The following is a 279,740-nucleotide window of genomic DNA, read 5'->3' on the forward strand; positions in this document are numbered from 1 at the left end:
TAAGCTCTCATGTGATGCTCTCTAAAAACAATCATTACAGGCCTTCCTGGAGCACTCCCCTTCCCCGTGTTTATTAATCAGCTAATTACACATTGACAGTAATGGGCCTGCTGATTCCCACACTTAAATGAACAGGGCTGAATAGCTCTTTAATGATTAGTCTTTGTGTTTCTCTCTCCTGCTCGCTCTCCTTCTCTCTCGCAGACACACATTAACAGACCATTCTTTTCACAATTGAAAAAAAACAAGACATTCAAATCAGACCTCCCGGTGAGCAGGTTTGCACACAAGCAGAGTCAGAAAGCCCCTGACAGACTCTGAGCTGCTAAAAACAAATCTGTCTTTACAAAAGAAAACAATTAGGGTGTTTACAAAGGCAGCGGGTTCCCGGCTACACTATGTCAACTTGTGTGGGTTTCAGTGTTAAGCTGAGCCTGGAGCAACCGCAAACAACCACCCTGGAAGTTGGTGGAGCAGCGCAGGCAGGTGCAGGTCATAGACGGAGGAGATGGGGAGGGGCTTTTTGAAGGACGCGAGCGGGGTGCGGAGTGGAGCCGGAGAGGGCGAAATAGTGCGTTGGGCTGCATTTCTGTCAGCAGAAGTGATGGCTGAGTGGTAGCGTTATTTGTCTTGTGCTGCCATACGGCCCTCGCACCAGCCTGGGCATTAATGAGAGGGGGCCGGACCGCCGGGCAGGAACACGGCGGGCCCCAGACGCAGGTGATCTGTCACGCAGCCGTCGTGCTCGAGCAAGGAGACACATGAAGAGGGGAGGCTGGGGGGCCGGCCTCCACGTGTGGCACTTTCCAAGACGTAGGGAACGCACTGATGACGTTAATCAGAGTTTAAACCCTGACTCTTCCTGAAATAAAGCACTCTGAGTAAGTTAAAGTTTGGGTTATTACCATTGTCTCTTGATAGATATAAAGACGAATTACATTTTACAGTAGGAGACAGCAGGGGGGGTTTAAAATTGCGATTATTAATTAGTCTGTTTCCGAGACAAGCTAGGGCAATGAAAATCCATCGGGATCTTCACACACACTGACTGATCTTTGCCTTAGGAATATTTTTCATTATATTGTCAACAGGTACTTATTTTCCTTCACATTCAAAAGGCAACATGGTGATATTCTATGATTTACTCATTGCATACATATGCAGCACATTTTGGATCAAATATCAAAATGTGCAGAAATTATACAATTTGTAGCCACCCAAAATAGATCCAGTTTAAATTACAATATCAATGTGCATTTTTTTTTATAATATCCAATAACGTATAATAGAGAACTGGCATGCTTTGTCTCGAAATCTAGTAAGCACTTGTTGGATTGAGTTGGATTGAGTTGGGTTGTTGGATTGACGGTTGTGAGAAAAGCAGAAAATGGGCAATTTACGGCTGAGAAATGGAGTGGTCATCTAATCCAAACAGATACCTGGCTTGATCAATTGTTGTGTTGTTTTTCTTTTTTTTCCCCCAAACCAGTTTCCGCACTTCCACAGCAAGTGCTAAAAGGGTAAAGAAAGAAGACAAAAGCAACAGCTGGGTACCGCCTCAGTAATTCCCCACGGAGACCTGGAAGACACCTCCGGCCGAAGACCATTTTCACTCCTGATTACAGAGTCTCAAATCAAGCGCTAACACGTACAACAATCCACTTCCTCTGGCCAACTCAAACAAAGACCTGGCTGTCGTGTTCACTGAGAGCAACGTGCTGTTCTCTCTTCTAAATGCAGTAAACAATCTTTACATGCAAACGAGATGTTTACCGGAGAACAACTCGGCTCAACAAATCACTGAATCTGATTTAGTCTCTGAACAGATTTATGTCAGAATGGCAACAAACCAAAATGTGTACACGGGGAGTGTGAAAGCTTGTCAGAGTGAATGTGCGTCTCCTGGCCGCGGTGAGATTACTGAAGAGCGACATGCTCCAGCTCGCTGCCAAAGTAAAGATTTATACAGAGCAGTTGCAGCTGCAGAAACTGACATTGGACGACAGGGGATGCATGATAAATCATGGTGGACAGGGGGCACTAGACTCAAGAAGCAGGAAAACACTTTGAACAGGGCTGAGGGGGGTGTGCCAATCAGGGACCCTTCTCCTACACAATATAGGGAACAGATCATCTTGTAGTCTCTTAATCCAAAACACACTATACAAAATCCAAGGGGTCATAGCAGTATTTATTTTGGGAGAAAACCCATGAGAAAATACCCAATCAAACTAAAATGATATGCAGTGATCATTTGTAAAGTGCAGGATTTACAAATTAAACACATTTCTTTGTATTTCTGGAAAAATAATGATTAATTTATCATGTTTTGTTTAAGATTTCAATACATTTATTTCCCCCTCTTAAACCTTTAACAATAGGGTCTGTCAACTGTCCTAAACTGAGGGATGCCCCTTCGTTCCGCATGTTGAATATGAGGGGTCCTTAAGGGCCAGGGGTCCTTTTGTACTTTTATGGGAAGTGGTTCAGCGCTGGGGGGCTGAAGGACAGAGTTGCCGGCCGCTCCATCACTCAGTGCAATAAATGGATGCAATCTGTCCCCAAGTAAAGCATTGGCTGTTTTTAAATTCCACCTCTTTTATCCAAATGAATGATGGACCCTGGTACAGTGCACTGTGTGACAATATTAATATACATCAGAGGCCTACACCCTTCACTAAATCATGGAACTACCGGCATTTGTTATTTAAATGACAAACAGGAGCTGCAGGAGTGGAGCACGGGGAGAGGACGCAGAGGAAAAAGGTGGACAAACCAATTCAGATTTCAATCCGGCAAAGACACAAGGCCCGGAGCCATGACTCTAATGAAAAAAGGCAGCTCCAGCGGTCCAAACAGACACAGCGGCGGCTGCTCGCTGCCACCTGCAATACGGTGAACTCTACATCACTTCTCTTTGTCTTTCGCTTTAAAAGGGAAACTTCAATCGTCAAACATATTAACAAGTCTAACTTCACATTTCCATCTCCTGTTAACTCACAAAATATTTTCCATTCTGTATTTACAGAAACTGGTCAACTGCATTTAGGCAGAGTGGTGCTTTAAGAGTTATGTTAATATGCTCAATCATGAAGCTGATTTATGGCAGGTTTATTTACCATGTACACCTTCATAGGTATCCCAGTGATGGAAAGGTTGTTGCCTGTTCAATACCCAGGTATTATCTGATGTTTCTCTGGCATGCCCCCATTCAAAAGGTGAAAAAAAACATGGCCCCAACATCCTCATGCTAGCGAAAAACGAATCCCATTTTTATCAAAAACATACATAATGAATCAGTAATGCATTGTATAATCTCCAAAATGACAACAATTGGTCTTCAGAGGGGCATGAATGCCTGTACTACATTTCATGGCAATTCATGTTGAGATAGTTCCCTAAAAAACACATGCCAACCTCATGTTGGCATTAGAAAAGTGAGGGGACAAACAAAGCCATTAGGTTTCATCCTCTGAGCACCATGATGGTCTATACAAAACATCACAGAAATCCATCCAGTAGTTGTTTAGATATATCAGTCTGGACTACAGAAGAGGACTGACAGAACCACATAGTTGCTAACACTGCTAAAAACTCAAAGCTACAAAAAACTAAATGTCTCTTATTTTAGGTATCTTTATCAGAGATATCTAGAAATCCTTAACCTGCACGTTTAGTTTCGTATGCACCGACATAACACATGGAAAAATAATATGAGCGAGTGGTGAGTAGGCCGGAGATTCATCAGTATGTGTGGAGGGTGATACCTGATGTTGTGACGGACACCGCTTCTGTTCTCCTCCTGATGTCACTGCGGGGTGGTGTGCACAGGAGACCTCAGTCTGCCTGAGGGGACAGAGAAACAGAGACCTAACGTTACTCCCAATACCTCCCCACACAAACATGTACAAATGTAATAATTCCATAAAAGTCGATAAACGCAAGCGAGGCACATTTGCAAACGCAGCAGTTTACAGTGCGATGCATATCTTGGCCCCACCTTAATTTTTCTTCATTAATACATATTTTCAGCAGATGGAATATTGGATGAGGAGAGGTGCTGGGTGCATGTGGCTGAGTCATTGCAGAGTTCACATAAACAAATTACACCTGCTCCTTGCCTCCTGTGTCATATGTCAGGAGCCCTGAAATAGGAAAAAAGCCCCCCCACCAGCTTAATAGCCCTGACTTCAGAAATGTAAAGTTAAGGTCAAGGTCCGTTCCATCACTGGGAAGGGAGGGGGAGCAGCTGATGTGGTGTGTGTGTGTGTGTGTGTGTGCATGGGAGGAGGGTGACAGATTGAGTAAAACACAGTTGGAGTGTGTGAGGGAGCTACCGTAAGATATGACAGAACATTTTAGTTAAAATCTTGCACATTCTGCTTATTATACACAGGTTAACTGCATCTAAGAGACGATTTAAACAACAATGCTGTTTGAAAATGCTAATAAGCACAACTTGTAAAAATGAATTCATGACAGACTGCAGAACAGAGGCTCATGCAGCACGACGCTCCTTGTTATCCAGCGCCGCTCCTCGCAGACGGCAGGTTACATAAAGCTCACAACCCTAACAGGCACATGCTACAATAAGGCACCGTCAGGGCAGCCTTTTAACAGGCAGCGTGTTCCATGACCTCAACAACCATAAATCACATGACGCGGGTGCAGGCGCGGGGTGTCGAGAGCTGAGCGGAGCATGCTTTGAGCGAAGCCTCTATGTTGTATAATCAATAGATATAAAAAGAAATGGCCTGACCGTTATTCTCTCCCTGCTACCCCTCTCTAATAAAATCCCAGTAATGCATATTTCATTTACTTTTATACTTATTGATTACCTGTACTCCAGTTAGTAAATCACGCGCCTATCGATCCCTCAATCGTAGCTCTGTCGGACAGCACATAACCAGCCATTTGCGGCCCTGATAAAGAGCTCAGGCATTGAACTCCCCACAGTAAATCTTTGCAAACTAACTTTTTAATTCCAAAATCGATCCCCCGCTTGAACGTTGCATTATTTCACGAGGCACGCCTGCGGCATTAAAAGTAATACCCTGATGCATTTGGTCTTAATGTGTGGAGGTCCATCCCTCAATCTCTTCCCTCATTACACCGAGTCCGAAGCACCCCGGGGCCCCTGCAGCCTGGAGGGAGGTGAGGGCCCTTCAGGCTGCAGGGAGCTCAGAGGCAGAGCCAGGAGCCCACCGAGACCCTCAGCACAATGCTAATCAAACATGAGAATACCATCAGCTGGCTCATTAACCAAGCCAAAACACACCATTCATCTCAGAGCAGAACCCAAAGGCTTTTAATAAGCATGTTACATGGCTCCGTGTAAAACTGGGGGAAGTGGTAAAAAATGCACAACACTGTTTTTATTATTCAACATCTGTTACTTCATCAGTTTATAACAGCAGGACAGATGTTGCCCAGTTGTTTTGTCCCTAAATATACAGAAACTGTGATGAGAAAACAAAGATTGACTCAGGGGCAATAAGCAATGAAAAAAACGAATAATACGTAATGAAGACGGCTAAAAACAACTCAATGCTGTCAAAGACACAAGGACACAGTCTCCAAGATGGATTTTTCAGGTCATACGAGACACTTTTAAATGCAGCGCAGTCCCTCAGGGTGCAGACGGCACTGACACAGTGTCAATTGTAATTTTGGCGCCCACATCCAAAAGCAAATATATCAATTAAAAATAATAAATCAAAAGAGGAGTGAGGGGCCACAGTTACAAAATGGCCATCTATTTTCATTAGGGTACACGGTGCTTCAGGTGTGAGCAGGATCTTAAGATTAATAGAGGTATTCAAATGAATCAGAAAGGATTAGGGTCTCCAGGGAGCGTAATCAATAACTCCAAATCAATAATCAATAGGCCACTCACACCAATATACTAACTGCTGACACCAAGATCTCACAATTAAAATGAAAACTGGGGAAGAGAGTGGCGTAAGGCTATGATTTATCTCACAGCGCAAGTGTCATTTAGAAATAAATAAGTCAATAGATAAAAGCTGCCGCTGCCTGGCTCAGCTCAGGGAGGCAGTTATGCATTTTAACGCACCCGCCGGCCCCGAGCATTACAGCCAAATCCCACAAAGCATGGCGTCTATTCACACGCCGATACGAGGATAAACAGCAAGCAACCTCAAACAGCCTTTATCACTTAACATCAAATCTCTGATTGTCGCCGTCAACTGGCGGCAAACAGGAGATGACAGCTTTTATTAATACAGTATCATTTCAACCTGGCCGCCATACAAGATTAATGCTTACACTCTGCCCACAGAGAAAAGACTTTCTCTCAAGGGTGTTTGGAAACAAAGAAAAGTCAGATGTATGGGAGCCCAGTGCGAGAAATCGATCACGCGGGTTAGATGCTCGGAAATAAATGAAAATATAGTGAAGTGAGATCAGGAGAGGGCGTTTTAAAGTTTGTTAAGAGCAATTATACTATTCCTCATTGTAATGCAACACAATAAGTGTAACTGGTGTTGTGTCTGCATGTGAACGTGTGTTTTGGAGGAAGTTAGAGGAGGTGAACGGTGCCATGTGAGCAGAGCTGGGTCGTGAGGACAGAGCCTCCATCTCACTGGAGAGTGGATTTGAGCAGCTTGGGGAGATGGATTCAGCTCGTGCCGTCCAACGGGACACATCAGAAGCCCCTCTCGTCAATCCCCCCTCTCTCCCTCATTCATTTGGGAGTATGATTTATACTTTTTGATGTGAAGGGTCTTGAATCCCACTATAAAGGAATTAAGAGGTCTCCCTTGAGTCCGCCATTCAAATGAGAGCATGGCAGGGATATGAGGGCTTTTTAATAGAGAGAAATTAGTATTCACAATGCCTCAAACTGGAATCTGAAGGAACCTTTCAGGTGGAGAAGAAAGGGCCAGTTTAGAAAAGAAAGCCCTAAGAAGTCGGGGGCTTTTCATAGCAGTCGTGTTTTTGCCCCTCATCAAGGAGTGCTGGAGCGCTCTGTGAACTAACCCAAGAGAGAGGGAGGACAAGGAGTGTGTGTGTGTGTGTGTGTGTGAGTGAAACTAAATTAAGAATGCACCATAAATAGGCCGAGTGGAAACAATACAATGAGGAGTCCCACAGTCTCCAGGCCAAGGGGGCTAAGCGGCTCCTCAAACGTCCCCCATGCAGATCCAACAGATCCAGGGATGACTGCGAGCGATGAGATGCTTTGACAAACATCTCTTGGATAAACCTCTTTATTTTATTTTTTGTGCAGTCCCAGAAATGCAGGGATTTGAAACTGCATTACAACTATGTCAACACATAGTAGTTCTCTTTGGGAACGCTGACCTTGAAAACTATTTCATTTTGAAGTTTTAGCTGCATCGAACTGTAGCTGTCTATTCTCACTTTGCCTTGGACTTTGGGACAGGGTTGACATCAACACTTATCTTCTGTTTATGTAGACCCTGGGGACCACTTTATCAGCTCAAAACACACTCAACGTTGTTTTATCTACTTCATTACTTAACTAATTCTATAATAAATGCTAATAAACCCGGTTTGATACTCGTAACATTTTTCACACGTCTTGTACTTTGTCCACACATATCGAATGTCCACGCGTAGGATGTTAAATGTGGATAATAAGCTTATTTCGTGTGATTACTATTTGTATGATAATGTCTGTATTTTGCCACCTTACTCAATGTGCATGCTTAGTTTGTACCAAGTTACCAATTCAATACTTTTTACAAATCCACAATGAAATGGTTATTATATTAACACAGCATTTGAGTCTGTGAAAGCCCAAGCCGTGAGAAATGTAAGCTAGACTCAGCAAAAAGATGCCTGGAACTCCAGCAACATTTGGCTTAACAAAGATTTCTATAGTAAACAGCGCCCTTTGTTTCCGTAACAGATACATTTCAATGAGACGGTCAGTGACTGGTCCGTCAATATATTGAGCATTGATTAAAAAACGGAATGGAGTCTCCAATAGGCCCTTAAGAGCCTGCTTCACATCCACTACCTGCGTCTGCAGATTGAGGAAGAACATCTGAGCCCGGAGCTCTCTGACACACAGGTAATTGGCACAAAGGGTTTAACCGGAAATTAAAAGTATCAATAAGATTTAGAGTCTGGAATTAAAGCAAGAAAGTGGAGTGAAGAGATGTATAAGGTAACGTACCTGGCTTCTGTCTCGCTTTCCAACAGGAGGCCGCCAAAAGCTAAAAGGACAAAACAGAGTATCATCACTAGGTGCAAAATGATGATGATGATGGTACCACATGAGTTGTGTTTTCAGTTGAATTATTTTTCATCAGTATATCTTACTCTCTCTGGTAAGGATCTTGGGAGTACTGTCTCAGCCTCTCTACAAACACTGGCATGCCCTGGCTCTGTAAAACACAAATCAAACATGCATAGTCAGACACAAAGACCTTAACAAATGCGTCCTACGGCAGAGGAAGATGTTTGCTTTAACCTTGCTGGGGAGCCTCCTCCTGTCCCTCCTCATGCAGCAGGCGGCAGAGCCAGGCACTCGCTTCAGGCGTGAGTGATACCGATACCCTGCAACCACAAGACGCACAGTTATCTTCCTTTGTCGCAAAATCATGTTTAGTACATCATTAATGTTAGTTATAATGTGTCTAAAGCACAAGAAGGCTGCGCATACCTCTCTGAGGGGGCCTTGCAGGTTGCAGGAAGGTGGGGGGGGGCCGGTTGTCCAGCTGGCCGTCTGAGTCCCAGCCGGGCAGCAGGCCGGCTACACTGGTCCCGACCCCGCAGTCCCCCTCGAAGAACCAGTCGCTCTGCTCGTCATCGCCTGTACACGGGACAGGGAGGAAGTCATCGGTTAGCATGATGCTGCTGCAGCCTGATGCTATAACTAGCATATTTGTACAAATGTAAAACCATTGCAGATTTCATTAATATGCCTTAGCAACCCCTGCTTTGTCCAAAAAGCAAGTAACTAGATTACTGATAGAGGATAATGTTGGAAAAAAGGAGGTTCATATTTAACCTTTGTTAAATGCAATGCATTCAAGTGGGGGAAAAACACTTGAAATGCAGGATGAGCTGTTTGAAGAAATGTAATCAACATTCAATTCAGTTGTATGCTATAGTTTAGAAGAAGCTGTTGTTTGGTGATCCTAGGAGCGGAGATTGGACTGACGGATCAGTGCGTCAATAATGACTGGATATCTTTTAGGGTAAACCCCTTTAACTACACTCTACCAACCGGACAACACCGGTCTTGTCCCCAGACGGCGAGCTCTTCTCAGACCTGTCAGTCAGCAAAGAGCACGCAGGAAGCATGCCTCTCACAGTCAAGGTGTAGTGACAACTGTTAAATCAGAGGCCGCCTGGCCCCACCACAGCTAATGAGATTAGCAAAGGCTTCAGCGCTCATTAACACGACATGACAACGTCTTATTAGAGTCGCCTGGGTGCCCAGCAACCAGCCCATTGTATCGAAACCTCCCTCTCAAGCCCCAGCATTCCCTCAGAGTGGGGCAGGGTATCTATCGTCCAAATCTGACAACTCTTCATTTTTCTTTTCCTAGATCATGAACGTTTCATCTGTGAGCTCCAAATACATAAAATCAAAGCAGTTACTTGATTGAACCATGCTGTTCAATTGTTCCCACCATACGTTCAAATGAGGATTTCTTTGAGTACCTTGTCTTCCCTCATCATTGGTGAACAGGCCAGGGTCACTGCTGCATGTGCTGCTGGTTTCCCTGCAAAAAAAGAAGAGAAACATCACATGTGAATGATCAGCTGCTTCTTTAATATCAGTGACATTTGAGGATGGAGGACCCCGTTTTGATTTGTCATTTGAAACCTGGTGGGTTCTTTAGGTCAGACAGTGTTTAAGCGTTTGAAACGTGAACAATGTGAATCAGAAATGTACATGCCCCTGTGATGTGGATGTTTAACATTCACTTATACAAAATAATGGAGAAGTCAGAATCTAGAGGTCGACATAAATGTAAATGACAGAAAAAGACAGAGCGTGCCGTGTTCTCCCTCGTTGCGATAGCGAACACAAAGGCATGAGGAGAGGCTCTGATCGAAGCCACTGAGTGACATGCACAATCTAATTGAATATCCTCCGCTGTCAGCTCCAATCTAATCTGGCCGGCGTTGTGGAGGATGACAGGAGAGCGAAACACATTCCCCTGCCCGCCCCTCCCTCTGGGTGTGCCCCACACACAGAGCGGCCCACAGACATGCTGCTTCCTCACAACAACTGGCCAACATCTGCTGTGTGGGCTGCCACCGCTCGCCCCCACTCTGCTCCCTCACTGCTCCTCTCCACACCCCCAGGCCAACCCCTGTTACAGTGCCTCCACGCCCTCTGCTACCCCAGACCACCCTGGGTTTCCCTGCCTTTCTCACACCTCAGCCACCTTGAACTGGGACCTCCAGACACCCCAAGGTCAGCGGGGGAGTAAGGGGAGGGGTGGAGGGGACAAAGATGGAGGGACAAAAAAAAGGATTTCCTCTCCCTGAAACATAACTCTTCCAATGCTGTTTGTTTACTTCTAACAATCATATGTCAACAGTTTTCTATTTCCAAAAGCTTTTTTCTGAATCGAAAGAGAAATCACATCAATTCATCTTGGTGTAACGGAGGACCTGTATTCATTTATAATGAATCATTCTGATACAGTTTGGGGTGCACTGCTGCCATAAATGCTCACTAATGTGTATCGATCCGCAGGTGAAAATAGTTCCAACCAAATGTACTTCTTTTTCACAACACATAAAACAACTAAAAACTACTGTGGCCAGCTAATTTTTGAAATCTCTTAGCCATTTAAAAAAAGATGCAAATATGTATTTATTTAAGGACAATGATATAATATCAACATTCCTGTAGATGTACAGTATCAGTGTAAGACATCCAGCTAATAATTAACTGTTTTCCTTTTATATCTTATGTATTTTTGACAATTCTTTTGCTAGATTTTTGTCTTTTTTAGGAAGAAAAAACTATTCTGTGACATTTGTAGACTAGAAGAAAGGTATATATGCCAGCCATACATTTTAATAATGACTTTATGAGAGGGTTGATGATTTTGATTGCCTTGCATTTTGCTTCCTGTTCTTCATCGCCGACCTTGCTCATAGGAGGGTCAGATATGCGCTGATACCGTGCTTCCCCATATTGCAGAGGCCTTTAAGTGAAGCAGGATCAGAGATGGTCCGTCCAGCCTGCGCGTCCTCCTGGCCAGATGGTCGCGCACCATCTCCTCTCACATCTACAAGAAGCAGATGTGAGAGGGAGCAGGCCTCTCCGGGGAATCTGGAGGATGCCGTGGCGTAGCAGTCCTGGACTGTCCACCCCCCCCCCTCCTCCTCCTCCTCCCCCCTCAGCCCATCTCTCCAGACTGACTCCCCAGGCCTCTGCTCAGCTGTACCCCACCTCTGGACACACTGGCAGACATCTGGAGCACACAACCCTCCAACATCAGTAGAGGACACAGCCACAAGCTCTACAAAAACAACCATTTTGGATTTGATGCTTCATTACACAACCTTTATTACAATAAGTGATGATCAACAAGCAGTGTGGTGTCTTCTTCCATAGGTAACCATCTTAGTAAAGTGTTTTCATCTTATTGAAGGGATTTTGTTCAAAGTTTAAGAAGAATCACAGGTATAAACAATTAATTAAAGACACCCATTAAGTATTTATCCGTATTAAAGGTGTAATGTGATGTCGCTTGGAGCAGCACAGCGCCGATTTGTGAGACCGTTTTCATTAAGTACTGCCTAATTAATGCAATAAATAATTGAGGCCCCCATTTTTCTTGGGACCAAAAGAAACACCTCTTCTTTTCTCAGCAGTGACCTTTGTCGAGAAAAGTTGACAAACATTTGGCGCAAACTTGGTCTTTGGCTGACACACAAAATACCACCTCCCCCAGTCTTTAAGTATTCTATCGTGGATTAGGTGCTATAAAGTAAATAAGTCTTAATTACATAAAATGCCATATGTCCATGGTGAGACAAAGGCAAGGGCAAAGACAAAAACTGCACTGCTGTGTTTTTAGAAGTTAACTTAAGTCCCCACATGGCCCTATTGTCTCTATACAAGCTGGAGAGGTGAAGCAAAACACAGTATCCAGATGAGCACTAATCATTAGGATATAATCCTCAACTCCTGGGAGAGGCAGAGCAGTTTGCACAGAGATTACAGGCTAGCCGCCATTTATTGAGCTCGGGCTCATTCTGCAGAGGAATAAAGAAGAGGCAGAGACGGGGGGGGGGGGTGGGGGCAAAGCGCTGATAACAATGGATCTGTGGGCTCTTCAAACAAGCCGCCCCAACCCAAATCCATGCCCTCTTCCATGGGTGTCTGATTATAAGGTTATCCCACCATCCCTGAGCTGCAGTAATTGGATTAGTCGCAGAGATTTATGAAAATTAACTTCGGCAAATGCTGTACGAAAACTCCTCGTATACTTTTCAAAATATAAATTACAACGCAGTGTGGGAACAACATGCTTTGTTTTTTTCTGGTGGCGGAGTTAAAGTCAGCGGTAGCAGCTCACAGCTGGAGTCGGAGGCTGGGCCCGGGACGGCGTCTACCCACAGGTGAGGCCTGCTCGCTGGGCCAGCCTGGGTGCCAGGTGGCCTCACTGCCAGCAGGCTGGGCCAGCTCTAATCAAGGATGTGGAGCCCAACTGGAGCCGCCAACATCTGCTCCCCTTGAACCTGGGTGGCTGAAGGCAACGCTCTGCTCAGTGTGCGCGTAAGAGGAGTGACCTTGAGGAGAGGCACGTTTAAAGAGACCAGACACTCCATATGAAGGAGGTTAATGGAATGAATGGAGACCAAAGAAGTGCTTCAAAAGACATTTCAACAATTGCATCGGTGTGTGACATTAAATGGGCAGTGCACTCTCTGAGTATAAATGTTGCTGTTGTACCACTGTCAGTGTCAACCCTTCATCAATGCTGACATTTGCTCGTATCCTTTGTCTTAACCATCAGATTGTTCAGCCCTCGGTTCAGTGTGGCAGTCTGCTGAGCAGCAATCAAGAGTGTTGGCGTTGTGTAAGTGAGAAATGATTGACAGCGTGCCATGGTGTTCCCATTTATTTCTTCTCCGGAGCTGTTTTCTGTCAGAACGACTATTGATTTTTCCATAAAGTAAGAAAACAAGTACCGTTTAGGGGCTAGGGAGGTCAGCACAAATTAAACCAGAAGATGTAAAGCCTTCTGTCTGTCCCAATACACATTACTCCAAATGTCTTCTTCTTCTTCTACAGGTTTTATAGATCAACAGATAATGAGATCAGCAAAGGAAGTACCCTGTGAGGAGCATGAGTAGACGTGGACAATGAGAACTCCAAGGCTCAAAACTGTTAATGAATATTATATTAAAACAACTGAAGTGCACTTCCCATTAATTCTGTCTATTTATCAGTTGATTAAACATGGCATGTATTTAATGCAGAAACACTATTTATCCATTCTGAAAAAATAAATATATATTTAAAGTAGGATCATCATTAAAAGCCACCACAGAGACAGCTTCATCCCGCAGGCAATAAGACTGTTAAACAACTGAACTGCTGAAACAACTTCATAACATTCATCTGCTACTTAGTAATTATTTATCTATTATCTATATATATCATTCCAATAACTTGTATATAGACTCGTATTGCACTATTCCACTTTTTTTTCACATTTTTTTAAAACTATTTTTCTTTTTGTATTACTTTTAATATAATATACTTTAATATTGTTTTAATATTGTCTGCGTATCTGTATTATTGTGTTGCATTATTGGAGAAGCCTGTGACCTAAGATTTTCAATTACATAATTACTCTGTAGCTATGTTAGTTTGACAATAAAGAACCTTGAACCAAACTGAATGATATGTAAACATTGTAGTTTCTTAAATCTTATCTAAAGCACTTTACAATACACTTATCGTTAAAAGCTGCTATAAAATGTAAGGGATTTGGGTTGTTGACTGCTGCTCTGGCAAAATAAGACAAATGAAACCATTTATTTGTAGCTTTACCATTGTTCAAAAGACTAAATTGTTATTTTTTTTGCAGCTTTTTATATTAGAAAAAGCATGGACTAGGTGACAGCTAAATATAATTGTTACATTGAGTCTTTTTCATTCTACAATATATTTGAGTGTTTGCTTCACTGTATTAACAAACTCTGTGCTGCCTGTTACAGACACATTTAGTTTCGCTAAATAAAATACACACAAGACGGTGCAGTCTGGGACACTGGGACAGAAAGGAATTAATTTCAAAATAAATCAATACCACACCAAGTCACTTATTTATTTGTGACAATATTGCTGGAAAGGAAATAATGAGCTGGCAGATGCCCGGAGGCATAACTATCAAAGATCCCTCCCTGGTGATCATTCCAGCTATAGGAGATGAGGATGAAGAGACTATCATTCATTTTTAATGTCAACTCAATACTTTAAAGTGGAGTGATATGATTGTGATATGATTTTTTTTCTGGTTTGGTTGAGGACATGCTGAATATTGACAAGTGGCTCGATGAAGACAGGCAGCATAGATCATCTTAAATGTCGCCATGTTTAATTGCTCCTGTCTGATAGTAGTTATGCCCATGACTTTTATGTTATGGGTTTAACTGCCTTGGTAACTTTCCATTTAAAGGGTAAAAAGGGCTTTTGGAGTTTTGAGCTCCTTTTTCAGAATGGTTTTAATCCTGACTTTTGAAACAATGACAGGGTTAACATTTGGCTTGTGGCAGTGCAGTAAATTAAATGTAGGCTTCTGAAAGCTGGATTTGCTTATTTTTCACAAATGATTAGCTAGAAAAAATTATCTATTCTTAAATGGATGGCGACTTTTGACTGGAGCTACTGTAGGAAACATAATGAATGTAACATTACCCTTCAGACATGTTCTCATCTGCAGCATCTCTGTGTTCCTTGGCCATCTTCCTCTTCCAGCACTCCTTCCCCATCAGCCGGGCTCCTTCAGTCGGTCGGTCTGCTGCCACCCAACCTCCAGACCTTTTCTTGGATCCCGCCAGATGTTGCATCCTGGACGGCTTCTGTCTTCTTTTCCCATCTACACTGGAAACCTTTAACTTCTGCTGCAACCTAACCGTGACGTCTGAGGTCATACGTTTGACCTTCCTCCTCCTCTTGAGCTGCCGTCCTGGATTATTCTCTGTGAAGGAGTCGGACTCTGGCCAGGAAGGCTGCCTATTCCTGACCGGGCCTCTCATTACGGAGCGCCATCGGTTGGTGGGGGTCACGTCGTCAGAGTCACTGCAGTTGGCCACAGAGGCGGCGATGGAGGAGGAAGACTTCTCTCTGTGTCCTTTAGTTTCGTCTAAGCTGGACTCCGAGGCCTCGATCCAGCAGCGTCTGTGCTGCAGCGGATAGAGGGAAGATTGACGGTAGCGCCTGTGGCCTCTGCTGCGACGGATCTGCCGGCGCTGGTGCAGCGGACTCAGGACCATTTCCTGCCACAGCTCTCCCAGCTTGCTTTGCTCTGAGGTCTGCTCCAGAGCCGACACCAGGTCCTGCACCAGCTCATCCATCATGGTGCTGGAAAACAAAGATACAAGACAGAGTAAACACAGAGAGCGTAACACCAAGGATGATGCTACATCAAAATATGATACATCAGAGTAGTTGGACATACAGCAGCCAAGACAATAAACAAAAGCTGAACGTGAAGCCAATGCTGTAGTGCCTGAAGTGAACAATTCTATAGTTAATTTTCCTTGGTATCATGTTAACTTGATAGACAGATGTCTCCAAGTATTACACTCTGTAGTGATGTTAAAGCGAGCAAATGTGGTATTATGGCTCCAATACATTTAGAAATGTAATAAAGACATTACAGACTGAGACCTTGTTAAAATATCAGTTTGATGTGCAGGTTGCCAAAAGTGATAGTCAAATCCAACATTTCCAAAAACAGAAATTAGTTTGACAAGGATGTGAAACCATGCGATAGATTATCTTCAAAAATGTTGTGACTGCTTTCACTATAACAGTTTATGGCAGTATTTACATTGTTTTATGTAAATGCTTGATCTTAATTCATCAGTTATCATATGATTTTATAGATAAGCCAAGAATTTCCAAGAAAATATGAATATACCATTATTATCAAAATACCTTTAAAAATAGACTGTTGAATCCATAAATAAAAACAGGGGTTACTTTCAATGAAAGATTGGACTCATATAATAACTGAGCACTGATACAATATATTGAAATGCAAACTGATCATTGGAGTTGACACATTCCATGCTACCATTTACAGCTGTGGATGTAGTCTCTCACATTGCTAAAACAAATAGACAGAATGAAAGGCGTTATAGTGGCTTTTAAAAAAAACGATAGAATATACCCAGGCCTTTCCTAAGGTCTGACACTGAAGGAGCGAAGACACACTGTGTAACCTTTGTTTGTTTTTTTGATTGCAGCTGTGTTAAAATGAAAGCTTTGAGCATCTGCACATCATTATTAGCTACGAAATTAAAACACCTCCTTCATAACAAGGTAAGAACGTGACTGAAGCTGAACAGCATCAGTGCACCAAAACAATAGCAGACGTGCTAGACTGTGTTACATAACAACAGCTAACACGTGAGCTCAGCACAGCCACACATCTTCCGTTAAATCAGCTAAACCAAACGATTAACAGCGATTTACTCAGTCACCGTGTCTTAAAACGACTCCTAGCCGCTATCATGATGTCATGATTTGATATGCAGATGGCTGTGTTTGAGCACTCACCAGTCGCAGCTTGTCTTGTTTTGTTTTCAGCACAGCTGGGAAACAGACGCACTTCCGGTCTGCTGTCCAGCCAATCAGGTGTCTCCACTTGTAGTGACTTTAAACAGCCCGCCACACTGTCCAAGCTTCTCATAAAAAGCCTGTGGTTTATTCAGATAAGAAGCAGAAAGTCAGCCTGCTAAACTGCAGATATAACATTTACCTTTACTAGTTATCACCGTAACACTCCTATACAGGGGCGGTTCTAGGAGGGAGCCAGGAGGGGGGGGGACTTTGGACCCCCCTGAAAATGAAAAAAAAAAGTTTATGATTAAACGATTTATTGGCTGACGGAATAGGTGGAACCAGCGCCATATAGACTGAGAGTTACGTCATCTCCGTTCACTCCAATGCACCACTTTTTTACAGCAATCGTGGAGCCTCTCAATCGTTCCCCGGAAGTTAGCGCCAAGGCTAGCAGAGCTGTAGAGTTGCAGCATAATAGACCGTTCGTGACGGACTTTTAAATGTAAGAAGAAGTTTAAAGATTTATATTGCGGATATTATCAGTACATCTGATTCAAATTAACATGTGTATTAAAGGATGTCAGTGGATTATCCCTAAATTAGTAGATTTAGGGAACGTTTACAGGTAACAGATTAAGCTAGGATACCGAATCAAGTTAGCAACACACGTTGAACAGCCTTTTAATTGTAAATTCCGTTCTCTTAATGTCATTTTGTCCAACGTTGTTGAATTAGAGAAGAGGGGCTTCTAAACCGGATTGTATGCAGGGGTGGAGGGAGTTAAATATTAGATAAATATAACTTTGGTGCGTGTAAGAGTGAGTGTTTTTAGCAGAGCCATATTGTGTCCTTGTGATTATGTTGATTACCTATCTGTATAATGTTGCAGCTCAGCTGATTTTGGATTGATGGCAAAGGGAGAGGGACTTAAGTGAGAGTGAAAACACAAGGTAAGTTTAATACTACTGTTTTATATAAGTAAACACCTTATCTCCCCAAGGCAATTTCCCATCCAATAGGTGTGCTATATAGGTGTGTATAACCCTGTCTCCTGTCTGTTACTCCCTCTTTCAGCACAAGAACCAGAGGGGGATTCAATGGAGCCTGAATACCTGCACTGAGACCCTCACCCTGCACCCTGAGTCTCAACTCTGTGTTTTTCAAGCCTTTCCCTGTTTTTTTGTATTAAACAAAACATTAAGCTTTCCCAATGGTGTGGTTTTCGTTTTGTGAAAAAGTGCAAATGCAGTGTTTGTATATAATTACATCACATTTTTTTTTGCTGTTGGTCGTGAAATTGCTCCTGCTGACTTGAGCCAGCCATTTTTTCCTCCGCTCTGTGTCAGTGGGGAAGCCGTACATTCGTACTCCTTTCTCGGAGCGATTTGAGCATCCCCAGGCAGCACAGCAAACCATGGTGGCGACTAGGAGGCAGCACAGCAAACCAGGACAACACGGAGGAAAAGGCACAGACAAACTGCATGATATGCTATTCAATGTTTATTGAATTCCATGTATTTGCAATGGATGTTCCTAAAACAACACATTTAACATCATCATCATCATCATGCTGCTGCTGCTGCTAGTCCTTTGATAGTCACCTGTCGGTCTCCTGTCCTTTCTGAAAGCCATAAAGATGACATTAGTCATTTAGATAACTTGTGTCCTCAATTACCATGGGATTACTGAAACTACCATGAATTTAAGAAAATGGTAGAAATTAATCTAATCTGAATTTTAAAGCATTACTTTAGATCCCCTCCCTCTAAATATATCAATAAACATTAGAAAGTGATGCTCCTGACTACCATACAAGTTTAAGAAGATAATATTGGTTTTAAAGAATTCAAAGCTATAAATAAACGGCAACAGGCTCTTTAACCAAGGCACTGATAGCCTAACATGTAAACTAGTTGTTCACACTAATCCTAATATTATCACTTAATATTAGCAAATTCTATTTTATTTTTTAAAACATATTGATGTAAATACATACACATATCGATTTGTTGTATACATATTGCAAATCAAAACCTTTATTCACTAATAATTACCAAAAATCGTAGTTCTATCTCCTGTTATCAATGCATTCACATTGCCCGCCATGAACTTCCGGGGAACGATCCTCGTCTACATGAACCACGTGACGATAACGTTTTTGGACTTCCGTTGTCGTAACTCTTCTATCTATATGGCGCTGGGTGGAACCAACGCTATTTGTCATTCTAGTCAGACTCATTAGAGCGTAAAAACTGTAACTATAAGTATCTGAAATAAATATGTGTACTGAAACAAATACCAATAACTGTATTGCATAGTTTTCTTATCATAGGCGGCGCCAGGGGGGCGCTAGGGGGTGCTGCAGCTCCCCCTAGGATAGCCATAGCACCCCCAAGAAATGTATGTCTTTTTTAATTTGTATGTGTGAAATTCATAATTTGAAAAATGATTGATTCGAAAATAATATGCTACAGTACAGTACAAGTAGCCTACTTCTGGGTCTCTGTGTTTCATTCAAGCTCTGCTCTGTGTGTGTGTGGCACGAGCCATTTTGGCCCAATCCCAAACCGCCCCCTACACCCTACACACTACCCCTACACACTACCCCTCCGTTCGCGCGGAGGGTCCGCCACATTAAGTGCTGTTCCAAACCAACGAGTGTGGAGCGGTGTGGAGGAGGAGTGGGCTATCAAGCCCTCAAACAGCGAGTCTGCAGCGGTGCTGACTGGAGACCGGTCTCTGCCTGAGTGTGTCTGTCAGGAAACATGCTGTTTACAAGTAGTTTCAGCAAACATCCACTGATAAATTGCGATGTTAACAACCTCATGATAACCTCATATTTTTTTAACTTAGGATGATAGGCTACCTGTGTTTAGTCTAGAAAAAGGTAAATGTGTGCATTTTATTATAAAGGTGTGTATATTTACAGACTGTTGCAAAAACTAAGAAGCTTATAAACATCAGGTTTAAAACTAAAAGAGCTTTACAAAAAAGTAACACAATTAAAGATGTCTGGAGTTTTATTTGAGTTATTAATTTACATTTTTGTCAAAGAGATGCTGATTTGAAACCGTTGTTACATACAGTTACGGCATTTCCTGTTTCTGCCGGAGAGAGGGGAGTTTGTCCCAAAGCTTGCCGCTGTATTTACTCCCTCTATCTGACAGGAGGGAGCCTCATGTGTCACTCCACGGATTTCACTCCGTCACGGAGGGGGAGTGTGTAGGGGTAGGGTGTAAGGCGTGGTTTGGGATTGGGCCTTAGTGTGCGTGCGTGCGAGAGAGAGAGAGAGCGCACACCGGTACCGGAGATCGTTGTGGTTAGCATCTGGTGCTAGCTAGCTACGCTAACAGATATAAGGAGCTTTTTCAACAACAAGGTGGAGTGAGAACTCTCGCCTGTCAGACTGAGAGTCTCAGATAACCACAGCTCAGTGAGGTAAAGGACTCTCTGTGTTTAGATAGTTAACTTTAGTCTTATCTCAGTGGGTCTCAAACGTTTTGGTCACGATTAATGTAAATAAGTATTTATGAGTAAATCTGTTTACAGTTCTGTTTCATATGGGTGTTGAGAGATGTATCCATAGATCTCCAAATGCTGCTCTCAAAGTGCACCAGATTGATGCTTTTCACTTGAAAATTACAATTAAAATCTTCCCGGGGGAGCATGGCCCCGGACCCCCCTACAGGATGTTAGGTCCACCTCCCACTTCTAAAAAATAGCACTTTATCCCTGCTTACACCTATATGCCGTGAGCTGATTATCGAGCCTTCATTGTAACAGTCGCGGATGTACTGTGTATGTGTGTGTGGGGAGTGTTGCAGTAGAACATTTCACTGTAGCCCGGTACCTTAATGGGAAACCCTACATGTTTGAGCAACCTCTATGAAACGTCAAGCAACCCCACCGCACCCCCAAAATAAAATCTCTGGCGCCGCCGCTGTTTCTTATGCGCAATTACTTCATACTGTCTTTGTCATACTGCATTTATTGTGCCCCCCTCAGAAAATAACTGGCCCCAGCCTGGCCCCCCCAGTCAAATTGGTCTAGAACCGTCACTGCTCCAGGCTGATATTCAAATCTCCTTTTTTTATTGCAGTTTTCCTATAATGTTTCTGTGATACTGATATCTAAGAGAATTGTTTTTGATCCTATGTTGTAGTTTATTTATATTCCCTATAGTGGGCTCCTAGGCGAAAAACAAATACATAATCTCTCAAATAAAGTCTAAAATGTATTAAAATAAACAATTTCTTTAAAAGATCATTCATCTACGGAGCCCCTAAAGGGACATGTAAAAAAAAAAAAAAAAACAGAGAGAGAAAAAAAAAAGTCAGGATAACGAGTTAGTATCTAACTGACTTTTTTTTTACTAACTCGTGCGCACTTTTTTTTGTTGAGAAAGTTACCGGTGCGCCAAGGAGGAAGTGAAGCGCACAGGAGACAACCATTTCATTGCAGACTGTTATGTTTACGTGGGGAAATGACAGTGCATACATTATTTGAGATATATATCGTACTTAGACGGTTAGTGACGGGCGGTCCACTTTGGTACCGGCCCAATGGGATTCGTCCCGAACGTCCCGATGGCCAGTCTGCCACTGGCTCTCTCTCTGTGTGTGTGTGTGTGTGTGTGTGTGTGTGTGTGTGTGTGTGTGTGTGTGTGTGTGTGTGTGTGTGTGTGTGTGTGTGCATGCGTGCGTGCGTGCGCGTGTGTTCTGAGTGTTTGTTTCCCTATAAAACAGCTGCGGGCAGCAGGTACTCTGAGAGTCACGGACATTAATTCATAGATCAAAGCAGACTGGTTTACAGACTCGCCAGTGTTTTGCCAATCCGGTGGCAAGAGGGTGGCAGGAGATTTTGAGGGGTGGCATCCCCTGACAGAAGTATATGCTGATTTAAATCGCAATCATATCAATCAATTAGGGGTGTAACGGTACACGTACCCGTACTGAAATTATTCGGTACGGGCCCTTCGGTTCGGTACACGTGTGTACCGAACGAATATAGCGTTAAACGTAAAAAATTGAGAACATGAACAACTTTCTGGAAGTAATCTATATCATAGAGCGACCAAGTCATTTCATTGGACGAGAGGCCTACTATGAGAGCTGGTCACAAGGATGCGTTCAAATGTAGTCAGTAATTTGAGGAACTGTCGAAATGGCGAACGCAGATAAAGTTGAGCTCGAAAATCCTCCGGCATCATTGAAGTCTCCGGTTTGGGAACATTTTGGTTTCGCAGTTACGTACAAGGATGACGGACAAAGACAGGTGGACCGAACCAAAGCTGTTTGTCGGCATTGTTCAACTAACATTGGTTACGCGGCTGGCAATACATCACACTCATTTGAAAAGGCATCACCCGAATGTGAATATTACCGGTACCAAAAGAAAAAAGACTGAAGTGCAAACCCAACTCCCACTAGCATGTAAGCCTCCACCACTCGCAAAGAGTTCAGACCGAGCCAAAGCTATTACAAACGCCAAATATCCTTATGTTGCCATGTTAGCAAAGCGCTACCTGGCTGTATCTGCTGCCACTGTCCCTAGAGAGGGTGTTCTCCACAGCAGGAGACATTGTTAGTGCCAGCAGATCTGCCCTTTCAGCAAGCAATATAGACAAGTTCATCTTTCTTTAAACAACATGAAAATAGAATGACAAGCAAGTCCTAATGTCAAGCTGGCTGCTTAGGTACTAGTACAGTTCAAATACAGATTATTTCAGTTCATCGAAATGCTGCACCTTAAAGGGGACCTATCATGCAAAATGCACCTTTGGACGTCTTTTATACATGAATATGTGTCCCCGGTGTTCCAGGGAACTCACCAAGTGTCAGAAAACACAACCCTCTCTATTTTCCTCCTTCGCCAAATCTCTAAAAAAGTGGCTGAAACGGATCTGAAAAAAACGGATCCAGATTTCAACACTTTCCTACGTCACAAAGAGACGTGCTCTGCTTATTGGTCAACTCTCCACCTATCAGGGGAATGAGCCACGGCCACGTGCATTGCCGGGATCAATACCAACCATCCGGGAGCAGGCCAGTGAGGACACATCCAATTTTGAAGCTGTAAGTTTTTATTTAGCGGTGTTTTTCCTGATAAAGCTATCTCTAGCTTGTAGTATGTAGCATGTAGCTTTGCCGTATCAATGTCGCCTCAAACCCAAATAGTAATCGGTTAGGTGTTTATATGTTTTTGTAACATTTTATATTGTACGCTCCGCAGTCTTTGCTTTGTCTTTTATTTTAATTATCAGGCATTTGCTAACATGTTCAGACATACTGCCGTAATGGCCATCTGTGTGAAGGCTGTAAAGCCACGCCCTAGCCGATAACACAAGTATTTATTCTCCTATTTATTAGTATTTTGTATCCTCTAAAATCATATTGAGTAAGTTATAATAACAAACGTAATCTTCTGTAGGTAAGTGCCGTTTTTTGCAGCGTTATATGTAAAAGCTTTTGTGATTGTAGTCTGTAAGAACGATCAGATCTGTAAGCTAAGCTACGCTACGCTAATGAGACATGCCGTTTTTTGCAGCGTTATATGTAAAAGCTTTTGTGTGTTTACTTGTTTGCGCACATGAATATAAATGGGGGTGTGTGAGGATACAACACTGTGTGTATGTATGCGAAGGGGGACACACACACCACGAGTAAAACGGAGCTAAAGCCCCGTTGGTATGTTGTTGTTGACGAGGCCTTACCTAGCAACAGGCTAATTAGTGGCTAGCACTCATTACAGTCAGTCTACTGAGCTCAGCCCCTCTCCAACACATCATCTGTATTGAGTCAGAAACACAGCATGCACGTTACGGTTCAAAACTAACTCAGATTGGAAAAGGCTAAGCAAAGAGCTTTGCTAAATAGAGAGTTTTAAGCCCCATCTTTTGGGATTTCAGACGATATTTATCCAAATAGTATTTTCTCATCCTGAATACTAAATTGAGATGATTTTGTTCCAACTATGTTTTCTTCTTTACAGGCCAGCACCTCACATACTTACTAATTAGTGACAATTTGTACATCCTTTGCTATTATTTACATTTTTTTTTCTCATGGCGGAAATTAAAGACTGTACCTGGCAGCCCTGCACTACAATGAAAACGCTGAGCGTGCACAAGCCACTACATCCCCTGGAAACCCTCTGTATAAACTGCAGTTCCCAAAGGCCAGGAAGGGAGAATGCAGAGCAAAACCAGTAAAGACTGACCCCACATTCCGTAAGTGTTTAAAATATTTATTATACAACTATTTACAAATATAAAATTAGAAAGAACTTTCAGTTTTTTACATGCATATACTAATCTAAACCACATTTTTTGTTGTGCTTTTTTTTAACATTGCACAGGCTACGTGGCCAACTTGATGGACCTCATCTTCGACCAAGTCTTTGTGGACCCTGCACCATTATGAGCGACCTGACAGGGACGAGGTCATCGCCGGGTATGCTATACGGTTCAATTTGGCTGCTGTCTGAACCCAACATCGACATTTTGCGGATCAGGAAACTCCTGCCTCCTTGAGGACAACGCAGACCGGAATCACCACTCTGATCCTGCGTCCAAGGAAGCCCCAGCACCAGCTCACAAAGCTTCTGTAGGCTAGATACCTGTGACGCCTGAAATCATTAAAAAAAATATTTAGTGTAATTTATACAAAATACAAGTACATTTCGTTTTTTTTTTATGGGTTCAAAGAACCGTTCATTTTGACAATAAAGTTCAGAGTTGATATCAAATGTGTCGTGATTATTCATGTTTGGATGGGTAAAGAATATTCTGATTTCAAAAGCATAAGGTTGTGTGTGGACTTTTTTTGTCGTACACATGGGTGTGTTATGCCATTGCTGTGTAATAATATATATATATATATAATAGTACATGTACAATGAAAGATTGCATAAAGCCATATACACCAGTATTTATTTCCATGAACAATATTAGCATTCGTTTTACAATTTCAGTCAAAAGAAACAAACCACTCACTGCTCTATTTGCCTCAACTGTAGTCCACCATGTTCAGCTCTGTAAATATTCAATGCATTCTGCAGGGAGAACACATTCAGGCACACAGGCTCCAATCCAGGATGGTCCACCATACAGGTTATAGAGTCCTCAAGTTCCTGCATCCGTCTTGACACCTAGTGTGATAAAGATATATTGAATGACATGTTAAAAATGTATTCTCTAAACAGACAACTTAGTGAAGCTATCAAAAATGTTACCTGTGGTATCTCCATGCAGCACACATTCTCCGTTCAGAAGGCATCGTGGCGCAATTTGCACATGTACACCTGTAGAAAGAAGTCAATAACTGAGCTTTTAAAAACACATGAAACTACACACATTGCTGACAACTGAGGTGTTGTTGGAGTTATACTTTTTATCACCCTAAGTTATTGAACTTTCCAACGGTTGTTGCACGATGTTGGAAGAAAAGGACTAAACTATTAATAAACGCAATGAGGCCATTGTATATATGCTGAAAATATGAATGTCTCCCTTTATAAATATATATATGTATCGCTGTTTTTGCGTTACAAGCTCTAAGTTATAAACTGTACACATAGCATTCTTGCTAATTAGCCAAAATATGAACGGAATAAGTAGCAAGCATCGTAACAGAGTAAAATAAATAGGAACAACAGCTTGTCAACTAACCATTCAGAAACGTCCTGCTGCAACCGAGATGTTTCCACCTCCACCAAAACCTCTGCTGCTTCAGGGTCAGTCTCTGGATCAAATTGATAATACGCTTGAACACATGCATTGCTCTGAGATGACATGTTTATTCCACACTCGTAATCACAGCAAGCATGTTAACGTGACTCTCACCGGCGCATGCCCCGCTCTTCTGCAGGGGGGCGTGGTCAGCTGCTGCTCAGAATTTTCAAAGACAGGCTTGGAAAAGAGCGAAAATGAGCGAAACGAGGCATGGCTAAAAAATGATCTGTTTGGTATTTTGAAAAATAAAATGTATAAATATACCTTATATAGGTATGGTCATACACTATATCATTTAAATATAGCATGATAGGTCTCCTTTAATGTTTATTTTACTATATTTTGTATTTATTTGAATACATTAGTCACAGTTTAATAATAATTTAAAAAAAATATTTAATGTTTTGTGATAATTTTTTCTGCTGTACCGAAAACGTACCGAACCGAACCGTGACCTAAAAACCGAGGTACGTACCGAACCGAAATGTTTGTGAACCGTTACACCCCTACAATCAATGTTAACTTGGAAAGCCACAATATTAATATTTTAACTCAATCACATAGGTGATATTATTGTGGCACATCAGTAAAGCCTTACAAGGTGGCAGACGTAATTTAATGAATTTTAACTGAACAATAACTGAATGAGTTTGTCTCACTCTTAGACCAGCAGGGGTACCAATCTATGCAGACTGCTGCAATAAGTACATTAATTAACTGTCTCATCGATGTTTGTCTGAATGAATATGATACTATTAACAATCATATTATTCCTATCAGCTGTCAATCACTGTTAATACATAATAATAATAATAATAATAGATTTAATTTGTTAGCGTTTTTACAGGTGCTCAAAGACGCTTTACAGATATAGTGAAGAACTGTTATGATTCACATATTCATTTATTATTGAATAAACTATATTTTTTGGAGGAGTTAATGATGAATGTTCATCAAGATGCTTGCTCACCCTCCTTCAAATTTGAAAAATAAGTAATTATATCATTATTGATATACAGTTACAACCTTGACTTTACATCAGAAAGAACAAACATTAAAGAAGTGACTAACTGCATCAGTTAGGGTTAAAAAAACGTGTATTCAGCTAAAACATAAACATCGCTGCAGTTATTATCCAGTGGAAGGTCCTTACCTACTGGCCTAGTTAAATCAAAGTGGTTACTTTCTGTTGGCTGGGCAGTGTAGTTTTACACACCGTCTTATTTTACTTTCTCAGGACTTAAAACTGTTTTTTGGGGGCAGACCCCCTCAAAGAAAACTATATATACACGCATACAAGGTCATCATCTTAACAGTTTGTTATTCTCATCGAGTCATCCGTGAGCAGAGCATCAAGTTGGCATGTCTATTGTCTATTGTCTAATGCGGCGATTACTATTTTGTTCAGCAAAACGCCTCACAAACTTATTAAGATCAACAGCTGTAGTGCGTTTTGATTCAATGCTGAGTACAGCCAAACTTGACATTCTCTTCTCTGTCATTGTAGACCGCAACTACCTCATTCCTTCAGTACTTGGGTCCGAAAGGCTTCTCGTTTTGCGCCGTTCCCACGTTCAAGTGAATTCGCCACCAATCATATTTCCACTCTCGCGCCAGGACCGGGGGAGGGGTTACATGACGTGCATCTTGTGCTGCATTCACTTGCACTCGGACATTAGAGACTTTCTCTCATAAATGTCCGATGAGCCACAACTTTTCTTTCAAAACAAAGATGCCAACTGGGGTGGCAGCTGGGGTGGCAAGGCTATTGTTTAGGGTGGCAGTTGCCACCCCATGCCACCCCGGTAGATCCGCCCCTGCTCGTGTTCCACTTCCTCCTTGGTGCATCGGTAACTTTCTAAAAAAAAAAAAAAAGTCAGGAAAACGGATTTGTTTCTCGTGCGCACGAGAAACAAATCCGTTTTCCTGACTTTTTTTTTTCTCTCTCTCTTTTTTTTCTTTTTTTTCCATGTCCCTTTAGGGGCTCCGTATTCATCTGTAAAAAATCAACACAAATTAAAAGTAGGACTAAAATAACTATAGGCCTATGTATCAATACAACTGTTTCAACAACAGAAAGAGCCTTCAGGAGAAATGTTTACTGTTTCAAAGGCCTTTCTCTTACTTTTTACTTACTTTAATCCTACCCTGTAAAATATACCCAGTTTCTGTTATCGCTGTGTTGTGGGGGTGTTGAGTAACCTCAACAGTGATTTTCAAAATCTGAGTTGCCAGGTGAAGCACTTACATACAATGCAGTGCACCACATTATACATCTCACACAAACAAACAGAAACACAAAGCAGGGAAGAGGGAGTTGCACATTATCACAGGGTTGGTGTTCAATCACTTGCTGCCCAAATGTCAAAACATTTCTACGTGTTTTTGAGCAAAACACTGAACGACAATTTCTCTTAAAGGTTAGCCCAGACAGTACCTCCACTGCAGTTTGTTTGAATGAGAGGCTCATTGTAAAGCAGCTTGTATAGTTATAAGAGCATCAATTAAATGCAGTTCGTTAACCATTCTCCTTACAAATTACCATTCAGTTGAGTCAAACTGCCTATGAGTTTCAATGGAAATCTAATTGAGTGAAATTTAAACCATCTCAATTAATCTATATTAAACATTTTGTACATTTCTTCAAACAAAATCCGAAACCATGTTACATGTGTGATAAGTTGTAGATGACATTCATTGTATTACTTCTGCGCATTTTAAAACAAAAGTGCACTAATGCTCGTTTTATGATGTGTGACAACTCTCAGTAATGAAGAATTGTCTCTAAATGCCTGTGTGTTGCTGAATGAAGCAGAAATAAAAAAAAGTCATTTACCACTTCTTTCATCTCTCATATGAAGGCAGCCCAAATACTAAAAAAATAAAAGTCTGTGAAAATGAGTACAAAAGCCATTTAATCTCTCTCATCTTCCTCTTAATAACTGCAAATTTCCCCTTGGGCCCATGGGAGAGGGCCTCTCTGTGCCGCTGCCACCTTATCTGTCGCCTCCATATTTCAGCATGCTGAGCGGCTCCCTCAGTACCCAGCCCCCGGCCCCTCTCGCCGGGCCTGTGGGGAAGCTGGGCTCCTGGGCCCGCCATTGTTCTGGCCTGGGAGGAAAGTCCAGAGAGAGCCCTGAAAGCTGGAGAGAGGGAATATTAAAATAAAACTTGAGCCACTGCTTCATTAAGCGGCAGCCTTTCACAAGCAAACATATCAGAAACAGCCCCCTTTCAGAGGCAGTAATTAGCAATTTGGAAACCTTGCCCCCTCAGGATATACAGTTTCAATTTAGTCAGCAGCTTTAGATTCTTAGGCACTTAATATTCATTGTTTTCTGCCATCTTCCCAATTTCTCAACGTACATTGTCTAGTCTTTCACTGGTGATAAAGTGTTTTATCTTTCATGTAATTCTTCTTTTCAATGAGCCCTCTGCAAGAGAAGTTAATTTTTATAAATAATTTTCAAAGGGATTTGCAAAGAATGTGAGGGATATGATAGCAAAGTGCTCTTCAGGAAGTGCAAGGCTGAATATCATATGGAGCTTGCACTTGATTGATTAAAGTCTGGCTGTAAATAGTACATGGAAAAAGTTCCTGTAAAGTTACTGGGGAGTTATATTGCATAGAAAACTGATCATATGGTCCAAAAAGTAAATAACATTCAAGTTTAAATGATATTTATTAAAAGGGCATCTGGATACCATCACAGATTACAAAAAAAACATATTAAATTGGCAAGATTTGTAACTTGACATTGCCTCCTCGCGATGATATTACATTATTTACTGTTTTCTACAATTGAAGACTAATGAGAACTCTTATCATGAATGATTTTCCTGTGTTTGTATTGGCATGGGAAACCCTTTGCATGGATTTAATGGCAAATGTTTGCAAACTGCTTGTTAAGCCAAACCACATATAGTACCTCTGGGGGGCAAGACAGACACTTATCTTTGCCACCATGGAGCCTTTGTTTCAAAATGCTACTACTTCCATTCATTTCCAATCAGCATTGTCTAATAGGAATAATTGATTTTTGCCTCTTCTCCACAAATGAAAAACGCCTGTGATTAAACATTTTGTCTCCAAATCTAAATTCCAAGATCCCCATCAACACTTTAGAAAAATAGGCAACTCATTAAAGCAAGAAGAAGAAGTGGCTAAGACGTGAAAAGAGGAGGCAAGGAAAGAAATAATGAATGGAGTCCGAGTGAGCTATCTTTCCCAGGCAGAGCGCCACTAGGGATGCAAACTCTCAGCCACCAGAAATGAGCTACCTATCTGTGAAAAGAGTGACTGCTCCATCCTATTTGATTTGGCTCTCCTATCATCTCTTAAGAAGATGTCAGCCTTGCTTCTTCTATTGCTCTGAGCCTTTATCAACCCGGAGACGATTTCCCTGCGAAAAAAAAAAGGGGAAGACGCATTTCAGTGCCTTTCAGGGAGCAACACTAAAGAATAAGTGTTATGCGATAAAAAGCGGGTTGTTAAATAGATCTGTCTATTTGTATGGTAATAATGATCGCTTAAAGACTCATGGCTCCGTGACTTGTAGAACAAGGAAACAAATCTGTATTCAGGTATTGTGTTAACACGACTCTCCAAACGACCTTGTAAAAGTTTCTTAGAGTAAAAAATGATTCTCAAGCTTTTTTTTCTGAGTTTGTATCATTCTTTCCCTGTCCTTTGAGCTCCTGCACTAATGCTGCCAATTTCAAACTACTGAAGCTTTGCATTTTAAATGTTCTCTGTCAGGGATTTTATTGACAATGATTAAGCAATCAATTCAGTATAAAAGCAGAAATTCATAACTGAGTGTCTGAATACTATCTCATAATTGGATTGCTTTTATTTGATACATTGACATTTTTGTTTCATCTTTTCAGTAAATAGTTACTAGAAAACAGATACTATAATTAATTGCACAGAAATGTAATGAAGTAGAAGTACAAACTGCTCAAAATAGCAGCTAATGTAAGTACAAAGCTTGAATAAATGCACACTGTTACTTTCCACAACTAAATATTGGCTACCGTTTGGATCCATAAACAATTTATAACCATTGTTAGTGTATCCTAGTTTCATCATTACCATTTAAACGGTCATACCTGCTGACTGTCAACAAAGCAAACCCTGAGGTCTCTCATTAGGATACAAAAGCTCCAGTTTTTTTTCCCCAGTTAAAATGAGCTATTCACAAAATTATCTGAAGCCGATAATCCTCAGGAGCATTTTGTTGTTGTTTTCAAGCAAATGTAAGAGAAAGTAGGGGTTTGAGTGTTGTTCTGCGTACCTGGAGACCCTCATGATTATTGTTTTAGATGCCATGGGGGGCCGTGTCAGCGTGATCCACAAAGGTGCGTTTGACGTGTCAATTTAACAGGTGACGGGTTGAAGCTGAGCCCGGTTTAGTAGATACTTTATCTGCTCTTTTGATATCTGCACGGCACGTCTGTGTAAACAACAAACAGTTCAGTGGAAAAAACGCCTCCCAGGGGGTTGTGTGTAAATAATCTGACTGAGCCTATTTCTGAACCTGAAAACCTAATCTTGCTCCTGGAGTCCAGGCGAAAATCATGTGCAAAGAGACACATTACTCTAATAAGGAGCCTGTTTAATGGGGTGCAGGACTGGATGGCTGATGGCCGACACTCGGACAGCTCACTTGCTAAAACAACAAGAACTATGTAATGTTGAGGTTTGGTAATGAGTGAAAATACTGAAACATTTCAGCGTTCATTTTCATATCAAATAAACAGGACAAATATTTCCAGACAAGATGCAGGCGGTCACAACCACAGTGAAAGTCAGACAGAAAACAAACAAGATGTCCCTTTCCTTTGTGCCCACTTGTGCAGTGTAATTCATACAGTTTGATACTTTCTGATGTATAGGTGTTTACAGTATATCTTTACTAGTAAATACCGCAAAATGGGACTTAAAAAAACCCTATTATGAAATTGGGGACCTTTGTTATATGACATACCTTATTCTTGCCTGCTTCCAGTGTAATTCTACTTTATAAAGACACAATTAAGGAAGATCTTCTTGTAAAAAGAGTATCTGGCAATACAAAATAACTAGTCTTTTGGTTTCATGAAACTAAGGGTTATAAATAAATGTTTTCTTTATGCTTTTGGAGGTCTGTCATGGCTCAAATCATCAATAAGCACTAATTTAACCCAGAAGCAGTATTCAAGGCCTAGAGATAGCATTCCTTAAACGTCTCACCACAACTTCAAATGATTATAGTCTATTTTGTGTTAGTCCCTAAATGTATTGTTCTCCTGATGCTGGCTACTGCTGAACAGAGCAGGAGGAGGAGGAGGATGCCGACTACACAAAGCTCTCCAGGCTCGGCGTAGAAGGCACTAGAGGTAGATTGATTAGCCTGCACAGTTTGGCTGATTAATCAGAGCCTGTTAGGTGGAAACGAGCACCATTTATGGCTGATTATCTTCCCAGAAGGCACAATCTTAAGGTACAATCCACAGTGGAACTGTTCAACCTCCATTTAAACCCAGCACTCTCCTTCTCCTTATTTATTTAATAGAAATGCTGCCTACATGTGTATTCATGAGTATCAGGCTTAGTGTTTTCACCATTTAAATGTGTTAATGACCAAAAAGTGGAAACCGTTTCCATCAGTTTGTGAATGAAATAAAGAAAACATGAAGACTGTACCTGACATAGTAGTTTATGGCAGCTAAATTACCAATAGCTTTAGGCTAAAACCTAAATGTATTGTACCTGTGTGTATTACTTTGTTCTGCATAAAGGAGTTTAGATTTAAATCAGATGTAGAAAAGGCATTTATGTTTTTAAGTATTAGTTTGAAAGCCCCTTAACTAATTATTAGGTCATTCTTAAACTTTCATAAAGGATTGCATATGGAAAAATGTCAATGTCTTTGTTCTGTGATGTGAACCTTGGATTTAATAAAAATAGCTTTGTAATTGTCTGTTTTGAGGAGAATTTACATTCTCACATGAAACTCAAAAATATAACGTTGAAGATAAAATATATTTATTTTAAATGTTTGATGTAGGAGAAGGTATCATTTTGAGTTGGAATTTTGGCAGAACACAACAACAATTTGATTTGACTACATCTTGACATCTTTCTTGTGTTTCCTATTTAGAGTTTCATTAAAGTGTTTTAACTCATTTATCATTTAAAAAAATGTTCAAGCAGAAATGCCAATTCACAGGTTTTAGCTTCTCCAATATGAGGATCTACGGCGTTCTTCTGTTTTATATAATAGTGAACTGAATGTCTTTGGGTTTGGGACCGTTGGACGGCATTCTCAAAACATCTCCTTATAGGCACTAAGAAATTGTAGGTTTAAAAAAAAAAAGAAGAAACTATCAACTAATCAAGAAAATTGATAGAATAACTGATTATAAACATAATCTTTAATTGTAGCCCTAGTGCTATACAGTATACCATGAATAAACTTCACATAAGTAGTTTCAAGCAATGTGTAACATCTTTAAAACAAGCCAAAACAGCTTCCATCTCATGCTAAACCAAAGAACCAAACTAAGTAACTAACGACTGTAACTAAGTACGGGATCTGCTCCAGTGACAGTGAAAGAAAGAGCTTATGCAAAGTGTCATTGACCTTTTACATTAAAGTGAGCATGATATTATAGTAATGCTGACACTTCTAAATTGGAAAGTGAACACCTATCTGAGGACAGTTGCACTCACCCTTTTCATCTCGTACAGTTCATCCTAAATGGAGCTAGACCACAGTGTGACGCAGGACATTAACTCTCTTCCACTACCACGATATGAAGAGGCAAAGGTGTAACACTAACTAAACTATATTTGATGAATTATTTTTGTTTGATCTGTGTTTTACCCAATTTCTCCGAGAACAGCAGGAAAGAGGTCTCTGGTGGTCGACCCTTTCACACCCCGCCTCATGCTATTGTCCAGCCTTACCCAGCCTGGTCACCCGTTTCCATTTATCTGCTGGGATAACTATAAAAATCTGTCAGGAGCAGGGTGGGTTTTTCGCTCAGCTCAGCCCAGCTGGCAGATTGAGAGCCCCCTGTAATGCCTAGTCTGTTTTTATTATTCTTGCAGGGGGAACACTATTTCATCAAGTGCATGATTCCACAGAAGAGAGGAGATAGCCCCAGCCCGGCTATATTTCTTCCAATCAAACATACCAAGGGGGAAAAATGAGTGGGTGCCATCAAATCCCAGAATAATGCTGCCAGATTTTATGTAAAAAGAAGGACTGATGGACAAATACAGGAAGGCAAGACAAGTTTAATGACGTGTGTTCAGGAGCTGAGATTGGAAAACTGACAGAGAAAAGCAGCCTCTTTGCTGGAATATAAATTGTTGTGCGCTGTAAAAAGGCTTTTATCTGGAGTGAATATGGGACGAAATACACAGGTCAGGATTAAGTCATTTTCTCCGGCAAGTTAAGCGAATAATGAAGGCGAGCCCGCGCGGAGAGGAGCACTGCTACTGCCAGTTTGTCTTCATTTATTATGCCAAATCTCATGATTTTGGCGTTGGCGCAGTGAGTGCTCTGGCGCGCACCGGTGGACGACATATCGCTTAATTTACACAAGGTAATGAAAGCAGGGAATGGGAGGACAAAACAATTTACCTGCTGACACGGGAAGAAGTGATTTGCGAACATGGGGGGTGAGCGAAAGAGCAGGCAGAGGGCCAGGGACAAGGGGTGGAAGAGAAGCAGAGATAGGGAAGAGGGTGAGGAGAAGAAGGAAAGGGGGAGAGGGGAGGATGGATAAAAGAGAGGGGGGTGGAGGAAAAAACAAAAGGATGAGGATGGCTCCAGCCGTTGCTCGTCAGGAGATGATGGCTTGGATGAGGCAACAGTATACTCTTGTACGTTGTCTCTCTCTCCCCCACTGACACACACACAAAAATACACGCAATCAGACCTCAAATCTGGAGGGTCTGTGCTGACAAGACCCTTGTTTTAATCCTCCTTTGCCCACCAATTGTAATCACTTCTGAGAGAGCCACTTGTGTAGAAGGAATGGGCGTCTTGAACATCGGCCAGGAGCCGCAACAGGTATTTTCCCCCCCAAAGACCAAATCTCTGACTGCTGTCTCACACCACATATTGCTGACTAGAACATTCAGAATGTATTCGATTAATATAGGTCTGACTTTTTAATTGAGATTCATCGATTCAGATTTTTAAAATGAGGTCTATCTGCCCTGCAAACATCCTACCTACCAGCATATTTGATCTATTTCCACTAATATTTTAAACAAAGTTACCTAAATTAGAATGACCAAACAAGTGATCCAGATGTGAATTAACTCTGCCAAAAGCCAATCACTCCACAGCCCTGATGGATGCATTTAAAGAGCACCATTGGCCATTCAGCTGATGTCCCTCCACACAAAGAGAAAAAGAGTCTGGCTGAGACTCCCTGACAATATGGTCTGAGCAGCACTGTAATTTTCCAATCACTAGCCCTTCAGGCCAGGCCACTCCTTAGGGCAGTGAGATCAGATGAGCTCCGGAATTTTCTTTTGTAAGAGGCCAAACTCTATTTGTCTGCTCGCAGGAACAAAAACAATCAGGCAGTCGAGAGAGAGCGGCTTTTTGGTCTCTCTGGAGAAGGGCCAAAGACAGAGCAGCAGCAGGAGGAGGAGGAGGAGGAGGAGGAGGAGGAGGAGGAGGAGGTGGATGGAGAGGGGGCAGTGGGGTGACACAGATAACAGAGCCCCCCCCCCCCCCCTCCTGCTGTGGGTGGTTGGTTCTGGTGATTATGAACGGGGACGCGGCTCAGCACCGGCCCCCGCTGTCAGGGCTCTCCGCAGGACGAGACACAGAGAGGAAGTGTCACTCTCGGCGGGCCTGCTGGGTCAACCTGGACTCTGCTGAGTCCTGCTGCTCCAGTCTTCACAACAAATCAAACACCATCACACCCGACGGCCCCCCCCCCCCCCCCTTCCCCGAACTCGGCCACACACACAGCTAAACCTCTGCTACTGTCTGGAAGAATGTGGTAGAAAAACCAGACTGTTGAACGTGCTGCATCTGAATATCTGCTTCTGTCTGTCACGTGTTTGAACGAATGGGGCCCTAATATTAGTTTCTCTTTGGAATAGTCCCCGGGCTGTGGATGTAAGGGTGGATTGGGGGAGTGGGAGTTATCCTCTATCCTCCACCCTCCCCTGGCTGCAGCTCTCTCCACAGGCTTATTTCCCCTCACAATGAGAGGTGACAGTGAACAGTGGAACTCGTCAGTGTGAATAACACAGTCATGCTTGGTGAGACCCTCTGGTGGAGCGCGACACACACACAGTCGCACGTATTGGCGCACACACCGAGGCTCAAGGGCCCAGCGGTAGGCACGCTGTCAACCTCAGTGCGCTGCCTTCCATTACAGCTTAACTGGAGACAAATTGAGCAATCTGATGGGTTAAATTTGACATCTCTGCCCGTCCGACCTGCGTTTGTTGTACAGTACAATCGCTTTCCACGGCTCCATGGGGTGGAAACGGTGAGCTGTGGGACTTACATGTGTTTTTAAAGATTGCGATCAACATAACGTGCCGTCTCGGATCATTATGAAGGTCGGAGGGACATTTTTCAAGTTTACAAACTAAGCTGAGCTCACACTGTACCATGGGGTCTGTGGGGGGTCCCTCAGAGATGTGTTTCTCCTAGTCTTGCAGTGTCCTTCAGCGGCTCCTTATAAGAGCAGTCCATAGCACAACCAGTGGTCAAACTTAATTTACCCACTTTCTCTATTTACTGCCCCATCAGCATATAGTATCACATAACTGCTAATGGGCTAATGGAAAGAGGGGGGGGGGAGTGGGAGGAAGACAGCGGTAGTTAGGGAAATGGAGCTCAGGTTCATCCAAACATTTAATAACTTATCCAATCTGGAGCGTTCACCTCTTACTGGCCTAATTATATCATTTCACTTGCCTGGAAGAAGGGGCCAGCGTGGACACGGCTTCTTACAGTGTCATCATTATGACTTATGCCAGTGTGGCCTAGCGGGCCAGATGAAGTCAGCTCTCCATATATTTTAATGATCACTTAGACAATACGAACATTCGCAGAGCTTCGACAGCATTGGTGGGGAAATGTGGACGCTGTCAGGCAGAAAAGTGCAGAAACAGACGGAGAAGAGCGAGGTTAAAGGAGAGGAGGAAGATGTTTGTGTGACATGTTTAGGGACGGTGAGTTTAGACTAGCCAGACACACACAGCTTGACCGTGTGGGATCAGGTTCTGTGGTCACCGGGCTGCTAAGAGGCCAACGTCAGGCTGTCAGAGAGCTAAACACCCGAGTGTTTCAATGGAAAAACAGCAGCTGACACTATACGCTGGCGGGCCAACTGCTGACCTCATTCTGAGAGCAAAAGGCACTGGACGGAGGGGAAGAAAGTCCATGCTTTGTTACTCAGTGCAGCAGAAGTTTTAAAAGTTGAAAAAGAAAAAAGGAAAAGGCCGTAATGGTGGGAAAATAGATGGGGCATAATGAAAAGGGCTGAGTGTCTTTTTTTTAATAGCTATAAAATGGCTAATTAGCCCTCAATGATTGATCATTGTGGGAGCAGGCATTGGGAGGTTTGAGTCTCCTGGGCTTTTATAGTTTCTGGTAAAATAATTTTACATTTCTTGTGTAATTAAGAAATGCTCTGTGACCTCTGTGACCTTTGAGTGGGGCATGTGGAAATATTTTTACAAGGGGCTCATTTAATGTCCTGTCTATTAATTGACCATAGGAAAAGGTATGCGAGCAATATCCTGACAAAGAGTGTAAAGTAATACTGCAGTGTACGGGATATTGATTTCAAGATGCTGGCGGCCTACCCAGATATTCTGCACTTATAAAACGAGGAGGAGGAGGGACAGCAGGCCAAACAGAAGCTGATCTCTCTTGCACTTAATATTAATGTCTGTTTTGTGGCTATCCTGTTTCAGGAGGACCCAGGTCTTGTGGTGAGGCGATTGAATGACACAGATTACCTGTATGGAGATCCCCACGAGACAGCTGATTGATAATGCATGACAGAAAAAATGTTTATGTTTACCCACATATATGGCTGTGAGCCGGGTTCAGTTCCTTGTTTTTCCTCAGAAACCTGATTCACCAGACTGAAGTGGATTGAGGGGGGTCAGGAGGTCTCCACTGGCTCCATAGGTACCTTCTCGTCCACATCATATTCATCCCATTCAGCCCGTGTTGTCCTAGAGGGGATATAACATGAAAACATAATCTCACACCACAATTTCATTCCTTCAGCAGCATTAGATGAGATTGAAACTTCCCTGCACACTTTCCTGGGGCTGTCAAATTAGCTGTCAGTCATGTGTCAGAGCCGGCCCCTGCTCATCTGCTCCAATACATCACACAGCCTTTTATATGGATCAGTATGAGTGGGACTCTCTACACAAACGCCAGCAGCTCCTCCGCCGGGACGCCGGGTGATTGATAACATTTCCCAGCTCTTCACACTCATGCCCATTTGTATAGTTGGTTGGAGAAGGGGCCCCTGGTGTCCACTGACATCTACGGTGCCCATCATCGCCTCTCGGAGAACATGACATCAGCCTCAACAACCCGTTCATGATGCATGCCAGGAATGGGCAGCTTTCCATTCATGAAGTACAGTGTGACAGCCATTGACGGATCACTTGTACAGGAAGCTGATATTAGTTTTTCCTGAACAATGAAAGCAGTGCGGGAAACTGGCTCAGGTGCCACTCGGAATTAAAGAACAGCTCTTAAATCAACTATTTAACCGCCATATTATCACAGTTGATAAATGTTTATTGCTCATTAGTATGCCCCGTACAGACTTAATGCTTTAGAAAATGCTCAGCTGCTGACTGGTCTGAGTGTTGAGATCACTGAGGGGAATCCTGAGCGTGTTTTTGTGTACAGTCATATTGGCATATTGGACGGGCTAATGGCCACTTGGCACATAGACAGCTATCTATCCCAATCTCAGCCTCAGTAATCCAATTGAGGCAACCTGCTTGGCATGAGGGAGACTCATCTGTCTTTACCGTTCATTAATAGCGCTCCTCCTCGAGCTCAGAGCCCATTCACATTCCTTCAAAACGGACCGAAAGGAAAGCCTGAAACACTGGATCTGTGCTGGAGGGGGGGGGTGGCTGGATATATAATCACTTGTGCGATACATAATCACTGCTGTGTGGGGTAAAGTATCAGAAAATACGAAACCTCCCTTAGGGACGAGCTACATGTTTTTACAGAGTATAAAAATACTAGGAATGTGATTCAGCTCAATACCATGACGTACAGAGCCTTCCTAAGATGTTCTTTTCTGCTCTCCATGGCAGAGCTTTATGACTAGCGCTGGAATGATGATAATGTTTCTAATCTTGTTACATTGCACACAGAATTGTCTTCTATGTTAATGATGGGCCGGCCTCCTCCCTGCTCCACTGAGATGCTTACTTTCAATTTGTGTACTGTCATCTCCCCGCCATGCGCTTGAAATTGATGCACCCTCTTCTCTTTAATTAAATCAAAAACAGTCGGGGGTCCAGGTAGGTGGGGGGACATGCCCCCATATACAGCCATCACAAAGACCTGGTTGACTCCAGGACGAATGTGGGTTGCTCCTGTTTGTCTTTCGGTGTGATTGTCTGTGGTTTGTGCAGCCATGTTATGGTGTGTAGGAAATTGACATCACATTTTAATTAAAAAGCACAAAAAGGAGGTCAATTATGTTTAATCAATTCCATGACTTCTCACTTCTAAATCTTTGTCAAATGGTTTTGTGAAGTTGAAACTATTTTTTATTTGGGTTCTGCTACGTTCTAACTTTTAAGCAGAAAGGTTAGTTCTTCCTGGTAAATAAATAAATAAATGAATAACAATCCCAGGAATCTCTCTCAGGTAGGTTTGCCCTCGAGCAAAGCTGGAGACAGATTCTAAGAAATGAGAGCGTAAAATTCCCACACATTAGAAGGCAGATAATTGGATTTCCTGTGTCCTGTACGGTGGGCGGTGCGGTTCCTGCAGCTGTGACATTATCAAGGTAACATAACCTGAAGGCTGCGGTGTAGCAAGGCCCCGCAAGGCCTGTCCTCCAGTTCCACTTCACTGCCTGCTTGGCTATTCATCCTGTGGACCCTGCAAATGAAATTATGGGAGGAAGAGCAAAGGACATTCTTTGGGAATTAATCCCATTTATGCCTAAACCCACTTCAGATTTGTATAGTGAGGGCCTCTTTAGATGTAGGGCACATTTACAATTAGACAAGGCCTTAGGAGGATTGAAAGAAATACTGTTTGTTGGTTTGTTGCGAGGGTTATTTGAAGACAGACAGGAAATAGGGAAGCTCAGACAGAGAAATTGAATAGTGAACAAGTTATTCCCCCAAACAAATGCAGTTAAGATTGAAACACATCACACAGGTGTCACTTTAGGAGTCTACTGATCCCTTCATTTTAACATAACAGCATGGACAACATCAAACATGTGAAAATGTATTAATTATGAGATAATTAAAAAATGTAAATATTTTCCATACTGCTACTGAGAATCTGAATTATTGAGTTGGTCTTAATACCATCTACTTTACCTCAAATTAGCATAACATATTTTTCTTTATAATTATCAAAATCTTTCAATTATAAAATATTGGACATATTACGCTTACTCTAACTGCAGTCAAATTCCAGTCCTGCACATTAAGGCCACACGCCATGCAATTAGTTTTTCTGCCACATAAAAAAAAACTAAGACATAAAATCATAAAACACCCATTGCAGTACAAAATGCATATAATGTTTTAGAATATTGTGTAGTTTTTCCTACCTTGTTTTTCTTAAACACCCTGCTGCAAACCAAAAGGGTAAAGCTACATTAACATAACTGAAACCTCACTATGGTAAAAGGCTATACTCAGTGATTTTTGACAGTACAAACGAAGGCTTACAGTATATAAACAATGTATAGTATAGTCCACTGTGGGTTTTGTGATTGAGCAACCACATTAACATTGTTAGGGTAAACAAAACAAAAACGAAATGTTTAATGACTGTCAATCACTCTGTGGACGTGGAGTCGTCAGTCTGACGGGCCAGGCTTATTAATGTAATTAGACAATTGTATTCAAACATCAAAAAGTGTTCAACCAACATTTGTTGTAGCAGTTTAGCATCAAACTAGGGCAGCCTTTATGCTAGAGCAAAAATGATCAGCAAGTCAAAATGCCTGCAATAAAGTTACAAATCTAGATGAATAGTCTTTCAAAGTAATATTTCCTTCTTACCTGTAACACAGAGGCTGTAATTGTACTGCCTTCTTGTTGTGATGCTCTGCTTTGCATCCCTGTTTTCAGCACACATTCAGAGAAAGCACCTGACATCAATTAGTCCTGTATGTTTGCTCTCGCGATGCATTGCAGATAAACACTGCCCCCTAGTGACGACACGAGAACACAACCGTGCCACCACAGTCTAATCCCAATGCTGTTTTGTAAAAAATAAAGCCTTTCGTTTGGGATGTTTTAACGCTGCTTGCTAAGTTAAATTAAATAGTGCTTTGTGTTTTTATTAACATGTGCTTATAATAAAAAAAACGAAGCTTTTATTTTCCTTTTTATTAAGTAGATGCTTTTTAATCATGTTAAACTGCCAACCAGACCAAATGAAAGGTTGTTGAGTGGTTGTTGAGTCACCTTAAATTATTTGTAAATGTTATATAAAAGTGTACAAATATATTTATATACAAATATTTACACTTGCTTCTACAGTTATATTAAATAGACACATTATTTAAAATCCTAATTGTCATGGAAAATAAACACATTGATTTGTAACCTGGAAATATAAAGCACCACACACACACACACAAACACACACGCACACACACACACACACACACACACACACACACACACACACACACACACACACACACTTCAAGTATACGTACAAGGGCTGGGCTGATTACAGCTCCTTCACTGTCCTCATCAAGACCAGCGCAGACCACAGTCAGAGATGAGAGGGCCCCAAACACACACACACACACACACACACACACACACACACACACACACACACACACACACACACACACACACACACACACACACACACACACACACACACACACACAATAATCTGCTCTCTCCACTGCACACATACTGTAGTTATAAACACACATACACAAACAAATACATAGACAAACACAAGCACACCATAAACGTCTCCTCAGGCAGCCTCAGAGCTCAGACAGGTCCCTGCCATTATCCCGTCCTCTACCCTAAACACGCAGTTTTAATTTCAAAGCTCTGATTAGCTGATGATTGCATGACAGCCGCCGAACCAGGTTCCCTTTTCGCCCGGCTCCCAGACTGCAACTCAATCATGCCCAATTAGTGGGTCCCCAAACACTCTCTCTTATTAGAGGACTCATAATCGACTCATTGTGTCCTGATTTGGCAAATAAATCACTCTGGAGGCTGCTGACTCCCCCCTTCCCCCCTTTTCTCTCTCCCCCACTTCCCTCACCCTTGTCTTTCACTGCCCACTCCCCGTCTTTTCCTTGTCCAGGGGTTCAGTGACAACGTTTTCAGACGTGCTTTTCATTGGAGCTGACAGTTTGAGCAACGCCGGACTCCTTTTTGTATTCCCCCTGAAGAATGAAGAATAATTTAGCAGCTAAGGCAAGGCAGGCAGAATGCGGGTGTCCTTGTCCTACAAGGTTAAGAATCCATTCCATCTGAGCAAGAAAGGAGTGAATTAAAATAAATGATGGCCAGATATTTATTGCAAGTTTGTCGAGGAAGCCAAGTCACTCCAGTGGACCAGTGTAGCCGAGTGACCTCCCTACCTCTGCCTGCCTAACTGGGGAATAACACCCAATGTCACATTACTCCTATCCTGCATTTCATATATTTATATCCCTGTATGTATGTATATCTATAAATGCATGTGTTGGGGACATCAGGGTAGGACGTATATGAAATTATCTGGTTGGACGATGCTAAAAATATAATTGGAATTTGATAGAAGGACGGGAATTCTACAGAAAACTGAGCTTTGGAGACACAGAGATGTCCTTCAATTTGTAGGCACAAAACTCAAGGCCGCCAACATACAGTTAAAGTCAAATGATTTAGGTAAAACGCCTGGCGTTCATTATCGAAATGTTTTCACATTACACATAAACCGTTTCTAAGGTTTGGACAATTTAAGAGGATGTCACAAAATTAATTAGGAATGGTTTTCAGCAGGGCCCGGTGCCATGGCTACAGTTCCTCAGGACAGAGATCCAACATGAGAGCTTTACAGACTCAGCGGGGGGGACCTGCTTGAGCCTGGGGGCTCGCGGAGCACTGGGAGGCCTGTGATGCTGCTCGCATGCAGGAAACCAGCGGACTGTGATGTAGTGGACCCAGAGAGTAGCTCTACCAACGTCCCACTGTGACGGTAAGCTCTCTCTCCGGGCACAAACAGCTTCTCGAGCAGCAGCAGACCCTGTGCAGCAACCTCAGGATGCTGCTTTGCTTCATCCAAACCAAACCTCTCCCCCCTGCCTTGCCTCCCCCCTCCTCCACTCTACCGAGGGCTATGTGTTTGGTGTGTTGAGTGGTCATTAGTCTCTGTTTACAGTGGAAAAGAGCCTGGCCAGCTGGCATGTGACGTGCCGCGCTGTGGTCTACCACTGTGAGACCCCCGTGGCAGAGTCGCGGAGGCCCAGCAACCCCCTTCCCCAGGTGGGCCGCAGAGACAGAGGAGAGCCCTCGGCAGATGGAGCCTCCAGTGTTTCTCGTCTCTCTTCCACAAGCAAATAAGAGGTGGAGCGAGCGCTGGAGGTGGGACTGGCCCTAGCCCCCATCACAGATGCCAGGAGAAGGCTGAGACCCAGGCGAGACCCTGCTGGGAGGCTGCTGGGCCGGAACAGGTGCAATCTCAGCCCCTCGATCCCCTCTGTCAGCACCTCAGTGGTGGAGCGCGCGCTCTCTTCCTGTCCTCGCTCCTTCTCATTCACACACTTGAGAGGTGTTGTGGGGCTACATCCACCCATTCCCCTCCGCCCCTAGCCACAATCCAGACACCAAAAATCATCCAGACACACAGTGCTCTCGTTGACTTTTGTTTCCTCCTCAAAAGGAATACAAATAGTTCAAAAGAACATTAACATAAGTGTGTTTGTGACCCTCGGAGGGCGAACACTGGAGTTGTGTTGACTCAGGCGTTTTCTCGGCTGGCTATGATAAGCTCCTTGGCTGACCTCGCCACTGCCGGGGGGGCCAACACAACTACTCTCCCATCAGCCCTTGCTTTATCGCCAGTGGCTACAAGACAAAGAGGTTTAGCTGTGTACCTGGCTGCAGGCGGCGTCCTGCATGATGGAAAGAGTTTATGACAGAGGGGGGGTTCGTGGCGAGGCCCAACAGGCCACCTTGACCTGTCCCTGCTCAGAGGACCTTGGTGAACCCCATCCCATTGCCCCCCCCGTCCCCCACCAGCGACCTGCCCACTCCAACAGCCACTGAGTTATTATCATAATTTCCAGGAGAAGCATTGCAGGGCCTCTGCGATCAGAGAGCCATCCGTGTTTTACAGAATGTTGTGTGTTTTATTGCCTTTAAGTCACTCATAGGCCAGCGGAGAGCGCCCACAATGATAAGAAAACCAGTCATGTGAAAAATGAAGGACCTCGCGCACAGGACTGAGAGGTGAGGAAGGGAAATAATAAAATACATGACAAACGTGAAGCTCGACTGTATTTCATGTTCAAACCCCTGTCTCGCCTCCCAACCCTCGGCAGCACTAAAAACATATGAGGGGAAAGCAGGAAATAATAATAATGAATCAACCAATCACGCTGCTACAAAAAGAACAGAAGCTTTTTTTCCCTGTGTCGTGGTTTACACTTTTTAAAAAACTCTCATTCCCCCTCCCGGGTTCTTTGACAACATGAGTAAGATGCCCAGGGGCATTCAAAGCTGCCACCGTCCCAGCCATTTCATGTCGAAGCCCACCTGGGGTAAACAAAAAAGGACCTAGAGCGACAGAATATTAACTAAAGAAGAGAGGGAAAAAATAGCACTGACAAAACTGAAAATACTTTTCAACCCGTCAAACTTTCGGTCTTAAAAAAGACCTTTTGTGGAGTATTTCCCCCTCCTCTCCCACCACCCCCTGCAGGTATTTTAAGGTGCAGTATATCTAATGAAAAATAAAACATCTGTTTAATCTAGCTATTTCAAAAGTAAATCCCCTTTTGTTAAAAAAATGATATTGATCTGACTGCCTTGGTTGTGTGGCGAGGATTTCTGCTTTAAACATGAAATACCATGGAGTCTTTGTGGCAAATCAATACTGCGGCTGCTTTTTGAGGCTCGTTTCAAAGGGCACGAGCTCCATTTGAATACGGTTGATAGTCATGGTAGTCATGTTATAAAATAAATGAATGTGTAAAATATGATCTTGTCCTGGCTTTAAAAGGGGGATGTCTTTATTTTGTTGTCTTTTTAAACTGATAATAATCCTCTCATGACCGCTTCATGGCACCTGACTGACGCTGGCCGGGTCAGCGACAGGGAACCTGTGACAGGCACGCGGCCCCTGGTGGAATTAACTGGTCCTAATACTCCTTGAGCTTCAGCGTGTCTGTCCTCACCCCTCACTCTGAGTCTGTGGGGCCCCGGCATTGGGCCCCATGCTATCTCCACATCTCCCCATTTTCTTTAATTACACATCAGCATATTGCTTTTGGGCCATATGGGAGGCAGATATTGAGACCAGATAAGATGTATAAACTTCTGTCAACACCACAGCATATTAGGTAGAGCTGGAAGCATATTATCTTTATTCTATCCTTCCAATTAGCGCCCAATATCAAAATACATTAACAAGCCTGTCGACGAGGAGCAGGAAAGTACATTACAGTAACAGGGGCATTGTCCCTTTTTTATTAAAAGTGTATTACTTTCTTCCGTTTGTATTCTTTTCCACAAAACGAAAAGTCATTTCCACCGAGGGACCCAATAAAAGCATAGATAAATGACCCATTTAAACTCAATGGCCTGAGAACTCCCCGTGCTCAGATGGTGCACATTGGACTCAAGATTTTACAATGTCTACAGGATCAAACTGCAGCTTGAAAAATAAACAGTGTACATTCACACGAGAAAACTTCTTCTCCGACATAAACTCTGAGATTTTGGTGTACCGCCATGTTGGAAGAGTCCCATCAAATCAAAGGATTTTAAACATTGTGTCATTACTGGAACATTTTGAATGAAATATCGGATTACAGAAGCATGCACTGGGGCAACCTGGATTCCTACAGCAGTAATGGCTCCATTATTTTAATAGAAAAATGTCAAGGAAAAACAAATTACACCCCTAAACCCATGTGAGGCCTGTATCGCCTGATCTGATATACACAGCATCAACATGGCCTCAGACTCAGCTCACCTCCCAGTGACACCGCGTTCATCTGAAGGCAACCGCCATAACCAAAAAGCTCTCTAAGAACACAACTGTCTTCCTCACTAGAAATGATGTACATATTGTAGCTGTTTTGACGTGATTGAATTCGCTGCACCCAGACAGTGAGAGGTCATTCTGAGCATTGCAGCATCAGGATATACTGTGTGCACTGAGAGACACGGAGAGAATAAAAGGTGGAGAGAGAAGCAGGATGAGGAAGTAGAGAGAGGTCACTTTGAGAAGCTGGATGCAAGCATATGCCAAACAGCGTCTCTGGATCTCTCTCTCTCCCTCTAATCCCCTCTCTGATCCAGCGATGCTCGGGCCAATCATTAGAGGCCAGCCACAACCCGTGATCACTGGGCCCTAATCTGAGTCCTCGGCCCGTCCGCAGCCCACCTCAGACAGCACCGGCCGGCTGCCAGCAGAGGAGTGGCAGGCTTAGGCTTCTCCAGAGAGACAGCTAGAGGTTGTCTCTACATGGATGGGCACTTCGCAGCTCGGCGGGGGCGGGAGGAAGGGGCAACATAGCAGCTGCTCGGGGCATATGGGCAGAATTCATTAAGTCTGGCTAAATAAGCCAATTGTGGAGGCGGCAAAAGTGTGTGTTTGTATGTCTGATAGAGAAACAAACACTGATCACTCACTGCATTCGAGCACTGGGCTCAGAGATTCTGCCACAAACAAATATTCAGAGCACAAACATCCCATGTGGACGCCCGGTCCTGAGGTAACACACTTGATGAAGTTGATTCAAGGCCCACCAAATGAAAAAATCTGGATCTATTTGTGATGGCCAGTGATTGAGCTGTTAGATGCATAGATTATGTGTCCTTCAGGACTCTGCAGTGCATCCCCAAATGTCATGAGACTGCTCTCGGCCTCAGAAATAAACCTAATCACAATCTGTAAATGTTACAGCTGTTTCTCTAATAGACCTAGCCTGACTTTGGAGGCCTGCATTTATATTCACACACATGAACCAAAGACCAAACTGAATGCTGATACGCACGGCATGTTGAAGGCATTTACAACGTAAATGATATATAACAAATTATGTTTTAATGTGTCGGAGCCAATGTCAAATGACATTCAGAAACCTGTTAGGAGTCTTGTGGCCTGTTTCGTACCAGCACCAGCTGTTGTCTTGTTTCCAACTTACATCAATTCCTCTTTATCCAGTAAAAGGTATAATGTATGCTAATCCCCCGGGTGTCAATAGGAACTGTGTTCAATGCATTTGAGATAATAGAGAAGAAGGGGTTGCTCCTATCGAGGACCTGGAAGATAAAGTCAATGGCACAGTCAATAATAATAAGGTTGTAGGCTTTAATGAGGAATGTTAATTTGAACCAGTGCTTGAATTGGAATGAAAAAGGTGCCAGTACTCTAAAATCAGCAACTTTTTCAAGTCAATTTTATATATACAGCCCACAAACAAGAATTTGGCTACTATAATGCTGGTGGGTTTGTCTCTTTACTCCTGTATATTTTAGAAAGGTTCACTGTACTTAACATTTTTTATGATAGGCAGCGGATATGGCTAAAGCTCAGTAAGGTCAATATTAACTGAAAATATAGCAATCAAAGTCTAGATCTTCTGCTGAAGACACATGAAGCAGAGACCTTTCAGGTGAGAGCCCCTCTGGTGGTGTTCAACATTAATGACAAGGAAACAAAGCTCTGGTCAGAAGCATTTTTTATAAAAAGCTTTAACAAAATTAAGTATTTCTGTACATTTTGAATGCAATCTAACTTTCCAACTCAGAAAACGAAAAACGAAAAAGTGCCAAAAGTCTTCTCACATGGCTGAGCTGCTTTGCAATATACTTCACCACTGAAGAATACAAATATGTATAAAGTAAACTATGATGCAATCTAACTTTCCAACTCAGAAAAATGATAAAGAGCATGAACAAAGAACATGTAAAAACAAATGCAAAATTTGCACAATCTAAAATGAGAAACTGTAACTGCAAGTAACAAAGTCTGAGCCATGGTAAAGAGTTACATTGAACACCAAGCTGATCAGATAACTCCCTGGTTGGTCTGAAGTCCTTCTATCTCCAGGATCTGTACAAATCGGCACATTATGCCAAAAGTCTTCTCACTGGTTGAGCTGCTTTGCAATATACTTCACATTGTTAGAAAAGGCTCCAGAAGGCCTTGGGGACATCAGTATCAGGGGCTGGAGCTGGACAGGCTCTTTCATCAGCACTTCTCCTTCCCTTTGCCAGCCAGGACCTCACATACTGTTCCGGATTGAACTGTCCTAGTGATGGTCCATTACATTTAATGAAAACCAGGCTGGACAGTCGGCTGACAGAGAGAGCATTCCTTTTTGCAGTAAGGATATCGTTCATGCAGCTGAATGCCCGCTCACACTCACTAGTGGAGACAGCGATGGTTCGGACTGCTTTCAGTAGAGGCTCCATGGCAGCAGGTGTACGGGATGCCCTGGTTTCCTTGTATTCGCGAAAGCCCTGAACAGTCTCTCTTCTGTCCACTTTCAGCACTTCGCACAAACGTAGCACCTCTACGTCCCCATACTGTACGTCTAACTCCTCTTCAGGCCAACTTCCAGGATGGATAACTTTCATGTCCTGGATTAGCTGATTGTCCCGGGCCTCCCGGCCATGTAATGGGATTTCTCTTGTGCTGACATGAGAGGAGGTTGTGGAAGTCATTCTGTGTCTCAGATTCTCTACCATACTGCGGAAAAACTGACCTGCATGAATCTGTACAAGCCTGCCATTCTCACGCAGGGCAACACCCTTGAAGGACTTCTCAGCTAGAGCTGTATGAACTGTAGTCATGTGTGGGCCAGGCATGGTGACCATGGATTCAAAAACTCGTATTTCTCGAGTTAAGAGCCTATCTGCTGTAGGCAGTGTCATCTCTCTTTTTTGGAGTTGCCGAGAGAGGTCGCTGAGCTCTGTGAGCGCATCGTACATCAGTCCCAGATTGCTGACAAACGTTGCAGATGTGAGCACATCATCCAGGCCCTTGTACTTTGCTCTGTCTCTGGAATCCCTGCTCGTGTCGTTTGCAGCATTTGTGAAGTGATCATGAAGCACTCGGTAGTTTTCCCAGACTGCTCTGACGCTCCTTTCACTTGAAGCCACCCAGCGGATGGACAAAACACGCCCTATCACCAGGAGACGCTGTCCGACTGCTTGCGCACACTGCGCTAACTGCCTCTGATTTTTGGGGGAGGCATGGAACAAGGAATAGAGTTTGTCAAAAAAGATCTGGAAATGATTGAGCCCTGAGACCTCCTTGACCACATCCCCAACTGCCAGCTCTAGACGATGATTGGAGCAGTGCCACACAAACAGGCTTGGGAATTTACTACACAACTGGGTAGCAACGCCTGTTCTCTTCCCTAGCATGACTGAAGCCCCATCACATGCAAAAGAAACGAAACACTGACCTAAAAAGTCCTCGTTAAAATCTCTTCCATTAACGCCTTTGTGATGTCATCAGCCGTTGTTCCATCCAACTCGATCAGCTCCCAAAAAAACGTTTCGGGCTCAGCATCAGCTAATGCTGAGCGTAGACACACAACAAGCACCGTTTTACCACTAATAGTGGTAGATTCATCGACCAAAACACAGAGTTTTCTTTGGTTTTCTGTAATGTCTTTTGCCATTTTTTTCTTCAGCTCATGAGCTATGTGGTCGATGATTTCGCCACAGGTTTTATTGGAGTGCAAAACCCTGCCCACGTTCAGCCCATTCAGTTTCTGTACATTCAAATCAATTGGCATGTCTGTGAATGGCCGGCTATGTTTGCCAATTTTATATGCCGTTCGAAAAACTCTGATAGTGGTGTCTAATTCAGATGTATGCATAGACTGCACTTGATGTTGAATAGTTTCACGTGAAGCAGATGTAAGGATGTCAGCAGCTTTTACATGGGCTTGTGATTCTTTATGTTCTTTGATTTTTTTTATCAGGCTAGCTTGTTGTTTGCCCTTGTCAACACCGAAAGGAGACACTGCACACTCACCCCATTCAGTTGACAGTTTCAGTCCTTGTCCAGTGTGTATTCCGAAAGATTTGACATCTCTGCATATCCGACATCCTAGCTTCTTATCTTTAAGAAGGAGCCATGCATTGGTCTTGCAAACATATTGCACCTGGTCCGTTGTCCAGCAGTCAGGTGCATCGCTTTGCCCGGTGTTGGTGGTGGCAGTTGCGCCAGCAGCAGCTAACGTTAGAGGCTCTGGAGGAGGCGGCGGGGCTAGTGCTAATGCTAATGCACTAGAACTTGGAGCAGGAGGATCAACCAAAGAAAGCTCCCCATCAGACACAATTTCCAACACAGGCACAGCATTCTCTGTATTTGAAGTTTCTTCCGGCGACAACCGCTGTCTTTTTGCACTTTTATTAATCCACGCTAACATTTTAGAAATGCTAATTTGTGACGTGACTTGCTTTCCTTCTCTCGGGGGCGTGCCTGCTCTGTTCGATCACTCTACATAGCCACCCACTGGGTGGGAGTTGCACTGCATAAACACAACACACGTGCATCTAGGTATGTAAATTGTAAAGCATTAAAACATGGTTTTACTAACAGTTTTCAGTATGTTGTTACTTCGGCATTATTATTATATTTTGAAAACGTGTATTACTATTAAATCACGGTCAAATAGGTTAATTTTGACATAGTCGTTTCCACCACAGTATTTACATGGAGAAGATAAGCCCCGCCCCCTCTCCAGCACGTTCTGTTTGAATGACAGGAGTAAACAGCTGACAGCCGCTGTGAAACTCCAGCGGTTAGAGCGATGAGAATGTCCGTTCGGCACCTCATGACGCATCTACTGAGTACCGGGCGGCTGTATATATATATATATATATATATGGATGTATAATAAGAACGGCGGGAGAGTGTTGAGTACTGGCACGGTGCATGAGTACCGGAGTACCGCCAGCATGCCGGTACTGAGCAAGAAGTGCCGGTACTCCATGGGTCAGAACCAGAAGTGCCGGTACTGCGTACCGGTGAGTACCGGCCCAATTCCAGCACTGATTTGAACACAATCAACTGGATTTCAGCTTAGCTGATTATCAACCTTGGACTTGTATAAGGGTGTTGATAAAGCTGGAACTACAGGGAGGGCATTTTTTATCTGCGACAGCTTTTTTCAGGGATCTTTTAAAGAAAATCAGTTTGCCTTTTGGCTGTTTAGGGTGAAATTCTAAAAACTCTAACAAAGACAGGGTAAAACATCACGTCATGTTCAATGCACAGTGACCTTTATTTAGAAAAAGATGACAAACAATGTATATACACTTTACAAAATATAAATTCTGGGTAACAAACAGTAATTAAAGTTAATATAACCAAAGTCACTGGCCCTTCTGTGTAATGGACATTCAGCCTGTTCCCACTGGAGCCTTTTGAAGTCCACACCTCTTCCTCATGTTACAGGCAACGCAGCCTGATCCTCACTCTCTCCTTGATCCCATTCCATCAGCAGCTCTGAGGACACCTCTGTAAACAGATGATCCCAGTCCCAGATCACATCATCCTGCAGAGCAGAAGAGGGGGAGAGAAGAAGAATTAGAGAGGCAGAGGGGAGACATCCCAAGGAGGAGAACAAGGGGAACAGAGACCAGGGGAAGGAGAGCAGAGGGTGTTAATGTACACATCATAAATCTTGATTACCTGGGAGACAGAGTGGCAACCTCCCCTGGTGCTCCCGAAACAGCTGGACATGCATTCGCTAGGAGCTCACAAGCTATATTTACTAACAATTCACTCACCTCTTTCACCTCCTGCTCCGGAGCTAAAACCTTGGTGAGGAGCTTCAAGTCGATCTCTCCGTCCTGAAGAAAGATCACAGTACACTTCACTTGGCTTGCACAAACAGAAGTCATGTGCTTTGCTAAATGAACCACCTTGACAAGAAGAGACATAGCATACATATATGAAAAAATGCCCTTGACTTACTAAGGGCTGGAACGCAGAGTAATACTTCAGATCATTGTCCAGATCTCTGTAGGTCACCACCCGGTTCACCTGCATGCTAACAGGGGGACAGAAAGACAGAATACACATTAGATACACAAACAGACTTTCATTTCAATAAGGATAACACGTCACAGAAAAACAAAAAGGCTTGCCGACTGCAGTGCTTTGTAGAAGTTTGTGCACAACGAAGCTTCAAGACTTCAAGCAAAGACCACAGAGAGCAGGAGATTGTTGCCAAGTGGTAAACGCTTCAAATTGAAACCCAGCTGCTTATCTGTGGGTTGGAATTAAGTGGGGGGGGCTCTCAAAGTGGCCGGGGCCTAGCAGTGCATGCCAGTCCTACTTACTGCACATTACACGCTACATTGCCCCTGCAATGAGTTCAATGTGGATATTATCTCGCACAGAGAGCAAGCCCCAGCCTAATAACCTCCACCGCTGTCATAGCCTTGCTACATATTCGACACATGTCGGTGTGTCTCTCACTGCCCTGTAAATCAAAGGGCCCGGTTAGTAGGGACCCTGGTAACAGAGTTGCATAAATCACACCCAACTGTTATTTCTCCATTTCAGTCCGATAAAGCAAGACTCTGCAACGGCACGAGTGGAGGACGAGTAACCATCAAAGTCACCAGAGCAGGCTGCTGATCTAATGTCCTCGCACGGACAAAGGTTAACTGCTGGACATGGGGACACGCTGTGTGTGTGTGTGGCTGTGTGTGTGTGTGTGTTTAAATCCTTATTTTCCATGAACTTGGAAAAGGGTGTGTCAGAAGGGTACCTTGGTGGAGCTGCTATTTGGTTGTTGAGATCTTCTTCCTGTACTTCTTCGAGGTCTGGAATTACTAAAAAAACGTAGACCACAGCATTTAGCAGATGATATGATAACATTTAAAAAAGTGCCAACATTTAAGATAATCTGATAGGCAGCACAACAACAGAACCATTTATGAAAAACGCGGTAAATCCCCTGTGTACGGCTGCTTGGAATGCACATTTCTGTGTGAACGTGGGTGTGTGTGACCGTGTCTGCGTGGCACTTCCTCCCCTCCCTCTCTCTGGTAACATCCTCATAAGAGCTGCCCTGTCACAACAGCCATGCGGCCATGAATATTCAGGAGGCGAGGCGGCAGCTCTTCCTGCTGTGAGAGGGGCGCTGGCCAGGGGCTCCCCAGAAAGCACCCCCTGCTACCTTAGCATTTGGGCCCTGTCAGCGCCACCCACCCCCAGGACCCTCAGTAGCCGGCGGGCCGACCTCCATGTCCACTCTGCCACTCCGACTGGGGCGGCATCCAGCCATGTGCAAGAGTATTTGCTTGCGGGCCCATCTGTGTGGGGTCGGAAGTCACCGTGCGGCCTGGCAGGGGCTGCAGAGCCAGGAGCCGCCAACCCGCTGCTCAAACAGTGGGAACCCACTTTAATTGGCAAAACGCAACAGGACAGAGGATGGCTCTACTCCCAAGAAGGACAGGGCAAACTTTCACAGCATTTTTCAAATGAACATTTTTTGGAGCAGGGAAATGAAAGAGGCATAATAAGGGATATAGATAAACTGGATCAAAACATGATTTACTGAATAATTAATAAAGAAAGTGCTCAAAGACTCTTGTAATTAGATGTTATTGTGTGATGGCTTTTTAAAGGTAACTGTATAGCCTAAGAAGAATGTACAAAACAGTCAATAAAAAGCATCTGCCCTGAAGGAAAATGTGTTAACTTTGGGTGGGATGTGAATTTCCTGAACAATATTTTGTGGGGGACAGCAGACCACACATCCTTATTAGCTCTACACCTGAGTGTTGACAGAGAGGAGAGAGAGAGAGAGAGAGAGAGAGAGAGAGAGAGAGAGAGAGAGAGAGAGTGTAAGAGAGAAGAGAGAGAGAGGAGAGAGAGAGGAGAGAGGAGAGAGAGAGAGAGAGATGGACTCCATGAAGAGGGTTGTCAGTAATCTCTAACCACAGTACTGCACCCTGAGGGGAGAGTCAATAGTGGAGCTAAATAGAGGTGAGGAGATGGAAGTGTGCATCTGATGTGAGGAAATATCTTGGCATCTATGTCACCATCCCTTTAAAAATACTCCTGAAAATAAACTAGAGTTGAAGAAACATCCACCTTTGAAGGAGCACTAAAATTCAGTTCTTCATGAAGTTATGGACGAAGAGAAATCCTTTTGATTTCGAGCCCTCAACTTTCACATGATAACAAAAGCTCTCCCTCTGTTGATAACTTATTTCTTTCTCTTTTTTAATTAAACCAAATTAAAAATGCCACGCTCGTTTAGCCGCTGACAAGGTTCATCTGTGTTTCTGATATCCAAATAAATGCGGGCGCGGGTATTTCATATTCATGAGGCCGCGGTGACACTTTGTCCTCTCATTTACAAAGCACAGCGTTCAGCAGAATCCGTCCCCCCTGGACCCCCAATCAAATGTAATGGTCTTAGTGCGATGACATCAAAAAGCCTTGCTGTCCGACTCTTTGCAAACAACTTCCTGGGTTGTCTATCCCTCCACACACACGCTTTTTCATTTCAGCCAGTAATGCACTATTAACACACTTCACGAGAGTTCAATGTGGAGCACAGAGGCATTTGTTGTCTATATGCAAAGTCTTTTATTAAGTGAAAAAAGGAACAACATTTTTAAATGAGCTTCAAATTCAACCTATTACTGGAGGTCAAGCGGGGCATCAAAGCAGCCGCCAACAAGCCATGTTTTCTCCAGACGCAGAGGGCAGCTCCATCAGGAGGAGCGGTCCCTCCTGCTTCACCTCCACTCACTTCCTCCCTGCGCTGGACATGCATCAAGGTGGCTTTTGTCTGGCAGCGAGCAGGCCAGGCGTATCCTTATTACCCGCCCGCGTCCGGCTGCCTCGCTGCAGCATGTAAATATCAAAAGGGGATCATTTGCTGTGAATGTAGACATACTCCCGGCAGGCACACGCCAGTCAGCGACTCTGCCGAGACAGGCCCCCTCTTTACATCACTCGGGCTCCTATAATCTACGCAGGGGGCCAGCCCAATGATTATAGGCACTGAATACATTTGAAAGGCGTATGGGAAAATATTTAACACATCACCGAGTAAGAGCAAGACAGTGAGACATGAAACAGATGAGTGTTTTTGCGATACTTGTGCTTTTTTAAGTGACCGGCAGGAGGCTGTGGGGTCAGCTGATGGGAGGATGGGAGCAGGGGACTGGGGGGCTAGCCTTCTCTCTCGGTGTGCGTGTAGCCAGTGGACATAAGGGATAAGGGTAGGGGACATAATCAAGATCGCAGGGGCTATCTCACTAACCCTCAGCTCTGTAATTTCCAATGCCCCTGCCTCCGGCTCTGTATTAAGAGGTCTCCCTCACCAGAGTAATAATCTTTCCGGCGGCATTAACTGCAAGAGAACCAAACCGCTGGACTTTCATTCAACTGGCAGGTTGAGCAAGCGCATACTACAGTGTGACAGACATTGAATGTGTGTGTGTGTGTGTGTGTGTGTGTGTGTGTGTGTGTGTGTGTGTGTGTGTGTGTGTGTGTACATAAATTGTAATAGAGATTAGAGAAGTTATACAGTACCTCAAACCCTGCAGTTTATGTGAAATTAATTGTGACTAATCAGTACATTTAGAATTGTTTTTAAATGGTAGTTTCCACATTTTCAATGAAAAGTTAGATTTTTTTAATGAAAATATAACGAAATATAGGGTAATTTAGCAACATTTACATTAGGGCAGTGAGATGATTAAATCCATGGTTTTTGTAGTTCATAGTTCTTATGAACTTTTTTAAATGATAAAAAGCTAGATATTGAAAAACACATCCTGTCAATGGGACCCATTTATTTTTCATTATTTACATTTGTCTTGGTTTTCAGTTTTGTATATGTATTCTCCTTCTTATGGTCATTATTATAATATCAAACATTTAATACAGATGTTTCGCCCATAAACAGCATCCCTTTCCCTGGGACAGTGATGTGTAGAAGTCCTTCAGTGTCAGTTGAGCACTCACGCTGCTAACCGATCTTTACCAAGGCAGTTTGAACCTATTTCCCCAGCTGCCTGCCGTCGCAAAACAGAACAATTATTCTAGGCAGGGTTCAGCTGAAATGTCCCTCCTCAGTCCTGACATTGTTTGTGGTGCGCAGAGTTGGGCCCTCAGGTGGCTCAGTTAGAGCTAGATCTGTATTCAACAGCAGCTGCCAGACACACTGTGCATGTGTGTGTACATGTATGTGTGTGTGTGTGTGTGTGTGTGTGTGTGTGTGTGTGTGTGTGTGTGTGTGTGTGCTCTAAGTAGTGAGGGAACACTGACCTCCTGCCACACCATTCCCCATCACCTAATAGATTTAACCCTATTTAATGAGCATGTTCACTTGTCGTTGTCCTCAAAGGAGCCAAGCTTCTACAGAGTCACGCAGTGGTCAGAAGCAGGAACACAGATGCAGAGCTCTCACAGATGACTCCATGCTGGATTCAAGGAGAAATATGGTGTGAGCATCAGTGAAAAGTGATGATCTGACTGCCTGCTTATCTGCTCTACTTCCAGAGGATGAATGTGCCGCTGGAAGCACTGGAGGGCTCCTCTTTGCCCATGAGGAGGGGACACAGAGTGGGGGACAGTGAGGGTGCTCTTACCTCCTTCATCATCTGATCCCTGGGGGGTTTGTGGTCGCAGGCGGCGGCTGTAGAAACAGGAAGTGTGAGAGTATGAATTATTTAATGCTTTCAAAATGCAGCCTGACGGTGAGGAGTGAGAAGGATCCTGGGCTAATTTGCTTTAAAGATGGGCTGGTTTTGTGCTACTGGACTTCTGAAAACTCTCTTTCAAAAAAGCACTGATGGTGCTTTAAGACGCTGCCGTGCTGTGACCGGTCTACAGCCATTGACAAGATCACCTCTAGGATTTGAAAAAAAGTATAAAAAATACCCAGCTCAGGCAGCAGTCTGAATAAGTATTACTGAGACAAGGCAGTTGTGACAGGAGCACAACATAAGGGACTTTTCTGCCGGGTAACAACTCCTACACACAAAGCCTCCGTCTCACTGCAGCCATTCAGGCACCGGGCTCCAACATCCGACGATGAGTAAAACATAGATGACTTCGTCCTCTAGCTGCCTCCCCTCATGATGTCTATTCTAGTCACAGAATGATGTAAAGGGGGGTTGGGAGGAAAAAATAGAATAACAGGAAAACTTGGCTCCTAACGGCAATAAAAGTGATGACAACTCAGTCACGCCGTTTTTTAATCATGTTAAGTGATTGTTCTTGGAAGGCAAGGATTAGTTGCAACCAAGGACAATCTGAAAGTACAGCGCTGTTTTCACTTTACTGCAAAATAACTAATTCTTAGTGACCTATTTTTATCCAGCCACACAGAATTGTAACTGGCATTGAATGTGTAGGAATACAATGAAATATGGAGTGAACGTACTCTTCCAGATCCTCTGCTGCAGGCCTTCTGGAGGATCTGTGAAGCAGCAGAATAAACAAATGTCAAACAAATTAAATATCACACGTTATTTAAAATGTTTGCTTACTTCTAAACAATTGGAAGTACAGAACTCGAGCTGTACACAGTACATACTGGTTATATATTCTTAGTCCTTAGAGGGATTTTAATAAATACTTCCTGTTATATATTTATCTAATGACTGTAATTCTGCTTTATCAGACGAAGTGGGCTCTACAATAGTTTTGACTTCTCCTCGTCTCCTTCTGGATCGTGCGGTTATTTTCTGAATTGTGTCCATTTACACAGCTCAGCTAGAACAGAGCATGCCAGACAACATAGTGTGTTTTAACATGTCTCTGCCTCTACACAGTATTATTAGCATCCACTGTATATTTAAATATGTAGCAATCCCATCAGAAATCAAATAAAAACAATATTATTATTACCTAAGAAGTATATTACTATATCAACCATCATTTAAAAATCACAGTAAGTTCTATGTGCTTAAAAAAAGCAGCTTAAACTTTTGTTTATCTTTTTCTCCTCATGCAAAACGCTTTTGGTTCTGGTTCTCCTGGTTGAGTAGTGCCCCCTACTGGATGTAAAAGTAACACATCCTGTGCAGCAATAGTGGTTTTTACTGTCATTTTCATCATTTCATACTGCCAGAAATCAAGGTTACTGATTTTAGGTGAATGCAAACTTCTAAATAAATGTACATTCATCCAAAAAGTATATAAAAAGGTGCACTTCACTTAAGCAACTACTGTATGTTTATATTTAAATCACTGCATACAAATGGCAGGGGCTAATTCAGGGGCTCCAAAAACAGAGAGGCAGTAAAGACGTCACTAGAAAGGCAAACCAAAGCTTGTACATCAAAAGCCGCACCTGGACACCAGGTTCAGAACCTACTTTTAGTTAACCATTAGACCTTGTTCTCCTTTAAAGTAGCTTTTTTCTATTAAAAGGGTTTTCCTGCAGGAGTCTGAACAATTGATATGGCTAATTTGATTTGGGAATTTGGGGCATACAAATAAATGAGACTCGACAGGCAGAGCAGATATCATTCAAATTCAGGAAAACAAACTCAAACGAAATAAAGCTTGCAACACATAACCATCCTTAGAGCAAAGTCGTTTTTAGTAGATCAAATAGCGTTCATCTGAAAACAGACATTTAAGTCATGACGCATTTGTTTTGTGTATCGGATTATTCATCTTTAAAACTATTTTCAAGGGGAGATCCAATTTAAAAAAGAAAGAATGACATAAAACACAACTAGCTACCCAATTCTCTAAAAAGGTTTCCTCCTGTTGTCTCTGTCTCATCCCTGCTGCGTGTGGATCGACAGCCCTGAAGGTTTCCATGAGTCCACCCAGGCAGGGCAGAGCAGAGGGAGCCCACCTGCCTGCCCTTGGACTGTGTCCTGTCTGGGGGGGGGAGGGGCGGGGGTGGCGACACTTAAGATACATTACAGGCCCCTTGATTAAGACTCATGTAAGGCAAAGCGATAGACATGGTAAAACTGTCTGGAAAAAGTTGTTAGGGATAAAATATATTGTGACAACCTGGTTTCAAAGGTTCATCAATAAACTGACAGATCATTTAGTGTCAATTAGAAGTGATAGATCGACAAATCCCGGGATTTCTGCGCTGGGATTAGTGGGAGGAGGGCGGCGGTGATTGAGCATGAGGGGTGACATTGAAGGGAAAAGTCCTTGCCGGTTCCAGGGGGGACCATTACTTACTTTGTTCAGAGAGGATCAATGCGTGCGCAAAACCCTTTTACACCTCCTGTATTTCAATCGCTTTGAGACTGCGAACCAAGCCGGGTTACACAGAAGCAGAGAAGCGACGCGCTGACCTTCTGCGAGAAAGGAAAGATCTATTGAGTTTTCTGTTTTCCCTGCTTGCACTAACGGTGCAGTAAACTACGCAAATAAGCACACTTGCCTCAGTGTGTTCACTTCAATGCATCTCCTATGCTCTCACCTCCACTCGGAATGAGAAAAGGAGCGTTGTAGAGAGGCCGTTCCACACGAGCAGAGTTGATTTAGTCATGTACAGTATATAGATTTAGATGTGTAAGTGGTAGGCGAAGCCTGGGTGGGAAACATGTTCCATCTGTTCCAAATACTTTGTAAATCCTCCGTGTTGTGCTCCCCGTGTAAAGAGCAGCCTGCAGTGGTAAGGGGTGATTAAGTGGCTTGAACCCTGGTGATGAAGTGGCTAGCTGACTAACAGTGCCCTCCTGTGGCTGATGCATTAACCATGTCAATTACCGCCTTGCTCACAGATGAAGACGAATGGAGAGTTGCTGCTCAGACAGGCTCCCTCTAACCTTGTTGATTCACAGCCTGAGTGCCAAATATGCACTGATAAATAAGCTCATTCAACAGCATGAGAGTTCATTAATAACACATAAACCCGAGACCACAGCTCGCTGTCTCCGCCTTCCGTAGTGTGGCTGCGGGAGACGGAGGTAAAAGGTGGAGAAACGTACTTGGCAGAACCAGAACCAGAGCTTTCTTCTGCCCAGCCGCCCTGCCGCCGGGCCGGTTTAGGAGGAGGACCCTGGAAGAAGAGAGAACTTTCATTTGTTGAAGATGTATTCACTCATAGACAATCTAACTGTTATCTGGCTTTAGTCTTGGAGCACTACGTTTAAAAGTTAATGTTTGTGTATGAAATAGCTTTAAGATGTGTCATAATTATAGGGCTTATGTGATACATCAATACCTGTGTGATAAATATGTTAATAGGCTTTATTGTGTAAGAGAGACATCATTTTCTAAAAAGGGAATCTGCCAGTAGGTGGCCCTCTTACCTACAATAGAAGAAACGTAAAGGACAATAAAATGCTTACTTTAATTGTCCCCCTAAAGGCTCGGGATCATTTAAACTAAGTTTCACCTCTGTACTAGTTATGTTTCAAGCTACCGTCATGTAGCTCATGTAAAGTAAACAATAGGCCTGGTATGTGCCGCACACGGTCGTCTATATGCACTCCATTGTTTTGTTTATTTCTATAGTTTTCAATACCGTCCATTTGCAGCACCAAACGTATGGGGCAGAGTGTGGGAACTGCCACGGCCTGTAAGTCAGACCCTAAAATAGATCAGGAGGAAAGAAATGACCCTCTCCCTCTCATTCTTTGATTCTGAAAATAGTAAAGCAAGTATGCATCTCGATCCTGAGACCGGGACCCTGAGACCGGCGCTTGAATGAATGAATTCCTCCGAGCACACGAGGGTGGGCACTAGACAAATGGATTATGAAAAAAAAAAAGGCACAACATTTCTCATTACTAAATTGGGTCTGCAGAGGACAAAGTGCTCGTGAAGAATTTCTTTCGTTTATGATGAAAGAGGAAATAATCTTTCATGGCTGGTTCCTTCACCAAAGCCATTTATAAATCTGAATGTGGCCATTAAGCAGGGCAGAGGGAGGGGGAGCCACTCTGCTCCGCTGTATATTACCATTCATCGAGAGAGCTGAGGCTGAACAACTCAACTTCCTGTAATTAGTAACTGTCTCTTTATTAAGAACAAAGGGGATTACCATAACGACAATTGAGTCATTTTAAGCAACATTCCTTCAAGTGATGTTTGTTAAATTCCACTTGTGTTTTGTTTGGTATTTCTGACAGTGAAACATTTTCACGAGAGACAAGATAGTAAGGTCAAGTGTCTCTGAGTGCAATAAATCCATCCTGTGACAGTTATTTCACTCTAAAGAAATGGAGAGGACCATAAGTGTCCTGAGAAACTAAACAAATCTGTGCCTTGAATACTTCATGACCAAATATGAACTTCACAGTCCTAGTAAAATAGTTATGGCTGTAAAGGCAATTAACTTAGCTCCTGAAGACTCTAATTTAGGATTCTCTGATGGTCTCTAGGGCAAGGGACTTGTGGTGGCCAAACCCTATGAGCCCATAAAAGCAAATGAGTCTTTGTTTTAAAGGACGTCAGGAATGTGACCAATCAGTTGGGTATTTTAGGCAGAAGAGGCCAGGGTTGATAAACGAAGACTGCAAATAAACCCACCCAGTCGCACGACACTCTGGAAAAATGTATTGCATGTGCACAGCAGGTCACAAAGGGCACGAGAATACTGGTTCATACATTAGGGAAGTTGGCCTAATTTGGGTAGATTAGCCAAAAGCTAAAGCATTGCTGGAATGTTTTACTTCGGGAATGTTGGCTGGTTTACAGTTTGCCAATCTGGGAGATGTGACTGATTCCATAAATGCCAACGATAGTGGAGTGAAATGATTTGATATATTTCCACTGTCCTCAGATTTGACTTCTCTCATATATTGGTGCCCTATATTAAGTCTAAATTTAGCAACTTATTTTAAGAGGCAGACATCAGAAGGAAAACTTTACAACAACATATCTGCACAGACTCAAAGTGGCGGAATGAAAAGTTGGTAGTCATGGGGACTTTAGTGATGTCATCTGCTTGTGTTTCAATTAGGCAATTTACAAGAGAACAATAACTAAGCTTTGTGACTGACGTTTAAAAGGGTTTTAGAGCTTGTATGAAGGGACACTTTACATGTCATGCAAGCACATCAGAGTCAATACACACATCATTCCTAATAATAATTGAAAAGCAGACAGCTTTTTTCTCTCTGCTTTGAAACGGTACACATATTGTAACTTATATGTCTGTGCATTAATGAGCCCTCTATTACAACGTTATACTGCGTAAGTCAAGCTGTGATACGGTGTGTGGTTCAATGTGAGAGTGATGAGGCCTGGATATCAAATCCAACCAGCTGGAATGAACACCTCAGTGTTTGTGGAAGGAGGACGAGTGTAAAATAGTATAAAGTTGACGTCTGGAGAAATAAGCAGCAGAAGCCATGCAAATTCACCAATTTCTTTCATGCTACCTACCTCATAGTCCTCATTTGATTCATGTGTGAGACAAAAACAAAATGCATATTGATGAAAATGATGGTAAAGGGAAATGATAACATGCCCCTAAGTGTCGACTATCATGTGTTTACATACTTCTCCCATTGAAGCAGATGTGGAGGACTTCCTTATGGGACGAGAATCTTCGAACGAGGATTGGTCAGCTGCAAGGCGAGCTCTTCGTCCAGACTTTGCAACCTGGGAAAAGTGCAGGAAAAATATATGATATCAGAAAGCCAGAGAAGCTCTGCCAAACACTACCAAAGACTTTGTGGTTTGCTTTGCTTTAATTGTGCCATCTAATGAGCCAACCACATGATCAAGGTATTTAGCTTTCATAAATCAACCAGGTTTGGTACTTCCAGTTTTTAGGGCACAATGTGCAGATGTCGCAATATATATATTGTTTCAATAGAGGATCATTTTGAAACAGCTTTCATGTCATGTGATCCACTGACTCCAGATGTATACCAGAAACTTTGACTACACTGAAAAATGAAGTCCCACCTCTTTTTTTATTGGATTTTAGGGCTTCTTTTTTATAAATATTCTGCTGTTTTTTTATTAAAGGTCTTCCATATCCTATGACCCAGTGACTCCAAATATATTCATCAATTTGCATTGCTACACTGGAAAAGTAGACACTCCTCATTTTATTGGATTTTAGTCCAGAAAAAGCAGTTTTTGTAGTGGAAAGTTGTATTTCTTTAGCTTCCATGTCATGTGACCCAGTATATCAAAATGAATGCAGCACTGGACACGGAGGGCACACATCGTCTTTTGAGTGACATGATATGGAATTGATGAAAGAAAATCAAACTTCCCAAAGCCAAAACTAGCCTTCTCATTACAAAACAACTGCTTAATTTCAATAGTCATTTTCATATATAATAGAAAAGGCAATACAATCCAATAGAAAGTCTGTCATACTTAGAAATAAAATGAGGAATTGATTTGGAGTCACTGGGTCACATGAAGGGGCGCTATTGAAAAATAAAATGGAATGATCCCCTGAATTCAAATATTCAATCAATTCATGACACGTAAGTTATCATCATAAAATGTGTGCGAAATAAAGACACATTAGTGATTTCTATGTTTAAGCATCATTTCCCCTAATGAGCAAGTAAGCACGCAGGTATTTTCATTTTAAGAGTATTGACCATTTATTGATGGTCCCTAAGTAAAACACCTGTGGTTAAAAGTGAATGCTAACTGTCCTCTGAAGTCATAGTCTGTGAGACTAGGAAAGAAGACTGGTGATAACGTCTGTCCAATATCCAACCTAGCACTAACTTTAGTATTTATATTACACTGTGTCAGAGCAGTCCACTGATATATATATATGTGTGTTTTCTAGCGAAAGGTTGTGATAGCATTTGTATTACAGTATAGGTACACCAGAAAAGGAACGTTTGTTTACGTTTTCGATGGAGTTCAGCAGTCACAATTGGAAAATAAAGAAAAAATACAACTTAGCACAGCATCTGCAAATGGTGTATCCGTGCTTTGCATGATGGGAAATTTAGGCTAGCACCACTTAGCTAGTCAACGTTAGCTAAATGCGCAGACAAACCTTCAAGCTGCCGTTGTTTAAAAACGGTAAATGGTAATGTCTCTCCGCTGCTAACAGGTTTGTTGGTTTGTTAACTTATTCGCCGAGTGGCAAATATTGACGTCTCATGTTAGCTTAAACGCTAAGTAGCTAGCAATAGCCGCGCTTCACAGGTTCTTCTTCAGGTACTTTATGCTCCCTACTCTCTATTTACAGCGCACGAGTTTAACGTTACCTCTGCCTCTTATGTCTTGCTCCCTTCTCTGCGATTTACCGAGTCACTCACATTTTTAACTGCTCCAGTTTCTCCAAGCTGAAAGTTATCTTCCATGTCTCTCCTCCTTGCTACCCCTCCAGGCAGGACAGCGTCTTCCTGTTAACTACGCGTCACATGGCAACGCTCTCCATGGTAACGCCAATCTGTAGAAAGCGTGTGTTCCAGTGTGTCTCCATGAAGTGTTCACGGATTTTCTACGATACACAGATAGTAGGGTATGCGTATTTTTTACTCCACTAAATTAATTTAGTCACATTATTTACTACATTTGCAGGCAGCAGGTTCATACTATTAATTCATAAATTAGATCAACTAGTTCGATGTGCAATAATATGGATGGAGATACCTGGCAGTATAAATAGTTATTATTATCTCATCCTTTACCAGCTGCAAAATTAAAATGATAGCCACATTGATGTAAAATATATCTGAACTAAAGAATGACCCTGGCCTGGCCTCATAACATCAAGTGAGTATACTTTCCTAAAATTAGAAAGCTTATGCCTTGCACACTAAAGCATGCATGCAGTTAAGCTCGGGCCAAATATTGACTCAGTGTTGTTGTTGGGTCAGTAAAAAACAAGGGAGGGAAAGGTTAATAGAAGAATGATGTAATCTAAACAATCAGAGTCAGAGTTTGCCTTAAACAATCAGAATCGTTCCCACAACTCCCACGTCTTTGTCATCTTCCTCAGCCATAATCAAGTAGAGTCTCATCACATTTCCCGTCTCCTGCATTGCCCTGCCACAGTGCATGTCCTCAGTGTGAGAAAGGAATTAGTGATGGGACCTGAACCTCCCCCTGTTGTCCGCTAGATGTCCCTTATGCATGTTGTATGATGCTGATGGGCTCTGAACAGTAGCATCCAAAGGATCACAGCAGCTGGCTGGGGTCCCTGTGCACCTCCAAGATCTCTTTTGTTAACTTTAGCCTTCCATCTGCAATCAATTTGTCTCCAAAACGTATTTTGGATGCTGCCAATATTGTCAAAGGACTCGTAAAATCAACTCAATGACCCTCCAATCAGGTTTAAGGTCCTTATTTGACATGAATAAGCAAACATAAACACAATGCAACTTCAGTCTTATTCATAAAATACAAATCGTATTTGTGTTATATACTTATAGAGGAAAGAAAAGAAAATAAGATTATCCTATCAACAAAACAGTGCAATCAAAGTTTTTTTCTTTATTCACTGTTGCAAAATCCCACATTGCCCAATATTACGCACATGTTTTGAAGTTTGACAACACCACATTTGAAGTCTTTTTAAGTGCATTTCAGAATAGGATCTCATTGTCCGTACTGAGGCTAATAACTTGCTGCCCCTCCCTCTAAAACGTCACCGCTAGGGACTATAAAGTATGAGTGAGAGTGGAGAGCGTTTGAGTTTGTTTGAGGCCGGGACTGCAGCGAGAGAGCAGAGGCGCACTGACTCCTTGACAACAAGTGGATGGAAAGAGCCCAGTGCAATGGAGAAACTGAACCGCAGTGCAGACATCGGAGCCCTGTAAACCCACGAAGAATAGATGAACTGCTTGCATGAGATAAGGGGGGATGAAGAGTAGAATACATAGTTTAATGAAGAGTTGAGATACATTTCCAAAATGGCACGGATTAGCTCCAATGCAAAATCGCATTTCGCAAAGATGACATAGCACTTAAGAAAATGGGATTCCTCCAGGAACAGATCTCACTCACGACCTGAATGAAAAGAGAAAGGGGACTCTATTCAAATCGGAATTTTGTTTTGTTTTTTTACTTGACAAGCCTCGGTTGTGAGCGAACGCAGAGTGAAATATGAATCTGGGAAAAGCACTTCTGTTTTTCCTCCTCTCAAATTGTGTGACAATGACTTTGTCGCTATCCACTTGCACCACTGTGGACATCGACCACATAAAGAAAAAGAGAGTAGAGGCGGTCCGGGGACAGATCCTCAGTAAACTCCGGCTGACCAGTCCACCTCAAACAACAGGTCCGAGTCAGGTACCGTTTCAGGTCCTGGCCCTTTATAACAGCACCAAGGAGCTCATTGAGGAGCTGGGAAGAGACAGGCATCAGAGCTGTGGACAGGATAACACGGAGACTGAGTACTATGCCAAGGAGATTTACAAGTTCAACATGATCAATGGTCCGCCAGAAAACAGTAAGTTGTTTGTTTTTAATCATGGTCAATAAGTGTTTATTTTTGCACTAAAGTTAAAATATTGTGTTCTAAATGTGGGTGGTTAAAAAACATAGGGTGGAGTAATTATTGATTTTGCCAATGCGCCATGCTGCCAACATTGTTAATCGTAGGTGCCCAAACTTGATCCAAATGCCTTAACTTGTACAAATCTGTGTACAGTCGTAAAAGTGAAAAGGTGTATGTGGCCTCAACACAAAATTATCATAGGTGGTAACAATATCAACAACAGGGTTGTGACTTTCCCAGCTAGCCGTAAGTCGACTCGTGTCTGTGCAGCCTTTACGCACAGACGCGCCTGTGAGAAGTGGAGCGGTGCGCAAAGGAGAGGGCAAAGTAAACAGTCTAATTGGAATGAGCACCATTCCTCCTACATACCTCACACCAAAGCCATGGGAACTCCAGCCTTAGTCTGACACATTCCTTAGCTAGGAAAATTCTCAGGCAGTTAAGTCTAGTATTTATTGCCAACTCCAATACCTCATTTCCATTTTCTGGCCGTGAGTTTCCCAATATGTTTCATCCAGTGTAACAACTCTCTCACTTCTATTCCCCCCACTATTTCTCTCTAGTAGCAAAGCGCGAGCTGTGCGTTATCTAATTCCCTTGTTCATCCATATTGGTATTTCCTGTATAAACTATGGTCCATTGATTGTTCCAGAAACCTGAAACAGAAGCTCACTGAGCAGCAGATTCTCCAGAGAAAGTCAGTTTCTTAGTGTGAATTGGATTTGTATGCCGGTCAGAGGCCAGTTTGTGCACAGTGTAACCAGCTTAAAGATCAACAGGTGTTTATGGTGTGCTGTGACACTCAGCAGAGCCTCTGCCCGTTCCAGCATAAGTCGTGAATCAAATCCATTTCACAGGTCCCACAAAGTGCTTCTGACACTCAAAATACACAGCTCGGGGTTTATCCGCTGGTCAGAGGTAGCCAGAGCTCCCAAAACAAACAGAGGTCTAAGGAGTGGGATCAGTGATGGCCAGGTGCCCAGGACACATCACGCCGGTCTCATACTGAAGGCCCTTCTAGGTGATAATACGAGACATGAACTTCACTTACTACTGGCAACACACTGCACTAAACAGCTTATCCAGGAAGGATATTAGGAAATTAACAGAATGTGCCAACATACATTAATTAGCACTCTCCCTTTCCATTCTGTAATTGTAAAGAGAGCAGGGCATGTTGCAGACAGTGTAACATAATGTCTGTCACCTTGATCATGTTGTAGTTCATTTGTATTCCTGCTGGATATAATGAGTTTTACATCCACCACTTTTGGAAGGTGGGAGTGTTTGGGAATAAAGTCAAGTTTTGCTTTTTTTCATGCGCAGTTAAAAAGTTAAACAGAAACTTTTCTGTCATACTTTAATGTGCCACTTGCTCCAGAGCCACAACTGTTCATGCAAACCAAGGCATTTGCCACACAGTAAATGACTATATGAAGCATAACTGAGACTGAGCAGCAACATATTTTCATTTTCTGGTGCATCAGGAGGCCAGTGTGGCTCATTATATTGTGTTTCTGTTGAAGAAACAAGATACAAACATAATGAAAGGAAATAATGACCTTTGGCACAATAACTTAGCTAAGAATGCACGTACTCTTAAATGAGAAAGATGGTGCCTTGCACACTGGAGCATGCAGTTTCAGTGACATTTCAAGCCAATCATTGACTCAGTGTTGGGTCAGTACAAAATTAGCACTAGCGCTGAGACAGCAGCGTATCTGATATATGGGATAGTAGAAAGATGATGTCATCTGAGCAAACAGAGACAGAGGTCTTTGGCCAAAGAAACTGCATCTCTCCCCCCCTCAACTCCCACGCCTTTACCATTGTTGCTTCCTCATCCTTAATCAAGTGGAAAAAAGTTGTTTTGAACTGCAGCAGAGAGGTACTTGACATTGTCTCATCACATGTAATGACATGCCACACTATAGGAAGCAGAGGAATTAGATTATATGATACAACACAGCATTTAAATTCATTATTTTTGAAACTAATGATCAGTTTTCTGCATCATGGGTGAGTCAAAATGAAACCATAGCAGCATAATTAAAATCCTAATTTCATATATGGCTATTCAACTTTACAACAAAGCTTAACTACTTTATTTCAAATAAATGGGTTGTTGTCCTCTACAAGACACCTCAGCAGCTGGCTAGCACCTGCTGCCTTATGTGTCCTATTTCCTTTGTTTACTTCCAAAAAGCTCTGGAGAGACTGACATCACAGACAATCCTCCGGGCAAAAGGGCAAAGAGAGGTGATTCCTGAGAGGTTTTTTTCATCAGGAAGGGTCTGTGTCATGAGAGGAGAGGATCGCACACACTGGAGGGTACGAGGTGTGGTCGACAACGTCTAGGCGAGGCATTTTATACGAAGCTTTACTACAGAGCCATGCCAGAGTCTGTCCCCGGGCCTTCCTGAATAACTGTACCCCTAAATCCCTCATTTAAAGCCTTTCTCAAATTCACCGAGTGATAATACGAGAAGGAAGAATGTGAATAGGTGACTGTAAATAACTTTTGCGTGTGTAAATGAGAATGCTTGGTAAAATGATATCATTAATTTGATCTTGTGTGTTTTCGCTATATCAGAACAATAGGTCTGATGTTTTTCTTAAATAAGGTTTACAAGATAACGAGTACAATACTTTAAAAAACTCAAAATCGTTCATTTCTGAGTGGATTTCCAGATAGAAACAAGACCCTTGTGAAGCTTATTAACATACATCTCTGCTACTTCAAATAGTTTATAGGTCAAACCTATGTCAGCATCTTGACAATCAATCTTAAGACCTATAGTGGGAGTCGGGAAATTGGTGAATGTATATCATTTTAATTATGCAAGCTATCCCCTCCAATTACCAACATGGAACAAATTACCTTTCAGACCCTTGGCAAAAATAAGCCATAATGTGAAATCCACCTAAAACCATTGCAATGGGAAAAATGAGGTCATCCAAAAGGAAACCAAAGACTTGATTAGAATTTCAAATCTCCCTTCGAAAGTGGGGCTTTCCACCTTCTGTGGGGGAGGCAGAGGGGGGACGGAGCAGTGGGTGAGCGGAGGAAAAGGCTACTGAGGTTTCCTCCTTATGGATTGTGTGGAAACACTGGACAGATATCTGGCTTGGGATTAATGCTTAAAAGGTCACCTATAAATAGGGAAAGTTGAAAAAGCCTTGTGGAAATATAAGATAATGACTGGGAGGACGCTGAAATTGGAATTTGGGTCAAATGAAGTACAGATACTTGGAAATGTGCAAGTTCTTATTGCATGACACAGAAACAACTGCATTTCTAAGTTTCCATTCGTCCCAAAACAGCTTGAGGTGCAAATCAGCTGAAGGTGCAATGCCCCTTTCAACCACCAGCAAATCTGAGGCTCAGTAATAAAGTTTAAGCTTGGGGTAATAAATTAGCTATGGCTTGGCTGTAAACGACTGTTTCCACTTGGCCCATAAAAAGTTTTGCTATGTGCTTGTGTTGCTCAACACTGCATGTGCTTGGCCTGTTAAGATAATAAACTGCTCTATAATATTAAGGTATAAAAAAGAGAAATGCTGTGGGAAGCTTTTTACATAGATCACATTTTGGCCATTTATTTACCAGATTCAGCTAAAGCTCAGAGTGATATCATATGAATGCACCATGGATACAGCAACTTACTGCTAGTCAAGCATGCTCTTACTGGCCTTACTGTCACGATGTAGTCGCCCTCCTTGATGGTTTCTCAGGTATTGTTCTGCTCCAGTATGTGAGCCCACATGCTCCGGATACATTTCCAAGTTCCAGGGAATACTTGGCATCTGGCCGAGCCCTCGGAGCACCTGTTGGTCTCAAGAGCTGGTGGGAGCAGCAGGAGGAGCAGGAGGAGGAGGAGGAGGAGGAGGAGGAGGAGGAGGAGGAGGAGGAGGAGGAGGAGGAGGAGGAGGAGGAGGAGGAGGAGGGGAGGAGGAGGAGGAGGGAGGAGGAGGAGGAGGAGGAGGAGCACGCTGCCGTCCCTCTGCAGCCCGCTCCACCACCACATGGGACATTTGGTTTTCATTTCATGACTTCAACTTGTTGCTAACTCGGACCGCACAAATTATAAGCAGATGGTTTTCAGTAATGGCCCACGTCTCTCAGGAAATAGAGAAGAAAACGTTTTTTTTATCTGCAAACTATCTCAATTTATTTAAACTCTTAAGAGAATCCTCTGCAAAAAGCTTATCAATAATCAGAAGGTAAACATCTCCCCCTGTTAGGATATCAGTGGAAAATAGGCGTTGATAACATGTACACTATGAGGTAACAGATGGATAAGAGCTTAAAGGGACTCTGACAAAAGAAACAATGAGATTTCCAGTTAAACAAAAAAAAAGAGATATATCAAATAACCCATTTAAAGCAACTGTTGAGTCATCATTTCCATTTTTACCTGCAGATGACCTCCCGTACTGCCCTAAGGGTATCACCTCCAAGGTATTCCGCTTCAACGTCTCCACCATGGAGAAGAACTCCACCAACTTGTTCCGGGCCGAGTTCAGAGCCCTGCGGATCCCCAACAGCGGAGCCAAGAGAAACGAGCAGAGGATTGAGCTCTACCAGGTGTGTGAACTGACCGTTCATTTCCACTGTTAGCATAACGCTGGAGGCTAATGTGCTCTATTTCTCTCAGAAGGCCTTTGTAGGTCAGCGAGAAAGATGAAAACATTTACATTAGGGTGTCCAACTTCCTTTCTCCTTTTTTTCTTGCGCTGATCATTATTCCATGTGCTTACAGTCAAATGATTTTACGTTAAGACACATTTAAGAGCTTGTACAGCCATCTTCTAGAAACCCTAGATTAATTATTCTTTTATGACTGTCAATCTAATAATCCATCCTTGCTAGATCAAGTAGGGCTTTTTTCATTCAAAAGAGGGTTTATAGATGTGCACCTGCATTTGTGGGTTTCTAAGCATTTGTGTGTTTGAGCATGCATCTGCTGGATGTCAGCGTGTGTGTGGGGTATGGGATGAATTATTTTGTTTTGTTCGGTTTCCTCATTAATCTCCCGTGAGACACTTGGAGTAATGATCAGGTTCCAACATTTCCTGCCAGGGAGACAAGCGTCTCCGGACTGCATACCGCCTCTGAGGCAAGGCTCTGGCCAGCGCTGAATACAGGCTGTCAGGCCCTCAGATTGTTTCCAGGGGCCTAGAAGGAGATAGAGGCAGGGTCACCCACTGGGGGAGTAAATGGAGCTGCCTGCTCGCCCCCACACTTTCAGGCTGGAGGTTGATTGGCAGAAGGCTGACGCTGGCCCCTTGTTCCCACAGGAAGACAGATTAGATGCTGACAATGTTCAGGAACCTGGTTATCCATAGAACTGCTGTGGGGCTCGGCGCTCATACCCACCACCCAAACACACACATTTCTTACAGATAAACACCTTTGTTCAAAGAAGTGCTGATGGAGATAGGAATGTCTGAACCACACGCTTTGCATTTCCTTCCATCGTGAGTTCTGGGGCCTCAACACGATAACGCAGTCAGTAACATGAATGTCCGCAGTGTTACCTGCAACCCTGCTTTTTTATCCTGAACTGCATGACACTGCATCTGGGAGGCCAGCTAAAGTCAAAGTTTAAACTGCTGACGTGAAGGACAGCCAGGTCCTCATTGGCAGGAGGGTAACACGCAGGCATTAACTTGCAAAATGGGGATATCGACACAGGGAGGCACTTTTTCCATAAAGAGTAGACATTTGGCCCAAGGCATCCTGGAGAGTCTGGCTCAGACAGACAGCTCTGGTTCTGTGTGTGTGTGTGTGTGTGTGTGTGTGTGTGTGTGTGTGTGTGTGTGTGTGTGTGTGTGTGTGTGTGTGTGTGGTGTGTGTGTGTGTGTGTTGTGTGTGTGTGTGTGTGTGTGTGTGTGTGTGTGTGTGTGTGTGTGTGTGTGTGTGTGTGTGGTGTGTGTGTGTGTGTGTGTGTGTGTGTGTGTGTGTGTGTGTGTGAGTAAAAGAAAGAGAGTTTATGCAGCTGGGTCACATTTTCGTCTTTCCTCACAGATCCTCCAGAAAGACGACCCCAAAGCCAAGCAGCGCTACATTGGGGGCAAGAACGTCCTGACCAAGGGAACGCCTGAGTGGGTTTCCTTTGATGTTACGGAGACAGTGAGAGAGTGGCTGATGTACCGACGTGAGTGGGACACCTACTTAAATCATAACCTGCCAAATTGCATTGGTTCATTGGAAATGTAGGATCACAGCTTCAGGGGAACACGTCAGCTCCTTATATCTCTCTGCTCTTGTTTCCCCCTCAGAGACCAATCTTGGCCTGGAGATCAGCGTGCATTGTCCCTGCCACACTTTCAGGCCTAATGGGGACATTATTGAGAATGCCAATGAGGTGCTCGAGGTCAAGTTCAAAGGTGAGACTGCATTTAAAACCTTAGTGATGCGAAAGACATGGTTGGGTAAGCAAGATGGGTTTTTACGTCAATTTCAGTGAGAAGTTCATAGTTTGGGAATATTTTCTTTCTTTCTAATAAACAGGTCTAACTACCAGTAAGATAACCGTGTTTTCCCCAAAGATGTTCCTAAACTATTCCTTTAAATATTTTGCATTTATTCTAGATTAGTCTTCAGACCAGGAACCAATCAGTCCAGTTTCTTTGAGTATACTCAGATTTTTCCCATTTTAAGAGCACATCTCAGTCTCAATCTTGCCTTTTGTATAGATTCCCAGCTCTTTCTGTGTCTTATGGTCAGACTGTGGTCTCTGCTAAGTCTGGATTTCTCTCTGCTTTTGATCTCTCACATTGAAAATACATTCTGCCAGTTTATATTCATGATCAAGAGCCAGATAACATTTAATTCTGTTTAATTTATTTGATTTGTCTCATGCTACTGATAGGCATCTCAAGTTTGTTTCATTCTAATCAGTGCTTTTGAGGCAGTGCTGGTTTTAGGATGATTTGCATTTGTGGGTCTTAAAACCAGTTTATCCTTGGAGTTTGTTTTGGGCTGCAGTTTTAGTTATAGTGCTTGTTTCAGATATTTCCAAATGTGGAAACAGTGAAAGCTGGCATGCTTTGGTTGATGTTTTTCTGTTAATTGTAAATATGCCCCTACAAAACTTAAACAGAGGCTCCCCATCTGGTTTATACTATATACAGCTACAAATGGCAGAGGATTTGATGAAAGTAGACATTTGTTAGATTAAACTCTAAATGACATGTCTTTGTAATTTACATAGAAGGCTCAAAAGGCCTTTTGTTACCGAGCGCTCACAGCCAAATGAAAGATACCTGAGGCGTTTATTTAGTCTTTTATTGCTCAGGAAATATTCTAGAGCAGTTTCCTTAGATGATTGAGAATCTGGTTATAATAATACAATAACACTTACATTACTCTCCTTTTTATGAGCCTGGTAAAAAAAAGGTCCCTTTTCATCCTGTCATCAACATCATCATCATGTTCCTCCAGCAGCAATACCTATTGAGGTCTTTTTAGTAAGATAATGGGTTTCCTTTCTAAGATGAAGAGAGAGACAGAGCATGGGAATACAATTGATCTGGTATCTCACTTAGCACTGGGGCCCCCGGGCCCTCGGCCCTGGGAACACTCCTGACTGGCTTGGCCACAAGGAATGTGCTGCCACGGCGCTCAGACGCTTGGCCCCGAATTAAAGAGGGGCGTACATATCCAACAGCAGCATCTCTCTGGAGATATCCACTGCTTTAGCTATCAGGGGCAGATTGGATGAGCAGACGCAGGCTGAGGTGGGGGGGGGGGGTAGGGATGGAGAAAAGAAGGAAGTCAGGGACCAGCGTTGAATAAGGAGAAGGGTGAAAAGTGATCCAAAAGTGAGTGAAGCCCTTTCTGGATCCTTCTGTAAAGTACACTACACTGATTAGAGTTTGCTTAGAGTCTGCTCTCGAAGACATTTTACAATTGTCAATAAATCTGCTGTGCAGTTTTACCTGGTTCCTCCAGACTGAAAGGCTCTCTCCTGCAGGTATGGAAGTGGACTATGACGATCTGGGCCGTGTGAAAAAGCAGAAGGAGCAGCTGTACCCCCACCTCATCCTCATGATGCTGCCCCCCCACAGGCTGGATGCCCAGTCCTCCTCCCGCAGGCGCAAGCGGGCACTCGACACCAATTACTGCTTCAAGTAAGGCACATTTCTCCGCCGTGGAAAATGTAATAAACTGTTAGACATTTGTCTTTAGCTTTGTAAAATAAGGTGGATTTAACACTTGGCTGGGTAAAATATTGCAAATAAAGACTAGCTGCTTCTACAGTGTTGCAGCAGAGGAAAATTGTCAAGCGGTGCACCGGCCAAGGCAACATATCAGGTGTCACGCCTCTAAAAGATGGCAAGGAAGCCGAGTACATGGGCAAAGGATAGGCTTGTTAATCATCTACACGAGCATGACAGAGGTAATAGTTAATACATGTCGGGATCTGTCCCAGTACTAGCAAACACCGCCTCCTCTTACACTCCATCTCCTCAGCTCTGGATTTCCTCTGTCAGGCTGACAGGCAGTACCAGAGACACCTGGGCTGACTCCAAGAGGGAAGATAAGGGCACACCTAGGAGAGGAATTTCTATACTTCACACTCATTTCTGGCATCGTGCCCAGGGAGAGGAAAATGTATACAATCCCTAAAATAGCACGTTATCTGTGAAGTGAAATGAGTGTAATCCTCTCTGTCCTCTCTTGTCTGCAGCAACTATGAGGAGAACTGCTGTGTGCGACCACTATATATTAATTTCCGACAGGATTTGGGCTGGAGGTGGATCCATCAGCCTGAAGGATACTACGCTAACTTCTGCTCTGGTCCCTGTCCTTACCTACGCAGCGCAGACACCACCCACAGCTCGGTGAGAACAAAGCACCACAACACATTAAAGGTCCCCTATTAGACAGTTTTTCATCAATATATTATAGGTCTCAGATATATACAAAGCATGTCTCTGAAGCGTTTGGCTCAAAATACCAAACAGATCACCCATTGTAGCATCCCATAAACCCCTCTGTTTCAGCCCTGTTTCTAAAGTGCTGATTCTGTGTCTGTAGCTTTAAATGCTAATGAGCTGTTGCTGGCCACGCCCCTCTGCAAGATATTTGGTTTTTAAAAAACACAATGGTGCTCTAGGAGGAGATGCAGGTGATAAGGTGGGCGGGGGTCACCTTGGTTGGTGATTGGCTAATGGTTACACAAGCCAAAAAAACGTTATGACATCATAAAGTGGCCCAAATCTGATCAGCTCATTTTCAGACAGGTTTTTATATAAATGGATCAGGACAAAAACGTATTTTTTCCTGAAACTTTCAGAATCTCTTTACACAGAGGGGACACATGTATACGACAGGAAAAAGTAGATTTTGCATAATAGGTGACCTTTAAAGTTGAGATTCTGTTCTGTGAAACACCCCTCCTTATCGTCTTCTACTCTTTCTTCCACAGCTGCTGAGCCTGTACAACACGTTGAACCCTGAAGCATCGGCCTCCCCCTGCTGCGTTCCTCAGGACTTGGAGCCCCTCACCATCCTCTACTACGTGGGTCGCTCCCCTAAAGTCGAGCAGCTCTCCAACATGGTCGTCAAGTCCTGCAAGTGCAGCTAGACTTCAGGGCGAGACGCGGGACGCGGCGGCTCCCAGCACTACTCAGGAGCGGGTACGAGGGGGGAGAGGGGGCGCGGTACACTTTTCCCCTCCACCTTCAACCCCTGATTCAGCCCTGGTCCAAGCTCTCTCTCGATCTCTCGAAAAAACAAAAGAGGAATTCCTGCAATCATTGGCAGCGTTTACTAAGAAGACTTGTCAAACACCACTTCACTAACGGGCACTCTCAAACCCATCCAACCTCTTCAGCAATCGTTTTTTGACATCAATGTTTTTTTTTTGTGTCATATTCCAGCCTGTGACCAGCCTGTACCTCAGTGCTACACAACAGGAAGAACAGAACAATAATTGTCTCTAATGACCACTGCATTCTTAAGGACATACAATAATTGCAGTCCAAAAGAGGAAAAATGACTGAGAATGCAGTCTGAACCAATAGGAATACGTCAAAGAGGGTGAAACTAACGTGATTGTTTGTTGAGGGCAAACACATCCCTCGCCTCTGACGCACAGGACACCTTCGAAATGTCCGAGCTGGAAACCGCCGCTGTGCACGCCGCAGCTCCGACACTGTTTGTTTAGGATTAAAATGCTTTTGAATTAAAGATGACTTTAGGACAAAAAGAAAAATACATGCTGGAAACCAACCTTTATTCTAAAGTAGTATATCCGTGGTTATGTTTACCTCTGTAATACAACAGGATGGTGATTCCAGGGATAGTTTTGTTTTAAAGTGAAGCCTTTCTGTTGTATGAGACGACGTATGTCACTAAGTGAACACTTAAGTAGATCACAATCTGTAAATGTTTTTTGTATTACTCTTGGAAACACCTTTTTTTTTAATTAAAAATTGACAGTTGGATAGAGTTGTTCATATTTCATTATTGTTTGAGTTTTTATGTTGGGGTTATGTTTTTTAGAGCACTTTATTTAAAGGGTAAATCTAGACAACCAAGAAAAAAGAAATCATAGTCAAGTCTAAGACAAACTTCTGTGTGTGGTAGAAAGACAAATACATTTACTGACACTATCAGCATGTTTTAATGTTTTCTCGGTTTTCATTTCAATGTTGTTTGATACCAATATGATTCCAAAAACATTACCATGCATGTGTGTTGTAAACATCAGCGACACAACAAATCAAATGATCAGACTGTAAACAACTTTGTATCACCACAGGAGAATATACATTGATTTGGATTCCACTGTTGAATATCTGTAACACAGCATGCACTGGTGTAGTAAAGTAGACCACAACATCAAGTTTGCCATCGATCATTACAAAATACAATACTTTCAAGTGTATTAAAACCAGTTCTAGTCTGCATGGAGAACTACCATCTGTGCAACATCCCTGTGATGATGATCATCAGTGGATATGACATGCATGACATTCAAGTATTTCTGACAAAGTCATCATAAACATATTCTGAATCTATTGATATATAACAGAGATGTTTTATTCTATTAACACGCCCTGAGTTAACTCACTATATGGTCCCAAGCAACATTCATGGATATTGATCTGCTGGTGCAGCATTAACCTTCATATAGGCAAGGCTGTGCATAACCATCATTCCTCTTTATGCTATGCTTCAAGCTACAGCAACGGCCAAAAAGGCCTTTTGGTGGACAATATTCAGTGAATAAATACAAATACAACTACAATAATTTACTTAAAATATTACATTTGGTCCGTCCAAGAAAAACATCTACATCTCAACAGCTTACAGGAAAAACCACAGGTCAACTGCATTCTTGATATTTGTTTTACATTGTCCTTGTAAACGTGGAACAAGGCAGCAATCTACCGTTATGTATGCTCCTTTTTACGCCTACAAGCAAATCATTCTCTACTTCTTTAACACATCCTTAGGCAATGAGCACAGCAAATGTTTTGGCAACGAGTCAAGGTGTGTAATGCCAGAAGCTTCTCACAAAAGAACCTCCTCTGTATGCTTGTCCGTTTGTATATAAAGATAACATCTACATGAATGGGTAGTGGTGCATATGCTACTGCAGGAGCAGAGAATAAAAGGTTGGATCCTGAAATAAAAATGCCACTGGGGCATTAAGGAACCATCTGCTGAAGGCTATCTGTCAGTGAAATCTTTCTGTGGCATCAGTAGCATGGAGAGAATGAGGGCGGACAACTGTTGGGATATAGACTGAGCGTAGCCAACGGGGGAGAGGGGAGAGGGAGGGGGGTACACAGGGTAAGGAGCTGAAAAGTGATGTTGAGCTGAGCAAATCAAATCTCAACCTGCGTCAAAGCTGGGCATTCCTGGCCCCTCTCAAATGTCTGTGGCTGTATCAGAGAGAAATTAATAGGACCCTGTTCGATGTCTGGCACGCTTTGATCTGCTGCTGTTGTCCTTTCCCAGAATACACCTCTGTGAGGATGTAGTTACATGCAGAGACACCTGTCAGGCCAGCAGAGGGGCAGGACGGGCCTCTGGTCGCTTTCATGTCATCTGTGGCCGGGCTCCTGGCCCTGGAGCAGCTTGTGGTACACAGAGAGCCCTGGGGAGCAACAGATGAAAGTCAAATTAATTAAAAAAAGAGGGAGAAGGGCAGCACAAGGTTTCCCCCACAGAACCCACATGTGCACAAACAGAAATGCTAAGGTCAAACCTGAAAGAATTCCCTTTCAAAGGAGAAGGCTAAAGACCTCCTGGTGAATGTTTTGTTGATGGTTTTTCTGGAGGCTGTTACCAGGGGATCTGCTCTGTCATCTCAGCGCTCAGCCTTTTGTCAGGCTGCCCCCCCCCCGCTCCTCGTCCTATCGGCTGGCTGACAGCCAGGCATCTAGTAGGAAAGGCATTCCAAGTACAGTAAGAGCTGCCGTGTTTGTGCTCCCAAACAGTATTCTCATTCATTCCTCCTCTCAGCACCCTGTTTATTTTGGTGCTCTTTTACACCGTGGGGCCTGACGGAGCTGAAAAACGAAAACATCTCCCTGACTTCCAATCTGATGACATGACCGCTGGAAGCTTCTCCAGCTCAGCGGGAAAAAAAGAAAAGATAAAAGGGGACAGTCATTTCTCTCACATTTCCCACTCCTAATGATTTGCTCAATAACAGCACAACCACTTCTCTCCCATAATTACTCAACCATTTGGAGCATTGTGTGAGATGTACCAGTGATTGCTTTGAATCAAACATCCAATAACTTACATAATACATCTGAATAGGGGATGACTGCCTTCCTTTCCCAACAGGGCACCGCACTCTCTTATTTTGATAGAGAGAGGCCTAAGCTATGCGCCCTGACATGATCAGACTCCCATTAAAATGGCACAAGTGCAGCATTCATTTCCTTCTCAAACTGAAAGCAATAAATATCCACAGTCACCAGCTGTGCAGCCCTGAGAACTTCAAGAGAGAGGTTCAAGGGACGCATTGTAAAACACATATGGTTGATATAATCTAGGTTTGTTAGCTTTGATAGAAACCCTCCCTTCATCTCATGTCAAAAATTAACATAGAAGAAGTGGGGAAGGAAAAAGGGGGAACGGGGTGAGTGGGCAGAAAAAGTTTTGGGGGGATAAAGGGAGAGTTGTATGAGCAAAGAGAGGAAGAGATTAAGAGAGTGCACAAGAGGGAGATAAAGGGAGAGTGTGATTAATGACGGTTGACAGCTGATCATAGAGAATGCTCTCCACTTGGACCCGCTCTAACTCCCTGTCAGAGTCAATCAGGGGGGCTCAGTCATCTCGCCACAAAGGTACTCTGGGCAGGCAGAAAGACCTGACGCACTCCAAAGCTCCACAAAGGCTGTTCCCTCTCTAATAACACCCCCCTCCCTCCAAAAAAGCCACACTGAGTCTCTGTTCGTCTCCCAGTCCCATTCTAAAAGGCATGGTTTGACCTGCCTCGCTAACTGGTTTTGGTACTGGGACCTTTTTTTTTATTAAGTCAAGAGAGAAGCATCTCCCCCACCCTTCGAGCCCTGGACGACGGAAAAATGCATACATGAAATTCAGAAGCCATCCCAACGGATCCAGTTACAGTAATTGATGAGTTTATAAGATGTTTGTTAACTTAAGCCAGCCTCCATAGTTTAGGGGGAGAATGAAAAAAGAAATGTTCTGGTCACAGACACACGCACCCAATTTTTTTTAGGGGGGGAGGGGTGCAGAGCTACGTTGTTTTTCCAACAAGATGATTCCTGGGTCGGCTTGACTCTGACGCTCACGTGATGTAATGAATGCTATGATTAGCTAATGCTAATGTATGGTAGGTCTATGGAAAGAAAGAAAAAAGCTCCTGATCAGGCAAACAGATGTGTGCATCAGCGCTAAATATCACTGTTACTGTAATAACCTCAACACTTCTGTTAGAATGGAAAGAGTTGTGGAAATAGGGCAGGATGACACACGTGAGCGCATGCACCCACGATTGTGGTGCATTATAAACGCAGCAAAGGCTAAGATACATTTTTACTCTAAGTGTGATTTCTGGGGTACAACTGGACATCCCTTTTTGCGTATAGACGTAGTTACAATTGCGTAGGAATGACCAACAGATGGGAGTACCCACACAAACTGCTCCCACCACTAGATCCTATTTCAAAAGAAAGATGTCATCACTGTTAAACCTATTTATCTTCAGCAGTAATCCCGTAGTTTTGGACACTTATAGTCAAATAGCACTGTAGAGTTTGTTCATGCTCATTCAGATCTGGCAGCTTCAACTCTGCTTGGCACAAAGAGGGTTATGACACTAGGCATTGTAATAAAAATAACCAATAGATCTGCACTTGTACTCTTCTAAGAAATGTCAAGTGTGTACTTTATTTATCATTATGACAGTAGTAGTTATCTGCTACAATGTGCACAATATATTTACACATCCTGCACACCACTATGCAAGCAGGAAGCTGGCTAAAAATATCCAGTGGTGTCTATCAGTCCTCCATGGGGAATGTCCACTATGCCTGGCTGCAATCACGGCCACTGGCATATAGAGGGCACACCCCCCCCCCACCCACCTTCCATACTGCACCACCAACAGGCCAAGTTACAGCATGTGTAGAAATACAGCATCAGACCCACCTGTTTTACCACAGATGGCTTCGTAGACCACATGCTGCCCGTTGGACACACTGCCACTGGCTGAACTCTCCATGGACTTCTGCCTGTTAATCATGAGACGAAAAATGTCAGAGATGACCAAAAAGATCATTCCCCAGGGGTGAACAGCATCTGAATTCCAACGCTTCTCCCCACAGTCTGGTATAAAGCTGTGGATGTATCCTAGTGTATTGTCCAAGTTTGAGCTGAGTACATCAATAAGTAAATAATAGCTGAAAACTACGTGCGAATACTAGAGCTAATATGACGTCTGATGAGTCATCCTCTGACAGAAGACAAGTGGAGTCAGTTTAACTAGTGCGCGTGTGTGTGTGTGTGTGTGTGTGTGTGTGTGTGTGTGTGTGTGTGTGTGTGTGTGTGTGTGTGTGTGTGTGTGTGTGTGTGTGTGTGTGTGTGTGTGTGTGTGTGTGTGTGTGTGTGTGTGTGTGTGTGTGTGTGTGTGTGTGTGTGTGTGTGTGTGTGTGTGTATGTGTGTGTAGTCAGTGGAGGCCACTGGGGGTTAAGTGTTTGCCTAGTGGCCCTCATGAGCTAATTTGTGACAAGAAGGGGGCAAATTCCTGCTCCTTGTCCTGGGTGATTTCCCAAGATTATTGTGTTGATTGCTGATTATGTAGACCTGCCGTCAGTCGCTACAGACACAGAAGGGGCACACATGGGCCATCTTGTATGCTGATTGCTGAATAGTCAGTAGTGTACACTTATCTCACAGGGCTTCAATCAGGATCCCAAACAGGGAATTATATAGCCATTTGCAAATAATCAGACAGCAAATACAGTGTTTTCAGAGAATAAACCATTATAGGAACTGGCGAAGCATAGAGCGGGAGCAGACACGTCTGTAACCTTATACATTAAATCTGTTAAGCATTTTTTAGGGGGAACAATAAATAAAGCTTAGTTGGCATTAACCTCTCACCCCATAACAGCAGCGTGCCAGAGGAGCATTAGCAAGGTAATGAGGGTACACACTGCCTCCTTGTAAGGGACTGCACAGTTGTTCTTTCATACCATTACACAACCACAAATAGAACTGGCCCACTTTAAGCGTGGCATACCTCGACAGGAAGCAACCCCTTTCATATTGAAAGGGGGGGAAAAAACTTGACCTCTCGGTTCTTCACATCACTCTCTTTGTCAACAGTCTCTCACTCGGTCACTTCAAGACTCAGCAAGCAGAAACAAGAAACACTGTAGGAGAGATCTGAACTTGCAGGGTACACAGATGAAATATAAGCCTGAAGTTGAATATTTTGAACTACTTACTTACTTGTGGCAAGAGCTGAAGTCCTTATGTAAAAAAAAAAAAAAACAGATTTATTTTTTCTGCATTCAGGTAGCCAGAAAGACTTAATGTTGACCAAAAGGGATAAAGTTTAACCATAAACACACGTTTGGCAGCTTCTGTGTGTATGCAGTATCCTGTGAAAATAACTACTGTTGTGGCTGATTAATAGGGAGTGAAAGCAGCAGCCAGGCTGACATTAATGGTGCTGCTGTAATTGTCACCCTATTAGTAATGCCACACGACAGCCCGGGTTTCCGTAGTTACAGCTGCGTCTAGCCAAATCTCGCAAACAAAATACCAAACAGGCTCATTTATTTGTTTTACAAATTGCTCCTTTCAAAGCCTTCACTGAAGTCATACCACTTTGAGTCCTCGCAGCCCCTCCAGTTGGCAGCTGTGGTATGTTGATAGACCAGAGGGCCCTGCCCTGCTGAGTTGATACCAACATGAAGCACATGGGGTTGGAGCAAGTGTACCACATGTTTGTTGAGCTTAAAAATCAAAGGCGCTGGCACTCGTTGCCCAGATCTGTCCTGTACTTTAATCTTCAATTAAAACTGAATGCTGACTCGTCACTGAGTCAGCATATTCGGACATGGTTGATTAGAAAGCACTCTTGTAGGATTTGTCTTCAAACAGAGGAAATCATTTTGTGGAATGGACTGAGATCTTCACCCCAGACCAAAATAACAAAATTCTGATAGATAGATTCAGCTAAGAGCAGTCAGTGATCAACAATGTATTACTAATGGGAGAATGAGTCAAGGCCATTACTGGGAAATGTATATAGTGCAACAGGTTTACAATTCAACAGCTGGCTGGAGGAAGGTGTTTGGAGGGCTGCATAACCTTGAACTGTGTGAATACACCCAGCACAGTGATTCTATTATAAGTTGGAGGAGCTTACGCCGACACTGGGATGCATTTCAGATGTGCCTCAATAACAGAGGTATTGAGTTGCCCCTAAAATGAGCTCTGGAAATAAAGGGAAGCAACGCATTATCCCCCCATTTTCTGCAAACAATCATCTCCTTTCTCCTGGACAGAGTTCACTTTTTCCTGTCATTCTTACTTTTCCCCTCTCTTTATTCTTTAGTTTCCTTGTTTCCATCGGTGCATTTTTGGTCCTGAAGCTTCCGTTTTTCCCACACTCTCCCCTGTCACACTGGTCAACCGCAAAAATGCAGGACAGAGGAGAGTGTGAGGGGGCTCTGGAATTCCACATGCAGAGTGTAAACACGGCAACTGCCAGGAAAACACACACACACACAAAGGAGCACACACACACACACACACACACACACACACACACACACACACACACACACACACACACACACACACACACACACACACACACACACACACACACACACACACACACACACACACACACACACACACACACACACACACACACACACACACACACACACACACACACACACACACACACACACACACACACACACACACACACACACACACACACACACACACACACACACACACACACACACACACACACACACACACACACACACACAAAGGAGCAAACACAGCACCTATCCGGCTGCCCTAACTTATTCTACAACCCCTGCGCTGCACCTCTGCCTTCTTCACTTTTCACTTGCCAGCAACAGTTTGTCCACTGAATGACTGAATGTAACACGTCAGCAGAACCAGGGCTTCGCTCAGGGCGATCTGCTACTCTCTGCTACTACTGAGGCTCACAGACAAATGGACAGTTCTTTATGCCAATCCGATTGTGCCCTTCAACGTGATTTAAACAAACATTCGGTCCCGGTCACAAAGACTTTTCTGTTGTTGTGCAATTTGGCCAGATGTTGTAGTCATAAAGTCATAAAGTAAGTGAGGGGAAAAGCTGGCAGTTCAGCCCCGTTTCACTCCTTTCCTTTTATTTTCCCTTCTGTGCCCTTCAGCTTATCTCCAAACCAAACAGGAATTAAACGGCGCTCTGAGCCCGGGGCCCTTCCACTGAACCACGTTCTGTTTACGGTTCAGGCAGAAAGCAGGCCTGTGATGAGGTTGTTTACTGAACAGGCAGATACACCCTGTGGCCAAAAGACTGGGAGCACTCCACTGCACACATATTCTAACTCTCATTAGCATCAGCCGTGTCCTCTGGAACTCACCGCTCCCATGCTCTTTGTCTTAATCCACAAGCCAATCAATGCCATTCCCCACTGCAATATCTTCTATTCAGTACATGGTGACTTTATGAAACTCAAAGAAGTGAATCAGAAATGTGTTCAGTTGAAAGGCCGTACTTACTTGATGAGGCGCTTTGTTGCCGTTTTCCTGATCTGTCCCTCTCTGGCACTACTGGGCGGCTTGGGGGCGAGAACAGGACTCACACAGGTTTGGCTGTGGCTGTGACCATGGCTGGTTCGAACATGAAAGCTGGATGGAGGGCAGCTGGATGAGGCTGGGGGAGCCTGGGCGAGTGGAGCACCCGTCTGGTCTGGATATTGAGCCTAAGAAAATATAATTTAAGGTCAGTATTGTTAACACAGTGAATGCTTTTATTAACTCAGTTTGCCATGATAATGTTAACTGTAGTTTATCGTTATGGACAGGCAGTATAAGGCTGTCTGTATTTGAATTACTATGATCTCTCAATTATAAACAAATACATTGAGATTGGGTAAAAAAAATGGTTTTCCTATATTCTTTACAAGGTTAAGTATTTAACAGCAGTGCGTGTTTGAAATAAAAACAGAACACTTTAACAGCTCTTGTTTGGGTTCTAATTTAAATTCAAGTCAACATGTAATAACGGTGGTTTTGAATTAGGACGCAAATCCTTATTTATGTAAATATATAGTTTGTGGGTCCTTCTGAATGTATTTAGTATTTATTAGAAAGTATGTTATGGTATGTATTTACTCAACTGTAAAAAAAAAAAATCCAATTCCTAAAGAGGAATAGGGAAGTACTATCACCTTTGGAATGGGTTAGTCATGGGGAAGAAATGTTGTCTTTGAATGAAATATCAAAGTGATTGACATGAATAATATATTAATGAAATGCCATCCAGTATCAAAACAACAATATTGGCTGCACTGATAAGAACATTCTTTACATTATTTATTTGTTTTTACAAGATTTTTTCACAGGCTTGGGGAGAGGAGAAATACCGTTTTTCTTTCTGACATCATATTTTAGAGTCCCATTTCACTCTGTCCTTCCTGGAGAATGCATTGTATGCATTCCTTCCACGTCTCACGTCTACGCTATTTTCTCTGCAGCTTCCTACGGCTATCTGACAAGCTAATGGTTTTCCAGCTCCACAGTGCAGCCCCTCAAAGGGCCGGCGGTGTGACAGGGAATATCTGATGTAATTGGTCTGTTGATAAATGAGAAGCTGAGTTTCCAGGTTGCGAGGCCTATGGCCGGCAATTCAGTCTGAGCAGGACCAGGAAGGCCACCTTTCTCTGGCTGCCAGTTGGCTCTGAGCCAGGCCAGTAGAGGAGCCGCGCAGTCTGCACCCAGTAACTGGAACGTGGACTGCAGCGCCGGAACAGCCCCTTGAAGTACACACTCACACACATAGAGCATATCTATGCACTCACAGCACTTCCTTTTGTCTCTTTAGGTAATCCTAAAAGCTCAATTACTTTTATAATGAGGTCAGAAAAGCCAGCAAGGTGACGAAAAAGCTCAAAGAGTAGTTAAGTCACTGACTAATTCCTGGACCAAGGTGTATGTGGGGCAAAGAAACATTTTAGACTATTCCCTTATAGGTAACAAAATAGGTGTCATAGTAAAACGTAAAAAGAAGCTGCAGGATTGAAGAACTTATTGTCAGTAAATATACAGATTGCCAGAGAGACCCATTTGGTTGGAACGAAGGGGGAGGGACGGCAAGGATTTTAGGGAGGGTTGTCTGATTTGATGGTGAGACAACCCTATCCTGAGTCAGCCTCCCGATGACCTCAGTTTGTGAGAGTTGAACAACAAGATGGCTCTGTTGTGAAGAGCTCATGCAGGAGTATGATGTCAGCAATAAAAGGAAACTTTGTCAACTGTTTTCTGACTATGAGACTAAATGAAAAGGGGAACGGAACAGAGGAAATGCACGGGATCACTTTCATAAAGTGCCTTGCGTAAGGCTGCGGGCCCAAGCCAAGAGAAATATCACCAACTGCTTTACCCCGGACAGATCAGGAATAAATGGGTGCATCCAACAATCTGTCTCCATTTCTCTCCACTTTACAAAACACTTAAATACATTCTTCCTGTTAAGATCCTCTTTCAAAGCAATTTACAGCAACAAAAAGAGGGCCTGTATTTATATTAAAACATTACAATTATTCTGCGCAAAATGACCGAGACCACTCTTTCTAATCTCCCTCTACAAACAGCCAAATCCCATCGGTCACGGCTAGTGAGGCATGACTAAAAGGTTTTTTGTCGCTTCATTACTACTGCTGAGAAAAATCATATCCCAACATTTGTATTCATGTGGAACACAAATGAAGCTCAAATCTGATGTGAACTGTAAAGACGTAAACCTAATAATGGATACTGCAGCAAGGCCTCTCTGGTGCCCTCATGAGCAGCTTTCCTTGTTTACTTACCTTCCAATAGAAGCCCAGAGTCACTCAGCCAAACAATGCAATCTTAGGGTGAGCAGTCATGTTTGGCTCTCCAGGAATTAGCTTCTGTTGAGGAGGATATTCCCACCAAACACCATTTTGTTAAGTGGTTTGGAAAGAGAATCTGAGAATAGCGTTGTAAATGCTAACATGAAAGCTTTCCCCTTGATGTGGGCGTATTTTGTATTATTTTGGACAGCACAGTGCTGAGGTAAGGGAAATATGAGGGTTTTCCTGAGGTAAAGCTCAATACTTCTCGTACAAGTTCAGTTCATCCATGTGGTGTTGATATTAAAGCAAGGCATCGAATGAAAACAAAAGAAGCTGAACAAACTCTGAACTCTTTAACTACATTTTAATTTAACAAAACACAAAGGGCCTGAGCATTTTCAAGGAACAAATCATGAGGAGTTGAAACAGAATCAACAAAAAAAAGATTCCAGTAATATGACGCTGTGGCATGGAAACCATTTTTCCAATAAAGGCAAGGCAAGGTTATTTAAATAGCAGGTTTCAGACACAAAGGCAATTCAAAGTGCAAATAATAAAAATAAGGACAAAAAGAGTCTGAAAGCTAGGGTGTACTTAAGGATAAAAGTTGGCCATTACCAACTCACATCGCTCTCTGGAAAGGACACTTGTGGGGTGTTCCCTTTTAACAATAATACATCTAGTCATTAAAGTATCCTATTTATCATGACACAATGAGGAGGAACACAATCTGTTATATACCTGGTGTCTGCAGTGGCTCTGGTCCAGCGAAGATCGGGACTGGAGTCTTTGCTGTTGCAGTTTCTGGATTGCAAACTGCAGCTGGTAGCTTCCCTGGGTGGGCTCGTAGCGCTGCTGGGGGTTTACTCCTGTCACCAGGCTATAGGCACTTTGCATCTGCCCGTCCCACAGATCCTCCTCGTCCTTCAGCGGCCTGTGGCTTGGAGAGCAGAGAGGAAGAGGTCAGCAAAAAGTTCTGCAAAACGCACACACACTGACTTTTAAATCCAAATCTCGCAAACTGTTCTGCTCAGCAGTTTAAGCCACCTGTGTTTGTCACAGTGTGTCTTATTGCATTCTGATGAAGGGGCCTTATTATGCTTTTTTGTTTGTTTTGCCTGTGCTGTAGTAGGTGTTTGTACATGTAACTGGTCTGGCTAATATCCCAAAGTTCCCTTCAGAGGGAGTTTCTCTACCAGAGTCCTTTGTTTACATCCATAACATCGTGATATCACTACGTAATGCTCGTCTTTCTTTTGGATAGCGCTTCAACACTAGAACGTGAAATGATAATGGACGGGACATCACTAAGCGGTTAACCAATCACAACAGAGCCTCCCAGCAAACCAATCAGAGCAGACTGGGTTATGGTTTCAGACAGAGAATGAAAAGAGGTGCTGCAGCACAGGCAGTATGAGAAAAATAAGGGGCTTTTTGAATATGAAATCATGTAAACATGTCACAGTAGAATACAAATATGAAAAAAAGCATTATTGGTTAAAAAATAGTTTGGAAAATAGAGCCAGCGTAGCATTTTCCTCTTGTTTCCAATATAAGCTAAAATAACCACCAGTTAAGATAGTGTTTTGTGAAGCTGAGATTTTACCTGATTCTGCCCTTTTTTGATCTACTCGTAATTTATTGCATTTGGTGAGGATTCGTTTTACATTAGACAATATAAATATAGAGGGGAGACAATTGACGAAAAGTTATGACGAATAAACATTGTAGCGTTTATTGAGAGGTTGGCATTATGTTTAAATAATTCCCTAAAAAAGTCTTAAATGAAGCTACTGACGCACTACTGATCCATCTAAATAATTACCTGCAAAATTGCAAGATGGTGAAAGCTTTAGTAGCCATAATAGCACAGTACTTGCTACTTCAGATATGTCACCACCCAACCAAGGAAGAGATGTGGTAGCAGCTAATTAACTCCCACGGTTCCCTCCACATGTTGAGTTGCAACAGCACCGGCAAGAAGTAAAAAAGACGAGACAGCTCGCAGCGTCCCTGCGTGTGGCTGCTGGGCCCACAGAAGCCTCAAGTCAAAGTGTGCAAATCAGTGTCAAAGCAGAGGGCAAGCCTGTAGCGAACACAGGCTGAACTGAAAACCTTTCCTCTTTGCCTCAGTGCTCCCGAGCTTCACGTTCCATTCACATCACAAAGCCACAACCTGGAAAGCAAACCTTTTGACGAGCTCCACGAGTTTGTAACTGGATTATCTGTCATTAGAACTAAGCCTGTTTCAGCCTTTCTTTTTTCTTGTTGGGCCGCTGTTAAAGCAATGAGGTGAGCCTCCCCTTCAGACACGCTTAAATTGAGTCTACATTGAGTCTGGTGTGTGCTGCTGTATGTGTACCACTTTAGCCACAAAATAATGCCATAAAGAGCACTGTTGGGAGGCACAAAATGAGAAAAAAAGAGTACAGTTGAAGAAATAAGATCCCCGGGGGTAATAATCACAAAAGAAACTCTTGGAAAGTACTCCCATTAGATGCAATAACATTTGTCCACTCTAGAGTAGGAGGAAACACTATAGACCTAAAATCACAATAGCTGGGATATTTTAAGCGCCGAACTGTGATAAGCTCTAAAATTAGAACTCAATTAATCTTGAACAATACACACTGTGGGATAATAATCTTGTGTTGCTCAAGTGAAAACATAATCCTGCCCTGTGTGGCCAAACAAAGACACAAGGGATCTTAAACTGATGTGAACATGCTTATCCGCCCATGCATTTCTCAGTTCACATAATGGCACATATATTGCAAAAACAAATGGTGTGACTACGAGCCAATTCAAAAAAAAAATTAGCTTCTGGAAACAAAGGCTCGTCTGTGAACCTTGCGAGGCCAGAGAATCCACAACGCCAGGAGACAAAACAAGAACTGCTTCTTTGTTTACAGCAGTCATTTCCGTTAGCCTGGCTACAGTTTGCACACTGGGCCACAGGGACCTTCAGCGCTACCATTTTATTAGCATATGGTCTAAAACTGATTATTCCTCCGGTCACGAGCATATGCTTCCTGCAGTAGAATGTCGCAGTAGGGCCTTGAGAAGAAGTCGGTCCAGACAGGGCTTGTCAACACAACACCACGCAAAACATATTACAGATCATGAATTTAAAAACAGAGGCAATAGTTCTCAGTCCAGAAAAAACGACCAATGAAAAACTGTTTTACATCTGATATTCTCATCACTAGTACAGCACATGTGTGGAGTTCCAACATGGTGGGACCGCCCTCTCTGCAGGACTACTGGTGTCACCTAATCCCCGCTGTGCGCGCTGTCCTTTAATACACTGATATGACTGACTGTAGAACAACACGGCAGAGCAAGTGGAGCACATGTGCTGCATCAATCTAACTCCGTGTGAATGTGGGAGAATGGACGGTCGGAGATGACATCATACCACAGTATCTCCGAGCCCAAGTGTAAACAGCAGCCGCCTCAAGAGTGAGAGGGTATTTCCAGCTATTACTGTTTGTTTACTTTGTTTTATTGTAACGACATGACACTCAATAGAACTGCCTCTCAAATATAAAAAGGCATTTGTTGTGGAAACAGTCTAGACGTGGGTGCTGATGCTTTCGTTATTGCAGAAGTGAGTAATATAGGGTCCTGAAACTACCAGAGGTCTGTTCTAAAAAAAGAGGTTTCCAGAGGGAAAACCTAGAATATTCTGACATCCTGAACATGGTCTGATGTAAAGTGAATAATTTAAAAAGGTGGCTAAGGTATTTAATGGGTTTGACTTTCAAAACAAATTGTTTGCTGATTATGACATTGTAATTTCAACTTGAATTTAGGGGGCCGAGAATATATTGATTTACTTGGTATTGCGATATTATGTTTTGTGATACTCTATTCAGTATATAATATATATAATAATATTCAGGGACTACAGATTAAAAATAACCTCTTGACTAACTCTGGCAAATGTACAGAAATGTTTATTAATGTGCATTGTCCCTGTTAAATAAATGAATACATAAAATGATACTCTATTGATTCTCCAAAACTATACATTTTATAAATGTAAAATTCACACTGCACTTTTATTTGATCTATTTCTTACTAATATATGCAAATGTTAAAAACGTTGTTCAGATTTCACAAAAGTAGTGCTATGATGTTTGATGTGACTTTAATAAAAGCAAATGCAGATCCCACTGTTCCTTAAACTAGATTTTAAAACAATTACAATTGATTGCCTGTAGTTTAAACTAGCTTCATTTCTAAGAGATTACATAGGAACAACTTTATACAAAAGCATAGTAATAGGTGGTGAAACTAAGGTGTTTGTATCGGCTGAAAACCCTCCATCCATTCCCTGGAATGTCACCCTTTCTTAACTTAAGGGTTCTATATTTCCTATAACCACATCTGGCTCCAATCAAATGTGAATAAAAAACTCTCTTTTATAAATTCAAAGGAAGAAAGACATCAAACCAATTGTGTGGGGACTCTGCCCTCCTTCAAATAAGTTTTCAATTTTCACCAGTGCTTTTCTGATTAGCTGGGTTGATGGTTCAGCAAATGTGCTGTCATAAAATCCTTTGGAATGGTATGTTCTTACAAGATTCAACCAAGTCAAACATCAATCCAACAAGTATTGAACAGAACTAAAAATACCCTGCATAAGTAGGGTTGTGGTATTCCTCAGTTCTAGCGGGGCTGGAGTGAACACAGTAGAGGTAATAGGTTTGCGGTCATTTGTACGTATGTACAGCTAGAAGATAAATATTGAGGTAATTTTTATGGCCAGGGACAAATCATATTAATGGGAATTCACATGACTATTTAAACTATTCTGTATCTCTTTTATGCATGGTTTTTATGAATCTGTTATTCCATTGTGTTTATCTATTGTGTTCCTTTCTTTTGTGTTCTTATTAAGTGTTAATGTTGATGTAAAGCACTTTGAATTGCCTGTGTCTGAAAATGTGCTATATAAATAAACGTACCTTACCTTACATGACCATTAACTGCTAGTAACTTTATCCAAGACCATATCTGTACATCTAATCAAATCACCCTAAACTAAGATGCTACTTCGAAAAACAGTTACAAAACACAGGTTGTTTTTGAATGTAGTCTGAAAGTCGGAGTGTTTTAAACAGTTTTCATCATTTACGTTAAATGGAAATCTTCATTAATGTTTCAGGAACACCAGATATGACCCCCCCCCCCCAGCCCACTGTGGCTGTGTGAGGACGTGCCGTTTGGTTTCAAAGCCCTCCGGTTGTCGGCACACTGCAGTGAGGCAGCAGCTCTCAGAGTGCTGATGAAGCATACCTGGTAGATCCTGGCAGCGGCACTTCAAAGAGCGGCGCTACTCTTTGAAACCCATCATACTTCACCCCTGTGGTTGCTAAAAGAGCCAGTGTGCTTAACAGTTTCAGTATGTTTGGCACAAACCATCAGGCCTGAGTGTAGGGAGGGAGTGTGTGGGGGGGGGAAGGCACACAGGAAATGCTGTGTTATAAGAAACCGCTCCGAGGTGAAATCCTGGCAATTTATCCTAATATCGTATTAAAGACATTTCAGTGCAATGAGAGGTGAACGTCAAACCAGGAGCAGGGGGGATCTGGGGTACAAGAGAGCGTTTTGTATTGGAAGCGAGTGACAAATGGGTAGATGAAGGGAGCTGTGTATTTTATGAAGACATTTAGAATAAGCTTTCTAACAAAGGGTACTGTATATTCCTCCTTCTATGAACTTGAAATGTGAAAAGCTGAAGCTTTACTAAAAAGTGTTTTGTGACGAATGAAGTGCCAAATTAATACAGGAAATTAGGGCTGCTCGATTATGGCAAAAATCATAATCTCGATTATTTGGGTCAATAATTCTAATTGCGATTATTAAATGCGATTAGTCATTGACTTTGAAAACATCCATTTATTGGAGAAAAAAAATGTGAACAGTTTGTGTTTAACAGTTGATTGTAATAATAATAATAAAAAAATAATCGTTTTATTTCGATTACGTTGTTTTCGTAATCGTTGCAAGCCATAATCGTCATCGCGATTAAAATACGATGAATTGAGCAGCCCTACAGGAAAGGCTGAAATAGTCAAAGGGAAATGACTACATTCATAGAAGAAATGTAGGATCCAATCAAAGCAGTAGAGCTGTAACATCGGAGATCAAAAGGTGATTTCTGTTTCCACAGTTTAATATATAAAAGCAATGTGAGGCTATCCGTGAAATTATAAATTCTCATAAATCTCTCTTCTTGGTTTGTGGAAATAAAAACACTTTAAAAAGGGAAAAGGCCAGACATTCCTGGAATTCCTTGACAGCTCAATACATAAGGAAGGGCAGGACTGGAAAAACAGAGTCCAAGATCAAGGCCAAGCTGTCTGAGACACTGTCATTCACATATCACGACAAAAATAAAACACCACAGATGCTTACCCCTCAATGAGTTGCACCTTCAAATAGCCGGTCAAATATCCCAGCATGGCACCAGGACCGGTGATCATATTCTGTCCTTCTGTTTCCTTCCTTCTCCCCTCAGAGCAATGTGAGGGGTGAAATATGGGGTAAGGATGGGGGGGAGGGCAGATCATGTGGGTGTTGACATTGCCCCCTCACCATCGCCTCCACCCTGCCAATGCAGTGTTTTAAGCTGCCAGCATGCTTCACACACTCCCGCCACTCAGCAGCCAAATCTAGTACTTAGCTCCACAAAGCACTATAAAAAAGAGGATAAAATGCCAATTTCCAGGCATGTATTGAACTTCCCTGCCCAGAGGAGTGTTGGTGCTTGGCAATCCTTTTCCAAAAACTAACACTCTTCAATCTGAAAATTCGACAGAGACTATTAAAAAATCATTTAGAATCTATTGAGTGTGACCAAATAGGCTACCACAATCTAAGTGTCTACAGTACAGACTTGTGTAAAGTTCATTAGGCAGAAAATCCTCGGCAATAAATTGGCCAAAGTGAGGAGTACTTAATAGGTAAACAGCTTTCTTTCCTTGCAAACACTTAAACTTAAGAATGATACTCAACTTTAGTATTTAAAGGCCCTATGACATATTCTAAAAAACTGAAATGTTTGTTATAACGAACTAAAATGTCTGTGTGTACATCACACAGCTACTCAGACTATCCGAGGGAGATTTGCTGTTTTCTTTGGCACTGCACTCCATTGAGGCTGTTACACACTATTCCTTCCCTGCTGCCTCAGGGGAGGCGAATAAATGGTGCATTTGAGCACAATACTGACATTTGACCATAGGGAGAACTTGAACAGAGATGTTTGCCAAATGCAAACGTGGAGCAATAGAGGAGGAACTGTAACCATTTCCCAAAGAAAGTCCAACTGAAATCACATTTTCTTTAAATGTATTCCAATGAATGTATCATGAAACTTTTCTTGGACAACTGTTGGAATGAACCATTCAGACTTTTTATCTATCAGATTACCATTCCAATACTTGCCGATTCCAAGTACTAATCTGATACCAGTTATTCCACGGTCTCCAAAGGTCTCTACACCACACGGCGTAAAGCCCTTTGGAATCATTTTGAGCTGATATAACATGAGGCCAGGGATATGTGTGGCACTAAAGACTGGGTGAGCCACCCACTGCATTTTATTATTACTTTTTGAAAAAGACACGTCTGAGTTATGTATTTCAGATATGCTTGTTTTGAACTTGAAAAATATCCCCTGCAATGTTAATGCCAACCACTTTCACCTGTTCTGGGAATGTCCATCCATAATCCCTCTTTGGACTCAGGTCCACAATTATAGGGTAAAAATACTTCATGCAAAAGTACTATTGAAATTTGAAGTGATGTTCCAGGGGAAAGTAGACAATGGTTAATGACGATAAGTACATTTTAAGGGTGGAAACCAAAAAATCTATAACGAGGAAGTGGATGAGCCAAGAGGTTCCGACGGAGGGAGAGTGGATGGACTCCTGAGTCATATGTAATGGAAAGTTCGATATATGCACTGAGACTACAAAGTGAAAAGCTTGAGAAGAGGTGAAAGGGATGGTGGGATTTGGCGAGGCCCACAAGGCCAGATTTTGCTTAGCTTAAAATAGGAGGATTGCTGAATGACAGTTAAGGAGCTCTTACCTGCAAGCAAGAGACAAATAGCCCTGATGTGATGTCTTTTGTGTTTTCATTGTTTTGTCTATGCATAAGTCTGTCTGTTTTTCTGCAAGTGTTGTTCCTATGTGTATTAACCTGTAAAGAAAGAAAGAACAAAGATCCCCCTGCATAATTCCACATGTCTTTGGACTCACCTAGTGCTGCTACAGCGATCTGCTGCAGAGTGAACAGCCTTCAGAGGGCCTGGTGGCGCAGCAGTGGGCCGCACTTTGGGGTTCAGCGTGGTGCTCTCTTTGCCCAGCATCCTGTTGGCCAGGTTTAGGTTGGTCAACTGTAGGCAGTGGAGAAAAATTCAACAGATTATTAAATTAAAGCCAGTTTTCTTCATAATGTATTTTTAATATGTAGGTATTCCAAGTCACTAAACATTCCACTACTAGTCCCTAAATCAATGGGAATGCTTGATGAATAAGCAGTCATATTGTGTTCCCCCCCACATCGACCGCCTCATTATCTTGTCTCTGGGGGCTGTGTGAAATGTACACACAGCACATGGCAGAGACAGTCTCTGCTCAGCACTAAATCCAGGTGGTCCCCCCCCCCCCCCCTCCCCCCTCCTTCAACTCTGACAGAATCAGCTATCATGACTCGCCAGCTCAAATCTGTTTACGACTACTGTACCTCTGTGCTACTCCGTACTGCCCTGGGACTTATGTTCAGTGAGATCTAATTGGAGAATAAATTACACTGCTGTGGCGTTTTATTTACTTTATTTCCTCCTGTGCACTAAATAGTCCAATGGCAAAGTTGTAATGCTGCCAAGCCTTGTACGACGTGAAAAATGTATCAGCATGGTGTTACACAGCCTCAGCTCTAAGTCACTCACAAGGTACACTGGGCGTATTCTTATTATTTGATTTAAACACACAAGTGCCTATATTTCAGTGCTTACATTTTTATGACAAGAGATACAAAATTGTATGTATATCAACCATAATAAATATTTATTTTCCACACAAGGCACAGTGACCTTCATCTAGTGTTTATAATTGCCATAATGCCCCATTGTCTAAGGTCATGTACACTCGCTTGTCCAATTGGGACACAGTGTTAAAGGATGTCTCAAAATAATATATTCCACAAACAAACACACATGCTGGATGGATTTTATTCAGTTCATTAAAAGGCGACTACTGTGTGTCTGCATTTCCTCAAGTTCAGTCCCTGTTTTGTAAACATGGGATCTGGCATGAGAGTGAGCAATTACTTGAACCTCAGAGGTCAACCAGAGCAGCAGGGTGTTGTTCGTGTTTACAATGTTCCCCATTTAGTTCAGCCAGTGAGTAAAGGACTTCAAATCTCAGCCCCAAAATAAACAAGAAAAAGTCTTTAAGTGCAAAACACCGGACTATTTTACTCCGTAAAATAAATTACTGCAATGAACCCAGAATAACTAATCATAAGAAATAAAGCAAACACCTTTCAGATAGACAGAATAACATACAGTGGAAAGGAAGCCATAACATCTGCAGTCTGTGTGGTCTAGTGCCATCACAAAAAACGTTGACAGTGAGGCAGAGGAGAAGGTGGAAGAAGAGGAGGGGGGGGGGAGGTGGAGGGGCTCCACACGCTGTATGACAAACCTCTGGGGAATATAGGAGGTGGTGATGGAGCCAATGGAGCTACCGCTCCCCTGCTCAGTGCCAATTTGCTACATTCCTCTATTTATAAGCATCAATTACCACAAAAAAGTGGCTGCTTGTTAAGTATCAACAGAAATCACTCCCCCATGGTGCATCTGATAATGAGACCTCACACAGAGCGCAGGCTTGATGCGGCTCATCACTGTTTAGGCCAGCCAGCTTTAAACCCCAGTTTCAGACCCCCCCCCAGTACCAACCCCAGCCCACAGACTGCAGGCGAGCGGGGGACAGAGAGAGGAAGGTGCACGGTGCGAGGCAGCAGACCCTCAGCATGGGGTCAGAGCCAGGTTTACGCATCAACAAAGAGAAATGTCAGAGACCTCACAGTGAGACACTACTGCAGCGGGCCCAGATGCTTCTCCCTTATATGAAACGTTACACAGATCACTTTACAATCGCTTAATAACTCATTGTAGTTTCCTATACGCAATGAAAACGTCCTGCTCCGGATGGGAGTAGCTGTCGCCTAATACACAGGTAAAAAACGTAATGAACTCACGTGCTGTGTCAGCAGGTTGATGTGACTGGAGCTGGTATAGTGGCGAGCTACCTGCTTGTCAGCCAGCTTCTTCAGCGCTGAGATGAAGGCCTGCTGGTTCGACTGGGCCTGGGAGTTTAACTCCTTTATCGTCCCTGATGAGTTTGGCTTCAGTTTACTGGAACTGCTCCTCTTGATCACTGACAGAGAATAACAAAGACTGATGTGAGAACATGGGAGTGAATCTGTTCATTACCAGCTAAATCCATTATAATCCACCCCCAGGTTCAATCTTTTTATCGTCAGTTGATAGCCCAAATATTTCCATTTTATATGATATAAAACAGAGAAAAACAGGAACTATTTTCTCTGTGGAATCATTAAATAGCATCTATTTTGAGTTGGGTTAATTGATTAATTGGTGCATTTCTGAAGCACGTAGAAAAGTTATCTCACCTTGGCCCGCAGAGGTGGGTCTAGAGAGCTTCTGACTATAAATGTGCGTGGCAGTCGGGAGGGAAGTGGCAGCTCCGGGGGTCTGAGAGGACGTGGTGAAGGACTGAATCCTCCTTAAAACCTGGGTTGATGTTCCAGCGCAGGCCGTGTTAGAGCCAGCTGTCCACGTTGCTTTTGGTGGCTGCGTGACCATGAGGGTGGGGGCGTATGCAGGAGGGTCACAGAGGGTCTCAGAAAGACAGAACTGAGACTTCGCCAGGGACTGTGCGTAGGACGGCGGCTGAAGAGGGGGTGGTGGTGGCGGACAGTGAAGAGGCAGGGACCTGGGCGCAGGGCAGTCGTGCTGCAGGGGGATATGTGTGCGGTCTAGAGTCACAGGAAAGCCAGAAAAGTGCTGGAAGGCCTTGACTTCTGGCTGGATTCTACCAGATCTAGCTGCTGCCGGTTGGTCTTCAGTACGGACAGGAGGCTGTCTGTCGGTGACCTTGATGTCCGGCTCACTGCTGAATTTCCCAGTGGAGAGCGAGGACTCTGAAGCGCTGAAATCCTCTTTGGCCACAGACAGAGCTGTTCAAAAGAGGAAAGAAGCCAGAGCTCCTTTATCATGAGTTAGCCATTCCTCGGCTCTGACACACATTTGTTTTCCCCAAATGAGTTCTAATCATTTGAAGCTGACCTCTTCTTCACCCCAGATGACTCAATGTTTTTCCCCTTAACTTTTTTTTGGGCTTACAAATCTAAACAATTCCTGTTTACTGTGCTTGAATGATAAAATATTAAACATAAACCAGACCTTCAGTAACAAAAATATCGGGAAAAAAACACAAGGGAGAAACTCACTTTTGGAATTCTCACAGTGGCCTGAATCTCCCGAGGCGTTTACTTCATGAACGTCTTTCTTAACACTCCTCACTTTTGTTCCTAGGAAGACATTGTCTGATTTATTTTTCTGTGTGTAGAATGTCAGAACCTCCTCCAGATCGTTTTCACTGTAGAAAAAAGAGATACATGTGTATAGCAGATTGAAAACACTCTTCAGGCAGTAGCATATATTATTACTGGAACAGTGAAGAGCCAAGCAGTGAACAATGGTCAGTGGGCTCGCCAATTCACTAACCTTGCTGCAGTGATGTACTCCTGAAACACACCAGGGTTAATACAATGCTCCTCGTTGCTGTTCTCCTGCTTTTTCACAATATGTTCAGTTTCCTAAGAAGATAGGAAAGAATAAGACCGCATAATGTGGATAATGTTTTCCAATGTTTGCATCATCTCCTAGATTTGTGATTTTGTGGTAGTCTGGGAATGGGCACCTTGTTGTAACAGTGGATAAACTCTCCTAGCTGGTGGGACAGGATGCGTCTGCGGTCTTGGATTGGAAGCTGGCGACTGGGCAAGACCACCTTTATGTCTTGTTGAAGGTTACTGGCTGCTCGTCTCAAGAAGCGAATCACCAGCTCCTGTGCAGACAAAAAACATTCATGAGGAATATCTTATCAATTCCCTGAAACAACAGATTTATTGTACCACACCTTTTCTTCTGTCAGGGTTCAAAGCCATGAAAAAACATTGAGACCTTTTCATTTAATCACCTACAGATCGACATTGAGTTTCCCCGAAGGTTTGAGGTCACTGATGATGATGTATGTCGTAACAATACAGACTTTCCAAACTTTCTACAGAGACTACGTTTTCCATGATGTGGCCACAAAATGTCTCAAATACAGCTACAGCCAGGGTACATATGAGTAACAGTATAATAATAACAAGGGGAAATCTGGCATCATGTATACATTCAAGGGAGGAACAATGCCCCAAGGTATTCTAGCCTTGTCTGTTTATTAGGAAAAGGAGATTAAAAATCACTATACCATTTGGTCGTTGTCCTTGTCTGGCCACGCTGGGATGGCGTTGGCTCTGCTTTCTGCCAGCAGCCTTTGCTGGACTCGCTGCAGGTAGGAGGAAAAAGCCACCCGCGCCTGCACTTTACTGGAGAGAGGGGGGGGGAATCGTCAAGAACTGCATAGGTAAAGCAATGGAAAAAGAAAGACGTAACGACGGCTAATAAAAAAACATTTACCATACTTTTGGCATTGGAATCTGTGATACAAGCAGAAATGAATGCTGTATATTCATTAGCTGACATAAGAGAAAACAGGTATGTATCACTTTCACCCAGAGGTTGTTGAAACACCATGTATCTTGTCTTGCATCGGTATCAACATGATAAACTGTCTTTGTGACCCGGGTAAACCTGGAAACAGTGCTCTCATTGGACATTGAAATGAAGAAATTGTTTTGGAAAAAGGTGTCAAACACAACATTGATATGCTGTACTATAATTTCCCTGCTCCACGCACAGTCCTGGCAAGCACTGAGGAATTTCTACAAACTCAGACTTGTTATTGTAATTCCTCCTGCAATTATCATTTCAGGCTCACTTTAGCGTCAACATCAGATCGCAGTCTTTGTTGCACTTAGGTGTAGTAGTATGTAAAGACTGTCACATGACAGTATTTGGAATATTTGGTGTCTTTCATGAATTCAAGTGTATATAACAAGTGAAGATGTCTTTATACTTGGCTAATAACAGCTATATGTATGTTAATGTCATCTATTACATTACATGTTACTTGTTAGACGCTTTTATCCAAAGCGACTTACATACTCAATACTGTGGGCAATCCCCACAGGAGCACTTTGGGGTGAAGTGTCTTGCCCAGGGACACAACAACATGCTGACCTCCTGATCCGAATACCAACTCACAACCCACTGCACCACACGCCTCCTATCACTTCCTTCCTTGAACAGTCAGGCTGTAGCTACCACAAAATGTATTAAAGATGTAAGATTCAGAGTATAGTACATGAGACAGTGTTATTACCAGAAACATGAAAAAATAAATAGGAAAAATAAGTATTTTCTATACAATATTTTAGTTGTGGCAGACTTTAAGGCTCTCAATAAAAAAGGAAATTACATTTATTTATCCTTTTGTTGCAAATAAAAAGAAAGTCACAAGCGCATAGCTACACAGTATGAGTAATGCGAGAACATTATAATTTGGTATGTGCTTTAGTGCATGTCATATTAGAAATCCCAGTGAGGGCGGCAGATGAGAGCAGCAGCGGTCGTGATAAAGACTGACCTGAGGTCCCACCCCTGCTGCAGGATGTTGAGCAGGTTGACTCTGGGTCTGGCACTGAGCATGGCTGCCTCTGAGCTGGACAGAGGGTTGCCGTGGCAGCGCTCCAGTGGTGTGGCCACTTGTTTTCTCTGCTCTGCTACCAAGTCCCTGTGTGAGACCCGCTCCAGAGCTTGTTTCACCTCCTCTCTCTCCTCTCCCTCCTGACTGCTGCTCTCCGCTGGGGAGGTCTTGGATTCTTTCCCTGAGGTAAACAGCATTGCAGGAGAAAGACAAATGTCAGTGGCATCACTGACAATTTGAACAAAATAAACATATACACTCAAAATAGGGTTCTGATGTTGCCATAATAAAATGAACTCATTCAGAGTCATATTTGGCCAACCTAACCGTGACACAGGGGAGTTATTTATTGGAAACATAAGTGCTTTGGCATGTAATGTCATCACACTGCTAAAAAAGCGGTTTCTTGAATTGAGGCAAGAACACATCAGGCCTACCCGATTTCTTCTTCCCTTCAGCCAAGCGATGAGTCAGGTGGCGCTGTCTCTTCTTACGTGCCTCCAGAGACAGCAGCTTCCTCTCGTACTGGACGACGTGGCAGCAGTGGATGGCGTCCACCTCCAGCTGCACATTCCCGCTCCCATTCCTGAGAGACAGAACAAGACATGTCAACACATTGGTAACAACTCTTATGATTTATATGCGTAATATCATCAGCAATTACAAAAACAGATCTCAGAAAGACTAATGGGGTCAAGCAGCGTGTCCAGAAGCTGACGTGAGAGAGAGTGGTGTTCCAACAGGGAGAGGATAAAAAGCAAAGAATAACTTGCAGCGATATTCTGGCTACCTTACGATCACTGGGAAATCCTAGATGGGATCAATTGGAGGGGTAAATCCCTTGACAATATTGTGCAATTGTCAAAGCTGTGGGTAAAACTTGCAAGCCCATACTGATTCAATTAACATAGACACATGTTGTATTAAAACAACAAAAATCGTGGTTCAATAAAAAGCTACAGTACATTTATAATTGTCTTTCCACTTCTGCCCCAAATCTCTGCAGAAATGCCACATACGCATTGGGCGCACGCTGGAAAAGTTGACTGTGCTTTGTCTCCTCAGCTGTTCCTCTCACCTATCCAATGGTAAGACCAAACAAACGCCATGTCGATTCCAACTGTTTCCACAAATAAAGGAGAGATTTATTCCCAAATCCCAACCACAATGGAAATGCTTACCTTCCATGGAAAAGTCTGTTAGCCAACATGTAGTTCAAGGATGTCTTGGACTCCAGATACCCACTGAGAGAAACAAGATAATAAGCAATGTCAATCCTCTTAAAGGCAGGAGCACCAATAAGCTTTTTTCTCACTTGCAGAAACTGTGAAAGCTGTTAAATGTACCAATAATTCCCACGGACCGCTACAAAATATGCTTTTAAAAATGTCACAAAAACTCTACGGCTATGTAAGCCATGGATCTAATCAAACTTCATATCCTCATAAAGGAATGTGAATTTTAAGCACAAAAACAGATTTAGTCTCTAATGGCGCGTTTCCACTGCAGCGGGTAGCCCCGTTTAAGCGTCCTTAACCGTCCTCAAGCGGCCAGGCCGGTTTTTGGTGGCCTTTCCATATAGCCTAGTACCGGCCAGCGGGTACATTTTCCCTCTTTTTCCGGCCTCATAAAATCGTGGTTCTATCAGACCAGGGCCAGGGCTGAACTAGTGACGTCAACACTCTCGACTGCTGATTGGTCAGAGAGAATCGTCACAAGATCGCGCGCGAGTTCATCCCTAGCGTCGCATATATATTTAGAAGCAAGCTTGCAGCATTTTTATAAACAGCATTTTGTAAACGGATGAGCTACAAAAATGGCTACGTCTAATAAGAAAAGCACACCGTGGTCGACCGAGGAGGTGACGACGTTCCTACATCTCATTGGGGATGATCAAATCCAGCGGGAGCTCGACGGAACAACTCGAAATGTGAACAAAAACAAAGCCGATCGCCCCGCCTACACTGCGTTGCTACCCCAGGTCCTAAACTGTAATGGAAATGCGCCACGGCCTCGGACGGCCAGCGAGGCAGCCCGAGGCCTGAGCGAGGACGCTTAGGGACGCTTAAACGGGGCTACCCCGCTGCAGTGGAAACGCGCCATAATAGGAGCTCAAATGCCTTTTTAAATATACAAGTAATAATAGACAGAGTTTAACGATTAAACTCTGAAGCTACACCTTGGTCTGATGGTTTAATGAGTGACAGCGAAGAGAAATCTGGCTTGAGGCGTTGATTATACACATTTAGTGTAAGTGCATCACAACAAATTAGTAACATTATAATCAAACACCCTTGTGTATTCCTTCTTGGCTCAGCTTACCCATAGAGCTCCCATGTTTCTGCGGTGGGGAAGATCCTCACGAAGCCTCCACGTCTTTCGTACTCTTCCTTTATCCGCCTCAACACTTTGACCTTTATTTGAAAAAGAAAAGTTCTGAAATAGAGTTTTCACTGTACTGTAAAGAACATCAAACACATCATGTCACAAACTACTATCCTAAAGGCCTCACCTCCTCAGCAGTCATGCTCAGAGTGCTGTCTCCTTGCCCTTGTTTGGGTCCTAGCTTGTCTTTGGACCCCTCTGTTTCTGAGTTACTGGCTGACGCTGGCCTCTGCCGCTAAGAAGAGTAAAGATGAAATCCCTCCATGAACAGTCATTCCAAAATAAATACTTGCAAATATTTGAGAATAATTGAGTTCTTTGTCTACAGTCTACATCAGGGGTGCCCACACTTTTTGGGCTGGTGAGCTACTTTTGAAATGACCAGCTCACCGAGGTCTACCAACCAAAAATAAAATCCCAAATTGCAAGGGTTGCTGAATAACACGTTTTATTTATACATGGGATAATAGGGCTGCAACAAATGACTAATTTGATAATCGATTAATCTATCGATTAATGAAACGACTAATCGACTATTCAGACTATTACTGTATGCCTTGCACAATTTCTCAAACGCTCTTATTTAGCCATCAACTTTTAGATGTAGCTTGAGGTTGTTTTAGGCATGTGGAAACTAACAATGAAGACAATAAAGATGAATACTTGATTCAAAAATACATATATTATTAAATTAACAAATTGTTTACAAAATTAACATTGCTTTTTATTTAAATTAAATAAATAATATTTCACATCAAAAGAAACAACAATGTTTTAACAAATCCTATTAAATAATCTGATGACAGAACTGTGAACAGAATAGCTGAAACTTTAACAAAATAAATAACTCAGTTACCTCTAATCATTAACCCATGTTTGTATAATGGAGTTAACTCCGTGTGTTGCTGCTAGCATACATAACACCTGACGTGGAAACGTTACTCGTGGATGGGGCTACAGAGCTGCTAGAGAGACAGTCGAACCCGGTGCATTCCTCCGTCTGGATGTGGAGCACTTTTGATAAATGTTTAGACACATTGCTCGTGTTCCCGCCCACATGCTAAACACTCTTGGCAACGAGCATTGTCCACTTCAAGACGGGTAACATTTAACCACACCTTGGAGCGCTTCTCTCCGCCATCCCCTCCGTGTGTTGCTGCATGTAGCAGCTGCCTGTGTGTAAACTGCCCCGCCCCCTCGCACACAGACTGGGGAGAGAGATCTCGTCTGGATTGGAAAGATCGAAAATACACCGACCATAGATGCATTTGTTTGTCTTTTTGCATATTAGAAACCAGTTGGCGACACTAAGACTGCGAGATAATGTTTGTGTAGCAATAATACATGACCTTTCTCAACTCGCTACTCGGAGGGAAGTCGCTGTCATATGCCTTGTGAACACTCCGATAATGCCTCTCCACGTTACCTTTCTTTGGCAGAGCGACGCTTGCTTTACAAATAAGGCAAATAACCTTTGAATGTGATATCACAAACAAATATTCTTCCTCCCATTCTGGGTGGAAGTGGTTTGTCTTTAGCTTCTTGCTCGGTCCCGCACTCATTTTGTTGTTTGTCTCTTGTTTGTCTCTTTAACTTAATTTGAGTTTTCCCGGCACTTGACTGATTTTGTATCGCTTTGCATTCTGGGTTAACAGACTGGAAAGCGATAGGTCGCTTTTTCTGTCAATCAAGTAAACTCCTGAATTAAGTGGCAGGGAGGCCAAGGGAGGAGGGATCAAAACCTGTTTTGTCTATTTTAACGGAGCTGGATTTTTTTTTTTAAGAATGACTCGCGATTTACCAGCATTGCCCCCGCGGGCGACCGGTCGCCCGCGGTCGACGTACTGGGCACCTCTGGTCTACATGTTGCAAGAATAAATGCAATTGTAACACTTTTGATAAAGACCTCATCTGTAACAAACAAGTAGCCTACTAATCTGAAACACACTCATTTATAAATAGAAAATGCTCAAAATACAGCTTTTGTAATAAAAAGAATATCCTCTCTTTTCTCCCTGACACATTAATGAAACATTTTGTTATGCATTGGCATTCCTGGCTTCCTCCCCGCTGCATGCACTACCAAGCTGTGATTGACAACTTCAGGTTAGAACTCGGGCCAGACAGAGGGGCACAACCCTACAGGATCACATACAGAATTTGTCATCTAAATAGCAGGGGGATTACATTTAATGTGTCTGATGCGGCTGGGGGGGATACAAAGGCAGCCAAAAAGTGACAAGGCCTAATCCTTCAGAAAAAGACTCATCTGTTGCCTCTAATCACAGTAAAGGGAAGGGAAAGGCCCTTGTGGTTCTGCAACATCCTCTGTGGTTTAGTATCAGGCTTGTTTTAGTCTGAAGAATTCTGGCAGTTTTGGCACCAGTGGTACATTGCAGCATTTAAAGCACTTGCCTACTGAGGCTACTTTACTAATGTAATGAGCATTCTATTAAGTAAAGCATTAGGAATCGATACAAGCCGTCTGTCTCTTTCTTTGACTCTGACAAATAGAAAAGCAACTTAATCAAATGAGCAAAAAGCAATTTCTTACCGGTAATGTAACAGGCGTCAGGGAATTGCAAAGAAATAAAAGCAAAAGAAGATTAATACGTCTGAGTCTGATTAAGATGAATACGTCTGTGTTCGGCTGTCGGTGCAGAAAGAGGTTTCTAAGAGACATGAGTGGGTGAGCATCAGCATTTACTGCTTAACCTTTCTGGAGGCGAACACAGCACGCTCCATCGACATTAAACAATGAAACCTTGTTACTGTATGTCTAAACAGGCATATAGGGTGGAGCCCAAATCTGTCTGATTTAGTAATCTCCCTGCAGCAGATCCTGCGTCAAAGCTGGGTGCAGTAGTGGAATGGAGGGAGCCAAACGCATTAGCCGTTGTGGCATCATTAGGCAACAAGGCCTATAGAGAGCATTATTCACTTGATTAGAAATGATAAAACAATAAGCCACACAGTGTAGTGCTTACAAACTGATGTCACTCAAACTGTGTAATTACATTAGCAGTTGTTTTGCATTACAATGAATTTTCCATGAGGGTAGAAGAAGAGCTCAATGGCAGTGGCAGGAATGTACTGTAAGCAACAGAGAGATGAAGACAAGAATGGGAATGTTTCACAAGGAAGGGTGAATGAGTGCAACTCTTGGCTTGGCTCCTTGCTGTGTGTGTGTGTGTGTGTGTGTGTGTGTGTGTGTGTGTGTGTGTGTGTGTGTGTGTGTGTGTGTGTGTGTGTGTGTGTGTGTGTGTGTGTGTGTGTGTGTGTGTGTGTGTGTGTGTGAGCATCCAATACCTGTGTTCTCCCTGCTGATGGGGGCTTGAGGCTGGGGTCCAGGGGGACTCGGTCAGAGCGTGGTTTTCTCGATAGGGGGTCTTGACACACAAAGCCTGAGGGGACACAGAAGAGCCATAAAGGGGTATATCAATGACATCAGGCCATTAACATGTTACTCATTCCCATGACCTTCATATATTGCATCAGATCTCCAATGTTAGTGCAAGAAACCACAGCAGAGCGGGGGACACAGAGGCAATAAATTACATCTGAGTCAACAATATTTTTTAGCAATATCATGTTAACTTAAACACATCATATTACATTTCAGAAAAAGGCAGACATGTTATGATTAAGTGACATGCCACACCCCCCCTGATGTAACCTTGTTTAAAAGAAAAGTTTCATATGTTGGTAGATACACCTATTTGCTTTCTTCCCCAAATAGAAGAGAAGATTGAAACCACTCTTATATGTTAAATATAAAGTTACAGCCAGCAGTTTGTTAGCTTAGCATAAAGACTATAACTAGTATTTTTCTCTGGAAAACTCTTTCTTCCTCTTTCTGGAGATAATCCAATGAATTACCTATGAGAAAATAATAATACAAAATAAGCCCCCCATTCATTATCCAGGTCCCTTGACGCCACCCATCAAATACAATGTAGGCTAATTGTCTCCCCTAAATTGTAATATTGATTATTGTTCTTAGTATTTTTTTTATTACATATTATGTAAATGTAGTATTTAATCATAAATCTATTGATTAGATTTACGATTATAAAATTATAAAATTAGGGTAGACATGTAGATATTATCCGACTGAACAAAACGTGATGTGTGTCAATCACAGACCTTATTTCGAGCTATTTTCCAAAATTCTATGGAGAAATTGCATTGCTTTTTGGTCCAAGGAACCCATGCGCAGCTTACTTCCGGGTTTGAGGACGCGTCACTGTGGCACTCTATTGCCCTATTATGACATGTACCCAGGGGGGGGGAAAGCCATGTAAATAGAAATGTTATCCAGTAATGTTAAACAAATGCAACGGAAGAAGTTTGAGATTCAAACAGCGTTCCAACGGAAAATGAGCAGCCTACAAAGGAACAAATCTGAGGCGATTGGAAAATAGCAAGGACTCCTTAACTTTAAAAAGAAAATAGCTCTCTTGCTTTCATAGTTAGTGTGAGCCCTGTGTTTGGTGTTTCTCAGCCAGTTTCTTATCTGCGGGTTGCAGAGAAGTTAGTCAAGTCTAAGCGATTCCGGTACTTGGACAGCATGTGGAGGACCTGGCTGAATCCCTGTTCAACCAGATTCGTTGTGGAAAAGGAAAGAAGAAGCAGCTTGATCTTCTTCCAGAGAGCCGGGTAACGCTCGGCATGTTGCCCCAGCCAGAGGTGAGGAAAGTAGCCTGGGTATGTATATGTTACTCCCTAGTCCCTAGAGTCTAGGGAGGTACAGATCATTCCATTCATAATCCTTGAACTTTTGAACATATGAAAAAGAGATACAATATGTTTGAGCTTTTTTTGTTACTGCCTTTATACAGTCTATGGTTACTGCCCAGAAGAGCTTGGGTAGATGTTTCCTCTTGTTTCCAGCCTTAATGCTAAGCTAAGCTAACCTTGCTTTCTACCTCAACAAAAAGCAAATACTCACATTTCTCAACTATTCCATTCACTTTTTTATGTAGGAAAGAAGATATGTTTTCAGACTGGGATACACTACTTGGCTCCATGCATTTACATTCTAGAGGTATTTGATAAGGGTTGGGAAAAGTGTTTGTCATTTACTTTTCCCGCTAAAATGTTCCCACCCGGTTAATAAGGTTTAAATTAGGGCCGGGACTTTAACGCGTTAATTAAGATTAATTAATTACACAAAAATTAACGCGTTAAAAAAATTAACGCATTTTAATCGCACTTATTTTTGCACCGCGGAACGTTTCTCACTGGATGAGTTTCAGGCGTACCGATTATACTGGAGCACCAACTAACGTTCATGACTTCAGACAACAACAAACCACAGTGAACAACAGTGGGAAATGTTGTTTTAAAAAACGGACGGATGGAAGCGTCGATAAGAGCACGGTTGTGTGCAAATTATGCAAAAAGGAATTCGCATATCACCGCAGCACATCAAGCCTCAAGTATCACCTCAATGCAAAACATATAGCAGCTAGCGTGGACGTTAGCCTCTTTTATCGCGTTCACACCAAAAAGAGCCGGTACTAAAATTAGTTCACCCCACGAAAGTCCCTGCTAGAGAGCAGGGACTTTCGTACGGCTCTCTTGTGAGAAGAGAGCTATATGTCTGATTGGCTGGGCGGATTGCAAACCACGCCCCGTAAAACTCCCAAAAAGTTTTGTGAAGCCGCCATTGTCGCCATATCCTCGCATTAGCATTATTAGCATTAGCCCAGCGCAGAAACGCAGAGAGACTAACTTATGGCAACACAAAATAAAACATGGGAGCGGTGGAGATGAGGAGGTGTCGGCGTTCTGGCGATTTACTCGGAAGGCTTCAGTAGAAGCTGCTGGGAGTCCCAGCAGCTTCTACTGAAGCCAGTCCGCAACTCCGGGGACTTCCGGCCGGGGACTTTGGGCGGCAGTATACGCCGTGAAGTGGTTTGCGGCCTGCCAGTAAACCCAAAGCAGAAGAAGAAGAAGTGACGTCAGCGGCTTCATTTGCCTAATCCACCCCCAGGTTCAGAGTTCTCATGAACCTTTATGGGAAAAGTACTGCGGTGTGAATGCGCCTAATGGTATACTAAAATCCATGTGAAAAAAATTGCTTCTCACTGTTCTCAGGTCAAATATTTATATGTGATTAAAAATGCGATTAATTTCGATTAATTAATTACAAAGCCTCTAATTAATTAGATTAATTTTTTTAATCGAGTCCCGGCCCTAGTTTAAATCTCTAATCTACTGTTTATTAAATCCCACATTCCCTCAAGGCTAACTAATGGTAAAAGTATAAAGCTAGGGAAATATGTCAATGTTGCATCTTGCCGTAACACTTGAAGTGAATTAAGTCTATTGACAGCTCGGAGCTTGAGGCTGTTTGTATTGCCCCATCTACGCCATCAGGTTAGAATCAGGCCCCTGCCAATCTCTTGCCTAAACACAACAATTATTACAACGACACGGAGCTGACAGCTTCACACAGGCGGGAAATGAATGCTAATAGAATGCTGTCATTATTTACAGGCCTGGGATGCAGCCCAAGTGTTATCAGCCAATGGCGACTTAGTTTGTTTGGTATATAATAGATGTGCTATGTTTGACATGCCACTGCTCATTTTCCCCATACCCACAATAACGTCTCAGTCCAAAGATAACTGGCAATTTATGATTCTACGATTTCATTTAATGAGCTGGAAGGGAGGGTTTCCAGCCACAGCATGGCCTAGGCTAATACACGTGCATATTTGCACACACACACACACACACACACACACACACACACACACACACACACACACACACACACACACACACACACACACACACACACACACACACACACACACACACACACACACACACACACACACACACACACACACACACACACACACACACACACACACACACACACACACACACCATTTCTTTAATACCATTAGGCTGAAACCACAGACATAATGGTTCACTGCCAGTTTATATGGACGCCTGATAATCAGCGGGCTCCATGTATCCTATGAATAGTATTAGGCATAAATCAAAGGATTAAGTAATCAGGAGATGTGAAACTTTGGTTAATATTTGTCTATTATTTAACTTTGAACTCTCATCCACAAGTATGAGATTCTCTGTGGTTCAACCCTCAACATTAATATGTATTATGAACTCTTGTCCTGCATTTAAATGCAATAAGGAGGGGAGGAGACATAACAGAGACTCATCTCATTCCTGCAAGAAACACTGTTGTATAAACAGTGCATCTCAGCCTTGGGCCTGCCGTTCTTTTGTATTTTCATGCAAAAGAATGCATTCATTTAACATGTTCGATACAGTTTCTCAAGAAAGGTAAACGACTACAAAACAATTCTCTCTGTTGACGATTTGGTCCGCAAGTCATTTTCTGTTAATTAATGAAGTCTGTGGTTAGTTCTCTCAACAATGGAGCTCCTATTATGAAGTCATACCCAGTCTATGGTCATACCGCTATTTTTGCCAGTTTGCAAAAACTCAACGAGCGGAATAAAGGAAAACAATAAGCATTAAACAATAGACGACTGTCTCTGCCTGCTTCAAACCTAGGGATGCATACCGGTATTACCGAAATACCGGTTACTGGTGGCTACGGTATACCGTACCGATATCAGATCCGGTTTCGATACTTTTAAAAAAAAAAAAAAAAAGTTTTTTATTTTTATTTTTTTAAAATTAATTTTAAAAGTGAGTCCGTGGCCCGTGATGGCGGGTGTTATAAATTAGATTGCATAATTGTTTTTCTTCATATTTTATGTATTTTACATTGTTTGTTCAATACTAGAAAGGTAAAAGTCCCATCAAAAGGACTGTGATGGGATTTGTTTTCTCTCACCAGTGAAGGTAAATGTTGATTTTAAAGATGAGATTTGTTGTGAACTCATGACCATTATTCTATTATGTATTTGTTCTCTAGTCGAATCTCAGGTTTAACATTAATTATAACGGTGCTATAACGGTCTGTTTGCATTGACAAGATGTGCTATTCACGCGGCACACCTGATGGCGGGTGTTATAAAAGATATTCCATAATCGGTTTTCTTCATATTTTTTATGTATCTTTCATTGTTTGTTCAGTACTAAAAGGTCCAAGAAGTCCCACAATTGAATTTAATATTCATTTGACATGTTAACTATATCGTAAAGCACTTCATGGGAGTAATTGTGGGATGATACATTTTCAAAGTATCACGATATGTATCGGTATCGTTCAGTGGTATCGGTATCGTAAAAAAGTCAACGATATGCAACCTGCTGGTTACAAGTGAAAGGCATCTATGCCAAACATATGAGTAATCGAGAAGTTCTTAGGTGGTTAATGCAGTTATTTCACAAGCATATCATTTATGTCATGGATTTAAAAATGTGCATGAACTAAATGTGGAAGTTGTATTTAATCATTGTTTCAGCATGTACTCACCCACAAGTGAAAACATGTCTGCAATCATGCTGGCCTTAATCTTCAGATCCAAGGGTGCATCACTGTAAATAAGTTGATTTAAGAAATTAGAATTTTAAAAAGGAAACAGACATTTTTAAAAATGGGTAAAGATATTGAGTCATAAGAAGATAAAGATCTGTTGCTTGACCTTGACTGCTACTAAACTGACTCAACAGTTTTTGTGGAATTTAGCCTGAGGGTATATGCTTTTACAAACAGAGGGCATGTGCCATTTCCTTCAATGTGGCATTCATTAGCATTTCTTTTGGTTGCATATTAAAAAAACTAAAAACCTTGTTCCAATAACAGATTCTCCTGAAACAACTAAATAAAGATTCAGATGATTAAGACCGTGTCACTCACCATGCCAGGGAGGGAGAAAGATTCACCTCCAGCAACCAGGGTTTGAGGTTGGAGTCAATGAGCACGTCAAAGCCATACAGTTCTACACAAGGAAACACAAAATGAATCAAAATGTTTCACCACAGACTGGGAAGCAGAACAAGAAAAACCTCTTTACATCTGCAAATAAAGCATGAAGGCTATCAAAGTCACTAAAGTGTCCATTATGTGGCATTTGGCAACATGGCCTTTTACTGCAACTGATTACACGCATGTTATATCCAAAATCACACAAGAGAGAAACATTCACCGAAGCCTGCTACTGAGGGATTGGCTCAATTACATTAACTAAGTACATACACATTTCATCTGTCATGAAGTTTCTTACGCAAGACGGCAGATCAAAAACAGTGTGGCTGTGAATATATTCATACATACAGTCAATACTTTTCTCATGGCGGGGGGGATTAGGTAGCCTATAGTGTCACTACATATTAACAAGAGGGACGGCGCTCTAATGGATAGCAGAGAAAGCGTCAGCCCCATCATAACATTTGTATCTTGCCCAACTGGGGCAATAAAGCATATAGTCCTGAAGTACAAAGCTAGAAGTTTGACAGCTATTCTAAGTGGCAGAAACCAGAGGAATAAGAAATCCTTGCGATATATACTGTATATATTTCACTCCAATAATAGCTAAGCTCTGAGTTGACACAGTAAAACCTTCTTACAAAGTGGTCAGGAAGTGCTACGTGTAAAAAGCCATCCATTTCAATTCCAATTTTCCCACTTGTTTCAGTGACTGATATATGGCTCACTGCGACATAGCCTATGTACACTAAAGCCCTCACACTGCTCTGGAGAGTGTCACCCTGTACGCAGCAGCGTGCAGGAAACCACAGTATTTTACAGGGATAGGACAAAGAGAGCCAGGGGGAAAATCCTTCTCATTGCTCTTCAAAAGAATAGACTGTGTTGAGAATGGGCCAGGGGGGTTGGAGGTTTCAAAGCTGCCATAACCAGCACTGTTTGTTCTAGCATCTCAGGTCAGTGCCAGTGTTAAGCACACAAAAGGCAAGCGTGACAGCGAGCAATGGCTTTATATTGCACTCAGTTGGATAATGTTAAGCTGGGCAATTCAGTTTAACGGGATGAGTTAAATGTATTTGGCTCTACATGATTTACATAACTTTCATAATTGTAGTTTCTCCACCCATACAGCTGTCGAACATCAAGTACTTTTACTTGCCAATGTGTATATATTTGGTCTTTTAATTGAAGTAGCACTGATTTAACACAACAGGATCAGGATTCTTACAAAACGGGGGCATGGGGTTTTAAATACATGAGCACTTACCAGACAGTGAGACTAACAAGCTGCTATCAAATTGCATTATAAGGACATTTAGTATCCAGGGTTTTTCCACACTGGTTACATTTTGACCGTTCTTTTTTTAAACTGCCTGTTGTTAGTTGTGCAATTCAATAGAGGTGTAATATTAAAAATCATTGGATTACTCTTTAATGACTTTCCTAAAAACATAAATGTATGTTTTATCAATATTTATGTTTTTAAGTTAAAAAATACATGGGATATATTCACTGGGCTTTTCAACATGGGTCATGAGGTCCACATACTGTACGGTGGCAACATGAGGTCAAATTGGTGTAACTGTAAACTGTATTTCCATCATGGAGGTGAACTCGGCTGGGTTCAAGATCAGTCGCCAAAAGCAGCAACTGAAGCTGCGGCTGCCATCTTTAACTTCTTTAACTTCTGAGGCGCGACAGCAGGGACCCCCACTGCTATACAGTACTCACTCACTCAGAGCACTAAGATTTTATTTTCCACTTGCCAGCTTATCCCCTTCTAGCCACTTCTGTATAAAAACATGCACATAAAACATTATGCATTAGTCTTGGGGAACAGCGTACTGGAATAAATGGGTTTGAGGCTGTAGTGCTGCTGTAGCGTGGCACCACAACAACAAGGGAAAATGGGGAGGTGTTACTCCACCTCCCCAGCCCCCGACAAGCAGGCTCCATGTGCCGCTCATTTTCCCCCAATTAGGGGCAGACGCCACTCCTGCCCCATGAGCCCGCTCCCTGCTAGACACGTTGGTTCTATAGCTGTTAAATGTGCCCGCAGAGAGGCCACAACAAGCATCACAGACAAGGAGAGGAGAGGCAGCATACAGTACACCCACATCACACCCATAAAAGAGGGAGGGGGAGTACAAATGTGACAGTGAAAAGAGATTCATTTTTTTCATTGTTGGATGGGTGCTGCTGGAGACTGCACCACAAAAGACAAAACGCCCTGGCCATGCAGCCGGTTGGCCCACAACAACAGCAACATAAAGTGTTCCTTCATGTGTTTTCTTCATAGGCCACGGCAATCGGATCGCTCTTGCATCATTCTGAGATAAATGACTGCCTCTGAAGAGTTTCCCTGCTGGTGCAGCGATCACAGCGGAGCAGCTTGGAGCCACAATCATCTCATGACGACAACAAATTAAGGCTAACACAACAGCCTTATTATGATAGCGCGACCCAAACCGTGAATCATTCTTTAACATATTTTGAGTTATAAATCAGCCACACTGTCATCACAGTGCAGTGTGGGAGTCTCTGACAAATGTAAAATAGGGAGAGTGGTACACAGACGGGGGATCCAACCACACTCAGCACTTAATGAGGGACGTTCAGTGGAACACAGGACCAGAAAGTGGAATGTTTTGTGTGTAATAAAATAGGTCTTTGGCTTGGCTAATCAGATCTTAGTCAAAACATCTCGTAATCAGCATCCCTCAGCAAAAAGCCTGTCCATTAATCACACGGCAGCGGTAAGGAGCAGCATGGGTGGTATTTTCTCCCCCACACACACACACACTCTCTCACACCACACACACATTTCTTACCGATGTAAAACAAAAAAAATCTGTTGTTTTTATTTCTTCCCACATGAGACATTACGAAGCTATAAAAAGGTTTTGTTACACTATGCCCATTTAGATACGGATGTGCAATTTGAGCAAAGGGAAGAAATCCCATTTGAAAACAATAAACATAGTATTAAAGCCATTAAAATAGCAGGCAACAATTTGCAGTAAATTAAGATTATAATGTGCTTTATGATCCTGCGTGGCTCCCTTCCAGACAAGCCAGAGAGCGTATAAAAACCTCTTAACAATGGCTGCTTTTATCAACACATGCGCTGCCCTAGCACGCATGTATTTGCTGCCCTGCATTCTCAAGCTTTACCTGTTTACAATTACTGGCAGCTGCCAAGGCCCAGGATGAATGCTGAGTGTATTGTGGGATACAGTAGGAGCGGGAAAAGTAGTAAGTGCAGGAGAAAGCAGAAGGGAGTCGGAGGGGCGGACTGAACATGACTCCTTGGTGGTTTGGGCGTTTTTTTTAAAAAGATACTAGACTGGACTCCCTGGAGCTTAGACAGACCTGTGTGTTTGTAAAACTCTGGTTCCTACATGTCTCTGTGTTCATACTGTCCATACATACTCACTCACGCAACATGACCACACGGGGAGAAAGAGAGGAGAGAGGATGAGGGTGGTCCTCTGGAACCGTCAGTGTCTGTCTCAGGAAACGTAATCCTGTATAGACAGACTATGAATGCTGTAATTAACTTGCTTGAGGCCATTTGAAGACAACAAAATTACACTAAACTCAATGGTAAACTGATACAGCTGAAGTAGGGTAATGGGTATGTTCACAGCAGACCACAGCATATAAAGTATCATAGAGAAGGTGTAGAAGCTAATTGCTTCCGTGCCACACAATGACATTGATGTAGTATCAATGTCTGTAGAAGTGTCTATAGGGTTGTGTATTAATTAAGTCTTATTAGTCTGTTGCTGCCTTCAAAGTTTCACAACTGACAACATGAATAATATCACCGTCGTCAGTTTTTAATTCTATATCCTTCAACTACTTTAGATGTATACTTTAGATGTACTAACCAATATGATGAAGTTTTCCTTTCTTCTTACAGAAGTAATGGCAACCTCTCAACCAGTAAAAAACATTTATTTCCACAAAATCTCGAGGCCATCCCACTTAGTGAAGGGAAGTAATGTGTGTACATCATATATTTTCCTGCAACAAAACATTTTTATTTCAATTCTATACCTGATTATAATCCCTATTTTCACTAAATGTATCACTAAACGTGTGTAAAAACAAATATCCCAGGCTTATCTGAATGAGTGAATGATTGAGAATTGGAACAAACTTGTTTTTCTATCACACCAAAGATATTTCTCATCTGGTTGTTTATTCATCAGGTGTGTGTGAGAGCCAGGTTGAGGCTTGGTAAGCCACATTTCCCTGTAAATACCTGCATGGTCAACGTTCACACCCTGGGCTAATGTGGTTTTTCAACATAGCAGTTATGCTCAGGGTGCAGATAGCATCTTTATGCAGGCGGCTGTCAGACGGTGTGAGTCTGTGCTGCTGCGCGCCCCATACAGCCCAAACAACCACCGATCAGGGGGGCTATTATGTCTACAGGAGCCTGTCACAACTGCAACAGCCCTTTGTTTTTTCTAACGTGAAAAGGAGTGTGAGCAGTCGAGGGAGAATCATAAACAAACAGTAACAGCGAGAGAAGAGGAAAAAGAGACAGTGGTGCTGAGGGAGGCTTGGCCAACGCGCTCCTTTCTAAAAAACCCAAATCTCAGAGAGACTGCCAGGGGGAGAGAGAGCGCCGACAATTAGTGCCAACACGAACATGGGTAATGGCTCCAAAATGGAGTTCACACGAGCCCGCTGTTAGGCAAGAGCAGCCAAGAAAACAGTCAGCCTAAATCAGGGCAGATCTGAATGGGAACGCAGTGAAGAAAGCAAATGCCTGCTTCAGTCAATAGGCCCTCCACGACCCGGCAGCCAATCAGAGGGCAGCGACAGACAGGAAGGCTCCACACTGAGCGACGACTGTCTACCAGCTCAGCATCGGCTCACTGGAGAAAGAGTATGGAGGAACTGCTGGACAATGCATGAAACTCAAAGGAAGTGTGAGCGCTGAGGTATTGACCATGACTAACGATGTGTATTTGCACTGTGTGAGCAGAGGAGGGAAATACATCTCAAGGAAAATGTTGTGAAGTTGCAATCGTTAACATTTTTTTTACCTTATTCACATAAATCATATGAGACCTGACAATCCGGCAAATACCAGGTATAGGTTTAGTAATAGAAATATATTTCACCATGTTACCCCCACATCTTTTGGTAATGCCCAAAAATAAACTAATTTCGGATTGATAGTTGGAGAAGCATGCATCATATTTTGGGGTTACAGATCCCGTTCTTATGTGTTGTCCTTTATTTGGGTGACCTACCAGAGGAACTAACAGGGAGGGATAGATAACTTCGGAAAATATTCACTCTTGTAGTTAAAAAAGCAAGTGGTTACAAGCCGATCGTCCAACAGTAGGCCATTGGATTGAAATCATTAAAGAAATTCACGAGATGGAGAGACTGGCATTTTTGTTAAGACTAAGAAACGACTTGTATACTGGAAGATGCTCCAAATGGTTCAAATATATCACAAAATGAACATGACATTGAGAACCCTAATTCTGTTAACCTTGATTATTTGTGAACTTGATACACTTTGCATTTATTATGAGTCCATAATGTTTATTGTCTCAATTAAATGAAATAAAAAAAAATATATATATATGCTTCACATTGCAATGGCCCTGTATCCATATGCTAACATTATAATTGCCTCCTTTTTAATATAATTATGAATATGTAGAATATTATTGAGTTTATATTTGTATGTATTATTTAAGATCTTTCGGCTGTTTTTACATTTGCTCGTAGTTTAAAATAATAAATAAGCGTTTCATTTTGTTAACCTCAACATGTTACTATTGTTGCCTTTGAACTCCTAACTAGGCACTGATGTGGTACTGAAGTTTGGATCAGTGCAAGTGTAAGAGCCTACAAGGGCAATACACACTTTAGTGGTAAACTCCAATGGATTAGATTACAAACTGTGTGGTGGAAAACATTTGAAGAAGAATATGAAAGTATTACCAAAGCAGTTAGTCTTGTGGGGAACATAAGTCTTGCAGGCGGTGGCTATCTGTAGCTCAGCACTCAGTAGAGCTTTGATGATGAGGTCCTCCACCTGCTTCATCAGCACTGGAACACACAACATGTTTATGTCACTAGCGTCCAATAATTCTTTATTTTGGGTCATTCATAGACATTTTAGTTTGAATCTAAAGGAAAACAAATCAGGCTTTTAGAAAAAAACATGTGTAAACTAGTTCAAATTCCCTCCACTTTACTTGCATCAAATCAAACAGGGAAAGATGAAAAGGATGAGAAAGGGAAGACAATGAAGTTTTGACTCACATGTGGTGTCCTTCCCCTCCTGCTTCAAATACCTCAACAGTGCACTCATACTCCACTTGTTCCCATAATCCTCAACTTCAGGGTCATCGCAGCTGAAAGGCAGAAATGCAGAAATGCACTTCAAACGGCTCTGCTCTAATAAATGGATGAGTCGATGAGGCTTCCCATAACAGCTCCACATTCACCGATGAGAGTTACCTGACATAGTCGCTGCTCTTTTTGTTCACGCTGTAGTTAGTGAGATGCATGAACGTGTTCTTTATGTTCTTTGAAGTCCGGTCATACTTCACTGTGGCAAATCTGCGGACAAATGAAAACATTTCTGTCATCAAACAATCACACTAAATATCTATCTGCTATAGTGACCACATTCATAAGGCTTGACTGAGTGACGGGGGCACTTTGGAGTTTTTTTGGAGATAAGTCTCTGGCAGTGTTGGAGAGGAGTGCCACATGTGCAACAGTGAGAATTCCTTGGCAAACACCGTGTACCTGAATACCAACACAACCTGAAGGAATGTCAGGAGATAAAATAGGGATTCAGAATTTTGACCCTGATTTATTTCCACACTGTTGATCACCAAGCCAGCAAACAACAGGGCTGTTTCCAGCACATACCTCTACCTGATCAAAGCAAATTATCCTGAACTACCTGTGCCACAATAATAACCTCTTTGTGATTAATTAATTATTCTTTCTCTGAATAAAAACAAATAATATACACAAAATCATCCAAGATAATCTTTGAACAATAACACAATCAGCCACATTTGATAAGCACATCCTACAGCTGGAACAATAGAGCACTTTGTTTTAAAGTCACCACCACAGTCTGAAGAGTTAAGACTGCCCCCTTCTGGGCACTGATGGAGCACCTGTGGGTGCATTTCAAGTGAATTAACTAAACAAACAGTGTCTTCACTAGATAGGGCTGACACTACTTATTATTTTCATGAGGGATTAATCCTGTGATTGCTCTTTAGATAAATGGATCTGCCATTTGGTGTATGAAATGTCAACAACATTTAGGAGAAATCTAAGTCCAAAGTGATGCCTTTAAATGACTGGTTTTGTCAGTCCAAGAGCCAACAATATTTAGGAGTATCTGTTCCAGAGAAAAGCAGGAAATCTCCATAATTAAATGGCTAAAAACAGCCTTTTGTGCCATTTTTGATGATTATCTTTGATGATTCATCGAATTAATCCTAACTAATCGTTGCATCTCTTACACCAGACCACTGAAAAACTAATACCTAGTCTTACACTCTTACCTGCCAGACTAGGGCTGCTCGATTATGGCAAAAATCATAATCTCGATTATTTGGGTCAATAATTGTAATTGCGATTATTAAATGCGATTATTCATTGACTTTGAAAACATCCATTTATTGTACTTTAAAACAAATACAAATAATAATTTGAACTTTTTAACTGTTGAATTATACGTTCAGGGTAATCAACTGAAAAACCAATACAAAATAAAATAAATTATACATTCATAACTACATTTAAATAAATAATATCAAAATAATAAATACCAATAAACAAGATCAACAAACATGTTGCAGTGCACTGTTACAACCTGAAAACTCCTTAACACATAGCCAACATTTTGGTCAAACATAATCAACATATTCCACTCTGTTAAACATTAAAGGCTGGCCAACCGTCATGGTCCAGGAGTAACAGGAAATAAATGTTGAACTACAATTTAAGACCAAATAAAAAAGTGTTGGCCACCATGGCAAATGCTGGTAGGGCTGCTCATTTAATCTCTTAATGTTTTGCTAGAAACTAGGGCTGCTCGATTATGGCAAAAATCACAAGTGGTCATTTGGGTCAATAATTGATATCACGATTATTAAAAACGATTATCCATTTCTCATAGGATTTTGGAAAATAGCTCGAAATAAGGTCTGTGTTTGACAAACATTGAAGAGACAGATCACGTTTTGTTCTACGACATTAAATACATCAGCAGTGACCCCGCTGGTGATTTTTGAAGAGTTTACGCGTCTGAAAAACGATGGTTGTTAACATGTGGCTGAATAGGACCACAGAAGTTGTCCAGGCCGTTGTACGTCATTACACCGAACACGTAAACACCCCCGCTAAATTTGTTTACCCTGTTCTGCTTGAAAGCAAGTACCTGCACTCTTGCAAACTGTTAAAACAAAAGCTTCAACTTGTACAATTTTGAATCTGTATTTTTGAATATGGATCTTAAATCGGCGTGACGTTGAAGCAGCGACCCTGCTGTAGTTCTGATAGCATAACGTTAGCATTTTGCTTCTGGCGACTAGATTTATGATTAGAACATTATAAAAGTAGGGTAGACATGTGGATATTATCCAGCTGAACAAAACGTGATCCATTTCTTAAATGTGTGTCAACCACAGACGTTATTTCGAGCTATTTTCCAAAATCCTATGGAGAAATTGCATTGTTTTTTTGTCGAAGGAACCGGAAGGAGTTTACTTCCGGGTTTTAGGACGCGTCACTGCGGTTCTCTGTGTCAGGTCATCATGTGACCTGATCATGTCACATAATGCAAAAACCTATGGCAAAAACTCACAGTCAGCTCACCTGGCCAGGCCCTCCTCATACACGTAAATGAGAACAGGATCGTACGATGTCACCAACACGTACAACCGCACATCAAACTTGAACTCTATAAACAACAAAAAAGAGTCATAAACACAGTTTATTCAAAAGGCCAAAACATTTCTTACATATTAAAATGTGTCAGCAGGAATTAGGTTGTGAAAAAGGACTCACCATCTATTAGTAGTGGGTTATTAATGTAGCGAGACACCAAGATGTTCTCATCCATTGAAATCTGATTTGGCTGCAGATGATAAACAGAAACAAATCTATTATCAACACAATGAGGAAGATGAAGGCAGTAGATCATTATCCCCTTAACAGGTTCAAAGTGTTGAGTATGCGGAGATTGGTTTGGAGAAAATGTAATACATTGACTAATTAACATAACTAGGGATATTGTAGATTATTTACAACAGTGATGAAGTGAAATGGCATTTTCAAGAGGATAAGTGTGACCTAACAAACTCAATAGAAAATCTCACTGGCAGAGTATGAAAAGCATTTTTATGGCCAATGTAGTGTTTTTATGTTCCACAATCCTCCGTACTGTAACTCCAATCAAATACAACAGCATTCCACACAGATGATGAGACCCTGCTGTTAACCATTAACATCAAAGAATTATCAAGAAAAGTTGGAGCCTGCAACGACACTGGCCATAGCGGGTCAATGTTCAATAACAGCCTATAAAAACACAACGTGGTGGTGGGAGATGGGTCATTTATGAGGTTGAAATGTGTTGCAGGTGGCGAAGTTGAGAAGGGGATGGGATGGAGGGGGGGATAACCTCAGTGCTGGCTACAGTTCAGAGAAAGCCTGAACCGAAAAAAAAACTGAACCGAATAAAAACTGAACGTATTTCTTTCTTCTCTCCAAATATCGCCCTGACATTCTTTCCACTGTTTCATAAAAATGCCTGAGAAGAAGAAGGATCGTGCATATGTTTTCCAAGAGTTAGAACCGTGTTGAGCTCCTCCAAAAGCCGAGAGTGATTTACTCCACAAAGCGTATTAATGTCTGAATCACTGGTTGATACTTACTTCAAAGACAGCTGTATCTCCACACACACACACACACCACACACACTACACACACACACACACACAACACACACACACACACACACACACGACACACACACACACACACACACAACACCACACACACACACACACACACACACACACACACACACACACACACACACACACACACACACACACACCAACACACACCAACACACACCACACACACACACACACACACACACACACACACACACACACACACACACACACACACACACACACACACACACACACACACACACACACACACACAACATCTGGCTAACTGACTGCTTTAGTCACAAAGTATGTTTGTATGTCATGATGCTAACAGTCAACTACCACTACGTTTTTCATTAATCTGTATTAAAAGTTTAACACACAACATTTGGTTAGCTTAGCCTAGCTAAAAGCGTATTTTCCCAGATGTCAAGATATCCTTTAACACACTGCTTTAATCGTACACATGATCTCACATGCAGGATAGTGGCAGAACTCGGTTTAAACCCGCCTTCACTATTCAATATCCCTATCCATACAAACACATGTCGATCAATTCATTCCAGCTTCAAACATTTATTTTGGGTCGCTGCATTTGTCTGAAACGCGTGATGGAGCAGTGGATAAGATTTAAGGGATAAAAAAGACAAAAAGACATGTTTATGTTACATGAAGCGATGCATGGCATTGAGGGTTCATTCTGGAGAAGCTCAAATGTTTGTGAGAGCCTTTTAGCTCTGGAGAAATTAAATTCACTTTTATTTATCATTAATTGTAATAATTAATGAATTATGAACATAAAAGGCCCAACACTGTGAAACCAGCTTCCTAATTCTGATTGGCTGCTTTCCCCTGTCTTACATTATATTAAACTGTATAACTTGAGCTTCAAACAGTTGTTCACAAGCAAAACATGTTATCTTAAACGTGGAATTATGATGTTTATTTTCTAATTTTTACTGATGTCCTTCATCTCTCCTAAAATCTTTTAAAAGCACAATTTGAGGAGATGAAAAAAATACTTTTTACCAAGTCTAAACTTTGGGAGAGTCTGAGGATGATAACTCACGTTGCTGACCAGGTAGATGCCTCGCCCTCTTGAAGATGCCACTGGTTTAATAATCCAGGGGCCCTTGTCCTTGGCAAAACAATCTGAGATTGAGGCAGGAAGGTTGGGAAGAGATTCAAACAGACATAGAAATGTACATGTTTAGAATGTGCAATGCTTGCAAACATAAGGAGAGGTCTACTCTGAGAAACACAAGGAGAGGTGTTCTTACTGCAGAACTCCTGGTACTCCGAGGGAAGCACAAAGGTCTGAGGAACGATGTGGAAGTTTTTGAAGCCGTGAGTCTGCTGCATTCGCTGGATGTTTTTGTACAGGCGGTCTTTGCGTGTCAATTCATACGACCTGGAAATGAGCAGAGTCTCGGTTTTAAAATGCTTCAGCACTCCACTTCACAGCCTCGACACTGACAGAACAAAAAATACACGCATACATAACAAGCAATAGATCGCCCTCTGCCTGACAGCGTGATTCATTTCATGTTCCAGAGAGGCACCGGTCCAATCTAAGCACGCTTTGCAGTGGAAGCCAATGAACACACCGCCTGAACTGACGGGCTAAGAATGGCTCTGTGGCGATATGTATAACACAGAAAGCAGTGGCACCACACTTACACTGTAAAACACTCTATCATACCTGGGAAAGTGGTTGACCTTCTGGAAATCTTGAAGGCTGCGTAGTATGTAAGGCTTGAGGTGAGACCCGGTCCACATGAGGTTAAAGTCATTGCTGTTTGGGTGAACCTTAAAAAAAAAAAAATCTGATTCAGTGCTCAGAAAATCACATAACAAAGCCATTGCTCTCCACGATGAGTTTCAGATATCTCTTTATATATATATTCAGAAATCCACCACATATGAAATCTCAGTTAAATGTTATCCAAGAAGCAGATCGTACACCAATAATCTGGAGGAATACAGCTCTTTTTGAAATGATCACATATGAAAGGCCAACTTGACAGATCTTCATCACCCTGACATTATTTATCAGTTTTATTTTTGTTTTACTCCAACAGTTCATAAGGAGGCAGACTTCACATAGGTTCAGTTGAGAGGGGAGAGACAGATGTTTGCAATAAAAGGCTTATTGAAGTTTGGCTGTGTCGCGGCAGTGGTAGACCCTCGCCTGCCTTTGATGATGGGTTAGTGGGAGTCAAGAAGCATCGAAATGAAATAAAAAGGGAATTAATTGCAACTGCTATGAAAGAGCCATAATGGGTATTGTGTGCCCTTGTTAAACAGGATTAATGCTCTTTAGGTCGTTTTTTTTCCTTGGGTGCAATCCCCAGCTTTGACATTGATATTTATGTTAAGGCAAATTAAAAGAGGTCTACCATACATTATCATAAAGAGCCGAGAGGTGCATAAATATTATGTGCAAATTCCCTATCTATACATTTTTGCACATTTAGCTGCCAGTGTCAAATTGAACGTATTTGTAAAAGTATTGTTTTAATTTTTGTATTGTAATGTTCTATTCTATTTTATGTATCTATAACAAAACAGTAAAAAAAAAGTCCTTGCAAGTGACAACCTACTTGGCAATAAATTAAATGATTCTGAATTAAAAAAAACAAAGGGTTCTTAGGCTAATCTTTTCAATTTGCATGATTTATTGGAAAACATTACCTCATGGAATCCATGATTGGCGAGTAGTCCTCGTACCAGGCGGCTCTCTGTGCGCACAATCTTGAAGGCCAAATGATATCGCTCTAAGGACAACAAAATGGAATTAGTATTAAGTGTATTAAAGGCTCCAAACTTTCAATATCCTACCATTACTTTTCTAAAAGTCATTCAAAGACTTGTAGTGTACCTCCAATAGAGCAGATTTCCCCATCTTTTGAAACAGCTGCTTCAGGGAAAAACAACAGAACGGGGATTGCCTTGCTGACACCGCTCCAGGCAATGCAGGGGTGGTCTCTAGTGGACAAACCATTCAAAGACATATTTAGAAAAAAAGTTGCTAGAATAACAATCTTACGGAGAAAACGTCCCATTAACAGTATCATACCAAATCACTGCAGGATGATGTGAATAGCTTTATTTCAGTCAGGCAGATAGAGACAGAACCACACACATGTCCAGGAGGTGCTTGACAATAACAAACCCATATGCTGTTTTAATAAACACGCTTGTAAAACTGAAGACTATCTGATAGTACCAGACACAGCCTGCTTATCAGGGGCTGAAAACAAGATAAGGTACATATAGCATGATGATGGAGAAAAACTCAACCAGGCATGGCCGCTGTTGATAAGGTGCCGAGGCATGTAAGCAACTGCTGCCCCTCGCTTACATTTCTAGGTGTGTCAGACAAAGCTGCAGATAGATTTTTCACTGTGGTGGTTTTGTTGCATGTCCCTTAAATATTCAAGCTATTTTGAACAAAAACAACTATAACGACTAGGGACATTTTACAGGGAAAGAGGCTGTGGGTCAGAGAGTTAGTGCGTTGGTTCAAACCCCGCTTGTATTGAGCATATGTAAGTTGCTTTGAATAAAAGTGTCTAACAAGTGAAATGTAATGTAAAAGAGAAAGTATCAGACAAAAGGCCAAATTGTTGCCATCACATTGATAATTTGTCAAAGTATAACTATTTAAGCTACAATTATTTGGTTAAAGCCATATTGCTAGTGTGCTTGTACATGCACTTACATGTGTTTGTCTTTATATGTGCTGTGATCGTCCTGTGTGTGCCAGTAATGCTATACTTTGCATTACCCTTTGCATTATTCAAGGTTGTCTGTCGTCATAACCTTTAACTGTAATGTCGACTAATATCAACCCCCCCATAACAAATTAAGTGAAAACATTAGAGTCCAAGTTAAGCAGAAGAACCGTTTTAAATCAAATGTGCTGTCCCTATTTGTTTGGTAATGAATTGAAGTCGGAAAGGATGCACTCCTGCAAATACTACATTTCTGCAACATAAAATCCAAGTGTTCTACTACAGCAGCAGCGTGATAATGATGAATAAACTCATGTCATTTCTGCTCTGGTTGCATCTCAATCCAGCCCCATCAGTGAAGAGAGCACTGGTCCCTGGGAGGTTAAACCCTATGCAATCTATACTAAGCTGATGGAAGTTAGAGACACAGTGTCGCCCAGTGTACGACTAAGAATAGCTTAAGAGGGAATTAAAGATAACTTAAAGCAACAGTTGCAGCTATGATCTGGATGCTCTTCTCTGTCATTCAGTTAAACTTTCATCAATTATGCAAAATAAAAGCTTCCTTGAGGTGTCATTCTGTCTAAATGTAGCTTGGTTTAAATTATTAAACAGGGCTTCTTCTGTAATCCTGCACACATGACAGATAACATTACATGATCAATAAACTACGGAAGAAAATAGTTATATAATACAGCTATTACAAAATGAACAATGCTTACGGTTTGCAGGGTGACACTGATACTGTATTTAGAGGGAAATGTAGTCTGGATCAGTTTGCTAAGGATCTTACTGACACAGAAAGAGGCCAGAGTAATTCAGAGAGCCTCGTCCAGAAGCTGCAGGGACTGTGAGCAAAATCCTACGTGTCTCCACAGTTTGCAAACGTATAACTGCTATAAAAGTGATGCAAAAAATATCAATGGAAGAGCCTGTTTTAAAGGGAAGAAACACCCACACAAGTGTATGTGATCAGATATGAGATGTAGGTAAGTATAATGTTAAGCACAAGAATGAACACTTTAAGTTGTCAGTAGTGTGGTGAAGTTGCACAGAGCTGCTATTTAAAAGCTAAACAAGGTCACTGAGTTGTTCCACCCCTGCAAAGGTTTTTATGGTATTGTTTTCTTATCTGAAACAAGGATCTAAGGATAGACTGTGTCAAATGCTGTGTAGACTCTAAAACCCACCAAAATAAGTGTGTGATTTGCATTATTAGGCTAATAACTGACCAAATTAAAATGAGTTCAGAAATAATCTTTATTTAACATCGAGATTAAGGATCAGTGATTATACGCTAAAATAATAGAGAAAGAATGACTAAATTGACTATTGCTGACTGCAGTACACCATAGTCTCTATTATGTGACTCCTCGGTAGACATAGTACTTACTCTTGCTCGTCTTCTGAGGAGGACTCAGAGTCCTCCTTACCACGGACCACAGCAGGCATCTTCACATTGAGAGAGGAGGACGAGGATCAAGTGTCTAGTGTTCACCATGGCACCTGACGCTACCAACACCAACTGCAAGAACACCTGACATTGTATAGCTGTAATGTCCATTCATGCGCAATATAATATTAATAGCCTACAGAGGCTAGCGAATAAAGAATGCTTATTCGTATTGTCCTGAAATAGTGTTTCACATTTAGCACAGGTAACCGAGAACAAATGATTTGATTAGCTCTACCTGTAGTGAAATTATATTTCGTTACACGTCCAGTTAAGACTAAACCCAGACAGGCAGCCAAACACTCGTTAGCTTAATAACACTCACTGACATCCTACTTCAGGTACAGGAAGCTAGCTATGTAAAGTCTGCTTAGCTCGAGACGTTTTTTAAATGCATTACAAGCACACACAAACGCAAACTTGCCTTTAACTCTCAGAGCCAGCTAACTGCTAAGCTAGCTGTTATCACCAGGGCCAGTTGATCATCGCGGTTAATCTTCCTGGTAACTACAACAACTGAGTAGCAACAGAGCAGGGAGCATGCGCAGTCCAGGACGATATTTATTTGTCCAAATGACCAAACTTTGCTTTGCATCCAGTGGTTGGACGTACGGTGGACGTGACAGTAATTGTATGTTACTCGATGTACTCAAATGGTAATAATAGTATAGGCTATTCAGTCCTTTGTGTTTTTGTACAGCATATCATTTTCAAACGGGAACATAAAATACATCTTCTGCACTGTCTATACTTGACCAGATTTCACGACAACATAAGACAAGAAAAATCACTCTCTCGCTCGCTATATACTCTTTGTTCGAACACAGCCTAGCCTTCAGCCTACACGTGACCTGATGTCTTGATTTCTATTGGTTGGCGAAGGAGGTAGGAGGAACCTGACTGCTCGTATGGGCCAATCATATGAATGGTACGATTGAATGGAGCCATTTCTTAAGCTTTGCTATTGGTCAACCCCAGAGTTCAAGATTGAAAGACTTGCCGTTGTGAGAATAACATCATACTGGGTTTGTTTGAGTCTCATTTAATGTGAAGTTCTCTCTTCTGTCGAAGGAACACGTTTACATGGTAGTTTTATAAAGGCCGCCAGGTAAATATAAGAACAAAATATTGTTGATACTATCATTATTTTTTATCTTAAGGCTTGTTAATTGTGTTAACCAGGTTGAAGCAGCGTTAGCCTGCTACGTCACGTTAGTTATTGCGGAATATCTCTTGTTAGACAGTCCTGTGGTGTGTTAGTCAGGTAACATACCACATACACCTGTAATTCTGCTTTTAAATGACCATCGAGCTGCACATGCATTTGCCTTCAGTTTGAATCCTGCACTGATAAATAACATCATGGTTTTTTCTCTGTGACAGGTGCGTCTCTGGAAAAAGAAAACATGGGTCGCTTTCTGAACGTCCTGCGGAGCTGGCTGTTGATGGTCTCGGTCATCGCGATGGGAAACACCGTGCAGAGCTTCCGAGATCACAGTTTTTTATCAGAGAAGCTCTACACAGGCACGCCAGAGTTTGGTGAGGAAAGCCGGTTTTATGGACAACACCAATGCACTGCACAGTACAACATGAAATGTCCCATCAAAACACATTTTACTCGAATGAGCCTGATGTTGGTGCTGGCAGGTGTTTATAAAATAGCATTAGAAAAAGAATATCTGCAATTTGTGTCAGCTTCTAAGACAACATTTGGACTGTTTATCAGTGTAAACAGTCAGGAATATTAAGAGGCCATAACCCAAACATCTAAAACAATCTTTAATGTTTAGGTCCACACTGTTGGGCCAATATTAATATTTGTGATTTAAAAGAAGTCTGATGAGGAAACTCAATATTGGCACATTACAAAACGACATTTTTCACAATAATATATTACATTTTGTTTTTGAAGAATTAGAGATATGTACTCAACTGGCCCTTTTGCAGTTACAATGATACACATTGCTCACTCAGTAGTCTCTGTTGGAAAATATAATGGTTCCTTTTTTGACTCTTTCATTCCTGAGTTTCTGTTTGCGTGTAATTTCCTCAGTTAATGGTCTCCAAGCTCGAACATTTGGGATTTGGACGTTACTGTCATCGATCATCCGCTGTTCCTGTGCCATTGATATCCAGAACAAAACGTAAGACAGCTTCTCACTTTCTGCACCTCCTTTTGTGTTTCTGTTGGCAGTCTTCTTACTGTTTGTTTCCACTGTGTGTCTCCTGCAGGCTCTATCACATCACCTTATGGACATTTGTGCTGGCGTTGGGCCACTTCCTGTCTGAAGCCTTCATCTACAAAACTGCTCCTCTGACCATCGGGGTCATGGCTCCTCTCATTGTTGCAAGTGAGTGAGGAGTGATAGGAAATACAGTATTCCCCTAATCATTCATTGTAATGTATTATACCATCCATCCATCCATCCATCTTCTCCCGCTTATCCGTGGTCGGGTCGCGGGGGTAGCAGTTCCAGCAGAGAGCCCCAAACTTTTTTTCCCTGGCGACATCAACCAGCTCTGACTGGGGGATCCCAAGGCGCTCCCAGGCCAGCGAAGAGATATAATCCCTCCACCTGGTCCTAGGTCTACCCCTTGGTCTCTTCCCAGCTGGACGTGCCTGGAACACCTCCCTAGGGAGGCGCCCAGGTGGCATCCTAACTAGGTGCCCGAACCACCTCAACTGGCTCCTTTCGACGCGAAGGAGGAGCGGCTCAACTCCGAGTCCCTCCCTGATGACCGAACTTCTCACCTTATCCCTAAGGGAGACACCAGCCACCCTGCAGAGAAAACCCATCTCGGCCGCTTGTATCCGCGATCTCGTTCTTTCGGTCATGACCCATCCTTCATGACCATAGGTGAGGGTAGGAACGAAAATGGCCCGGTAGACAGAGAGCTTTGCCTTCTGGCTCAGCTCCCTTTTCGTCACAACGGTGCGGTAAAGCGACTGCAGTACCGCTCCCGCTGCTCCGATTCTCCGGCCCATCTCACGCTCCATTGTTCCCTCACTCGAGAACAAGACCCCGAGATACTTGAACTCCTTCACTTGGGGTAAGGACTCATTCCCTACTTGAAGTGGACAGTCCATCGGTTTCCTGCTGAGAACCATGGCCTCAGATTTGGAGGTGCTGATCCTCATCCCAGCCGCTTCACACTCGGTTGCGAACCGATCCAGTGAGTGCTGAAGGTCGCAGACCGATGAAGCCATAAGAACCACATCATCTGCAAAAATTAGTGGTGCAATCCTTAGTCCACCGAACTGCAGACCCCCTCCCCCAAGACTACGCCTCGAAATCCGATCCATGTATATTACAAACGGGATTGGTGACAAAGCGCAGCCCTGGCGGAGGCCAACCCTCACCGGAAATGTGTCCGACTTACTGCAGAGGACCCGGACACAGCTCTCGCTTTGGGAGTACAGAGATTGGATGGCCCTGAGTAGAGACCCCCTCACCCCATACTCCCGCAGCACCTCCCACAGTAACTCCCTGGGAACTCGGTCATACGCCTTCTCCAAGTCTACAAAACACATGTAGACCGGATAAGCGTACTCCCAGGCCCCCTCCAGGATCCTTGCGAGAGTAAAAAGCTGATCCGTCGTTCCACGACCAGGACGGAATCCGCATTGTTCCTCCTCAATCTGAGGTTCGACAATCGGCCTGACCCTCCTTTCGAGTACCTTAGAGTAAACTTTCCCGGGGAGGCTGAGTAGTGTGATGCCTCTGTATTATACCATATTTCTTCTAAATCCTAATGGCATCTTTATGTGTTTTTCTAGGTTTCTCCATCATAGGAATGCTGATTGGGTATCAGTGCATCCCAGAGTCACAAGAGCAAGTCGGAGCTCGACAGAAGAAGCGTAACTGAGTCCCGAGTTTTCCACCGCACCTCAAAGTGACCAGCTCCTAGAGTGCTGCTGCTTGCCTTGAAGAACTTGAGATCTGTTTGAACATTCATTTCTCACTGTTAACCCTCTCTATAGACTACATAACATTGGGTTTCGTGTTTTTAAACTGACATTTTACACTTCAGTGCAATCAAACGGTCGGACGGAAGGTCATGTTAGTGATGAATCTATGCTGGCTAATAACTACTTAATTCACAAACGATCTATACATGGAGGTTTCATTTAGTTATTATCTTTACTGTCAGGCTAAATGACAATCATCTGTATGTGTATACGCTCATAAATGATTCCACTTCCTATACATTTTTTTTATTCATTATCCACCAAGGAGCACAGATGACTCTACAGTCTAAAACTATGCTCTTTATTACAAAGTCTCATAAACACAATTATAAAGAGTTATTCTGTATGTTTGTTTCGTGCTGTGAAATGTTTGTACGCCCAATTATTGTCCTATAAAACGTTTAAAAGTGAAGCGTTTGGTGCTTTCTAGTTTCTAATTGTATTTTTTCGTTTTCTGGTTCATGATAAGAATTTTAAATTCAGTAAACATGAGCACACTTTTAATGATGAGGTATTTAAGACACTATGTACATTTGTTCATAACTCCCCCATTATATCGAGAGAGGCATACGGTAACACCTTTTGTTTGTCCACACAGATAGGGAACAAAACGAGCTGCATCGAGTCCTATTATTCAGGTTTGTAATGTCAACGATGTCTTTACTCTATAAGTTCCTTAAGAGTCATAGGTAACACTACACTGTTTATTCAGTCAAAATATAGAATAGATCAGCCCTTGTGGCTGGTAACAACATCTGGAGTAACTCGTTTTTCATAGAGTAAATTGTACTAAAAAAGAGTGAAATAAAAACAGGCACCTTAAAATCTCATTTATTATAAAATAGTAAAATCACCTGACAGTCCCCACAGAATAGTGTGAAACCCTTGAATGGCACACTAGTTATTATAGCATGAACTACATTTCCCACTCACAAGTTGACAACCTAAGTAAAAGTTCACATTAAAACATTTATTGTGCAAAATGTCAACTGCAATAGATTAATTTGCCTTCCGTCTCGCTTTGAGCTGAGCTTACATTCCAGACTTTCTTGATTGCATGTTAATCTAGATATCTAACACCAAATGTGTAGTAGAGATCACTTACACAAAGACAAAACTGATGCACGGCATCAATTACATTTATAGTCAAAAGTATGCAGAAGTTATTCCTCCATGTGATCCTGGATGGCAGGTAGAGATGATAACATGAGAGGAACACTGTTTTAGTCTGCACTCTAATGAATGCCTTCAGCAATGTAAAGACTGAGATCAGTTACACACAAATTGGTCAAGTAATAGGAAACACCTTTAAAATATTGCTTGTAAGATTCATAGATCACTGAATCAACACTAATCAGACGGTTAAAAGTTCGGGAAAAGTTAAAAACACTAAAGTGGCAGTTGCATTGCACTGAAATGCCTCCATTGGGTAAAATCAATGTTTAATAAGATGATGAGTTCAATGTTTTTAAAACATACGAGGATCCAAGTGTGTTCCCCTTGTGAATGATTGCCTTGTGCTTGGTTTGGGATGAGCTACATTGCACCTGGGCATTAGTGTGAGTCTCTGGTGTTTGAATCAGTGTGTGGACGTACAGTACATCAGATGTTTGACAGAGTGCTGCTCAGAGGGGTTCACTCTCCTCTGCTCACTCTTCACTGCAGCTTTGCTTCCTCTGTGGCCCCTGTGTGTGTTAATGCATGTTAAAGTGACAGTATTTGTGATTAATCAGTCAACAGCATCTTTGTCAGAGTCTGTCCCCCTTATCACTTCCCCTCTTTCAGAAGTGCAGGTGGCGGTACGGCTCCTTCTAACTCAGCCGTGGCTTTCTGTAAAGGAAACAAATATTAATTATCACAAATGAAAACAAGATGACACAAATTCTCAACTCATCACAGCATTCAGAAAGACAGCTAAATGCTAACATAAACCATATTATTCATTTCTTGAGAATCAAACATCTTAAAACTTTAATTCTACTCTGGCATTAAATCCATATTATTAATACCTTTTTCTGTGCTCATCAAATCACTCAGTTAGTCATCAGTTAATCACAAATGTCTAATGATCGTTTTCATTTCTTTTTAACAGATTTGATTCAAGAAAATGTTAAAAAAAACAAGTGCAGGAAATCATGATTGATTTTAAGATAAAATATGTTATTCCACGATACCAGCAGGTGAACCTGCTTGACCTCCATGGCGATAGGTCATCAGTACAGTGCTTTAAAAGTTAAGGAATTTTAAGAAGCATATTTTTCTTTTTGATTCACAAATAACTCATCTTTTTCAATTAGCCTTTAATTTGTAGGAATCTTTAATTAAGGCTGTCTCATCTCATGAAAGATGCCTGTTGCGTGTGTAACACTGGACTAACAGCAGTCATGCTTTAATTCTAAAATACACACTGTGTTCAAATTCCTGTTAATTTCACATGCGTACATTAGTTCAAAGTTGTTTTTACAGGTGTGGTATTTGGATAAGTTAATATCTTACCTGTCAGTACTAACCCTATTAGCAGGAAATTATTATCATGAGTTTTAAAAAAAGGCTGAAATCTGGAAATAAAATGGTTTATTCAACAATGAAGTGGATTTGAATATACTGCAGCTCAGTAGTTTATAACATTTTCTATTAGAAATACCAGTCCTGCTTTGTTCAGAATTGATTAAACCTTCTCTTTTTGTAAATTGAAACTTAATGTGCTTTTTTGTTACAGTTTTGCAGAATTTTCTAGAAGATTCAATGGCTTTTTGATGTTAAAAATATGTTTTATTTCCTGTCAAATATCACTGTGTGTTTGTGTAGAGTATCGTCTTACTGGTGATGAAGAGGTTTTGGTTTTAATGAGGTTTTGGGTTTATGTCAAGATTGCCGTTGCCAGTGGACGGTCGCTGTGGCCCCGTAGTCCTTTCCCGATGTCACAGAGCCTGTAGGCTGGAATGATAGCTTGGAGGTCACTCCTCTGAGGGTCCCAGAGGGTCCCAGAGGGGCCACCTGATCACCCACATCTCCTCCATCCCACACCACCAAACCTTAAACACCCAACTTAGACTGCCTGCATTTCACCCAGCAGCCACACTTACACTGCCTTTAGTGAGGAAAATATGACCTGCATCTAGTCATTTAGCAGTAAATTATACCAAATATGATAAATTAACAGTTTATTTAGATATATTTTTCATAGATTTTCACCGATTACTTCTCATATCAACTATTGTGCCTGTATTCTTATTTATCTCACTGCTGGTTCTTTCATTCCATTAATTAAAAAGGAGTATCTGTTAAATGTAAATTGTAGTGTACAGGATAACCAGAGCTATTATTTTAGTGTGGATTTAGAATTGGAATATTGTTAACAGTAAAAGAAAAAGGAAAGAAAGAAAAAGAGTTTCTAAGTTTTTCTTTAAGAAGGCAATGAGTGATGAGGTATGCCAAGGTATTTTTTAAATGGCATTCATTTTCAATATATTACAACCAATTGTATTTGATAATTGCATGTTATCACATAGTTAGAGTGATTTAGAAAGGTTTTATCCTGTGACACTGTCATCTGCACTCTTTGCCAGTGATAGTGAGAAAAAAAATTAAATTGTTGAAGCACCAGATGGTAAACATGCTGTTAAGAGTGATTTGGAGAGCTCTCAGACAAAGCAAAAGTGTGCCTTACTGTCTGAGAGTAGAACATGTTTTTAGTGAGTTTGGACAGAGTTTCATGCAGCGCTGCCCCTGTGCATGCCTGCAGCAGTGTGAGGACCACAGACAAGCCCACTTACTTACACTCACTGTCCGCACCTCAGCCTGCTGGAGGTTGGCCTTCTGCCGGCGGAGGTCAGACTTGATTAATCCTACGATAAAGGGGACAGAAAAGGTTATTGAGGTTTTGCTCTTATTAAAGTTAGCGCAGTATGTTTTTCCAAGTTGGCATGAGGAACATTTAAATGCGGAGAATTGTGTTCGTTTGGTAATCACCATTATTATCAAAAGTTAAATTAAATAGCACATCAGTGGCAACTTCTTTCAGGACGGCATTAACCACGCTGGTTGCAGTGTTACCTCCACAAATCTGTTACAACTTCAGGAGCTTTACAATGAGTTAACACAATTCATATAAAACAGCATCTTGAAAGTGACTACTTACATGTCAAATGTCAGGGAATATAAGATATTTTGCACCGTGTTATTGTTGATGCACAACCAATAAATGGCAAAAAGTAATCATCATAATGCTTTAAAAGTGAAGAAGTGTTAGAAAGCATTCGATTTCAATTGGCTTTATATTAGTGGTTGTCCTTTATTCAGCCACGAGGGGGCTGTCTCATCTCATGAAAGATGCCTGTAGCGTGTGAAACACTGGATTAACACCAGTCATGCTTCAATTCTAAAATACACATTGTGTTAAAATTCCTGTGAATATCACATGCCGACATGAGTTCAAAGTTCTATTTAGTTTTTGAAACTTGTTTTTGAAACTTGTTTTTAGAGCTGTGGTATTTGGTTAAGCTAATATCCTACCTGTCAGTATGGATCCTATTAGCAGGAAAATACACAAGAAGATGTTTCCTGCAAAAGTGCCCCATCTATCAATAATCTTCCCCTGGGAGATGGTGAAAATGATTCCAAAGATCTGAAAGGAGAATAAAACCTTTCAAGTTTACATCCCAAAACAAACACATTTTGTATTTTGTAAATTTGTATTAAACGTTGCTATCATTACTGACCTGAGCTGAGCAGTTCAGCAGTCCAGAGGAGGTTCCCTCTGACTCTGGATATGTGAGCTCTACTGCAAACTCAAAGCCTAGAGGAAGATATCCCGTCATGAAGAAGCTGCAGACACACATGCAAACACCGAAGGTCAAATTAAACACCAAATTAAAGTGTTTTATCTGCACTTAAAAAGGAGGCCAAGGACAGTTAATAAATCCTGTCTGGGTTTCAGAAATGAAAGCAGACAAGGAATTGCTATGGAAACCAGTTATGGATTTAATCAGCTTAACAAAAATAGCAATAATTGTAAAGACAAATCACGTGGACTGAGGGACCAGTGGAGCATTAATATTGCTTTGACAAAGCAGCAGAAATGCAAAGAAACCTGAACTACAGACAGAATGTTTTGAAGGCATTTCAGCATTAGAAGAGTTCAGACTACAGAGCTGCTAAGCCTGCCTTTTTTATCCAGAACGGTCTCCTTCTCTGATATAATCTGGTAAAGACAATAAACACATTACGATAAAAAGTAAGTGTTTCTTTGAAACTGTTTTGCAGAGGGGTCTGAGAGTAGAGCTCCTGCTACTGTTTGCTCAGCTTGTTTCTCTGATAGCTAAATATTCAGATGTTGGATAACATAAAACCCTTTATCTAGTGGTTTAAAAAAAGAGGTAAAAGACAACCAAGTGCGTAGAATAAGTGGCTCAAAATGTGGAAAAAAAGTCAATTTATGACTCGTTCTGGCAAACAACAACACTGACCCATGCACAAAGGAGGTACAACGCCATTTCAGGCAAATAAATAAAACAGATTGGTACCTTGGTTACATTTCTTACATGGAAACGTTACCTACTATACCTTAAAGTTAACAAAATAGGTGTGTTTTGCGATGAGGTATGGATTTAGCTTCAAGATTTCTCAAACAGAAATAGCTGTTGATGGTTACACTTGTTATTTCCCCCTGTCTGTGATGTGTATTGCCTTGCTCTCTAATGGTTACATACCCTAAAGTTCCAGCTGTCACAAACACCACCCACAGGTAACCCAGGTTGAGGGTGAAGGTGTAGATGACCATCCCGATCAGAGAGAGGACATAAACGGCCAAGGCGGTTTGTCTGGGGAAACAAGAGTGAATCATACAGTTTAAAAAGCGTGAAGAAGATACGATGAATTGCAATGCATTCACACACAGCAAACAGCAAACAGTATTTGTAGGTATACACCAAAAAAACATTGTAACTAAGGATAATATATAATAACGTCATCTGAATTGGCTTTCACATTAATACATCTTATGATAAGGCTCCTGATTACTACATGCCTGCCAGAGCTGACCAGAACAGAGACATTCCACAACATAATAATACATGTAAAAATCTGTCTTTCTTAATAATGTTTCAAGGCAAAAGCAACACCCAGTTTTAGTTTTCTTTTGTGTTAATTACAAAAGAAGCTTTTTTAATAGCTTTGATGACTGTTGGTTATAGGGTTAAATGTCGCATTGCAAAGGAAACTTATTTTAAGACTTTTTTATCATATATTCTGCAAAAAGAAAGTATTACAAGAAGCAAAACGCATCTGTATAACTAGCAGGGTTAAACTTGGAGCAATAGGAGGAGCCGGTAGCACTTCTCCTCCAGACATGCATCACTTCATGTGTCTCGTGCATTAAATGCAAGCGTATAATGCATATTATGATACACCCAAACAGGATTAATGCCAACAAATAAAACACGTTCACAGTCACATTTTTCTTTTTTTAAATAACCTTAAAAAGTGATGTGTTTTTTAGTGCCAGAGCAGCCATATTTTAAAAGATAGTTGTCTTACTTAACATGAGATTCCTGACTAATCCTTGCAAAGCAGAAACAATATTCCTGATTCACTGAAGCCCCCCCATCGCACCCAAACGGAGTGACTCTGATGAAGCTGCCTCTCGTACAACCACGCGTAAAAAATTGCTGCAAAACATCTTTGTTACTATAACAGAGTCCTTTAACTCTCTACCATATGAGACAGTAGGCGTGAGAGGGTCAACAACCTAAATCTGGACCTGACTGCTTTGACAGCTACGTTTTGTGATGGCATGTAAGGAATCTGTGGACCGAGGATTTTCCTAATCATAATACTTTGCATGCCAGGTCACTAGTGTAGACAGTGTACCAAACATCCAAGACTCAGAAAACTGCTGTGGTCGTTACTTAGTGTATTTATATGCTTTATCTAGACAAAAGGACAGGATCAATAATCAGATAGCAATGAGATATCTTCCCTTTAAGGTTGAATTAGTGGTATTTTCTATGTTTAATGTGGAGGGCTAAGATGTGACCAGGGAGCAGCAGAGTACAGCCTGTCAGTTCAGATAAGCAGAGAGGGACATCATGTATAAAACTCAGCTCCACTGGATTCTCATTTTGTTCAGAGTGGGCACGAATCACTTGAACATCTCTCTTCGGATGGGTGATATAAAATACACCCATGACCCTGAGACTTTAAATAACTGTATAGCACTTTCTTTCGGAGTTTGCACTACATTTGTGGTAACTCAATCTCTCATTTAGCTTCAAAATGAAGTCTGTTTAGAGATGCTTTATGAATGGCACTGCTGGTCAGACTGTCCCAACACTTGCATCCAGACCTAAACAACTGCTTTGATGATCTACTAATTTTCCTCTAGCCCAACCATGAGGTTAACATTTAAGGTTTTAAAATATTTGATGGCCGATCATGGAAGTTCTCCACATTCCCCACAAGATCTAAAGGTCACAATTGTATTTTGCCTGAAACTTTGCGTCCAAATAACTGCAAAACTATTAGTCATGCTTGGTCATGTAAGAATGCTAACACACGTAATTAAGATGGTAAACATTGTAAACAACCCAACTGATCAAATCAGAGCGTGTTAGCATGGTCATTAAGCATTTTAGCATTCAGATTAGGAACCACTATCATTAGGCGCATTCACACTGCGGTACTTTTCCCACAAAGGTTCATGTGAACTTAGTTCATGTGAACTCTTTTATCGCGTTCACACCAAAAAGAGCCGGTACTAAAATGAGTTCATGTGAACCTTTTTACCCCCACGAAAGTCCCTGCTCTCTAGCAGGGACTTTCGTGCGGCTCTCTTGTGAGAAAAGAGCTATATTTCTGATTGGCTGGGCGGATTGCAAACCACGCCCCGTAAAACTCCCAAAAAGTTTTGTGAAGCCGCCATTGTATTATCCTCGCATTAGCATTATTAGCATTAGGATTAGCCCAGCGCAGAAACGCAGAGAGACTAATTTATGGCAACACAAAATAAAACATGGGAGCGGTGGAGATGAGGAGGTGTCGGCGTTCTGGCGATTTACTCGGAAGGCTTCAGTAGAAGCTGCTGGGAGTCCCAGCAGCTTCTACTGAAGCCAGTCCCCAACTCCGGGGACTTCCGGCCGGGGACTTTGGGCGGCAGTATACGCCGTGAAGTGGTTTGCGGCCTGCCAGTAAGCCCAAAGCAGAAGAAGAACAAGTTACGTCAGCGGCTTAATTTGCCTAATCCACCCACAGGGACTTTTTCCAGTGTGAACGCGATCTGTACTTAGTTCATGCGAACTAAAGAGTTCACATGAACTAAGTTCACATGAACCTTTGTGGGAAAAGTACCGCAGTGTGAATGCGCCTATTGATAAATCGTTGATATCCTAATGGGACCTTGCCTAGACTAGGGGAACACTGTGTGTTTCTCAATGTCAAGGACGCTTGCTTGGTAGCACATGTCTTCCGAGTCACTTGCTTCAGAAGCGAGGCAAGAATCCTTCCTAGCCACGGAAAACGAAGAATTGTGGAACAGGCTAACAGGTGTGCAGGTGTGCGTCATATGCGAGACCCCGCCTTAAATGGAGCGCGATCTCTGCCAAAGATTTGGAAATTGGTCCGTGCGCAAAGCATTGTATGGGATTTTAAGACCGTGGAGTCTACACATGTGCAGCCTCGAAATGTCCCGCTACGAAGTACGCCGGCCTCGGTAGAATTCCAAGTATGCTGGACATTGGAACAGTCCTTCGGCGGCACTCGATGACGTAGTATACTTGAAATAGTGGCTCTGGAGCAGCCTTCCTCGACATTGAGAAACACCTCGAGTTTGGAGTTTTGGTTTCTTGTCGATACCCTAAAGCAGTGGTTCTCAAATGGGGGTACGCGGACCCCTAGGGGTACGTTGGAGTACTGCAGGGGGTACGTGAGATTTATTTTAGTTAATGAAAAAAAAAAAACGTAATTAATGCGTTTAAACAAACTACTAATAGTAGATGAACTACTTTCTTCAAAAGTTTACAGAAACTCTGGATAATAAAATGGAAAAAATAAACAGGGTGCTCTCTTTTCCTCTCCCTCTCCTGACAGCCCGTCAGGCTCGTGCAGCTCGCTGAACCTGTAATGAGTGACCCGACAGTAGAGAATAAATATATGTATAACTAGTTTAGCTAGTTCCAGAGTAGATAAACTAGCTATGTGTGTTCGGTCTAACTCAGGGGTGCCCAACCTTTTTTTAACCAAGAGCTACTTTTAAAGTTGCCAGTCTGCCGAGATCTACCAGACCAAATAGAGAGGCGTAGCCATTACTGACAGCCTACTACTAGGTAAATACACACTTCTACTTGTATAAAACTGACCTTCGTACGATTAATACTTCATAAAATAATGCCTTTATCTTACCTCTTTCTAATCTACACACATACAAGTATTTAACTGAAGTTACACAACAGTGTTGTTGATACAGAGTTGGTGTTTATTCACACGTCACGTGGGTAATGTTTTCAAGAAACATTGAACAGTGCTGCCTAGTGCTGCGTACCGGTACGCCGAACCGGTACTGGACTTGTAAAAAGTTTCGGTTCAAGTCCGGTTAAAACCGGAACGTCGGGAACCGGTACTTGGACTCGCAAACAAACTAGCACTTACGTATATTCTGGTGTCTGTGGTTATTTAAACATTCCCTGATAAACGTTATTCAGCGTCAATAAATGAGTGCTAATCCCAGTGTGCTCAGTGTACAACATCACATGTCATTTCACCTTAGATTCACGGTTTGAAAACGTAGCATTTCGCCACATGCTAATGCTAACCGGAAGTGAATACTTTTCAGAATAAAAGTATTAAGTTAATAGTGTGAACTTCCGGTTTTTTCAGAATAAAACTGATTTAAATTAAATAGTGTATTTAATTCAAAATTACGCTATATCAACATTGATTTTAATTTCTAACAGTATGTATGTACATCACTATGTATGTAGTATGTACTGTATAATGTACACATGTAGAGTTGTAGAAAATACATAGTGTACAGACAGTACAGTACAGTACATTTGTACTTTGTAGAGAAATGTAGACACAAGTTGGAAGGGAGCACAATAAACCTGACGAGTTTGAATTTGAGTTGATTATGAGTTAATTTGTAATTGATAATTAGCTCACAATAAGTTCACTTTAGTTACTCACACAACTTGACACAAGCCATGGGTTCAGGTCCGGACTTATAAATCCGGACCTGAACCTGAACCTCTGGACTTGAGTCCGGACCTGAACCTGAATGTGAGTCCAGGTACGCAGCACTAGTGCTGCCACATGCCACAGGAAAAAAAGAAAATACTCTGAACCCTTTATTAGCCATTATATAAAAATAGTGTTGCTACAAAAGTATAAATTAGGCTTAATAATAATAAGACAACTCAGATCTGAAGCTACACAGGAATCTGCTGCAACAGTGCAATAAAAAAGACAAAATTAATAGAATCAAACCATTTTTTTGTTGCATTTTAGTAGATTATAAAAAGAAATGCCTTTAAAATAGGATGCAAGCAACACTAGTTTCTTAACCTGAATTGATAATAGATTATAATCAATTTAAGTTTGCATTCTTATCTTATACCATTTTGTACAATAATTATAATGAATAAATTCAAACAAACTAAAACTTACAGCTGATTAATAACGTATCTAACTTGAGTTTTTATTATATCAAAAACCTGTTGAAATGTTACTGTTATTTTTTACTGTCCCCCAAAAGCGCATCGGTAGCCTCCAGGAATGCTTATTTCACAACTTCGCAGTCTTTGAAAGACTTCATGTGTTTCGCAAGAACGTGACTGACACGTTAAGATGCTCTGGTAGCAGCCTTGCTCTTGTTGTTGGGCCTGGTGAAAATGGACTGCTGTGCATTTAGCTGTCCTTTCAGGCCCCTCCCCTTTTGGAGCGTAGGGCAGAATTAGGAGGGAATTCCGTCTCGTAGCGTTTGTGCACTGTTTTGAAATGCCGCTCCTTAATTACCCTTCTTCGATAAAGCCACGCTCGCATTGCAGATGAGACAGATGGACTTTCAATTGGAATAAATACAAAAATAATCATCCTCCCACTCGGAGTTAAAATTATATATGTTAACTTTTGCTTCTGCCATAATTGCGGTCTTGTTTGTGTGCGGACTGTCACTCCTGTTGATACGGACAACGTTAGCGAATTAGTGCACTGCCCACTAGCCACGCCCCGACACATGTGGTCACGGCGGCCAATCACAAAGCTTTGATGCGTTCAAGTGCATTATTCTGGCACAGGAAGATTATGTTATAGGACATTAACGATAAAACAGAATATTGTTGTTCTATTTTTAGACACATCTCGCGATCGACTGGGAATCTCCCCGCGATCGACCGGTCGATCGCGATCGACTGGTTGGGCACCCCTGGTCTAACTCTTGTGTATGTTGCTTCGCTCAACGATCCGTCACAGCGGTGGAGCTGTGATCATGCAGAGCTGCGTGTTCTCCATCATCAGCAGCTGATCTGATCTCTCTCTCTCTCTCTTGCGTCCGGTTATACTTCACTCGCGTTTATGTTCAAATCCATCCGATCTAGATAGTTCTAGTTAATTATATGACTGCCTGCGTGTCAAAGGACCTAAACAATAAGCGTTGCTTGGCAACGGCGTGTGGCCGCAAAGTATAGCGCAGCATTATGCATATGTTTATATGAGGGGTCAAAATCCCATGCTCATAAAATGCTCATATATTGTTTTCTCTTCATTCCCCACGCCCCAAAATAAATAAATAAATATACTAATTTTAGGAAAAGTGAGGAAGTTTGAGCAGTGTGAGTTTTATATTAACAGTTACACATATTTCAAGTGTAATAACTGCAGTTTGCCTCGCTGTCAGAATGACAAAGATCCTCAGTGAAGCTCAAGCCCATGTTTCTCACGACATTAAGTACAACTTATTAGAAAGATCAGTTCAATGCAACTAATGTCGTCTGAGCGTTATTGCATGATGTTAAAATTGGCTTGCCATGAATTTAGTGATGGATTGTAAACATTTGAAATGTAGCATTTAAGTGTTTCTCAGTTACAATGTTGTTGTTTTAATAAATCAGACACTGATGGTGCAGCGCTGTACCGTACCTCTTTATATAGGCATTTTCTGCGCTGATCAGGGGGTACTTGGCTGCATTTTTTTTTCAAAGGGGGTACATTATTGAAAAAAGTTTGAGAACCACTGCCCTAAAGCATTACTTCCGATCAGTGTAGCATTATTTGGTGCACAGGTCAAATATCTTACTTGTATGTTTTGGTCTTGTCTAGCCAAATGCCACATATGAGGGACCCGGCCATGCCAGCAACAACGATTGTCAGACCAATTCTCCCAGCATTCACCTCTTCACCCTGAGAGAAGAAAAATGATCGGTTATAAAATAGCGTATTAAATAACATTTTGCGACTTGCAGTTATCTTTTCAGGAAACTCGGAGCCATAACAGAGCCCAGTTATCTGTGTCAGGGTCATCTGCTTGGCCACTTTATAGTTTACTAGTTGCAGAAGAAAACGCAAAAATGTCTACATGCTTTGATATACCACAAAAGAAAGACTACGAGAGTAGGTCAAACAAATTAAGAAACAGAGTGAAATAAGTACATAAGGCAATGGCATATTTTAGAACAGGAACACTGGGACTTACCGGGTATTGATCAATGATCATCCGATTCAACAGCGTGGAAATAGAATAGAAGCAGCCGACGTTCAGCCCTGCAGGAACAGACAGAAAACAGTGTATTTTGAGAAGACCTGTAGGGTCAGATAAGGTGCAGATGGCACCTCATGATACACCCTAAAAACAAAGCTGACATCCTCACACATTAAGTCCAGTATAGCCTTCAGACTTTGTCAATACTGATACGTTTATTTATACTGGAGCACAAAGACACAAAATGACCTTAAAATCCCATTGTTATAGCGGTACACATTTACAGACCAACACATCAATATGCATTGCACGGTTAAAAAAGAAGACATCTTAAAATACTTTAATTATCCTCAGAAGTGAGGGATAATATCATCAAGACAGCATTATGACACAGCCTCTTGTAAAAAAAAAAACTGGACTTACTCCGCCACTATTTTTATGATATCTATTTAGATTAGCTTCCTACATCATGCTCAAATTTGTTTTTTTGGACAGTTAGAATATTATAGCTAAGTCATGTAAGGAACTGTGATGTAAGTAAACCATGACACAACATTCTGATTTGTTAGGAATCATAATAAAGCATAAATTCAGAACATTTGCTAGTTCTAGCTTGTCAAAAATATGAGGTCTTTGTTTGAGTGAACTTAGTGGCAGCCTCGGATAAACATCAGAGGAAAATAAAAGACCAACAGTCCTCTTTCTTGAGACAATATGTATTTAGTACCTTGTTTGTGGAAGTAAGAGATTAAAGCAAGAGGAAGGGACCCACCATAGGAGACCATCAGGAGCATGAAGGACTTGTTGCGCAGCAGCCTCAAGATAGAGGACATGTACGAGTTCTCCTCGGGTGGGGTGCTCCTGGCCTGAACCTGCGACTGGGAGGGGGGGAGCTCTGGTTTCTCCTGAAACACTGGAAGACAAACACACAATGTTTCAGGAAGTTAGGAAGCTACTTGTGTATTTTTTTTTATTAACTTGTTTTGATATAGCATCGTCTCTTCAACTGAGGTATGGCCCAGAGTGAAGCTGAAGGTTACATTTTAGAGGTGGATAAGTAATATGTGTGTGTGTGTGTGTGTGTGTGTGTGTGTGTGTGTGTGTGTGTGTGTGTGTGTGTGTGTGTGTGTGTGTGTGTGTGTGTGTGTGTGTGTGTGTGTGTGTGTGTGTGTTAGCAGAAGATATTTCACTTTCCAAGTAAATGAATAACCTTTGTGTTAATTCCTTATCGCCGATAACCACGCTGTACCTTTTCAAAGGTTAAATAAAATGTTATGATAATCCCAGCCCGGAGCCCTTTTCAATGTGTTGATGGTAGGTTAACATTTTCCTTGACGACTAGAGGAGTCTGTATATATTTACCAAGATAAACCATCTCATATTTTACTTCAGCAGGTTGCCTTTATTGCCAATTGGCCCACTTTTATCATAACTGGGTAATAAAGAGTTAATCAATGTTTTTTTTACAACAGGCACTGTCAGCTGCTTCACACATGTATTCCATGTTTTTTCCAAATAAGAAAAACTGTTTTGTAGGTTGCCTTATTAGAATTATTCTCATTACATGGCATGGGTATGTTCAAACTGTTGAATTTGTTTTGGCCTGACAATTTACCAGCTTGGTAATATCACATAGAGCCTGTAAACATATCCCTTATAATAAAGTGCATCCTGTGATTCAGCTTCAGCATGTGTCTCTTACTGTCGGTGTTGGAGGTGAAAAGAGAGTCTAACAGAACTGATGATGGCTCCCTGAGTGCCTGCATGTATTTCACATCCGTGTCTGAACACATCTCATCAAAAGGTTAACAATTACAGCAATTACTGCAGCTGCTCATCCAGCGGACTGTGATGCGGCTGAGTTTTCAGTAGAAAGCACATCTCAAGGAGACAGCAGTGCTGCCTGAGGAGCCCTACAGCTCGACCATAAAAGAATGAATGGTGTGTTAAACGTTCAACTCTAATGGTGCAGAAGCCCTACAAAGAATCACCTGAGTTGTCATCTAAAAATACCATTACAATGTCATCAAAGATTGTCATTGATAATGCTGCAATGACTTCACGTTTTCATTTATTTTCCTCAAGTGACTGTGGGAGTTATATGACATTGAAAGGGACTTGCAGTGGGTCATTATTGCATGAATGAGCAAAGAGCCTTGACACCTCTGACTGCCTCTATGAGCCGGTGGGTGGGATCTCTTACCAATGACCACGAGGATAAAGATGAGGGTAGCCACCCCTGCGCTGGTGTAGAACATGATCCTGATGTAGTACGCCAGCTCATCCATATCGTCCACATTCGGCACAAGGATGGGCGGGAGCAGGAACCCAATGGCAATACCCATCTGTAGGTGAGAGGCACAACATTAAAACATGTGTTATTCTGCCTCCTGAACACACAGGAAATGTGGATCATTATTAAAAAAGTGGGAAATAAAGAAAAAACTAGAAAATAATTCCAGAAAAGTTAAAGTTTGAGTTTTTTTAAGCCTGTCTTGAGGAAAAAAAGTATGCAACAAAAGCTTTGTGAGTGATGACTACTCGCTATTGTGAATACACTAATTAACTATATGTAGTAATAACATTCAAAATATGTCAAAGGGGGAGAGGTAGTAGGATATTTGCACAAAAACAGCTGTCCTACAACACTTAACTTAGCTTAGCATAACTAAGTTGCATTTTTGAGTATTTTCCAAAACGTAAGACTATATCTTAGTACAGCTAATGGAAGGGGTCATATTTTGGGACATGTGCCTGACACGAAGATACAATATCTGTTTGACTTCTTCAGATACTAAACCTCCTCCAACAACCTCCACATTTCAATACCATGAGTAGTGCCTGGCCTCAAAAACATTCCAGAGGGGACACCAGTTGAAGCCCCTCCGCTCTAGGGGAAAAGCAAGAGAGGGAAAGGGACATGTTCCTCAAGTAAAACAAATCTGTGAACAGTATTCACAGAGAAATAGCAGACCCCCTTCAGTCCTCTTAATGTAGCAGCCCCTATAAATAGCATAGTATATCATACACTTACAACTTTGCTACTCTTAGCAAGAATTGTTAATTTAACTTGTGGTCATTTTCAAACTGTAACTGGGTAGTCAGCTCTGTAGAGAACTACATGTACAAATACATGAACATGCAAAGAAAATACATTGTATCGATAAATCTTTTTGCATTTTGGATAAGTAAAGTAAGTCTCTAAAACTTGTCCAAACTAAAGAACAAGATTTTTCTCACATGCTGCAAATCAAGGACCTCTTATGAAGTTTCTTTTGGCACACAGTGTTTATTTGTCTGATCTTAAAAGGCCTTTATGGAAGTCCTAACTTATTTTACTGTATGTAAACCATTTGTAAACGTTCAAGGGGATATGTGAACTACTACAGCATGAAAGCATCGGATTTAGGAAGCGGATTCAAAGGAGTGATGAAGGTAAACATCAATAACAATGTGTCCTTTCATCTTCAGTGCTGAAGAGCCAGACCTAAGCAGTAGAAAATGTGTGACAATCATAGATTGTATAAAAGGACAATGGCCGGTGTGCATTTCATAAGAGGGATCCGACCTCTTTTGATGGTTAATGTTTACGTAAAGGCTTAAAGATACTGCTGTGATCACAAGGCATACATATATAACCTGTTCTGGCTGTGTAGTATCCTTTTTTTGTTTGTATTGGCATTCACAGAAAGAACCTTTTAGAGCTAAAATTATCTATCAAGCCAAATTCTTCCCTTTGTGGAAAACTGCAAAACCTCTTGAGTTCTAAATCGTTTTGTTCCTGTAAAATGAAACAGATATGACATGCCTAGATTTTCCTTTAGTTCAAGCTTCAGATGACCTAGCAGGTTTAATACACATTTTAGTATTTTTAGCTGTAGCTTCCATGGACACCGCTTACTCAGTATAATCTCAATTTACTAATAATTTATCATAAGCCTCCAGGATTGTTCAGAAACAGGCGGTTCACGGGCACACTATTATTGCCTGATATTGGCTGCCATATTTCCTTGTTAAGAGTAGTATATACAATCTGTTATTTCTGCTTACTTCTTGTTTGGGAAAGTAATTTTCACATAGCCATTGGCAGAGTCCATTGTAAGTATAAGGGGCACATTTGTTATGATTCATGAGTTTAAGACCCTATTTTTCTAGCAATTGTCTTTTCTGCAAAAAATGTGCTTCGGTGCATGTAAGTTCCATTTCCTCAACATGCAATTGAAATGGTTACACAATGCTGAAGGTATGTTGAGAGAAAGTAACTGAAATCTAAGATAAATTACTTAAATGAAAAAAGCCCTAACCCTGTAAAAGAAAATCAGCATTCGACATTTTTACTTCACAAGTAAACACCAGTGAGGCTACACCAGGCAAACATTTGCTCAAGGTCTGTTCATTGAATGTTCTCCTGTCAACTGACACACACATACAGTTCTCTTAACACCAATATGAGAAGTTCATAAAATCGTACACACACGGCCAAAGATGTTTTTAGCACGAAAAGCAAACTGAGACACACCTGGTTTCCCAGAACACCAACGGCACAGGCGGTGGAGACCTCATGCTGCCCAAACCACAGGGATGCGAGTCTGGAGGGGATACCCAGGATAAAAACTGTGGCAATGGAACAGACAAACTGTCCGAAGAGGGTCATGTCAAACATGTCTGGGTGGGCTGTTCCTGTCTTGATCCAGGCCCCGATGCAGTTGAAGGCTGCGCCCACCACCACTACATCCCTGATGCCTCGGTTGTCGAGCACCCACATGACTGGCAGGATGAGGGGGATGTAGGTGAGGAAGAAGATCATGGAGAGCCAGTCAATGGCCAGGGAGTCAATGTTGTAAAACCGCATGAAGATGTTGCCTATGATGCTGTACTGCAGCCACATGAAGGCATTGCTCATGGAGTAAGCACTGAAGATGAATAGCATGAGCCATCGCCGCTTGTACAACTTGGTCTCCATAAGAGGGAAGATAAGCACAGTGTCAATGTCCGTAATCTCTGAGGTGTTGCTGCTGTTGTCAAGCTGGCTGTATTCCCCACAACCAGTTCTCTCTTTTCTTGTTTGAGAACAATCAAGGCCTCCATCATCGCAAAGGTCCTGATGGAATTCATTCTGAGAACTCATGTTGTTCCTATGAAACCTCTTTCCTTGAGGCTTCTGTTGCATTCATCAACTGGAGGGAAGAGCAAACATGTCTCCTCGTCTGTTGCTCTTTAGAAACCGTGACAGTTTATCTGACTCGTCCTTCCTACCACATGATGATCACATGAAGTTTGCCAGATCTGCCCATTGTGGCAATTATTCCTTCCAAGTCCTTTTGAATTAGCAGAAGTGGAACTGGGGTGCAGTTTGAATATAATTTTGGAAAGCTCTGAAATCAGCCAACAGTTACCAAACTAACCTCTGGTTTTTAACACATTTTGGGTCATGTGAGAAAAAAAACTTCTCATTCACACCTCCTTGCATCATCTATCTTTATAGCAGGTGGTGAGTTTGAATATATGGTAGTACGGTCAGAGACCATCTTGGTGTTATTGCGATGTAAGGCAAAGTGCAGATTGTTATAACAATATTCAACAACATTTGAAGAGGTGCTAAAATCCCTTAAAAAGAGTTTTGCACATTTTCCAGTGTAGTAAAAATATCTGGAATTGAATTGTAATCAATGGGTCACATAACAGGTAAACTGTTTAAAGTAAATAAGACTTTCCAATAGAGAAAATGCCTTACTTTCACAACAATATAAACAAATGTAAAATATAAATAGCCCTAGTTTTCCAGTGTAGTAATACAATTACGCAGTGATTTGGAGTCACTGACATGGTATGGAATCTATTGAAGGTCAATTATCTTCTATTTAAATATTTAAATAGAGTCTATTAATGATTCGAAATCACAAATTGTCCCTTATATGGGCAAAATAGCACAGCAATATAAAAAATAACATTTGATAGTCTATGGTTTTTGTCATTCAAACAGGACTGTATTGACTGCTCCTAAACTGACCTGTGGCTGCCAACAGTCTGTGGAACTGAGTGACGGACAACGCTGTGAATGCCTGACGAATGCACAACCTAAAAGTAACTTCCCCCCGATGTCCTGCTCTCTGCTGCTACACTTCCTCTGCGAGGAAAACTCCATTCATGGAAAGAGAACTGGAACGAAAAACTAAAACAAATCTGAGACTTTCATGAAATTCAAACTGCAACCCCAAATTCACTTCGTTACTCCCAGGCGTCCTCAAGGAAAAACTGTGGCACGTCGATATGCTGTCAATGATTCAGGATCAGTGTCTGGATATAGTGGGAGGCACAGTAGCCTACAGTTATCAAACCGAGATTGCTTCGTTGTTAGGTTCCTTAAAACTATGAAAACAACCGCAATAAAACGCTTACCGTCAGCAGATAACCCGGCCGTAAAACAATCCTAGTCTCATATCTGAAACACTTTCGGCATTAACTTTCTCGCGGTCCATTTACGCGTATCTAACGTGACGAAATGTGAACATGAGCAGTAGGTTAAAGAAACAAACAGCCCGGTCATTTAAACTATTTTCGCGTCTAACCGTAAGTAATAGTTCAGATAACCGTCTGTTTACCATACCTGGAGCACGGCAACACTGTCATAAAGTATGCTTCCAGCAAAAGATGGCGAAGGTGTGCACGTCACCACCGATTTGGTTGGTGACGTGACAAAACATATTGACCAACTTCCGTGATTACAGCATTGGAATTTGGCTTTAAAACATGTTTGTATTTTTCCTATGATGATTCCTTGAAACAGCTGGTTTGTGGTGGAAAGTAACTACAACCTATATCTTTTTTTTTAATTGGCAACTGTATGGAGGGAAACACAAACGTACTCAGGGCCAAAGTTCAGCAGGGTGATAGCTTTAGTTAAACACACACACACATACACACACGCACGCGCACGCACTTCGTTTAGCCATCTTTAATATTTGTTTTGGACAGCACATGACCTCATTATGTTTTATCACAGCAGACCATAACGCACAGTAAGGGGCTACAGGCGGATTGTATTCTCAAGCTTCTGCTCCGGGGCCCACTGACCCACAGGGGCCATCAAAACCTTCACTTTCACTGCATGCATTTAATCGGTATATTTGCAGATTTGTTTGGTAATTTGCAGCAATATGTAAGCAAAGACAGGTAATGCATAATTAAACTTGTATTAGAGACAATTTATTGTTTCAAATCAAATAGATAATTTAGTCAACCATTTGCCCAAATTCCTCAATCCAGCCAGGTTATGGTCGACTATAGTAATTTAATTTTAAAAAGACAACATAATTATTATGCTGATGGTTTTTAAACATAATTAAACGTGATTTATCAGAGGTATTAGTGACTCTTCAGATTAACTCACCTGATTCCCAAACACTCCAATGGAGCAGGCGGTGGAGACCTGATCAGCGCCGAACCAGACCGAGGCCAGGCGGGAGGGCATCCCGAGGATGAAGACCTGAGAAAGGGAACTTGCGGCCTGGCCCAGCATGGTCACCCAGAACAAGTTGGGGTTGGCACTGGCCACTTTGAACCATGCCCCGCCACAGTTGAGCACGTTGGCCAGCAGCGCTGTGACCCGCAGCCCTTTCTTATCCAGGAGCCAGGTCACCGGGAAGATGAAGGGGATGTACCCGAGCATGTAGATCATGGACAGCCAGTCGATAGCGAAGGCGTCCACGTTGTAGAACTTTATCAGGATGTTGCTGATGATCCCGTACTGGATCCATTGGTACGCATTGCTCAGGGAGTATGCGCTGAACAGGAACACGATCATCCAGCGCTTCTTGTACAAACGGGTGGTGTCCACAGAGCCTCCGTTACCGATAGGGATGCTGCATTTAAGTTGCTCCGCCGAATCTGGACCCCCGGCTCCCAAATGTGGACCGTTTCCAATCGCATCAAGCGCACTCCTGTCCTTCGACACAGTCGTATTTTCTTCCATGTTCCACTTTAAGTGAAAAGTGCGCCCTTGGAATGTAATGAAATCTTTCACCACAGCAGTAACCTACTTCAAGGGTCTTTGAACTGCCCCTAATGTACACATTAAAAGTGACAATTAAAAAAAAGATCTATGATAAATCTCTTGCCATGTGAGTCAAAACACCATTCACTTGTACTACAAACAGTGAAACTACTCAAAATGCATGGAAAGGAGCGACCTGCTCTGCACAAGCTCTTAATACTTAAGCTGTCTGAGAAATCCTTTTATCACACACACTAGGCACAGGCTGACCCGAGTGTTTCTCCACCCAGTTGCTGAGAAAAGAAAGGACAGGGGCTCGGGACACACACCTAAGTCATCACAGAGGAAACAGATCATAGAAAGCCAACCCAATAGAGAGATTGATGTTTGGTTTGCTCTTATCTTTACCCGTTTTAGTTTTATATGCTAAGGCTATCACTCAGATTGGCAATGCTTTTTTATTCAAAATTCAAATCTAATTGATTATATAAGGTTGCACTTCATAGCAGGAGTTTTGTTTGGTTAATGTCTCCTCAGTCATCACCCAGTTAAGCTGCTTATCCAATCCCCTATAAGAACAATGGCTGCACTGTGACTGCCTGTGTGTTTGCTATGATGTACTTGTATTTTCAGGATGGAATAAATAGGGGTTGAATGGCCAATCGACACCTAAAGAAAAATGATTACACTAAATCAATCAGAATTAAAAGGTAAAAGGTGAAGGCAATGTGAAAAGCTTGAATACGTAATGCTCAGATAAACAATTGTGTTATTTCATGAGACATAGATTTAATTTTACCATATTTGCCAGTGATATCATTTAAAATGTTCTTATAGCTTTCCTTCTGCAGGATCCATTGTGATCTGGGACACCTCACACATTAAAAATAGCCAAACTTTGTGGTGAAAAGGAAAGTTAGAAATAACACCAACAAAAATCTATATAACTGGCCACCAGACGGCACCGTTAACCAGAACGTTTGGTCACGAAAATTAAACCCAAAATATAATACAGGACTGATATTATTTCCATTTTGTAAGACTCAAACGTCTCAAAGCAATCCTGTAAAAAACTCGATGAATGAATACAGTTCTTGAATAAATACAATGCGGGATGTTGTAATAGCTTGTGGTTATTGAATACGTATACAATTGGTATAGGCGTATCAAAGTACAATGTAATCCAAATTGGAAATAAACTATTATAAAATAATAGTTTATTTCGTTTTGCAGCAAAATAAAAACAGGATGTATTTGATGTCTATCACAGTGACAGTTTCCTATATGACACCAACTCACCTGATTCCCAAAAACTCCAATGGAGCAGGCGGTGGAGACCTCATCCGCGCCGAACCAGACCGAGGCCAGGCGGGAGGGCATCCCGAGGATGAAGACCTCGGCCAGGGAATTTGCGGCCTGGCCCAGCATGGTCACCCAGAACAAGTTGGGGTTGGCACTGGCCACTTTGATCCATGCCCCGCAACAGTTGAGCGCGTTGGCCAGCAGCGCTGTGACCAGCAGCCCTTTCTTATCCAGGAGCCAGGTCACCGGGAAGATCAAGGGGATGTAGCCGAGCATGTAGATCATGGACAGCCAGTCGATAGCGAAGGCGTCCACGTTGTAGAACTTTATCAGGATGTTGCTGATGATCCCGTACTGGATCCATTGGTAAGCGTTGCTCAGGGAGTATGCGCTGAACAGGAACACGATCACCCAGCGCTTCTTGTACAAACGCGTGGTGTCCACACCAATAAGGATGCTACATTTAGTTTGCTCTGTGCAATCTGGACCCCCGGCTCCCAAATGTGGACATTTTCCAATCGTATCAAGTTCGCTCCTGTCCCTCGAGACAGACGTATTTTCTCTCATTTTGTACTTCAAGTAAAACTAGCACAGTTGTAAAATAAGTAGATCTCCAATCACAGCAGTAGCTGTATTACAAAAACAGTAAGCTATTTTATTCATAATATGTAATGAATTATAAAGTTGCACCAGGAGTTTATAACCCCTCAATCCTCACCCTGATAATCTGTTAATTCAATCCCCTGGTTAGAACAATGGGTGCCTTATGACTACCTTTGCGTTTTCTGTAACATACTTTTATTTTTCATAATGGAATAAAGGGCAAGGATATGTGAAATCTAAACTCAAGAAAATGACATTTCACTACACTATCAGTCTCCATTTGATTTCAAGAAAAAATAAAAAGGAGAAAGCAAGGTGAGAAACTGGTGCTGACTGAGATACACATAAAACACTTACCTTTTCTTCAAGAGACACAGATTCAATTTGACCATCATTCCCAATGGTATAATTTTAAATATAATAACAGCTCTACTTTTGCAGGATCCATTGTGATCAGGGAAACCTCACACATAAATATAACCAAACTTAGTGCAGGGGATCCTAACATGTTAGGCATATTAGCTAAAGTTTAAATTGTTAAGAAATTAACCTATAACAAATGCATGGAAACCATTCAAATATGTAGATTAATAACGCAAATCCTCCACATTGTAATGCTACTGGCCAACCGATAGTGTCGTTTAAAGTTTGGTCAAGAAAAGGATACCCAAAATATAAGACATGTTTGACGTTTTCAATTTTGCAGGACAGTAACAAACAAACTAAACATTTATTTTGTATGGAAAATGCAAAATTGTATTTTGTAATAGCTTATATGCTTATATAACATCATATACAAAAGTATAAAATTGGTTGTAACAATATGGTAACATACAATAAAGTACAATGTAAACAGTCCATATATATAATATATGCATACATGACGCCTGCGCCAGGACATAGGAAAAAAGAAAAGGATCATCCGCCATGCCACCAAATGTATGAAAGTACAGAAGTTGTCATGAATTGTGAAAGTTATTATGCAGAAAAAAGGCTTCTGAATGTGTTTGGGTGTGATTACATGCTTTAGAAAAATTAAGAATTATTTTTTTTATCTGAGGGGGCAAGCAACAACTTAGTTTAAGCCTACCTTGTTGCCCTCTTAGTTGCATTTCACTTAAGGTCCTATGATTCCCAGAATGCATTGTAACTAAAGCAAAGCAAATGTTGGGGCCTATAGCTGTTGCGCAAATCCTCATTACAAAAAAAAGGTGACCATGTGTCACCTAATGACTTAAGCATTATATTACTGACTCACATGGACAGGTAATTGAAATGCTGTGAAAAAAACAGTTGGATCTTGCATCTAAACATAAGGCTGTTGAATCAAATGTAGAATTTTTTAAATAGCAAATAAAAGTAATTTATAAACCACCAGATGAATTGCTAAAATTAGAGTTGCTCTACAAGTGAAGTGATGGCTGAAGCAAAGAAGAGATATAGTACAAATCCATCAAAAAGATAAGGTAATGTGTTGGGTATTTTTCATTTTGTTCATACTGATAGTGGCTGGAACTCAGATGACCACAACAAGAAATAAATGGGAAAGCGAGAGAGAAAAACAAAATTAAGTTTGATTTAACTGCCAACAGTGTTCATTTCGTGGTGTACTGCTCAGTGAGACAGGGTGGGAGGCCATGGCTGGATCTCCAAAAGCTAAGTGCTGCTAGTTGGCTGCTTCTCGTCAACTGTAAACTGTACAAAGTTGTCACATCTTCACTTGTCCTCCAGCTGCTGCAGCAGAGGGTTGGCCTCGCTCTCCGGGGATTTGACACTGTCTGTCCTGACAATGCACGTGGGGCGGTGCCGGTTGAGCATGAGGATCAGCTGCTGTCGCTCCAGCTTCAGCTCCTCAATCTGGGCTTTAAGGTCAGAGTTTAACATCTCTAGTCGGTCCGATTCCTGTGAGAGGACGAGATGAAAAGATGTTAATAAAGCGGGGAAACATGAGGAAAATGTAGAAAATGTTGTTTTGGCAGCTCTCACCTGTTGGAGATAATCCGTTCTCTCCTTCTTTTTGTTTCGACATCGTGCTGCAGCCACTTTGTTCTTCTCCCGCCTTCGTTTCCTCCTGTCAACCTCTTCATCTCTCTGAATAACAGTGCAGGTAAAAAGGTTTGATGTTAAGTATGGATGGACCTGGGACACATTGTCAATGCCTGTGTACAAAATGATAAAAAACAATATCGTCTCACCTACTTTGTTTTGTCATTTGACTCTATCCCTTCTTCACTATCTTTATGAATGAGAACAAAGATTAAAAATACAAATACTCCTACGTTTTCTATTTTCTTCTAGCTTTGCATGGATGTAGAGCTGTCACAGTATGCGTGTTTAAATGGTTTAACATGACTGTAAAGAAGTAGAAATATGTAATAACTATTACTACTAAGTTAGAGTGTATAACTTTTACAAAAAATAACTCAATCTAAATGTAGTCTTATTTTCAATTTGAATCTTTAAACGCTAATGACAATGTTTTTATTACGGTATACAGTATATTACGGTTTGAAATTGATACTTTTACTTCTACATGGTGGGAAAACTCCAGAAGTGTATTTGACAACAGTATCATGTCCCACTATGTCCACTAGGTGGAGCTATTGATTAAGATATGACACAATGCTTTATTTGAAATGGTGCTTTCACTTCAGGCAAAGTTGTTTGTGACATATTAGCAGAGATGGGAAAAGTACTCAGATCTTGTACATAACTGAAAGTAGAAGTACCGAGTGTAGGAATACTCTGTTGCAAGTAAAAGTCCTGGATTCAAAATGTGAATCCAGTAAAAGTACAAAAGTATTGGCATCAATATATACTTAAAGTACCAAAAGTAAAAGTACTCATTATGCAGATTATTCAGAATAGTATATATTATGATTATAAATATTGATGCATTCAAGTATTATCAAAGCTGGTAAAGGTGCAGCTAGTCTTAATGGAATATAAAGTAGCAACAATTTGAAGTACAAGTCCCTTAAAACTGTACTTACAGTAAGTACAGTACTTGAGTAAATCTACTTAGTGACTTTCCACCACTGCATATTAGGCACATTTTACACTTGGTTACGCTAGAATCATTGTGATGCATTTGATATTACTGTATTTGATTTGTTACATCTGTTTTTGTTACTGTGGCTAAATCCCCCAAATGTTCAAAAGTCAGTTAAAAAAAAAGTCTTAAAAAAGGAGTGAGGACTTAAAAATGTAATTTTATATTTACATGATCAGCTTCTCAATGTTTCCTTTACCTCTGTTTTGATAACCATGGGCCTCTTCCCCAGACTGTCCAGGAAGTGCAGAGGGGACAGCATTGTACCGTACTCCTGGAAGTCACCAAATTTGAGCCTGTCAGTCAGTGTGGTGGCTGAGATCCCAGCCAGGGGGCCCAGGCTGGGCAGGGAGCCTGCTGTCACAGAGGGATCTGGGATCTGTCCTGGCATCGCGTCAGACTCGGTCGGGACCACAGCTAGGAGGCAGAGAGGAAAAATGGAAGACATATTCAGACAGAAACCAAACCAGATCAATTAAAAACAAATACAATGCTGTCTGCTCTGCTTGTTATGGTAAACTGGGGCATACTGTATGGTATGTGGGTAGAAAAAGTAATTTTACAATAACAAATTAGCAGCAAATAAACATGTAAGTGTCACTACAGTCTGTAACATGGCTTCAATGAGGCATTTGCCTGAGGTGCATTGCTTCTATATAGCAGTCAGACCTTGTTACTGGACATTACTGTGATGAATTGCTGGTCTGTTATAGGAACCGGATGCTGAGGCTGCTCTCATTAGGCTATTTTATTCTTGAGTGAATATACAACCATTTACAGAAATCTTGGCAATAATTTACCTCATGTACTCCCAGCGGCCAAAAGAGGGATGAACAACAGTGTATAAAGCAGACTCAGACAAATTCCCCTTTATTCCAAGGAGAGCTATAGCCTTCGCCAAGAAATCCACGTTAGCCGCGTTTTCCTCTAGGAGACTTCAATTCAAGGGAGCAAAATGTGGCTGCCAAAGTTCTGCATAATGTGGTAAAGTATAAACCCAAATGTAACTTGTTTAGTTTAGCCACATAACAAATTAAAGATGCCACTGTTTACTTTAAATGTTTGCACAGAATACATGTTGACTATGTTAGGGCTATCACTGGCAAATATCACGTTTGAAAAGGCTGACCATGAACATTTAAATATATCTAAAGACAATGAGAGAGGTGTGAGAGTAACGCCAACAAGAGACTCAGGAAATTAGCTCAGCAAATTTCCAAGGCACATGATGCAGCCAAAAACGACAATCTGAGGTCAATTACTCCTGGACCTGTAGACGACACTACACGAATAAGCAGGCAACATCTGGTATAAATATCACTACAGAAACAGCCTGTGTAGACAAATCCATGGGAATTACAAGGGAAGAGTAAGCCAAAAGATGCATCTACTAAATAGTTATGCAGAGAACATGAGAATCCTACATGGGAATTACTTTCAGTTTTCACACTTCCCTAAACTACAGGTCAACTCTGCAGGCCATGCTTATGGTACATGAACACGAGTCTTAAAAATAGTGCATGATAAAAAAGGAGGTCATTTGTGGTTACAGGCATTTGAAAAATGTTGGAAATATTAATGAAGACAAGTCGAATTAACACATTTTTCCAACAAAGAACTCCCAAGCATAGATCATTGGCTGGCAATTTGAGTATAATAATCCACAGTGCAGCTATAATTTAGAACAATTGTATTAAACATTCTCTATGGTAACTATATATTGCCCATGAAGATCCAAGAAGCCAATACTGATATAACTGCATCAATGTTATGTTTTTGTTCCTATGTACTTTTACATGAGACAGCCCCAGGTTTGTTAAGTGATATGAGGTTTAGCTATTTTCGGAATATGTGCAGTCACTATGTTCAGTCGCCCTCAGTGTGTTGCAGGCAGCGTGCATACTGAAGCCATTGGTCAAATTGAAAGCGGAAGTTTTTCTTCAGTGCGGCATTTATCTTACGTAACTTAGTCTTCCCATCACAGAGCTGCAGTGATAAAAACCCAACAGCTTTTCTTTCACACCGGATTTCGCCCCAGATTAAAACACATTTTAAGAATCAATGCAAAACCCCAATGTAAAGGAAAGACATCACTAAATAAGGACATTTTGTTCCAAATTGTGCACACCGTGGTTCTATGTAAGAGAGGAGCATGCACACAAAAGAAACATATCTTTCGGTAGCATGCTCAACAAGACGTCAGGTCTACTTTAAACACCGAAAACGCTGCAGAAAAACACCGTTTAACTACTGTAACAACACAACAGAGCCCTTCGCTGCCTGTTCACAAACTGTGCTCGTGATGACCTATGCGTCGCGCGCCAATGAGCCTGTTAGTAGCCTATGTAGAAAACATTCAGCTCCCGTTTTTTTAAACTTTTGAATACCGACCTGACTTTGATCCCAGGTGCAACAAATGTCCTCTCTTCTGGTCAGTCGATGGTCGAGAGTAGATTTTAAAAAGTGGAAATCGTTGCATCAGCCCGGTTTTAAACGTGATCCCAATCTGGGAGGATTTGGGAATGCGGAAATTAGGCTATGCCAGCCAAACGTAAGCAGGGATGTAAAAAAGTACATAGTGGGGGCAGAAGTGGGGAAGTCGCACCGCTCCTCCCATAAAGAAACACTGAGGCTGCATGCTGCAACCACAGAATAGGGCCTGGGCTGAAAATACAGTCAACACAAAAACACATACCACACATGGATCATACCAAAATACAAAACCAACATATTTGTTATAAGTTATAGGAAGACTGGATGTTTACTTTTCTTACGTGTTTACCACAACTCTTCCTTGCATATTCATTGCATACTATGAGTTTTGTTTTAGAGTTTAATTATTGATTTTTTTTTGGATTTGTTATTTTAGCATTCAACAGCTTGTCATGGATTGTTTAGGGACAGATTGCAAACACCAGCAGCCAATACCACTCTGAATATAGATTTATTGTAATTATTCAGCAGCATAGATAAGCAATCAATGCTCATTCTTACTTAAATGTAACCAAAAAGTCTGAAAGGTAAAAAAATAAATCATAAATTACATCTTGATAAGATATATAGTATAGCACTGGATGTTTTCATGGAAAACTTTCAATGAGGTCAAACCACAGTGGATGATGTTGAGGTATGCAGGTACTTAACATGGATGAATATGTTAATACAACATTTACAGCAATCAATACACTGTTCACACCAAAACACAAAACCATACTGATACATTAAATTCCACATTACATATTGGATCTAGTAACAGATCAGATATACGCTTTTAAAATATTTGGAATTTCTCAGCATGCGTTTTTTAAATCAAAACTTACTTCAGTCCCTGCTTTAAAAGTAAAAGCCATGCTTTTCGCTACATCACTCTGTTGGTTATGCATCTGGAAAAAAGCTTACATGTTTGCTTAGTCGAACACGAGACATTTCATGAATGTATTCCTCGAAGTATTACAGCACACTGTGGCATATGTTGTTCATATTATTTTAAAGTCAGGAACCTGCAAACAGAAGAAAGAACAGAGAGATCACACAGATCACTTCCCTCTGTGCATTATAAGGCGAGGAGGGTAGGGGAGTTGAGGAGATCCACAGAATCAGCCTTGCCTCCTCCGCCTCTATGACTGCCTAGCCCCTCTGTGAGAGAGTCCAGCTCGGGACAAGCGAATGTGAACACAGACAGGTAGCTGCTGCAGGTGGGGGTGGAGGTCACAATGGGGGTGCTGAGAGGCTCCAGGTCGCTGGAAACAGACTTGTACAGAGTCTCCCAGTCCGAGACCCCGAGAGAACTGCTCAGATCAATGTCTGGCACCGATCGAGCCGTCTCCATGGGGGTTCTCTCCTCGAAACTGGGTAACATGTTCTCCAGGAGCCCCTCTTTAATGTCCAGAGAGGGCTCCAGATCGCAGATGTTGATTTCACACAGCAAAATGTTGGAGTTTCCAGAGATGGCTGTGGACGGATCACTGGGGATGTCCATGTCCTGGAGCGAAGGAGCTTCCTGGGTGCCATCTTCTGGAAGTCTGTCCTCATCTGGAATGGCCGATAGTTCTGGGGACTCTGCTGGCTCCTGGAAAATACACTCCAACTCCTCTGACATCTGGCACATTGGTTTGTGTGTGGCGAGGATAAACTCAAGACGTTCTTTCTCTTTGAGGAGGTTGGCTATCTCCGTCTCCAGGGTTGCTCTTTCCTCCTCCAGCTGGTCTGTCTCCTTCAGATAGATCGACATAAGGAATCATCCACATTGAAAAAACACACATACACAGCTGAGTAAATGCATCATTGTTTACTTACAATTTGCAGCGTATCTGTGAGTTCCCTCCGTCTGTTGCGACACTTTGCTGCAGCCATTTTATTCCTCTCTCTCCTTATCTTTTTTTTCTCTTCCTCCTCTGGAGTCAGCTGAGATGAGAGAGAAATAATTCAGTTATTACCTTGAAGAATCCAGCCATATCATCCTCTAATCCGCTACATCCGTTGCCAATTGGCCCTCTAAAGAATGGCAAAAGCATGTTTCGCTGCAATGCGTCTAAAAATAGACCATTGTTGCAGACTTGCTGTGACCTGAATATAAATTGACTGCCTAAGGAAGGCACACAGACAGCACACGGCACAAGAGGATCATACACAATAGCACTGAGGCACACAGGGAATTCAGATTGGCATATGTAAATTTACACAATTCTGTCCAATGGACATCCTCTGAGCTAACCTACCTGCTCTGTTTTCCCCTTTCTGGCACCATTTTCTCCCTTATTCCCACCCTCTTTGGGTGTTGCCTGGTGAGAGCTTTGTGCTTCATTGGCTTGCTGCCTCCCAGTCGGGGAGACAGATGTAATGATCGTAGGCTGGACCATCCACTGGAAATCAGGGGTAGAGGATATTGCAGTGACTGTTGGAACAAATGGCGTGTCTTCAACAATCATGTCTTGGTAGAGATCCTGAAAAAGGGAAAAATATGTGTTTAATAAATCTATTCCTATGCTGTAAGTGTTATACTTATATCTTATTGTGATGACAGTCATCAATGACATCTACTATAATATGATCAGTCTGAATAGAGGGGAGCCTGCATGGTTCATATCTATTTGACACATAGCCAACCAGAAATAGCCTTCTTCAGATCAATATTTGACTTTATCATTGTTTCTGACGTCAACACTGACGCAGAGATGCTGTGGAGTCTCCTGAATGGATTTATTTTTCTCAATGAACCGCTGCATCAACACGCTCGCATTTGGTCCCAGGACGTCGGAATCATAACAACCCGAACAACGGCGCTATTTTCACATCTCCGTCAGCACTAATCTCTTGCACAAATATACATCAAATGTAAAAAATATATATATATACAAAATATATATGTAGCGCAGCCAGTTAATATAAAATCGTATCAATCAGACCCCCTCCCCCACCGCGTATATAAAAATCATTCAGTGTCTGATCACATTTAAAATGTTTAATCTGATTGTAAAGTGTGCGCGTGCCGGGCTGCGTGTTGAACGTATGATCAACAAAGCCATTCATACCTTTGCACTGCTCTCTGAGCAGGAGGAGGCTGGAGAGCTCGCCTCTTCGGGCGTCTTCTGGAAGAGCGTCCCGACAGGAGACTCTGTCCGGCAGGTGGGGGAGGCTGAATCCATGGCAGGTTGTTATGATACACCACGAGGAAAAAAATACACAAGTCCGGATCAACGACAGATATGACTCTGGCCTTCCGGCTGGGCAGAGCGGCGCGAGTCTTTTCTCCAGGTATATACCTGGTATCTGGACGACTAGAATGCAAGCCCCTCCTTTTATGCTCTGCTAGAATTTTATGAATGAACCAAGACTGTACCATCGTGCTGAGGGGGAGGGTGGTCACACTGACAGCCACGCAGGTCTATATTTCGGGGTAAAATAATGTTGTTTAAAAACATTATTCTTTTATATATTTACTCCATGTATGCTAAGTTTCAATTATTCCTCAGATTCAGAAATAACCTCGTCAAAACACGAAAGCCAAATATCTGTTTCCACTCCCATTCACAAATATCGGCCGCTTATGAATGCAATGTGGGGTGAGAAACGTGAGTCTATTTATAAATTGGCATAGGCCTTGTTACCATTTTTCAGGCTGATGAAAACTTAATGTCCTGGTGCATTCATTGAATCAAGAGTGAAAGATATTAAAGCATGTAAGAGTTCATGAAAAGTCAAACAGCATCCACTGATTTCGTTTTATCTTGTAAAACATAGTTTCATTTCAAGGTCGACGCGAAGCATTTTCACGATCATTACTAAAATATTGAATGTCGAATATCATTTGTAGCCTACTAATTGTTTAGTCTGTTAATTTCTCTCATTTAACAGACTAACTACATTTCCTTTCTCTATTTCATTTTCAACAACATACCGTATTTTAGACGGAGCTCTGGATAAACTTAGTACTTCGGGGCTGGCTTTCCAAAGATCAGAGTCATAATGAAATGATGCTCAACTGTTTACTTGGGGAGGAGGTGGTGAAGAGGAGAGGTTGGACATGTGGGGGCGGAGAAGTCACGAAGTCCGTGCATGACCCGGAACTCAAGGGGGGGGGGGGCTAATTGATTGACAGCAGCCAGCAGCAGCATCATCGTTCACTCTCATCACAATGAATGTTTATCACATTCTAACTGCCGACCAATTTTATGAAATGTCTACAAGAAGATATCCAAAAAGATGTGCTGGTCTCAGGTAGGGATGGGAACGATTAATCGAAATTATTCAGGTATTCGAATATGGATATTTTTACATTTAATTTTTTTAAGTTGATTACATATTATCAAATGGAATGTATACGGTCCCTCCCGGGCGGGGAGGCTAAGGTGGTTGCCTATATATCCGGTATATAGAGAGAGAGAAGAGAGAAGAGTCTTCTCCTCTCTCTGCTAGCTAATCTCCTAGATTTAGAGAGAGAGAGAGCAGAGAGAGGAGAGAGAGGAGAGAGAGTAGAGAGAGAGCGAAGAGAGAGAGAGAGATAGAGAGAGAGAGAGAGAGAGATGAGACGTAGAGAGAGAGAGGAGAAGAGGAGAGAGAGAGAGAGAGATGAGACGAGAGAGAGAGGCAGGCTAGAGAGAGATATGAAGAGAGAAGAGAGAGGAGGAGAGAGAGATAGAGAGTAGAGAGGAGAGAGAGATGGGAGAGAGAGCAATGAGAGAGAGATGAGAGGAGAGAAGAGCGAGAGAGAGAGAGAGGATAGGAGAGTAGAGACGGAGAGTAGTAGAGAGAGAGAGAGAGGAACCGAGAGAGAGAAGGAGAGAGAGAGAGAGAGAGGTAGCAGATTCCTAGAGCGCTCTCTCTACTCCGCTATATCTCTTTCTCTGAATCTCTCGCTATCTCTCGACTCTCTACATCTATCTCATCTCTCTCTCTATCTTCTCTTCTCTCTTCTCTCTCTCTATCTCGCTATCTCTCACTCTTCTTCTCTCCTCTCTTCCTCTCTCCTCTCTCTCTCTCTCTCTCCTCAGTGGACCGGTGAGTATAGCGGAGAGCGATCGTTTAAAGTTTTACAACTTTTCAAACCATTGTTACAAATTCATTTTTCTCTGGGTGATAGTTTATGTCTTTGTCAGAAAACCAAGTTATGTTTTAAGCATGAAAGCTGTAGGCCTATAGCTATCAACTGTTCAAACTGTGATCACCAGTTCAATACATTTGACAAATTCGACTTGGTTTCTATACTTATTTGAACATGTATTTATTTATCTTTCAAAATAAAGAATATGTGTTTGTAAAAACATTTCCCACATTATTTTTTTTGTAACCCTTTTTTTGGGGGGTTTGCTTTCAAATTCCCATCCCAAGTCTCAGGCGAATACGAAGTCAGCCAACTTCCTAAAACTATTACTAATTTGAAGGTATGTGAACATGTCGCACCAGGTGTAACATATGGCAAACTTAGACTGTTTTTTTTCTTGTTTTTTATTTTATTAAACAACTTTAAAAGTATATCAAAAATACAACTACATTTTCCTCAGATCACCGATTATTATGGTGACACGTTGTACAGCAAGGAGAATGCCACAAAGGGGACATTTTCATTCATAACAGAAAATCATGACCACTTTGAGGTTTGCTTCAATAGCACATCTTCAATGGGTGAGTGAGGTGTTGTAAAAATATATGATTTAAAATAGTATGAAAGAAATACAGAAAGTTGTCCATTAATTAGAGCGGGAGAGGGAATATTCCAACTCAAATGGACAAATGCTTTATAAGTTATTTGTGACCCACAATGGAAGCCAATCATGCTTGATTGGGGGTGACTCAAGTGATGCAAAATCCAAATTATTTTCTGACAAATAACACAATATGCCATTAATGCTTGACTTTAGGTAGTTGAACGGTTTCAGACCAACTGGTCAAACTGAACATAAAGCATGGCGTGGGAGTGAAGACTGAGGAAGAGGTGAGAGACCATGTTAATACTTTAATGTCAGATATCATGACACTACTGATAAATACACGTAAAATGTTGTAACCTCACACATATAACCATTGTAACCTCTCGGTTAGATTAAACCAGTGGAGAAACTGACTCCCGCTAAAATATCTTGAGCACCTCTCTCAGTCCATCATGACTTTAAGTACTTGAAGAAACGAGGGAAAGAAATACGACAAACAAACAGTAAATTAAGAGAGCAATATGTTTAGTGTATACAGTTGCAAGAAAAAGTATGTGAACCCTTTGGATTCTCCACACATAGCGTTGTGTGTTCCTTCCAAACAACTCAACTTTGGTTTCATCTGTCCACAGAATATGTTGCCAGTAGTGCTGTGGAACATCCAGGTGCTCTTTTGCAAACTTCAAACGTGCAGCAATGTTTTTTCTGGACAGCAGTGGCTTCCTCCGTGGTGTCCTCCCATGAACTCCATTCTTGTTCAGTGTTTTACGTATCGTAGATTCGTCAACAGAGATGTTAGCATGTGCCAGAGATTTCTTTAAGTCTCTAGCTGACACTCTAGGATTCTTCTTCACCTCATTGAGCATTCTGCGCTGTGCTCTTGCAGTCATCTTTACAGGACGGCCACTCCTAGGGAGAGTAGCAACAGTGCTGAACTTCTCATTAGAACTTTTCGGACTGATGAACATCAAGGCTTTTAGAGATACTTTTGTAACCCTTTCCAGCTTTATGCAAGTCAACAATTCTTAATCGTAGGTCTTCTGAGAGCTCTTTTGTGCGAGGCATGGTTCACATCTGGCAATGCTTCTTAAGAATAGCACATTCAAAACTGGTGTGTATTTTTTATAGGGCAGGGCAGCTTTAACCAACACCTCCAATCTCGTCTCATTGATTGGACTCCAGGTTGGCTGACTCCTGACTCCAATTAGCTCTTGAAGAAGTCTTTAGCCTAGGGGTTCACATACTTTTTCCACCCTGCACTGTGCATGGTGTGTTCAATAAAAACATGAAAACATATAATTGTTTGTGTGGTATTAGTTTAAGCAGACTGTGTTTGTCTATTGTTGTGACTTAGATGAAGATCAGAACACATTTTATGACCAACTTATGCAGAAATCCAGGTAATTCCAAAGGGTTCACATACTTTTTCTTGCAACTGTAGGTAAGTTCCCAACGCTCTCTGCTTTGGCTACTTCAATGTGTGCTTTGCCTTGAACAGCAGATAGAAATGACCCTCTGTTTGGGGTGAAGCCAGGAGAAGAACAAGCTCGAGGGTTTGAAACCGGGTTGCAGCAGTTTTATTGTCCGTGTGATTAATTGTTGGTTTTGTCTCAAGCTATCCATTTGACTGAAGATTTTTGACTTTGACTTTATTTAACCGCGTTTTTCTTTCTCAAACAGAGTCCACCCATACGCGATTGCTGCTCTTCAACATTAGCTCCATCTTCAGTTTTCTTGCTATGGCCCTGTGGCAGATTTTCTATTTGAGACGATTTTTCAAGACCAGGAAGTTGTTTTGGGAACATTTACACAGTCGCTATAATGTGCCTTTTTCTGTGTATCTGATAATGCAACACTATTTATCAATGTTTATTCTTGAAGTCATTTAAAAAATATATATATCTCTGCTTTTATACATTTTCTGAATATTGTTTTTCGTCCTCCCCATGGTATATAAATCAAACTGGTGTTCTAACTATGTGCTTACGAAGCTAACTGTAGCTCATTTTCGACAGAATGTTATGTATAAATAGCAAAGTCTTCCTATGAGTTTACAGATGCTTAAGTATAAAAACAAACAGTTAACAGCTGCAGTGCTTTAGGGGGAAATTGAGCCATTTAATAAAAAGGTAATTTTTCTGAGTTATGATTCATTTTGTTGACAATAAACAACACATTTCAAATAAAATACACACCCACTTATCTATTTCCATAAAGTTGCCATGCTTTATACATTCTTCTCAGCTTTTGGAGGTTGGGTTTCTGTAATTCCTGCCGGAGACAAGAATGCTGCGTCACCACCAGATAGTTGTGTTGTAAATACCTTTGAAAGTACATTTAGTAGTAAGTTAAGTCCATTTTAGTACCTGTTCATCTTTGTCCAAATGGAGGGTGTCCACTAAGGGAGCAATGGATGGACGGCCGTGGGCACACTGGAAGGGCAGCTGGCAGGAGGACAAGGAGGCAACCAGACTGTGGCATTCATCTCTACTCAGGCTGTCATTGAATTTGATGGCACCTGTTAAATACAAATATATAGACACGTTTTCAGTGTGTACATTTATGGAATCATCAAGTAATAAAAAGAAGGAGGGAGAGAAGTCATTTGACTTTACCATGGCATGCTAGGGAGGCTAGCACCTTCAGCACAGTGAGAGGCAGAGTTCCTCTCACTCTACCGGTTGAGCGGAGTAACTGAGACAAAGAAAAAGAAACAATACAATTGACCATTTATCGAGTAGCACAAGATGGTTTCTCCCCACAAAAAGGTCTAGGGGGTGTAAAGAACTTTCCAAGCTTACCTCAATTTGCTCTCGTAGATACTCCTGTCGAGTGATGACAGAAAAAGAGGTTAACATAAGGAGATGGAAACATAAAACAATAGATAAGAGGTTTTCATTATTTTTACCTCAACAATAGTCTTGATAACAGATGGTCTCCCCCGCCTGAGCTCATTACTCTCCTTTTCCATGAAGCAAAGCGGTACCTTCCCAACAAACACAAACACCGCTGCCTGTGAGAACTTCACTTCCAGGCCCAGACTCCGCAAATGTCCCTGACATGATCTGAAGAGCAAAGGTTCACCAACATAAGCAATACAAAAAACACTGCGATGCCAATGTAATAATGTCCATGTTATGAAATAAACAGGTTTGGAACAAAAGAAGTGTCAAGTTTGTCCGTACATCTCAGAATTCAGCTTATGTTACTACTTAAAGAGAAAGCGTTTAAGAGCAAGAAAAGCTTGGTGGTGCAAAACAAAAAATAACAGCCCGCAGCAATATTGAAAGTGTGTTTCAAACGTTTAAAGCTTAGCCAATGGCAAGAGTGTAGATTATTCTGTAAATTGAAAAATGACAATTGCCTTCTGAAGTGAATTTCACTAACATTAGAGGTCATTGTGTGAGACTCATGTCTGTTAAATGTTGTAATGTATGTATTTTCCTGTAACAAAATACATTTAAAAATGGTTATACTCTTATTACGTGACATTGTCCTATGTTTTCTAATACACCCGAGGCCTGACTATCCCCCGCATCAATAAGGCTATTGAGTGTTCAGTTCGTGTTGGGTAAAATGTCCCGAGCCACACTTACTCAAAATATTTATATTCTCAAATTGGGTAGTATCTGCCTTTAGGTAAGTGTACTGGTTTAACAGGAGTTTCCCTTTGCTCGTGTACTGTACAGAAAGTAAAACACACCTGAGCAGCCTGAGCTCTTCTTCTGTTACAGTGATCTCGAGAGGAGGCAGAATAGTTGATGAACACAGACGTTTCTGCCCCGGTGCATCTGGGTCCTCCTCATATGAATCTATGACAGGACATACAGTTAAGACTGTGGTATCATGATGGAGTTGCAACAACAGCATTGCTAATTTGACATGTCTTTCTCCGTGTTAAAACTGTGCATTTTTGTTTTACCTGCAACTAGATTTTCAAGTCGAACTCTCTCGTGTGCAGCGTGTTGATCCACCAGCACCAAAAGGTTTCCTGGGGATAAATAAAAAGTGCTAGAGATGCTGATAAAAAAACAAAACAACAAAACTGTGAATCTCCTGTCCTTACCTTCAGTTTCAGTCATGGCTGCAGGCTCCTCGTCTCTCGTATTGATAAGACATGCAAGAAACTTCTTATCCACTTGATGAATAACCTATGAGGTAAATATATAACTATGACTCCCTACATCAACGAAAGTTAAATGGCATTATAGAGAGCACTTTGTCAGAACATTCAAAAGGGAACAACGAGAGAACCATGCCTTCATTGAGTGAATCATGGCCTTAGAGAAGCGGTAAGGAAACAGGATGTTGTGGATCTTCACAGCCAGCCCCACGGCTTGTCCGCTCGTAACGTCCACACCAACCTGTGGGCACGGGAGAGATCAGAATGCATCGTTAAAAACTGCATCAAAATGACATTGAGATTTTAAATTGATCAGAAAATGTAAATTCACAAGAAAAAAAAAAGGCTTAGATGCTTTTCTTTGTGCCATGTAAATATATTTAAACCACAGCTGAAACCATTTTAATTAAATGAATTGGCTCACAAAAATATAACTTTTTGTTTTTCTCATTTCCTCAATCTTATTCTGGTCTCCATTTTCATTTTCACTTCTATATCATATCTTGCACCTATGTTTTAATGTAGTCTATTTGCCCTTGAATTGTATTATGCACAGTATTATAATAATAATATATTAATAACATTTAAAAAAACAGATACAAGAAAAGTTTTTCAAAACTCAACACACAAGCTTAGTTTACCGTAGGAGGGCGAACGAACACAGGATTTTTCCATTTTGAGTACAACGTCGTCAGTGAGTTGGAGCTCCCGACATTGGCATCTGTTAAGACAGACAACATAATACTTGATCACAAAAAGCAGACATTCATTGAATATATTGTGTGAGTTTTAGGCTCCCTATATCCGTCCCTATGTGTACAGTCTGTCTGTCTCTTATGTACCTCTGTCATCAAGCCCTGAACTAATCACTCTCTCCGTCCTGGATTTAGGTAGGAAGGGCAACACTAGATCCATCTGAAAAGGGTAACATCTGTACTCCATCCCTACAGTTTAAGGAACAGTGAAGTGGTATTCTTGGTTAATGTTAAATGCTACTTCCAGTCACTATAATGTCAAAATCACATGCTGAAAAAGCACAGAACAAAGTACTGGCTCACCCATTTTATTGATGACACTAACGGCCATGTTGGTGACATCAGACGTACAGCGCACTGTTGTTTCTTCAGGAGGCAGGTCGTCATATCGGCTGAGCCCGGTCACTTTGTTGACGTACACCGTCTTTCCCACAGATGCTTCGTAGTGATGGAGCCAGTCACCTGAGGCCTCTTCCCCCTCAGCCGCCAGAGGATGTGTACTGCAAACCGGGAGCGCCTCAGGGTTCAGAGCGGTGTCACAGTGATGCTCGTTGTTATTGCCGTCTTGGGGGTCATCGTTACCAGTGCTGAGACACTTGTCCTGTGGTAATACTTTTGAATGGTCTGCCCTCTGGTGTTTCAATTGGAAGAGTTTAGTTGCCAAAGATGTTTTGCCTCTATTCTGCACTGAGGCTGGTTTTAACTTGGTGAATGCTGAGAGTGTTAGGGGGCTGTTGGTTTTCTCTTTTTCCACTTTTTCCACCCCACCATGTTGCTGATCTTTCTGGCAAAGCAAATTGTTCTGCGAATGCATGACAAATCCGTCTGGCTGAGAAAATCTATTTGTATTGTCCTGAGAGGGTAATTTCAGTTCATCAGATTTACCATACACTCTTCTGAATCTATCAAGCGATCCAGACTCCTTGCATAAAGACAACTTTTGAGACGTTGAAATCCTGGGAATCTTTGAGGGAATGATATGAGTGAAGTCTTGTTTCTGACCAGTTCTGTCCTGCCTTGCTTCCAGTGAGATTCTGCGTTTTAATGCAACACATCTCTCTTCACATATCTGCACAGATGTTTGCTGAAACACTGACTTGTTCATTTGTGACATGTCCCGAGTCAGCAGATTCTCATGGATATATGGATCGGACAGACTGATCTTTCTGTCGCTTACTAAAGTGTGATGATGTCCTCCTGTACCCGGGCAGTCAGGTAATATTTTCTCAATATAGTTCATTTCAGGCTGAATTTGTTGAGCGAAGCAGTCTAGTAAAGTCTCATTGCCGTTTGAGTCTGTATTGTTTATCAACATGTCATTTTCTTTTGAGAGTTCCAGCTTTTCACCCTCTAGCTGTACGGCTGAACTTGGCTTACAAAAAACGTCAGAGCCTTCACCAGCTTCACTGGACTCCTCTTCTACATTATTCTTAATATCAGATGTAGGGTTGAGTCTAGCTAGATCACATGATGGCTCACATCTAACATCTTTATGTATGCTCTCTTCACTTTCCAACTGCTTTGCGGTTATCTTTTCCTTCCTTTGTTGTTCAGTCTCTTCTTTGCCCTCCACCTGACCAGACTCCCTGCTAACATCTTCCTCACATACACAGTCATCTTGGCGCTTTCGATGGACAGAATCAGATGCCAGTTTCATTCCAATACTGCAATCTAGTGCGGAAGCACTGCTTGTTCCTTGGCCAACATTGCCAGTGTTATGCCCCTCTTCAACTGTAATGCGAGTGCCACACAATTCAGCAGGTGCTTTGTCGAAGTCATCTTGAGAAAGCACGGCCACCAAGTTCTCCCTTCTCAGGAAAGCTTTCACTGCTTCTTCTATGCACAGCAAAACGCCATCCCAATCTTTGAACTCTATTAGAGTTTTAGCAGGCTCAAGGCATATGTCGTACTCGGAGTAAGAGCATTTCATATTGATGACGTACACTCCATGGGGGTCTTGGCTCCGTTTGGTCTTTGGACTTCTCACGGCTGACTGCATATCTGGACTGTCATTTTTTTGTTTTGAATTGCTCAGTCTGCGTAGGAGAAAATTAAGGAGCTTGTGTATCCGTGTTTTGAGGAGCAGCCTCTCGTTTACATACAGGAACTGTAAACTGTTGTTGTAGTGGCCCTCTCTGCCAATATAACCAATCACTTCAAACTGTCCGTGTGTGTAGCTGATTTCTCCAAGTTTCTGTGCTCTCCCAAGGCTGTGTATCTGAACAAACCTGTGGTAGGTGTTTCTAGCTTTAGGAAGCTGCACCATCATGGCCCCTGTGCAGTCATTCTTCAGGGTGAAAGACACCGAGGGGTGCATCAGAGAAATAGCCTCCACCCTGTGTCTGATCCTCTCACCCTCCAGAACAGCATCCATCCTCTTCCTCCGCACAGGCATGTTGTGGAGGAAGTTACAAACGACAACAGTTGTCCCTGCAGCGGGTCGAGCAGTCTCTCCTTCAAACACGTCCATGCTTTTGCCATCTTTGAAGATTTTGACGTGAGTTTTCACTGTTGCTCTGGTCCGGGAAGAGATTTCAACAAGTGTGGAGAGAGAAACTATACTTGCCAGGGCTTCTCCTCTGAAACCATACCACTTGAGGCTGTCCAGGTCTTCAACAGAGCTGCATTTGCTTGTGCAATATCGATTTCCCAGGGAATCCATATTCTCGGAGTTTATCCCAGCGCCATTGTCAATCACCTGAACTTTAAACGCCTCCATGTCCATCCTGACTCCCACACAGGTAGCTTCGGCATCGATGCTGTTCAGGATGAGCTCCTCCACGCACTGCTGAAGTGAGGGCAGAGCGACACCGGAGCGAAGTTTCCCCTGAACCTCTTTAGGCAAACACTTTATCATTGTGTTCATTAAGTTATCTTACCCTATCAACTACACAGCAACAAAGTAGTCAAGCGGCTAAAAACTGTCCGTTGGCAGCTAACGTTTAGCTTAGCGCTGGCTGACGTTAGTGCCATGAGTTTCAACGACATTCTGACCACAACACATTAAAAATAAATAGCTAAAAACTAAAACATTAAGCTACAACATCCATTCTACAAATCTGCTGCTGTTTACATTCAACGTCAAGAGATGACCGAAGCGCTAACAGTCGAAGCTAACAGCGCCATCTTCTGGTGTGGACGACCTGCAGCTTCCGCCTTCTGTTTCCCTGGTGACCAGCTTTTATTATACCGCCATCTACTGTACGGAGTGTGCTATTTTATGTGTTCACTGACAGACTGTTATGTAGTTTTATAGCACTCAAAGTTGCATTGAATTTTATAAAAAAGATTACCGACACCAAAAGGTATGAAACAAACAAATGTTGCTATACAAAAGTCAAATAGTTGGTAACAATAAAGTTATCAGTTTTAGTAGCCTACATGGCAACAATTTCAGATGTACTTCACAAAACCGTCTTCTTCATTTTAATGAATCACTCAATATCCCAAGTATTGCCTATTTAAAGTGTAATCTTCATGCACTTAATTTCCTACATAAAATAATATATATTGACTTATTTCAGGTGTGTGAATATGTGCACAGATTTTGTATGCCTTGACTCCTCCCTTTATTGGCACATTTAGTTTGTGTCACATATTTCATCAGGAGTATTTTTGTGTTATTATTATACAAATTGAGGATGAACTAATTGTACATCTTTGGCTATTCTGTTAGTGTTTTTCCACAACTATATCCATAGCTCAGTTCTTTCTATGGGAAGAAATTAGGATTCTGATAGGCATTTAGTCATTTTACATGCAAACGTGAAACAGGCCGATAAAGACGGCGGTGACAGATTTTAAGGTCATACAATTGACTACTTTCCCAGCAGGGTTTCTGCTCGACTCTGATTTGCCTCAAACAGATTTACAGTGTTTAACAGAATGTAAAATAAAGTGGTCTCCTAATCAAAAATTCCCATGCGGTTCACACAAAAACATCCAAACAATGGGTAGGAGTTTAAAGGAATTTTCCATTTATTCAATGTAATTCCGTATCTTTTATAAATTAAGGAGACATAACATGGACAAACTTTTTTTTATTCATTACATGAACCACATTATAACTAATACAAAAAAGAATAAATAAAATATCTGTCAAAGTTATTGTTACAGTCTGAATCTGTAGGTTTTCTTATTTTACTATGTTAAAAGATGAATGTTCTAGTCGATCGACTGTCTTCTCGTTGTTGAACTCTGCCTTGGTAATGTGTGACTTGGGGCTCCCCGTGGATTTCAGCCATTCTTTCATTTCCTTCACCTTGCTGCATGGGCCTTGTAGCTGGCCCTGAACAGTTCCTGCGCTTGTGTTTTGGACCCATCCTACCAGACCAAGCTTCTTCCCTTCTGCCTGGAAAATGAAACACAGGGGATTAGAAAATAGCATGTGTAGGCTACAGATGGAGAAATATGGCTATAATAAGAATATTAGTAAGATCAATTGTCCAGGATTGGTCTAGAGTTTTATATCTGAAAGTATTATGTACAACAATTAAAGAAAGACTGTACATTTCCATCTTAGAAAATGAAACATTTTATAAGAAACATATTGTGGTCATTTTAGTTTCATACTTGTTTTTTGGGTTTCTAGAATGTGTTTTCATGTTTTAATGTACAGAGAATGAATACTGAAGGTCCACATAATAGCTTTTCAGAAGATTTCTATCATGATTTCTACTTTGAAAATAAACTGGGTTAACTCTATCAACAATACCTTGAGATGGGGTTAAAAGCTCCAGAAAGAGCAAGTGAATGAAACTTAAGTTAACGTTGTCTTATTTGAATTGAAAGCAGATTATTCACATGTAGTTTAACTCTATTATACATAAACATATCTCTGTCAAACTCACTTGAGTGTATTTCCGAAAAAATACACCTTGCACTCTGCCAAAAATGTCATAATCCACTGAAATTAGGTCTTCGTTACACATAGTGGACCTAAAAAAGGAGAAAGAAACAGAAAGCTACTTAGGTGACTGTGTTATGTATGTTAAGCACCCATCATGCATCACAGGGGCTAGGTTTTAGCTGCGACAAGCTATGCTAACATAATGTATGTATGTTCAAACGATGTGCCTCCTGAACAATTAAAACGTTAAGCTTTTGTCCTTTATTATTACAAGAGGGCTCACTGGCTGTCATGTAATTCACCTGAATATTGCTAGGATGCCGTGATACACCAGCCGGCTCCGAAAGATCTCGACGTTGAAACATACGGGGCTCTGCTTCCGGAAGTGATGTTTAGTGGACCAATCAGAAAACGGAGCCGAGACATTTGGTTTCTAGGCAACGAATGTTAACGTTTGGGAGAAGTCGCAACAGATATTACGGATTATTTGTAGTGAGCTAAACCCAGCTTCACTTTGAATTCAGACGACATACAAAATACCAGTAAGTGTTTAAAATAACTAGACAGGTTTTTGGGGTAAATGTGTCAACCACAGATGGAAACGTAAGTAGATAGACGCTTGTTTCTTTTTTTGCTGACCTCTAGAATTTGGTAAACGAATGTTATTCAAGAAAAACAAAAACTGGCAAATTATTAGCATTGTTTTGCTTGTTTATTCTTATATTGCAAAGGTTGTCTTAGTATTGCTCATTATTCCTGGTACGGAGTGAAAACAAATGTAGAACTGTCCACTCAGAACCACTTTCTGGCTTGTTTTAGAGGTTGCAAAACTAACAGTCGACACAAATATCTCCAATCAATGTCCACTTTCACAACATATTCTGGAGGTTTTGACTGTATCCCACGGTGTTCTTCAACAAACATCATCATCTGCTGATTTCCTCATAGCAGACACTCACCTGTGCTCTTACTTTATATGAACAGTGACACTTTTTTCTTTTAACTTCATTCCCTTTTTTTTCTTTTTCCTAGAAATTATACAGAAAAAAACAGGTGTGGACGGCTCAAGTTTCTCAAGATCTATATGATACAAATAATACCTCAAAGACATCCAATAAAGTCATGGAAGGACAAAGAAAAGGCAGCGTCTATCAAGCACAACATGGTGTAGCTGGTAAGAGAAAAGATGGAGTTGACCAGCCGTTTCCAAACAAACCTGTTAGCCACAGAAGACCTCTCAACCCAGAGAAACAAGACTCACTTGATCTGGAAGATTTTGAAAAAATAATTCTGACAGAACAACCAAGAGGCCCTTCGTTTCCCCCAAAATACCATTCAGATGGCATCGGAAAAACCACTGGATCGCGGCAAACAAGGAAAGACTCGCACATAGAGACCAGTGGAGAACTGAAAATGGCCAGAGCAATTCATGAAAAAGAGCTAATGCTACAGGAGAAGCTGTGGAGCGTTGAGGAAAAAGTAAGACAGAAATACCAGAGATACGCTGCTGCACATGAGGACCCCAAGAGTAGGGAACAGAGGAACAGCAGGGGACAAGCAGAGAGGGGAAAAGTTCAGACAAAAGGTGGGCTGTTTGAGCAGCAGAGGAGAGAACCAGTGGAAAGAGAAATTATGTGGCAAGATAGAAGACAGGAGGATGTTAAACAACTCAGGAGGATGCCAGATCAGAGGATCGATGACAGAATAAGTATAAAACATGAAGAAGAAAGGGCCAGATGGGAAAAAGAAGTTGCACAGTCACAAAGAAAAAGTCATAAAGGAACTCATCAGACCACAGTTCATGAGCAAGAAGTGAGTGGAGAGTTTATCAAGTCAACTAGGGGAAATGTGAAGGAGCATACCGGAAGCAAAAGAGGGGAGGAAAAAGGTGAAGCCATTTGGGGAAAGACTGGTGTCAGGTCTCAGGATGGAGCAGTAAAAACAAAAGAAAGAGCAGATACAGATTGGTCAAGAGAAAGGAAATATAAGGAACTGTATCTCTCTGAAGATGAACGAGATATGCCTCATCAAAGTAGTCAACACATAACTTCTCATAAGGCTGCAACAGGAAACAGCAGAGGTGCAGAAAGAAAAGTGTCTGAGGGACAACTGCTTCCACCAGTTTCTCATCCCTCTCATTCCAGCAGACCAGAGCAAGGGGAGCTCAGACAGGAAGAGAGCACAGACACCAGCCTCCGACAAGTCCCTTGCAGCATCTGCAACAGAATGTTTGCAGGTGAAAGATTACAGAAGCATCTCGAAATCTGTACTAAGCTGAAACAATCGAAGCGTACAGTCTTCAACATCTACGTACACAGGACTAAGGGATCCGCCATAGAGGAGTACTGGAAAACCCACACAAAGATTCCAGAGGTAGGCCAGTTTAATTAACAGGACCTCACTACAAAACACACATTGAGAGTTTAGAAGGCATGTGCATTTACATATATACATACAGTCTAATGGAGAGGTGCTATTGGTTGCATTATTGGAAATGTAAATTGATTATTTAAGTAAGCATTTACTATTTTTGATGTCTTTTTATTTCAGGTTTTGAAGAAAAAAACCATTCGGCATCCCCACAAGACAAACATAAGTAATCTGGAGGACAGTCGACTCCCAACTGGAACTTCCAAACCAAAATGGACAAAGTGAGCCGAGACTTTAACCAGTTAAGCCCGAAGGTCCCCCCAGTGGACCCCTCCCACAGTTTTTTTTTTCTCACATGTCTCAGGGCTTCTTAACATTTATGAAACTATTAATGTTTCATACCCTTTTAAAGGTAAGAAACTCCGCTAACTGACAATAAGAACAATTGTTAGCTAAAAAAAACACAAGAGTAATACCAAGCCTTTGAATTAGCATTGAGCGAAACAATGCTAACTAATGCTAACGCTTTTTTACACACAACACACGGTAGAAATGCCCTTATTACTATCTTAACTGCACAAACAAGATATACGATTTAAAGCTGAGACTCCACAGATTCCACACATGTAATGTCATCACTGTAAGACCTCGAATTCCTGGAGCTATCAGCCAGAAAAGAGAAAGTAAACAACATCCGGTTCCAAAAATATTACAATAATTACGTCTTACCTTTTTTGATTTGTGATCAAAAGTTGTGTTCAACGGAATAAAAACGCATCTCAAGATTAATCCAATGTCTTTGTGTCACGTATAATTTTTTACTGATAATCAATCATCATATTTATGGCAATATACTCGGTATAAAGTATTGCCGTCCAGGCTTGCACTTTCAGATATGCTTCGTTTGCTTCTCTATTACGTCCGCTATGGTAATGTTTACGTAGATTTGGGAACTGCCCATCGATTCTATTGGTTCTGATGGTTAAGAAAAAGGTGTCAATCACACGAATCGACCAATGGGTTCCAGAGATATGGTCCTGCGTAAACTATAAAGAATGCCAGCCAGCTTAAGTACATTACGCAGCCGACTTCATTTATTGTTTACAACGTAACGAAGCAGGAAATGCAGCAGGACCCAGAGCGCACGGAGCACAGAGCGGACAGCAGATAACGGAATTGCAGTTGTATTGCTTATAGATTATCAGAACATTTCAAAGGGGACACAGCCCCATTGGATATTAATCTATGGATTAACTACATCATCGTTTTTATCGTTTTAATGCCATTGAAGACCAGTTTAGACCAGACAACGAGGAAGGTAAGTCATTGTTAGCCTAGCGCATTAGCGCTAGCGCCATTTGTTTTGATGTACGTTTTTGTTGATAACGTCGCGAGTTTGTATCTTTCAGTGTTGGGCTGTTCAGGTGGGCACCGTTAGATTCTGTGTCTCCTTGCGATCATAAACAATGTGTTGGATGTGCAGCTAGGATAAGTAATAAGGGAGCGAGGAGTGATTTTCGGTGCTGTAATAGGTTAGCATTTTTCGCTCGGGGCTAATTCAGAGGCTCACTGTAAGAGTAAGCCTATGTTTTATTTTATTTTATATTTTTTTTCACAACAGTTGTATTTGGATGGAATGAATACCTATAGTGATAATTCAAAGTAATAAAATGATTTTTACAGTGAAAAAGTTCAAATGGAACCGATGGTTCCCAAATTACCCAGAGGTGAGTCCGCTTAGACTTTATTTTTCTAAATCTCTCTAAAAAGATCAAATTTCACTTGTTTTGCATCAATCTTGATACAGGGTACTTATTATATGTTATAGTTTGGATTCCTAAAGCTTTTAGTCTACTAACCCATCATGCAAGGGTGGTTTTCACTATAAGTAAAGTTTTTTTTTTAGGTGGACATTAGAATTTACATGTTTTTACTATGTTCCATCTGAATTTACTTTAAAATAAAAACATCTATATTGATTCTGACACTTCTACATCCAACTCACAGATGTAACCTTGCTTTGAGAAAAATAATTATTAATTTACCCCTTTTAGAAGTGAAGATTGTAGTGAAATATTTGTATTTATTCATGTTAGCAAACTATGGATAAGCTTAAAATGGGAATAATTTGGGTAAAACTGTGAGCTGGATTTGGGGCCTGTTGACATGTGTTTTTGAGGACAAAGGAAGATGGGGGAAGGTGAGAGCATGTCTTGAGTTGCATTCAACTTAGATCTAGCTACAGTGATTGGGGAAACCTAAGGTCTAAGGTGTTAGGGATATTTGGGGCTGCCAATCAAGAAGGTCCAAATGGGAGGATCTGATAACTCCTCCCATTGTCAAAGAGTATAAACACAGACACACACACGGTGTTCAGCCTCTTTCCTCTGGCTGGCTCACGTGCAGGTAAATTCGGGACCCGTTAGCATACTGTAATTATTAATTGCCTTAAAAAAAAAATGTAACATACTACTCAAGAATAGTGCATATTGCTATCAACAAATAGGTTTAGTGTGGTGTATTGTGGTTTGTATACATATTGACAGTAGACCAGAACAAAAGACAGGTGTTATTTTATTTATGGCTTTTAAACAAAGACTGAATCTACAGTGTGCCTGTAAGAAAAGAGTGTATACAACTGTTACATCTCCATAATATTTGGTTAACTGTTGCGAAAAATGAAACACTGCCAACACACTACACACTGTCATAAATGCAATAACGTTTTGGTTTATATAGCTTTCTAAGGCACTGTTGCATTTGTTGTTATATCACACAAAAAACATACATATTTGCTTTCACAAATATTTCAAAATATGGTGAAACATAAATTCAGAAAGTACCAAAGACAGATAAAATGGTTAAAAATGCACAAGAAAAACAATGACATTATAGCTGCAATGAGCTATATAATGAATGTTTCACCATTCAAAGAAAACGTTTCAAGTGTTGTGCATGTGCTGCCCCACAAGAATTCAAGCGTTGAAGGCAAAAATAAAAGGTGTCTTAAAAGTATGATTCAGTAGTTACGTGTTCACACAAATACTTTCATATGTTAAGTCATGTACATTAAAAAAAGTATATATTTGCATGAGATAAGTTGAATATGTTTGTAATAGCTTACATGTCCGATAAATATGGAAAATAGTCTTAGAGGCTTTTTGTCTTTGGCACTTTAACCTTCTCTAAGAAGATCAAATGGAAGTACAGTAATGAAGAATAAAGTGATACATACAAAAGGTTTTTTTTTCACATTGGAAGATTGCGCCAACATGATCAATCTGGACAACATCCCGGCAGCCAATATCCTAACAATTGACAAGAGGAAACTCTAAACATTGGATGCATTCGCAAACTATTTCATAGTCACATGAGATTCTCTTACCTAAATGCACATATGTGAGGCACTAAGGACTGAATAAACAATGCTGACATCATCTTAAAAGTCCATCAAAAAACGACTTTCACAAAGCAGAGTAACACTATGATGATCCTCTCTCAGGGGCTTCATGGTGAACCCAGCCAACATTTCAGTTGTGAACAAGTGTGCAAGGCATTATACAGTATAACGTAACAGAATGTCATCATGCAACTACATTTGAAATATGTATACTGTATGTAACCATTGTCAAACAGGCAGGAGGCTGCACCCTCTACTGCACATCCAACCAGCTTGTTTGGTTCGATATAAGAGTTTTGACACGCTCCCATAACCAGGGCATCTGCAGGTGAAGTCTCACACGCTGGCCCCTGCAGGTCGGCCCCCATGGTGTGTGAGTCTGCCTCCTCTTTCCCCCCCATCCCCGGGCATACGGGCGTCAGAGGGATGGTTTCCGTTGTTGTCACATCCTGCTTCCCGTAGCGTTGAGCGATTGATGGCTGCCCAAAGCCTTTCGTTCTCCTTCCGCTGCTCGTTGACCTAGAAGAAGGAACACACGCCGTTACTCATGAACACGGATCAAAATGAGACGGACGGGTGACTTTTGGGAAAAACGTCTCACCTGCTTCTCCAGCATTTGGATCCTCAAATCCTGACGAGCAACCGTCTCTTGCAGCTGCGGAATAAACTCGGTCAAATACTGTGACAATAAAAATGTAGTGTGGATCATGTTTTTTAGTACACAGATTAAGATACCTGTGTGACTTCACTACTTGCTTCGCAGCAGGCACCAGACTGTCCTTTTTTGCGGACGTCAGCCTCCTCCAGTCCGTTGACTTTATCACAGCCCATTCGTTTAGTCTGGAAATAGGTGGATGGGTTTTAAAATGCAGTGTGAATAGCAGTATCTGAAAGTGTTCATTTGGAGTACACCATTCATGTCCATATGAATGCAAAGAACAGCTGTGTTAGCGTTACCGATAGCTCCTTCTTTGTGCTGACTGCTGCTGCCGCAGCCTTCAGCTCTTTCAGCTCCTCGTAAGGTAGAGTGACGGTCTCAGAGACAGAAGAGAGCGGGTTAGGAGTGGATGCCTCAGAGTCCAGTGGGATGGGGATGAACTCTGCGTTCTCGAGCTCCTGTTGGATGAAAACCTCTGTGAATTAGAACACCACGACTCGCCATGCAGGGAATTCTATTGACTTATTCCTCTGTGGTTTCCTGATAACTCACTTTCCTGAGCCAGAGGGGGCAGGAGCTGTCCCCACTCTGACTTGCTAGTGACATATTCGACGTCTCCATGAAGCACTCCTCTGTTTTATCCTCCCGTGTTCCCCCAAGGCCCCGGTCACGACACTCTGTCTCTGATCCAGGGTCTATGTCCAGATCCACTGTGGATGTAGATGCTCCTTGGCCCAGTCCTATACGTACATTGAAACTTGCACATCAGCAATGTAGACTTGCAGGTGAAAATGAAGACTTAATTTTAAAGCAGAAGAAGAATCAATGATCAAAGAAAAGTATTTACCACTACCAATTGATATACCGCTGCTGTTAGAGCGAATAGTCTTGGAGTTGAGCACTTTCTCTGCAAAGGAGAACATATATTAGTCAGCTGGCTCCCGGTGACCGTACGATGTGCAAGTGTCTGGTTTTCATTACTGACCCATTATGATGATGGTGTGCCAGCCACGGCAGGAGAGGTCCGGCACATGATGGAGGGAGCCAAAGATCGGCCTTGGCATGGAAGGGCACACCTCTGAACCGAAGCCCTTATCAGCCGGCATCCCGAGGCGCCCGTTTCCTGCGTTTCCCCAGGCAAAGATATGATTGTCTGCAAGAATCAAAAGCAGGTGATGATAAGGGCTGTACAGAATTATTCGAGGCTTTTTTCACAAACTCTCAAATCAACGTTCGAATGATTGAATTAGGAGATACAGATTATGCTACACTAAAATGAGTATGATGCTATTTGCAAGATTTAAACCCTAGTGATGGCTTAAAGCAATGTTTCATACTTCTGAGTTTCAAACATAACAAATAATTTCAGAGCATTCTCAAATCCAATAGTCATAATGTATTGAAGAAAGATAAATGAAATAATCTTTTCTTCCTACTAAATAGACTGCTCTAATCCACATTTGTGTCGTCAGTAGGGGTGTAACGGTACACGTACCGAAATTATTCGGTACGGGCCCTTCGGTTCGGTACACGTGTGTAGTGTACCGAACGAATATAACGTTAAACGTAAAAAATTGAGAATGTGGACAACTTCTTGGAAGTAATCTCAGGTGCTGCGTCGCAGCATTCAGAGTAATTTGCTCCCATTGTGTTCAACGCGTCATAGAGCGAGCAAGTCATTTCATTGGACGAGCTGGTCAGAGGGATGCGTTCATATGTAGTCAGTAATTTGTCGAAATGGCGAACGCAGATAAAGTTGAGCTCGAAAATCCTCCAGCATCATTGAAGTCTCGGGTTTGGGAACATTTTGGTTTCGCAGTTACGTACAAGGATGAGGGACACAGACAGGTGGACCGAACCAAAGCTGTTTGTCGGCATTGTTCAACTAACATTGGTTACGCGGCTGGCAATACATCAAACTTGCACACTCATTTGAAAAGGCATCACCCGAACGTGAATATCACCGGTACCAAAAGACTGAAGTGCAAACCCAACTCCCTCCACCACTCGCAAAAAGTTCAGACCGAGCTAAAGCTATTACAAACGCCACATATCCTTATGTTGCCATGTTAGCAAAGCGCTACCTGGCTGTATCTGCTACCTCTGTCCCTAGAGAGAGGGTGTTCTCCACAGCAGGAGACATTGTTAGTGCCAGCAGATCTGCCCTTTCGGCAAGCAATGTGGACAAGTTCATCTTTCTTTAAACAACATGAAAATACAATGACAAGCAAGTCCTAATGTCAAACTGGCTGCTTAGGTGCTAGTACAGTACAGTTCAAATACAGATTATTTCAGTTAATCGAAATGCTGCACCTTCCTTAATGTTTATTTTATTATATTTTTTATTTATTTGAGTGAATATTCACAGTTTAATAATAATTAAAAACCCAAAACTAATTTAGTTTATGTTTTGTGAGTACTAGTACAGTAAAGTTCAAATACAGATTATTTCAGTTCATCGAAATGCTGCACCTTAATGTTTATTTTATTATATTTTGTATTTGAGTGAATACATTATTCACAGTTTAATAATAATTTAAAAAAAATATTTAATGTTTTGTGATAATTTTTTCTGCTGTACCGAAAACATACCGAACCGAACCGTGACCTAAAAACCGAGGTACGTACCGAACCGAAATGTTTGTGAACCGTTACACCCCTAGTCGTCAGGTATATCAAACATAACATATTCACTGCTGTTGGCTCTCCGCACACTGGGAGGAGGCACACCTGTATTATTCGGGGGGTGCAAACCAACACAATAAATCACTTTATATTAAAACATTAACATCAATCTTTTTCTTTTAGGGTGATGGCTTAAAAAATATGACAACAGACATCATTCTTAACCCTTAAAGAATGTTTACAAGAAAAAATATGACATTCAGTATGGCATATTCTCAGGACAAAAGGTCTGGAGCTCCTGAAAGGCACAAAGGTGCCACAAACCTTAACATGAAGTCCACATGTTATTGCTACAGATGCACCACAACACTTCATGCTCCTACCCTCAGTGGCTGCGATGGTGAAGCCGTCTCCACACGACACTTTGGTCACCGTCTTGCCTCCAAAGGGTCCGAGGAGGAGTTGGACTCCCTGATGTTTCTTAAAGTCTTTCACTCCCAGCTGTCCGTACTTGTTGCACCCGAAGGTGATCAAACGACCACGTTCTGCAAAGCCAGAAATCTAGTGAAATAATCGTTCTTTGAAAACGGTAACAATTTCCACATGCAAGATAAAAATCTGCCTCTTTTACCATCGATAGCAGCCGTGTGGGTCTTTCCCGGAGAGATGGCGTGGATCTTGAACCTCGACAGCTGCTTTACCAGGGTCAACGTGGTGATGTACGGTATCCCCTGGTAACCCTGTGTGGTGTACAGAAAGGTCTTTTTATAAACCTAGCTGTCACATAAAGCCACTATTATTACAGTCCTTTAAGTATAACTCATTACCTCTCCAGTGTGGTTCTTGAGACCAGAGATTCCCTGGTTCAGTCCCAGCTTGTTGAACTCATTGTTTCCACACGCTAGGACTTTGCCAGTGTCTGTTAAAAAGAAGGTTCCATCGGTGGAACATGACACCGAGGAGATGGTGGCGCCTTTAGGGATCTCCACCTGGGAAAACCAAAAAAACAGATGGTACTTTTAAAATAAATAGCTAGAAATAAGACTATTTTATCTTATTGACTCCTGCAAGGTTTTTAATCTGGTGACAGACAGTCAAGAATATACCAGAACAGGAAAATAAATCTTACCTGCATTGGAGATGAGAAGTCATCCTCACATTCCAGACCAAGACGCCCTACAGAAGAAAAATAGAACAATTCTGAGAACACTTTTTTATGACTGTATATTAAAGGGGTCACTCTCTCCACCTGCTGGCTACTGCTATAACAGCAAAAACAACGTGGCATATGAAGCTAGAACAGAGACATTATATATTGGAACTGAACAAAATCTCCATTGAAAAATGAAAAACAGGCAAAGTATTTCATTTTGAGATTATTTTGGTTTATTGGTTTTTAAATTATACTCTTGATTTGTATTGTAAAAAAAAGATTGCAACAAAATATCAAATTAAATGTAATCAATGTTTAATATTAATTAATATGTTCCTGTTTCAGTTTTTCTGTTAAACTTTTTACAGTGCCAATTTTTTCTTTTTCTTGGCCAAATTAAATTGTTGTCAAATGTTACTGTCACAGTTATAGATCCATAGCAGAGACTATATCAGCTTCACACAAAGACTCTACCATACTCTCCGCAGCCCCAGGAGTAGATGTCCCCACTCTGAGTGAGGACCACCACATGGTTGTCTCCACATGAAACCTGACGCACAGGCCGCTCCTCGAAAAAATCCAAAAGCACTGGCTCCAAAATCTCCGTGCCGAACTCGCCCTCCACTCCGATGCAGCCGTAATAGTCCGACCCGAACATGTACATCTCGTCCTCATCTGCAGGAGCAGCAGCAGAAGGTTGGAAAGGTGCATCTTTACAGGACCATTTTTTGCTCTTCTTTTTCTCACTCACCGGTGATACAGGCAGTGAAGTCAGCCCCGCAGGCCACCTGTCGGATGGCCTTCCCCTGCAGCTTCTCCACCCTCTTCGGCTGCCGATACGAGGCCTGGTCTCCGTGTCCAAGCTGGCCCACCATCTTGGCTCCACTTTGAACATCCTGAAGGCAAGTTTGAGAAAGCTCCATGTAGTAAAGCGCAACAGGATCCAGTCTATCTATCGCGGAGTGATGCTGTAATACTCACAGCCCAGGTGTACAGCTCCTTCTCCACTGTCACCACGGCAAAGTGACTCTCCCCTGCACACACATGTTGGGCACTGCTGCCTCCTTTAAACGAGTCCAATTTCTGAGGGGTGAACTTCCCTCCGCCCCAGCAGTACACCTCCCTCGAGCGTGTGGTCACCACAGCAACAGGAGTGTCGCTCACTGTACTCAGCCTATGGTGAAGCCAGGACAACAAAAGCAGTTATAAATGACAAAATATGACTCAAAGGAAAACTTACAGTACTTCAATAAGTCAACCTTTTTCTTAGTTTTACAGATTTTTCATTCACCGTGGAGGCATGCGAGGAAATGGTTACACAAGGTATGTCATTGAAATATAATTTGGGTGGTTCAAAAGGTGAGGGACTATAAATCAGCTTTATTTGAAGAGACTCTAGGTCCATTTTTAAAAGACATGCAACACTCAAATATAAATAAAAAAAGGCAGTTATACCAATGTTTCCACAGAGGTGACTGGTATCGTACAGTACTGAGACAAGGATTTGACAGCAGCATAATGACAGTTATGAGAAACATTCAATCGACAGATGAATTTGTACATCAGATTTCTCAAGAGAGCATGGAACGTGTTGACTTGTGCATTACAAGACATTTCACTTGCACTGCACCACCTTGGTTTTCTAAGCAGTATACGCAGACAATCATTATAAGCAACCTGGAGCTTCTGGAGGCTCGCCTTCTTCAACTTGACCCACAAGGAGGCAGTATAAAGAGGAGTACAATAAGCTCTAAAGAGGTTCACCTTAACCTTAAGCCAACACCAAGAGGATTTTCTAGCCAACACTATAGACAGGAAAATGCAGAATATAAAACAAGCACTAACAACTTACTTTGGTTTCTTCATTGCAGAATTCAGCAGGGCAACGCGCTCTTCAAGCTCCCTGTCAAGAATGTTTTTGAATAAATTGCGACAACAGACTCAAAAATAATTGATCCTTAAATGAAAAAGGAACACGCTCCTTGTCCACCAACTTACTGTCTGCAGCAGGAGATGATTGGCTGGTCCAGGATCTCGTCAGATGTAGGCCTCTTTGCAGGATCCTGCGACACAAACAGATAAGAACTTACAGTGAAAGCGGTCATGGAGGACCCTGTATTATCTCTGGCAAACCAATTGTATGATGACAATCTCACACAACATTCTTTTTGGATTATTCCCCCCCCCACTCACTTGATCGAGGCACTCATACACGAGTTTGATCAATGCAGATGAATAAACATCCGAGTTCACTTCCATAGTCCAGTTGCCCTGGACAATTTTCACGCAGAGGTTCAGAGGGTTCTGGTGGACACAAGCAGCCGAGTGAGTTATTTCTGATAAAAATAATAAAATGTTCTGATCAATGCAAAGAATTCAAAGTATTTCCTGCAAGTAAACAAACCTACCGTTGCATCAAACGTTCTTGTGAGAGTCAACACTTCAAAAATGACACACCCCATGGCCCAGATGTCTGATTTAAAGTTGTACTTCGTTCCTTGGCACAATTCAGGCGACATGTAATATGGAGTTCCCACACACTGGATTTACAGAGGAAGAGAAAAGTGAAAGGGAAACTCAGTCTTCCTACTTGTTTCCAAAGACTAAAATCAGCACTTTCAAGTATTTTCAAGGTGCGTGGTCAAGGTTTTCCATCAATTGACCACTGTGGTTAATTACATATATATGTAGAACATAGTAGGTACTTTATGAAGTATACTGGTAAATTAATTTCAAATTAAACAAGATGTTGCTGTGCTATAAACACAATAATACTTTTTTGGCAACATCACTTAACCTGCAGGGTGACAGTTACAATTGTGTGCAGTTTACAGCACTTTGAAAACACCACATTAAAATTCAAATGTTTTCATAGATTTTCTGCACATGTATAAACACTTTTTTACTAAATCATTGCCAGTCTGATTAAAGGTGCTCAAGGGGAAAAAACACAACTTACAGTCTCCGCCATTGAAAACTCATTGTCTAGCTTTTTGGCAAGCCCATAATCGCCCAGCTTGATGAGGTCAGTCTTAGTCAGGAAAATATTCAAAGTTTTGATATCTCTGCAAAAGAAATGAAGTTGCAAAGGCAACATAACATCATTGATTGAAACAAACGAAAAAGTCCTGCAGATGCCATTGATGAGGGCATGAAACATACTGAACATCTTACCTGTGTAAGATCCCAGCCTTGTGAATGTGCGACACTGCTGAGGCAACTTGGTACAGGTACCATATGACTACCTAAAGAAACATGTTAAAAGGTAAAGATATAATAGACATGTCGGTTTTAAATAAGAATACAAATGTAATTCCCTGCAGTGTTGCACTCGTACCTCTTCACTGAAAAGTTTGCCATTCTGGTGGTTGATTTTATCATACAGATTTCCTCCTGTGATAAGAAGACCATTTAGCATTGTGTCACAGATGAACTGCAGTCAGTCTAATCGTGATCAAATCTTTAGAATGGACACAATATTTACTTACCATTACAATACTCCAACTCGATGAGCAGGGTGTTTTTATCAAGGAAGTGGTTAAAGTAGGCGATGATGTTGTTATGCTCCAGGATGGAGAGGATGCTTATTTCGTTCATGACATCTCTGCGCTCCTTATCGGAGAGATTGTTCAGCTCCACCTCCTTCCATACCACCAAAGAGTTGTCCTATAGGATGGCCGGAGGGGACGTGTCATTATATAGAAATGTTAAAATAGGTTATTTTGACCAGCTTACCGAATAGACAGAGAGAAAAACTTCACATGTTTAGTGCAACAAACATATCAGACATATCATTGGTTTAGATTACTTTGTTTCATGGGAGAGGTAGCATAAAAGGGTCTTCAGACCTTTAGTATATGCACCAAACTCGACTACAGGACAAAGAAGCAAGGCATGGGAAAGTCATTTATCTAGTGAACTCTCAGGAATTTCTCACAGGGGTATGGAAACTGAGGAACAGTGAGCAATTCAGTCAGCCAGACACATCCTATACAGCAAATCATAATAATACTCTAAGAAAACAAGATGTAGCACTATTAACAGCACAATCTGTTTAATTTGTTTACACAGTAAGCACCAGTTCTAAAACATTCTGACTAACTATAGTAAAATAGCAAGAAATATGTGTAGTTATGTATCTCATATCTTGCTGTTTTGATTCAGGCCCATTTTCCAAGCGTTTGCTCTTTCAGTCGTGTTGTTATTTTTGTAATAAAGAAATGACTATTTATTTATGTATTACTCTAAACATTTTGTATATAAATCCCCAATGGTTTTTCTTAACCTATAGCTATCTCATTGTGTTTATATTGTATTAGATCATTAATAGACTAAAGGATAACTACAATGATGAAGACTGCCTGCAGATCATGACTTTTCAAGGAAAAGTTGTTGACTTGGGACCTTATAACTTTACATATTTTCACGAGTCTGTTGTTATTACAGTGATTAACAAACACTTTCAACAACAATGTTTTTTGTGGAGGAACACACATGTGACATGGGATACTGTGTGATAAATCCGTGCCTTTTAAACACAGGAACACTTTCCTGGGCCAGCACTTACCTCAGATCTTCTGTACAGAGTGGCCTCCCCGAACGCCCCCCTCCCGAGGATCCGGATGGGAATGTAATGCAGCTTCTCCTCTTCGCCATACGTGCTGGCCGCTGACCGCTCGCTGACCACCGACCCGCCGCCCAAATCTGAATTTAGCGAGTCGAAATGTCTTTCATAGTCTCCCAGTGACATGTCTGTTTAGGGACTTGTTATCCACTGGCAGGGATGTAAATAACCCGAGCAGGCCTACCACAACTCTTCCTGATAGACTCCTACAATACCGCACACACGTCTAACATGTTTACGTTATCCGTGTCGGCTAAAACAAATAGGCCCGTCAAAGTATTCCTATTAAGTTACTAAATGCCTCAAGACTACTCGACAGACTCAATGTAAAGACAAATACAACGTAGGAACATACGTACATTAGCGTCAAGCATGACAAAAAGTGACAACGTTCAGACAACTTTTTGAAGTTTCACAATAAAAGGTTCGTCTTTGTAGCGGGTCGTCGTGTATTTTACACTGAAAGGCAAAATAGCGTATTTCCGGTATGGCTCTACTCTGTTTAGCTTGACTTGGCTAACACGCTAGCAAAAATAAAGTACAGCTTCGCAATCAAATCCTGAACTATCTTGGTAAAGTTACCACGTTACAGTGTTTAGTAAGTATGCATAACAAACACAATAGTTACGAATATTTAAAGGGTCAACAACACAAAGAAAACGGGTCCATTCCCTCTTGGCTGTTCCCCCTTCGCTCAAACCCGGAAACTGTCAAATTAAACGGTCTCCTGTGATTTTCTAAAAGTCTTTTAATTACATTTAAAAACTGCAATGTTTTCATCACCTCCAAGACAATTGTGTACTTCGAGTGCGTTGCTCACTTTTATGCCTTTTTCATAATATAAATTAATAAATTATAAATAAGTAAAATAACAAAGAGACAAAACTTTAGACATCCATCGGTAGGTAAAGGTTAGGCCTACCTGTTTATTACAAATCTTGATGTTATTTCACATTGAATCTTTATTTATTTGGGGTAAATCTAATTAAATGTTACTATATTTTTTATCTCCAATTTTATATAGTTTATTTTACATACGTATCAATATGTATTTCTATTTAAGTATCAAACTCCTAATTTAAATGTTAGGGGAGTGTCCTACTACTCATTACAAATCCTAAAACACTTACCATATTGTTGTGTAATATTGGTAACATGTTGTCACTTTATAACTTGTTTTACATTAACATATCAAAATGTGTAATTGTAGGCTATAGTACATTTTCTGGAATAAAATCTAAATACGACCTGTCAATGGATAAAACAGAAATGTAAATGTTGTTATAATCTACGAAATTAATTACGTGGAAAATAAGAGCCACAGGGTATCCCATTCATACAAAAATCATATCATATTACAATATTGTAGTTATTTATTTCAAAAATATAATGTATATCAGATAACCTAAAATAAAATACATTATCTTGGTATAAAAGGGTAGGTGTCACTTCTTCAGCGTGTATTATGGCAATTTTCCCTAGGTTACAAATAATCAGTTTTACTGTTTTCTACAACCAACTAGCAGACTGTTAGACTTATGGTACATCACATCACCAACCACCCATTTGATTCGATCTTTGCCCTGTGGGCGGCACATTAGAGGTCACCGGAGCACTCTGCAGTAAATACATTACATACAATTTATTTATTTTTATATTATAAGAAGTTATAAATGTAACTTTATGTGGCCTTCCCATACACATCTTAAATAAGAGAGAAAAAACACCTTCAGATCACTTTCACATTACAGAGAGAGGGTAAAAGGGATTCAAGCGCACACTTGCACCCACACAGTTTTGTAATATTGACAGAGCAATTTCCTCACACAGATAAAAGTAACATGCTCGGGCAGTGGAGTTAAAACCTGAAGACCAGAGGAATGTTCATGATTCACGATTTCAAATTATGGCAAAACAGGAAAACAATGGTAGGCTTGCTTTAATTGGTCCTCACAATACATCTTTAGAAAAAATGCTGTATTATTGTCTGTTTTTCCCTCCGAGCTCAAATCAACATATGTTTTTCAGGATCTATGGTCACAGTTGGGTCCAGAAGTCTGCCACTGTATACACTGGTTATCGGGTTTTTAGGTCTGCTGAATGCCATTCTGATTCTGACTGCTATTATTATTGGGATTTACTGTGAGTACATCTGATCCAAGTAATGTGGTGTATATCTATACTTTCCTTATTTAGAGTAGGTTCTGAGTACTGTAACAATTCATTAACTAGGCTGTGGACGTGCTTTTCAACTTAGATCCTTAACTACATTTACACTTTCTTACCCAATGCTATAACTTGGTAAATACAGAAACAAATTGAACTTCTTTTGACAATTGCCCATAAGATTAATCAAAAAGGTGTCCTTTCTTTCGCTCGTCGCAGGTGGCAAAGTCAGTGAGGAATCTGCTCCAGACCAAATAACAGCACAAGGGCTCATCATAGAGGTGAATCAACTTCAAATAATGCAGACTGAAGCAGTCAAAGCTCAAAAAGAGGCAGAGCAAGCAGTAGAGAAAGAGCTAAGGGAACACCAGCAACTAAAACTGCTGTTAGGGTTGAACAAGACCCTCATCGACAGCATTCAGAGGAGTCTTGAAGTACTGCAAGTGGAGAGAGCTACACTGAAGTCCAATTCATCTGATATGCGTGAGAAGCTATTGCATACATTTTTTGAATTTGGAATAAAATGTTTTCCTTTTGTTTGGATTTCAACTCATTTTCATCTTTTAACAGGAGACAGTTGTGGACGATGCCAATCAGGATGGCTTTTACTCAACACATCGTGCTACTTCCATGGTAAATCAGCCTCCAATCCTGGCAGGCAAAACTGGCAGGATAGCCGATCGGACTGTATCAGGCGTGGGGCCGATCTGGCTGTGATTAATAGCTTGGAGGAGCAGGTGAGACCAATATGAATATACAGGAGATAAAAAGGGTGTTATTTTGATGATTCATGGACATAAGGTAGCACTGTACTGTATTGTGGTGTGGCTCACTATTCTAGCTTGCTTGCCAACACATTCAACTTGTACCTGCTGTCGAAACATGGAGGAAGTTAATAATTCTAGTAGTAGGTTTTATCTGAAGTAAATTCTGATAATTAAAGCATCATAGCCAAAACTACCAGGGCTCAACCAAAATGCCTGAAATAAAATGAACAAATGCTCCAGCTGGGTTTAATTTGGTCTGGCTCAAGTTACTCACCAAAGCCTCAGCATGTGCATGATGATCTAGCATGACCACAAACAGACACCATAGCCATTTTAATAAAAGGAGAGTGGTGTAAAGGTTAGAAAGGTTAACCTGAAGCGCAGAGGACTCATAACGACTTGCACCTCACATTGGAAAGGCTGTAAAGGCCCTTACTGCTGTGGACAAATTCCCATTGACATTCATGAGGTAAGTTTAAAGCTAGGTTAAAATAGCAATGGTGTCATTGGGAGGAGACGTGGGTGGAGGCTCCAAGCTTCATTCAGTGAATAAATCCTAGGAACTAGGCCTACATCAAATTGGGATGATGAATCTAGTATCTCATCAGTCGCTACTTAGGCCTGCACTGCTAATAAATACATTACAGATATACCTGTGATTAACCCATTTTGATTTTGTAATCTCTGTTTGTCTAGCTTAATCTTTTTGAGTTCCTACCTAAAATGGATCCGAGGATTCGACCGTGGTGGAGCACGCAGGGGGGGTTTTGGATCGGCCTTACGGATATTCAAACAGAGGGCCAATGGGTTTGGGTAAACAATGTGCCTCTGCAGAATCCAGGGTAAGAGCTTTAAGACTTACTTTGCAGTATTACTAGAATCATTTCACATTTTAGAAAATACACTAATTTACTTTCTTGTTGAGAGTTAGATTAGAAGATCGATACCACTCTCATGTTCAGTGAATATATAGATTACAAATAAAAAAATTGGCACCCTAACCGTAGTCAAATCTTGTGTGGGTGTTCATATGGTAGAGGAGTAGCAGACTAGTGTATAGTTCATCATAAAAACACAAGAAAATCAGTCGTTAGCGTTAGCATTATCAAGTCTGTTTAAAGCCTGCGGCTACCTATAATTTTCATACTTCACTGCACTTGTTCTGTTTTTATTGAATACATGACCTTAACAGTTTAGATAAGATACTGTGCTGTTGTTTTTACCATAGACTGTATGGCATTTACAGACTCAACAGTAATTTATGTAATGGCTCGCTTTATTAACTTACTATTAAGAAAATCAAGAGACTAAAGTATTTCCTTAGAGTGTGGGTTGATTGCCCTTATGTTAATAATACACTTTTTGTATCAATCTGTGGGGCATTTTAGCTTGCCATGACCACATGCTGCTTTTCTCACGCTGCATTGAGTGTGAAATAAGTACAATTTAAAATAAATGTTCAATTGTATGTGATTAAAAAAAGTGGACACAATACATTTTTTAATAGTGTATTTTATTATTCAATGTATTCTTAAGCATAACTTGGATTTTTCTTCAGGTACTGGATAATAGGTGAGCCCACCAAATCCCAAGGAACAGAGCAACAGCATTGTGTCGCATTTATTAACCTAAAAAACCCAAGAAAAACATTCTTTGATGATCCCTGCGAACAACAAAGGGAATGGTTATGCAAAATGGAGCCCAAGGTGTGAAAAGAAAATAACCATGGAAATATTAACAATTGTTCTTCAATGCAGTTGATAACAGTCACATCAGTCTTGGTTGTAGCTTCATTCGTATCAAACAGTTATGAGAATGGTATCTTTTAACTTATCTAACTCTATTGGTAATATAATACGATCACAAAGGGAGTCGGAAACAGGCTTCAAGGTATTAGGCTTTAATAACTCTTCTTATTTCTCAGATGATCACAAGTTCATGTACAGCTTGTGGGTTCAACCTCACACTAACTCTAACTCACACCCATATATATATATATCAGTGTCAACGTCCCAACTTCCCCGCCCTCCCCCGTCTGCTCCCCCAACCACAGGCCCGCACTTCAACCAGCATCACTGTGCAGCTCTAGAGACGGGGGATGCCTGAGTGACACCCTCAGCATCCTATACAGGGTCGCTACAGTATTGTCAAAATGTCTAACTATTTATTTGCCCGACATGTGTAAATGTAAGATGGAGCAAAGTTAAACATAAAACCCCTCAAAAAGTGGAAATCACAAATACTGGATAAATCATGTATGTCTTTGAAATATCTTTCAAATAAACTGCTTAATACATTGGACTTTTCTTCTTAAACTGTGATAATTTAGTATTCTGTTACTGTCCTGCAGCGGATGAATAATTATTTAGTGAAAGTAAACGTAGTGTAATAAAAGTGCCACCTAAATAAATAAAACAAATGCATGAATTGTTGTTTACATAACTGATTTTGTGATCAGAAAATGACACAGCTCTTCAAATTCAAGCATCCCCCTGTAAATGTTTAACAAATGAACTAGATGTTCTATTTGTAATGATGTTAACACACACATACACACATATGCACACATAAACACACACGCACACACGCACACACACACACACACACACACACACACACACACACACACACACACACACACACCACACACACACACACACACAGGGCAAGGTCCTGACAAATAGTCCTTTCTGAACAGTCACGTCAGACTAAAGACTGCTTACATCCTCATAGTTAAAATGGACACAGAAAATGCAGGTACATTTGATGGTTCTTATAACAAACTGATCCACCAAGAGGACATCAGTGGAGATGAGCTCACTCTCTATTCAAACCAAGAACAAGAACAAGGTAAACGTCCCACGTCTAAAATAAACTGTAATCTGTACTTTGATACTGGTACCATATTAAAAATATACGGTTTACTATTTTTGCTATATTGACCTGCTGTTATATTGTGTCATTTTCTTGTCTTTGCTATTGGTCCATCACTTCTGTGCAGTGTCCATGTCTGTGCTGAGACCTGAATCCAGTTTTAAACATTACAAACGGCTTACAGTAAGCCTTGCAGTGCTTGCTGTCATTCTACTAGCAGTGGACATTGGCCTGGGAGTCTATTGTAAGTCGTTATTATCCCACCATCTTGCAGCACAAAGCATTGTGGCATTGTACTATATTTTTGCAGCCTGAAAGAGGCTCTAATTTTATTTATTGCATTTAGCTGACGCTTTAATTAGTTTATGTATAAGGGTATCAAATATAGTCGAGCAAAAGATACAACATATCCATTCAAAAAGTAATGAAGTATAAGTATAAATTAGGATAAAATGGAAATATTCAAGTAACTTTAATGTAAGGTACTGTAGCCTACATACAGTACTTGAGATAAATGTTGCAGCACCACTGCAATTTAACTATTTTTAAAACCAATGTGTCAGCCTACTCTAGAGAGCAAAGTTAATTTTCAAGTAGAAAAATCGAAGTTAACACTAGAGTTAAAGCTATTCAAAGTTTGACTGTTTTTGATCACCACTCATCACATTTTCCAAAGGTTCTGATAAACCCACTGTTCATTAGGAAGCTAAATTAACGCCTAGCTAGCTTGTACAGTAGCATTTAGCTTAAGAGCTAGCTAGATATTTTCCTAAGGAGTTGATGGAGATAGGTAATTATTATACTATATGTGTTGGTAGGAACATAATAGTGTTGTTTCCTGTCAGTGCTCACAGACCAATAATGAATGCTGTATGACAGCTTGCATTGCAACGTAACAAACATGCTTATACGATAACATACTATAAGTTAAACTTTCTATAGATGTACATTTAAATGTAACTCTTGACAAACCTCAACAACAAAACACTAAGAAATAACTCACGTATGGCAATGTACTTATACAAATGTTTTGAATACCTGTTTAAATATATTATTTAATTTCACCATTTTCCTGCTTGTATTTTCTACTGTTGGCCATACTGTAAAAAGTGTTGTGATTTAAGGAAACATGATTTCTTCAGTAACACTATAAGTCTTGACCACTTACAGATGGTAAATTTACCGATGGACAGGATACCATAATGGACATCAGTGCTGAGGTGGCCAAACTGCAGGCTGCTTACGACACTGCGATCTGGCACAGGGACGAAGCCAAGAAACAGTTGGCCAGTGAGATAAGGGAGCAGCAAATTACCAAGTGGGAGCTTGATCACCAGAAAAGCAGAAGCATGGACTACCTTAAGCTGAGTGACAACATTCTAATGGAAATAGCAGCTTTGAAATCCCACATCCCAATGATTAGTGAGGGCTTTTTTTCATATGATTGTGTTAACAACAATTATTTTGACCCAACCAAACCTACAACACATTATGTTTTCCTTTATCTTTGGCAACAGAAGAGGGCTGCAGACACTGTCTACCAGGATGGACCTTCATGTACTCAGTGTGTTACTACTTCGCTTTCTCTGATGCTTTTTCACCAAGGTCATGGCAGGAAGCCAGACAGTTCTGTATAAACCAAGGAGGTGACTTGGCAGTGATCGACAGCAGAGAGAAACACGTAAGACTACTACTACTCCATCTTTTGTAATTCTCTTTATAAGGCTTCACATTTTATTTCTGAGCAGTAAATGTGCTTGGTGTCACACAGAAACCAACAAGATAAATGAATGTAATGTACATGTTTGTTTGTGTACATTTCCATTGGCAGCTGGCAATAACTGAATTGATAAAAAATTATCGAGTCCCCTCTCGACCCATAGCCCACAGTGGCTTCTGGATCGGATTGAGAGACATCGAGGAGGAAGGGATATGGAAATGGCTTGATGGAACAAGACTGACCACAGGGTAACATTAACATACAAGAAAGATCTAAATTCACGAATGTGATTGCTTTAGACTCAACAGGACTTTATTAACACTTACAGTATGACTTCACTTGAACTTTGATTCAAAGAAGATGAATACCTTTCTTTTAATTACCCACATCCACACTGAAGCATTCCAACAGCATCCAATCAAATGACCAGAGAGAACCATAAGGAGCTTACGTTACGTTAAAGATAATTTGGTATTCTATAAATAATGCGCCCTGGTCAACAAAAAACAAATTGCAGAATGCACAAAGTGTAGGTGGAAAAGGGTGAAGAGCACATTATGACTTTTTTAAGAATCAAAACAGAAACTATTTTCCTACCCATGGGCGTGTTCATACTAAAAGTGCAACAGATGACTCATTGTAGTCAAATTGTGTTTTTTGGAGTTGTTGTGATACCACTTTCACATACTTACAGCTGTGGCTATAATCCATCTGTGATATCATCCTTTAAAATGAAAAAGTGATTAACAATGTGTTTCAAATTGTTATTTGTTTCAGTTACTGGAATGATGGAGAGCCCAACGACAGTGGTGGTGAGGACTGTGCAGCAACATATCCCAGAGGCAACCCCTTTAAAGCCTGGAATGATGCTCCATGCAATCATATACTGAAATGGATTTGCCAAATGACACCAAGGTCGGAGGGTTAATCTGATTTTAATTTAATTGCATTTCCTTATTTAATTAATAGTTTCAGTCAGGAATCTACACCATTCAAGGGACTTAAATATTTCTTCAAAATATTTGAAAGCATTGTTAAATATAATTTGTAATGTTCTTTCTATGTTTTTTTAAACTAAAACTGTGATTATTTAATTTCTTCAATCCTATCCATCTACCTATAATGTCTGTAACCTCTTAAAAGGTAGGAACCCATTTTTTCTAACTTTTATTTTAGGTTTTAAACATAAGCCAATATCAAGGTTTTCACTCAAAAGAACATGATCAAGTTCTGTTTACACAGGGCAGTGGATCTGCGTTTACACACCACCGTCTGGTTATAATCAGCCTGGGAATGCTAAATGCAGTACTGCTGATGGCTGCTGTTGTCATTGGGATTTTCTGTCTAAATGATCATATAGTACATAATACTACCTGACCTGACAAACTTGAAATGTGCAATTTAACTCGTGAGTGAGAGTAGTATCACAGCAACCCATGATTGACAACGTCCCAAAACTGGGAGGTGGTGGTATGTGATGGTAGAACGGATTTTGGATAGGCCTGAGTGATGTAGCGACGGCGGGAACATGGGTCCAGGTTAACAATGTAACCGAGGGGGAAACAGTGTAAGCAAGCATCTCACAGACTGCTTTTCTATTGATTTCTTAAGTTTTGTGACAGTATCATGGCTCACTGGTAAAACTAAATTCTAGACTTCTTAGAAGTAGCCTACTGGAGAAATGGACAGTATAACAGTTAGGGACCTCAGAGTGGGAACTGTGCAGATTCTTAATAATGTGTTGATATCAGGGGGGAATGGTTTATTGGATACTGCCTTGAACCTTCTGTTAAGCTGTAGGCCTATACTGTATGTGAAATGGAGCAAAGTTAAACTTAAAACCTTTCAAAAAGTTGAAATCACAATAACTGGACAAATCATGTACTATATGTCTTTGTAATATCTTTGAAATAAACTGCAGCTTGATACATTACTATTCTTCTTAAACTGTGCTGAGCTAGTATTCTGTAATTGCCGTTTTAATGTAATAAAAGTGACACCTAAAGGAATCCAAAAATACTTGAATGTTTGTATACATAAATAATTTTGTGATCAGAAAATTAAACTACTCTTCAAATTTCGTGCATCCTCCTGTAAATGTTTAACAAATGAACTTCATTTTCTGTTTGTAATGGTGTTAAAACAAACACACACACACACACACACACAGGGCAAGGTCCTGACAAATAGTCCTTTCTGAACAGTCACGTCAGACTAAGACTGCTTACATCCTCATAGTTAAAATGGACACAGAAAATGCAGGTACATTTGGTGGTTCTTATAACAAACTGATCCACCAAGAGGACATCAGTGGAGATGAGCTCACTCTCTATTCAAACAAGAACAAGGTACACGTCCCACGTCTAAAATAAACTGTAATCTGTACTTTGATACTGGTACCATATTCAAAAATATACAGTTTATTATTTTGCTATATTGACCTGCTGTTATATTGTGTCATTTTCTTGTCTTTGCTATTGGTCCATCACTTCTGTGCAGTGTCCATGTCTGTGCTGAGACCTGAATCCAGTTTTAAACATTACAAACGGCTTACAGTAAGCCTTGCAGTGCTTGCTGTCATTCTACTAGCAGTGGACATTGGCCTGGGAGTCTATTGTAAGTCGTTATTATCCCACCATCTTGCAGCACAAAGCATTGTGGCATTGTACTATATTTTTGCAGCCTGAAAGAGGCTCTAATTTTATTTATTGCATTTAGCTGATGCTTTAATTAGTTTATGTATAAGGGTATCAAATATAGTCGAGCAAAAGGTACAACATATGCATTAAAAAAGTAATGAAGTATAAGTACAAATTAGGATAACATGGAAATATTCAAGTAACTTTAATGTAAAGCCTACATACAGTACTTGAGATAAATGTTGCAGCACCACTGCAATTTAACTCTTTTTAAAAACCAATGTCAATCAATCAATGTTTATTTAGCCCAATATCACAAATGTTACATTTGTCTCAGTGGACTTCACAGTTTATACAGAATATCAGTATGACAATACGACACCCTCTGTCCTTAGACCCTCACATCGTACAAGGAAAAACTTCCGGAGAAAACCTACAGTTTTAAAGGGGAAAATGGGAGAAACCTCAGGGAGAGCAACAGAGGAGGGATGCTTCTCCCAGGACGGAGAGATGTGCAATAGATGCCGTGTGTAAATCGAAAAGACAATACATTTACAACATAGGTAGACCAAATGTTTGGAAATGCATGTGTCTATAATAAGATGAGTCCACGAGGATGTCAACAATCCTGTGGGAGCCATCAGGGAAGTAATATGATGAAAGTCAGGCAGGACCACAGTGACAGGATCAGCCACGACTCGAAATCCCGGGGTAGATAGACACCAAAAAGAAATTTGGGGGAAGCTGGGTTATTCGGAACATGAGAGTACACAGACAGAAGGAAGAAGTATGGTGTCGCCCGACAGTCTAACCCATAGCAACAAAACTAGGGGCTGAATTTAATCAGCCCTAACTATAAGCTTTATCAAAAAGGAAGGTCTTAAGCACACTCTTAAAAACGGATAGGGTGTCTGTCGCCCGAACACAAACTGGAAGCTGATTCCACAAAAGTGGAGCTTGATAAGAAAAAGCAAGCTCCACTTTTGGAGTGTGTCAGCCTACTCTAGAGAGCAAAGTTAATTTTCAAGTAGAAAAATCGAAATTAACACTAGAGTTAAAGCTATTCAAAGTTTGACTGTTTTTGATCACCACTCATCATCACATTTTCCAAAGGAAGCAACAGTTGGTGTTCTGATAAACCCACTGTTCATTAGGAAGCTAAATTAACGACTAGCTAGCTGCTAGCTGTACAGTAGCATTTAGCTTAAGAGCTAGCTGGATATTTTCCTAAGGAGTTGATGGAGATAGGTAATTATATACTATATGTGTTGGTAGGAACATAATAGTGTTGTTTCCTGTCAGTGCTCACAGACCAATAATGAATGCTGTATGACAGCTTGCATTGCAACATAACAAACATGTTTAGGCCTATACGATAAAATACTATAAGTTAAACTTTCTATAGATGTACATTTAAATATAACTCTTGACAAACCTCAACAACAACACACCAAGAAATAACTCACGTATGGCAATGTAATTATAGGCTACAAATGTTTTGAATACCCGTCTGAATATATTATTTAATTTCACCATTTTCCTGCTTGTATTTTCTACTGTTGGCCATACTGTAAAAAGTGTTGTGATTTAAGGAAACATGATTTCTTCAGTAACACTATAAGTCTTGACCACTTACAGATGGTAAATTTACCGATGGACAGGATACCATAATGGACATCAGTGCTGAGGTGGCCAAACTGCAGGCTGCTTACGACACTGCGATCTGGCACAGGGACGAAGCCAAGAAACAGTTGGCCAGTGAGATAAGGGAGCAGCAAATTACCAAGTGGGAGCTTGATCACCAGAAAAGCAGAAGCATGGACTACCTTAAGCTGAGTGACAACATTCTAATGGAAATAGCAGCTTTGAAATCCCACATCCCAATGATTAGTGAGGGCTTTTTTTCATATGATTGTGTTAACAACAATTATTTTGACCCAACCAAACCTACAACACATTATGTTTTCCTTTATCTTTGGCAACAGAAGAGGGCTGCAGACACTGTCTACCAGGATGGACCTTCATGTACTCAGTGTGTTACTACTTCGCTTTCTCTGATGCTTTTTCACCAAGGTCATGGCAGGAAGCCAGACAGTTCTGTATAAACCAAGGAGGTGACTTGGCAGTGATCGACAGCAGAGAGAAACACGTAAGACTACTACTCCATCTTTTGTAATTCTCTTTATAAGGCTTCACATTTTATTTCTGAGCAGTAAATGTGCTTGGTGTCACACAGAAACCAACAAGATAAATGAATGTAATGTACATGTTTGTTTGTGTACATTTCCATTGGCAGCTGGCAATAACTGAATTGATAACAAATTATCGAGTCCCCTCTCGACCCATAGCCCACAGTGGCTTCTGGATCGGATTGAGAGACATCGAGGAGGAAGGGATATGGAAATGGCTTGATGGAACAAGACTGACCACAGGGTAACATTAACATACAAGAAAGATCTAAATTCACGAATGTGATTGCTTTAGACTCAACAGGACTTTATTAACACTTACAGTATGACTTCACTTGAACTTTGATTCAAAGAAGATGAATACCTTTCTTTTAATTACCCACATCCACACTGAAGCATTCCAACAGCATCCAATCAAATGACCAGAGAGAACCATAAGGAGCTTACGTTACGTTAAAGTTAATTTGGTATTCTATAAATAATGCGCCCTGGTCAACAAAAAACAAATTGCAGAATGCACAAAGTGTAGGTGGAAAAGGGTGAAGAGCACATTATGACTTTTTTAAGAATCAAAACAGAAACTATTTTCCTACCCATGGGCGTGTTCATACTAAAAGTGCAACAGATGACTCATTGTAGTCAAATTGTGTTTTTTGGAGTTGTTGTGATACCACTTTCACATACTTACAGCTGTGGCTATAATCCATCTGTGATATCATCCTTTAAAATGAAAAAGTGATTAACAATGTGTTTCAAATTGTTATTTGTTTCAGTTACTGGAATGATGGAGAGCCCAACGACAGTGGTGGTGAGGACTGTGCAGCAACATATCCCAGAGGCAACCCCTTTAAAGCCTGGAATGATGCTCCATGCAATCATATACTGAAATGGATTTGCCAAATGACACCAAGGTCGGAGGGTTAATCTGATTTTAATTTAATTGCATTTCCTTATTTAATTAATAGTTTCAGTCAGGAATCTACACCATTCAAGGGACTTAAATATTTCTTCAAAATATTTGAAAGCATTGTTAAATATAATTTGTAATGTTCTTTCTATGTTTTTTTAAACTAAAACTGTGATTATTTAATTTCTTCAATCCTATCCATCTACCTATATTGTCTGTAACCTCTTAAAAGGTAGGAACCCATTTTTTCTAACTTTTATTTTAGGTTTTAACTAGGGCTGTCAAATGATTAAAATTTGTAATCAGATTAATCACAGCTTAAAAATTAATTAATCATGATTAATCACCATTCGAACTATTTTCCAAAATATGCCATTTATTTATGTATATTGTTGTGGGAATGGAAAGAAGGCGGATATATCCATTTAACATACAGTATCTATGTTTATTATAACATGTTCTGCGTGTCAAAATGAAAGACAACCCACACACCTATCAATCATTAAACCGTGGGGTCTTAATTCATTACGTGTTGATTTCTATCAACGGGGGAGTACTTCAGGAAAGTCGACAGAGGGGGGGGGGGCGGCGGCTCGTGGAGTACTTATTGACCACGGAGTGTGAACGTTGTGATCAGCTGTTTTAGCGCAGTTCTCCAGTGAAGGGGGGGGGGAGTCTCCCTCCGCAGCCGGTTGGCGTAGTTTTGGCACAATTCCGTTGAACAGACCGACGTTAACAGCAGCCCTGTCTGTGCACACGGAGACCGACTCTGTCGTCCGGTGATCTAACCGCCTTCTGGAAAAGCTTCACAAGTACGTCGGTACGCAAATGCGCTTTGTGACACAAGTGACGGTACGCATTTCAGATTACACACATAACCTGCGTACCAGTTATGTGCACCCCTGTACTACAGCAAAAGTATTCTCCGTCGGGACTTCCTGCAACAACACCACGCCGTTATCAAAGATGTTCTATTGAGAAGACGATCACTACGTGACAAAAGTTTTCAAAACCGTGGCTACTGAAATCAATCTTACTAACTGCTGTCTGTGCAATTTACTCCGCGCGAGTTGGCAGACTTTATTTTGCTTACTTTAACATCATTTTTCATGGTGGGGCTAAGCCATTTCTTGGTATGGGTGTAGCCTACCCCAGCCATACCCTGGCGCTGCCACTGGTGGCACGTATGGGGCCGGCCATTCTGCACATGCGTTAAATGCGTTAAATATTTTAACGCAATTAATTCAAAAAATTAATTACCGCCGTTAACGCGATAATTTTGACAGCACTAGTTTTAACATAAGCCAATATCAAGGTTTTCACTCAAAAGAACATGATCAAGTTCTGTTTACACAGGGCAGTGGATCTGCATTTACACACCACCGTCTGGTTATAATCAGCCTGGGAATGCTAAATGCAGTACTGCTGATGGCTGCTGTTGTCATTGGGATTTTCTGTCTAAATGATCATATAGTACATAATACTACCTGACCTGACAAACTTGAAATGTGCAATGTAACTCCTGTGAGTGAGAGTAGTATCACAGCAACTCATGATTGACAACGTCCCGAAACTGGGAGGCGGTGGTATGTGATGGTAGAACGGATTTTGGATAGGCCTGAGTGATGTAGCGACGGCGGGAACATGGGTCCAGGTTAACAATGTAACCGAGGGGGAAACAGTGTAAGCAAGCATCTCACAGACTGCTTTTCTATTGATTTCTTAAGTTTTGTGACAGTATCATGGCTCACTGGTAAAACTAAATTCTAGACTTCTTAAAAGTAGCTGGAGAAATGGACAGTATAACAGTTAGGGACCTCAGAGTGGAAACTGTGCAGATTCTTAATAATGTGCTGATATCAGGGGGGAATGGTTTATTGGATACTGCCTTGAACCTTCTGTTAAGCTGTAGGCCTATACTGTATGTGAAATGGAGCAAAGTTAAACTTAAAACCTTTCAAAAAGTTGAAATCACAATAACTGGACAAATCATGTACTATATGTCTTTGTAATATCTTTGAAATAAACTGCAGCTTGATACATTACTATTCTTCTTAAACTGTGCTGAGCTAGTATTCTGTAATTGCCGTTTTAATGTAATAAAAGTGACATCTAAAGGAATCCAAAAATACTTGAATGTTTGTATACATAAATAATCTTGTGATCAGAAAATTAAACTACTCTTCAAATTACGTGCATCCTCCTGTAAATGTTTAACAAATGAACTTCATTTTCTGTTTGTAATGGTGTTAAAACAAACACACACACACACACACACACACAGGGCAAGGTCCTGACAAATAGTCCTTTCTGAACAGTCACGTCAGACTAAGACTGCTTACATCCTCATAGTTAAAATGGACACAGAAAATGCAGGTACATTTGGTGGTTCTTATAACAAACTGATCCACCAAGAGGACATCAGTGGAGATGAGCTCACTCTCTATTCAAACCAAGAACGAGGTAAACGTCCCACGTCTAAAATAAACTGTAATACCATATTCAAAAATATACAGTTTATTATTTTTGCTATATTGACCTGCTTTTATATTGTATAATTTTCTTGTCTTTGCTATTGGTCCATCACTTCTGCGCAGTGTCCATGTCTGTGCTGAGACCTGAATCCAGTTTGAAACATTACAAATGGCTTACAGTAAGCCTTGCAGTGCTTGCTGTCATTCTACTAGCAGTGGACATTGGCCTGGGAGTCTATTGTAAGTCGTTATTATCCCATCATCTTGCAGCACAAAAATAATAACATAACAAATATTCTCAAAGTACCAAAAGTAAACAACACCTAATATGCAGAATGGACCATTATATAATGTAATATAGTACTATTTCTGGTGCATTATTAAATAAAAAATATATCAAAGGTTTATTGACATATCATATACACAACTATGGTGTTGTATGTAATTAATTAAAAACTAGGGTCACAGGTTCCTCAACAATGCAATTACAAGACATAAAACCCTTTTAAAAAACAACAACAATAAAAAAGTGCAAGCTCAGGCATTAAGTACACTGTAAAAAACATTTTCATTGGCAGCTGGCAATATCTAAATTGATAACAAAGGATGAACTCGGGTCGAGAGATATTGAGGAGGAAGGGATATGGAAATGACTTGATGGACCACAGGGTAACATTAACAAACAAGAAAGATCTAAATTCACAAATTACTTTAGGACTTTAATGACACTACACAGACTTCACTTGAACTTTGATTCAAAGAAAATGAATATCTTTCTTTGAATTACCCACATCCACTTTGTCTGAAACATTCCAACAGCATCCAATCAAATTGCCAGAACCATAAGGAGCTAGTTACGTTTAGATAATGTGTTATTCTACACATTTTCGGTCTCTGGTCAACCAAAAACAAATTGCAAAATGCACTTATTGTATGTGGGTGTAATGTAAACTTCTGAAGCAATGGAGTCAATTAGATTTGTGCTGCATCTCTACCCCAGTCCCATGTATTTAACTAGCTCTGAGATAATAATCAACATTCTGCATAAAAAGATAAAACAGGCAAAGCACTAGAACACCTCTATCAGCTGACAAATGAAAAAGTGATTAATAATGTGTTTCGTGACATAGTAGTTTATTTGGTTCAACAAAATTGTTATTTGTTTCAGTTACTGGATTGGTGAAGAGTGGAGACGCATTGATGACAGGGACTGTGCTGCAATGTATCCCAGAAGCAGCCCCTTTGAAATCTGGTATCAAGCTCCATGCCATCATATACTGAAATGGATTTGCCAAATGACAACAAGGTCTGCAGGTTAATGTGATTTTTTTTTAATTAATTGTTGCAATCAAGAATTGAGACCATTGAAAACACAACTTCCAAATCTTTTTTTATTGTCCTTTCAATATTTGTGGAAACTACACAATGGCAAGGTAAACGTAATAAAATACATTTGATTTATGCAGTGAACTATCAAATGTAAGATCACCATTTTCTAGTAATAAAATAAATAAATGACCTTTTTTATGTGCATATGACTTAATACTATACAGGTCTGTACATTAAGTTAGTTTATCAGCTAAACACCCACCTCTACATAATTGTACATACTTACAAGTCACAACGCAGCATTAAGATATCACTTAGCATTGAGTTATTAAGGTAAAGGATTTGTTCAGATGTTTTTAAATTGTGTTGCATGAAATTCTTATCCAAACTCACTGTATATTCCACTAACAGTGGTCGACAAGCCCTTACTTTGGAAAAATACAGCAGTGCCAGCATGGGACGCGATGTATTGTTGTTGATGTGGCTGGCAGCAAAACATATAATAGCCTCTTAAAAAAGGGCTACCTAAAATAAATCAATATCAGTTTGAGTATATGATATATTTAGAATATTTCCGCTGCTTAACTTTTCTGTCAGTTAATTCAGTCACACACAAACCAACTAACCAATCAAGGCAGTGGCAAGATTACTATTTTTGTTGAATGAAGACGATGTACCAAATAAACTGAGAGTTTAGTCAATACAAAGCATATTTGTTGGTTTCTATGTCTGATTGTTATGAAGCTTAAGACGGCACAATATGTCTTATCTATGACAACTACATTATTCGAACCACACCTTGCTTCCTACACATTCTGGACAGACACTCACAGCACCGAAAAGTGTTCTCGAAGTTGCTTCAGAAGCTGCTGAGTGTCAACATGCTCCGGAAAGGAGTCCTCAGACTTTAGGGCGGCAGTGTAGCTGCTCTGAAGGTCACCAATCTAGAAACAGAAGGAAAAAAAATCACTTGGGTAGACTGTGTTGTGGAGATTTTACTTTGCCCCTTTAACTAGTTCAGATGTTTAGAATCAGATATAAAAAAAAGGGATAAGTTACCTTTTCAGAGAGAATGGAGAGATTGTAGTGTGGCTCATACATGTGAGGAGCCAGTGATTCAGCCGTCTGCAGGAAGGCTTTAGACTGGGTCAAAGAAACATTCATATTATCAACATTTATATATGAAGAAATTCCATGAAATCAGACATTCAGATTCTCACTGGGCTCATACATTTTATATAATTAGAAAAACAGCAGAAATGTTGCTTTAACTACAGCTTGCAATTCCTCATTTATAGTAACATCTGAAGAATGAGCATCTTCAAGCTTAATCATGAGCCATTCTAACTAGCACTAGCTAGCTATGTCATTAGCTCAGGGGCAGTTTAAGTTAAGCTTGAAGAATATAACTGTTGGTGTTTACTGAAGACTCTATATATCAACTTTCTTTAGGGTATAATGCAGTGTTGCAATCAGACTTTTAAGGCATTCAAAACAATTAAACAATAGGTACTTTGTGTGCTGTTTATCATCCAAACATCACTGTAATATATATCACTACACAATAATAGTTTCACTCATAACTACCATTCTAAATATCATTATCCAAAAACACACCAGTTTTATTATTCCAGCACTTATTTCAGCATGGCATGACTTTCAGCTGATGGCTGCCACCTAGCTGTATGTGTGGGGAACACACAGCCTTTGTTGCCGTGAGATAACCAAATACATCTCATAATGTCTTGTCCTACAATATAATGTTATTGCTAAATTGATTTATTACCTAGTGCTTGTAGTCTAATAGCTAGCTAATTCCGGTGTATTAGAGGGTCTAAAATTACAAAGTTATGATCTCATACGTCATATTTTAACAGTGGAATACAAGCTACATGACTTAAGGATTTGTCTTCACCTGTTCGATTCGACCTTTGCGCAGCTCCAGCACAGCCAAGTTGTTGTAGGCCTCAGCATGGTCATTATTAAAAGCCAAAGCCAGTTTAAAACACTGGTAGGCCAGCGTCAAGTCTGCAATGCCCTGTAAAAAGAAAACATTCAAACACTATACCAATTTGTGTGCATTTGATGTAAGCTTTTAAGTTCTATTAACAATAAATGAATATACATTATTTTAACTGTAAACCATATAAAAAGGGGTTACATTGAGTAAAGAGTGCTACAGGAATTTAATTTTTTTGTATGCCAGTTTATTATTGCTCTGGTTCCCAAGAAAAAAAGCCTCTTGATGATGAATTTCTTCATTACATTTTTGATTAATGCCAGAAAAAGCTCAGTGGCAAAAAAAGGGTAAATTATATTTACACCTTTTGTTTAGCAAGATAATCCTAACGAATAAACACTACTTAATGATTTTTGTGCAAATGCAATCATTAAAAGTTCAAAGCTAAGTGGCATAACTTTAACAAAACCCCTCCACTGAGTAGATGAGGTTTTCCAGACCGTGGATGTCATGATGTCTCTGACGACCTTTAGAGTCCCCTTCAGCTGCTTAACAGCCGCTTTTTTGAAAAGAAAAAAATCATAATTCAGAAGTTTGATAATAACTGACATATTTTAAGTTGTAGCACAAAACCTGATAATATCCTGAGCTTATTTCAGGCATCTAAACAAAAACCAATACAAAGCTCCTACTCCTGAGACGAGGGAACTGGAAGATCAAAGATGTTAACTAGTTTCCGTTTTTTGGGACTCATTCCTGCAGTACTCAGACATTCTGGGATATTTTAAGTGATTGGTAACTCACCACAGCCACATGTCCAACGTTGTACCACACATCAGCCTGCTCTTCATCATTGGCCACCAGAGCCAGGGCCCTCTCGAATGAGGACAGAGTCATGTCGTACTGCTGCGCGTAGAAGCAGCACAAACCCAGGTTGTTGTACAGCTGGCAGTTATAAACTCCCATCTGGAGTAGCCGTCTAGCAATGGGAGAAACTTATTTAATCACAGATGGGGTATCATTTCTCATTACATATCCTGTAAAAATGCATTACATTTCTTATGCATAAATGTTTCTCTGACCTGTAAAAGCGCAGTGCGATCTCAGGCTGATCGGTGTAGAAGTGATTGCTGCCTATGCAGGCTATAGCCTCCACGTGAGTGTTGTCCTGCTTCAGGACATCTTTGTAATACTCTGTGGCTGATGGGATGTTGTTCATCTCCTGTGACAGTATAAACAATAAATATGGCTTCCCATTTCATTATGGCAGTGTTATCTAATTTGACTCTTTAGTAAGGATCAAACTGTACCTCGTGTATGCGAGCGATTCCTGTTAGAAGAGTAACTTCACCAGGAAAATGGTCCAGACCTTGCTTGAAAAGGCTGAGTGCTGTTATTGGTTGATCCAGGCGCTGATACACCTAAGGGGAAAACATGCAAGGTTTAATAAAAAAGCAAACTATTGGCTTACCAGGGAAATATCATATTCCTTTTCAGGTCTATTCTTGTATTTTGGGTTTTTGAACATGCTTATATGCTTTAATGTCTATTTTCCAATATGCATCAAATTGGTAATGTTTCCCTACCTTTGCAAGGTAGAGATATGTATCCACGACCTCTTGATGGTTGAGAGCTGATCTAAACTGTTTTTCTGATTCTCTATACAAACCAAGCCTGCAAAGACCGATGACATTACTCATAGCATGATTTATAAAAATGAAATGTCATTAAACATCAGAAATGAGCAGATGTCTGTAAGGTACCTGTAGTAGCATTTCCCCAGCTGAACTTTCCACCACCAGTCTTTGAACTGGGCGTGTTCAGTAGCTTGAGCAGCCAAATCTAAAGCCTGGACACAATATAAGGTTTGAGTTACATTTTTAATAGTCAACAATCTAACAAAGTATCATGAATATTATTAATGAAGTAGCTTTTTAGTGAACACTTACATTATTCACATCATTTTCATGATGGAAGATATACTCAAAAAGTGTCTGAGAAAGCAAAATAATGGTTACTTGATATGAGAAGAAAAAAATATGTATTATTTTTTGTGTATGCAAATAACAGTATCATTCTTACCCTGGATAAGTTAGGCTTTTGAGAATACTTGGCCATATTTAGTCTTGACAAATTTATAAATGGTCCTTCGGGATTGGTTAACATTGAAGCCTATAGAAACAGTGAAACAAAATGTCATGCCAAATATCATCTTCACAGTCAATGTAGCAACAATAATGTCACATTATTTGGAAATAATCATTTCTGAGAGGCAGATAATACTGAGAAGCCAAATTCCGATTGTTTCACATGAAGCCTCTCAGTCACTGTAGACTGACACACTTTCATGCACATGTACTCACTGTTCCAAGACGGATGAATCTTCCAGAAGCACTAGTGACAGGACGAGCAGTGCTGGCAGTGCGCGGGGTCTTGATGGCCTGCTCCATTGTCCCAGGACGCCCTGACTGTGTGCTGGGTCTCACAAATCCTGTTATAGGACGCCCTGATTGTGTCAAAGGCCTTGAATTCATAAAATAAAAATTAGATCACTGTTAATTACTTTGTTGAAAAAGTTGTCAATGGTAAAAGCATTTTAGCCTGGCAGACAGTACCTGATAGCCGGTGTGGGACCTCCGCCATGACTGGTTCCAGGGAGCCTCAGTGATGTGCCGGGTCCTGGCAGAAAGTGAAGTCTTATCAATCAGACCCATTTAAGAATTTCTAATATACCTAAATGTAAGGCAATGAGAAGAGTTTGAACTCACGTGCAACTTGAGCAATAGAGCTCTCGTCCAGCATCATCTCAGCAATGCCCTCCTGGTCGACCTCAACTTCATCTATATACACCATCTCTGTGAGAGCACGGGTTTTCAAGCTCCATGCAGCCTATGAAGCAGACAATGTTTCAATCATATAGATGGCCACGGATGTACAGGTGAACATGTTACAGTCTTTGTTGAACTGTCGTCACCACAAAGGATGGCAGAGAGGAACATGGTTACCTCTGAGATAGGTAAAGAGGAGTCCTTGGGACAGCATGCAGTGAATCAGTGAGAGAAGAGGACAGAAATTGAGGACAGATGTGAATAAATAAGGGGAAATAGAAAATGAACGGGAAAACATGGTTCAAAGAAAAACAGAAATGAGATGTGAAAAAGAAATGCACAGCAGTGACACGAATATGTTTCAAAAAACAATATAAATGTTGGTTCAAAGACTTGCCAGTAAATATAACGTTAACATTACCTCAGTTTAATTATGTTAAACTACAAGTACTGGACTAATTGGGATTAAACTCCAGGTTTTACTGCTTTCCTGCGTTAGCAAACTAGCAGGCTTTTCTTAATGGATAATCGCTAGCATGCTAGGCTAGCCCCAGGCTAACTGCACCACAGTACCTGGTCGTACGAGTTGTCTTGTAATATTTTTGTGCAAATATCAGAACATTGTTGGAGTTTTCGCCGTCTGAAATAGCTCCACGCCAGAAACAACGGGTCCATTGTCACCTCCATCGCTTTGTTCGGGGTAAAATTAGGTGTAAAAGTCGGCTACCAAGCTAAAGCTGTTTAGAACTGGGATAATGGCGAGAGTGAAGCTTCCTCTGTCGCTCGGCAACCGTGGAGGGGGCGGGGCTTCACTGCTATGGGAGAAACGGAGAAACACACACAGCACAAAATATATAACAATTTTAATATTACATAATATACTCTTTTCTATAACATGTCACGTACAACAAAGGTTACAGAGCATTTTGATTAGTTCTACATTATCATTCATTATAATATAGAAATAACAAAAACGTCCTTTTATTAAATGTTTAAAAGAAAATCATCACCTGTAAAAGACAAAAGTGTAAATACACAAAAGCTAAGACAAGTTTGCGAAAAAAGCATAAATGAAAGATGGCAAATGAAAATAAATCGATTAAATGAATAAATGTAAAAGGTATTTCATGGACATATCAAAGTATCCATGGACTTGGGTGTACTGTGTTTGAAATTAAAATGTGTCCATTCTTTATATTATGATATAAGTGAGGCCTATAACATTTAGTAGTATAAGAGCATGTATATTACATTACATTATAATAAAATAAAATGTATTTGAAGGGGATTTTTTGTATGTACAATTCACAAAAAAAAAAAAGAATGACATTTCCAATACGACACAATTCGTCAATTTGAACGGACAGTCGTTTTTATTGTACATTTATTTTAAAATGTAGCTTGGCACAACTTTCCAGCTATGACGTAGATGTCTGCTCCTGCTTTTTTCCCTCTAGTGGACTAGTTAAAGGATCTGATTGGACGATGCGCTGATCCGTCATCTTTGTGGGCGGTGCTTGCGGAATAACAGCGCAGCTCCATCTTTGTAGGATTTGACAGGAGCTTTGACCTGTGTCGAGGAGGACCGCGAGCCTCGGGCTGCAGAAGTACAAGTAGACTGCCACAATGAGAACCACCGCCTAGAAAAGCTTTTTCTCAAATAGAGACAGAGGGATTTAATCCTATCCGACTGCGAGATTATAAATTCACATGACCCTCAAAAATGCCTAATTTCAACGCTCTCTCGGGACTCGTGGAAATGCAACGGAACTAATGGGACACACGGGCTTAAAATAAATCCTTTTTGGTGAATGACACTATATCAGAAAACATACGCGACAGAGAGACACACACGGAAGTGCGGACATGGCTGACAGGACTGCTCCCAGCTGCCACCTGAGACTGGAGTGGGTGTACGGATACCGGGGACATCAGTGCCGCAACAACCTGTACTACACCGCCGCCAAGGAAATAGTCTATTTTGTCGCCGGTGTGGGAGTTGTGTACAACACCCGGGAGCATAAGCAGAAATTTTACCTGGGGCACAACGATGACATAATCAGGTAGTGTAATTATACTCACAACAGTTTGTTTCAGCACCTCGGACAGCAGCTGACCCACAGCATAAAATGAAGGGAGACAGTACTGTTATCATTGTGGGTGCTGGTGTCACCTTGCTAGTGTAATATGATATATAAATGTGTTTAGCTCCATAGGGAACTCAAGGGCCACACACCTACTCACGGGAGTTTATAAGGGGCGTCAGTGTGACTCCAGCAGGGCTGATGCCTTTAACCAGCTTAACCAAGGGTGAAGTCTTGTCTCTCACTACTGAAGATTACACTGCTGCCACTCCTCTTATGACTGCATGGCTGCTATCATCAAATCTAAATGATTTAGTCTATAAAATAGTTGAACTTCCTGAGCATTATGTTTTTTTTAACGTTGTTGTCCTACTGAAAGTCCAAAACTGAAGGGTATTTCATTTTAACACACGAAGAAAATCAGCAAATCCAGATGTGTTAAAGACAATACTTGGAATTTGATCTTTTAAAAAAATGATTCTAAATAGTCATTTATCATGATATCGTTCGACTATTAATGTATTTTCAGATTGCCTTAACAATTAATCATTTGTTGCTGGCATTGTTTGTTTGATCGTTGTCTGGTAGGACATAATAAAAAAGCTCTTTTTAAAACAGCAGCCTGCACATACCAGCACTCTCAGAGCAATAATGCTAATGTGCAATTCTGAGAAAGGCACTTGAGCACAGCTGTCCTTGAAGGCATCCTTGAATTGGAAAGCTATATGTGGGTTGTGTTGAATCAAATATACCCTCAAGTCGCCTTCTCTTTGATACAACACAACAACCTGTGTTACATCACGTATACAATGAACATGCCTTTCCAACTGTTCTCAGCATGACTCAGAACAGCGCCTGTGTCAAACGCTCCAGCGCTTGTGTTGACATACATGTGTGGGTTGGCCTGGAGATGACTAGCATTATATACTGTGTCGGTAGTCAGCTGGACTCCTGCTCCATTATTAATGAGACAATAGAGATGCTAACCCCGGGCTGCCCTCTGGGCGAAGTGCCTGAGTTCAAACGTTACCTGGAGGAGTCACTGAGTGCAATGCGAGACCAATACAAGAGTAATGAATTGGTAAACCAGCACATTGGCCACCTGTACTTCCGCTCTCACTGTCGCGAGAGCATTTGCTAGGATTCAGTCCGATCAGGTTCCTTTTGGTGTCATTTTGTTTCTTTTTCTGCAGCCATGTTGTTGGATATAAAGCTTTGGCTACACAGATCTCTTGAGCTGTTGATCATTATTGACACAGACTGGATAATAATCATTTGAACTGCAGATCTCAGTGGAGTGCATTAAATGAACTCTTCCTTTGACTTGGACTTCAATCTGACTGGCGAGCAGTCCTCAGCAGTGCTGAGTAACTGTTGGACTGCTCTCACGTTGCACTAACTCATGTGGAATAGATTCAGCCCCCTCAGAAAGCACTAGATTCCCAATATCTCTCTCTCGCTCTCTCTCTCTCTCTCTCTCTCTCTCTCTCTCTCTCTCTCTCTCTCTCTCTCTCTGTTGCTTTTTCTCAGCCCATTATACTAAGTACAAATGGGTGTTTTATTTCATGAATGAATTGCTGGCTCTGTTTCTACCTCCTGGTTTATTTTGCCCTGCAGCCTCTTCAAACTGGTCTCCCATTCTGATGTGGAGGAGATAAGGCAATATCACAATGGACTGAGAATATTAGTGTGCTGTTAATGTTAGTTAAAACACAATTATCAACCTTTGTAAAATGTGTAGTAAAATGGTATTTTCCTCACACATTTCTGTAGGAGTTCCACTATGTTGCAGCTCAGTTATGTATTCCAGTCCAAACTCAAAGAACCTGAGGCTACTGCTAAAAATCCACAGGAGTCAGGACCACAGAGTTTAACTTCTCCTATGTGCTATCATGCAGAACATGCAGAACATGTACACACTGCGCTGAACAATGCACACAAATGCATTCAAAACACAAACACACACTAAAAAAATCTGCTGAATACTAAAGGGTGCTTCAAGTGTGTGATCCCCATGAGTTTCCAATATCCAGTCCCAGTAGGATAGTTGAAAGGGAAGTACATATTTTATTTATGTTATACATATTCTGTATAAATTAGAATATAACTTTCTGTGCCAAAAATCAGCTTTTGTCTTGTCATCAGCTTTTAAAATTCTCAAAAGATCCTACTCTGGCTTTATTTTCTGCTGTTATTCCACATCTTGGCTGATTCATGTTTGCTGTAATAGAGCAGTTAATGAGACAGTGTTATGGAGGCAGGGGTAAAAGGCTGTCTCATGTTACAATATCTTGTTAACTTTATGATGGACTCCAGCCAGAGTTATGGACCATAGATGCTAGACCGAGAATGGTCTTGTTTAAGTGACCGTGGAGATATTTGTATATCAGTATGAAGGTGCATTCAATGACCTACTACAGGAATGCAGAATAGACTCTTGCACTCTGTGAACTGGGTGAACTAAATCTGCACAATTATTACAAATCATACAAAACAAACCATGTTCTGTGAAGTCATTATAGATTGTGTGATGTACATGCAATCTGGTCTTTTTTCGAGATTCTAACAATATTAATATTGAACAAGTTAAAGTTGTTAATGCGAAATGACTTTGTAAAGGTGAATTTGGTGAAAATGAATGTATAGGTGAATGTGCAAGTAATGTTGACAATATGATTCAAATATACTTTTTTATTTTGTAATTCAGAGTACAAAGACAACTATACAACCTCTGCTTACTTTGGTGTCATTCACCACCTTATTAAATAATTAACATTTTGAACCATAACCACAATAAAATAAGAAGTCCAAGAAAACCTAGTGTGAAGACTGTAGAAAAATAGACATCACGTCAGAGCTTTACCCTTTACTGTTGATGACAATGTTGTCTGCTTCTTCAGCTCCTTACCCTTACACATCTTTCCAGGTGCTCTGTGCAGAGTGCCAGTGAGATGCTGAGGTCGTAGGTCAAATCATTACTGTGAGTAGCTGCATGCTCTCTAAAGAGCACATCTGTCTCCTCCAATCAGGGTCCTCCGGGATTCAGTACAGTTACTGCTAGCTCTACAGCGTTATTCAGCATTGTTGTTGACAGACGTCCTGTTAAAGAGGTGATGTTAGTTAGATGATAGTTTCACACAGATTAGGAGGAAACAGTTACACCTGCTCTGATTTTAAACTCCTCACTTTACCCCGACTATGTGATGTCAATGACGCCAAACTTTAGGTTATTATAGTTTATTTATGAGTTGAAAATTAAACATCATAACGATTTTACCAAATACCTTAATAGTGATAATGTCTTAATACTATATACTGCATATTGGCACTTCTGGAAGATATTCACTGTATTGATTTTCAATGTGGATATGATGATCAATTATTCATGTTATTTTCAGAAAGATCTGATGGAAAAATATGTAGAGATGAAATGTCTACTCGTTGATGAGTACGGATACTCATCGTTTCTGCACAATACTATGTTATTAGGGCTGGTACTTTTTTATAATTGTATTGAATAGATTGATTAATTGTTCTCTAGAAAATAGTGGAACTGCCTATCAGGTATAGGGTGGCATTGTCAAGTTGTTTATTTTGTCAAACCAAAACCCAAATATATGTTAATAAACAACAAGGGAAATCAGCCATTTCCAAAGCTTCAGTTTGAAATGTGTCTCTGAAAAGTGCCTTTACAAATAACAAAGACATTTAAGAGTTTCATTTATCTTAATGTAATCATTTAGCCTATTAATGCTTCAGCTTTATGACAACATGTTCAGCCAAGTGCATAAATACAGCTCTTTTCCGTCTCTCTTCCTCTATGTCCCGTTGACTGTGGAATAAAGCAGAGCAAACCATCATCTATTGTTTACTTTCATTGCAGGTTTGATATAGCTTTAAGCCTGTGATGCATGGGCAGGTGTTTCAGATAGAGTTTAAATGGGCGGCAGGATTAAAAACATTTTGTAGAATCCTTGAAAATATCCTGAATTGTATTGCTATTCAGAAACATGCTAATCCTCTGCCTCTTTTTAATCCACTGCAGACAGAAATCATACAAAGGAAACTCGTGCCGGGTAATGTGAATGAAAGTTGTAACTCACAATATCACGATGGTCTATCACAATTCCTGTCTGTTTTTAATAGAAAAATAGTGTTTTGCTCACGTTGATGAAGGGAAACATTTATGCTAGAGTGGGTAGAGGTGTGTCTCATGCTCGTCTAAAAAAATCTGATCTTGTGGCTGCCTCGTATCTTCATGAAAACAGGCTGTTTAATTGCTGCAGTAGTTAGCCAGTTTTGTACTTCAACACTTGGCAGATGGAAGACAGCCGAATCAAACAGCCGTTGCATACATCAAACAGGAGAACCTCGGCGATGCACTGCAGGCCAAGTCATTAGTGATGGCGTTTAGCAAGCTCTTCAGCTGACAGAAATGTAAATGAAACATAAATCTGGTTGTAGCTGGCTCAGACTGAACTGGATTTCCCAAGCTGTAACATGGACATACTATACACATTAAAGGTGGTAGGATGTGAGACCTAAGTGAAGTCCTGCTGAGTGTTTTGGCCTGAGATTGACTCCATAGCATGTTGGACATTTTAGCGTCCATGTTGTTTCACAAAGATTAGCTGCGCGTTACGTGCCTTTGCCAAAGCACTTTTACCTTCTGCGTCTGTCTACATCTCAAAGTGTTCCAATCATTTTTTTCTCTCTTCCTCTGAAAAGCTATTTATAGCTGCTTTGCTCTGATTATATAATACGTGGTAAAATAAGAAGCAAATCGTGCCAGGTTCAACAAAGAAGGTGGGTAAGCGGAGGTGATGAGAGATAACAGGGTCATGACGGGTCAAAGATCAGACATATCACATCTCAGCCACCTCAGATTCAGACATTACACTGACAAAGCTTTGTTCAACAAAACAGACGAGGTGCCAGACAGAAAGATTCAGCCTGTGAAGGTGGGAGGAAAAGCACTCGGAAAGAGAGGTGAGTCTAGGTGTATAGTATAGAAGTGAAAGTGGAAGAAGGCCTTTAGTTGAGGATGCCCGACCCGAGAAGCCTCATCCAGCCTGCTGCCTGAACACAAGCCAGGATTAGACATTCTGGAGAGTAGTTGGCAAACTGGGCATCCTGATTATAATGGAGGGAGCTCCGAGTGTTGCAGGACGACATACATAGGCCGGGACAAGAGAAGAGGAAGAATTGCCCAGTGAATCACTCTGGCCTGCCTGGGACGTGAGTGGCGGCCGCTGAAAGGATGGGCGGAGCAGGAGAGGGAGTGACAGCTTTATACAGTGGGCTGTTGCCAGCTGTAGAGTGGGAATGCTTGTGGGTGGGGGAGGTATGAGTGGAGTGGAGTGGGGAGATTATGTAACAGTGTTACAAACATATGCCTGGTGATGCGAGGAAACCCCACATGAATTAGAAAAAGGTTACATGGAAAGATAGTTGTTCAAGGGACACTGAAAAAATATATAAAGACAAATATAGAGAGAAATGAAATTCACATGTTCACCACCACTGCTTTTTATACTTTACGAACACCCTGTAGGCACGTAGGAAGCCAGGCCGTGTATTTGAGCATGACTGAGTTAATTGGTCACATCGTCAAGCTGCCCCTCTGCTTCCATGTTCAGACCCATCACAGACTTAATGTGTTCATCTCATCCCAGTGGTTTATGCTGGGAGGGTGAATGCATTGTCACACACCAACACACACACAATCACGCAATATGGCAATACTAACCAGATGTTTTCTCCCCCTTTTCTCTCTCCGTGCAGTTTAGCACTGCATCCGGAGCGTGTGTTGGTGGCCACAGGACAGGTGGGCAAGGAGCCTTATATCTGTGTATGGGACTCCTACACCGTGCAGACCGTGTCCATCCTCAAAGATGTGCACTCACACGGCATCGCCTGCCTGGCCTTTGACCTTGAGGGACAGGTACAGTGGTGAAACAATGACACCTATTTTCAAATAGTATCTACTGAAATGTACTGTTACGTAGTTTTGTTTGAATTGCAGCCCAATTAAAAAAATATCTTCTTCGAGGCACTGGTTCGTAGAAAAAGAGTGTCAACAGAAATGTTCGTTTTGAGAGGCACAGTAGCAGCAATCAAAACTCCTCTATAGAGCTGCAGGCTGGCTTTTACAGCTCACCCGACGGGCTGAGTTACTGAATGACACATCTGTGATTACTCCAGCAGTATTGGCTGGACAGCTGCACACAGACATGCTCCACTTGGTAGATTTGACAGGAAAACAGTCAGCTGCAATGCGTGGTGTTAAGGTGATAAAAGCTTTAGCACATGGTAAGCCTTTAAATACTCTTGTGAACAGAAACAGCCTGCACATGGACAGTGGGAACCTTCTCGTGTTTTCTTTTGAGCAAGGACCCTGCACACCACCAGTCAATACTTACACACTGCAGCCTCAACCCAATTTTGAAGTGGACTATGAAAATCGATACCGTACGGAAGCAGTTCTAGGTCTTTATCTTTCCACGTCTTACCCTTCCTCCCGTGGGAGTTCTCAGAGTAATACCTCCTGTATTTTGCAGTAAGAGACAGGGAGATGACCCCGTGCTATTTTCCTGCTCGGGTAGAGAGCTGGGGATTTAGATGGAAAGTGACAGTATTTAAAGGCAGAGGAAGCTTCACCGCTTCTCAGTTTAGCGGCTCTATTTACTTTCCATCGCTCCCCTTCCTGAATGAGAGGAAGTCAGAGCTGAACTCAAGACAATCCAGAATAATGCCTGGTGCCATTACTCTGCCTGTCAATTAAAGCAATATGAAAATATACACTGATGTTTGAGACATCTCTACTAGGTACTTTAGTCAGAGCTGCAGTTTTCCAGCCTGTTAATACGAATTTAACTCATTTTAACTGACCTTTTTGTTTTACTTTATTCCTATATGGAGTATAATATGCTGTGGTTGCTCATGTTACAATGCCTGCACACAGTAGTGCATACAATAATCTCTCAGCACTACAAGGTGCTTTTTAAAAAAAATGTGTTGGCATCTCAGTTGTCATATTTTATTAATGCCAACTCTTCTAAGTGGGATATATTAGCAAGACTAAGAATCTATAGCCATGCTAGCAGCTCTGCAAAGTTAAGCTAAATGCTAACATCAGCATGCTATGCTCCTCACCATGACAATGCTAACAAGTTTATATAAAGCAGATCTATTGTATACCATGTTCCATATATGTTTCTTTCCGTTGACCATCAAGTGGGAAATTAGTATTTTTTTGTGTGTTTCTCTTGGTATCCTAGGATGCTGTTATGTTTGGCTGTGAAAAAAAAAGAAAAAAAAAAAAGAAATATTATTATGAAGGGCAGACCATCTATTTGTATTTATTTGTTTTTTTTAGAAAGGGGCAGGTCACATAAGATTTTATTCTTCTCCCTGCTCCTTTTCGCTAAATGGTAGAGTCATGTTTTGTGGCAATTATTGTACATTTGGTTTTGCGTGCCATGAGCGGGACAAATAAAAATGAAATGAAATGAAATATGTTAATGTAGCATGTTGCAAATTAGCACTAAACAAAAGACTAGATGAGACTGATGGGAAAGGGATTCGTTTTGAAGATTATTGGTCATAAACCAAATGAATAGGTACCATTTATACCTCATGGTGGTGATGGGGAAAATGTCAGAGGAACACCAAAGTCATTAAGATTCATTTGAATGGGACCATCAAGGCCTGTACAAACGTTCAAGGCATTCCCTCTAACAGTTATTGGGATATTTCAGGCTGAACCGATTGGCGTCCAATGGCAGTAAGACATGCCTTGAGCCACATCGATAACATGATTACTTGAGTGTTTTAGTTACAGAGTTACTTTTAAACCCCCTGATCCAATATAAGGTAAGAAATGCCTCAACGCAGACCTGTTATCACAGTCAAACACCTATTTAGCAGTGGATAAGGAGGACATCTTTTATCATGTAAAGCAAGTATAGAAGGATTTCCATAAAAGATGCTCTTCTCTCTTCTGCTCTGCTGCTGCCTACTCACTCACTCAGCTATAGGAGGCTCCTCCAGCAAAAAGCACTCAAATGTGCTCAGTGGAAGCGCCAGGGGGCTGGACAACTGTTCTGCTCTGGAGCCCTCACACTGTAGCCTGTCATGCCGCAGTGCTAGCTCAGTTTGTTATGCAGTTATTAGTGCAACAGAGCAGAGTCAGTTCAATCTGTGATGTTTTTTTCTTTCTTTTTGCTCTCTTTGCAGTGTCTGGTGTCCGTGGGTTTGGACTCCAAAAACACAATCTGTGTGTGGGACTGGAGGAAAGGAAAAGTTTTGGCAGCTGCTCCCGGTCATACAGACAGGGTAAACACTTTTCTGTCTTGTCTGTCTCTGTCACAAGCTCGGTATCGACCGACTGAAATAGCTATGAACGCTGGATGGAGCACGTGCCCAAAGGGGACATAAACAAGTTAGGCCTGATTGATTGTGGGCTTTCCGGAGCCCGTCTGAGAGGGCGCACGGCTAATGAAAAGGAATTTAAAAAATATGAAATATGGGCAGCTGTTCTTTTCTCATTCAGCCCACACACCATTATAACTCAGCCTGTGCAAGCATACACACGCAACACTTTCTTTTCACTTTTACTGTGTTTTTTTTGGTTCCTTTTCCATCTCTTTTGAAATCTGATCTCAAGATTTCTGATTACATTTGAGAAACATGTAACTAGATGAAATTCACATTGAAGAGTTATTTTCAAACGATCATCATTTTGCATAATGACATGCTTGATAACGTGTTTTGGTTGTCGTGTAATAATCATTGTCTGTTTTTTTACCCGCAGATATTCGACATATCATGGGATTTATACCAGCCGAGCAAGCTTGTAAGCTGTGGTGTCAAACATATCAAGGTACAGCTACTTCCTGGTCATTCTACGCCCTGTCGATTACCGCTGCCTCTTGAGATTTCTTGCGGCTCATTTGCATAATATTTGAAAACAGATTATGATTTTTAGTAAGTCTGAAGAATCCATTGGCTCCATGCCCCCTTCTTCCCTGGCTTGCATGCTTTATCGCCATGACCATATCAAAGTCTTAAAATAGATGTATGCAAATTCATTTTATATCAGAGTTCATGGTTATTAGGGTCTTAACATAAGTAGGACGGGCAATGACTCTCACACTCTTCCCTCAAATGTGTAGTAATCTGCAGCGCACAGAGGAAACATTTTTCCCTTTTTGGAGGAACTATGACTCTGCGACTCATCTCCCCTTTTTAGCTCTCCTCGTTCAGCTTTTTGGAAAACACTCAACTGTGCAAACTGTAGCTGGGCTCTCTTCGTTACTTATTTTTCACAGAAGAGTGTCGCTCATGCAGGGTGTGTTTGCCAACCCTGGCCTTGGGATAGGTACTAGTGTTCCTTGAGTGGTATGACCATTAGGAAGTTACAAGGACTCCAAAGCCGCAGATGAAGCTTATTTTCAAAATGTTGGAATAAAATGTCAAATGTGACCACTGGCCCCGGGAGGCTGAACATCGCAGCATGCGATGCAGTCGGGAGGTTTAGCCTACTGTTCCTATTTCCCTGTGGGATAACATGTCACTGATGACTCCCTCAACTCAATCCAGCTTGACCTGCCTCCTCTCGTAGTAATTCCCCCCTGAACTCTTCCCCCACCGCCGTGGCACAGAAACCTCCTCCGGCCACTGCACTCCCCCCCCCCGAACTCACACTGAATCCTCCGGTCTTCCCCCTCCTCCTCTTTCCCTCCCTTCTGGTTTGCTGATGCCAAGGCAATCCAGCAATTGTCCCACATAATTCCCCAGCCTTCACCCTGCGGACCATGGGACATCTGCTACCCCGGTCCTGTGCTCGCTCAGCGATTATAGCACTCAGAGCATCCAGGAGATTTAGTCCCAGTAATCCACTCACTAGTGGGCGCAGAGGAAAACACAACCTCTTGTGACGAGGGCCAAGGCTGCTGGCCACGCTCTCCTACATGCAGCTTCTCCCAGCTAATTATACAGTGTGTTGTGTTTTTATTCATTTAGGACATGTCAGACCGTAGCATGGCATCTTCAGCCCACACACACAGAAGCACCATACTTAGCAATCATCTGCCCCCAGCCTAAATGGTTGCTGATTAAAAAAGGATTGTATCACTGCGTGTTTAGCCCAATATCTCCAGTCCTTTTGGCTTGTGACCCCTTTAATCAAATAGTTATCTTTTCACCACCACTTTCAATTTTTTACTTTATTTCTAAAGACGCAAAGTGGGTGAACACATAAAAAGAGAAACTGAATATTGTACACCAGAAATGTTTTAATTAATATCCTAATAATCTCTAGATCCCTCAGATTGGGAACTATTGTTGTAGCCCATTTACTACAAATACTGTAATTTACAGTAACATCACAGCATCATCAACCATATATGTAAATACTTGTGTGTGTTTTTGTATTGTATGTTTGAGAGGTGAGTTTGAGTTTGACACCATGGGGATGAATTACCACAACTTTTAAGAAAATCAGCATTCAGCAGTTTCTTTGCAGTGAACTGCCAAAGAGTTGACCTCTGTTAGCGTAGCATTTAGCACTAGTCTGACGCCCTTCAGGGTCACTGTGGTCTGACAGGGGGGATATTATGAGCAAGATGAAAGGGTGAGGGGTGACGCAGAAGCTGATGAGATTCACCCCTCTTTGCATTCAACTAATTTAAAAGGTTGATGAACCTTGAAGTGATTGTGAAGGTAACTCATGACTTACTGAGTCATGAGGAGAGGCTTCTATACCAGAGGGTCTTTTGGAGGATTTAAAAAAAGAAGTTATTTAGAGAAAGCAACCAGGTCCTGATTCCATATAAAAATTGCAATTTCATTTTCCAGCACAATTCTACGGTGCTCTCCTTCTCCCTCTGTGCTTTTCTTTGCTGCTCCTCACCGTAAACCCCCTCAGCATCACGACTCCTTAGTAATTCAGCAGCGAAGGGATTAGCCGCCGCCCGTGCCATGCTTCCTTATCAGTTGCGGGCAGGGAGGGCTGTGCAGTCACGCCGCATCCATCCCTGCTTCCTTTGCAACAGGCTGGGCCACAACAAAAAACTCCCACCCCCATATCAGCCAACCCCCAGCACTTGACACACTTTCACCTGCGCATACACCTTCCCAGATTACTCGCACATGCACACCCTTGATCTTTGCTACTTAACCTTCAGGCTCGACCCCTCACATGCAAATGCTCACTTAAGGCTTGGTCAGGAGCTCAGGATTAAGAAAGACCTGTCCTGTTGAGGTGCTACAAGCTTCAGATGTGTGATTGCAGGGCTGTATCTGCGGCTGCGATGGCTGTCTGTGATAATCGATCCCTCCTGTTAGCACACAGCAGCCCTATCAGTCAGGAGGATAGTTGTTAGTGAGGGTGTGACAGGCTGTCACTGTGGAGAAGCTCATGTATTCATCGTCTAGCAAGACTTATTGCATTTGTAAAGGCACAATACCACCTAAAATTTCTGTCTTTTCTGAGCAGTATTGGAAAAACTAGATTTCAGATTTCACTCTTCTTCAGGTAAACCAGAGAAGAAGCCATTCTGACATTTTCCTGCTGCTTGCCTGGGATAAATGTGTCTCTTTTTTTAACGTGCAGACAGCCGTGACTCTGCATTCAAGACACCCTCCTCGAGCTTTCTCCCTGTGATCTCATCTCCATGCAGACAGAGCGTCTCTCTTTCACTCTCTCCTCCCCTGTTTGATAGATTGAGCCCCCAGAGGAGGCCATACATGCATCCCAATGACCTTGTTCATAAATAATGAGCCCACGCGTCTGTGTGCGTCTATGTCTGTGAATGCTGATCAGGTGGTTACAGCACTGACCCCCAGCAACAGTTCCCAGTATCACGTACAGAGGAGGGGGGAACATTGCAGTGTGACCTTGCTTTCTTCCAAGGTGTACGTGTTTGTGATATTAATGGAGTTGCTCTGTGTGTGGCTGTCAAACCATAAATAACTGGATGTTTTTTACTTTGTAGAATCAAAATGTTCCATAATTCTTACAGGACAGGATTACAAGGGGGGGATTATTAGCCACAATACTCTTTTTCTGTTTGCAGTTTTGGAGCTTATGCGGTAATGCTCTCACGCCCAAACGTGGTGTCTTCGGCAAAACGGGGGATCTCCAAACCATCCTCTGCCTCGCCTGCGCCAAGGACGAGGTCACATATTCAGGTGCCTTGAATGGCGACATCTACGTGTGGAAAGGGATTAACCTGATGAGGACAGTGCAAGGAGCTCATGGGGTGAGTTGGCTGTGTTTTCCTGCTGTGTGGCACCGCGTGATTTTGCACCCTGCTGCACCAGATACAAAAGACTCACAGTAAATCTAGTCAACTTAAACATGGTCGGAGCCATGCACGCTGGCTACGTTTGATTCTACTCAGTAGAAAAGGATCAGCCTTTTGCTCCGCAGGATTAAATTATATCTATGGGATCAACAGCTGGGTGAGGGGATGGGTGGATGGGGGAGGGGATAATAACTACAGTACATGTGCATGGCTGCTTGTTGTACCACCAAATGTCTCACTGAAGGCTTTACAAGGTGCATTGTCGTGTATACAGAAACTGTTAGCTAAAGGAGGTCATCAGTGGAGCTCTTCAGTAATAAATAAAGAAATATGACACCTCCCGTTTACCTAGTTCTGTTTTATCTTGAGTCCACAGTTTTTAAACAAATGCCTGGCTGAGCCGCAGCAATATGCGGTGTGTTGCCAGGGCCTGTTCTGTCATTGCTCATTTGTTGTGCAGATCCTCACTGACAGCCTGTCATTTCCTCCAGTCAGGGATTTTCAGCATGAATGTCTGTGAGGAGGGCTTCGCCACCGGGGGCCGAGACGGCTGCGTCCGGCTGTGGGATCTCAACTTCAAACCAATTACTGTCATTGATCTCAGGGAAACAGACCAAGGATATAAAGGTAAAGACAAACCGCCTCCTCCTTCCTTTGATACTGAAACGTTGCAGGCCAAACTGTGGTCTCCTGAAGCAACGGAAGAACTGTCTAAATCCAACAAAAGAAAAACACCCTTTCTGTTCTCTTTACTAACCCCCTCTTTCTTCTTTTCTATTTTCTCCATCTCTTGTATTTATAATCTTGGACCTAACAGTAGCTAGAGGTGAAAATAGCCGAGGTGGGTAATGTGACTGCAGATGGAGTATATGACCATGTCAGTCTGTTTGTAGCCGTCTGCACATTGCTGTTCCTCTTGTTGTCAGTAAGTCAGAGCTCTGCTGCAGTGTGACGCCGTATACAGATGTCATGTTCACATTATGTATACAGCACATGCTTCCTTCATCCTGTTCTTGCTGTATTACCCAGCGTCACAGTTTGCAGATTGGCTTGACAACATGTGCTGTCATTATAATTTCTGTTAAAACCTCGGCCCTGGGTTGTCTGCAGATGGCTATATGCACCTCCTGTCTTTATTATCCCTGTCGCGTCTCTTTTAATGACTTTTTAAGCATCGTCAAATATATGCATGCTTTTTCAAGGTTTTTTCCCGTGATTTTGAAGTCTAGTTTTGTGTTTCTGGTAGGGCTGTCTGTGCGCAGCGTGTGCTGGCGGGGAGATCACATCCTGGTGGGCACGCAGGACAGCGAGATCTTCGAGGTGGTGGTCCACGACCGCACCAAGCCCTTCCTCATCATGCAGGGTCACTGTGAGGGGGAGCTGTGGGCTCTCGCCGTCCACCCCACCAAGCCTTTGGCCATGACAGGAAGTGATGATCGCTCAGTCAGGTGAGGAGCCGCTCATGTTACGATTCTATTACTTGTATTGTAACCAGTAGAATGTTTTTTATGATAGCCCTGTTTATAAAATGACAAAACAAATGTGTTTCTTTCCGTTCTCGCTTTGGTTTCCTTCCTCAACACCCTCCACACACTCTATCCATTAGTCTATTTTTTTATTTTTTTTGTACACTTTGCTTCAATTTATGGTGACAGACTTTCTCTCCACCTTCCTACACTCGCATTTTGAGTGTCAATCCTTTGCCAAAAAATGAAACCAAACACACAATAAACAATGTCAAACATTTTCAATAGATTTCAATGTAATGATGTTATCTCAAATTCTTCCTGCCAAATGAATCCTGTAGGTAAAATCTGATACATCCCTAAATCAGCATATTTAGTTATATATTTACCTAATCATAATTATAGCAACGTTTAGCTGTTCTAAAATGCTATAATAGCGGTGCACCAATTAATTTAGTTTAGTTTTTTCACCTCTTTCCTCACTAAAGTCTACAATAATAGTTGCAGTTGTGGCTGTCAGTATACAGTCCAAAGACACAGGGCAGACCTCATTGCTTTGGCTGTTTGACTCTGTAATCCCATCACTGCTCTGCCTCTTCATTTGTCCTACTTCTCTGTGTCCAAAGGATATGGAGCCTTATAGATCACGCGCTGATTGCTCGCTGTAACATGGAGGAGCCGATCCGCTGTGCCGCCGTGAGCACTGATGGCATTCACCTGGCACTGGGAATGAAGGATGGCTCCTTCACCGTTCTGCGAGTCAGGTGGGTACACAATTCCAAATGGAAAATCCTCTGTGAATGGCCACTATGATGAAGAGCTTCGTCATTTTGTGCTCATTTTAGCTCCTAATTTAAGCTACATGTTTTTCTGCTGTCCCCTGCAGAGATATGACAGAGGTGGTCCACATCAAGGACAGGAAGGAAGCCATACATGAGTTGAAGTATTCTCCCGACGGGGGCCACTTGGCTGTTGGCTCTAACGATAATTCAGTGGACATCTATGGCGTGGTGCAGAGGTACAAGAAAGTGGGCGAGTGCATCGGATCCAACAGCTTCATTACACACATGGATTGGTCCACGGACAGCAAGTTTTTGCAGATAAATGACGGCAGCGGCAGGAGGCTCTTCTACAGAATGCCAAGTAAGTCCGGGTTCCCAAGTTATATCAATATAAATCAATTTATCTGTATAACACTTACAATCGAAAACCGAGAAACAGTTGCTTTGATATGATACTGTAGCCGAGCTCCTTTGTGAGATAAAGTTTCTTTGTCTTCTTCTGTTGAGGTGGGAAGGAGGTGACCAACAGGGAGGAGCTGAAGCTGGTTCAGTGGGCCTCGTGGACGTGTGTGTTGGGCCCTGAGGTCAATGGAATATGGCCCAAGTACTCGGATATCAATGACATTAACTCTGTGGACGCCAACTTTAACAATCAAGTCTTAGTAACAGCTGACGACTATGGATTGGTCAAACTTTTACGATATCCATGTGTAAAAAAAGGTAACCTTTGAAATGATGGCATGAATTCCGCTTTTATCATCTGTTGTGTTACTGAAATGTTTCCTCTTGATTTTAGGTGCAAAATTTAAAAAGTATTTAGGTCATTCAGCTCACATAACAAACGCCAGATGGTCACATGACTACCAGTGGGTCATAACTATTGGTGGGGCCGATCACTCGGTGTTCCAGTGGAAGTTTGTTCCAGAGAGGAAGTCTAAAGAGGCTGTGCATATAGCGCCACAAGGTAAGAGGAAACCCCCCGAAATAAGTTTTACCCAATAAAAGGATTTACATTTTACATTATAATTGCTTTAATTAGCAATATTAGTTCCATTTTCATGAAGCTGTGTGTGGAGACCACTGAGTTGCATTAAAGTTATTGTTTATTTCACAAAATCAGAAGCTCCTGCCAAAAACATTATCAAATTAGTCTGAGTGGAGATAGAAAGTTGGAAGACTCAATCTTCCCCTCAAGTACTGCAGTGTGCAAGCCTTTTAAAGGTATTGCTTTTTGGATAGAAAGAAAATACACCTGTTGAAAAATCTGCTTTCCAACACTACTAAAGATCACTCATTGACTTATACCCAATAATATGAAAAGACAAGTTTGACAGACAAGAGAAGGGAAGCTGTAGAGCTTTTGGTGTGCATATTATTTGTAAACAAGAGCAAATGTCATAAGATGTCTTGTATCTGTTTAAACATAAGACTATTTAATCAGTATTGTAGAATGAATACGCATTTTAAGGAGTAATATGTAAAGGTAGATTTCAATATCAGAGGTTTTATGAATGTAACTGTCTGTTACATAACACTGCTCCCACTAGCCTCCTGAACTTGATGTGCTAAACCACCAGAGAGTAATGTATGAGACTGTTCCTTTCCTTAAGATTGCTCCTGAACCACCAGTGTTATGAATCTGTGCAAAGAGAGAGCCATCCCATTAATTAGGACAGATCCAATAAAAGTGAACAAAGCTTGGAAAGTATAATTGCATTGTCATTCCCAAGTCAAATGTTTGTTCCAGAGACAGAGCACAGCTGTGCTTTCTGAATTTAAAGCACATACTTACCGCCTTTCTTTTTAATTTTCCTAATGGATCTTGTGAGTAGTCGCCCTCAGCTGCCAGTTCTGCGTATTGCCTTGTCTTGGCACGGCTGTACTTTGCTGCATCAGCATTTTTCTAAATGTGTCTTGAGCGATGTCACTGTAAAGCACGGCTGCCTGATAAATAGCAGATGTCACAGGATTATTACACAATTGACCCTCACTTCAACTGAAACAGGATGAAGTATTTGTCACTTTCCGGCAGTGGGATTTTTGTCTTATTTAAAGGCAAGGTAACTCTTTACTTGCAAGGTGTGATGCAGCCTTGTTTCTGCCCGCAGAGAGCTTGGCAGACTCTAACAGTGAAGAGTCGGACTCTGATCAGTCAGACGTACCTGAGATGGACTCAGAAATCGAGCAAGAGACCCAGCTCACGTATCGACGACAGGTTTGTATTCACATCAGATATGTTCACCTTTTAAAACATGTCTGCAAAATCAACAGCGAAGGGACACACTTTTCTACATGTGAACAGATTTATAAAGAAGATCTACCTCAGCTCAAAGAGCAGTGCAAAGAGAAGCATCGAGCGACGGCCATGAAGAAGAGAGAGCGAGCACCGGGGAGCGGGGTGAAGCTGCACTTCATTCATGGGTAGGCTTACCTCTGTAGAATCATAAAAGAGAAACTGGAAAGGTAGATATTGTGAGATGAATTGCAATGAGGTTAGCTTTTTAAAATTGGACATCTCACTATGTAATGAATCCTTTCATAAAGTCCTTTTTCTCCCTTTTTTACCTTTGCAGCTACAGGGGTTATGATTGCAGGAGCAACCTGTTCTACACCCAGACCGGGGAGATAGTCTACCATGTAGCTGCCATTGGGGTTGTGTACAACAGACAGCAGAATACCCAACGTTTCTACATGGGCCATGACGATGACATCCTGTGTCTGGCTATCCACCCTCTGAAGGACTTTGTAGCAACAGGCCAGGTAGCTACCAGCTCTCCTAACATCAAATATTCAACGTTTTTGTATTAGTTAAGTTCATGGCTCCACAGAGATGAGCATAAAGACATATAAGACTGAACATGCTCTTGTATAATTCAGTTGAATCAAGAGGATTGCATTCATACTTTGGATATTCTTGTCTTTTCAGGTCGGCAGAGATTCGGCCATCCACATATGGGACACAGAAACGTTAAAACCCATGTCTGTGTTGAGGGGTTTCCACCAGCTCGGAGTGTGTGCTTTGGACTTTTCTGGTAAGTCAGCACTGTTTTTTTAGACTGTCTCTTATCCAGGCCGATTCAACATAAAATGTTTACCAATACTCCACACATCCTAGCTTTCACAGGGGAACACAATATCTTATTTTCCTCATTAAAGAAACGGGAACATTCACAAGACACACACTTGACAATGAAAACCCTATTTCTGCTGTCTGTTAGTCTTGGCAGTCTGACTGCATCAAGGTAGAGCTGTTCATCTCGCTTCCCTTAATTGGCACCAGACGGAGGCAGTGAGATGTTGGTGTCGGTGAATCACCTGATATCAAACCTTCTTGGCTGCTTTTATGTTGCTAACAAGGGCCAGACATCACTGAACCAAAGCAGGAGCTGGCTCTGTCCGTGCTGGACTTACAGTAATAGTTGTGTTTGTCCCTCCACAGCGGATGGCAAACGGCTGGCCTCGGTGGGCCTGGACGAAAATCACACCATTGTGCTGTGGGACTGGAGGAAGGGGGAGAAGCTGTCTGCCATGCGGTAAGTACAGTTATAGAAGAGTGTTTACACGGCTGCAGGTTTGCCTTTTTATCAGCACACAGCCCCACGTCTCAAAAGCTTTGACAATCCTTCCTTTCAACACTAACGATCGTTTCAGCGCTCTTAGCTTAAATATGGACATTTATGGATGAGGGTTAAATTGGAGCCACTTTGCTGTGCAGAGCTGGCGGCGTGATTGATGGAGCAGAGGAAAAATGGGGAATTAGTCACGAGGCGGCTCCACTGCAACACTTAACCCTGAATGGCTGGAGTAGGAGTTTTCCTCAGGGCCCAATCTGCAGATCCATAGTTAAAGAGAATCACTTTTAATCTTCAATGGGCTCATATTGGCGAGTTGGCTGCTTGTTAACAGATTGTATTTAGCTATGAAAACATATTAAGTAATGCAAGTTTTTTCTATAGATGAACCGGGTTTCTGACGTTACTAAATAATATCGTAAATCAAATGGGTTTAAGAAATAAAAACGCAGTACATACATGCTACCAGTTTTATTTCTGAAACAAACTTGAGTATAAAACCTTAAAATAAACCTCTACTTCACAGCAGGTACTATTATATGACCTGAACCAGCAGACGTATCATACTGGCAAAGATCGGCATCCCAAAATACATTTTCTTTTGCTTTGTTGCTTGTTCCACTTGATGTTCATATTTAGTATCTACTCCGTTCCCCTGGCTGGTTTGGAGCCGTGCGTTGCGGTTGCTCTCCTGCGTATTGTGTGCCAGGCTCAGGGACAACTTGGAGCTGCACTAATCTCCTCTGCAGACCCTGGTGGGCAGTACAGTGAGGCGGGCAGAGGGAAATGGGGCCTGAAAGAGCCTTGCTTGTGCACCGCCTCTGTAGTCTTCAGCTGGGAGAGGGGGAGTGGGTGCTAGAGGGAGATGAGCACAAAGGGCAGCGATTAGAGAACTTAAAGTGTCAGGTGTTGTCCATCGCATTAAAAGGACCAGCCACTTATCCTCACTGTTCATATTGTGCGATGCAATAAAAGGGCAAAAGACATAAAGTGTATCTCTCATTCTAGTGCGTTTGTAATGGTTACTAAGAAGCCGTGACAGAAATGTGACCTTAAAATGTGAGTGTATTTTTATGTTAAAACTAATCCCGTCTTGTGCCACAGTCAGTTACTTTTATGTTTCTCTCACTATTTAAGTGAGAGAAAGATGTATAAAATACAATGTGATTATAAGCAGACATTTACGAAGGAATACAAATGAAAAACAATTAAATAAAAGTAAATAAAATATTTTAGTCCTGTCTAAATAATAGCTTGATATAAGTACTGTGGCTGCCATGATTTCCGATTTTCATTAAAGGTGGGGTGGGTAATTTTGGAGAAACCAGCTCGAGTGCGCTAGAATTTGAAAATACACAGCCGGAAAAAATCTGCTACTTCCTTACAGAGCCCCTCCTCCAACACACACGAACGTGCACATGACCAATGAGGGCAAGAGATAAGTTTGTGCACGGATGTAAGGCTGACAGGCAGGTAGGCCATCCAGTTACTTTAGCCGGGCCGGCTAAAATGATTGGTCGTTGGTCGTTTTTACAGTACTACGGCTTCCACAGATGATTTTTTTTAATGGATTTTTTGTCAAAGCACTTCAGATAATCATTGTTATCGGGATGTTAAGAGCATTCCATGGAATATAAAAAAAAAGTGTATCTCGAGGCGGTTTCTCAAACTTACCTTCCCCACCTTTAAACATTATCATGGCCAGAATATTTCACTGTAACATAAAGTCTGTAGCCATTAATAACGTATATTATATATTGTATATCGTATCACAATACATATCATGTGTTTTTATTTGGCCATGTCACCCATACCTCACACTATTATATAAGCTCTCTGTGAGAATCTCACAGAGAGCTTGTATAATAGTGTGAGGATGGATTCATTGTGCCTTTTGACGCATTGTTATACTCCAACTATGCAACTTAGTTTTGTTCAGACATTCAGATACAGAGAGTGAGGCATATTTCCACATTGCTGTGCCGTGATTAAAAGCCTCAGTGCACTCTGTCCTTGAGTTGTTGCTTACAGTCACAGTGAATTCATTATTTTTATATTTCCACTTTGTCATTCCAACTATGGGCAAAAAATGATGAAAGTAAATGTTGTTTCTCTCAAGACCAAGGTTTAAGAATAGATAAAACATCTTGAGTGTATGTGAAGAAATGTACACATCTAATGCTTTTTCTCCATGCATACTTTTCAGGGGAAGCAAGGACAAGATATTCGTTGTCAAAATAAATCCCTACCTTCCTGACAAGCTTATCACAGCGGGTGTGAAGCATATAAAGTTTTGGCATAAGGCTGGTAAGACCCCTGAGCTTTCTTTTTGTTGACGAGCCGAGGCTCTAACAAGAGGATCTCTGGCTTAGCGGTGACACATCTTACTGAGAGTTGAATGTCTGTTTCTCTTTCAGGTGGTGGTCTAATTGGGCGCAAGGGGAACATGGGGAAGACAGAGACTATGATGTGCGCTGTGTACGGCTGGTCGGAGGAGATGGTGTTTTCAGGCACCTGCACCGGGGACATTTGCATCTGGAGAGACATGTTCCTCATGAAGACTGTCAAGGCTCATGATGGCCCGGTTTTCAGTGTGCACGCTCTAGAAAAGGTACCGCGGGGAAATAATTAATTATGAACCTCGAGTAGAAGTGTATTTTTCTGTCTGTTACTTGTTTTTGTATAGTTTTCATATTGCATTTGACATTTTCAATTGGAAGGCTTTTCTCGCTAATGTAAATGTGAATATTTTATAGGGATTTGTGACTGGAGGAAAAGATGGTATAGTTGCTCTGTGGGACGACACATTCGAGAGATGCCTCAAGACTTATGCCATCAAGCGATCCGTCCTAGCTCCAGGCTCTAAAGGTAAAAAGGTTCATCCGGTTCTCAGTTGTCCTTGGATCATTATTTCTTGTTACAGAAATGCAACCATCCCAATGCAAATCCATTTAAAACAGTCAATGCTTTTAGCCGACATGAAGATTGCCTCCTGGTTCAAGCTAAGGTCTCTATGATTCATCCACTCTACAGGGTTGCTCTTGGAGGACAACCCCTCCATACGTGCCATATCTCTGGGCCACGGCCACATCCTGGTGGGGACCAAGAACGGAGAGATCCTGGAGGTGGACAAGAGTGGCCCCATCACGCTGCTGGTACAGGTAAGATACCGCTAAAAATAACCCCAAAACCTGTCACCTGTGTTGAAGATGCACTAAAGTTTATTTTCTTTTTTATTGCAATGACCTGGCAGAAGCAGTGTGCTACTCATTTCGTGATGTGTTCAAGAGTACTCTCACTATGGAATACTTAATTTTATTGTCTTAACTTTCAATCTCAGTTGATTTTAAGACACCCTATTTACTCGTGGTAAGAGAAAATGTGGTTGAAAAATACAGGCCCAGTTTACTGGGGGCAGAAAACGTTAGTCGTTTTAATAAAGAAGTTGGGCAGTAATTGGAGTTTTCCATCATTCTGTGAGCAACTGTCACACAGATAGTCGATGGTTACCTGGCTGAGGAGTTGGAGATGTGCAGCCTGTCGCCTGCAGCTCTTTCTCTAACAGCTCACTGTCACTGTTCCTGACTCTTTCATTATTACCTGACATATTTCAAACTGATTAACTGTCAAGAAATACTAAAATAACCATATTCTATTTTTGTTGACACGTTTATGTTGAACGATAGCAGTCAGTGTGAAGATAACCGACAAACGCATGCATTTTCTGTGCAAGTACATGGTGACAAAATGATGACGTTGCTTTATGGCTGCAAAAGTTTTAACTTAAAAAACATCATATTATCTTATATCATATCATATCCTAATGCATATCCTTCCTTGCACAGCGACCCAGAATCACCAAGGAGCTGGCTATGAACAGCGATGAATTATTGCTGCTTAATGGGAGATTGTTAATTTAGTTAAGTGTTCATTCAGCGTCGGCCCGGCCCCCTTAATTGTATGCAGCCAGAGCGATGCTATTGATTGCCCTTTTCAAATGCTTCAAACTACACAAGCACATTCTGATGGATGGGATGAATTGATGAGAAACCAGAGGTTGTCCTCAGTCGGCTGCTGTGTAGGCAACAGGCCTGTTGTTTCTTATAGTATCCTGTGGCTTATATAAGTTATTTATCACATAAATATATCTGATTGAGTCAATTGCTGGTGTCAGGAAGGAGGAACATACAGCATAAAGATTAGGTAGATTTTTATGTTCTCTTAACCAAGTTCTTTTAACATTAAAATGGTATAAGAATATAATATATAATAATAATAATAATAAGATTATATTATATTATCATTATAACATACAGAATTATAGGTAAATAAATAAAAAACATAAAAAATAGCAGAAGCAGAATCTTAGAATATTCAATATTTACTAAAAAGTATCCATTATTATTTTAACAAACTTGATCGGTCAACCCCTTTATTAATATATATATATATATATATTATTAATATAAATATATTTTGTATTAATTGAACTGCTTATACTTATCCGACAGTATGGCTTAAACCGTATATTAGTCCTGTAAGTAAATTAAGGGAGAACACAGTGATTTTGTTAAAGAAACTAAATAAAATAATAATGCTAAGTACATTCTTTCTTTAAAAACCCCCCAAACGTTTCCTGACTAAGTCGACAAATGAAATTAATTTTGACTTTGTTTTGTGTGTCTGCAGGGTCACATGGAAGGTGAAGTGTGGGGCCTGGCCACTCATCCCCATCTCCCTCTCTGTGCCACTGTCAGCGATGACAAAACGCTGCGCATATGGGACCTCTCACCTAGCCACTGCATGCTGGCTGTACGCAAGCTCAGGAAAGGTGAGTCACTGCTCAGACACTAACAGATGAGTGCGTCCTCTGACAGGAAGTGCACTGGCCCTGGGGCTTTAACAAACACATTGTCCTCCACAGGCGGCCGTTGCTGCTGCTTCTCCCCTGATGGTAAAGCTTTGGCGGTGGGCCTGAATGACGGCAGCTTCCTCATTGTGAACGCAGACACCCTGGAGGATCTGGTGTCCTTCCACCATCGCAAGGACATCATCTCCGATATCAGATTTTCTCCAGGTCTGCCACTCAACTCTTCACCCTGACAAAACTCCCCTGAAATCCTGTCTGAGAAATAAACAGGCCTCTAAAATCTGTGTGCCCTTCAAAGCCTCTGAGAGTGTGTAGGATGCAGAAGTTCAGCAGGTGTACACATTTCCCTCCCGCTGTCAGTGGGGGCGATATTGCTGCAGGCCTGACCCAAATTAATTGCTTTCTGTAATAAGGCCAGACGGAGAGCCAGTAAAATAGGAATGAGTAACATTGAGTGCAGACAAAGTGAGAGCAAGAAACTAAACTCTCCTAGACACTTAACCTTAGTCCACAATGCAATCGATCCTGTTTCTCAACCCAACACCCACGGGCCTCCATCTTGTACCAGAACTCACTGTTTAGAGCAGTGTGAAGCTGGAAATGTGTTTCAGTATGGTTCAAATAGGTTCATCCGTATGTTACAAGCGTGATATTTTCTTGAGAAAATAGATTGGTAAGGGCTATCTTTGCAGTTCAAAGTAAAACTGTTCAGCCAATGTGTCAAGAAAGAAAGTAAACCATCTTGCCAGCAAATCTGATGATTTCAAAGAGAACAACACCAGTAGGCTATCAGCTGTAGGTATATTTACAATATGACATATTGAAGATTTGACCAAGTGAAACTGTCAAAACATAACCCTTTAAAAGGTCTCCTTAAAGTGTCCTGTTAAGAGGGAACAAAGGACCTTGAGGAGTCTGGGATATGAATAAGCTCCTGTGTTTAGCGGTCATTACATTTACTATGTTCATTATCATAGTGTTTGCATGCCCAGAATGTGCTTGTTAGCTCTAGACATAAAGTACAGCTGACATGAGTGTAATGCAATTAGTTCTGCAGTAATTAACCAGAATATTGGATGAATTAGACGTTTGAACTCTGAGCAAATTGCAAAGCAATGTTTTTTAATATCTCTGTCTGGAGCACAGTTGTAAAACCCCTGTCTATAACTAACCACCCTCTCCCTTGTGTTTGCTCAGGTGTTGGGAAGTACCTTGCAGTGGCATCAGGAGACACTTTTGTGGATATTTACAATGTAATGAGCAGCAAACGTGTTGGGGTGTGCAAAGGATGCCTCAACTACATTACCCATCTGGACTGGGACAAGAGAGGTACAATGCTTCCTTAATTAAATACAATTGTCTCAGTAAATCCTTGCAAACGACTGCGACATTAAAAATGACATATTCAAAATGTCTCTGTTAAAGCACAGTTAAACACTGCGGCCCACTGGGCTATTTCATTCACAGGAAAACTACTCCAAGTCAACACAGGTGCAAAGGAGCAGTTTTTCTTCGAGGCTCCTCGCGGCAAGAGGCAGACGATCCCAGCGACAGAGGTAAGCAGCGTGGGGGGGGGCAACGGTTGTTGGCCCACATTTTTTTCCTTTGGGAGCAGAGGAGGCTCGCTCGAGGAGGGGCAGTGAAGCATTATCACGGCCCACTTTTCACCAGTTTCATTCTAAATCTGGAAGTGGAAGAAGACTAGTGTTTAGGGTCCCCTTAATAAAGTGTGACATTCAGACACCATGCACACAGCAGAGAGTGGAGCATTAAGAAAATAAGGGTCAGAGATGATAGATGCTGCTAGGTCGTGTTTCCTCTCCCCTTTCTCTCTTCCTGCCATGCATCTCACTCTTCTCTTGTACACTTAATCACAGGATCATTATTGACAAGTTGAGACGTTGCTACTCCTCTTCCCACCTTCTTTCCTTTCCATCTACCTTCCCTCCTATATTCTCTATGATTGTATGGGACCTTTAAAGGAATAGTTGGACATTTTGCTGTGACAGAGACACAATATACAACACATTATTCAAGATATAACGCTCTCTATGGTTTATTTGCTGACTGTAGAGGCTCTATGAGCTTAGCCTGAGTACATTTTTGTATTGTTGTTCTATCCGAATCATAATAAGGCTTATTGCATATTAGGTTCCCCCTTCGTTAAATGGAATGCTATAAAAAAGTCATTTGTTTTTAAGTAGAATTGGTTTATAATGAACTGAAAAGTTATGACTTTTTTTGTATGTGTTACAGCCTCAATTGCTGTAACACAGATGGGAGACCAGAGGGGTTTAAGGGAACACAAAGCATATTTATTTGCAATAAAGGAAAACGTCACAACGTAACAAAGCTTAAACAAATGTGAAAGTCAGTAATGTATAAGGGTGTGTTAAATGTGAAACAAACAAAAAAGCAGCTGTGTCCAAAAAGAACAGTCTGACAAGGTATATTTGATCAGACTGATGATTTTATTTATATGTGTAACAAGTTCTATAAGTGAACCAAAATCATTTAAAGTAAAAAAACGTTTTGTAAGTGACATTTCAAATGAAGCTTGACTTACTACTCTCTTATCTCAGGTGGATAAGATCGACTGGAGCACGTGGACGTGTGTCTTGGGATCGTCTGTGGAGGGCATCTGGCCTTTGATCAACGAGGTCACAGAGGTCACCGCCGCCTGCCTTAGTAACGACAGGAAGGTGCTAGCAACAGGGGACGACTTGGGCTACGTGAAGCTCTTCAGATACCCTGTCAAGGTCCGACACAGTGCATATATTTAATTCTTTGTATTTCTGGGCTGAACGCCTTAAGGCTTTGGTTCATGCAAATGTTATGTTAATTTCTGATAATGTCACACGTATTAAACAAATGTTGTCCCTCTCCCGCAGGGGAAGTATGCAAAGTTCAAGCGCTATGTGGCCCACAGCACACATGTTACCAATGTGCGATGGACCCATGACGACAGCCTCTTGGTGACGGTCGGCGGCAGCGACACGTGCCTCATGATCTGGGCCCATGAGCCCGAGGGCCACCGGGAATTCAAACAGTGTGACAGCGAGGAGTCGGACATCGAGAGTGAGGACGATGGAGGTGAGAGATTGGCGTCCTATGAGCTTTTTATTCATTGAATGTTTCTGTTGCTCAAACCTGAGTCATTCCCGTCTTTTTTCAGGTTATGACAGCGATGTGACGAGAGAGAACGAGATCACCTACACCATCAAGGCCTTATCCACCAACATGCGACCCATGACGGGTGTGAAACCCCACCTGCAGCTGAAAGAGCCGTCTGTGGACGAAAGGTATCTGTCATTTCAGCTCAGATGAAGCTTTGCTCAAAAGAAACTCTGGCACTGTCAAAAAATGCTCTTAGAAATATCTGCCTGTCACAGTACAATAAATAAGTCTCCTGCATCAAGATGAAGCCCAACCTTCCTTCTTCTGTCAACTTGTTTTTTCTTTTCCTGCGTGAAATTCCTTCCCTTTCCCTGCCCTTTTGAAATAACTCAGCCTTTTCTGCTCTTCTTCTTTCCTTTAATGGCTGTCCATCTGTCATTATCCTGCTTCGTTCTTTAATTCTACTTGAAGACAAGGGGTGGTCAGGTAAGCTCTTGTGTTCGTGTATGTTGATTTATGGACAAAAGGTTAAACAGGGAGTAGTTCAGATATGTCTTTTAGCAGAGAGAAAAAGTAACAACATACCTGACTAGATTATGTTGTAAAATGTTTTATATTCAATGCCTTGATGCCTGTGAAATGTCCTCAGTATAAATCGTTTTTAGTAATTACCGTTTGAGGGTTTGTTGCTCTTTTGGATGTTCATTTAATGAGTTGCTTTTCTGTTGTTTTGTCTCGCAGGACAAATTGGGCTAACAATTCAATTTGAATTCAATTAACTTGAATGCCTATTATAGTTGTCAGCATCTGAACTGGTTTTAAACAAAGATAAAAAGGACCAATTTAAATTCTTCATCTCAATCTTAACTTAGCACATAACACCAAAATAAATATTGTAATGTACAAATACAAAACGATTATAAAAGATATCTTCTTTTAAAGTATTTTATTTACAGGTCTGGTTCTACAGCAAAGAAAGGCTACAACTAAATTATATTTCATAGCCAATTATTGTGTTGATTATTTTCTTGTTTAATCAATTCGTTTTTGGTCTGTAATATGTCAGAACATTTAGAAAATTAGGTTTCCTCAAATCTCTGTTTTTTCCAAAAGAGAAAAGATATCAGGCAAAGAGAAAAGCGTGTATGATTAAAGTTGAATAAATCCCTTATCCAAATAGTTGGCGATTAATACCAACTAATCAATGAATCAAATAAATCATTGCAGCTCTCATTGCAGGCTTCCCATCATTCTAATCCTCTGAGGCACAGACTCAGGGTGCTTCAGGTTAATCGATTTCCAGACTTTTTTTTCAAGCAAACATCCACCAGCATTGTCTGGGCAGCAGTTGTCATGGAAATGGGTTTAAGTTGTCATGGTAACACAGTGGTACTGACTTGTGTGTTTTATTTCCTCAGTGGCTGAAATGTTGTGCTTGGTGTGTCCGCCAGACAGTGGTGAGGAACATTTCTAATTCTTACTTTTTCTTTGTTATTGCTGCCATGAAGAGGGTCGAGGTAAGATGCTTAATTTCAGGTTGATGTATTACTTTATAGATCACACACAGGTTTGGACCTCATGAAGATATCTGTAGATTGAACATGAAGCACATGCTTACTATTCGTCTTTTAGATACCTTCACACCCTGCCTTTACTGTGTTTGTCCTTACGATATTTCCAGTAGTCATGATGACACATATTTAGTCAGTGATGCTGTTGAATCTTTTAATGAATTTATATTGACTGACTGCTGAAAGATGTGGGCGGACAAAGTTCTGCCATGTAGATATTAAATATAGTTTGTTTTTTTGTATTCTGAGCATTCCACTCAAGTCACCTTATTCAAAACTCGTCCTTTCATTACTTCATTGTTATTAGAAAACTCTGTACACAACCTTGATACAAAATGTAATAAAGAAAAGCAAGGATTTTCCTTTCTTCACATGAAAACGTCACATATTGTGTGCACTTATGAGCAGATGTTTGCCCAATATGTATACAGACAGGTGTAATATTATCATCATTGTCATCATTATTATCGTGATCAGCATTTGAAGCAGCTCTGTGGCAGCCGTCTCATCACAGCTGTCTGTTTCAGGCCTCCTGTCAGCAGAGCACTGCCACAGCCTGAGAAACTGCAGACCAACAACGTGGGCAAAAAGAAGCGACCCATTGAGGTAAGAAAGACCTCACATCCTACCCAAAACAGCAAAGTCATTTATATATACCATATTCAGAAGGGAAGTCTTTCAGAGCAGCCAGAAATATTCAAAATGTTGGTTTTCTAATGTGATTTATTCCATCTGAAGACGCTGTGTGCTCGCTCTCCGTCCAGACAGCCTCTGAGGATGCTCTAATCGAATAATTTCGTGCTCATTCAGCCGCTGGCTCTCTGAATATATTTGTTGTCATGGTGCTGACCTCTCTGACTTTCTGCCGGTCTTTTTTTCCCCCCGACTCCCCCACAGGACCTGGTGCTGGAGCTGGTGTTTGGTTACCGTGGCAATGACTGCCGCAATAACGTGCACTACCTCAACGAGGGGGCGGACATCATCTACCACACGGCCTCGGTCGGCATCGTGCTCAACCTGACGACCTGTGAGTAGACGTCAGGAATACACACTGACAGTGTTACTGTTCAATATAAGCAAATACACTCTGCAATTAAATAGATATGCAGCGGTCTTGAAATACTCAATTTAATAGTAAAAGTCCTGAATTAAAAATGGTGCAATATTAAGCAGTATTATCATTATTGTATTATAAGGTATTTAAAGTATCACAAGCACTGGAATAAATACTGGGTTCGATAGTTGCAGAGTACAGCATCATATCATTAAATCGAACCAAACATATGTATTGCATTGGCTGTCTGTGTGTGATGTGTTGGTGTGTGTGTGTGTGTGTGTGTGTGTGTGTGTGTGTTTTTTTACAGCCTGCCAAAGTTTCTACATAGAACACAGTGACGACATTCTGTGCCTGACAATCAATCAACATCCCAAATTCCCCAACGTGGTGGCTACTGGCCAAGTAGGTATGTTTGTGAGAAATCGACCTCCTGTGTCACCAGACGCCTCATTTCTCTTCTCTGTATCACATGTTCTACATTGTTCAGGGGGATGATGGTACATGACAGACAGCTATCCCCCTCCTACAAACGTATCTGTGCTATAGAGCAAAATCATCTCTTCTGAATACATACTTTAATAGTTGTGGGATTGCCACTTTTCTCACAGAAAGACACACAGTTACAGGAAATTGACAGAAGATATGCAATAGCAGCTAAAATAATATTAGTCTATACATATAACTGTAAGATTCAGACATGATCATCTGCAAATGACCCAAATATTTGAAGGTAAAAGTTAATATCAGAAGCCACTATTGTCACAAAAAATTAACAAATGATTTGTTGGTTCTGTAAATAAATCTGAATTTTCTTCTTTTCAGGTGATACTGGTGACATGTCAGGTAAGGACATTTAAAAACGTGTGTGAGTGTAAAGGGAAATGTGTTGTTACTTCTGAAGAAATAGTTGATGGTCTTTAACTCATTATATACTTTACGTTACTGCCATCTAGTGGCTATTTCATTTTCAATAGGTTTGTTGATTTGATCAAATTTTCTTCAAGTATAATTCAAAAATCTTTTAAGGTATATTTCTAAACTCTAGCCTCTACTTTCATTTTTATTTTGAAGGTTTGTCACATTTTAGTGTAAATTAAGAGACACCCAATAAATAAAGAAGCCATTTATTCAATATTTTTGCTTTTTAGGGTTTGCTCATGACACGAGTCAAACTAATATCTAATACTTAAATATAGACAAATAATTCTCCTTATCTGTCCCTCAGCCACCTCTCCATCGATCCATGTGTGGGACGCCATGACCAAGCAGACTCTGTCTGTGCTGCGTTGCTTCCACTCCGGTGGGGTTTGCTCCGTCAGCTTTAGTGCCACAGGAAAACTCCTGCTGTCTGTGGGCCTGGACCCTGAACACACCGTCACCATCTGGAAGTGGCAGGAAGGTAAAACTAAAATAATCCTCCCTTAAACTTGAACCTCCTTACGGGGATTAGAAAGTCCCCCTACGGGAGATCAATCCTTAATGCACTCTGCTTTATTTTTAGGTGCCAAAGTGGCCAGCCGGGTGGGCCACACCCAGAGGATCTTTGTGGCGGAGTTTCGTCCGGACTCTGACACACACTTTGTGTCCGTGGGGATCAAGCATGTGCGCTTCTGGACGTTAGCCGGTCGTGCTCTGCTCAGCAAAAAAGGTGTGCTGAGCTCCATAGAGGACGCCCGGATGCAGACCATGCTGTCTGTAGCATTTGGAGCTGTAAGTGCCTTCCAACCAATTCAAAAATAAAGTCTTCAAAATAAAGTCTTCATGACATCATAATTTGATCCCAAACTGTGTTGTATGTGCTGTGAATTGTTTTTGCATTGCTCGCTCTGCTGTTAGGCCACTAGATTAGTGCAGATTTGTTTTCTTTTCAGAATAACTTGACCTTTACAGGTACCATAAGTGGGGATGTGTGTGTGTGGAAGGAACACATTCTAGTAAGAATTGTGGCCAAGGCTCATACGGGCCCTGTGTTCACCATGTACACCACACTGAGAGACGGCCTCATCGTCACCGGGGGCAAGGAGAGACCGTAAGTGCTGCTCGGTTACATCAATACAACACATTACCTATTATATATTAGGGAGCCCACAGATACCCATACATATTATTTAAGCTGTGTTTTTCTTAAACTCAGGGATTAAATACATGGATGTTTTCCTCCACAGGTCCAAGGAGGGAGGCGCTCTGAAGCTCTGGGACCAGGAGCTGAAACGCTGCAGAGCATTTCGGTTAGAAACAGGACAAGTCATAGACTGCGTTCGCTCTGTCTGCCGAGGAAAGGTAGGTTACTGACAATATCGCACTCAATACAATTATTTTTCAAACCCCATCATGTGTGTATTAACATGTTTTGCTGTTTCTTGTGTCAGGGTAAAATCCTTGTGGGGACCAGGAATGCAGAGATCATTGAAGTAGGAGAGAAGAATGCAGCGTGCAACATCTTGGTGAACGGACACATGGACGGACCGATCTGGGGACTGGGCACCCATCCCTCCAGAGATGTCTTCCTGTCTGCTGCAGAGGACGGCACAGTGCGTCTGTGGGACATCCCAGAGAAGGTCAGCCATGTTACCTCCACCCCCTCAGAAACATAGTCCCAGTACTTCCAAAATTATATCAGTATTTCAAGATGTTGCAAGTGAAGTTAACATGGCTTCCTTATTCCCAAAGTTACCTTGTTAACAAGTGGGTGCTTATCTTGCATGGCCGTGTTGGGGAAACAGAAGATGCTGAATAAGGTGAATTTGGGCCACCCAGCGCGCACCATCGCCTACAGTCCTGAAGGAGACATGGTGGCCATCGGCATGAAGAACGGAGAGTTCATCATCCTGCTGGTGGCATCCCTCAAAATCTGGGGCAAGAAAAGGGACCGGCGCTCGCCTATCCAGGATATTAGGTAAAATAAACTAAAAGTATGGCACTTTACACAAGACACTGTTGGGTTAATGCATGAAGAGTGCTAAAGTGAGCTAGAACTTTTCTTTTTTGAATATATGAAAGGCACAACAACGTCTACCCTCATCTATTTGAAAGATTATATATTACTTTTTAGGAAAGAGGTTACTCTTTTGTAAGTTTTACCATTCATATTATCAGATTTATTTTGGGGCTAATGGTCCTCAATAATGCATAAGTAAAGACATTTGCAGGGGCCCATTTAAAACCGCAGTGTGTCCTCCAGGGAAGCTATGAACAAAACATGTTTGCACCAATAAACCAGCACTATATAAATCAAGTTATTATGGGTATGTCACATTTACATGTTGTGTTTTGACAGATATTCAGCCTGAAATATGTCAAACCTCCCCTACACACCACAAAGTAAACATGCCAGTATAGACAGGCTGTTGTAACACTGCCGATCCGTCTCACAGGTTCAGTCCAAATTCTCGATACCTGGCTGTTGGCTCCACTGAGAGCGCGGTGGACTTCTACGACCTGACGTACGGCCCGCAGCTGAACCGCATCAACTGCTGCAGGGACATCCCCAGCTTTGTGATGCAGATGGACTTCTCTGCTGACAGCTGCTATGTCCAGGTATAAACCGTGGAAGGGTTCGTCAACTTGCATGACAGGGCATGTTTGTCTCCACAGATGCTGGATGTATGCTCCCTAACCTGTCCTGCTTTGAAACAGATCTCCACAGGTTCTTATAAACGACTGGCGTACGAGGTGCCATCCGGGAAGCAGGTCACAGAGCAGTCGCAAATCGACAGGATTACCTGGGCCACCTGGACAAGGTGAGAGACAAGGCAAAAACATAATGTTTTTTTAATTTACTGGTCCATTTTTTGGTCTATTTGGCTTCAATTAAAAATCTACCCTCAGACTACAGTCGTGGAAAGAAATCCAAAATACACATTTAGGTGTTAGTTTTACTGCAATGTTTGTGTCTCTAGGATTGCTCCTGAATTCACCAAACGTTAGCAATAGATAAGGCATCACATGCATATTTGATAACCTAACAAGAATTGTCTTACCGGTAATTTAAGTAATCAACTGGATTTCATGGTAATATCTATAGGTTAAACATTCTCTCCTAGTGGTCTTGCAAAATGTATGGAATTTTTCATAAACATGTTTAAATGCCATTTTCTCAAAATGAGTTTTTTCTCATACTCTGAGACAAATATCTCCACTTCACTTGCACTTACAAACAACCTAATTGCCAAAAATGAAATGTCTCTCCCTTTCTGTATGCAGTGTCCTTGGGGATGAGGTGGTAGGGATCTGGTCCCGCAACACTGACAAAGCGGACGTCACGTGTGCCTGCGTGTCCCACTCGGGCCTTAACATCGTCACAGGCGATGACTTTGGAATGGTGAAGCTGTTAGACTTTCCATGTCCAGAGAAGTTTGTAAGTATGATTGCATCATATTATTATTACTGCCTGTCGTTCTGCCATTGATGTATTATGACATTAATGTTTACAATATGCCATTTGTCTGATGATAAATATTTCCAATGTGTTAAAGTGAAAAAAATTCAGACTTTGACGCCATGAAGCCTGAAAACACAGAGAGAAAAGTCTTAATGAAACACGTCTACTGCACCAACTTTAACCAGGATCATCTCACCTTTTTTACAAACATAATAATTCAAAACCATCGATTTTCATGCACTTCACATATAACCCTTTTCCAAATTAGCACCAGTACCGAACTAGAACATAAGAAATGTTTATGGAAAACTGGCTTCACATTTATTTTTACAAATGTTTTAACCTGTGACTGTGATTATTCTGCCTTATCTGACTACATGCTAACTATGCATCACGTTTTACTGTGACTCACTAATATACAGTACATAATGTGTCTGTTTTAAAGTATAACATGACAATGCCTTATAACAAAGCCACTTGTTTTTGACTCTAGTTTCCACCTGAATGACGTGTATGTGATTTGTTTTCAGGCCAAACACAAACGCTTTATGGGCCATTCTGCTCACTTGACTAATGTTCGCTTCACAAATGGAGATCGCTACGTGGTCAGCGCCGGCGGAGATGACAGAAGGTAAGACTGAAGCTCAAAATAACACTACAGTTTACCAATCATATGACAATACTAAACAAAATACTAAACAAATACTATTTCCTCCGTGTCCTGTCCAGCCTCTTTGTGTGGAGGTGTGTCCATGCCCCTCACTGAGGAACATCCTGAAGAGAAAGTCTCACCAAAATCTCCAGAGAAAAAAAATCCCACTAACAGATACATTTCAACAAAGAGAAGGAGGACAGACCTGGCAGCTTGTAAATGAGTGGTGATCAGACTTACTGCCTCAAATCTCAGTGCATGCATTAATGTGAAAGGCTCATTTTTGTCACAGCATTAGTCCTGATTGTGAACACAGGCGGAGGGCATACAGCCCAGCGCTCACAACATCACATCATCCTTAAAAAAGAAAAGAAAAACATCTCTCTTAAACAGTATTTGCATATCATTTTAGTGATAGCTTTTTTGTGCATCTGTGTATTAGTCAGTTTTGCCATTTGGCGGGCCTATTCAATTGTGTTACTGACGATGCCATTTTTTAAAACATGTAGCAAACTGAATTAGCCTTAATCTGAGAGTTCAATTTATGAGGGTTTGTTCCTTTTTTACATTACGTTGGATTTACTTTTTGGATCATGTAGTCGTTTGTTTGTTCTATTTGTACTGGTGATTGCAAATCCTGTGGCCTTCCTCCTGAATGTAACATCCACTGTTATGTTCTGGATGTCAGCATGCCAAAGCATACTATGCACTGTACACCTGACCTGGTCACTGTGTTAACCCTCATGGTTCATTTATGGTTTGTTTACGTGGTTGTGTTGTTGACTGGTTGACCTCAAAGCTCCCTCGGCAGTGTTCCCCTCATGACATGTAAAACGTGCGCATACTTGTTTGAGGATTTGTCTGTGGTTAGTGGGTGTGCATGGCTTACTGGAAGACAATCTGTCCGAACCAAATTCCTCAGAAAAAAAAGAAAAAAGAACAGCTGTAAATTGATGTTTCAATACACGGTTGCAACTCTTTCTCACTTTTCAGTGTGCTGCTATGACGTATAATTGTCGCATTTTCATGACTATGAACAGTGTGACTTTTTAAAACAGTAAGTAAATGTTTTGTGTGGTCAGATATATTACCTAAATGGAATGTTTTATCAGAGAAAATATGAAAAGTGCAAAACATTTAACTACACAAAAAGTTGTTGCTGCATATTTTGATTTACATTATACCAGTGTAAATATCATTTGTATATATTATTTTTGTATATTTTTTGTGAGATGTTTCTTAAATTCCACTTTAATAAAAATAAAAAAGCAACCATGACCTCGAGTGATATGAATTCACTAACAATGATGACATGAATCTGGATTTAATGAAATTGACTGAAGAAATATTGTAGTTTCACTCAGTTTTATTTTAGACAAAACAAATATATTATAGCTCTTTGCAATCAATATATGGCCTATTTACATATTTTACACAGAGAGGCGAACCTTAGCACTGTATACTAAAACACTTTAACGGGGTCTTTGTTTAGTTTGAATACATGACAGGAATGACAGATTACATTTGAGTATTGTGTACTTAGATAACAATTAGCATTGACTGTCACTATCTGCATGATAGCATAATGATTAACTGATACCTTTCATTCAGTTCAAGTAGTTTCACAACTACAAAACCAGAAGTACGAGTGCATTAAATCGAGTCGTGTCTATAATGTGTTACTGTATTTTGTACACAGTCCTAATAAACTGGTGAACCGGGGTGATAAGTAAGACTGACATAAGCAAGCAGGGTCATAGTTTGACAGAGAAGGAGCTTCCACAGGAGCAGCCATGATCCGCTTGAGGGTTCTTGAGCACGAGGAAGGTGGCGCGGATCAGCTCCTGGCTGAAGTCCACAGTGGCTCCTTTCACAAACTCCAGGCTGTCCTGATCCACGATAATGCCCACTCCTCCCTGCTCAAACACTCTGGATGCAGATGGGAACAGAGTTGATGGGATCAATAAACAATCAGGAAACGATGAGTGTGAAACAATAGCTTCCAAGTGGCCATTTACCTGTCATCTTCATTCCTGTTACTATCAACAGAAAACTTGTACTGGAACCCGGAGCAGCCTCCCCCCTCTACATGGATTCTCAGAAACTCACCCTTGTCCATGATTTCCTCTAGTCTCTGGATGAAAGGAGGGACATGAGCATGGTTAATGGTGTGTACAATTTAAAATAACAACCCAACACATTCAATTACAGTAGCAGCATCGCAATGTTGAATACCACAAAAGGTTATGCTGGAGTGTCCATAACTGGTTTCAGATATCAACAACTTTGACAAGAAACAATTAGCACCTCAGTAAGTCAGAATCAAAATAAATGTGTGCACTCACAGTCAAAAGTCTCAGATATATAATAACTCTATACTTTAAAGCCTATATTCCCTACACAGTAACACGTAGCGGTGATACATTTATATTGTAGCTCTTCCATTGTCAACACTGGCTCTGATGTGGACACATATAATCTAGTAAAGAACCAGCTTTATTCAATCTGCAAACGTATCATTAAGTTATTTAGAGACATGCAAACAGTATGATGCTTAATCATGGGTATCTGCTGACCTTCACACATGACTCAGTGAGTCGTACTTCAGATGGAGCTGAGACAGCAGCCTGCCCCTGGGTCGAGGCGCTGCTAAAGCGCTGAAGCCCCGCTGTGTAAAGAGCTGGCTGGGGGCTCAGGGGAAGTCGGTGTAACTGTTGGCTCACATTGATGTTGCTCAGAATAGTTGAAGCCCTGTAAAACATTGTAACGTAAACATCAGACAGCAATACAGCAGAAGGTAATAGCAACCCCTAGAACGTGCTAGCTAACTAATGGTGGCGTGTTACGGGCTAGCTTGCTAACTACCTAGTAAAACGTTAACACACCGTTGTTGTTCCTACCCCCAAGGAGATTGTTTGTAGATTATAATAACAAATTATTTGTACGATAAAAGACAGATTAACGTTACCTAGCAAGGCTTAATACTTTTGACTTTGACGCATTTATCATAGCTCCAACGAATAACATCTTCCATAACAAATGTTACTAAATTCCACCCTCAACCGTCAAGTAGAGGAAGATCCCGCTTTCATTGGCGGAAATCGTTGTCTGTCAAATAGAAACGCCCAGATCAGTGCAATATAGGCATTTGATTTGTCAGTTAACTTGCCAATAACAAGGTATTTGGGTAAGGGCCCCATAGGTTTTTGATACCTTAATTTTTGCCTCTAAGGAACAGTTACCCCAAAACATATGCGACCCTCTAAAAGAGGTACCAATCACATATTGAAATTGAGGTTTTAGTTTACAGAACAATTAGTTAATGTACTGCTTAAGGGTTATATCTGGCAATTATATCACAGAAGGCGGGGTTTTTTAGCCTGAGAGGATTTCTGACAGGCTAAACTGCGGGCTAAAAAATACCCACTTCCGATAAATAGGCGTTAAGCAATCTCGTGATACACGGAAATAAAAAGGTGCCAGGCAGTTTTCGGCTTCACTTGGACACTGTAAGAAGCTCTACCAAGGTACAGTGTGTTGATTTTTAACTTCCTATATTATAACTATAATAATCTTTGTTTTTTATTTCATTATGCCAGGTAGTCAAAGAGTATGTCTTCTTTGTGTCGAACTTTATAATCAATGCTACTTTCTGGACATTTGGGGGAACAAACACTTGAGTCATGTGATTAAACACTTTCTGCTGACTACTACAGAATGGTTCACTGTAATGTACTTTTCTATTGAGTAATGCTCAATATTTCCTTGTTTTAGGGTCTCACTGAAAGAAATAAGCATGGACGTCCGGGCTGGTATCATCGTGTTGTTCTGCTTGATGGGATTCACCTGTGCGGAGCCGGTGAAATTCCTTGACTGCGGTAAGATTTACTTAACTTAACCAACGCCACTTTATTGACGTTCAAATGCTCTGTAAATAATTCTAAAGAGCTAAACACATTTAACTGAATCCAATAGGGAGAGAAGCAATCTGTTTACTTGTAAATTATATTTTTGAACGATTCTGAACTGATACCAAAAGTGTACTAGACCACAAAGGTAACGTATTCAAGCTGTTTTGTCCAACCTACACCCGCGTTGGATTGCTTAAAAACTTCTTTATGATTTGATTTTTTTTTTACTTGACTGTTTCGGTACTACATGTCTGGGTCCAAATAAAGTGGGTCCCACATATATAATTTCCATTCTGAACACCATTTGTTATATTTCAAATTGTTATAATGTCACAACAATTAACTCCTCTTATAAGATAAGATAGAACTTTATTGATCCCAATTTGGGATTTAAAAAATAACAATAATTGGCTCACTTAAGCATGAAGGTTCTTTTTTATCATTAATCTTTCCTTTTTTAATGTGTTCTATAAAAGATAACATCCTTCCCCATTTTCTCTTCAGGCTCAACTACTGGCAAAGTAGTCACAGTGGACATTGCCCCTTGTCCCAATCAGCCATGTGAACTACACAAAGGAGTGTCCTACGGTGTCAATGTGACATTCAACAGTGGTAAGGGTGCCTTAACTTTTAAACATCAGAACATAAATGCATATATTGTTAAACGTTTGACCTCACTTTTGTGTTTTTTATCTACAGATGTGTTGAGCCAAACAAGCACAGCATTGGTTCACGGTATCATTGCTGGAGTTCCCGTCCCATTCCCCATTCCCATTGAAGATGGTTGCAAGTCTGGCATCGTGTGTCCAATCCAGCAGCAGCATAAGTATAACTATGTGAACTTGCTTCCTGTGAAGACTCAGTATCCTTCAGTAAGTAGTACATGTTACAATGGCAACAATCGTTCCTTTTTTAATAACTAAAAAACATTTCCATTTTTAGTTCTTTCTCTTTCACTTCCTCAAAACTTTTTTTAAATGTAAGAAACGAAGCACACTATGTTCACTGATCATGCTTGCACTCTGTCTTTCTAGATAAAGCTGGTTGTTGAGTGGGAACTGAGAGACGACAACAACAAAGACCTGTTCTGCATCCGGTTCCCAGTCAAGATTGTGAGCTAAACAAGCAGAAGCACCTCTTCACCAAGTGATTGTTTGATTTTAAAGGGATTTAGCTTTGAGTAAAAACCAGTGATACTAAATGATTCTCGTAAGATCTCGTTTTATTCATTCCTCATTGTGTTTGTTTTAAGGTGTAACCACGTTCACAAGACTCTGCTGCTCTTGCACATCTTGAACTGCTGATTTTTGTCTGTGACCTGCCAACATTAACAAATGTGGATGTGCAACAAGGCGATTGATATTTGTGTGAGTGACGCTGAATCACATTCCACTAAAGTGCATACTTGTCTTACTGGCTGCTGTGTAGTCGGAAAAGGTACAAACTGTACTTCCTCTTTACTAACACTTGTTATATTTCTTACTGATCTTGTCCTACTAGATGAATGACATTTTGAAATTGTAAGGGAACATAAACTATAATAAAGAAATATAATCTGGGCCAAGTGTGACTATAATATGAACCGTGATGAGTACAAATTATTCTAAAGGATCATTATGGCATTTTTCAAATGATCCAAAATACCTGTCATATGTGCACTGAATTAAAAGGCAAACTTATTGTCTCTGAAATAATCTTATGACAATGCAGAGACTGGCTTTGGCCTAGTGATTAAACCAACTAGTCCTTGTTTAAGTAAATGTGTCTTGCTAATGTGTAGATTGTTATACATGACTTAAAGCAGACAAACATCATTCTGAGAATGTATTGGTCCAAAGAACGACCGGCAGAAGGGATATTTGTATAAATCCAAAGAACCAATTTCTTTAAATACGTTTTTTGAGAATTAGGATTTTAAGAGGTGACGTGTACAATAAACAGGCAATTGACCGAATATAAACATGATTTTGATTCTGACAGAATGAAAAAGGTCTGATGACATGAATACAAAGGAGTTTATTTACTTGTATAGCGCAAGCTTGAGGTGTAGTGCAGTATGGAAAATGTAATCTTGAAGCAAAACTTGACAGTGCCCACTTTTAAAATGTTTCATGACCTTGTCAGCCATACAAAATACCTTTTTTATCTCCGTCTATACAAAATAAGTAACGGGTCAATGTTTTTTTTTTTTAACCAAAGGTCATTAAGGCAGCTTGAGTTGAAAGAATAAAGCTTTGGCGCTTTGAGGTGCTGAATAAGTAGTACCTACGTATATTTGAGCAGATATCAGCTCAGAACTACAGTGAAAGCAGGGTAGAGGAATAAACTGGAAAAATAATTCACAACTTGCTGCTCCACCTTCTCGGATAATTACAAATACAAAAAGGTGCAGAATACTCAGACGATGTGCTGACACAGATTCGAATCATGTGGAAGCTGGAAGATCTTACCACAGTAAAGTCAACAACACAATGTTGCAACAGAGCCCATATAGCCAATACCTAGCAGTAGAAGTCATTCAATGGTATGAAAATAAGTTGATGGGGCTCTTATTGTAATGGTAGCTAGGCAGGTGGATACATCAAAATACACCCTGCATCATCAGCCCTCATTCCACTTATACAGCATGTTGGTTCTTTTTATTGTCCGTTTTGCTTCAGCTGCTCGAGCCGCTGGAGTAAAGCGTTCCCAAAGGCTTCTCTGTAACCCGGACTCAGCTTGTCCAGAAGAGAGTAAACAGTCTCATGATACTGGGTGTTCAAATCCTCGTCCACTTGATCGAAGGCATAGCCCACCACCTGTATGGTAGAGTGATTTATTATAAAACAGGCCATAAAGGCGTAATAAAACAAGAAATACACATCTCACTTTTGGTGCATCTTACCCGTAGTCCGGACTCTGTGAGTTCCAGACAATACCGGTTTCCCTCTTTTGTTTCCACGTTGATGTGGGCCACATCCCTCGCGCTGTTGAAACTTTGTGACAAGTGCATTTCAGCAACGGCAAAAAGAACGTCACTGACAACTGCCTCTGCCTCCAATCTCATGTCCTTGACGTCACCAAGCTCAACACAGTCCTCGTCAAAAGAAGAGATAACCGGTTCCTCGGGCTGGCAGTCTATCTCCATCCCCTGTATCAGAAACAGCATTATTGATCGACTCAGCTGACGCACAGATGTTGTGATATGCTTTTAAAACTTGCTGACTGGCACAAAAAAAAGTGTTCTCCATGTCTACAATAAACGAGTGCACTTCAGATTCACATATGAATTGAAACAGTAGCTAAGTCTTAAACTACACCTGTTACATCTGGTCATAAAGCTTTTCAAATATCCAATAACCCAGCTTTGTACAGCTATGGGAAGCTTCAAGGCAGCACTCACACATTAGCATTTGATGATTCAGCAGCAGGGTTGGTTTATCACATGTTTCCTAAGAACTGTTATCTAAAGTAAAAAGTAGAACTGAAACAAACATGCATCAGTTGGTTCCTTTATCTTTTTTTAGTGCAGAGTGAACTCTTTTTAAATGGTCAGGTCTACACCACAAGTTCTGTTACGATTATACATTATATTAAATGCTTTGTACAATAATTAGGATTTGCTCATTTTACAAAGGCCCAAAAATGAATGGCTGCATGTAATCCATTAATATTAACAACTCAAAGTAATACCTGTTCTATTTCTACATTACATTACATGTCATTTGTTAGACGCTTTTATCCAAAGCGACTTACATACATTCAGTACCGTGGACAATCCCCACAGGAGCAATTTGAGGTGAAGTGTCTTGCCCAGGGACACAACGACATGCTGACTGCAGTGGGACTCGAACTTGCTATCCCCTGATTCGAAGTCCAGCACACTGAGCCACAGCCACCCCACTCTACATGTCCACTATGTGTCCTTTTAGCACTGGTGCATTACTGTTAAACAAGATTCATCTTGGTTTGTCCTATTTATGTCAGAGATCCTTACGCCACGCTTTCATTTGAGTCTCTTTTCTGCATGACAGCTTAAACCTGTTGCATTGTATCGGGCTTCGTCAACATTCATTTGTTGGCTGGATGCCTTAAAGGGAAATGAGCCCTTGCCAATGTAACCACTGATTGCGAAACATGTAGCAACCTTTATTTGTCCTGTCCCTTTCACTTTGCTGATTTGATGGGGATTTTAGGGCTAAAACCCAATGGATCTGTCAGTTTTTACTGGAGAATTCAATGTTATTATGGCTTGTTCCTTTGTAATTGTATATTTAACCAACACACAGTGCTGGTGAGGCTGAATTAGATAGACATTTGTACTTTCCTGTTGTGTAGACTGAACCCTGTATGGAGCAACAATTAAACAGTAGATACAAATATACTGAGACATATGCTTCTTTTACTATTGAAGTGAATATTAAGTTTAAGAACAAAGCAAGTCAGCAAGTTGTACTACTGTTATTATTATTATTATGAAATTAAAATATTTCATTTCAGAAAAATAGCCCCATTATATTATCATAACTGTAATACAGAATGATTTTTACTGCTACCTTTTAATGGTGTTTACACAGTGTTTTTCTATTATTGTAGTCAACATTTTACAAGATGATTATATTATTTGTGTTTTTATATATATATTTTTTTAATACAGCTGTCAAATAAATGTGGTAGATGTGTAAAGTGTTGAGTAAATATGTGTATTTGCTTTCCAGCACTACCATCTATAAATCCTGTACCAGCGTTAATGCTAAATGTTTATTCATATACTGATAATCCTATTATTAATCACACAGCTAGAATCTGGACGGTGGTGGCGAAGTCGATAGGGTCACTTGGCAACTGGAAGGTCACCAGTTCAAGTCCCGGCAAGACCAAGTGCTACCGAGGTGTCCCTGAGCAAGGCACCGTTCCCCGGGCGCCGTTCAAAATGGCAGCACACTGCTCCTAACACTAGGATGGGTCAAATGCAGAGAAACAATTTCCCCACGAGGAATTAATAAAAGTCCATCCATCTGGTCTGATATACAGAAACATCTCAATAGTGTTGTCGTACTTCACAGCATACTCCCTTCCATACCAACCCTGCTCTGCCAGGTGCACTTAGAGATGGGATAACCAAGATGTGGCACACCCAGGGAATCAAAACATTTGGTGATCAGTAAGAATAACTTACTTATGACCTTTGAACAGCTGTGTAGCTCCTCCAGCCTCCCAACTAATCATTTCATCAAATATTTGCAAGTCAGACACTTTTTAAGCACACTTCCTGGGGGAAACTCCAGTCTCTCCCAATTGACAATGTTCTAAAAGTTGTAAAGAAGTATACTTTCCTTGTCATATAACCGCATTCTGGCCCTTACAGAGGTTAAACCCCTGAATTCTAGGACCAAGTGGGAGCAAGACCTGAGTTGTACCTTTGGAGACTTAAAATGGGAGTCACTTTCTCATACAAGTACAACAGCCGACATAAACTTTTGCAGTTTAACATTATTCACAGAACCTAATTTACACCAGAAAGACTTCATAGGATAAATCAATAAATTTTAGATATTTGCCCTAGATGTACTACAGAGACAGGTAGCCTAATTCACATGTTCTGGGAATGTAATAAATGAAATCACTACTGGGAGTCAATATGGGAGATTCTTAAAAATATCTCTGGGTTTGAGATTCCTTGTACACCTAAATTAGCCCCGTTAGGCGACATTTCTGACATCCCTTCACACAAAAGGAGTAAGGTGCACCTAATCAACCCGGCCATGATCGCCGGCAACAAATGTATTGCTCTATTATGGAAGAGTGCAGAACCCACCCCCATTTCCATGTTGCTCAAAGAAATCTCCTCCTCCATGATGTCAGAAAAAAATATCTTTAATCTTAAAAGAAAGCCACATATGTTTTGATAAGTACTGGTCTGGCTTTAGGAATTATATAGAAAACATCCAACAACCTATTGTAGGCTGAATAAGTGCTATGATAAATACACATGCATTTGAGGCAAGTAGTTGAATATGTATTTCAGCTTTTTGACGATTACTGCACAGTGTGGCCCTGTCTGGAGGTAGGGGTGGGAGGGACTGGTCTTAGGTGTTTACTGTTTCTGTCTTATCATGTCATTGTGTATTTTGGTTTATTTGTGTCATTGCTATTACTGTAATGGTCTTTTTATGTTATTATCATTATTGTTTTGTCATCTTTTTTATATAGCACCTGCATTTGTACTCTTCTGTTATTGTGTTATGTGTTGGAAAAAACAATAAATAAAGTGTTAAAAAAAATGTTTATTCATAAAAACAATGACATAACAGCGCCATCAAGAGGACTCTGAGGAGCCTTCTATTAAAGACGACTGAAGCAAAAATAGACCTGGTTACTGACATTATAGTTAGTACTGAATCAAAGTGAGTTTAATGAAAATGTTATTATTCGGAATGTACATATATAATACATACATCTAGTTAGCGAGACTGATCTACTGTAGCTTACTTTGAGGGCTAACGTGTTACATTAAGCAATATGTTGCTGTGGGACATTCAAACCTATTTATATCAATTTGTTCGTAATTAAAAGGCATTCATTTTGCACGCAATTTAACGGGGCTCAGGCATTGGGTCTAATTAGGTTGCATGAATGATTTCTGACCAAAATGCGTGCATCTTCCTCACCTCCCCGCTGGTTGTGTTCTTCCGGCTAGTTGCAGCTTCCAGCCCGCTCAGAGCTCTCCGTGGAGAGGCTTCAGTCAAGTGAGCGTTGACGCCAGAAAACTCTCTGTTTAGCATCAAATGTGTAGACAACCAGAGACAGAAATCACATTAACGCACGTTTTGTTATATAGTGACTGCGTAGTGTCTAAATAACGACCTTAAAATAAAGGTTGACCCAGTGAAGTGTCCGGTGCGCCACACAGATCCGCCATGTTGTGACGTCATGGTCTAATCCCACCCCGTAGTGAGTGGGCTCAATCCGTGCGGAGTCATGAGAGTGTTTGTAAACAACTCACACAGAAGGTAATTTGACAGCTGCACTAATATCTTCAAGTGTGTTAATCTGTTTAGTCACATTGCGCTGGTGTATATGTGAAACGTGTTATTTGTCAGTGTACAGTGCAGGTGTTAGGGTCATAATTTGAGAGATTTTTGATTTAAGGGTTAGCTAGACATCCAGCGAGCGTGTACTGCTACTGTTAGCCGGCTATGCTAATGTTGCCTCACTCTGCAGACAGGAGTGGTTGTTAGGCTAGCTAACGTCGCTAGCCTTGCTAGCCGGCTACTAAGCTAAATGTCTGCCTTTGTTTAGCTAGCGCGACTCCCATCCCTTTACTACGATGACAGCCCTGATAAAGTAAACATAGCTAAGGGTAGCTATTAACTACAAACTCTCTGACATGCTAACGATTATTTCCAAGTGCATTTGGCTTGTTTATCACTTGGAGGATAAATGTGTGCTTAGAATAACACTAACGTTAATTGGACATGTTATGTTATGTTGCCCTTTATTATAATGCTTGAGCAATTTAAATCAGTTCCTATGTTAAACTGACAGCTTGTTGTTTTCAGCTGTGTTGTAAATTATGTGTTAACGCTCATGTTGTGACAAGTGTCAAATTGCATGTGTGTGTTTTGTCATAGGTCTTTCCATAGCAGCAGCAAACTGGAGTCAGACCATTTCCCGAGTGTCAACACATCCTCCAAAGTGACCCTTATTTTAGGATGTGAGGGGGGATTGAGTTCACGATTTCCCAATGTCTTTAAGTCGACAGGATGACACAACTGTACCACTAGTGATTAATTCATAGTAGCTATAGCATTCCGTTTCAGGGCCTCAAGATTCCTTTTATTACACTGAACTGTTCACCTTTTGAGTTAAAATGCCTTGGCCATTTTCGGAATCCATCAAGAAGCGGGCCTGCAGATACCTTCTGCATAGGTACCTTGGAAACTTCCTTCAAGAGAAACTGAGTTTGGATCAGCTCAGTTTAGACCTCTATCAAGGCACTGGAACACTTGCACAAGTGCCATTGGATAAATGGGTATGTTTGTTTTGTTGCAGACGTACAACAGATGCATTTATTTGATTCAGGAGAGACTTGAGCATTTTCTTTTCTTTCTCAGTCACTCAATGAGCTCCTAGAGACAGCAGATGCACCTTTTGAGGTTATCGCGGGGTTCATCCAGACAATTTCTCTAACGGTTCCATGGGCTGCCCTACTGCACGAAAACTGTGCCCTGGAGATCAAAGGTTTGGAGATGGTGCTCAGACCAAGGCCGAGAGTGGGTAAGTTGAAACATGTTGTCTTACATGTTTAAAAGTTGACAGAAAAGTCAATAACTGTGTCACCACTGGCTGTTCCTCCAGCATCTGGCACAGAGCCCATGTACTGGTCCAGTTTCATGACGAGCAGCATGCAGCTTGCCAAAGAATGTCTCAGCCAGAAACTCACAGATGATATGGGAGAGAGCTTCCAGCCTTTCGAGGGATTAGAGAAGTTTGCAGAAACGATAGAGACAGGTACGGTGTGTCTATGCTGCTAGGCAACATTCAAACCAAACATTGTAACCAGCCTATGTCTATTTAAAGTCATTTCTTTTATTTTTCCATCGTGCAGTTCTGAGAAGAGTTAAGGTGACATTTTTGGATACTGTCCTCAGAGTCGAACACATTCCCGAACATTCTAAAACTGGAATCGCCCTTGAGATTCGAATAAAAAAGTAAGTGGGGACTGTCCATGGGATATCAGGCAATCTCCAAAATGTTCTAATTATTTTTTTAAATCAGTAACTACTCTTCTAGAAACTCCAGCCTTCATCCACTATCACTTTAAAGTCCTTGATCAGGATTTGACAAGCAATCAGAAAAGTATTCACACAGTGCTAAACAAGCTGCAGCTAATAGTATGAAAGTTATCGCTATTAAACTGCAGGTCCTTGTTAAGCTCATCGTGTTCTGCTGTTGCTTTCAGGATTGTTTACTGCGATGAAACAGACGAGGAGAGCTCCAGTGTGAATGTGCATCAGCCAACCACATTTGCACATAAAAACTTGCAGATGGAAGACATGACCGTGTTTTGGGATGAGTTCTCAGATGTGTCCCGTGCTGGTTGTAAATCTTCACCCACTCCAACGGTTAGTGTAGTAAGTCTTTGAAATTTGCCATGAAACTGTATGTATGTATCAGCGTTTAACAACATGTTTTTCTTATTTTGCAGGAAAATGAGCCAAAACTTTCACCTAGCTGGAATCCCAAAATAATATGTGAGCCTCATCCCCAGTTTACAGAGCCTGTTTCCTCCACAACACCCTTTGAACCTGTGCAGGTCGGGAGCCTCTGTGGTCAAATTGAGTTGTCCCTCACTCTGAAAAACAACATGGCTATGCCTGGAGCAAAGGTAAATCAGTCATTATTAAATCAATATAATAAGCTATGGGTATTTGTTACTAACCAGTGTGTTTTACATGCTTTGCTTTTCAGCTGGATGTTGTTGGACATATTGATACACTTATTATTCTGCTGTCCCCACGGCAAGTTCATCTTCTTCTGGACCTGTGTGGAGCTTTCTCTGGTGGAGGTGAGAAACCCTCTGTGGAAAGATAAAGGAGAACATGTGGATCAAGCAGGGTTATAATGTTACATATGTTGCCGATATCTGGTTTTCTTATGTCTGTTTGTTTTTATCTGTGTCTATGTTGTTGTCAGTGATGTATTGTCTTAACTTTTTTAAATGCCTCTGTGATGTGCTGCAACCCATTTTCCCCTTGGGGACTAATAAACTAATACTACTACTACATAATGTGCTAAATACATATGTTAAGAAGAGAGTATTTTCCTTTCCTTTGTGTGAAGGTGCACAGGAATGGGCCAAGGATAGAAAGAGCCGACCAATACAGCAAGAGGATGAGTATCGACTCCACATGGAGCTGAACCGCTGTCTGAAGAAGGACACTGCTGGGCCAGGGACGGACGCAGACCTCTTTGAGAGCCAGACCACCAGAACTGTGTCTAGTCGAGGTTGGACTGAGATGCCCTAGCCCTAGAGTTTAGACGCATCCGAAGTTATGGTTGCATTTAACTAATTACATTTTTTTTCTTCCTTTCCTTTGATTTGTTTTTTTGTGTTTGGTGTAGATGATGTGTTCTTCTCCATGGCAGACATGGACATGTCTCACAGCTTGTCATCCCTTCCTCCTCTGGGTGAACCCCCCACCGTTGACTTGGACCTGTCCCTCAATAGCAACTACTCTGCCTCACCAGTAGAATCTCCTTCTGGAAATGCCACAGTAAGTCTTCGCCTGTTTGACTGCAGTCATGAAGACACATTGAAATAAGTGCAGGGACAAGCAGAGTGACTAATAAGTCCATTAGTCGATAGACAAAAAAGAGGTAAGCGATTTATCGTAAAATTCTTTCTAGTTTTCTTGTTATGTCAGTTTTATGTGAAATAAAATTGTATACAACTGACATTTAAAGGCATCACATTGGACTTTAAGGAACTGGGATGGAATTTTTTGCCCATTTCCTGACATTTTGTAAACCAAATAATTGAGAATTAAGAAAATAATCAGGTGAAAATATTATTATGATAATTCAAATTTGATCATAAGAGTTCCCTGTGGTCTTGTTACTCTCCTAAATACTGATATCCTCAGTAAAGTGCATTACAATAACTATTTATTTTTGTGCTGGTAAAACTACGAGGTTTATAATTGACACTTCAGTGTTTTAGTTTCTGTGGTTAAATTCTCCCAAATGAGCTTCTGTTGTTAAACTAGCTGGCATCATTTGTAGGCTCTGTGGGATGATTACATGGATGTCCCCCAACAAAGAGAAAAGCACACTAATGAAAGTCCCGCCCAACGGGATTCCCATTTCCCTCAAAAATTACTGAGACAGACATGTAAGTATCACAATGTACCTGTTTATGTTTTACATACTTTATACACATTGAACTACTGAATACTGTTACAACTGTTTACAAACCTAACCTTCTGTTGCACATGGTTATCATTAAACCACTGAAATGAAGTATTTTGTGCATTTGTTTTTCAGCCCATCCAACGAAAACACACGGTGATGAGTCCAGGCCAGAGCTGGTGTTGAGGTTAACTCTGAGTAGCCTGGCTGTGGCCGTCCTCCACATCGACCCGCTGCCCCCCCCAGATGCTTCTCCCAGCCCCCTCGGCCCCATGGCGGCACAGTTCTTCAACATGGTGGGCCCGGGCCGGCTCGCTCCAGTTGCTTTCCTTCAGTCTCGGACAGTGTTTAACCAAGCTTGTCCCCATGACCATCTAAGGTGGCCTTTTTACATATTTTCTGCAAGGTTACACTTGATTTTTCATGTAAGTGTTTTATGTCTGTGTGATCTGGGGTTTATATGTGCAGGTTTGTGGGCCAGGGCCTGAAGATCAGCTATGAGCACTGTCAGGGGTCCAGTCTGCGGACTTTCAGCACGGACGTCTCCCTGAACCGGATGGAGTTCCTGGAGTGTCTGTTTCCCTCTGAGGCCGCCATTGGTGGCTCCCAACGAGGCATTCAGTACACTGAGGTTAGTGTTTCCAGCCTGAGCTTAGCCTATAGTGCAGTTTTGGTTGGTTACACACTGCATATATACATTCAATACGCCTTGGGGTGTTGCAATATACCATTAGCAAAGATACCCATGATATTTGAATATCATCTTAATAAGTCACATATTTTTTATTCCAACACCTCTTACATATATTTCCTCTTGTACGCTTTTGTGCAGTTATGGATACAGCCTTTCCATCTCAGTACAACAATATGTTTAGTTTAAATCATTAACCAACATAAAAGCCTAAAGATGCATTTGATAACATTACTATTATTTTTCATTAAAAAAAAATCATGACAGGTTTTTTGGACAGTGACATGTTATATAATATAATATATATATATAATGTGCATGATTTCGTGACAGCCGATGTTACACCTGGCATGAGAGTTTCTCACTTCATTTTGTATCACACCTCAGCTGCTGACATTTGACACCCCTGATGCTGCTGCACCGCTGACCAGCTGCCTCCACCTGCTGTACAAACAGGCCGAGCGCAGGGGCCCTCAGGTAACAGCGTTTGTTAGTCCAATACAAAACCACAGCACTACTTAACATTTAAATACATTATCAGCGTTGTTGTCCTGCTTCTCCTCAGTCAAACCATTTGTTTGTGTGTGCAGGGCGGCCAGGTTCGCCTCAGCACCATTCCTAGGAAAGCAGAGATCCAGGTGGAGCTGGGCCCTGTGCGCTGTGAGCTGGACATCAGCATCGTAGACCGCCTCAACTCCTTGTTACAGCCTCAGAAGCTGGCCACCACAGAGTTGATGGCCTCCCACATGTACACATCCTATAATAAACATGTCAGCTTGGTAAGGGCTTCCTCAGAACTACACATGTATTAATATTTCTGAAATGATATGTAAAAGTAGTAAGCCACTGACATGAACTGAGATGAAAAAGGTAAAGTTGCATACTGAATGTCTAGGCTCTCTTACATGTCTAATTATGTGTTTTTTTAAAACTCATTTCGCAGCATAAGGCCTTTACAGAGGTTTTCCTTGATGACAGCCACACTCCCACCAACTGTCATGTATCGCTAACGGTCAATGCTCCTTTGCTTGGCCTTGCAATCCGCTTCCCCATCCCTGACCTGCGCTCAGATCAGGAGAGGGGCCCTTGGTTCAAGAAGTCCCTACAGAAGGAAGTACTCTACCTGGAGCTGGAAGACCTGGAAATGAAGACGGAGTTCATGGGTGGCAGCTCTCCTGACCAAACCAAAATGGAGCTGACTTTCAGGGAGCTTACTGGTATGTGGTCAAATGTTTTAATCTAAACTTCCCTTTGATGATTTTACTATCTCCCTAACTGATTTTTATTTGTATTCTTTGCACAGGGAAGTTTCAGGAGGAGCCGGATCAACCAGCTGTTCGGTTCTTCAGGGTGTCCCACACCATGGATGGAGACATGACGACATCTGAAAGTGTCAAATTTGATTGGCCGAGGTAAGTTGATCTAACCATCCTCAGCCCTATCAGTCCATAACAGGGGCGCCTCTCATTGATATTGCATCTCTTTGGTCAGGGTTGTCCTAAAGATCAACCCCACAGCAGTCCACTCTATCCTTGAGCGGGTGACGGCTGAAGATGACGAGGGGGCCGAGGACCATTCCCTTGAGGAAGAAGAGGAGGAAGGGGCTGCCCATTCACTGAAGGATGTCTGTGACTTTGGGAAACCAGAGCCATCGCCCTTTTCATCACGAAGGGTTATGTATGAGAATGAAGAGGTATGTCCTGGCCGAAGGGAAAAACATTTGAATTTACAGCCAACTACTGTTTTTGTTATTACATGTGAACTTGCATGTCTGTTTTAAAACTTTGAGAAAATGCAATTGAGCGAAATACATTGGATTAAAAATATATCCAGGTGTATAAAAACGCCCTCATTTATTTATGCAAGTCTGCTCTCTTTATACATAGTATCATTCTTAACATGATCTCGATTTAGACCATTTATAAGGCATGCTATCAATGCACGAATATGTGTGATATTAGAAAAACACTATTTAGACTATAAGTAGTTATGCAGCCAACATATTTCCTTATATTTGAAAAAGAAATGTTTTGAATTTGCCTAATTAAAGAGTAGTTGTTTCAGTCCTGATGAAGGTATCGGTCCAAAGCAGGTTGCAGGTGTAATCATTTGCATTCAGGAGCGAGTTTATTCTGATAGATGTTGTGTAATGTATTACAAATGCATCATTATGCAAACAGCGACATGAGCACTGCTTTGCATGCCAACCTGTTGACAGAGCAAGTGTTGACATGACCAAGTTTAGATTATCTTTATTTTTATTTTTACTCCAGATGGTCATCCCTGGTGATGTTGCTGAGATGACGGATTTCCAGGAGAAAACCATGAACAACTCTCGCTTCATCCTTGACTTGTGTTTCCCCAATGTGCAGTTAGTGCTGCCCAGCAAGGCATTTTATGAGAAACTACACAACAGGTACCACATTTGCTTTGTTTTTCACATGTAGTAGCTGAACATCAAAATATATACTTACCCCTCCATCTTCCATTAATTCATTGTATATTCCCAATATTTTAGGATAAACAATGACCTGCTGCTGTGGGAGCCCACTGCCCCCTCTCCAGTGGAGACGGTGGAAAGCATGCCATATGGAGTGGGGCTCTCTGTGGCCAGTCAGCTGATCAACACCTACTCCAAGGACAGCTTCAGCCAGTTCCGCTCCACCGGCCCCGAAGGTGAGGCAACAATAAAACATTTCCCAGTCATTTGCATTGTGTCAGGTTATTTTGTATTTTTTTTAAATTAGGGACAAGAAGCATTGAGAGTTGCAGAAGCACCAGAATACATCTGTTGATAGCTAAAGCTGTCCATTAGTGGGTAACATCTTAAAGTAAGAATGAAAATAAGAATAATAAAAACATTAAATATACCAGAATCTCAGGTCAGGATTTTGATGTCTAAATCTACAATTTCCTCCTGATATACTTCAGGTTGTAGAAATGTCTACATTGAAATTGTTGTTTAAACCATCAAGTGATTGTCTCATCATTCACTTGCTTTGTGTTGTGCTTACAGATGAGACCAGTGGGTCAGACGAGGATACCATGCACTATTACTGTCCTGCCTCTGACCTGGGCCTCAGGTCCCGCAAGAAGAAGAAACCCAAAGCCCAAAGCAAGACATCCCAGAGCCTGTTCTCTGTCATCATCAGTGTCAACCACGGCCTGGTGGCTCTTCAAACTAACGCAAAGGTAAACAGTTCACAGTGTTTTATCCAGACATTCCTTGTATCTGGTTTTATGCAAAGAAGAATTGACTTTCCATGTTTCTCCCAGAAGGAGGACAAAACCATACTGAAAAACAAACATGGCGAGTTCTGGCTGGAGGTGAAGAATGCTGTGCTGTTCAGTGTGACGCAGTACGAAGGCTATAAAGACCAACACTACCTCTGCTTCCACACCAGTAACATTTGCATGTATCATCAAGGTAAACCGACCGCACGACAATATCATCTAATGCTGTTGTGTGTATGAGGTATCCTGTCATAATGTAACCTATATATGGATTTCTCCTCTATAACCATACTGTTTCTACATCACTCTTATGCCTCTCCCTCTGTTGGTGTGCTCAGGACTTGTGGATGGAGGCGCGTCTGGCTCAGATGTCAAGTTGCCATGCAGGACTCATCCCCACTGGTTAGAGCCAACCATCTACCAATCAGAGACTTCCCCTGAGAGAGCCTCGACACCCTCAGAGTGTATTGGTCTGGAGGCTCGCAGCATGCTGTCTGTCGCTGTTAAAATCTCATCACAGAATGCAGAGCGCAATGTCAAGGTACATTACCCAAATCACTGACGGGTAAAAGGCCAAGCCGGGTGAAAGAACAGCTGTAGTTCACCTCGCTGTCTGTTGAAATGTGTGGGATTGCTGGTGAAGAAACATACTTTTTAGACCAGTCCCAGTTGTGAGCAGTTTCCACATAGTGATGTTCAGTTTGTTACATTTGAATAGTTTTAAGGCTTAAAGATGTGAAACTACAATAAACAGTGGGATGTCACCGATTGGTTTGATGTTGTTTTGAAGCTTCAAGACTGGCACTTTTGCCGTGGTCATCCCAGATACCTAGCTGGTTTTACGTGATTTAGCTTGTCACTTTTTGGTCAAATTGGCTAGATGTAGAGTGTGAACAGTTTCCCCATAGTGATGTTCAGTTAGTTACATTTGAATCGTTTTTAGAGGCCTAAAGATGTGAAACTACCATAGGCTCTGGGATGTCACCGATTGGTTTGAAGTTGTTTTGAAGCTTCAAGGTTCACACTTTTGCTGTCCAATGCATCTCAGACTCACCCCAGATACCTAGCTGGTTTTACGTGATTTATCTTGTCACTTTTTGTCAAATTGGCTAGATGTAGAGTGTGAACAGTTTAGCGATCATACAACTTTTGACTTTGTGTCAGCAGGGCTTAAGTCAATATTTGAATCCTGGGCAACATGATGATATGTTGATTATTGGATTATTCCGGACACCACACCTGCGCTGTGGCTCCTGTTTCCACCACATTCAGTCAACATTTCCCCATTTGGCAGAACTGGTGTTTAAAATATCATTCCGATTTTGTTTTTCTGCAGGAGTTCCTGGTTGCTGTTGGAGTGAGAGGAGCCACGCTGCAGCACAGAGTGGTCCCGCCCAGCCTGGGCTGGTATGACCAGGTAGGCTTTGCACAACCTCTTTAATTATTTTGCCTTCACACAGATGTTCAGCAAGCAGTGGAAGAAAATGATGCAACACATCTGTAATCTTAATACCATTTTCTGTTTAACAGATTGTCGACTTTCTGAATGTTTCCGATGAGCCTGTGTTGGGTTACGCCCCTCCGACGTCTGTCACCACCTTACATTTACACCTGTGGAGCTGCTCTCTAGACTACAGGTAATTATAGACTAAAGACCTCCCACTAAATGAGTTTATGTGTAATATGAGTTATATGTTATCTGTGTGTGTTTTCTAATTAGTTTTGTTCTTGACAGACCCCTTTACCTGCCAATCAGATCACTGTTGGTTGTAGAAACGTTCAGCATCTCCAGCAGTGTCTCTCTAGACCACTCTTCTTCAACGCTCAGGTATAAGCAGGCTACTGGTGTTTCTGATACAAAATCGAGAAATGTAATCACAATTGAGTCAAAATATGTTTTATTCACAGGATCATTTTGGATGAAGCAGCTTTGTTCCTCTCAGACAAGAGTAACGCTGTCTCCGTCAATCTGGCGCGCGGTAAGATGACCACCAAGACCTTTTGAAAAGGCTGCTTCGAATATTACAATTTCAATGTGTTGATCAATGTTAGCCTTTGTTTATTTGTCACAGATTATGTCCAAGTGGTAGACATGGGTACTTTGGAGCTGAGGATTACAGCTGTCAAACCTGGAGTGGACGGAAAGTTGGTAAGAGTTGTCTGTCTTTAGATGACATTCATGATTTTAATGTGTGCTCTTGAAAATATGGTTGAAATTAAACATTTTCACTGTCTCTTGGCGTGTAGCTGGAACCCAGATTTGAGCTGCGCTGTTCCAGTGACATTATTCACATCAGAACGTGTTCGGACTCCTGCGCCGCCCTCATGAACCTCATTCAGTATGTGGCCAGCTACGGAGACTTACTGCCCCCTGCAGAACCAGAAGCCAAGCAGAGCAGCACAACACAAAGAGCCAAGGTCAGCACTAACGCTAACATACAGTAGCTACAATAGGATTTAAAAAAACTCAGTTGGTCATACGTGTTTAAAACGAGTGTGTTTTTGTACAGGTGGAGCGTACCAGCCGGCCCACATCTCAGACACTGTTGCTCGCGGAGACAGAGCAGCAGATGTTGCAGGACCTGATGAGTGAAGCTATGGAGGAGACCGACGGGCAGCAGGCACCAGGGCTGCAGCAGAATGGTGAGGTTCAGTAGATATTAAAGTTTTAGCTCCATAAATGATACAGCTGAACTAGAGGTTATTCTTTTTGTACACATCCATAGGTGCATGTGAGGAGCCAAATCAAGACCACGACCCGCCTCGCTCAGACCTATTCTTGTTCCCGGATGAGAGTGGGAATTGTATCCAAGATTCAAGCCCCACTTACCCCATGCTTCACTCACCTCTCATCACTCCTGTCCCTAACTTGGCCCAAGAGACGGACGACTTTTGTATCCTGGAGACACCCGGGTCCAGAGGACAGGTCAGGACACACTCCTTCACACAGTTATGTTTACAAGAAACTCAAAGTGTGTGTTGGCTCACTGTGAGTTATATGTGTTTCAGGATCTTGATCAGGAGCCGGTGGTGAAACTTCTTACCTCAGATCCTGTGGAAATCAAAGATGATTACTTCAGTCAGCCTCTAGACGGGAGCGATTCCAGCCGCGGGGCCATGAACTTTCCCACCCCTGAGGTGCGCTACCTCATCAAAGAGATATCTGTCATCTGGCACCTGTATGGCGGGAAAGACTTTGGAGGTGCAACTTTCACACCCTCTCCTGCAAGAAGCCGGGGGTGAGCAAAACAACAAGTGACCGTGCACACACTGTATTACATGTGCTCAACAGACTTGTTTGATTCTACCCTTTTCTCTGCCTTGCAGGACTACACCCCATTGCTCCCCCTCTCAAACTCCAGTCAGACAGGCCAAGGCTTCAGGACGGGCCGGAGGCGGAAGAGGAAGGAACGCCGATGTCCTGATGGAGATACAACTCAGCAAAGTAAAGTTCCTCCTCGACTGGAATGAGCCTTAGTGGCTAATTACAGTGTCCTTATAGCATTTTCTTTTCCTGAGTGCCTGCATCTTATTATCACATTTCAATGAGGAGAGAAGAACGCTAAATCAACACATGCCCATAGTCTACTTACATATACCTTGCGTCATATCTTCACCGTTCACAATCTTGTCTTTGACTTTTTCCCTAGGTGAGATTTCAGCATGAGGTGTACCCACAGGCCCAGGTGGTTTCTGGGCCAGCGATGGATCAGCCAGTCTCTCGGCAGGTGTTTGTCGTGCAGGACTTGGAGATTCGAGACAGACTGGCTACCTCACAGATGAACAAGTTCCTCTATTTGTATTCCAGCAAAGAAATGCCTCGAAAAGCCCACTCTAACATGGTGAGGGATCCAACACACTCACATTAACACAGTCAAGTTGTGGCTTTGTGTAACGTCTTTCTTCTTTTGTCTCAGTTGACAGTGAAGGCGTTGCACATGTGTCCGGAGTCAGGCCAGGCTCCTCAGGAGTGCTGTTTGCGTGTTTCACTGATGCCTCTTCGCCTCAATATTGATCAGGTAAAATCTCATGCAGATGCGTATATTAAATGTAGGATAAGATATGGACCTTTATTTATTCATGTATCCCTGTATGTACCAGCATCTTCTGCAACATTAGGGTGAAAGTCTTGTTTTTTGTTTGTTTGAAGGATGCACTATTCTTCCTCAAGGACTTCTTCACCAGTCTTGCTACTGAAGTAGAGTTTTTCTCCCCGCCTGCTCAAGAAGGTCAAATCAATTCCCAAATACCTAAACTCAGACATTGAACAAAACCTTCACTTTGAAACACTGACTCATGATAATATTTGTTCTGCAGCTGTGTGTGTGACCACAAAGAAAGCGTCTGCCCCAGAGATCTCCTGCAGCTTCTCCAAGCAGGCGGGCAGCAGCCAGGACCCGGCCCCCATCATCTCAGTGCCTGCTCAGAGACGCATGAGCCACAACGGTTACTCCACATGTGGCAGGGAGGAAGTGACTGACGACGAAGCCTCCACTCCTTCCTTCCCAGACCAACCAATCTTCTTTAGGTCTGTGTTAAATAACCAAACAATGAAACCTCTGTAAAGAAAAAAAGGAATAGCTTGTTTCATGTATGCCAACGTTTTCTTTTCCTAACAGGGAGTTTCGATTTACCTCTGAGGTTCCCATTCGCTTGGATTACCATGGGAAACATGTAGCAATGGAGCAGGTAAATCATCTAAGAGGGTTTTGTATTAATATCACATTATTTAGCTTGTGCTTTGTGAATGATTTAAGGGCGTCTTTGTTTCAGGGAACATTTGCAGGGATCATTATCGGGTTGACGCAGCTTAATTGTTCAGAGCTGAAACTGCGGCGCTTGTGTTATAGACAAGGGTATGTTTATCTCAGTAATATCTCACACCCCATTGTGTTGCTTATTATTTAATATCATGAAAGTAGTAGACCTTATTAAAAGGTGTTGTACATACTCAGAACTAATACTCTTTCCCAGGAAATTAATCCTTTTCTAATATGGGTTTCAGATTATTAGGTGTAGATAAGCTGTTTTCCTATGCAATAAACGAGTGGCTTAATGACATAAAGAAGAATCAGCTTCCAGGACTCCTGGGGGGTGTGGGGCCCATTCACTCTCTGGTCCAGCTCGGTGAGTTATATACAGGGTATGAATCCAGTCACAGGCATTTGTGTTATCAAGTGAACCTACATTACACAATGTCCTTTAATGGTTATTGGATTGACTTCCGTTTGCATATCAAACCTAAAACAAACGAGCTATAGGCACAGTAACTACAGTCAAGCGCTAATGAGAGGAGATTTAAGTTTTTAGTTTAATTAGATTTGGTTACACGGTTAAAAAAATATATATTGTTAATCAATGATCAACATATAATATATATGCATTTGTCTTTTTACATTTGTATACATTTCCTCTGTTTTATACAATAATTAGAAATTATATAAATGATTACATTTTATGATATTTAAATAAACTCATATATTCACACATTGTGGCTCTGACACTTAGTCAACAATGACAAAACACTTAAATTAGGACAAGTGATATAATGAGCTAGACCTATTACTGCTTGTCTTTTTTGAACCCGTTTCAATTGCTATTCAATACAATCAGTTTATCGTTACCTCTTGTCAGCTTTTACAAATGTAAGCCATAACTGCAGAATATTTTATTCTCCAATATTTAAAAAAGGATAAAACCAGGGTTAATCAATGTCTTTGAAGCTTGGGCAAAGTGTAATTCATGATTTCCTTAGATAAGTGCAGTGAAAGTAATTTACAGTATATGAGCCTCCTACTTCTGGTGCGTCTCTTAGGTAATGTCTTCCCTGTCCTTAAGATGATTGTTCTGTTCAGTTCAGGGATTCAGGGACTTGGTCTGGCTCCCGATTGAGCAGTACAGGAAAGACGGTCGGATAGTCCGTGGGTTCCAGCGCGGCACGGCCTCCTTTGGAACTTCCACTGCTATGGCCGCTCTGGAGCTCACCAACAGGATGGTGCGCACAATCCAGGTAAAGACCCGTTTCCACCATTACTAAAAAAAAGTCTGGATTTACTACTAAAGTCATTACGATACATCTGACATTCTTGTGTTTTGTGTTGTTTTTAGGCCGCAGCAGAGACGGCCTATGACATGGTGTCCCCAGTGCCTGATGAGAGAGACACGAAGAGAATAAAACGCTTCTCCCATTACGGACTGGCTCATCAGCCGGTGGACCTGAGAGAAGGTGTAGCCAAAGCCTATACTGTCGTAAAAGAGGTAAACAAATCTAAAGATACCATGAGCAATATGTTCACTTCACTGGGCTACTTCATTCGTATGTGGTTATTTGCCCCAAGCTGTCATAAATTGAATCAAGCTTTAAGCCACATTTTTACAAAACACTATTTTGGTTAGATAAGGCAGCCCCTGATAACACCACCTAAACTGTAGGACTCGTAATTGGACGATGCTGACTGCAATGAAAGACTCAACGCCACCAAACTCCATCTTATGTTAGATTGAAAGACCCCTAGGTGCAGAAAATGGCATATTGAGAATGTAATTGAGAGAAACTGTTTTTAATGAGGAATTGGTGTTGTTTCTATCAACAGGGCATCACAGACACAGCCCTGACCATCTATGACACAGCCACCCGGGAGCATGAGCAGCGCGGCATGACCGGGGCAGTGGGGGGGGTTCTCCGCCAGCTGCCCCCAGCTGTGGTGAAGCCCCTCATCATGGCCACTGAAGCCACCTCCAATGTGTTGGGCGGAATGAGGAACCAGATTCACCCTGATGCACGCCAGGAGGAGTCTCAGAAATGGAGGCAGGGCGAGGAGTAACACTTATTGCCATATGGTACCTGAAACCATGACTGTGCAGAATAAATGTGTCGGAAACTTTCTTCAGAACGTTGTTTTGAATAGGAACATCTCAGAAGTGCTCATACAGCCCTGGTGTAAATAAAATACTGTTCATCTTGTGGCATTTTGAGCTACTGTGATTCAGCTTGTGTCAGCTTACCAGTTCCCTCACAGTGCCTTCATGGTTATCAGCATTGTCTAACTGTACGTTTAATCAAAGGGATGGATGAAGATTGATGGATTTGTAAGCCACACATCGTCTTTATGTGGAAAATGTTCTGCTGGGGGATAGATAATGGCATTATAAATACTAAATCATAACAATGAAGACAAATAGGCTATTGTCTCATGAGGTGCAACATCGGCTTCATTCTCAAGCAGCTTTGTTTACAATTTGTGTATGGGGGTTGGTGTCAACAAACATAAATATAGGTGTAATGACCCTTAATTAATTTAACTTTGTTATTTACTGTAAATATCCCCCTAATGTGTAACATTTCATGCAAACTGAATGTGTTACAGCTGTGTAAAGTTCTGTTGTCAGCACTTTTATGTGACTAAGGTTAACTCGCTTATATTAATGACAGGTGGGAGGAGTACCCTAACTTGTTATAAAGTTTCACCATTTTCTTTTGAGCTGTGATCAAAGTTGTGGGATTTTCACAATAAGCTGCTGTTATAAAAAGCTGCTTTAAAATTTAAAAATAGTTTCTAATGTTGTGTGTGTCATTCTGACACTCACATTTTCAAAACCATGAAGCAAAGTCTTAATATCCTGCACAATTGTTTTTTTCTGTATATTTGACTGATGATACTGATGATGACTGATTGTGAAATGTTGTGTTGCAGGCTTTTGATTTGCCTATTTTCTTCTTTATGTGGCCAGGATAATATTTCATGTACATAAGTGTACAGTTCAATTTGTATTAAAAGCATGAAAGTGAAATAAAAACGATTAGATTAAGAAGAGTAGTGGTTGGGTAGCTATGATATTTACATTTCATAACTAAATGTAATTGAGTTGAACGTTTCTATATCTTATGCTGAAACATTTACAATATTTGATCAGATGTAGGAACAAAAGGTTTTATTCAAATTGCCATGATTTTCTATTACTTTTTTATTCGATGTAGGCCTACGTGTCTTTTTGTGATTCGCAGTAGAGCAGCACGCAGCGTTTGTCACGAACAGTTTTATTTTGAAATATAGGACGTTACATCGGAAGTTGTCTTTTTGCCATGGAAACAGGAGGACAAAGAATATGTTGAGTATATCGTAAGGTTTATAACCGTTTACTGTGACACTTTATAGTGATGGAGGACGACTTATTAGCTGATGTGAGAAGTTTTTCTTTCGAGAATCCACTCACTGAGGATGAGAAAGAGTTACTTTACCTTCGTGCACGCTCGGCTGGACTGACGTTTTGCGGGTGCGCGCACGCATCTTTCCTATGTAAACTGGTTCACTCATTGAGGTAAATGATATGTAGGCCTAGAGTTAATCAAAACACAGACAGGAAACTTCACTATTATTTTCCCCACTGCTATATGTTTATCTTTTAAGTTATTCTGATTGATTTACGTTTACATTTACAGATGTCTCATCAAAAGCCGCAGAGCAAACAGAGACTCATTGGTACCAGGAGAAGACAGCGACCTCTGCGTTGGGATCATTGGGATGGGTCACATGGGGAGACAGTTGCTCACCTCCCTCCTTGAAAAGTCTGGCATCAAACCATCACAGATTAAGATCTCCAGTAGAACACCAGACTCTGCAGGTACATTGGCAAAATAAGAAACTAACTGGACTCGAAAGACCATAGATATACCTTACATTTAAAAACACTAAAATCCCATACAAATAAGTGTCTTCTTACTTCTCTGATGTAGGAATACAATGTGATATTGGGTCACATTACATTGAAGCCGTTGAACATTAATTAGACTTTCCAATAAAGAATTTGCTGAATTTTCATTTATTAATCATATAAAAATATATTTAACATAAAAAAACATTACATGAAAGCTATTGAAAAAAATTAAAAAGAGCAGAATTCCCTTAGAAAATATTCATAAATGATAGAAGAAGCACTTGGATCCAATAAACAGAGGTGTCTTTTATCTGTCAAATGTAGAATCTATTCCATTCTCGTCTTATATACTCTAAATCCTGTCCATGTTTGCCTTGCTGCTTCCCTATTTCAGTGGAATTTATCCAGAAAGGAGTTGAATGTGTATTTGACAATCGCAGACTGGCAGCGTGGGCAGATGTTCTGTTCCTCTGCTCTCTGCCGTCTCACCTCCCCAAAGTCTGTGCTGATCTCCACTCTCACCTGTCAAAGAGCTGCCTTGTGTACAGCTTCACTTCTGCTGTGCCTGTCAACAGGTACTCACACACTCAAACACATACAGCATTGTGGATTTTCAGTCATTGGTATTCAGTTCCTTTTGATCTTGTATCCCAGATTGGCACAGCTTCTAGGACACGACTTCATTCTCAAACCACAGTATGACTTTGTCGCCTGTGACACTGCAGATGTGGTGCTAACCTGCACTCATCTGACCACGGCTTTGACAGATCATTTGCTTATAAAGGCATCGTGTCCTCTTACAATGAGCAGTATGTATTTCATTATTGCAGACTTTGCAGTTTCTGTTCAGAGCTTGTGTAATGTTATATAAAATAAAAGAGAAAGCCTCTCAAATGTGGTGCAGTGATGCATCACACTTGATTTGAAGTATAACTGCCTAAGCTGACTTGTAATTCCTATTTTTAGGTGGCATTTATCTTGGTCTGAGCTGGGTGTGTGCAGTATTGTACAGCCTGCTAAATATCTGCACCTCTACCAGTCTGGGATCCAGTGATGCTCTCTCTCTTATCAACAGAATCCTGAAAGAGAAATGGCCACTCGCTGTGGATTTAAACACACACAGTTACATCAGTGCATCATCTACCCTGCTTACAGAGGAGTGAGTGTAACACTATATCGCTCTATAATATATTTCTGTCTTGTTTAACTTAGTCATGTCATTCCTGATTGGACTCCTTTTTCCTCACAAAGACCTTTTCCCTGGATTTCTCTCGCTGATGCCCAGACCAAGGAGACACCATTGCTGTGCTTTCTATCAAGCAGCACATATATGTAACAGTGCATCTCTGAGACACCTGCAAAATAAGACAATTAGCCTACACTCTTATGTAAAACTTAACAGTTTCTTATTTAAGGATGTCCACTCAAAGTAAATGTTGTTCCTTATGTTGCATATGTTGTTTGGCACATTATAACAAGATATAAAGTGATTATTTAACTATAAAAAGCCTCAATAGTATTTTTCTGTATTTGTATGTCGTTCATAATGAATATGATTCATATATTAAATCAATACATTTGCATCTACACCATGCAGCAGTAGTTGGTATCTTCTGGCATACTACCAAAATATAATTGAACTTATTGAACATTATCTGTTTTTTGACAAAAATATATTGTACAAAAAATATGTTAAACAGCGCAGCAAACCTACAGAATCCACATGGGATACAGCTGGGCATAAGTATAACACAAATACAGTTACATAAATAAAATGTATACACAGATACAAACATATTCACTCAGATGTTTCAGGGGGGCGCTTTCTATAATGTTCCATAAGCAGATGTGTTCAACAGCCTTGGATGTCGATGCTCAGACTCGCAGTTTCGTCAACGTTCGAGAAAAGGCGGAAGTGTCAACATTTCAGGGTCTGTTTTTTCCTGACAAGCAACAGCACACTGGAGAGACCCGTCACATGATTGCAGTGATATGGAGGCGCATTTCCTGATGGCCTGATTCGGACCTAAGTAAAACGGGGTCGAGTTTTCATACCATCAGCGTGACATCGTGGTAAGTCTGTGCCCGGTGTGACCGCAGCTTCCTCGGCTGCACTTTCTCTGCCCGCTCGGTAGCGTTAGCTGATGTGAGCTAACCAGCTAGCCTCCTAGCTAATGCCAGTTTTAATAATGAAGCTCGGGAGAAAAAACCAACATAAACATAACAGCTCTTTTATATGTCTTTAACTATAATTTGGTTTATATGTTTCATATAATGTCAAACAGTAGTTAGTGTATGTAGCCAGCGTTATGTTAGGAGAGGTTAGTTTGAGTGTTTTCATCTTTTCCTCGCTGCCTCTGGTTGGAAGGGGCGGGGTTTTCTCTTTTTCAGCCACGCAGACTGAGGTGTTTGTCTTGTCTTTACAGCCATGGAGGGATTAGAAGCCACATCAGAGCTCCAGTCGCGGCTGTCATCCCTCTCCTTCTCGTCTTTCCCCGGGGTAACATCCAAGCAGAGCGACACCAGACCGCTGGACAGGTAGCCTGTTGCTGCAGAAAGTGCTGCTTATAGAGCTGCTGCTGTAAGGAAACGCGTTGCTAGTTATACTTCTTGAAGCCTAAGATCTTCACTGTTTAAATATTGTAATGTTTTTTTCTGTTATCTTTTCAGGCTCCAGAACACAGACCTTTCACAGAGCTGCACCGAATCCAAAAACCAAGCTGAAATGGATGAAAACAAGGAGGATTCAGTGCAACATTCTGAGGTATTTATTGTTTAATATGTCAGAAGAGGGGAGAGTGCATTATAATGTAATTTCTCAGCTATAACATTAGTCTTTTGTGTATGCCTTTTTCAGAGTAATGAAGAGGCCCCAGCAGAGCGGGCCCCGGGGGAAGGAGATGAGGAGAACAACAGTGCTGGGAGCTGTCAGCTCTCCGCTGAGATGAAAGGTGAGGACCTGCAGAGCAAGCCATCATGACTGCTGCCGTGCTTTGTCTATCATTTGGATTTAATTTGATTTTATAAATCAAGTTACAAATTACATTTGTTCTTTGAAGAAATGAAGCCTTATGAACATGAACCTACTTTGAAAATCAAATTACAATTAAAAAAAGACTTATCTAATCAGGATAAGTAATTATCAGAGTTGTTTATGGCCATGTTTTCCTCCTGATGGCAGCCCAGATGCCACCCCTGAAACCCCCAACTACGTGGACATCTGCTGCACTAAAGGAGCTGAAGGCAAAGCTTCGAACGGAGGATGACAGCGTGGTGACAGTGTACCGAGGCGACATCATGACCGTTCACGTGCCCACTGTCCCTGAAGCCAAAAAAGTATGCTGGGAGTTTGCCACAGATGGTTATGACATTGGCTTCGGTATATATTTCGACTGGAGTCCTGTCACAAGCCGCTCTATCACTGTGCACATCAGCGAGTCAAGTGATGATGAAGAAGAAGAGGAGGAGCTTGAAGGTCAGTTAAATTCAGAATGATGAGCCTATAAAACATATCATTCATTTTTCTCCTACAAAACACACCATAATAGGGTTGTAATATGTTTTCCTGCAGCTGGGTGTGTTGACTTTGTGTGTTTATGTGATTCCTGTTGCAGCACCCGTCGGTAACGGAGATGTTGAGAAAGGCTCCAAAACTCAAACCAACTCTAACCTGGCTGAAGTCTTACCTGTATATCGCCAGGACAGTCACGTATCTGTCCAGGGGGGGAGCCACGATTTTCCAGGTGAAGGCACTTACCTCCTGAAGTTTGACAACTCCTACTCACTATGGCGAAATAAAACCCTCTACTACAGAGTTTATTACAGTGCATAAGATGCAAGTTTATGAATGTATAATTTACAATCAAATACTACTCTTAGGATCGATGAACTATTTTTGATTCCAATGTTGGGGAACAAGATGAAGTTATAATATAGCAAAAGATAAAATATAAGTATATCTATTTTTATCACTTTCAGCTTGTGTTGCCACATGTTGAATTTATGATCAGATAGTTTTGAATGCAATATTTGAAGAAGCCTTGCATATCATGTGCCATCTTCCCGTGTATGCACTGTGTTATTTAGTGCCGTCATAAAACATATATTGTCTTCAGCTGTAACATTTCTATGGTAGCAGTGATCAGGGAACACCTGCACAGAATATATTTCACAAAGACAGGTGCTTAATCAGCAGTGCTCTAAAATGGGTTTTTGTTGCCTGTGTGTTGCTTTGTTGTTACATGCATTTATCCTTCTGCTTTGTATCGTAATTTATTTGTACGTGTTTTATTTAATCACGTGAAAATGAGGAATATTATGATATAGTACAAATCTGTGCACGGAACCGTCTACTGTGTGGAGTAAAATATATAAGTTGAATGTACTGAAGCAAGTGGTAACTGTTTTACAGAGTGTGCTTTTTATGACACAAATAAAAGCCATCCTTATCACATAAAGCTCTTTATTATGTAATATAGATTCAATATTTACATTTGACTCCCTTATATTTGCTGTTTTGGAGGTAGGGAGAAGTTGTAGTACTTCTTCTTACTGTATTTTGTCCACGGTTCTTTGTAAGAAAATGTGAAAGTGTTTTTTTTTGCCTACTTTAGAATGATTATGTTGCTTTGTTCCAATTTGATGCTTCTTCCACACTCACTTGTGCGTCATGTTCCCAAAGATGGCACAGATCTGGCTGCTAATGGAGTGACTTTGTAAAGCAACCGGTTTAAAGCTTTCCATGTTTGCTTATTCAACCTGTACTGTAAGTTAAGGTCACATTTGTTCCTAAAAATGTATATTCCACAATAAAGAGAAAATTACGATTTTCTTTGTGCTTCATTTGGGGATTGGATCAATTATATGAACACTGTGATAAGTAACTCATAGTTTGGAAACTGAAGAGTGTGTGTGTGTGTGTCCTGACTGAGACGCCACGTTTCATAACATTCTCATTGCTGAGCCAAGATTAGAAAGCCCTTCAGGTGGGTCCCTTGTGTTTTCATTAAATTGTGTCA

At 41.4% G+C, this 279,740-nt stretch overlaps 23 protein-coding genes and 1 long non-coding RNA gene across 60 annotated transcripts in view; 11 read left to right on the plus strand and 13 right to left on the minus strand.

Moving 5' to 3' along the window:
• Positions 1-16,845, minus strand: part of LOC117550012 (G patch domain-containing protein 2-like) — an 18,997-nt gene extending 2,152 nt beyond the window's left edge. The window contains exons 1-8 of one of the 2 annotated variants that reach the window (XM_034222276.1): positions 16,769-16,845; positions 14,900-15,565; positions 9,664-9,725; positions 8,657-8,806; positions 8,465-8,550; positions 8,314-8,378; positions 8,168-8,207; positions 3,768-3,846 (exon numbers count right to left, since the gene is read on the minus strand). In XM_034222276.1, coding sequence (XP_034078167.1) covers positions 3,838-3,846; positions 8,168-8,207; positions 8,314-8,378; positions 8,465-8,550; positions 8,657-8,806; positions 9,664-9,725; positions 14,900-15,561 — 1,074 coding nt within the window. In that variant the 5' untranslated portion in view covers positions 15,562-15,565; positions 16,769-16,845 and the 3' untranslated portion in view covers positions 3,768-3,837. Of the gene's footprint in view, positions 1-3,767; positions 3,847-8,167; positions 8,208-8,313; positions 8,379-8,464; positions 8,551-8,656; positions 8,807-9,663; positions 9,726-14,899; positions 15,566-16,692 lie in introns of both variants that reach the window. The other variant, XM_034222274.1, reaches the window with a different exon arrangement.
• Positions 16,846-51,209: 34,364 nt separating this feature from the next.
• LOC117550206 (intraflagellar transport protein 43 homolog A) lies at positions 51,210-64,322 on the minus strand. Of its 2 annotated transcripts, XM_034222579.1 has the most exons (10): positions 64,168-64,304; positions 62,423-62,524; positions 62,306-62,326; positions 59,902-59,972; positions 57,375-57,410; positions 56,578-56,624; positions 52,731-52,794; positions 51,929-52,004; positions 51,742-51,804; positions 51,210-51,506 (listed from the first exon to the last, which is right to left on the minus strand). In XM_034222579.1, exons 1-10 carry the CDS (start codon positions 64,210-64,212, stop codon positions 51,396-51,398), a joined length of 636 nt encoding a protein of 211 aa, XP_034078470.1. In that variant the 5' UTR covers positions 64,213-64,304; the 3' UTR covers positions 51,210-51,395. The 2 variants fall into 2 exon arrangements, with proteins under 2 accessions (XP_034078470.1, XP_034078471.1); XM_034222580.1 differs by lacking the exon at positions 62,306-62,326 and having other exon boundaries at positions 64,168-64,322.
• Positions 64,323-65,564: 1,242 nt separating this feature from the next.
• tgfb3 (transforming growth factor, beta 3) lies at positions 65,565-76,814 on the plus strand. Its single transcript, XM_034222129.1, has 7 exons — positions 65,565-66,305; positions 70,778-70,941; positions 72,385-72,514; positions 72,639-72,746; positions 74,336-74,492; positions 75,053-75,206; positions 75,794-76,814. The coding sequence occupies exons 1-7, from the start codon at positions 65,960-65,962 to the stop codon at positions 75,950-75,952; spliced, it is 1,218 nt and encodes a 405-aa protein (XP_034078020.1). The 5' UTR covers positions 65,565-65,959; the 3' UTR covers positions 75,953-76,814.
• A 160-nt stretch (positions 76,815-76,974) lies between these two features.
• On the minus strand, positions 76,975-127,815 carry ttll5 (tubulin tyrosine ligase-like family, member 5). Of its 7 annotated transcripts, none has more exons than XM_034222124.1 (32): positions 127,735-127,815; positions 127,251-127,382; positions 125,002-125,108; positions 124,815-124,897; positions 123,823-123,929; positions 123,401-123,531; positions 123,190-123,272; positions 121,225-121,294; positions 121,033-121,117; positions 118,645-118,746; positions 118,447-118,538; positions 118,123-118,230; positions 112,075-112,156; positions 111,691-111,752; positions 106,569-106,663; positions 103,387-103,488; positions 103,197-103,288; positions 102,056-102,118; positions 101,312-101,460; positions 100,815-101,055; positions 99,537-99,654; positions 98,979-99,125; positions 98,783-98,874; positions 98,506-98,654; positions 97,666-98,232; positions 97,231-97,409; positions 95,223-95,359; positions 87,688-87,886; positions 84,629-84,831; positions 82,316-82,335; positions 81,010-81,092; positions 76,975-78,475 (listed from the first exon to the last, which is right to left on the minus strand). In XM_034222124.1, the coding sequence occupies exons 2-32, from the start codon at positions 127,307-127,309 to the stop codon at positions 78,266-78,268; spliced, it is 4,017 nt and encodes a 1,338-aa protein (XP_034078015.1). In that variant the 5' UTR covers positions 127,310-127,382; positions 127,735-127,815; the 3' UTR covers positions 76,975-78,265. The 7 variants fall into 7 exon arrangements, with proteins under 7 accessions (XP_034078015.1, XP_034078012.1, XP_034078016.1 ...); XM_034222121.1 differs by having other exon boundaries at positions 103,387-103,494; XM_034222125.1 differs by lacking the exon at positions 82,316-82,335 and having other exon boundaries at positions 103,387-103,494.
• Positions 127,816-128,225: 410 nt separating this feature from the next.
• Positions 128,226-131,692, plus strand: erg28 (ergosterol biosynthesis 28 homolog). Of its 2 annotated transcripts, none has more exons than XM_034222082.1 (5): positions 128,226-128,335; positions 128,694-128,849; positions 129,364-129,454; positions 129,543-129,661; positions 131,089-131,692. In XM_034222082.1, exons 2-5 carry the CDS (start codon positions 128,717-128,719, stop codon positions 131,175-131,177), a joined length of 432 nt encoding a protein of 143 aa, XP_034077973.1. In that variant the 5' UTR covers positions 128,226-128,335; positions 128,694-128,716; the 3' UTR covers positions 131,178-131,692. The 2 variants fall into 2 exon arrangements, with proteins under 2 accessions (XP_034077973.1, XP_034077972.1); XM_034222081.1 differs by having other exon boundaries at positions 128,285-128,418.
• A 403-nt stretch (positions 131,693-132,095) lies between these two features.
• On the minus strand, positions 132,096-152,178 carry LOC117549922 (feline leukemia virus subgroup C receptor-related protein 2-like). 13 transcript variants are annotated; one of them, XR_004569545.1, is made up of 12 exons: positions 148,488-151,274; positions 146,172-146,313; positions 144,741-144,881; positions 143,963-144,030; positions 143,567-143,670; positions 136,992-137,102; positions 136,002-136,107; positions 135,796-135,907; positions 135,057-135,128; positions 134,102-134,217; positions 133,777-133,838; positions 132,096-133,110 (listed from the first exon to the last, which is right to left on the minus strand). XR_004569545.1 is itself a non-coding variant. In XM_034222073.1 (11 exons), exons 1-10 carry the CDS (start codon positions 149,136-149,138, stop codon positions 134,141-134,143), a joined length of 1,584 nt encoding a protein of 527 aa, XP_034077964.1. In that variant the 5' UTR covers positions 149,139-151,274; the 3' UTR covers positions 132,096-133,838; positions 134,102-134,140. The 13 variants fall into 13 exon arrangements, 10 of the variants coding, with proteins under 10 accessions (XP_034077964.1, XP_034077963.1, XP_034077967.1 ...); XR_004569546.1 differs by having other exon boundaries at positions 135,061-135,128; positions 148,488-151,270; XR_004569544.1 differs by having other exon boundaries at positions 133,777-134,217; positions 148,488-151,273.
• Positions 152,026-153,830, minus strand: LOC117549868 (feline leukemia virus subgroup C receptor-related protein 2-like). Its single transcript, XM_034221972.1, has 2 exons — positions 153,261-153,830; positions 152,026-152,254 (listed from the first exon to the last, which is right to left on the minus strand). Exons 1-2 carry the CDS (start codon positions 153,828-153,830, stop codon positions 152,216-152,218), a joined length of 609 nt encoding a protein of 202 aa, XP_034077863.1. The 3' UTR covers positions 152,026-152,215.
• A 720-nt stretch (positions 153,831-154,550) lies between these two features.
• On the minus strand, positions 154,551-159,522 carry jdp2a (Jun dimerization protein 2a). Its single transcript, XM_034222238.1, has 4 exons — positions 159,310-159,522; positions 157,118-157,335; positions 155,853-155,957; positions 154,551-155,768 (listed from the first exon to the last, which is right to left on the minus strand). The coding sequence occupies exons 1-4, from the start codon at positions 159,395-159,397 to the stop codon at positions 155,583-155,585; spliced, it is 597 nt and encodes a 198-aa protein (XP_034078129.1). The 5' UTR covers positions 159,398-159,522; the 3' UTR covers positions 154,551-155,582.
• Positions 159,523-159,842: 320 nt separating this feature from the next.
• Positions 159,843-163,447, minus strand: fosaa (v-fos FBJ murine osteosarcoma viral oncogene homolog Aa). The gene is made up of 4 exons (XM_034222237.1): positions 162,450-163,447; positions 161,637-161,861; positions 161,215-161,322; positions 159,843-161,131 (listed from the first exon to the last, which is right to left on the minus strand). Exons 1-4 carry the CDS (start codon positions 162,561-162,563, stop codon positions 160,472-160,474), a joined length of 1,107 nt encoding a protein of 368 aa, XP_034078128.1. The 5' UTR covers positions 162,564-163,447; the 3' UTR covers positions 159,843-160,471.
• Positions 162,465-173,069, minus strand: mlh3 (mutL homolog 3 (E. coli)). Of its 6 annotated transcripts, none has more exons than XM_034222235.1 (13): positions 170,247-173,069; positions 170,031-170,132; positions 169,830-169,909; positions 169,325-169,429; positions 169,132-169,216; positions 168,988-169,056; positions 168,769-168,877; positions 167,974-168,130; positions 167,867-167,890; positions 167,681-167,759; positions 167,432-167,583; positions 167,265-167,336; positions 162,465-162,553 (listed from the first exon to the last, which is right to left on the minus strand). In XM_034222235.1, exons 1-12 carry the CDS (start codon positions 172,807-172,809, stop codon positions 167,265-167,267), a joined length of 3,597 nt encoding a protein of 1,198 aa, XP_034078126.1. In that variant the 5' UTR covers positions 172,810-173,069; the 3' UTR covers positions 162,465-162,553. The 6 variants fall into 6 exon arrangements, with proteins under 6 accessions (XP_034078126.1, XP_034078124.1, XP_034078125.1 ...); XM_034222233.1 differs by having other exon boundaries at positions 162,492-162,553; positions 167,261-167,336; XM_034222234.1 differs by lacking the exon at positions 162,465-162,553 and adding an exon at positions 164,847-165,338.
• A 750-nt stretch (positions 173,070-173,819) lies between these two features.
• acyp1 (acylphosphatase 1, erythrocyte (common) type) lies at positions 173,820-175,175 on the minus strand. The gene is made up of 3 exons (XM_034222354.1): positions 175,095-175,175; positions 174,794-174,881; positions 173,820-174,294 (listed from the first exon to the last, which is right to left on the minus strand). Exons 2-3 carry the CDS (start codon positions 174,872-174,874, stop codon positions 174,079-174,081), a joined length of 297 nt encoding a protein of 98 aa, XP_034078245.1. The 5' UTR covers positions 174,875-174,881; positions 175,095-175,175; the 3' UTR covers positions 173,820-174,078.
• A 63-nt stretch (positions 175,176-175,238) lies between these two features.
• On the plus strand, positions 175,239-177,565 carry LOC117550060 (golgin subfamily A member 6-like protein 22). The gene is made up of 3 exons (XM_034222355.1): positions 175,239-175,334; positions 175,825-177,165; positions 177,343-177,565. The coding sequence occupies exons 2-3, from the start codon at positions 175,915-175,917 to the stop codon at positions 177,445-177,447; spliced, it is 1,356 nt and encodes a 451-aa protein (XP_034078246.1). The 5' UTR covers positions 175,239-175,334; positions 175,825-175,914; the 3' UTR covers positions 177,448-177,565.
• A 2,152-nt stretch (positions 177,566-179,717) lies between these two features.
• Positions 179,718-190,334, minus strand: LOC117549931 (serine/threonine-protein kinase Nek9). 3 transcript variants are annotated; one of them, XM_034222098.1, is made up of 23 exons: positions 189,566-190,334; positions 188,487-188,664; positions 188,336-188,391; positions 188,173-188,243; positions 187,958-188,063; positions 187,407-187,538; positions 187,192-187,302; positions 186,997-187,061; positions 186,851-186,901; positions 185,980-186,172; positions 185,750-185,894; positions 185,473-185,673; positions 184,975-185,021; positions 184,673-184,834; positions 184,477-184,585; positions 184,229-184,390; positions 182,206-182,373; positions 182,068-182,127; positions 181,773-181,960; positions 181,520-181,678; positions 181,298-181,402; positions 181,164-181,217; positions 179,718-181,081 (listed from the first exon to the last, which is right to left on the minus strand). In XM_034222098.1, exons 1-23 carry the CDS (start codon positions 189,746-189,748, stop codon positions 180,899-180,901), a joined length of 2,889 nt encoding a protein of 962 aa, XP_034077989.1. In that variant the 5' UTR covers positions 189,749-190,334; the 3' UTR covers positions 179,718-180,898. The 3 variants fall into 3 exon arrangements, with proteins under 3 accessions (XP_034077989.1, XP_034077987.1, XP_034077986.1); XM_034222096.1 differs by having other exon boundaries at positions 182,074-182,127; positions 184,229-184,399; XM_034222095.1 differs by having other exon boundaries at positions 184,229-184,399.
• Positions 190,335-191,452: 1,118 nt separating this feature from the next.
• LOC117549869 lies at positions 191,453-199,229 on the plus strand. Its single transcript, XM_034221973.1, has 12 exons — positions 191,453-191,550; positions 191,651-191,764; positions 192,008-192,271; positions 192,359-192,525; positions 193,252-193,397; positions 194,114-194,264; positions 195,240-195,405; positions 195,557-195,673; positions 196,600-196,851; positions 196,947-197,110; positions 197,261-197,397; positions 197,927-199,229. Exons 1-12 carry the CDS (start codon positions 191,529-191,531, stop codon positions 198,075-198,077), a joined length of 1,851 nt encoding a protein of 616 aa, XP_034077864.1. The 5' UTR covers positions 191,453-191,528; the 3' UTR covers positions 198,078-199,229.
• Positions 199,230-199,491: 262 nt separating this feature from the next.
• LOC117549932 (CD209 antigen-like protein E) lies at positions 199,492-203,303 on the plus strand. The gene is made up of 6 exons (XM_034222099.1): positions 199,492-199,497; positions 199,649-199,765; positions 201,427-201,678; positions 201,774-201,937; positions 202,085-202,221; positions 202,751-203,303. Exons 2-6 carry the CDS (start codon positions 199,654-199,656, stop codon positions 202,899-202,901), a joined length of 816 nt encoding a protein of 271 aa, XP_034077990.1. The 5' UTR covers positions 199,492-199,497; positions 199,649-199,653; the 3' UTR covers positions 202,902-203,303.
• A 744-nt stretch (positions 203,304-204,047) lies between these two features.
• Positions 204,048-207,394, plus strand: LOC117550201. Its single transcript, XR_004569591.1, has 3 exons — positions 204,048-205,347; positions 205,482-205,598; positions 206,527-207,394. It is a non-coding gene; the product is annotated as an uncharacterized LOC117550201 (long non-coding RNA).
• On the minus strand, positions 206,736-212,254 carry ttc8 (tetratricopeptide repeat domain 8). Its single transcript, XM_034222569.1, has 14 exons — positions 212,049-212,254; positions 211,416-211,536; positions 211,263-211,326; positions 211,011-211,170; positions 210,730-210,819; positions 210,597-210,641; positions 210,411-210,496; positions 210,234-210,321; positions 209,958-210,068; positions 209,730-209,869; positions 209,452-209,626; positions 208,603-208,725; positions 207,747-207,830; positions 206,736-207,631 (listed from the first exon to the last, which is right to left on the minus strand). Exons 1-14 carry the CDS (start codon positions 212,160-212,162, stop codon positions 207,515-207,517), a joined length of 1,518 nt encoding a protein of 505 aa, XP_034078460.1. The 5' UTR covers positions 212,163-212,254; the 3' UTR covers positions 206,736-207,514.
• A 778-nt stretch (positions 212,255-213,032) lies between these two features.
• Positions 213,033-248,604, plus strand: eml5 (EMAP like 5). 3 transcript variants are annotated; one of them, XM_034222144.1, is made up of 45 exons: positions 213,033-213,538; positions 219,344-219,503; positions 221,798-221,896; positions 222,375-222,443; positions 225,640-225,825; positions 226,362-226,497; positions 226,688-226,711; positions 227,117-227,318; positions 227,963-228,100; positions 228,223-228,479; positions 228,626-228,838; positions 228,915-229,082; positions 230,227-230,333; positions 230,421-230,539; positions 230,692-230,878; positions 231,045-231,150; positions 231,558-231,651; positions 233,897-233,997; positions 234,108-234,301; positions 234,447-234,558; positions 234,724-234,851; positions 236,380-236,521; positions 236,615-236,767; positions 237,758-237,889; positions 238,028-238,116; positions 239,143-239,319; positions 239,452-239,653; positions 239,736-239,862; positions 240,149-240,163; positions 241,186-241,194; positions 241,776-241,854; positions 242,146-242,275; positions 242,613-242,711; positions 243,128-243,148; positions 243,531-243,704; positions 243,807-244,015; positions 244,177-244,334; positions 244,471-244,585; positions 244,675-244,863; positions 245,029-245,201; positions 245,680-245,842; positions 245,942-246,045; positions 246,509-246,662; positions 247,217-247,317; positions 247,416-248,604. In XM_034222144.1, exons 1-45 carry the CDS (start codon positions 213,342-213,344, stop codon positions 247,450-247,452), a joined length of 5,949 nt encoding a protein of 1,982 aa, XP_034078035.1. In that variant the 5' UTR covers positions 213,033-213,341; the 3' UTR covers positions 247,453-248,604. The 3 variants fall into 3 exon arrangements, with proteins under 3 accessions (XP_034078035.1, XP_034078036.1, XP_034078038.1); XM_034222145.1 differs by lacking the exon at positions 226,688-226,711; XM_034222147.1 differs by lacking the exons at positions 244,471-244,585; positions 244,675-244,863; positions 245,029-245,201; ... (3 more) ...; positions 247,217-247,317; positions 247,416-248,604 and having other exon boundaries at positions 244,196-244,334.
• A 79-nt stretch (positions 248,605-248,683) lies between these two features.
• isca2 (iron-sulfur cluster assembly 2) lies at positions 248,684-250,522 on the minus strand. The gene is made up of 4 exons (XM_034222155.1): positions 250,307-250,522; positions 249,915-250,089; positions 249,357-249,472; positions 248,684-249,267 (listed from the first exon to the last, which is right to left on the minus strand). The coding sequence occupies exons 1-4, from the start codon at positions 250,363-250,365 to the stop codon at positions 249,093-249,095; spliced, it is 525 nt and encodes a 174-aa protein (XP_034078046.1). The 5' UTR covers positions 250,366-250,522; the 3' UTR covers positions 248,684-249,092.
• A 36-nt stretch (positions 250,523-250,558) lies between these two features.
• LOC117549959 (NPC intracellular cholesterol transporter 2-like) lies at positions 250,559-252,808 on the plus strand. The gene is made up of 5 exons (XM_034222156.1): positions 250,559-250,865; positions 251,113-251,216; positions 251,754-251,861; positions 251,949-252,121; positions 252,284-252,808. The coding sequence occupies exons 2-5, from the start codon at positions 251,135-251,137 to the stop codon at positions 252,368-252,370; spliced, it is 450 nt and encodes a 149-aa protein (XP_034078047.1). The 5' UTR covers positions 250,559-250,865; positions 251,113-251,134; the 3' UTR covers positions 252,371-252,808.
• A 437-nt stretch (positions 252,809-253,245) lies between these two features.
• Positions 253,246-258,176, minus strand: gskip (gsk3b interacting protein). Of its 2 annotated transcripts, XM_034222153.1 has the most exons (4): positions 257,900-258,169; positions 256,565-256,657; positions 254,134-254,379; positions 253,246-254,047 (listed from the first exon to the last, which is right to left on the minus strand). In XM_034222153.1, exons 1-4 carry the CDS (start codon positions 258,011-258,013, stop codon positions 253,889-253,891), a joined length of 612 nt encoding a protein of 203 aa, XP_034078044.1. In that variant the 5' UTR covers positions 258,014-258,169; the 3' UTR covers positions 253,246-253,888. The 2 variants fall into 2 exon arrangements, with proteins under 2 accessions (XP_034078044.1, XP_034078045.1); XM_034222154.1 differs by lacking the exon at positions 256,565-256,657 and having other exon boundaries at positions 257,900-258,176.
• Positions 258,141-273,876, plus strand: atg2b (autophagy related 2B). 2 transcript variants are annotated; one of them, XM_034222142.1, is made up of 43 exons: positions 258,141-258,241; positions 258,863-259,263; positions 259,346-259,508; positions 259,590-259,742; positions 259,840-259,942; positions 260,194-260,356; positions 260,440-260,619; positions 260,703-260,799; positions 261,075-261,239; positions 261,357-261,508; positions 262,017-262,125; positions 262,278-262,521; positions 262,611-262,773; positions 263,221-263,310; positions 263,424-263,612; positions 263,777-264,050; positions 264,137-264,245; positions 264,325-264,526; positions 265,107-265,249; positions 265,352-265,509; positions 265,850-266,025; positions 266,110-266,260; positions 266,406-266,608; positions 267,404-267,484; positions 267,598-267,704; positions 267,803-267,895; positions 267,976-268,046; positions 268,140-268,216; positions 268,315-268,485; positions 268,578-268,710; positions 268,794-268,993; positions 269,077-269,306; positions 269,395-269,512; positions 269,718-269,909; positions 269,985-270,086; positions 270,218-270,296; positions 270,385-270,595; positions 270,687-270,756; positions 270,841-270,923; positions 271,073-271,194; positions 271,923-272,077; positions 272,176-272,325; positions 272,661-273,876. In XM_034222142.1, the coding sequence occupies exons 2-43, from the start codon at positions 259,102-259,104 to the stop codon at positions 272,889-272,891; spliced, it is 6,225 nt and encodes a 2,074-aa protein (XP_034078033.1). In that variant the 5' UTR covers positions 258,141-258,241; positions 258,863-259,101; the 3' UTR covers positions 272,892-273,876. The 2 variants fall into 2 exon arrangements, with proteins under 2 accessions (XP_034078033.1, XP_034078034.1); XM_034222143.1 differs by having other exon boundaries at positions 266,113-266,260.
• Positions 273,877-274,057: 181 nt separating this feature from the next.
• On the plus strand, positions 274,058-276,532 carry noxred1 (NADP-dependent oxidoreductase domain containing 1). 3 transcript variants are annotated; one of them, XM_034222148.1, is made up of 6 exons: positions 274,058-274,386; positions 274,508-274,689; positions 275,117-275,297; positions 275,377-275,531; positions 275,689-275,881; positions 275,974-276,532. In XM_034222148.1, the coding sequence occupies exons 1-6, from the start codon at positions 274,226-274,228 to the stop codon at positions 276,056-276,058; spliced, it is 957 nt and encodes a 318-aa protein (XP_034078039.1). In that variant the 5' UTR covers positions 274,058-274,225; the 3' UTR covers positions 276,059-276,532. The 3 variants fall into 3 exon arrangements, 2 of the variants coding, with proteins under 2 accessions (XP_034078039.1, XP_034078040.1); XR_004569548.1 differs by lacking the exon at positions 275,377-275,531; XM_034222149.1 differs by lacking the exon at positions 275,377-275,531 and having other exon boundaries at positions 275,689-276,532.
• Positions 276,533-276,560: 28 nt separating this feature from the next.
• tmed8 (transmembrane p24 trafficking protein 8) lies at positions 276,561-279,552 on the plus strand. 3 transcript variants are annotated; one of them, XM_034222150.1, is made up of 6 exons: positions 276,561-276,795; positions 277,149-277,260; positions 277,393-277,486; positions 277,580-277,673; positions 277,904-278,197; positions 278,337-279,552. In XM_034222150.1, the coding sequence occupies exons 2-6, from the start codon at positions 277,151-277,153 to the stop codon at positions 278,552-278,554; spliced, it is 810 nt and encodes a 269-aa protein (XP_034078041.1). In that variant the 5' UTR covers positions 276,561-276,795; positions 277,149-277,150; the 3' UTR covers positions 278,555-279,552. The 3 variants fall into 3 exon arrangements, with proteins under 3 accessions (XP_034078041.1, XP_034078043.1, XP_034078042.1); XM_034222152.1 differs by having other exon boundaries at positions 276,629-276,795; positions 277,091-277,260; XM_034222151.1 differs by having other exon boundaries at positions 276,629-276,795; positions 277,114-277,260.
• Positions 279,553-279,740: the final 188 nt, after the last annotated feature.

Source organism: Gymnodraco acuticeps, unplaced genomic scaffold, assembly GCF_902827175.1.
Source record: "Gymnodraco acuticeps unplaced genomic scaffold, fGymAcu1.1, whole genome shotgun sequence".
Taxonomy (NCBI): Eukaryota; Metazoa; Chordata; class Actinopteri; order Perciformes; family Bathydraconidae; genus Gymnodraco; species Gymnodraco acuticeps.

What these genes read in the sequence shown, in the direction of transcription:
- LOC117550206 (XM_034222579.1), bottom strand. Translation starts at nt 64,212, where the DNA reads ATGGAAGATAACTTTCAGCTTGGAGAAACTGGAGCAGTTAAAAAT. An exon ending in CATCTGCTTCAATGGGAGAA is followed by an intron (nt 62,327 to 62,422) that starts GTATGTAAACAC and finishes TGTCTCACACAT; the next exon opens with GAATCAAATGAGGACTATGA. An exon ending in TCTGGTTCTGGTTCTGCCAA is followed by an intron (nt 57,411 to 59,901) that starts GTACGTTTCTCC and finishes GCTGCTTCACAG; the next exon opens with ATCCTCCAGAAGGCCTGCAG.
- tgfb3 (XM_034222129.1), top strand. Translation starts at nt 65,960, where the DNA reads ATGAATCTGGGAAAAGCACTTCTGTTTTTCCTCCTCTCAAATTGTGTG. An exon ending in CAATGGTCCGCCAGAAAACA is followed by an intron (nt 66,306 to 70,777) that starts GTAAGTTGTTTG and finishes TTTTACCTGCAG; the next exon opens with ATGACCTCCCGTACTGCCCT. An exon ending in GCTCGAGGTCAAGTTCAAAG is followed by an intron (nt 72,747 to 74,335) that starts GTGAGACTGCAT and finishes TCTCTCCTGCAG; the next exon opens with GTATGGAAGTGGACTATGAC.
- ttll5 (XM_034222121.1), bottom strand. Translation starts at nt 127,309, where the DNA reads ATGCCTGCTGTGGTCCGTGGTAAGGAGGACTCTGAGTCCTCCTCAGAA. An exon ending in GCATCTACCTGGTCAGCAAC is followed by an intron (nt 121,295 to 123,189) that starts GTGAGTTATCAT and finishes TATCATCTGCAG; the next exon opens with CCAAATCAGATTTCAATGGA. An exon ending in CAGCAGGGGTGGGACCTCAG is followed by an intron (nt 99,655 to 100,814) that starts GTCAGTCTTTAT and finishes CCCTCTCTCCAG; the next exon opens with TAAAGTGCAGGCGCGGGTGG.
- erg28 (XM_034222082.1), top strand. Translation starts at nt 128,717, where the DNA reads ATGGGTCGCTTTCTGAACGTCCTGCGGAGCTGGCTGTTGATGGTCTCG. An exon ending in CACAGGCACGCCAGAGTTTG is followed by an intron (nt 128,850 to 129,363) that starts GTGAGGAAAGCC and finishes TAATTTCCTCAG; the next exon opens with TTAATGGTCTCCAAGCTCGA. An exon ending in ATTGATATCCAGAACAAAAC is followed by an intron (nt 129,455 to 129,542) that starts GTAAGACAGCTT and finishes TGTCTCCTGCAG; the next exon opens with GCTCTATCACATCACCTTAT.
- LOC117549922 (XM_034222073.1), bottom strand. Translation starts at nt 149,138, where the DNA reads ATGCAACAGAAGCCTCAAGGAAAGAGGTTTCATAGGAACAACATGAGT. An exon ending in CTTTATCCTCGTGGTCATTG is followed by an intron (nt 144,882 to 146,171) that starts GTAAGAGATCCC and finishes TTTGTCTTCCAG; the next exon opens with TGTTTCAGGAGAAACCAGAG. An exon ending in GGTGCGGACAGTGAGTGTAA is followed by an intron (nt 134,218 to 135,056) that starts GTAAGTGGGCTT and finishes CTATCATTCCAG; the next exon opens with CCTACAGGCTCTGTGACATC.
- LOC117549868 (XM_034221972.1), bottom strand. Translation starts at nt 153,830, where the DNA reads ATGAGAGAAAATACGTCTGTCTCGAGGGACAGGAGCGAACTTGATACG. An exon ending in TTGGAGTTTTTGGGAATCAG is followed by an intron (nt 152,255 to 153,260) that starts GTGAGTTGGTGT and finishes TTCTTTTCTCAG; the next exon opens with CAACTGGGTGGAGAAACACT.
- jdp2a (XM_034222238.1), bottom strand. Translation starts at nt 159,397, where the DNA reads ATGCAACGATTTCCACTTTTTAAAATCTACTCTCGACCATCGACTGAC. An exon ending in GCACCTGGGATCAAAGTCAG is followed by an intron (nt 157,336 to 159,309) that starts GTCGGTATTCAA and finishes TCTGCCTCCTAG; the next exon opens with CTGTGGTCCCGACCGAGTCT. An exon ending in GAACGGATTATCTCCAACAG is followed by an intron (nt 155,769 to 155,852) that starts GTGAGAGCTGCC and finishes GTCCTCTCACAG; the next exon opens with GAATCGGACCGACTAGAGAT.
- fosaa (XM_034222237.1), bottom strand. Translation starts at nt 162,563, where the DNA reads ATGGATTCAGCCTCCCCCACCTGCCGGACAGAGTCTCCTGTCGGGACG. An exon ending in GAAAGGGGAAAACAGAGCAG is followed by an intron (nt 161,323 to 161,636) that starts GTAGGTTAGCTC and finishes CTCTCATCTCAG; the next exon opens with CTGACTCCAGAGGAGGAAGA. An exon ending in TCACAGATACGCTGCAAATT is followed by an intron (nt 161,132 to 161,214) that starts GTAAGTAAACAA and finishes ATCTATCTGAAG; the next exon opens with GAGACAGACCAGCTGGAGGA.
- mlh3 (XM_034222235.1), bottom strand. Translation starts at nt 172,809, where the DNA reads ATGAACACAATGATAAAGTGTTTGCCTAAAGAGGTTCAGGGGAAACTT. An exon ending in TAGTGTCATCAATAAAATGG is followed by an intron (nt 170,133 to 170,246) that starts GTGAGCCAGTAC and finishes CTTAAACTGTAG; the next exon opens with GGATGGAGTACAGATGTTAC. An exon ending in AGCCATGACTGAAACTGAAG is followed by an intron (nt 169,057 to 169,131) that starts GTAAGGACAGGA and finishes ATTTATCCCCAG; the next exon opens with GAAACCTTTTGGTGCTGGTG.
- acyp1 (XM_034222354.1), bottom strand. Translation starts at nt 174,874, where the DNA reads ATGTGTAACGAAGACCTAATTTCAGTGGATTATGACATTTTTGGCAGA. An exon ending in TTTTTCGGAAATACACTCAA is followed by an intron (nt 174,295 to 174,793) that starts GTGAGTTTGACA and finishes TTCATTTTCCAG; the next exon opens with GCAGAAGGGAAGAAGCTTGG.
- LOC117550060 (XM_034222355.1), top strand. Translation starts at nt 175,915, where the DNA reads ATGGAAGGACAAAGAAAAGGCAGCGTCTATCAAGCACAACATGGTGTA. An exon ending in CCCACACAAAGATTCCAGAG is followed by an intron (nt 177,166 to 177,342) that starts GTAGGCCAGTTT and finishes TTTTTATTTCAG; the next exon opens with GTTTTGAAGAAAAAAACCAT.
- LOC117549931 (XM_034222095.1), bottom strand. Translation starts at nt 189,748, where the DNA reads ATGTCACTGGGAGACTATGAAAGACATTTCGACTCGCTAAATTCAGAT. An exon ending in CTCTGTACAGAAGATCTGAG is followed by an intron (nt 188,665 to 189,565) that starts GTAAGTGCTGGC and finishes GCCATCCTATAG; the next exon opens with GACAACTCTTTGGTGGTATG. An exon ending in GCACAAAGAAGGAGCTATCG is followed by an intron (nt 181,403 to 181,519) that starts GTAACGCTAACA and finishes ACCTATTTCCAG; the next exon opens with ACTAAACGAATGGGCTGTGA.
- LOC117549869 (XM_034221973.1), top strand. Translation starts at nt 191,529, where the DNA reads ATGGCAAAACAGGAAAACAATG. An exon ending in GGCAAAACAGGAAAACAATG is followed by an intron (nt 191,551 to 191,650) that starts GTAGGCTTGCTT and finishes TATGTTTTTCAG; the next exon opens with GATCTATGGTCACAGTTGGG. An exon ending in TATTATTATTGGGATTTACT is followed by an intron (nt 191,765 to 192,007) that starts GTGAGTACATCT and finishes CGCTCGTCGCAG; the next exon opens with GTGGCAAAGTCAGTGAGGAA.
- LOC117549932 (XM_034222099.1), top strand. Translation starts at nt 199,654, where the DNA reads ATGTCTGTGCTGAGACCTGAATCCAGTTTTAAACATTACAAACGGCTT. An exon ending in ATCCCACATCCCAATGATTA is followed by an intron (nt 201,679 to 201,773) that starts GTGAGGGCTTTT and finishes CTTTGGCAACAG; the next exon opens with AAGAGGGCTGCAGACACTGT. An exon ending in TCGACAGCAGAGAGAAACAC is followed by an intron (nt 201,938 to 202,084) that starts GTAAGACTACTA and finishes TTCCATTGGCAG; the next exon opens with CTGGCAATAACTGAATTGAT.
- ttc8 (XM_034222569.1), bottom strand. Translation starts at nt 212,162, where the DNA reads ATGGAGGTGACAATGGACCCGTTGTTTCTGGCGTGGAGCTATTTCAGA. An exon ending in AAGACAACTCGTACGACCAG is followed by an intron (nt 211,537 to 212,048) that starts GTACTGTGGTGC and finishes TCTGCTTCATAG; the next exon opens with GCTGCATGGAGCTTGAAAAC. An exon ending in GAATCGCTCGCATACACGAG is followed by an intron (nt 209,870 to 209,957) that starts GTACAGTTTGAT and finishes ATACTGTCACAG; the next exon opens with GAGATGAACAACATCCCATC.
- eml5 (XM_034222144.1), top strand. Translation starts at nt 213,342, where the DNA reads ATGGCTGACAGGACTGCTCCCAGCTGCCACCTGAGACTGGAGTGGGTG. An exon ending in CCTTTGACCTTGAGGGACAG is followed by an intron (nt 219,504 to 221,797) that starts GTACAGTGGTGA and finishes CTCTCTTTGCAG; the next exon opens with TGTCTGGTGTCCGTGGGTTT. An exon ending in TGTACGCAAGCTCAGGAAAG is followed by an intron (nt 236,522 to 236,614) that starts GTGAGTCACTGC and finishes TGTCCTCCACAG; the next exon opens with GCGGCCGTTGCTGCTGCTTC.
- isca2 (XM_034222155.1), bottom strand. Translation starts at nt 250,365, where the DNA reads ATGTTATTCGTTGGAGCTATGATAAATGCGTCAAAGTCAAAAGTATTA. An exon ending in AAAGTATTAAGCCTTGCTAG is followed by an intron (nt 250,090 to 250,306) that starts GTAACGTTAATC and finishes AATGTTTTACAG; the next exon opens with GGCTTCAACTATTCTGAGCA. An exon ending in AACAGGAATGAAGATGACAG is followed by an intron (nt 249,268 to 249,356) that starts GTAAATGGCCAC and finishes ATCTGCATCCAG; the next exon opens with AGTGTTTGAGCAGGGAGGAG.
- LOC117549959 (XM_034222156.1), top strand. Translation starts at nt 251,135, where the DNA reads ATGGACGTCCGGGCTGGTATCATCGTGTTGTTCTGCTTGATGGGATTC. An exon ending in CAATGTGACATTCAACAGTG is followed by an intron (nt 251,862 to 251,948) that starts GTAAGGGTGCCT and finishes TTTTATCTACAG; the next exon opens with ATGTGTTGAGCCAAACAAGC. An exon ending in TGAAGACTCAGTATCCTTCA is followed by an intron (nt 252,122 to 252,283) that starts GTAAGTAGTACA and finishes CTGTCTTTCTAG; the next exon opens with ATAAAGCTGGTTGTTGAGTG.
- gskip (XM_034222153.1), bottom strand. Translation starts at nt 258,013, where the DNA reads ATGCTAAACAGAGAGTTTTCTGGCGTCAACGCTCACTTGACTGAAGCC. An exon ending in GAATGCGGTTATATGACAAG is followed by an intron (nt 254,380 to 256,564) that starts GAAAGTATACTT and finishes TTTCTGATACAG; the next exon opens with GGGATGGAGATAGACTGCCA. An exon ending in TCACAGAGTCCGGACTACGG is followed by an intron (nt 254,048 to 254,133) that starts GTAAGATGCACC and finishes TCTACCATACAG; the next exon opens with GTGGTGGGCTATGCCTTCGA.
- atg2b (XM_034222142.1), top strand. Translation starts at nt 259,102, where the DNA reads ATGCCTTGGCCATTTTCGGAATCCATCAAGAAGCGGGCCTGCAGATAC. An exon ending in CTCCCCGCCTGCTCAAGAAG is followed by an intron (nt 270,297 to 270,384) that starts GTCAAATCAATT and finishes TTTGTTCTGCAG; the next exon opens with CTGTGTGTGTGACCACAAAG. An exon ending in GACCAACCAATCTTCTTTAG is followed by an intron (nt 270,596 to 270,686) that starts GTCTGTGTTAAA and finishes TTTTCCTAACAG; the next exon opens with GGAGTTTCGATTTACCTCTG.
- noxred1 (XM_034222148.1), top strand. Translation starts at nt 274,226, where the DNA reads ATGGAGGACGACTTATTAGCTGATGTGAGAAGTTTTTCTTTCGAGAAT. An exon ending in AAACTGGTTCACTCATTGAG is followed by an intron (nt 274,387 to 274,507) that starts GTAAATGATATG and finishes TTACATTTACAG; the next exon opens with ATGTCTCATCAAAAGCCGCA. An exon ending in TAGAACACCAGACTCTGCAG is followed by an intron (nt 274,690 to 275,116) that starts GTACATTGGCAA and finishes TCCCTATTTCAG; the next exon opens with TGGAATTTATCCAGAAAGGA.
- tmed8 (XM_034222150.1), top strand. Translation starts at nt 277,151, where the DNA reads ATGGAGGGATTAGAAGCCACATCAGAGCTCCAGTCGCGGCTGTCATCC. An exon ending in GCTCTCCGCTGAGATGAAAG is followed by an intron (nt 277,674 to 277,903) that starts GTGAGGACCTGC and finishes TCCTGATGGCAG; the next exon opens with CCCAGATGCCACCCCTGAAA. An exon ending in AGAAGAGGAGGAGCTTGAAG is followed by an intron (nt 278,198 to 278,336) that starts GTCAGTTAAATT and finishes TTCCTGTTGCAG; the next exon opens with CACCCGTCGGTAACGGAGAT.